A 211,505-nucleotide genomic window follows, 5' to 3' on the forward strand; every position below is an offset into this window, starting at 1 on the left:
GTGAACAGACATGGATTGATGCAGGGTCTGGACAGCCCTTATTAAGCCCAGTTTACAGTGGTTTGTACTTGCGAACTCTTTTTTCCAGTTACTTTCCCTTACTGTTCTCCCGGAGCACCATGGGACACTTCCAGGAGCTCAGCTGGGCACACACTGGGGGCACCTGGCCCTGTGCAGGATGTGTCTCTCCCAGGAATCCTCACTATGCTGGGATGTGCAGCCCAGTGGGGCTAGGACCACAGTGACAGGGAACCATACAACTGCAGGGGACCCTGTTGCACTGGAAGCCCCTTGGTTTTCTTCACATACACGTGGGCTGTTTTAATGTCACAGTGACTGAGATGTCACTGCTTTGTTAAAATCCCTCTCAGGCATGTTAAAAATGCAGTATCAGGGAGCCCAATGGTGTAAAGAAATGACAGTACACTTGTTTCCAGTTTTTAATGCTTTCTTGTAAAACTGAAAATACAAAACCAGCTGAGCAAATGTAGATCTTTATATACATGAGGTCTCTGATTAAAAAAATCCTTTTAGTTAAAAAAAGAAAAAAGGGAAGACTGAACCAACAAGTTAAATGAAAACTGATTAAAGGGAACAACATTCTCAAATTGAAGCATACTTTCCAGGAAGGAAAACATCTTCTTTACAAGTTTATTATATAACTTACATTTACACTTTACTGAGAGAACTTACAAAACAAGCTGCTTGAAATGCTCCTCATTCCCTTAAAGCATGAATTTCAAAGTGCCACAGCAAAGGAACAGGTTCCAATATTATCTTATACAGACTATTCATGTATAAAATGGTTTGGTAAATGTGAGGTGTTCATTTAAATGAGCACTTATAGGGATACAGACTAAATAAAAGTACTTGAACAACACCTTTGTTATTACATACGCAGTTATAGGTATAATAAAGGAAACCAGGCCAGCACTGCTCTTAGGTATCTGTGTAGATGGAAGGAATGTGATTCAAGCAGTGATCAAAGGCACTGTTCTGGAAGAATCCATTTTCATCCGTTCCATTGGAGACCATGTCTTCAGATACACACTGGGCTTCAGAGATCCCCTCATAGCCTGGAAGAGTGACAAGGACACGGACACGAGTTAGTGCCACGGTGCACGAGAGGAGGCAAGCACAGCTTGGGGCCCGGGATCCCACAGGACAGCACAGCACAGCGTTAATGGAAGGACAGGAGTGTTCAGCATCAAAGCCTTGCCAGTTTTCAGTGGGTGTTTGTGTCATCATGGCTGGCACTCCCATTCGTTTCTGGGCAAAGCTGTGCACTTTCAAGTGAAGTGCAAGAATCAGAGCACAGCTCTCTTGGGACTCAGTCGTTATCTGAATAGGACATCAAAACAATGAGTGGGCAGTGATCCTACTAAGTGTGCACTAGAAGTGATGCAGTCCTCTTGGTTTGGGCTTTTCCTTTTAATAGCACTTTGAAAAAATATTCCATGTGTCTCCCAGCTGCTCTTAAGATGCAGAAGAAATTTGGATCCTACATTTATTGGCTCTCCACATAGTGCAGGTCTGAGGAAGCATGGCTGGGGCAGGTCAGGCTCACAGGACATAAGGAAAGAGCTGTGAACCTCAGCCCACCAAAGCCCACCAGGCCAAGCTGGTTGCTGCTTGCCAGGCTACCAGAAAGCCACAGCAGTAGGGAAGAATTTCTCTGTCCTTCTTTCGTAACGCCAAACTTCCACAGCTATTGCAAACCTCGTGAGCTGCACATCCCTGTGGAAAGGAGCAGGTTTGCCATTGTACCAGATGCTATGGCATTTATTGCCTACCCCAAAGGATATGAAAATTTCCTATTATGACCCATTATAGCCTGCTTTTGCAACTGGCCAGTCAAGGCCCACATGCACATGTTCATTTTACTGTTTACTGCAGTCCAGCTCCTCCTTACATTATTCTGTATTCTGGTTTCCTTTACACCACCTGATTTGGGTTGGGTCTTTAGAAAAGCGTCCTTGTGAACTTCAGCACAATGTTCTGACCCTTGGACTGAGCCCCCAGGACCCAGAGCCCAGCCACCACCACTGGAATAAGCAGCAGCTGAGGGAGCACATGGAACAAAATGCAGTTTAGCAAATGCCTGTGCCTGACACAGGAAGCCCTTACACAGAGTGGGGTCTCCACTGGGGAGGGCTGATCCTCGTGCTTGAAGCGCCAGACCTGGCTCTGTTCTCTGCCCCACCGAGGGGTCTGTGGGGCCATTGGAAAATGACTTTTTCTGGGCCTTGGTGGAAAATGAGGTGATTCCTTCTCTTTAGCCTTGCCCTTGTCTTTTCCACTGCCCACACCCCTGCAGGCAGGTGGGGCTGAGCCAAACTCTGCCCAGGCTCCACAGGGACCCTGGGGCTAAGTGGCACCACACAGCAGCCAGGGATGGATCCTGTATCCTACAGCCATCCTGGCTGCAGGAAAACCTGTCCACTTCATTGTAGCTATTTTCATGTTAGATATGTTTTTATTATTTGAGATCAAATTCTCTACTTACTTACATTTCTGCATTTTCCTATGACTTATTAATTTACTGTTGGTTTACAGGTCAGATTCTGCTGTCTGCAGAAATCTAGCACACAGTGAATGTCCAGAGGTTCTGGAGGATGACCTCGGCATGTTTATCTGTGTCGGGCCAAGTGGAGTGACCAGTATTTTGATAAGTTTTGGGAGTGTTTATGTTATGCTAATTTCTATTTGACGAGCCTGTATACAGGGTGGATACAGAACCACAGATGGATAAAACCCAAGATAAGCATACACCCCAGAAATCATTATTAGATTCCAGATAGAGTAAACTATCCAAAGTCCTGAACAGAAAATAAAAATTTATTGACTGTTAATGTGATTCATGGAACAGCTGTTTGCCAGTCACATTGGGCATTCCTGCGAGATGAGATCTCATTTAATATTAATGGTGCTATAAAAGCCTGAAAAAAATTAATGCATAGCCTTGATGAATCTTGCAAACCTGAATGGTTCTATTTTACACACTAAAAGATGAGATATATATATTTCATGCATGTTTATGTTTCAGCCTTTTAAGTATTTGCATGCCTCAATAACCACTCTAAAAACAAAAATACTAAACAGAAACATTTCATGATAGTTTAGGCCCAGACAGAAAAATCAACTGTTGTTGAAGTTGGTGTCTTGCCACAGTATTATTCTTTACTGCTACAATTTCTTTTGGAAAGTTTATTTAGTCTGTTCTTTAAGTATTGCAGGCTGTCAATCTAAGCTTGAAATTTGATGTTAACATGAAAAACCCCTATGTTTTAGTAATATCAAACTTATGAGTAACACTAAAGAATTCAAAGTTGAAGTTGAAACTTCATCTTAAATGTTTCCCTTGTGTTGGTTACTGATGCATGCACTTCCCAGAATGGAACAGCAGACAAATGCGTGCACACTTGCTCTGAACAGAGTCTCCTTTAATACAAAACAAACAGGAAAGTCAACTCTAATTTTGTGGTCTGACTCAGGCCCCAATTCAAAAAGCACTTAAACATATGTTTTCAGTATCACTCTTAACTGAGGTGCCCTCCTGAGTGCAGACATGAAGAGAACTTTCTTGGAGATATGTAAGTAAAGATTGCAGCAAATGGTTGTGTTTGATTTCAGCAATTCTGTCAATTATTAATTTTAAAGATAGAAAAAAAAAGAACTAATATACTGAAGTACTACAGTAATGCAGCCATTATAACTTTGACCTGATTATAAAAGCCTGCCTGAGCACACCTGAAATCTGCAATGAACAGACCACGCAAAAAATGTAGGCAGTGCCTTGTCAGCTCTCCTGAAGGTGGGTGTTGCCTATGGCATCCAGCAGAATGGAAGAGACTTTGTCTATCAGTCAAATATAGCAGGATTAAAAAAAAATTATTTCCTTCTAGGTTTTTATAGATGAAAATTAATTTCAGGGCTATTTTTTATACAGACATGCTTTTGTCATAACATTGAAAATAAAATGTGGTTTTTGCCCCTCCTGCTACAAATATCATATGGATAATTCCTTATAGGTGGAATAAATTACCTGTTGAAGCTAAAGGTGCATTGAGTATGTGATAGCCATTCTGCCTCAGAGGATTGAAGCAATGGGATTCCCCTGTGAGCACATCACTGCTGACAGACTGGTCCATTGTTCTGTAGCAATCTCCGTAGTGGAAACAGTTTTGTATGGAGTGAAAGCTGCCTTGGTAACCTGAAAGCAGATATTGCACACAATTCAATCCTGCAATGGTACTGCCTCCACTTCTGTCACAGCATTTCATTACTGCTGGGGGGTTTAGTTCCTCACTTTTAACTTCGGAAAAATGATTGTCCTGTTTTATACAGTGCAGTTACAGAAGAGCTGCATCAGACTTGGTCCCACAATGTGCTGTGGACTGTGATCCCCATCAAGCAAAAATCTCAAGGATGGGCTTCATTTCAAGCAATAGATCAGCTGAACACGGTCAACAGCACCCTTGGATCCAAGGTAAGTAGTGAGCCCTCCACTGGATCAGGTCCAGGATGCTCAGCTCCTAAGGGAATGTCTCTGTAATGAATCACTGTTAATTTAAATACAATAATGCAATATTTAAATAAATACCACTGCTTTGTTTTCAGTTAAGTAAAGTCTTTTGCCATCCAGTGTGTGCTGTGCACCGCTGGAGACAGCACTGTTTATCCAAAACACCTTCACAGGTTCCTCAAACTTCTTTCCCAGACTGCTCTTGATTCAAATGAACCCCCTTTCACTGGACACAGGGGACCACAGTGTGCAGGTAATGACCTAGAAGTTCAGGACTCACTCCAGATAGCTGTCAGGTGAAGACTGAGCTCAACCAGAGGCTTTTCTGCTTCTGGAAAGTGCTGGGATAGATCTGTATGGTCTCTGCTCGCCTCAGTTATTCTGCTTTTGGGGCATGTTTGGCTTCGGTCTTCCACATACCCAACATTTCTTAGATCCTGGGGTTTTTTTCCCCAAGTATTGTATTATCAGTACCCAGCAGTTTGGGTTTTGCCATCAGCAGTTGTGAACGTGTTGTAGACAACAAAAGATGATATTTAATAGTAAAGGGCAAGTGAATTGCTGAGGAAGGAATTTTGCAATTTATAAGTTGTTCAACATCGTAAAAAATTTTAATTTGTTCCCAGAAGGATGATCTCAAAGTACGTCACAATATTTAAACCAACCATGGCCTGATTTAATGATTTTCTTTCCTCCTGCCTCAATGAGCTCTTCCTTATTCTGGGTGCAATGCACACTAACTGCACATTCCTATCAGCTACCCCTTTTCCTACCTTCTCTGAAATGATTCTCCTTCCCTTAAAATGCAACTGAAGTCAACCAAATTAGGTTTAGAGTCTAGCAGAATGTGCTTCAGGATTTTCCTCCAATTGCCAGAAAAAATATGGAGTTGTTGTCTTTCTTCCCTCAGTTTTACAGAGACTGAAACATTTCCTCAGGAACTCTGCAGAAGCTCAGGGCAGTTCAGTGAATCCCAGTCACAGCCACGTTTCCCCGTTTCCAGCTGACAGCTCGGCCCCACTCACAGCAGAGACCCGCCCTGCTGGGCTGCCTGTGCAGCTCTTCAGTCTGTTTGTTCAGAAATTAAATCCCTGTGCCTGTCCCCAGAGCACCTGGGGCTATATGGGGTGAATTGTAAGGTTGAGCACCCTTACAATTCCTGCAGTGTGCAAGATCTCTCCTGTTCAGTAAGATCCCCCACACTTCCCTATGTTTTCCCTCTACTACCAAAGTCTGACCAAGCAGACAATACCAGGCAAAGCTCGGGGTCTGGTCACTTCATATTTTCTACGTTAGCAATAAATAAGGCCAAGTGAGGCAATTCTTGAGTAGAAAGGCAATCAACTCATTGAGTGGTGAAAGATTTGCTCTGAAGCTTCCCAGTTTAATATGTGCTTTGGCAGAATCTGCAAGGATTAGGTGCTTAATTTCTTGAGAACTTATGATCCACTACAAAATACCTAAATTGTTGATGTCCACGATTAGTGAAGTCCTAATGGATGACTCTTAGATAAAGACACTACACACTCTGTACCAAGGCTGCTCCTATTTGCTGCTATGGCAAAGGCAGCCCAAAAATTTGGAAAGCTGAGCATTAAATGATGCATGTCCTTCCTTGGAATAAACAGCCAGCCACCTCTATTTACGGCCTGGATAGTCTGGCTCAAAGAACCAAGGAGCTCTTATGAGAGGTAGCACAGCCCTCTTTTAATGTGGTTTTAGGTACAGTGTGTTATTGATTGGCTTTGATACTTATCCTTTCTGTTTACAAACACAAACTCCTTGCTGTAGGCCTTCTAAAAATACATCCTTTTGAGATGAGCAGTGAAAAAAAGAGACACTTGGCTTCAAAGGAGGCACAGCTGGTTGCAGAGAGCACTTAGATGCATTGCTAGAGAAAAAAAAATGAACCTTTTCTAGAATGTCTGCTACAGACATCACTTCTAGGGAAGGCATGACATGTATTTTCTCTGTCCCTCCCTTGTGCTGTCCTTCCCTTGTGCTCCCAGGCTTGCATTTGTTATATCAATTAAAAATCTTCATGATCTACAGAGCTGGCACAGTGGCTTAAAAAAGCAGAGAGCAGCCAAGGATGACAGAACTGGATTGAAACTAGTCGGATCCAGGGTTTTCCCAAGACCTGTGGGGAAAGGTTGTTTTGAAGTGTTTTAAGTTACACTGTCTGGAAATACCTGAAGCAGAGAACTGCCTCAGAATCAGTCTGGAAAAGAATTGCCATGAGCAATGAAATCCTCTTTTGGATTGCAGTGTTTATCCCTCAGCACCACTGTGAGATAGTCTGAGAAGGCAGAGGAAAAGTGTTCCTGGAACCACCCAGTGGAGAGGGGGGTGTAGGAAAATCCCGGTGCTACTGCACTGCTGAGTTCACCAGGACCTGATTTCTGCCAAGTGCTTCACAGAGAAATACAGAGAAATGCACCTTCTCTGTTCTAACCTGCCTGCAAGGTGGGATAAATGCAGGTATGAAACTAAAGAAAATACACGGAATGAGGAAGGGAAAGGGTGCAGCAGAACACAAGTCAGGTAGAACAAAGCATCACACTAAAAATGGGATTTCTGACCCTTTGGGTTCATTGCATTTAGATGTGGTTCCTTTACATTTCTTTAAATGCTTCACTGAGAAAATATGGGGGATTAAAATATGATTAAAGTCCCATAACCGAGCGTTGGGTTAACAACCACATATGGTTGATTAAACTAAACAGGGAGCATTTTTTACAAGTTCTTAAAAAAGACTCCCTTCAGGGGTTAAAATACAAAGTAAGCAAGAAGGCTGGTCCAGTGCAGACATCCCTGCTCCTTCTGGAGTGCAAATCTGGAGTACCAACTTGGCAATAAGTGTTTCACCAATATTTTTTTTGCCACATGGATTTCAGGTTTTCCTTCAGTTTTGATTTAAATCAAGAATTTTCTGAGGTTATTTTCAAGTGAAGAATTTACTAAATGCCCTGTCAGTTTAAATGATCACTGTTAAATGTTTTATGTACAGTAGATGTAGAAATATAACAGTTCATAAAGGAATAAACTGAGTTCCAAACATAACATTTAGTTAAAATTTTGCTTTGAAATAATTTGTGGCAGAAAAGCTGCACTTAGCCACTTCACACAGTGCACTGGCTGCCTCTGCTTCTCTAAGGCACAGCCTAGAAAACTTCAAGCAGCTTTAAAATGAATGATGTAATGAGCAAATAATTGGAATATGGCTATTAAATGCCATCTTGTTATGTCATGTCATTTACAGGTATTTGCAAATAAATCTCAGCTTTTCAAATTCCATAAAATTTCTGACAAGAAATCATGTCAGGTATAAATAACTACAGGATTCCACTGCCTGCCAAATTCTTTCAGCATGTAATGATTTCCACGTGATCTTACTACAGCTAGGTTAAAACATATAAATAATGTCAGCTTGTTCTTTCATTATCAATATTTCTGCTACCAACCTGACAAAGCTGCCATCTCCTAAAAATTCCACATCCACACTGTTTATGTGCTTCTGTACAGATGCCTGGTTCTACACTAGGTTTATGTACCTTTTTTTGGCAAAAATTCAAAACCCCCAAATTATTAGATTCCGTTAGAAAATGTGCTATTAATGAGCTGAGAGGCAAAAAAAAGAAGAAAAAGTAGAGCAAGTACAGCTAAGTACAGGTTACAGATAATTGGTTTCAAAGGCTGCTAATCAAAACTGATTTTGGAATGACCATTTCCATAATTAATTTATAATAATACTTCAACATTTGGCCAAAGTGGAAAATTATTGCTTTTTCAAAACCACATGACATAACACTTAGAAGGCAACAATTCATTCAAAAGGAAATGTGGTTTTCTTAAGGAATAAAGTCAATTTATTTAAGTGGTTCAAAACTTGTTCTGTCTATGCATTTGTTTCTGCCGTAGTAATGAGCTGCTAAACTTTCCTCTTGTGGCTTGTAGTTATTTAGCTCATTATAGCAACATAATCATATATCATTATATGCTATCATAAATCTGCCACTTCTCCCTTACAGAGTTAATCTTTTTAAATTGAATAATCTGTTGAGCATCAGGTTGAGTTAGTTTTTCCTTCAGCACAAATCATTAAATATAATATGCTTTAACTTTTCAGACTAAGCCCTTCCAACCAAAGAGCAAAAACACTGCTCAGAGAACGAGGGGCAGAGGGAACTCTGGGATACCCAACCCCGTCCCAGCTGGGAGCTGCTCACGGGTTTGTGCTCAGGCTCTTGCAAGCAGACAGATGTCCTGCACACTTCTTTATTGGGAATATTTACCACATTTTAGCAGCTCACCATCTGGATTGCATAAGAGATTTCTGAAATATGCAAGCTCCTGTTACTGGAAGAATCTGTGATAATAATATCTCTTGCTAATTTGTGCCTCAAAAATTTCAGGAACATTAATTAGTTCCCACAGCAGAACTCCAGAATAGGTATGTAAGCTCACAATTAAAAAAGATGAGTAATTCAGAATAAAAAATGTTTTAAATTAAGCTGTGGGACAGCAGCTTACTGCTCCCTTTCCTGTCCTCAAATCCCACAGGCACTCTACAGTTGTACAGAGTGCATTTACATGTTACTATATAACGTAAAACAAGCCAAACTTCCAAATAATAAATGAAAAAATGTTTGCTTTCTTTGTCTAATTCCATGTCTTGTGCATCAGTATGAGAGGACGGAGCAGGACACTGCCAAGGTGTGCCTCAGCCCATGTACTTTGGGACTGGATGGCTCTTGCAGGGTCACTCCAGGCTGGACGACCAGTCAGGGGAGGTGCATGGTCAGCAGCCTTCTACTGAAGGACCTGAATAAATGCAATAAATCTGCTGTTAGGACAGCTTTCCCCATTATGATGACATATCACAGCATGGACCTGTGTTAAAGTTCCATCTGTATGTACATCAATCCAGTTTAAAGAACTGGAGTTCCCATTGAAATGCTGACAGTATTAGCCAAATATGAAAAAGCAAAATAAATTAGTTCTGTCCAGCTAGAAATTAGAAAAGGTGCAAAAAACAAAAAGAGGGAAGAGTTACCTTGAGATCCCTGCTGTACAGACTGGTTGGGGAATGGGGTGTATGGTGTATTTGGTATCCCAGAAAACTGCTGCCCGTTGGGTGACTGGCTGTGGGATGATGGAGAGCCGTGTTTCTGCAAGAGGGAAGGTGGAACTAAAGCTTTCAGGGGGCTGACAAGCGGAGAGATTATGTTGGGAGCAAGCCTAGAAAAAGAAAATACAGAAAAACTTCACATATCACATCATAATATGGCAAAATGAAATACTTGTATGAACTATTTCCATAATGGCCAAGCTACAGAGAAGTCTGTTTTGCAGGTACAAATTATATTGAAAAAAAGGACAACAATGCAGTGCTACCTTCAGATATTTGCTAGGAGGCAAGAGTTAGACATGGAATTCTGTTCCTTTACACTGACTTCCTGCACTTGCCATAATGATAGGATCAAGATGACACCACTCCTCAGTGAGCAACTTAAACACAGCTCCATTTGATTTAGAATTTTGTGAGCTGAGATACGTGTCTAGAAACAGAAGTGGTAAATGTAGCTAGAATGGGTAAATGCAAATAAATTGTGTGCGTGCCTTCATAGCTTAACGGGGCAAAGCTGTAAGAGGGTCAAGCTGCAGCCAAGACAAAGAAAAGCGTTCGTTTCACCCTGCAGATGAGCAGAGTGGATCTCCTACAGCTGTGACAAGGGGCCCTGTGCTCCACAGCCCAGTGGTGCTCTGTCCAACAGCACAGGCAGCATGGGCAGTTCTCAATACCCTCTCTGCTGCCTGCAGAGCTTTTGCTAAGCCTAAGAAGGACCTCTTTGAGCAGCACCAGAACCTTCAGATGCTGCAAAATCTACCTCACTGTCTGAGAGCCACCCTGTGGAAACTTCCCAGCTACAGAATCCAAGGAGAAAAAATAAAACAACCTCTGCAGGTTATAATAGATTCACTGAGCTGGAAAAAAATACGGAGCACAAACCATTGGAGGCAGACAAAAATTAACTAAATAAAAACTCCCATCTCTCACTGGTGTCTTCCTCTACCCCTACACAAGCTGTTCAAACACCATAAAGCATCATTTCACACGAAGGCTTCTTGGAGCAGTTGGACTGACCTTGGGAGCGAGGCTGTGCTCCAGTGAGGGCTAAGCACTACATGAGGGTGTGCAAGAGGTAAACAGAGGGGAACTGTGAATAAATGGTGACAACAGCTTAACCAAATTTAACATGAGAGGCGCAGGAATGCTGCCAAAAGCTGTCACAGTGACACTGTAAATATTAGAAGGGGTTTCAATCAACATATCCAAGTCCCTCCCATGCTCAGATAATTCCATCTCCCAAAACAAGGAAGCAAGACCTATAATACAAGCTACCAAGACTGAATCTCCCCAAACTAAACTGAGGAATTAAGCTAGCGTTGTTAAATGGGTGAAGGCAAGGATCTTTTCAAGTCAAATAGCAAGAACTGGAAAACAGTATTTTTTGTGAGAAAGATACTCCCTCCCATGATGCTGATAGGTAATATGTAAAATAAAGACTCGACTACTGTCAAAGGAGCCAACATGTAAGGAGAAAAATATCCTATTTGTTTGGGTTTGGAAAAGGTCTGGGGCTGCAGAGGTGCCAAAAAGGGACCGGAGGATGCCGGGGCCCCCTGTGCTCAGCCCGGCTCAGGGACCAAACGCTCCCTGAGCCCGAGCTGCCGAGGAGCAGATGCGGGGAAACACCGAGTTTATTTGGGCAGCACAGCCAAAGCCAGGGGCAGCTCCCCGGGGCCGCAGCTTTTCCGCAGAGGGCTCAGCGGGGCCGCGGCTGGACGCGGAGCTGCCGTGAGCCGCATTCCCTGTCCGCACAGAACGGCGCTCCCGCCACGGCCGCCACCTCGGGAGCCTCGCTCGGCTCTGTCGCGGCTGCGGCACAGCCCGGCCGCGGGCAGGGACCACAGCCCGGCCACCGGCCCCTCCTCCGGCACATCTCCTCCACGCGCCAGCAACGCTCTCAGAAGCCTGGAAATGCTTCTATCTGAAAGCAGATTAAAAAGATTGTAGTTGTTTTCGCTGGAAAGAGAATAGCTAAAAGAGCTCATGATAGTGACATTTATATGGGTAATGACCACACACACATCTAAAAGAGAAACAAAAGACGTACTAAAAACTCCAATGCCGGGATGAGCCAGAAACCACTCTGAATAGGGGAGCAAAATGCTGTGGGGAGCGAGTCCTCTGCAACTGCCTGTGTTGGGTTTCCTCTGCCTGCTCTTGGAATGTCTTGTCCCGGCTACTGCTGGGAAACGCAGCACCCCATAGAGACCTGCCGGGCTGCTCCGAGTGCTTTGTTAGGATGGGCCATCGCGTTTCTAAATTCTATGCAATCATGCTGCTTTGTCGAACAAAAATGGTACACTTAGGTATCCAGCTGTGGGAATACTGAAAATCCCAGCTTCCCTACCCAGTTTAACTACTCCCGGAGGCTACTTAAATCTTAACCATGGGAGAAGAATTTTAAGTTTTTATTGTTATTTTTAAAGCACTGCTTGTCCCCACTCACACTCTTGCATTCCTGTTTTTCCTGTGTGTGAACTCAACAGGGTTTGTGCCTCGAAACCTTTGAGATGAGTGTTCAAGGGTGGAGAGGTCCCCTGCAAGGCCAGAGGGGTGCAGGCCCTGCTCCAGCTGGGAATGCTGAGCAGCGCGTGGAGCTGCCAGCTCTCTGTTCCTGCTGGGCACGGCTGCCCGGTGCTGGAGCTCAGCAAACATTGCTGCCTGTGGGCAGCTGTATCCTAGGAGCAGGAACCTGAGCTGAAACCCTGACAGCTCTGGGTAACACTTGAGCATCGCTGCCTTCTCTGCATCAAAAGGGTTTCACAGAGTTGAGCAGTTCACCATAAAAATCTGCTATGTTCTGCTTGAGCTCTCCCAACAAGGAATTTAGTATATTTCCTGGAAGTTAAGGCACAGTTTTCAGCTAGGAAAGAACTTTGCTCAGCAGAAAAATCTGGCTATGTTAGCACAAGTGGCCAACATGGAAATCTGTGTCCTTAAAATATTCATCACAATCCCTACAGCTCAAACTGGTCCCTAAAATATTACCCTCTGTGTGTGTGCATGAGTGAATGTGCTCTGGCACACTCAAGGGGAGATTTTCATCAGCCAAACTGTCCAATCTCCAGTGCTGTGGTTTTAATTATCTCCTGAGTATCTGCCTACTAATTAGGTTGCTGTGATACTCAGGTTGTTAAAAGAGGAGGAATCATTCCTGATACAAATTAAACAGATAATGCATTAGGGCCTAAAAGGTGATGCCTTCTGTGTGGAAGATGAAACACTGAAAGACTTACAGCAGGAACTCAGCTGGATACACTAAAATTCCCAGGCAGCAGCTCAGGCATGTGTGTTTCAATAACTAATAGCCTGCACATTTCCTGTTAATACTGTACTACAACCACAGTTTGCTTTGGTTTGGAAAGTAATAATAAATATATACCATATATTTTACCTTAATTGTAACTTGCATAATTCAGTAAATTTGCAGGTCCTTTGGGGCCTTTTAATATATATCTCTGCCTATATATAGCTATATATAAAAATATATAAATACTCTCACAGGCATGAAAAAAAATCCGTATCCTTCCTTAATTCATTACATTTGAGGGCTCCTGGCTCTGTGGAGTATTTCTGTTGAGGGCCATACAAGGGTGTGATGGGGGAGCCTCCTCTCCACCCTGTCCAAGACACAGGAGCAACAGGACACGCACCACGGAGAGAAGGAGCTTGGCTGGAAACAAAAGGAACATTTTGCTCACACAGCATGCCCTGGCCTGTGCCATTCACAGCCACAGGAGCCACAGAATCAAACAAAATACCTATTTTTTTATGAAGGGACTGAATAATTTAATGGCCAAAACCAATATTTCCATGCTAAGTGAGGGGTAATCACATCTTGTGCTTCAGGATGTAAAGTGATCACCCATGGAGGCAGAGAGGAATTCTGCTCTCTTCACTCACCACAGCTCAGGGTGACTGACCACGTGCTGGGGGCCTTTTCCAGTTCCCCCTGAAGCACCACGGGAGGATGGTGCTGGAGATGGAATTCCTGTCTGAGGTGGGATTGCAGGGCCAACACTTCCTCTGAGGAGGCATCAGCAGGCAATCAAGGAGAAGGACTACTCAGAAAAATCCTATGTGATTCACACACACAACCAAAGGGAGACTTTGGGAATAACTGAGCCTAACTCAGTAACCACCTTGTCTGTGGCACTGTGCACATTTCTGCACCAACCCTGCCTGAAAATGCCCAGCTCCACAGCCCTTCCCACAGGAACTCCTGCAGTCAACTGGGATTCTACCCACAAAGAATCATGAAACCAAGTGCCAGTCACGGACAACAAACCAGTTCCTCAGCTCTACTGGAAAGCATTTGTCACATCGATGGGAATACTCAAAGCTTGGTCCTAACAGAAGGACTTTTAAAAAGGGAAAATTAAAAGTCAAAACATAGAAAAGACTGATCTTCCTCTCTCTTTCTAAGTGCATACCCTAGGAATCTCACACAGAAATACCACTGAAACTTTTCATAAACTTTCTTGTGACCATGCTTTAACAATGAATTTTGGATGGTGGAAGTTTATATTAAATTGTAAGTAAGGCCTGTGTGAGAGAGCTACCTGTGTATGCCATGAGCTAGCAGTGACCTACAGAAAACACACCTAAAGGCTCCAAGCACCATGACTTTGCTTTAGAATTATTGATCCTGTCTGCGCTCTCAGCCTCCCCAAGCAGGTAGGGGTGTTTGAGGATCTCTCTGTTCTCCCAATGCACACCAAATGTCCTGTTCCAGTATCAGTGCAACATAAAGAACCAAAAAAATAAATACAGATGGACATGGATTGTTCTGAGATTTCCACCACAATGTCTGGATAGGTATTTTCTATATATCCACAGTGCTTAGTCTGAGGAAGAAATACATTACCCCTCTGCTTTAGTCTTTGTTTAATACCAGTTCCAGGACAAATTAACAGAGTAAGAAATTATAAAGCTTATTTAAGATAAGAGGGCTTGACTAGACCTTGACTGCCAAACACTACATACAGTATACTTAGTAAATACTGAGAGGAACTGAAAATTGAAAAATAATAAAAATGAATTCAAAATAAGATTTTTGAATTATAAATAGGAGTGAAGTATAACTGCAAATGGAAATATGTAAGACAGGGATGTTTCCAATATGAAAACTGTCTGGGTTTGTTTTTTTTTAATGGTGTGATGGCTTGATTGGCAGATTCCTCAGCTAGACAAAGAACCTCAACCCATATCCCATTGAGTTCAGTGGAAACGGGACCAAATCCAGGCTGAAAAACATCTGTCCTTTATGTCAAATCATTTTTTGTATATTTTGGGTTATAAGACCGTTCTCTAAGAGTTCCATGCACAGCAGTACAGCCAGATCGAACAATCATAACTTTTGAGAATCATGATTTAACTCAGATTAACATGAAGAAAAATAGCAAATAAAGGAGCAGAGTAAGAAGCACAAACCAGAGCAGCTCCACATTTTATCTGAAGTGCAGCACTGTAGCCACTTACAGGAACTGAGAGTTTCCATGAGATGAGGTTCTCCCATAAAACCAGCGCACCAACCAGTTCATTCATAAAATCTCTGCCCCAAGCATCACAGTCACTGATATTGTGAGAAAGTCCAATTCAGTTCCAGGACCAGGAGATTATTTTTTTTTAATGGGGAAAAAAGTTAACACGGATTTTCATCTCTTCCCATAATATTAAAAATGATGTGTAAAGCTCTGCTAATCAGGTCCCTGGATAGAGCCCAATCTCTGGCCACATGTTTCTGTTCTGGGTCTTACCCTACGGGAATTTCTGTCAGCACATGCTCAGGAAACAGTTACACTGTTCACTCTTTTGGACTTTTTTGTAAGACAGACTCTATCTGAAGTTTGGTGAACCTTTGCACTAATCACTGCCAGGTGCCTCTGGCTACGTTTCTGGAATGCAAGGAATCTTTTCCTTCTCTCCCTCTTTCTTCCTTTCTCCTCTTCCCCCCCTCTCCCTGATAGATAATAAATCCTTCAACACAGATCACCTTGCTGGGCATCATTGCATTTCTTACCTTTTCCTATAAACAATGAGCACCCAAGTCCCAGGGCTGTGACACGGGGCTGTTACTCCAGGGTACCACAAGGTACTCCAAGGTCCAACACCTTGTCTCTGGTTTTTCCACGAGCATGGCCAGAGGCTCTGTCCCTGCTCTGCTGCAGCTGCAGCCTGTGACACACCTGTGTGGCATCCTGAAAGTACTGCTGAGGCAGCCTTCTGGCTTTTAGACAAATACAAAATACTAATTTTCACTCAAAATACTGCCTTGGATTATCTGGATCCAGTCCTGCACCTTCACTCACCCACACTGAGCCAAGTCCACAAGTGCAGGAGCTGCTCAGCTCTAAGGAGTTAGAAGGGCTTCATAAATATTATGAAGAACACTATCCACAGGAACTTTCATGTGACTGAAGAGTCACAGGTCATTTAATTGCTTTAGAATATTTTTAGTGATACCAATAACAGTGATACGAAAGCAATTTCATGTTCAGAATCACAAAGGAGCCCTAGGAGTCCTCTCCTGGTTCACTCAGGGGTTTTCTGTGTGGGGTTGCTCTTGGGCCCAGAGGGGCTTCCTGAAATACTGAAATACTCCCTGTCTGCTCTACCAAACACATGTGCACGTCTGAGCGGGCACAGAACATAACTCAGTGTTTGTCACACACTTCATCATCTGCACAAGCTCACAAAACACACAAACACACTTCTTTTGCGTCAAATGAGCATCTCTACATTTGTTCTGACCTGAGATGTGCAACTTCACAGCAGTTCCTCACAGGGATCATTATGGGAACTGTGCCATTCCAAAGGATGTTTGTATTTATAAGGGTTTGTTTAATAACCTCTGAAATGAAGCTGATGAATCGCTACAGTGGAAGTCACTACATGAGGGAGATTTGAAAAATTATTCTAGCTTACAATCTAGCAGGAAAAGGTATTTTGGAGTGAAAGAAAAGCCTTATTAATATGGTCAAAGAAATATAAAAGCATGTTTAAATAAAGGGCAGTGCCTTAGGTTCAAGTGATTGCCAGGAAGTCAATTACAAAGACATGTAATCAAACACAGACTGTCTACTCCAGATTATCTGGCATGTGCTGCATGCTTGACTGATCTACCTTATTTCAGTCATTTAAGGACATTATTCTCAGGCAAACAGGCAGCAAGATGCTTCCAGGTGGGATCTGTACAGGTACTGATGTCTGCTGTCTTACACTGTCCAATAGTGGGAGAGGTTAAAATTGCTTCATTACTTGTTACACCATGATAAACTCCTGTGTTTGTATCCTGTTTGCATCAAACTGCAGCAGTTTTGCTTAAAAACAAAACATAATTTGGGCAAAAAGTGGAAAAAAAGCTTTACAGATACTAAGTGTAAATTTAACTACAGATAAATCCAGTAATGGCTAAAATCATTAATGTAATGCAGAAGAGCTCTGGCTGAATTAGTCTTAAATGCTTTCTGAGTTACTCTGACCATCTCCTTTAACCTCCCACCTTCTCCTGTAACTCTCTGATTTCTCACTCAGTTTTCCTTACAGTGTCTCCTCTGGGCAGGCACCTCAGCCCTTACTTTGAGAGGCACTGGTGGACGAGACTCTCAGGATCCTGAGTGTCAGTCCAGGCCTCTCAGAAACTCAAATGAAACACTTGCCCACCTATTTCTGCTGATGGACAAACAGTATTTACCCCAGGATCCAGCACCAGGTTATCCTTAAGCATGCAACAGTTGAAGTAAGCCTATGCTAATGCAAATTTTGCTTTAAGGGGAGGGGGGAACCCGTATAAGCCTATCTGGACATGATTATGAATGAATTCTGATCACATTTTCTACAATGAGATAAATGACTTGGGATTTGAAAGCAGATGCTTTTAATTACTGATTTTCTTTGTTTGGTGGGGCCCAGTGCAGCACCTGTACATTGTTCTTTCTGGACAGATGTACTGATGCCCCTTTTGCGTGCTCAGATCCATAACACTGAGATAAATTATGAAGGGTTCTTGGCTTCCTCCACTGAAAATGTTTTCAGCTGTCAGAGATATCTGTTTCTTGTTACTGGTTTTAGTGCTTTTGAAGGGAAGACTAAACCACTGACTTGTGTATTCTGTTATAAATGAAGAGTATTCTCCAATGGAATCCACAGAGAATGAGGGATGGATCTCCTTGGTCTGTTAGAAAAGCTGTGCAGGTATTTAGTTTTCCAAAGTACTTCTAGAGAGTAAAATTTTCTTTCCTACAAAGATGCTAACAGCGTGTCAATTCCTAGTCCACTGATTTGTATGAGCTCAAACTTAATTTAAAAGATTAATAAACAAGGTTAATAAGAATCAGATGTAAGTGGCTAAGACACCTAATTGTCTCTTAAAGTAATGAGAATTAGGAGCACAAATGTATTTTCCTACCTGGCCTGGATCCTGGCAGCTCAAGGAGATAGCACAGGAAAGAATCTCCCCCATGTAGGTGGCAAGATTTTATCCTGCGTGTTCAGTTTCAAGCTTAAAAATATCAGGGATTTCAAATCTGGTGTTCCCTGGTAGAGCAGAAGGGAGGCTCTGTGTACCTCGTGTTACTTCACATAAAAAGAAGTGAAGGACTAAGTTTTTAACAGAGAACTCTTTACATGGAAGTATTCCTGTGGTATTTGAAATAACAGGTGCTAAGAAGCAAGCAAACAAAAACTCCGATGTTTAAGCGCCCTGATTAAAACGTCTCTTTTCACCTGATAGTTCTTAAATCCCGTTTCTTGTGATTTTCTGTGGGGGTCAGTGTCACTTCAGGGGGGTCTGGCCCCTGGTTGAGCTGGCTGCACTTGGCTGGGGAGAAGTCCAGGCAAAGGGAGTTGTGTGAGCCCTTCCCTCTAACCTTGCTTAGAGTTAATCCTTTATATTAAAGGCTCACCAGATTTGGCTCAGAGCCCTCATTAATCACCACCTCTGCACATCACAGATGTCTTAATCCCACTACTTCTTCATTTACTGGTGTGTTTACAGAGCAGAAACGACCTGAATTACCACAGGAATATTAAAAAAATGGTTTCACTTTCCTTTCCCTTGGAGACACATCACCCTCCCAATCAAGTCATTATTTGTCAGTGCCCCAGCTCCTGTTGGGAACAGAAGTGCTGTTTGTCACAGCAGCACAAGTGACAGAGAGCCTCAGTCACACACACAGGGATCGTGTTCAGGTCCTACAAAGTGACCTTGTTGGGCCATTGCACTAAATTGGTGCAAATCCCAAACTTGGTGCCACCACTCAAAGTCACTTAACTTCAATCAGATCAGTTTCATTAAAGCTGATAATTTATCACACTGAATATTCTAAATTGCAATTTACAGAGATGGTCTACAAATGAAACTAAGTACATTTTTAGATGACTTGGATAATAACAGCTAAAAAAAATAGCAGAAAGTAAGCCAAATGCAACATTCAACCCAAGATTTAATACTAAAAGCTGTTTTTCTGTCCTCACTCTGCTACAAATTAAAATAGACTATTTTTGCAATGGGCAAAATGAAACTCAGTTTGACATTATACATGGCAAATGCTACAAGAAATGCTAAAATAAACCCTTGCTACCTGAAATAAAAAATAAATATACATTTTAACCTGGATCATGCCAAGCCCACTTTCTGCATGCTGAAGTATTTCTCGGCCAACCACTTTTAGCTAAATTAATATCAATATAAGTAGATTTTTTTAGTGTAGCATACACTTCATTCCAGAATTTGAAAAAATGTGCTCCATACTGAATAAAGCCAGTATAAATACATTCGGTAATGAGGTCAGATTTTGTTAGAACATTTTCAAGTGAATTAGATAATTTTGTCAAACTATTTAAATGTCTCAGCAAACCATTTGGGAAAATTGACTGCTGCACTTGGTATTGACTTTGGCAAAGGACAGTGTAACATAGGGCTTTTTTTGTTAAAAAAAAAAAAGAAAAAGCCTTTAAATCAAATTCTGAATCTCATGTCAAACTTGAGTAGACTATTTGTACTCTGCCTCATGTAGTTTTTGGCATCTGGCACATTTGATGACTCAGTAATTAGATTTCTTGATAGTAATCACTTGGTTCCTGCCACAGACTGCACGATGTGATCCAGCCTTGTCACGGTCCCGATCCCCAGAGCAGGAATTCTCTGCGTTTGCTCAAACCCCAATGCTGAGGCAGCTGAGAAATGAGGGCAAAGCCTCGGTGTGAGCCAGAGAGCTGCAGCAGTGCCCGTGCAGGAGGCAGGGAGGGTTCCCTTCCCACTGCAAACCTCATCTGCCTTCCAGGAGGGGTGGCACTGCCACGAGCTGGCCAGGGGAACAGCCCTGGAATCCAGGGGCTCCCAGCATGTGAGCGTGAAGTGATTTTGTCCAGTTAAATGTATGGATGCTTTAAAGAAAACTGTGCTAAATGAAACTCAAGGACTATTAATTAGTTCACACAAAGTTTCTGCACTTGCAATTAAAATGTCATGTATGGGCTGCATTTCAGCAGTCATGAATAATGTAAGCATAAAGCATTAAATACAGCAGAAGGATCTTGGACTGGGAATGACAATAGTGAATGAAGATTATTTTGAGTTTAGAAAATGGTATTTGAGGTGCTGAAAAATTCCAAGTAACTATGTCATGAAACTGGATGCCCTGTTTTAAAATAACTGTTCAGAAATACATTCCAGTCTCCATTCCCTGACGTTTGGCTCATGGTTAGGAATCTGTTATCTCACTCCCACATTTTGTCACAAGATATTTGGGCAAAGACTTTACTTAGGTACATGAGCACTGAGATAAGAAATCAGCACTGTTGTCTCCTCTGAGAAAGAATCCGAACTGCACTAAAGCTGGAATTGGCAGAGACAATTCTGATGGAAACTCTGGTGTGTCTGCAGCAGGAGCTCAGTGAGAGAGAGGCTCAGCCCACTGACCATGGTGCTCCTGCTGGAAGGGAAGTGCTGTGCTCTGGAATGGAGACACCAGGGGCAGGAATGACAATTCATCTGGGGGCTCCCGACCCCTCAAACTGCAAACTTGTCTGCTGCCCTCACCCTGCTCAGGCCTTTGCTTTCATTTCTTATTAGCAGCACCAGGACACAAAGTGCCTTAGAAACAAATCCACCTTCCTGACAGCCTGCTAAATCCTTCCCATGGTATATCCTTACTTTATTTCATTCTTGGTTGGGATTTTTGCCTTAACTCCCCTAGGAACCAACTCCAAGAGGAAAGAGCTGAGCAGTGCACTGGGAGCAGTCAGAGAGAGGGATCCCACTCCAACAGGCTCAGGCAGTCCCTTCTGCAGGGAAGAACAGCTCATGGATGACCTTCACTTTGGAATGTCTGTCTCCATTCCTATTTGATCTACTGCCTTCTCTGCCACAGAAAACTTCCTATTTATCTGGAGTAATTTCCAGTGCCTCCTGCTGGCCACGACTCTGCCATGGAAATGAGTCTGCCAACAGGAAATACAAGGCTGGGAATGTGGCAGGGCAGGGAAGGAGAAGGGCTGGGCACAGGCATTTTATGGGACAAGGACAGGATATCCATCATACTGGCAGGGGGACACTGGTACTGCTACCGGCCGAGGTCAGAAGAGAGGGCTGAAGGAGCAGAGGGTACAGAAGCTCAGCTTGCTGCAGAATTCATTCCCCAGTTAGGAAAATAAGAAGGACTAGTTTGCTCCTAATTGAATTTCCTCAATCAGATTGTTCTCCAGCCACCCCAGGTGTAAATTTCCTTACCATACCTCTTCCATGCCACACACACTCTGCCTTCTGCCCTTTGCTTAAAATCCTTCTGGGCTTTCCTTGCCCCATATAAAAGAAGGGAAAGGTGAGTCACTGGACTAGGATGGGAAAACTCTACATGTAATTGCTACATTTGCTAAAGGACACCAACATGTTCCTAGGGAAAGGAAATCCTTTAATCTCTCTGTATCTTAAATTCCCATCAGTAACACCAAATCAGAGTCCTTTCCCCATCCAGAGTGCTGGGAAGTAAAACTGTAAGTATGAATTTGAATTTGCATGAGGCCAGGCACCAAAGAAATCTGAGTAAAAAGGTTAGAGCAGTTTTGTGGCTTGCAGAGATTCTTTACTGTTGAGATGGTATGAGAGCCTTGACACACGGTGCTTTAGAAATCTCACAGCCTGCAGCCATGCAATTGTATCTCTGCTGTAGCAGTGCAATCCATACAATCAGTGGGATTAAAGACTCTTCCCTGATTAGGATCTGGCCTGCTGCTGAGAGGTGCATTGCAGAAAACCTTATCAGAGAGCAAGGAAGTGAGAAAGCCCTGGCTCTGACACTGAGTGAGCCTTACTAAGGCAAACACAGCCTGATTCCTGAGTGAGTCATAGTTCAGGTTTTACCCTCTGCGAGGTTTCTCATGTTAGCTGAGAAAAATTCTCTGTGCTTATCCAAACCTATGAGAAGTCATCCAGCAAGAATTAAAAAACAAAATTAAAATCTAAATGTAACTGCATGCTATGAAGAAAAAAAATCCCATTGTGTTTTGTCAAAGACAAGGACAAGGCCCTGAACAACCTGATAATGATGTCCAAGTTTGCCCTGCTTTGCAGGGCACGGATGACATGACCTTCTGAGGTCTCATGAAAACTAAATTATTCCATGATTCTAAAACAAACAAAATTGCTTTGTTTGGGCCAGTGTTTTCTTTTGAACGGCATCCATGCAAAGTAAAATAAACAATTCATCATCCATTATCATGCCAGACACAGGCCCAGCGTGTTTCACATCACACACATACCCGTCCCTGGCACTCTCCAGCGGCGACTGGTGGTGATGTGGGCTGGGCAGGGCGGAGTCGAGGGGAAGGTGCCTTGGAGGAATGTCATGAGGAGGTGGCAGCACAGCTGGGGAGGGGCCGTTGTGGCTGGTGCTGGATCCACTGTACATGCCTGGGAACACACAGCAGATGGCAAAACAAAGTAAGCAAGGAAGCATCAAGAAGACCTGCAGGACCTGCAGAGTCTCCAACTCCTTCCCTATCCCCGCCCTGACCCGAGCCACAGCCCCAGAGCAGAGCCCCTGTGTGTCAGTGAATACCCCTGTGCCTGAGCAGCACTCACAGCTGTGCCCTGGTACTTTGGCATGTGGGTGTCTCCTCTCTGACCCAACCAGGTGTTCCTGGACTCTGCAGAGCTGTAGAACCCTCCTGACAGCCACGAGGGCTTGGTGGGACTCCCACCCTGCCTTTCCCATACCTGTGAGAGAGAACCTGCTCAGGGGATGGAGCTCACACAGCAAAACAGACCATGGTACCCTGGGGTTTTGCTGTTCATTTCCAGCTCTGTAATTTGACTTTCCATTACCAAGCTGCTGGGCATCCCAGACCATTTACAAATATCACATATTGATACAAAGGAAACCCCAATAAATTAAATGCAAAGAGGAACAAAGAGATTTTTTTTAATGAGATCATGAAAACAGGTTCAGTAGTACAGAATACTGAAGAGGTTAGATGCACCATTTTTGGGGACTCTCCTCTACCATGGCAGCAAGGCACCAACAGCCAAGTGCCTACCATGCCCTCAAGCACACCCTTTGCTGAGGAAGCTTTGTCCAGGGCTCTTGGATGAAGATGCTGGAATTAAGTTTTTTTGGAATTAAGTTTTTTTCTCCCTTCTGAAAAGTGACCATGCACCAAGACAGGCACTGCCTGCAGGGCCCTCACACTGACTTTTGGTGTGAAGGCTGCACTGAGAGCAGCTTGCTGTGGTGACAGACATCACAGGAGTGCAAGCATGGAGTGTGCAACAGCCACCTTATGGCAGGGGATAAGGGCTGGCTCCTTGTCATGCTGCCCTGGGAAAAGTCTAATCCTTGCCCTTCTCTTCCCAGTTTTTCTGCCTTTCTCATCTTCAAGTTTTGCCCACAACACATCTGCCACAGTTCTGTCCCACCCTCCCAGGGAATGTGCACATGGATGAGCACCAGACCTGCCACTCACACTGTGACCTGAAGGCTGTGAGCAGTGAGTGAGTCTGCCAGCTCCCAGAGTCCAGCTCTAGAGCACAGAGACCCCAAACTCCCTCTGGGGCCTGTCTTTGCCATCTCTCCTCCTGTACCATTCATCTTTCTTTCCCACTCAGTGTGTGCAGAGCTGCACATCCAGGACAGAGCCATGTGCCAGCTGTGCTCGGCCCTGTCCCATGTCACTGGCAGGGCTCTGCACTGCACCCCTCCCAAACCCTCCCAGTGACATGGAACAAGCAGAAGGCAACATGAAAATTCAGAGCTGTGGGGTATGTGTGACACCCTTGGGGTGGAGAAGCAACATCTGAATGTCAGCATCTGTTTCTGTGTGTGACTGAAGAGCAGAACCACCGAGGCAAGATTCCAGCCACCTTTGTCAGGGGCTTCAGATGAGTCAAAAACCCCTCATGAACAATGAGTCCTCAGCTGCTGACAGATCTAAAGCAACAAAACTGAACCACATCATCTCTGTCTCCAGCTAGACAGAACATTTGTCAACCAGCCAGTGAAAACAACTTGCTTTCTGCACTGCACACCAGACAGAAGGGGCTTTAAGAAATCAGATGTTCCCAGGTGATGCGAGGATTTATTTGTCAAAGCCTCTTCTGGTAACAGTAAGTCAGTAGCAAGGATGCTACATTGTGGAAATGCTTTTCCACTGGTGGCTTCAGTGCATTTCACAATACAACAGTTTCCACTTCCCTCAGATCCTCACTGTTCATACACACATTGTCAGGCTTGAAAGATGAGCCAAATTTGACCTCGTCTCTTCAGTGTCACTTGGCACTTCAGCTCTATTTCCCACACCACCAGTTCAGGTATATTGACAGCACAGCCTGGAGGAAACTGCAGAACCTAAACCAAGCTGTTCATGCTCTAAGGCTCCCACACTGCTGGCCCAGCAGTAACTTGTGCAAAAAGCTCAAAAGCCCTCAAAAGAGGGTCATCTTAGCAGTGTGGTGGCCAGCAAACACACTCCATGTTTTCTTTTTCAATCCAGCCCATGTTCAGGATGTCTCTCTCCTGGCCTGTTCCTGGAGGTGATGAGAAAGACAGAGTAGCTGCGTACCTACAATCAGAAAACCCTCTGGAAGGAGCAAGATGATGTTTAAAAAAACACCCCACAACTCAGGGTGGGCAGCAGCCGAGTCCCACATGATCCCTGCACTCAAACCCACCACCATCAGAAAACCAAAAGAAATCAGAATCCCTGTCACCTCCAGTTTCTGTCACCCCCAACCACTCTCCAGAGGAATTTACCAATGCATGGAACTGTTGGGGTGGACACCCAGTGCCCACTGCTGGGCTTGAACATGAGTTTCTAGCTGGAGATATCCTCTTCCAGATCCATCTTTTGACTTCCTGATCACACCTTCTCAGGGAAAAGGCTCCTGCCTGGACCTGTGCACGGAGGCTCGCAGGGTTTGTCATCAGTGAGTTCTGCTGTCCCCACATCTCTGTGCAGCACCACTCACACCCAGTTTGGCACGGGGTGTCCCTTGTCCCCACATCCCCCCAAGCCATCCACACCATGCCCTGTGCTGCCTCACCCCAGCTCCCTCCCCACAGACCAACAAGTCAAGAGGGGAAGAGCAGTTGCCAATCCAGTCTCAGTCTAATTTTCAGTACTTCCAAAATTTCTTTCCTTTTACAGTTTTTCTTCCCTTTTTTTTTCAGCACTGAGCACTAATATTCTGTGTACCTGAAGTCACCCAGAAGCCTTTGGAGCTGCTGTGAATGACTCCTGCAAGTGCAGCCCATGCCAGGCCAGTGCACCTTGGGCCTCCTCACACATTGACCATCTCAGCTTGTAAACAGAAGTCATCAATCAGTATTTTAAATGGCTTGGCCTTTAACCTTAACATCTGTGGCCAAAACAGTGCTCTGAGCATCTGTGACCAGCAGCCTTTTCCCCCTCAGCTTTATGCTGAGAGCAGGCAAACAATAATAAAACCCAGAGAAAATGCCTGAGTGGGACCAGAGTGATACAAGCTCTTGTCCACAGGCAGAGTTAAATTGTCCAGCCATGAAGCATCTTAGTTATGAGGAGGGAAAAAGGAGGAAGATCTCAGCAAACAATGGGTTCCTCTGACTGCAGAAACATTCCTCTGCTCACTGTCTTACCTACTTTGAAGTCAGACACAAGGGATGGGGCCTTTTATAATATTTTGGATTTTTCTGTGATGGGCTTTCATCCCTGACATATTTAAAATGTGCTTTAACTTGGAGAAAGACAAAACTGAAATTCTCCAGGAATCCAAGTGATCCCTAAAGCCCAGAGCTCCGCACACTAATAATGTGGTTTCTTTGAAAAAAATAACACAAAAACCTAACTCAAAATCCCAAACCATGAGTGTTTTCATATTTCAAGTGGAATATGAGGACATCATACACTATATTTATCCATGTATAGCCTACATACAGAATTACAGCTGATTTCTCAAAAAAATATTACCTCAGCTTATTTGAAAGAGCAAATGTGCAATCACAGCAGACTATAGGTGGCAGCAGGAATGTCCTCATGCTTTAATTCTGTAAGGATCAGCACTTTGGTTTATATGCCCTAAATAATGACAGAGGAACAGTTTTGCCTGTGGATTGTACTGCACATAAGATAAAGCAACTTCTGTTTCCGTGCAAAACAGTCTTTCAGATCTTGATTTATTTTTTCCTGGCACTTGTTCATACTGTGCATTGATGGGGTCTCATATGGAGCAACCTGATGGAAGTATCGGGGAAGATTTACAGTTTTTTTACAACATCCTGGTGATGGATCGATATAATCAGCACAGAAATCATATCAGACAAAGCCAGAGTTATGGACAGATAAAATCCTTCATTTCACAAGAGATCCTCCGAAATGACACTGAGAGGTTAGGGATGGTCTGTTTATCTGTGAGCTAATAACTCTTTTCCTGTTTTATTGTTGTCACTTGAAATCTGAGGCTGATTCTGAGGTTCTGAAGTGCAGCCTGTTCTGAGGAAAATGCCACTGCTCTTTCCTGCCCTGCCTGGGAGGGGGAGGCCAAGCCATGCTCCTGCTACACGGGGCTGCCAAGGGGACAGCGCAGGCCACTGCTGCCCTCACAGACCTTACTCAGAGCAGGTGGCACAGGCAGAGACTGGAAATCAACCCCAAATCCCTCCAGCTTTCTCCCACTTTTCAAGGAGCCAAATGTAAGCCCAGAGTGTAGACTCCCAGGGAAAGTACATCAGAATGATTGGGTATTTCCCTTTCTACTCCATTCTGTTCACCAGTTACATTCCACCATTTTAATGCAACTTGAACTAAAAAAGAGGATAGGAGATGTTAAGCAAAATTCATTTTTTGTTGTGAAGATTTGGAGTAATCAAAAAAAAGTAGGGGATTCTTGCAGAAGGCAGATTACAGTTGTACTGCTGGCTTTTGGGAGTGCCTCTCTATGCTGCCTGAACACAGAACCTCAAAATGCACATCCCTGATTCAGGATCCTTTGCCGGGGTTCAAAAACTGTGAATCTGGAACTGTGAATCCCACAGAAGGGAATGAAGTCTCTTTTTCTCTTCCTATAAAATGTATAGAAGAGTGTAAAGTCCCTGAAAAGGACCAACTCTTGTTCAAACCGCAATAACAAAAGAAAATACAGAAGGATTGATTAAATACTAGAAAATATTATTAGAAGAAGGTTTAAAATTTCAAATCCAAGTTTTCTCCCATTCATGTATTACCATATTTTTTGTTATGATCCACATAACACTCAGCCTCCTCAGCTTTCCTGCAGCTCCTGAAGAAAACTCTCCTGGTGGGAGTCTGTGCCAGAGCATCCACCTGGACTTAGCACAGCTCTGCACCTGCACTCTGCCCAGGCCAGGGCTCACTTTGGAAGGAGAACAAATAGATGGAACAGACTCTCAGCAGGGCTGCTGCCCCTTCACATGAAATGAACAGGTGCTATTTCTCTGACTAATTCTGAAAAACCAAAAAAAGCAAGGCCTTAGCGAACAACTCGCTTAATTATTTCATCTTATTTGTTGGTCTGAAGTTTTTATCACCTTCCACAGTGACAAATCTTTTCTGGTTTGAATCCTCTGTTGTATGACATCTTTAGCACCACACTTACTGGAAGTATTCTTACCTGTAATTAAATCATGAGGACCTACAGATCTGCCACACTTCCCATCCAGGATGTGCTGTGAAGATGTGTGGAGCTGTTGGATAGCTAAGCATTCACTGAGTACATCTTGTTCAATATCAGTACAGGACTTTAGCTACAAGAGGAAGATAAAAGAAAAATTGTGTTACATAGTAAAACCAAATTATTTATAATTAACTTCATATCTCTCCTTATATATAGAAGGAAGAAATGCCATTCTTAGGAACTCAGTGTAATTAAGGATGTGTCTAGTACATGGTACTTGTAATTAAAGATTACTTTGGTTTTCTGAAGTGCACAAGTTAAGTGTGGTAATCTTACATTAACAACCAGTTTACTTCAAAAAATAATGTACCCTGTGTTCCTTCAACCCTTCCTGAGTAACTGAACTGCACATTTTCAGGCTTTCTGTAGTTTCTTGGATTCTGTGGCAAAAGGTTTGCATCACCCCGTAACTGTGACACTTGGAAAGACATTTGATAGGGAAGGAAAAGCGTTTGTGCTGATCAGATTAGAAGTGGCAGAGCGAGGCGCTGTCGGTGATGGGGAAGAGGTACCACTCACGTGTCAGCTGTGCTCCATGGAAATTAAAGCTCTGGCAAAAGGGTCTGAAGCAAACTCTCAAAAACCACAACGTCGATCATATTAAAAACAGCAGGAGAGGAGAATTAAGAAAGAAAAGCATTTCTAATTCTCTTTCAAACACGCTGATGCTGCCAAGCTTTTGTCATAACAGAGCGATCGCATTACACAAACAGCCATCATATTCTACAGCCATTAATAAATAGTTATTGTCCTTATGGGTACAGCCTCACATACCCATCTCCCCTGGGCTTGGGTATTCTAAATAAAGGGTCCAGGCAAACCTTCTCAGAATTCTGCTCTACAGCCATTTGTGGGTTCGAGATAAACATCTGACATTTGGATCACAAGTGCATCTGCAGCCAATTAAACTACTACTAAATTAACAGCTAACTTTCTCCTGTTTTGTTTCTGTAAAGCCTTTCAGAACAACCAAATATCACCACTGCACTAATCCTCTAAGCTATGAACTAAGTGCTCAGGATTCCTTTGATACAAGTCTAAGCTCAGGCATTTTGTTTTGTATCAGAGATGGCACATTTTGGTAGCATGTCTCAACCAAGACATGTTGGCAGAACAGCTTGTTAATTTTTCTTTCTTGGCTAGGTCATTTTCACTCAGAACTCTTGGGAAGTTGATACCAACAGACAAGTGCCTTTGCTGAGTTATAACCAAAAATGAGCAAGTGAGTATAAACAGTCTTTTCCCTTTTTTCCTACATCTGAAATCCAAAGTAGGCTGTTCAATAACACTGGGATTTACTTAGTTGTGAAAGGTTTTTAATATAATAACCCCAGGTTGGCGCTTTTTAATATATTTAAGTGAAATAGTTAGGGGGGCAGTTCTTGTTTCTTTATCAGCCAGGTTTACTTTGAACCTTTTTAAGAGAGCCTGACCAAAACACAAAAATCTGCTGCTTTTTCAAGTGCCTTTCAATTTGAAAGAAAAAAGTCAAAGGATTAAGTATTCATGAAGTTATAATGGATAAATGAGACAGGAAATCTAAAGATGATTTCAAACCACTGGAGGAGTGCAGATTTAGACTGGTCTACCAAATAAGGTGTGGGAGGCAAGCTACTAACATTATTTTAAGATACATTTGATAAGTCTATACGAGGCTTTGTACATGCACACAGGAAAATTCCTCAAGGCAGGAGATTATGTGATATGAAACCCTGGATATTGATGTATTGGTGCATCCAAGCAGCCTGAGTTTGCAGCTGCTGTTAACAAATTTGTCCTGGATTGATTCTGTGCTCCAGGCCTCCTGCTGCTGATGCAGGAAACACTTTGTGCCCTCTCACACAAAGTTTGGATTTGGGTTTTTATCCCCACCTTGCTCTGTAGAAATGGAACAAGGCCTCAGGAAGTGACAAGGTGTAACAGTGGGGACTGTCCCTAGATGTAAAGGATGGTGACATATTAATGCATTCAGCCCAGTACACAGAGCTGAACAAATGACACCCAGGTTTTTTCTCTGAAGTATGCCAGAAACCATAAAGGAAGGAAAAATGGGGAAGTTCTCTTCTTTGGAATAAGGAGCACAGTTGCTTTCCACAATCTGCTGAGAATTTCACGTGAGAAACCTTCCTGTTGCAAAGATCTTGCAACTGCAGAAGACTGGTGGCAGAGTCACCCTCTTTTTGTGGCCAATTACTGCTATGGCCTTCTGACTCTTACTCTCATTACACAGCATTAATTACATAGAATTAATCAATTACTGCCATGGCACTCTGACTCTTACTCTCATTACAAGCTAAAGGTAAATCTAGGGAAGTGTTGGGAATTTTATGATCTGTGGGACACACATGCAGAGCACATCCTGTGGAACCTTCTAAAGCTGAGAGCTGCAGGGAAACCACAAGGCCTGGTAATACAAACTGGGATGGTAAACGAGGCAGTGGCCAGTCTAGATAAAGCTTTTGAGTGGAGCTGGTATGTGCACAGACGTGATTCCATGGACACCTGGATGGTGCTGGGCCTGTGTGTCTCCCAGGCACAAAGCTCACCATGCAGTAAGGGATCCATGAGTATGTGACACAGCGTGCAGAGCTCTGGCCACTGATGTGCTGGGAGCTGCTACTCAGACTGCACACATCTGGCAGAGAGAAGGGTTACAGGAGAGTTTGGGGACACACAGCTGTCCTGGGAAAGGGGACTCTACGTTCAAGCTGCTGAAAACTCTACAAGAGGAGCAGCAGGAGGGAAGGGGCCATGGCTGACCCAGGGACATCTCTTCTATTCCAAGTCCTCTCTTCCTACATTTCCACTGTACCCTGGCTTAGTTTCATTTGTGTTTCAGATGATCTGCCAACGTGTACTTTAGTAAATACCACCAGTTAGTGCTGACTGCAGAGACTCAGTGCATGGACATTTTATGTGAATGACAGCACAATTTGGGCTTGTGTATAAAAGATGAACAGGAAAATAAATGCTTGGACAGAAAGTGTGGAGCAAACTGAAATTAGAGGGTGGCAGCCTTTGAAAGTACACATATATGAAGTGGTCTGGTTAACAACAGTGATTAAAAACCAGGAAAATCAGCTCCATTTAAGTTTTCTTCCGTGATATTACAAAAAACTGATCTGAAAATATATGAATTAGAGGTAAATGAAAAACGACAGCATTGAGGAGCTCTGGGGATGTGTCGCTCCTTGCCTGCTCTTACCTTCTTACGCACCTGCTGCTCTTTGGCCGAGTGAGCCTTGACGTGCTTGCGCAGGGAGCTGGGGTCGGTGTAGCGCTTGGAGCAGCCGGGAATCTGGCAGGCGTAGGGCTTCTGGGAACGGAGCAAAGGGACACATGTCACAGCCCTGAGCCCGCCCCAGCCAGCACAGGAGGCTGCAGGACGGGCACACGCAGTGCTGAACCTGAGCTGTTCCCTCTCTCTGCTGGGCCCACGTTTGCTCTGTCTCCTCTGAGCTCACAGATCAGGCACGATGCAAACAAAGATGATTCTGTACTGCCACACTGGATATGGCTCATTGGGCTGAGCTAAATGCTAGTGAGGTAGAACTGAATGGGTTTTGAGAATATTTCTTTATTCCCTAGCCTTTACAGCAAACAGAATTATCATGGCATCACCCAGTATAATTATAAAGACAGACATTCTGATTTTGAGTTCTGATTTACATAAATTTTACAAGGATTGTTGGGCACTGGTGAGACCCCACCTTGAATCCTGGGTGCAGTTTGGAGCCTCTCACAACAAGAAAAGCACTGAAGCATGTCCAGAGAAGGGCAATGGAGTTGGGGAACAGTCTGGAGAACAAGGAGTGGCTGAGGGAGCTGGGAGGGCTCAGCCTGCAGAAAAGGAGGCTCAGAGGAGACCTTCCCAGTGACTGAGATCCTCACCAAATTCTTCTTGTGGCTATGCCTATTCCTAACAAATGGAACACTATCTCTGCTTACAGAACAAACTCCAAATGAAAGTGCAATTGCCGAAATGAGCAAAGGCACTTTTTACTATTGCTTTAAATGCCAGCAAAATAGTGCTGCATGGCACAGCTCACAAAGCTTTCAAGTTGAATGGAACATTTTGTCCTCTGTTTTCTTGCCTCATCTATCAACATTACCTCAACCTTCTCACTAGGACTAGCAAATCCTTCTGGTGTCTTCTCAAAGGTAGAAAATTGGTTTGCCATGACCTTGATGTCACATTCCTTAATCCCCTTGGTTTCTGAAGGAGGATGCACAGAAGGGAAAAAATCCCACCAGTTTTGGGAGAAGTGACTGTGAGATCCTGTAAACCCAGTTGCTCTGCTCCTGGACGAGTGCTGATGTGCCCTTTTTACCACAAGGACAGGCAGGTTCCCTGTTCTGCTCCTGCCTAGGAGAAGGATCTATCTACTTCCAGATGATTTAGTAGGGATTCCACCAAACTAGCATACACCAGTAAGTGAAATGATTTACAGATTCTCCTTTGGAGAAGATAAATGGTGGAGTGACCTACATTGAGAAGCTTTAAAACCAATTCCAAATGCACTCAGTAAGGAAAAAGCAGTCTATATAAACCCCTTTCTTTGTAAGTACCTCCAGAGGATAAGTATTGCTGCTCTGTCCAGCCAGCAGGAAATTTCTGAAGGAATAATAGAATCATTCACCAATTCATGACCTTACAGGCTAACACAGCACCTACCCAGAAAGTTACAGGGCAAAGGAGATTTATTGAGAGTGTCTGGAACACAGAGAACTGACACCTGAGGAAAAGCTATGGAAAACTTTAACAAATCCCTTGGCAGAAAAACTACCAGAGTATTTTTCAAATCACTGATGTCATTCAAATTAGTGATAAAATCATTCAACTCAGTCCTAGGGAAACTAGATGAGAATGTGATCACCCTTACAAAGGTTCATGGCTATTTGCTCTGACATTCCAGGCAGTTGTTTGGTGCAGCAGCACCATCCTGTAGCTCTGCTGTTGTTCATGTTCACATAAGCACACAATTCACTGAGCTTAAACCACAGAGCTTCAATTAAATCAGGTAAGTGGAACTCAGTTACTGTGTGCAGGACTACAGAAACAGTTTTAGAGAACCTGCAGTGGAACAGCATGGAGGATGGTTTTAGATATTTAAGAAAGTTATTAGAAAATGATTACTGTACCTTTTTCCTGATTTATGAGCATTTCAGATAATAAAGACAGAGATAAAGGGAGAAGAGAAGAAAATAGAAAGTTAAGACATTTGTCTTCAATATTACACAGATAACACATACAAAGAATTTGTGCTCATTTTAGTAACCATGTCAGTTCTCTCTTAAAACTAATAGATGACATTTCATTTGTGAGTCATGCTAATAAAAAATGTATCTACTAGATTCAGGCAATTAAATTCAAAAACTACATGCAATTTAGTATATCCACTTTAAAAAGAGATGCAAATTACAAATTCAAATATCTCAGGTTGGCTTTCAAATAAATAAAACATTGTTATTTTAAGTGTGCTTTGGTTTGGAAAATGTGACTGACTTGCTTCTCTTACTTGTTTGTTTTTGCAAGGCATAATGTACATTAGACATTCCTTAATGCTGCACTGTCTGAAATGTGTAACTGCTTAAAAAGTAAATATCAATTAAACTCAAAAGTTCTGCCCCATAAACACTTGGCCAAACTAAACCATATATTCACTTCTTTGAAAAAGACAAAGGAACAACTCTGCCTGTCATTCTTTACAAGCTTTATGCTGAGGACATGACTGGTCTGCAGAGCTGTCTCAGGGCTTTCTTTCCCCATCATCTGGTGATTTCATTTCAGTAGAGCCCAAGACACTTGACAGGCTCCCATCCTCTCTGTGAGACAAGTGAGAAGAGCTGCAGAATCAAGCCAAATCTACCAAGTGTGGAGAATAAAAGAGTGTGTTTCTCACAGTTAATCTGATGGAGGGTACTTAACCGATTCCACAGAGTTATGAGACAGATTTATTTTCACTTTTTACAAAATTACCGTCCAAAACTGAGGTGCATTTGCCTTCCACTGAGAGGTCTGAACAGCTTTTGCATTCACTCAGAGCACTCACTGAAGGGGACAGGAAGTGAGACAATGACACATTCGGTGCAGCAGCAGTGACTCAGCTACACCTTACTGAGCTGCTGCCTCCTCTTACTGGAACAGGAACAATGGCAGAGCTTGCTGAGTCACTCACTCCTGCCTAACTCACTCCTCAGCGTGAGTAACACAGAACAATTGCCTCTCTGTGATCGAGACTTTTTCATTTCTCAAAGCACATACAATTCAAAACCAAATACACTTGCTCATAGCTGAGTTTTCTAAGACTCTCCTCATGAAAAGGCCAAGTCCCCCTGCAGTTGCAGAACCGATTGTGTACCAGGAGCACTGGAAAACTCGGTGCAGCTCCCAGTATGAAATCATGCTTACGGTGTCCAGGTGTGTCCGCTGGTGCTTTGCCCGGTCACTGGAGTTGCTGAAAGCTTTCTGGCAGCCAGGATGCTGACACAGGTATGGCTTCTCCCCAGTATGACTCCGGAGGTGAATCTTGAGGTTCTCAAGCCTAGAAAATGCCTTGTTGCACCCTTCAAACTGAAAAACGTCATAAAAAAATCATTGTAAGGTTCTATTAAATAAACCATGTGGAGCCACAATGAGAACAGTGTAAGAACCAAGTTGGACATGCAATAAATCCATCAACATTCAAACATCTGTTGAAATTTATGGATGAAGCACAACATATTGTGCTGTTCATTTAATCTGTCACCGAAGACACGGTGTGCAGCTCAGTAATAATACAAGGATTATAAATATCTCACACATTCTGTCTGAGCTGAACACTTAAAGACAGGGTATCAGAGCAGAAAATTTAAAGAAAGAACAAGTGTTCTGAGGATGTTCTGAGATGCTAACTGGCACAGGAGCCACTGTGGGCAATAACAATTAGCTGCTACAGACAGAGAGTAAGAGAAGCTGGTGGGTTAGAACTGGGTTTCAGGTGTCTGAAATATTATACACTGGAGCAGATGAGCATGGACTATTACAGGAAGACCTGATCCATTTGAAGATCAATCCAAAGGAACTCTGCTGTTATTCTGCACCCTTTTCTTTACTAGCTGTACCATTCAGAGCTGTTCTCAGCATTTATACAACCAGTAACCTGAGCAACTCTGACTTCTTAAGCACCCGTTTCATTAGGGAGCTCAGCAATAAAACGCTGCATAGCCTTCATAACAGAAGTCACTGTTTCAAATTAAATCTGAATAAATATATAAGTAAAATTTCCAGCTACTAAGTCAAGGAAAGGGTGTTTTGCTAAGCCTCAGTGTTACAGACAACAGGCAGCGGAGGCACTGTCTGTAGGATGGGAACTCTCCCAGGTGAGCACAAACACCCGTGTGTGCACATTCGTGCACCTGCACACCCACAAATGCACTCAGATACTTGCACATGTTCAAACACTTGCATGCAAATACTCAAGTGAAGGAGTGCATATTCTTTGCCCACTTTGCACATATTGCTGTTTCATGGCACTGCACATCTTCTTATGCCTCTACACAGATAAAAAACTGGTTCTTGGATTTGTGATTCCAAGGAATGTATTTGAGAAACACAACCCAATCCACCTTCCTGTCAACACTGAGAGCAATTCTGAAATACAGTAGGTGTATCCTCATAGAATGGTTTTGGTTGGAAGGGACCTTTAAGGGTCACCTAGTTCCAAGCCCTGCCATGGGCAAGGGACACCTTCCACTATCCCAGGTTGCTCCAAGCCCTGTCCAACCTGGCCTTGAGCAATTCCAGGGATGGGGCAGCCACAGCTTCTCTGAGCAACCTGTTCCAGCCACTGTTTCTAGAAGCCACAGCTTTTTCTATGATTCTTGCTCATAAACAGTGAAATCCTGACTCTCACAAAATCAGAAAATGCTTTGTCACTTCCTTTTGCTGAGTCAAGATTTTGTTCAGCAGCTTTCCAGGAACCTGTGGCTCCTCAGATGTCATCACAGAAATCACCACCCTGCCAATCTTGCTTGTCACAGACACCTCTGGCACACATCAGGGCATGCAAACTGCAGACTGGCTGTGGCAGCCACCAGTGCAGGGGGAGAGATGGGAAGGGAGAGCAGCTGCAGATGGAGGAGCACTGAAGGTGCTACAACCTGGATGGAGGCACCTGATCTCCCAGGGCCTGCCAAAGGGGATGGAGAGAGGCCCAGCACATTCTGCTTGCCAGGGTGTTTGGTAAATACCTCAGCACAGCAACCACAGTGATTCCTGAGCCAGCACCTCACGTTGCAGGCTGTGTCCTGGCAGTGGATGCAGATCAGCTCTGCACACCACAGGCAGAGGGTTTCTGGCACTTCTGTCTGTCACTCACACATCAAAGGATCAATGTGGCTTTTACTGCCATACATGTTTTAGTGCCCTGACCTGTCTGAATGGCATACTGGGTATGTGTACAGACAACTATCTGATATGTATATATTTTCCATCTTTTCCCACCACAGCCAGATCCACAAAATCACCTGGAGACATACAGCTTTGAGTTCAGAAGCTTTGTTTGGCCACAACCCACCTCTGAACACTTGAGCTGGTGCAAGGAGGCAAGGGGGTTTGGAAGTGACCAAAGCCACCAAGACTTCAGATGAAACAAACTTTCTTCACAATCATCACTAAAAATCTGACTAAGATTCAGGATGGAGCAATCTGAATTTTGCAAAAATGCTGAAGTCTATGAAAAGTAGAGCAGAGTTCAGCAAACTCATACTTCTCATAGGACATTCCATACAGCTGAGTGAATGTTCTGAGGTCCCAAAGATCACTTTTTTCCTTTTTGTTCCCAATTTTTCTCCTTTCCAGCCTTCTTTGATTAGTGTACCCACAGGGTGGCATCCCTTTGAAGTATTGTCCCTTTCATTTCTCTTCCAGGTTCCCTTCAAGCACTGAGAGGCTGCTCTAAGTCTCCCTGGGGCCTTCTCCAGGCTGAAAAGCCCAACTCTCTCAGTCTTTCTTCTCAGAAGAGGTGTTCCATCCCTTGGAGCTTTTTTGTGCTCCTTCACCCCCCAGCCTGTGTTGATACCAGGGCTTGCCTTGAACCAGCTGCAGGACCGTGGACTTGGCCTTGTTGAAACCCCACGGGCCACTTCTGGAGCTTGTCCAGGTCCCTCTGGATGCCACCCCATCCTTCAGGAGTGTCAGCTGCTCCACTCAGCTCGGTGTCACCCGCGAATTTGCTGAGACTGCACTTGGTGCCACTACAGACCCCCAAGGGACACCACCTGTCACCCATGTCACCACTCTGGATGTCACCATCATTCCTCCTTCACTGAGCACTGCAGCCATCAAATCCATCTCTCTCCAACTGAGAGAGAAGGATCTTGACCCTCAGAATGTTCTTCTGATGGATTACCAGTCTTCAGTTCCATACCTAGAGCCCAGTGCAAAGTAGCAAGGTATGCAGAATAATCCAAACTCATTAAAGGTCCAGCTCCACTTTCATTGATGTCAGTAGCAAAAATTCCAACAGCAAATGTCCCAAAACATCTAAACACAAGCTTAATTTAAAACACATGAAAGCACACATGTTTAAGAGTCTGCTGGATCGACACCTCAGGGAGAGAAGGAGCAGGCCCTACCAGAAATGCTCAGAGCTGCAGTGAAAGCAGCAACACTCAAACAAATATGGGCTTATTTACACACCCTTCTGTGGTCAGCTGCCTTCTCTTGGTAAGAATGTCCAATGCCTTCAGCAGTAAGGTTCCTTCATCAACACGTATGCTTGGACATTCAGAGCTTTTCTTATTTATATTTCCTAATTCACAATATTTGCATTACCCAGGTTTATTAAACTGGGTAACAGACAGTGGATGGTCCCAATGCAGTGATAAACTCAGGATAAACATGTCAGGAGGAAAAATACACCAGCAAAGAGAATGATGTGACTGCAGTACTCAGATTTTCAAGTTGGCAAAGGCTGGGTTGGTGAAACAGGAATTCCATTCAAGAGGAAAGCAGTGGGGACAAGAACCTTGCCACAAGTGATGAGAAGAGAGGAAGCTGAAGATGAAAGGTCTCAAAGGAAGGGAGGAATGGAGTCGGTGCAAAGAGCTGAGCAGGGTGGGGCTGAGAATCCACCCAGAGCTGCAGGAAGAGCTGCTCTTTGAAGGACCCCTTTTTCAGCTCTCTCATTTCTGCATCTGCTGACTGCATCTCTCACAGTTTGTCCCTACTGAAGTCCCACACATGGAAACAGCTTCCCTGAAGTGGTGCAACAGCTTCAACTGGGCTGCTGCTGTTAAGACAACTTTGTAAGGTAGTTCTTGGGTTTAACTGCTACTCACCAACTCTTTTAACCCTTCCACCTACTCCTACTACTTGGAGTATATTTACATTTACACTATATGAAACTACTCTAGGAAGAATGTGGTGCTCATTCTCCTTCATAAATACCCTCCAGGAAGATCCAGCCATCCCACAAGTGTCTCAGCTTCGACTACAAAGAACAAATGTTCAGTTTCAAAAGGGCTTCAGGATGGCAAGAGCTATTTTATCAACTGAGAAGGCCACTTATGGGATCTCCCAGACATCTGGCCCCAATCTGTCACTGCTTAATCCTACAATCCTAAACATTTTGTGGACATTTGATGCCTGGGATAAGTGTAACAAATGCTGCATGATCCTCAAAGTCTGTAAATGTCAACAGAGCTCTTAAACAAGTTTCATCAATAAAAATAATAATTATATTGCAATTACTACTTTTGCCTTTGCTGTGAGATCGTTAATGCTGCACACACCCAAGCACAGACACAAAACAATGCCACATGATTACAGGAAGAACACAATGCAGTTATTGGGTTTTATAACTACTGCTGCTTTCAGAACAGGGCTTCTACCAGGAAAAAACACCTTGTAGAAATTTGTGTGACTAAACTAGTTTGTCACCATATGGAAATACATATGTTATCTTTATTTCACACTTAAATCTCACTGCAGTGTCGCTGTTGCAAGATAACGCATTCAAAAGCCATATTTATAAAAACACTAAATTATCTCACATTGATCTAAACACATCACAATTTTTCCAACAAAACAGTTTAATCTAATAACTATAATTGCTTAAAATGTTTTTTCTTTGCTTCCAGATTATACTTTGAATGCACCTGAGAATGTTGCCATGCAGAAATAACAGCATGTTCCCAAGAGGGTTTATATTATCAAATGTTTACCATTTTCGTAAGCGTATTTAATCACAGTCATGTCTAGCATATCTGTCAGAGGTACAGATCAGAAGAAATAAACTATAAACTAACCAGCTCAGACCATAGGGTGAAGCAATAACTGACATTTTCTTAGGAAATGAGTTATGACTGAAAAAGAGAAGGCTTCACAGTCGTAGTGCTAAATAGGTCCAGTGTGCCATTAGAGCAAGCTCATTAATATACACCTCTGCTCTCTGCTGCAAGATCAGTTAAACAAGCTGCCTTTTATTTATAGACCTAAAAGGGAAAGAGCAGGTCATATTGGCTGCTGACATCTCAGACAGCCTACAGATGGAAAACCCAAAACATTTCATTCCAAAGCATTTAATGCTATCAATAGGAAATCTGATGTCTGGTCAAAACATCCACAAGCCTTACGAACATTGTGAAATGTTCTTTCTTCCCAACTGATTACAAAATTGGGAAAATTTTACTGAAAAACACGTTGTGAGAAAAAGGATCCTGTGAGGCTGCGTATCCCTTCTGGAGGGGAGGAAACAGCCACAGCACTCTTTAAATAGCATCAATGTTTAACAGCACACTGAGGCCAATGTTGGGGCCGTGGCTGCGAGCACACAGGGCTCCCAACTGCTACGAGCTCAGGAACTTAAAACACTCGAGTTGTTCCACCCCACACCACAATCAAAGTATCTGCTTTGGTGCTTTGTTTTTCCCAGCTAACTACTGATTAGATTAATGTTTAATTGGCTGTTGTAGCTACAATGTAAAGCCCTGATCCTGCAAATAGTTGTGCATGAGCAACGTAGCTCAGGCAAGGAATTTAATAAAACTCAACAGAACTGAGTACATAACAAGTCACCCATAGAAAAGAGATTTTAACATCCTAAAGAATCCCAATTTATTTAGCCAGATTCAAACTTACAGATTTAAATTGTTGAAGCTGTTTTTTTTTCCCTTTGTGATTATAATACAGTGGAAGGTAACTGTAACATAAAAAGACCTGCCAATTTCCAGATTTGCTTTTATTTCTGAAGCCTGAACAATTTATCTTTACAAAGTGACACTACATGCTATTTCATTTGAGTCCTGGGCAAAAATGTTTGTACTTTAAATTATTTGTCTTTAAAAAAAGCATTTAGAGCTTTAGCCAGAGTGTTGTACAGTTGCTGGTGTGTAAGAGAAGAAAAGCTCAAAAGGTTCACAACAGGAAGAAGAAAGAAAAGTGAGCCACAGTATAAATGCAATACATCCTTTACATTGCTGGGGTTTAGGGTAGTTGTGGCCAACCATTTGACATCACACACTGTCCACTGATAGTTCATTTTCCTTTATGCTGTTAGACAGACTGGGAATTCCTAATTACCCTGAAACTGGGAAATACAGATACACTGAGAATCCCTGAAGGAGGAGTCTGAACATCTCTGACTTAAATAGGACTTTGGGCTGTCCCTTTTATTTCAATTTTATCAGTTTTCTAAGCCCCTGAGCCCGCATTCCTGAGCCCCCTTGGGAGGGGTGGGTCCATGAGGAATGCAGAGCTGGCCCACGAAGGACTCCTTTGAGTCAGGGGGTTTCCAGAGTGACCAGGTGTGGTTCTGCGAGGTTCTTGTGAGGTGATTCCCACACAAACAGACCCCTGTGACTGCAGACCCTGCCACCTGCCTGCCAGCATCCCCTGCACGGGGCAAATGTTCCTTCCAGCACTGGAATATTCACACATTTCTTTCTTCTAGTGCCAGTAAGTCACGTACTTCAGTGAGCAAGCAGAGCTTTCCATACATCTTCCAGCAAACCCAAAATACCTGGGAAACTCTCAGAGCATCATATCCTTTTCACAAGACCTGAATTCTAGTATTAAAACTCTTTTTAGTAATTCTTCTTTAATCAAGAAGAAGTATAAATATTTGTCAAAACAGGGGTAGTTGCATTTGTTTGCTACAACATATGAGAATGAACCAGGAAAGTTGGGAATATTTTACTATCAGCAGCTTGACAGCCACAGATTTTGCCATAAGGTTTTGCTAAATATGTCATTTGGAAAGCAAACAATTTTCTGAAACCTCATTACAGTTGGACTGAATGCAGTATTATGGCTTGCAGGCAAAAATAACATTACATGAGGCAACATTTTAAAGAACAAAATGCAAAATTCATAGGGTCATGTAATAAGCAAGGAAGACACCCCATGTCAGCCCCTTTATTTCCTCAGATGTAATTGGTAAACTATTCTTTATTTGGGATATTTTGAATAGCTTACAAGCTATTTGAAATTAAAGGACAGCACACAATCCAAGATTTGCTGTTCTAATATCTGAAGCCAGATCTGCTTGTTTTGGGGACAGAATTAAGATTGAACAAAATCAATTAAGAACCCTCTCCATCCATGCCAGCAAAGAACCACAAATAAATTAAAATGCTTCCCTCCAGTTCTTTTAGATTTTTTTAATAAAAAGTATCATTTCCTACATGAACTTCAAAAACTTGTTTCTCTGGATCAGTAATTCATTGTCTCAATTTCCAAGGAAACATTTCCACTCCAGTTTGCATCTGAAGTAGAATCTATTGGCACCCATCTCAATCTTTAAAGAACAGTCTGTGCTCTTGGTCTCAGGGGGACAATTTCAGTGCAAACAGTTCTGTCCTGACAAGCAAGGTGAAAAAAGTGCTCATAATCCCCTTACAGGTATGAGAGTCGGAAAGTTTAGAGTGAAGAATTAATTTGCTTAACATAAAGAATGCAGCCTCAGAGCAAAGGGAGAATCTATTACGATTGATGTGGACTAACCAGTTGGGGTAACAAAAAATAAAACAGAAAAAAGAAAATAATTAAAGAGACAACAGCAGAAAGAAGGGGAAAAAGTAATTATAAAAAGAAAAAAAAAATCCTACCCCAAAACTTATGGCTGATTAGCATAGCCTAGCATCTTAAAAGGCCAAAATACCACATGTGTGGCATGTTACAAAAGAAGATTAAAATAAAGGAAAAAATAATCCAGAGAACCATGAAGTCTCAAAACATCTGGAGTTTTATAGTAACAAGGAGGAAAAAATCAAAAACATAATTGAAAAAAGTCCACTGTGATACATTATTGTACAATGAAGCTTAATGGAATTGAAAGGAGAAGAGATGAAAAGGCAAAATAAGGGGGGGCAAAGAAATAAAAGAAACAAGAAAAGGCATTTATATTTTAAAGATGTCACTGAGGGTTTTTATCCCAGTTATTAAAAATTACACACTCTGCTTCTGTAAGCTGTTCCTGTGATGTGTTGAGCGCTCTCTTTCAGCGCTGGGGAACTCAGCAACCCTTCTGTGCCCAGCACAGGGCACTCCTCACCCCTGGGTCTGGGACAGACATTGCAAAGAGGACAGCAGAGAAGCTGCCTGTGCTGGTTTACATTCTGAATCCAATGGGAGATTGGAAGAGAGGCAGGACAAACATAAATTAAGAATGTTTGCTAAAAACAATGCGCACATTCAGGAATTAAGCAAACAGTTTTAAGCTGTTATACTGGCATCAGAGACTATTGAAATACCCTGAATGTATTCACTAACAAACAGATGGAAAAAACCAAAATGAAAAGCTTCCCTCTTTATTTCATATTTTCCTTTATTTTTAAATGAACCAGGGAAGGAACAAAAAGATCCTTACATAGTCCAGTCTGCCTTCGTAACATGCCAAGAGTGTGTCTAGGAACAGGACGAGTTTCCAGGGCACCACAGACAGAGCAGCCCGGGTTAGGTCTGTGCTGTGTCTGTCTCCAGTCACAGGAAGGTCTGAGCCCAGCGTGTGACAAACCTGTGTGTCACAAACACAGTGTCATCTGCCAACAGTGAGTGTCCATCCTAACTTCCCACTCGTTCCCCCTGGACTCCTATTTTTTTATCATTCTGGAAAACCCAGCTCTACCTTTGTCAAGACCAATAAATAAATATGTTTTACAGTCATAGCTTGTCACGTGTCATCACAGCTTACAAAGTGGCTCCTGCCCTTGGCAGATCAAACAGAGGAGGATCCTGTGGATGAAATCTGATCTACAGTGGGAAATTGCTGGCTACAGCTGACTAAACTACTCCAGCACAACCAAATTCTCTTAGGAAAGATGAAAAATAGCAGCAAGGTAACTCTTTGCCCATCTATGTAGGTTTTTTGTTGCAAACACAACTTTCTGTACATGGTTCAACACAGCTTGTTAATTTTCCTCACTAAATGTTTCACAAAGTTGGGAGTTTTATTGCTGGGGTTTTCTCCCATTTTAGTGAGGGTGGATTTTTTTTGATCTTAAAACCTACTGTCCTTCTCATACCCTACCTGTGCTCATTTCCACAAGCACATAATGGAGTTTTTATCTCAAGTTGTTATTTCAACTTGAAATTCAGCTCAGAAGAGTAGTTTCCCTGCAAAGTGACAAACTGCATGAACTTGCCAACACTGGGTTAATCTGCACAAAGCAATGAGGACAACACACAATTTTCTCCAAGGTTGTTCTCGGCAGTGGAGCAGAAAAGCCAGTGGGACTGTCAGAGCTCAGATGGGCTCCTGCTCTTCCTGTGCCATGCTGGGCCAATCTGATTATCCACAAGGGAAGAATGAGGTGCCACCTGTAATCCAAGGCAGGCAAGGGATCTGCTCAAATGACTGTGCCTGACACTCCCCACGTGTGTAAAGCTGAGCTCTGCAAAGAGCCCCACAGGACGGGCTGGTACCCACTGGGAGGCTGAGTGATGTGGTGGGAGCTTGTTCTCACTGCAGGTTGGTCACCTCATTCTGCTCTGCCTTGTGCCATGACTGTGGAGCTCTTGGGCAAAAATGCTTGTACTTTTTATTATTTGTTTTCAAAAAAAGCATTATTTGTGTCTAAAACATCAAAGCACTGGAATATTCATGCCTGAAGCATTTGTCTTTAAAACATTATTATTATTTTTAAAAAGCAACCCCAAGAGACACAGCTCTCTCATTCACCCGTGGACTTGCTCATCACACTCCAGCAGAATCCCACAGAGCTCGGGGTAACACATGGAGAAGGATAATCTGAGAGAACCTGCTCTTCGCCCCCTACAAATAAGGAACTCACCTCACTTTACCCTAGGTCACTGCCTAGTCTGGCAGTGTTTGCATTTTGTCTTGCTTGGCCATGTTCATTACATTAAGGAAAATCTGAGAGACTTGTTCCTAGGAAAATGGCTTCAAGATCTCAACTTGCTTTAAAGGAAGTCAGTTTTCTCTCCAAAGCAGATGTTAAATCCAGATTTTGCTAACGAACACCCTGTTGCTACTCTTCACTGAGGGTGATTTACCACACCCACTGAACTGGTGTGGGCACTGACACCCGGCACCAACCCCTGCTCCAGTTTCCAGTGCTGGAGCTGCCCCCTGAAGCCTGCTGAGAAGATGAGCTCTGCTGAAGAGCAGTGCCAGGTCCCTCCATTCTCTACAGCACTGTGGGATCCTCTGGATAAAAGACTGTATAGCAATGTTCTTTTCTGAATAGCACTTAATGTTTTCCCACAGTCTTATTGTTTACAGGGAGTTTAGCAAGTCACTTCACTAATTTAAAATAGATTGTGTCCCACATGGGTGGATAACAATAACACATATTGGTGAATCATATGGCTTTCAAATGATATGTATGAAAAAGAAGTGCTACACATATTGTCTGAAATTTTATTGTGTGAAACCACAGCACTTAGCTCCCTACCAGCTGTGTCAACAATTCAGTATAATAAACTAATACAATTGTAGAATAACAGCAAGGTTTGTTCTGAAAATTAAATGCTAAGATCGAAAAAGAAATGCAAAAAGAAGATGTAAATGAATACAGATGAACACTATTTCAGGTGGGAGAAACCTGCCTCACAAATGATGGGACCTCATGAAATTTATATCCCATGGCATAGGTTGCAGTGTAAAAGCCTAAGAGGAAAAGGGATTATATGAGTGAAATGATTTTTAAAAGGGACAAAGAGTGGGTTGTGATATCTGATGAAGCTAGTATATTACATTTTGTGTGACCACGGCTGAAGCATCCCATCTTGCTACAAACTACACACCCTGGGTCAGCTTTAAAATGAAAGAATAAAAATCTTCCCTGGACTTTGTTCCAAGGCTCAGAGCAGCTTCCCATGCACGAGAGCAGCTCACAGGAGCTGCCTCACACACATGACGCAGCTCCCGAGGCCACTGCCAAAGGACATTCCTGACATATTTGACCAATGGCAGCCCATGTACAGGAATGGCTGAGTGAGCCAGGCTCAAATAACAAAGGTTCATATTGAGCTGTCTCACATAATTTTTAATATGCTGCTAAATAAATAAAAAATAACTGAATAAAAGACATTTTTTAAGATAATATTTTGAGGGAAAACTGGGAAAGGAGCTCGACGGAAATAGGTTTTAAATTGGAACGTTGAACTGTAGCCCAGAAATGACAAGAAAATTAAATCTCTTTTTCTCCTGAACCCCAATAAAAAAAGTCTTAAACACTCTCGGTAGACCACAGTTTTGAAAGAAATGAAATTATGTTACTGTCATGGATGATTATTAGAAGGTATCTGCAAGGTTTTCCTGAGAGTTATCCCTCTATCCCAGAACCTAGCAGGAAACCACAATCACTTCTGTACCTTACGTGAAGGACTTTGAAATGAAAGTGCCTCAAAATCAAATATAAGCAGCTTTCAACATGTGCATTTAATCTTCCTAGGTTAAGAAACACCCTGTGGCCACCACACTAAAGAACTGAAAACGTAAATTGAAGAAATTATATCCATATGATTAAGTAAGATTCTTAAAGAGAAACATGTTGTTAAGTACTTCATTCAGAATAAAATGAAATGCAGTAAAATAGAAGCTATTTGGAATAAATCACTGACGCACATGCTTTCTATGCAAAATGGCAGTGTTCAGCTCAGAGTGGACATCTGGAGCAAATTAGCATTATGTTGAGAATAATATAAAATTAAAACATTTAGTTTCAGCTTCTAAAATTAAATATAAAATCAGAGACCACTGTTGTGTTGGACAGCTCGCCTTGTGACTCTGATAGCAAGAGTTTATTTTGTTTTTCAAGTTGTTTATTCCTCCTGTCACTGTCCTGGGAGCTCTGATGCTTCCAGGTACCACCTCTGCAAAAAGCACCAGGCACAAGAGCTGCGTCTCACAACGTACTGCCAAGTCCTGTGCTGGGGGTTCAGAATGAGGAGTCTGAGGCCAAGCATGGGCCAGAGCAACTTGGGTAAATCAAGAAGAAATGACCCAAAACTACAGGCAGAACTTGGACCACACCCCAACCAAACCTCCCAGGAACAGAAAGGTTCATTTTTACCTTTGCATGCTGACTCTGCACCTCCTGGCCCTGGAGAGGTCCACGTGCTGAAGGTGCTGGGTGACTTCAGCCCCTGTGTAGCCCCTCTTAAAATTTGCTGAGCTCCTCCTGGTGCTGGTGCCGCTCAGTTCACGTGAGGTTTGGCAGAACCAACCCACAGGAGATCTCCCAGCTCCTACTGAGGTGAGGGAGAGAAGCCTCAGCCCCTGGTGGGACCTGCCCTAATTATTTCAAGGACAGTGGCTACTGCAAAGCTCCTTCTAAACCCAAACGAAGCTTCTGTTCCAACTGCTGTCAATTCTGTGTGCAAACTCCAGGTGCTTAGGACAAGTGAGCATTTGTACTTCTGCTCTCACCTCCTGGAGAGATTAACTGGGATAAAGGAAGTGTATGGGGCTGTAATTCCCTATAAGCACTCTCTTCCCCCCCTGGGTCCTCTGTATCACTTGAGGGGAAAGGCACTTGAGCTGCCTGCAGCCTTGGACTTGCTGTACATGGACCTGGCCTGTCCACTTGGGTTCTGAAACAGGAAAAAGGAACGTTTCTGCTTCCTTGGGGTGCCAGCCTTGGCACTTGACAAGACCACAAAATTCAAGAAGACCTAACTTTTCTCCTGGACATCTTCCAAGATGTCGAATTTCAGCACTCTGCTCCAAACAGCTCTCCAGAATTTATTGCCTTATAAAACTGCCCATCTCCAACTAGACAAAACAGCCATTAGCAGCAGTATTTCTGAAAAGCAGAAGCCATCAGCAGCCCAGGACACTTTTGAACAACTCACACCTGGTCCAGGAGCTGTTCTTGCAAGTGGTGTCATGCCAAGTCAGTGGGTGACCCTGAGCAAATCACTTCAACACCTCTGCAGAGTTTAGTTCTTTGTGTGTTCTGTACTCAAACGCCTCCTCAGCGGGGACTGCATCACCACTTGTGAAGTATTAGTATCCTGACCTTATCAGTCATTGGGGTAAAGCCAGGAGAAGAGCTCTGGAGAGTCAGGACTTCCAGCAGAAGATCTATAACATTACACCAGAGAGAATGCTGGACACATCAGCATCTTTGGGCAGTTTTTACTGCACTTTTGTGCTCTCTAATTTTCTCCTAGATACTTGAAAGTAACATTGAACAAGCAACCAGCAAAGAGTTTATGTAGCATAAAAATGAGCTCTTTATAGTATGGCTTATCTCCTTTCTAACACCGTTGGGAGCACGCCAACCTTGCCACCTGTTCCTGGACTTCCTTTAAGGTAGCCCTGTCTTTCAACATGAAACCTAAATTGGATGTGCACAGCCTTGCTCCTGCACTCTGCCATGTAAACACCTGCACATATGTTTTAAATAGCCTCACACCTCTATATGTAAAATTTCAGACACCTGTGAATTGGCCTTAAACAGCCCCACTGGGTTTTGTGGATGGAGAACAACTTCCAGGTGTGGATGAATAAGGTTATTTCAAGGGCACAGGCAATGTACAGCCTCCGGTCTCAGTACGTACAACACTGTATTTCCAAACTCAAAGCAACACTCTCAAATGTGTCCTCTCTGTGACTCATTAATCAACTACTAAATTTGGAAAGCAATGCATTTGGGTCTCTCTGGCTTGTACTGGGCTCTAATTCACTGGGGCTTTAATACTGTAAAGCACCTCGAGGTCTCTGCACTGGGTGAGCACTCCCCAGGTAAGGACAGTTCCACCCTTGCTCTTCATGCAGCTGCCCAGGAAAGGCTCATTTTCATCAGTTTTAGGCTACATTGCTTTGTGATTCTTTTGCAGGGCACTTTCCATTATTCTCTTTTGAAATATTAAAAAGATTCTGTTATTTTATTCCAATTCTAGCAGCACCTTCACAGAAGAGCCTCACAGCTCATTTCTAATTTCAAAATTTTGGTCCATTTTGGCACATCATTTACTCATAAAGAATTCTGATAAACTTGTTCAAATTATAGGCTATGTGAATAAAGGCTGGAATTCTAAATTAATCTACAGTATGTCTTTTTAAAACCCTACCTGTCCTCTTTCTTCTTCAGTCACCTCATAATTGAGAAAAAAAACTTTAAAAGTTTTAATTTTCTGTGTAAGAGACGAGTTCTGCAGCAAACTTTCTTTGGTTTCATGGCGATCTTTGTGACCACAATGTGTTCTTTGAAAAGGAGAATGAACTTTTTCATTTAATGAATGATTAGACCTCTCCCAAAAGCTGCCAACCTTTTTTTTAAAAAACCATGTCTTTTTCTCCTTCCCCAGAAGAATATCCAAAACAGCCTCAACTCTCCCTAGCAAGCAAACAACATATTTTAATGACAGTGAGGAAAGGTTTGCTGGGAGAAACAGTACCTTTTATTAGCCCAGCTAATACAGCTGAAAAAGACAGAGAGGCTCTCAGCATGAAAGCCTTTCTTTGAAGATGATCTTTAAGATCCCTTCCAACCCAAATCATTCTGTGATTCCATGTAAAACTCTCTCCAGACTGACTGCAAGGAATTGTAGCCAGAGAAAGAAAAGACAGATGCATGCAGTTTCCAGGCTGCTCTACAAAGAGATGTCTGATGGGCACGGGGGCCTTGGGGGCATTTCCACACTGGCCTGAGCAAAGAGCGGCAGAGCTCCCCTGTGCCTTTCCAAACAGCTCATTCATCCAGAATCAGGACACCACAGCTGGGATTGTGAGCTTCCAGCTGTGCAGCAGGCAGTGCCAAGCTTCCCAAAGGGGCACCACCTAGTGCAGAGGCACACCATGGACCAGGGAAATGGCTGCTGGAGCATCCTCAGGGGTGGAGTGGGAATGCCTTGCTTTGGACAGAGCAGGCCATGTGAAACAGCCTCTGCCCAGGACTGCTCCGCTCTGCTTTTCACTTTTTACCCTTGGCATGGTTTTTCAGATCCCTCCTACACCAACTCCTCTCCCACTGGCTGCAATCCTGGAAATGCCAGGGCCCATAGGAATGGAGAGATGCAGCCTTTCTTTCTGTCCAATCCTGGATCAATATTTTGTGTGGACAAAAACCTCACCTTCTTTCTTGTGAGCTTTATGTGTTCTTTTCTCACTGCCAAACATGAACCTATGAAGCAACAACTCTTAAAATTTCATACTGGAGGCTGGTGCCTTTTTAATTAGTCCTTACTTAAAGAGAAACTAAAAAGCAGACAGGCAAGTTGTAGTTGGAAAACGTATGCAAGGAAAATAAAAGGGGCAGGAGTGACCAACCTACTAGCCTTTCCTGTTCTCATGACTTTTATATACACATGATCTCAACAATTACATGATATGACATCAACAGGGCCATTCTCTCTGCACTGAATGTCTTCAAAACATTCCTGGCCAGAGAAATTTATCTCTGAAACCACCCACTAGCATCGATCTTTTACATATCCTGAAACAGGGACTGCACAGTTGTGCTTCTGTCATATGATGAGAAGCATAACTGGTTACAGAGCCCTTGTATGTGCGACCACACACACCACTACTGATGCAGCATTAAATCAATCTCTTGCAGTTGCCTCTTTCAGTAGAAATGTGCAGAGATCTGCTCTGAAAGCTGAGTTTTGAGCTACAGGCTGGCAGTCTGCTACAGCAGCACAGAGAGCTGGGGTTCGAGCCAGCACCAACATTATCCCCTGCTGAGACACAGTGCTACAGGTGTTCAAAATCACTGCTTCAGCTCTGGTACCCAGGTTTGTCTGCCTCTAAAACATAGCCAGAGTGATGGACTCCTTAAATTGAGAATGGCTCATCACCATCAGAACGCCTTTTCCTAATCCTCACCAGGATGGCTGGAGCCAGTACCTGTACACAGCCAACTAATCCACCTCATCAATCTCTTCACATTTCCCCACCAAGCCAGGAAAGCAAAAGAGCTCAATTTCATGGAGGAAATAAGGACAAAGGGAAAAAATGGCGGCATCCCTCTGGGAAGACAAGACCAAAGCTTGGCTGGGTTGGAGGGCTGGGAAAAGCAGGGCATGGGGGGATTCCAGCTGAGAAAATGGAGCAGTTCTCAACCAAGTCAACTGCACTCATTATCTTGCTTTCACTGGGGGGGGTCACCAAGAAAACCAGATTGCCATAGAAAAGCAAGACAAAGGAAGCAGAACAAATGCTGATCAACCCATGGGGTTGCTTTTTACCAAAAGCACATAATTACTGTGTCCATTTGCAACCCACGAGGCAGGCTGTGCCCACTGAAAAAATTTTAAAATTAGAACCCAGGACGGTGACAAAAAAAATTACAAAAAGGGTACAGAATACTCCTTCTGCCTCTGAATCCTGTGTACAATGAGTAACTTGCCAATGATTTTGATGTGTAAACCTAGTTCTGCTCAAGACCAACCAAGTTCATGCACCTAAATACCCCATGTCAGGCAGCGCAAAACATACCCCAATTTTTCTTTACTTTGTTTGGTTCTCCATTGATATTTTCCACCATAACTAACACATGATTTTCCCTCAAAACTTACCATGACAAAATCACAGCTCTTAAACAGAAGAGTACAGCCCGCAGGCTGAGTCAAAGCATGCCCTGGCACAAGGACGACGTGCAGGACACACTGAGCCACAAAGGATTACCACAGACACATTTGTGAGCTCACCATTAAAAGCCACACGCAGCAATCTCTGGCAAACAACACCAGTGACAACGTAAATGATCCTCCATCACACAGAGGGAAGATTTGGCCAATGAAGGAGACCCTATCTTCTCCCCCAGGCTGGCCTTCCCTGCATGGCTGAACCAACAGAGCGAGCGCGCTGTCAGGTCTAAGTAGGAAGAAATGATTTTTCTTTTACCAAAAGCACGTAATTATTGTGTTCATTTGCAGGTTGTTCTGAAAAGTCAGGTCTGTTTTTTAGCAAAACAAGTTTTGTGAATCCTTTCTTGTTCAAACAGTCAAGTTACTCAGTTCTCCCATCTCCCACAGACAAGGATGAATTGGGTGCTAACTCACAGGACTGGCCTCTTCTCTGTCTGGAATCCCACTGACAAACAGCCCAGCACATAAAAAATGCAAAGTCCACTGGTCCACACACAATGTCAACAAATCCAGGCTCTTACCAGTTCACCTGGGATATCCTGCCTTTCTCCCCTTAAGCTGTGGGCTTGGACTGTTAGTAAAAAGTTGACACAGCTGTCCAAGATACAAACCCATTGGCACTTCATCTGATATCTTAAAGTGACAACAAACAAACAAATCCAAAAAGTTTTAATGCCAAACACAATAGTCCAGCTCCAAATACATGCTAACATTGATGGGAGGATCAGGGATCTGGAGGCAGGGATCACAGTAAATTAAAAAAAAAATTTTAGAAGTTTTTTTTTCTTTTAATGACAGCTGGGAAGTTGTGAAAAACTGGAGAATTGTAAACTCTAGGCACAGCACAATACTGTCCAAATTTCATGCCCTTTCAGTGCTGGGGAGGTGATCTAGGATGTAAATGGCAATATAATAATGGTGAAGATAAACAAGATAAAAATATGTAATCCTGCAGAGGAAAGAAAAGTCATTATGACTCACTTTTTACTGTTGGCCACTGTTCAGTAACTGCCAACGGAGCCACGAAGGAGCCCACGGATCTGTGATGTGTCAGGAACAGTTCTTAGCTGAAACACAGAGTTACTGCTATTCTTTGATCTGCTCTTGTGTATGGGATGTTATACTGTGGCTGTGTGCACAGGAATCCCAACTGGAAAAGTGCGTGCTCTTGTAACACAAGGGCCATACACTCCGTGCTGTAGTGCTCTGGTTGGTTTAGAATAGTAACTGGTCTTTTATTTTACTCTAATCCTCCAAACTGACACTATCAGCATGCAATATCCATGATACATATTTCATCTGGTAGCAATCTTCCTCCCCCAAAAATCCCTAAACTCCAACTAATCTGAAAGTCATTCTACTAAGGTGATAGAATGTGAAAGCAATCCCTTTAGAATTTAGACCAAATTTGGACAATGTTTTCAATTATAAAAAATATTTAAAAATTTTTTAAAATAAGTCCTTATTAAGGTTCCTCATTAACTGCTTTACAACTCCAAGTTCATTGAGAAATAAACTGAAACTGCATGAAGAGAGTACAAGCTACTTGTCCATCAAATTCTCTTCAAGATTAACCTAAAAATACGTCACACTTCTTTAGTAGCATTAAGTGTGTTTAAGAAAATCTAAGGTTTTCTTTTTTGAAAAAAAAAAAAAATCTTGTTCATGTTCTCCAAATTATCTCTGTGGACCTAAAATCTCAAAACAAAAAAAAATTGTTTTGTTTTGCTTTTAATGAAAATGTAGATTCTGGCAACCATAGCTGTGCCAAAGGACCTGGAAGCTGGCATAGGAATTTGCCTCACGGTATGGCTACCTCTTAAGTTTACTTATCTCACTTCCCTGTGACCTAGCAATTGCTATTTCAACACATTCATGGATTTATGTGTAAAAGAGAGAGAGAGATGTACATATTTCTGAATCCAGCCCAGTATGTAACAATCATTTTCAATTAGCATGTCCTCAGATGAATACAATAAGCCAGTGTTTTTCATTTCCAATTTGTTTTGTTCTGTGCAAAAAGAATTAAAGAGATAAAGGACATACAAAGACTGGTCCCAGATGCAGCTGTAAAGCAAGATTTGTCAATTAGTATGTTAGAAATATCAGGCTGGCCACCATGCCATTCAGATTCCCATCTTTTAGTCGTATCAAGTTTTCTGCTTTTAATTAAATATTGAATATCAGGCCAGTTACTTGAGATAGCATCAAAATAGTAGCTGCACCCCAACACTGTCTGGTGACTGCCCCACTCAGTGTGATACAGGAATTTACATTAACCACCACAATTAGAGGGAAGATGCACTGAATAAAGATCTCTTTCCATTCCACCTCTAGAGGGAGGAGCTTCAGAGCACTAAGTACACAAATTTTTATGTTTTCAAATAATGCTGTTCTACCTTCAGCAAAGCCATCCCATCACTGCCCTCCCTGCCCAGTGTGACACTGCAGGTCACGCTCACACTGAATGGTGCTGAACGTGGAATTTTGTCCCAGAGCAAATAGGGCTTGGATGAGCTGCACTGCACTAAACTCAACTGTATTTGTCACATATCCAGAGATGACAAAAATCCATTGTAGATGTGTTCAGCAGGTGTCACCTCACCTCAACTCAGGGCACAGTGTCACAAAGCAGGCACTTTAGTACCAATACTGACTTCTTGCCCCTATTTTTACCCTTTTTTACTCATTCCTCCATTGTTTTGCATGCTTTCAGCTCAGTCATGGCAAGTGTTTGCAGAGTCATGCTGTGAACCAGACCAGTGACTTTCCCAGAGTAAAAACCAGAGAACGTCAATTTTAATCACGTCTGTTCAACTCAAACTGTGGATCCCATAAGACAAATAATGGAAAAAAGGGACAGCAACATTCAAACCCTGGTGCATGAATAAACAGCCAGGGAAAACTTTTCAGGCCCTGCTGAAAGCCCATGCACTGTGAAACTCTGTTTGGAGTAGCAATGACCTAATCCAGCAAGGTTGCAGGGTGCTAATCGAAAGCACAGGGAATCACTTCCCAATCTCCTAAATAAACATCAATTATAGAGTAAAACTGCAGCCTGCTTAACACTCTGATCCTTGCTCAGCTCTCTGTGATCTCTACCCTAAACCACTAAACCACCAGAAACACCTGCAGTGTTCCACAGACAGTGTTCCTGACCTGTGCCTTGGTGAATCTCAGACCTGTTGAAATTAGACTCGGCACAAATATAAGTGATTGTTACTTTTACAATTTCCATTCATTTTCATTTTCACAGGGTTTCACACGTACACAGACATTAGGCTTCCCATCCTCTAGCAAGCACAGATGAGAAACATCTGCTAAATAAAAAGTACTGATAATATTTATCATTTATACAGTGACACAGAGAGAGAGCATGTCATCATCATGATACAAATCTTGGCAGATAAAAAGCATTTTGTGTGGCCCTAGTATTTGCTGATAAACTCTTTCAGTGCATTCTTCTCAGCATCACCTGAAGAGCAGAGGCAAAAGGAAAAAATTCATGTCCTGAAAACCAAAAGTAGTGCTCAGCAAAGCCATCCTGTCTCTGCCCTCTCTGTGCAGTGGCCTGAAGAATTCTTGAAGCAGAATGTGCTTCTCTGTCGGAGCAAACACAAGTGAGCTGAGCTACAATGAACTCAAGTATACAAAAGCCGAGGTTTGCCCATGAAAATGAGCCCTAGGAGCACAGAACACACTGTCCACCTGCTGAGCAGCCCAGGAAGAGGCAGAAGAGGCTGGGACAGCCCTGCTCCCACAGCTGGGTGCTGAGGAAGGCGAGCCCCGCGCGCAGCTGCAGCCGCCGCCTGATTCCCAGCACTGCGCTGGCCGGGAGAGGATGCGAGGCTGGCAAAGGTGACACTGCCCATGTCCCTTCTGTGGGATGGACCTTCTCAGCTGCCAGCTGTGCACAGGGAAGGCAGGCAGACAATGCCCAGTGGCTTCTGCCAGCTCATGCAGGACAGCTGAGGCTGTGCTGGAGTCTGTGAGCCATGGACTTTCACAGCCCAGCTTACTTCTCCCATGGTTTTCAGAAGCTTGTGCTTACCTGAACTGGAGATTCCAGGAGAGAACAGCAAGCTGCCTCTCTAGGCAACTGTAGCTCCAGGTGAAATGAGGTTCATGCTGGCATGTTTTTAGTTTTGTTCTGTTTGTTAATAAAATAAGGGGAGGGAGGTGCTGAACAGCTGAGACTCATGTGTACATCTGCAGTGAAATCCTCCTGTGGCTACAGACATCAAGACTACTAAGAAACTTCACATTCCTCTCTTAAGAAAGAGTGAACTAGGTCTGGATAACTGACACCAGAATTCCCCATATCTTAAATCTCAAAGGTGTAAGTTTAGCCACTGGGCAATCTCAACTCTGTAAGCAGAATTCTGTGCCATTTAATTTCTTTGATTTTAAAACAATAATTTCTCATCACTCTCATTCACTCTACACTCCCTCAACCCCTGGGCAATGACAGCCACAGCCACACAATGCCCATTCTGTCTCACTTGTCTGCTTTTCTCTGCCTCTCCAGTGCTGCCTGACCCTCCCTCCTGGAGCAGCTTCCTCCCAAAGAGACCAGAGGAGCTGGGAGGTGGCACAGAAATGGTGCAGAGCACGGGGTGCTCTGTGAGAACAGTTCTGACTTTTCATTTCACCTCCCACAGTGCTGAGTTGCACCAACTTCCACGTTCTCCCCAGTGCCAAGGTTCAGTCCACACAACCCCTCTGCAGCAGCAGCCCCTGAGTGGAACAAACACTCAGATATTCCCCAGTGCATCTACAGAGACCACTCCATCTGTCATTTATTACCTTTCAAGGAGAGCCCCTCTAAAGCCAGCCGTGCAGATTAGGAGGCGAATCCCTACGCACACCCAATCTGCAGAGTGAATCTGATCACAAACTGTGAGGACACTTGCAGGGGAGGCCAGAAGACTGTCAGAGTTCTGCCAAGAGGAACAGATATGGCAGCAGAGTAATTTGTCCACTTGATTTGCTCAGGTACTGTGACCACACACAGGCTGAAAATTCCTCTGCTTGGTCCTTTTGGTCTGCACCTATGTAGTCAAACCTTTTCTATTAAAAAAGTGTTTGGAGTTGTATCCCCAAGAGTGCAACAGAAGTTGTGAATTAGGTAAGACAAATCTCAAAGAGTGAGAGCAGTCAGGGTGGGAAGTACAGGTTTATGCTTCATGAGGCTACAAATATCCAGCAAAAGCACCTTTTGGATAGTAAAATTCACTTTTCTCAGTAAAAGGAGGAAGACTTCGATCTGACACTTTTGTGACATTCCACACAATTCAAATCTGAAACAGGATTTATCTAGCAAGCCTGAGCCCCTGAGTCCACACTAAGACAGTGATGAACATCAATCAGCTGTCCAACAGGTCCAGAAAAACACCTAGAAGGTCCCACCTGCTGAATTCATAAAATGCCAATTTCCCCTCCCCTCACATTACCACAGCATTGATGCAAGATATTACACAAGCATTCTGAATATGCTTTCAGACATGTATTTTGTCAAGAAAAGTACCATTTCACATTGGCTTAGGCACTGAAAATCAATTTAACCAGCCCAAAACACTTTTGCTTGTTCAGACATTTCTCCTGTAAGTGAAACATCAACCTGCTCAAGGCCAAGTTCTCAAACATAAGCAAGGATCATCTGCAAACCTGGACATATATTCAGCATATTTTTACTTAACAGAATTAAGTAAAGCTGGTTTAAAAATGTGAACTGGTTTGCCAAAAATAAACACAGGTATTTTTGTGGTACTTTCACTGTTAAACTAGAATTCAAAAGCTCAGTGCATGTAACTCCAACCTCCAGAATTACACATGTAGGATGCAGCCTGTACTCAAACACTCAGGGAAGGGCCAGGATGTTGGCAAGGGCTGGAGAAACAATCAGAATTAAGTCTCCCAGTGTTCACCCAAACACCTCGATCATGATCTACAAAGCTTGAATTCTTCACTGCAGCATCAGTGCTGAACAGAATAAAATGTATATCCATAATTGGGATTTTAAATCAGAAGCTTTGATACAGCAATGGCTTAAACTGCAACTGTAAAATCACTTTAATTCCTACCTGTATTCTCCATAAGAGAAAGGCAGTACCTGAAAATCTGATCCACAGGATCTCTGGTGTCTTTTGCAAGAGCAGATGCATTAAACAGAACAGCCTGGCCCTAATCACAATCAGCCCTGCTGTACAGGTCTGCATTATTAACTGCTTCTTTTTATCCTGCCTGTATTTCTGTTTCAGCTGTGTTTTAGAAGGCTGGAAAGCTGCACTGGGATTATTCAGGCTGAAAGATGCTATACACTGTAGGTATAATTCCTCAATATGCACAGTAGCCACTATTTAAACATGAATTTCTTAACAAGTTTTAATTCTTTTTAATACTCAAAGGCACCAATAGATGTTTAAAGCTGTTTGGGGGCTAGAGAGTCCTAAAAAAGGGAAAAAGAGTTTCTGAAACAATTAGATTTCTATTTCACTCGTCACTCTATTGCAATCTGAAAACAGGCCTGTCAATAAACCAAATGCAGTTTAAATAAGGAAAGCAGTATGCTCTCAGCCTGGAACCCTCTGTGCCAAATTATGGCTTGCAGTAAATTTTTATGAGCAAGTTATAAACCCCTGAAAAATGGAGCTTGCAGCAGAAACACTGGAAGAGCTATCACTGCAGCAGCCCTAGCATGCTGCTTTGCCCTTGTCTGGTGAAGTCTGGCTTCATCCCCTCCTCCTCTTCCTCAGCATCACTTTGGCTTCCCAGGGGGACTTGTGGAATCACTGAAATGGCTGCACCTCCCACCTCCACCTCTGGAACTGGAACTCTGTGTTATCCATCGTGTGCTGCCCCCTGCTCTGGTTTCTGTGCTCACCCTCAGGGAACACCTCTCTCCCTCTCAGATCTGTGCTTTACCCCCTGGTGCTGAACCCAACTGTTGGCCTCTGCTGTCCACCTTGGCAGCAGAAATGTCCCTCCCTGTCACCCCTCAGTCCCTGGCCACAGGGTGACTGTGGACTACCATTTGCAGTGAAGGAAAGTGGAGATTTCTGCCTTCAGAGGAGGCAGAAAATTCTGGAAAGAAGAAAATTGTAACAGAGAATAACCAAGTAACAGATGAGTGCTCAATGAGATTAAATTGGCTGTTTCACGAACTTGGCAATATAAAAGCTATAATGGGAATACACTACATTTGCCCAGGATTTTCACCTGAGCTGAATAGAGAACCTTGTCATCACAGAAAATTGGGAAAGAGTTCCTAGCCACAGAACAAAAGTAACTCAATTTCTTCACAGGATAATCCCTACTTACATGGCCTGTCTGAAAACACCTCTGCACTGATCAGAATCAAAGATCCGTGGTGATCTTTGTCCTCACAGCACAGCCAGGTGAGGAGAAAATGTGCAGGTTAAAAGGCAGCTCGAACTGCTGATATGATTGACAGTACAGTTGGGTTTGTCAGCTGATGTACTGACACTGAGATGGATGAAAACCATCTCAGACAAAGTGATGTACTATTAACCAAGAAACCTTCAAAGCCTGGAAAATGTATTAAATGGGGGAAAAGAAACACTGGTGACATAAATAATCCTCCCCAGTGATATCTTACATTTATTGTGAGAACTAATATTTTTAGTGCCTGGAATGGTTTGGTTTTGATTTTTTTTGATTTTTCTTTTCCACCTCTGATTTAAAATTACATTTTCCCAAATGTGAAAATGCTTATACTTTTTAGATTTTTCTACATGTTTGTAAAAGTATTTCCACAAACTTAAATATTCTGTGCTGTAAAATTACATTTTCCCAAATGTGAAAATGCTTATACTTTCTAGATTTTTCTACATGTTTGTAAAAGGATTTGTCCTTCCTATTTTCCTCTTCCATATTTTTCTTCTTATCATCTGTTGCTTCTCCTTTTCCTTCTTTCATTACTGATAAAGGAGGGAGGAGAGAAAACAATGAAAAAGATGCATATTGCATTGGGCAATAAGGACATTCTTTATTCAGGAAATGCTGAGGTTTTTCATGAAGCATACCTGGACCCTTTTGCCAACTCCATTCTGTGACCTTTTTTTTCACTGAACAGAGACTTTCTACAACATTGCCTCGTTCTCATCAGGTTCAAACAGCAGGTTGGGAGCATCTTCCACAACCATTTTTTACTTTTCCTATTATCTCACCACAATGAGCTGGTTTTAGTCCTTCATATTACTCTGGATATTTAACTTAAGTGAAAACCAAACAGAATTAATGGATTAATACCAACTGTCGTGACTGTACTTGGAAACCTGTTTGACAAAAGTGCAGTCACTGTCGTGAAAAACTCCCTCCTTCCAAACTTCTGTGCTCTCTCCCCCAGCACACACAGTGGAACAGCCTGTGAGAGCACTCCTGATTTTCTCATTGTCTCAGTACATCCTCCATGATTTAATTAGAGATTTTGGCTCTGCTTTGATTTCAGTTTATACTAATGATATTTGATTGACAGTAACTTAAGAAAAATCACAAACTTATGTTAAATTACTAGATTATTTATGTATTTTCTGCTGTACTGGTAACAATGACTTCAGTGAAACATATGGAACAAATAATGAGATATTTAGAAATCAGGAGTTTATAAGAAACTGGAAACAATTTGATATAAACCATTTAAAAACTATATTGTGCTTCATTAAAAAAGATATATATTTACCTAGTCTGTCTGGTATTACAGGAAACAAATAAGAGAGAGGTACTTGCAACTGTAATTGAAGTGACAACATATTTCATGGTAGCTGGAGATTTCAACTATCTCTAAAGACTGGATTCACTTTAGAACTACACAGTCTACTCACATCACTGTCCAACTTCAAAACACACCTAACATTAAGAAGAGTCGGCAATGTACTCCCCACGCCAGGAAAGTACTTTACAGTATTGAGGCACAGTTGATTTTGATTATCCTGTTGTTAACTGTCACCCTTCAGGCACAGCTGCACAGCCCCAGGCCATCATTCCTTTGGGAGTGAGGGAATCCACTTGCCTGGGTCAGCCAGATGCAGGCTGGGGCTGGCAGTGCTGCCCAGGCACTTCTGGCACAGGGGAGGATGTGACCTGTCCCTGCATCTCACCCCCTTTGGTGACCTTCACAACTGCTCTACCAGCACTGAGCTCCTGTGCTAAAACTGTCCACAAAACAAATCATTTCAACCTCCTCAACAACGTCCTGTCCCCAGGGTCCCAAAGCCAGAGATCACATGCTAACAGCAAACATGGGACAAAGCCAATGGCAATTAAAGAGAGCCCTGAGGTGCAGTGGCAGAGGAGTGATTAACACACTGCCAGGCACTAATTAAGGTGAAGTAATAATATGTTGGCAAGTCACATAATTAATAAATAGCTTGGTATAAATACAAAGTATTAAAAAGCAGTTTATGTGCACTGTCATTTTTAACCACCAGATTTATGAACAATTATAAGTAACGATGTCCCACAACACTATGAAGTAACAATAGAGCTGTGGTCCAGGCAAAGCAAAGGCAGCCATTTGTTAGTCCTGGCTGCTAGAGGGGTCCATAGCTCCTACAAATCAGATTTGCCTTAAGTACCATCTCCAGTTCCCATTGCAATCCAACTGCAAAGCACACCTAATAGGTATCAAGGATGTGTTTTCCACACCGGAGCAGTCTCAGTGCCACTTACAACCCCACTAGCAAAGCTGGTCTAGAACTGGTCACTGTGATTCTCTGGACCCTTTGCCAGCCAGTGCATAAATCTCCTCCACTGTTATTCTTAAATCTGACTTTCATTTGTAGCAGTTTTTCTTCCAGGAAGGCTGGGAGAAACAGTATTGACAGAAAAGCTTCTTATTATGTATTCTTGTGAGAAGACAAACCTTGCTGCTGGGTAGCTGGGAGGGAGTATTTGGTATCACTCCGCAAATCATTTGATACTATGAAAAAATTCAATTGCAATTAAACAGCCTTGAAGAGGGATTGCAACGTGTAGCTCAAGACCCCAAACTGCATTAGAGCTTCAAGCCCCCAGCAGGATTCCCAGCACCACCTGCAGCCAGCACTGTGTGCTGGGAGCAGCCCTGGGAAGGCACCACAGGCTCTGCGTCCTGAACAGAAATCAGCTCAGTGTTTATGACATGGGCCTAGCTCCTGGCTCCGTGAACACAAGGTACATTCCACTCTAATTATTCCTAATTGCCATGACCTAATGTGTAAATATTTGCAAGCACGAATGTAAAAGTGCTTCCATACTGTTGGTAGGGCCCCGTTCCCAGCTGTGAGGAGCCTCTGCCGTTCTCCAGGCACAGCTCCTCAGCTGACCTAGGGCCTTTGAAGTGAGGGCCTGTCTTGTGTTGTTGAGGTTTTCAACAGATAATTGAATGGGAACTAATGCAGTTCTGATGCCCCAATTTGCACACACCATCTCCCCATAAATATTTCTTTTATCCATTTGTTATTGTTTTCCACAGCTGCTGGATGCCTATCATTGTGCAGCGTGGACCCCACCTACCCTAAATCTTCCTTTGCCCTGTCCTGACTGCTCCCCTGGCACTTAATAGTCTGTCTCTTCTCCATCCTGCTTGCACTGTTCTGATTCCAAGGTATTGGAGAACTTCATTTGGCACAACAAGACCAGCTGGCTGTAGAGCAGACAAGACCCAAGTGTGTTCTTCTCAAATTAGTCCCTTTTCTTGGTAGAGCCAAACCTGCAGAGAGAGTCAGAGACAAATTCCAGGGTGGTCAGGGAGGGAGCTGAGCAGTGGGTGGCACTGGGAACAACCAAGACTTTGCCTGCCAATTCCAGAAATTACACAGGATGGTTCTGGAGGCAGCCATCCCAGAGCCAAAAAGCAGACAATCTTAAGGTTACCCTGAAATGCTGCGATCAAGTTTTCCATGTCCATCAGCCCTACACCTCAGGTGGGCATGCCAGGGCAGTCTGGCAGCAGGAATCCCTGTCTGCACAGGTTGGATTTACTGACTGCACTGAGTGCCATCAGCCATCAGACACTCCTGAAGCTGGAATGATTCTCAGCCTCTTCCACTTGGACCAGTAAATTGGAGCAACTGAGACACTGTATGCACACAGTGCTGTAACTCACTACCAACTCCCCTGAGGCATCTTGGGCCATAATTTATACAGCTCTGAGTGCTTTTATATTATATAGAACTGAGAGCTCGAATGAAAACCAAACAAAATGAAACAAAGCAAATGCAGACAATGAATAGCCTGAGAAATTAAAATAGCCTCAAAACTTGAAGAACCCAAACTGTTCCCCTGAATGACTCACACTGAAGAAGATGCCTCATTTACTAAGTTAGAAGAATTGTAAAAATAAGGACAGATTTAAAGAAAGAGCAAGCTCTCGGGAGTTTCATAGGTTACAGTTTTTCTTTTAATTCTATTCTCCTGATCCATACCACACTGCAAAGCCATGTAGCTGCCCCAAGGCAGGGCCTTTCAGCTGGTGCTCACAGGGCAGCCTGTTCTTCCTTTCCTTGAGGATAGGGAAGGTATCACATAGGACTTGGCACTGGCCCCACCTAACAATCTGCTTTTTTCCTTTTTCATCCCCCAGGAATAAAAACCTCTCCCCCAAAACCAGAGCTCACAAGGTTTTGGTAAAGTTAAAATAATTTTTAATGAACTGTACTAGCAAACATGAATTAGTCTAATAAGGCAAGATTATACACATACAGTCATTCATACTTGTCACAGAGAGTACAATGCACACACTCTCCTCTTAGTCTCCATCCATGCCATCTTCCCCAGCATTTTTCTGCAAGCTGAATGGAAGTTTCCTTCTGGGACTAGCAGTCCTATGCAAACTCTGGGTAATAAATAATAATAAATAAATTGCAAAAGCCCTAGAGCAGCCTGTTTAGTCATCTCATTAAGTGTTACCAACACTTTCACAGCGTTGGACAGGCCTTAGTCATTCCCCCATTCCTGTAAAAGACATGGTTTTCTCATCAATAACCCTCTGCAAGGGGACTGGAAAGGAACTGCTATGAACAGAGAGAGGAGCTCCTCCCTGCCCTCTCCCACTGCAGGACAGCACCTAAAGGCTGTTCTGCATTTCTGCCTTTTCTCCTGTTGATTTTAACTGCAGGACATCATTTAACCGTTTCTCATTATCAGTCTGCTCCCACATCAGCAAAAGTAGCTGGAGCTCTGTCTTTGGTTACAGAAAAGCATGAGGAGATGCTGTGTATGAGCTGGTGAGGCACTACAATTTGCTTAGAAAAGGAGCAAAAGCATTTTTCCTTTTATGAAAAACAAAGGGGGTATCATAATGACAAGGTAAAAAAATAAAGCAAGCAGTAACCCTCAAGAGTTTAAGTTTCCAGGTGCTTTGAAGATCAGTTTCTAAACTGCTTTTTGAATTTTAGAGATTGAGCCACATGATTGTGCTGTGTCTGACCAGAAGTGTTAATCAGAAAGACCAGTAACAGCCTATCACAATGGCAGTAAGTACATAAATATTATATGACATACTTTTTCAATAATCTTATATGTGCCTTTTAACAAGCCTCCATAACACAGAGAACATATGAGCCCTGCTAGTATATACCAAACAGCAAGGTAGTTAAGAATATATTGCATTTATAAACTATGCACAACTTTATGAGTCTCTAGCTATAATTTCATCATAGCACAGTAATTGGAAAGTCTGCATAATTCTGGAAGGATATGTGTTTTAGTTAAAAGAACACTATTATTGCTAATTGGATACCAAGCTTACATTGTAAATCAGAGCAAAGTACGGGCTCCTAATTACAAACTTTTTTGAAACAAGCACTGTATGTCTTTACATTATTTTTGGCTAACAAGTGACTTAAATAATCTTAGTGTTACAAAGTCCATAAATCTTTTCTTTAGCTGTGGCTGATGAAACATTACAGGATAAGAATGTGTGTTCCCAAGGTAAATATCTGGCTTGGCAGCCTCATCTCCTACAGTGGATCAAGGTAAAGGAGTATGTAAGTGACTAGCACTGGCACAGCCCCAAGCAGAAAAGGTAAGAAGTAAAAAGCTGGTATTAACTTATGTAGCATGTTGCAGCTTAACACATTTTAAACAGGCTAGGATCACTCTCTGGCATCTGGAGCTAAAAACTTACAGCCGTGTTCTTATGTGGAATGAACTTGTGTATTAGAGTTTTACAACACCAGCAACAAGCTTTTATGAACTTGTTAAGGTCCTGAATCCAGAGCTGTTATGCCAGGCTCTTTTTAAAATTATTTTTTCCAAACAGCTTTTCTTCTACTCGCCTTGATCCGCTCGTGGCGCACCTGTGGAGGCAGAGACAGCCCTTGCTGCTGAGTGACAGATACCTCAGGAATAAATATGGGACATGATGCTTTGGGTGTTCTGCTGGGCTGACAGAAAGTTCCCAAAGCCTCCTCCTGTGAGAATCCATGAGAGAAGAAAACACTGAAGAGAAGTTATGAGGTACAGGGGACAGGCCCTACACCCCAAGCCTGCAGCCAAAGTGCAGGGAAGATGGATCATTATTCAGGTAGTTATCTGAACACAGTGGTTTGTTTAGCATGGCCTTAAAGATGTGCTGTCCATGTCAGTTATAGACAGAGTGAAAAGCCTCATGCATTAAAAGGCATGAGAAGGAGGCAAAAAAAATGGACCTCTTGGAAGATGGAAAGTGGCCTAGGAAAATCAACAATTCCAAGTCTGATGTCCAAGTCTGATGTCTACCTTTCATTCTCTCCCCACTGAAAGGAAAATTCATGCCTATTTTCAAAGTCTATTGTGAAGATATTAATGTACTACAAATCTCTGGAAATAATTTTGATTTTTCCTTTTGGTTCTCCACCTGTTTATTAAAGAAAAATGTAATGTAGACTTAGGCATGGTGATGCTGTTCAAATGTCAGCCTGCACAAAATCAAGACAGAGGCCATGTGTTCCAGATTTAAAAGCTGTATTCACTTTGTGATACACCATTCAGCAAGGACTTGCTGTCAGATGAGCCTTCTAATCTGTTCAGCATGTTTCCACCTCTTCTTCAGGGAACAGTTGTGGCACATCTCACCAGGCTACTAAGTAATGGTGGTGTCTTTACAGCCAGCTGGAAAAGAAGAGGTCTTTAACAGTCCTAGATAACCTATGGATCTCATCTAGGCTGAGAAAGTCCCCAGGGCCTTGGAGTTCAGCAGCTCTGCAGGGTGTATGTATTTAACCTTTCATCCTGGCCAGGTTATTAAAGTGAGTTCAGTGAACTTGATTCCAGAAGAAAAAACAGAAGCAGCATGCTTGCACTGTTACAGATGAATAAGTATGGCTAAGTCCTGTTTTATGACCACCGTAATTCCTTTTCCATAAATTCCCTAACCTCAGATCACAACTGTGAATGCCTCTGACAAACAAGACTTGTCTGCATGGAAGCAGAACATTGCAGGCTCCACTTGGCTTGTGCCTATTTGCTAATGCAGGACCTGAAAATTATTTCTGTCACAAATTTAACCACAATCTTTTCCATCCAGGGTTAACTCAGGCTCAGTCTTGCAGTGTAGATGACTCAAAATGTGTGATTAGAAGCACAGTGGTACAGGCACACTGGCCATGGAAGCTGGCTTGGAGCCTTCTCACGACCACCAAACCATAGCACAGCTTTACCCAAAAACCTACGCTTAAACGATGGCCAGACATGAAAGACAGACAAAAATCACACTGCACTGCCAGAAAGAGAGACTTCAGATGAGTTCCTCTGTGTAGATTTGACCACCTTGTTCAGGCTCAAGCCTTTAATATCTAGAATCAGCCTTTTAGGATACTCCTGATAACTGAAGAGATCATGACAATATTTCTCCTGGAACAACTGGATTAAATACTACAGTGTGGGAAAAGTTCCTTTGTGAAGCTTTTCCTCAGTTTCAGCTTGGCAGGTGGTTCTCATTGACCAGAAGAACTGGGAATTATTCTGGAACAGGAAACAAGTCCTTTGAGACGTGACGAAAATGTCAACTGGAAAGTTTTAACAGGAAAGGTACAGCAAGCCTTAGACTGAATCATTAGAGTGTGATTGTAAAAGAAGAGGAAAGAGGGACAAAGTCAGATGTGGACATCTAGAACAGACAGCAGGACATGACTCATTGTCTTCTGGACAACTTTACTCTTAATCAGAGTCTACAAAGAGAATTCACCAACCCAAGTAAGAACATATTCCTATGAAGCTGAGCACAACATGTGCTCCTCACAACCTACAGAAACCCTGGAGGGAGTGGGCACACAGGAACAAGGGGCAAGCACACACAGTTCAAACCTCACTGGAAGGAAATCTGCATCCACCTCACATCCATGTGCCACCTCATGGGCACATGGAAATGCTCTCTGAGAAGTTCTCAATTCAGCAGCAGCGGGCAGATTTACTGTACCTGGCAAATACCCTTCCCCACACAGCAAAATTTGTTGTACTAAAAAACCTAATCAGACAGCCACAGACTGCACTTTCCAGGCTCTATCTGCAATGAGTATTTTGGAACTTGCAGGTAGCTTCATTTTATGTTTTAATTTTTGTTCTGCTATTCTGAAAATTTTCATGTTTTTGTTTAAGATTGCTTGAAGTGAGTCATTAATTTCAAGTGAAACTAGACCAAATTCTTCACCTAAATCCTAATTTAAACACCTATAGAAGTAGTCTGTTTTTATAGGTGCTCAGCACTTAGAACCTCTGAAAAAAATGAGATGTTCTTCATCACACACCATTTCTGTCTTTAATCAAACTGTGTATTTCTGCCAACTTGGAATACTTTGTTTTCAAGTAAAAATCTGTCCTCTCTATCCTTTTGCTGACACTTGGTTCAGTCACTGGTTGTTTCTTAACAGTTTTGTGGAGGCACAAATATTAAAATGTCCCTGTTGAAATAAACATGTTCCTTTTCTTACAGACCACCTGAGCAGAGCAGCGAGGCCGACCTCCCATCAGATAATGGGAAGAATTGCTTCTAGACTGGGTCAGGTGGAATGGGGGAGCAGCCCTGCCTGTGACAGAGCAGAGAAGCTGCAGGAACACAGCTGAGCCTCTGCTTTGTGCAGAACATCCCGAGGGCACTGACCACTAACTCTGCTTTCCAAACAAAGTGAAACGTTTTGCCAAGAGGGGTTGAAAGCCAACTATTAGATCTGCCATGTGCATGTTGTATGTGCATGTTGCAGGCTATGCCCAAGTAACACATGACATTCCCATTAGCTTTTGTTAACTTCTGCATCAGAGCAAGCCAAAATCTTAAGAATATTAACCTTTGTTCCTTCTAAGTGTTCCTTAATTTTTATTAGAACAATTTTGAGGGTAGTTTTGCAAGCTTTTTTTTCTCCTTTGGATGGATACAAAAATTTCTCTGATGAAAGCTTCAGGCTTTTTTAATTAAAAACAAAACAAAACAAAAAAGCCAACAAACCCCAACCCTGTAACATTATTTTCCTTAAAGAAACTGCCAAAACTCTAGGAATCAAATTACAGAACAGAAGATGTCACAATTCCAGCTTTGCTCTACCTATCCAGGGAACCTGAAAGCCTCTCTGAGGTGATGAGTTGATGGGAAACAGCACAATTCTGCACTGAGAAGGGAATTTCTACTTGTATTTAATGAACTTGGAGAAAGTGAAGCTTATGAGCATATGTAATGGATTTCTGTGTTTTTTAAAAATGGAAAATAATTATTTTTGCCTACTGCTGAATAAACTCCTATGCAGAAACCTACAGCCACCTCAGACAGAAAAATGCTGGGGGTTTCCATCCGTGGTCTGTAGAGTGTTGAGGTTAACTCTGCAAGACTGCCAAAAAACACCATTACAAAAAGCTGATTACTAGTGGACGTACATTTGCTATCCAAGAGTCTGCAATCCTACTCAACCATTTTTTTAGAAATCCATAAACAAACTACCTCAGAGTAACAGGGCCTGATTTTGGCCTTCTTCACTCATGATACTGTTTCTACTTTCTTAGTTGACAGATACCCTTCATTTATACGCCTTGTTGTTTAAATGGCCATTGACTTCAGGAAAAGAAGTCTCTGTTACATTCAATAACTGCTAACCCCATTTATCCAACCAATAAATAATCCCTCACCCTCTCCTCCCTCCTCCTCAACTCCCAGGTTATTACACTGCAACATCTTGGCTCTATGCCTATTTAATCTTGGCAATAATGATCAAAACCAGAGTGAATGCACAGATCTCAGTACCCTGATTAGGATCACCAGCCAACTAAACACAACACACAGACTTCATTACAAAAAGAAGGTTCTGCCAGAGGTTGCCATATTCGATTGGAACTCTTACATTTTTTAGGATTTAATGTTATCATCAGAAGTTTAGATCCCACTGGACTTTAGATGGCAAAATTTATTAGGTTTTTTTCCCATTGTTAGAGGCAAATGAGAAAGTGGGGGTTTTCCTTTATGCATTAACTTATGTCAAGAATGATGACTCTAAAAAGCCATTAGTGAGCAGGAAATGCAGAGTGATTAGAGTACAATACTTTACAACTGACAGGATTCTGTTCCTGCTCCAACAAATGAGAAATATAAGGCTTCACAGTCACATCTATCAAGAAAGAGGACAGTCCAAATACAATGTCTGGGATGTCCCTTTGGTGCTTTTTGCAGTAGCATTTAAGAGTGCACTCAGAGAGGACATGACTCAATGGCTTTCTGTGACAGTGGCCAAACATCTACTGATCAAAACTGTACAGCCTAAAGGTTTCATTAGCCAGTCTCAAGCTGCAAATAACCAGGACCCAGGTGTACAGTCCAACTTACCTTGGCAAGGAGAAGATGGCAAACTGATTTATGCAATGCAACTACTACCACCACCACCAAGTCTTGCCCTCTGATGTGCAACAACAGTTAACCATTTAAACAGTAATCCTCACTGCTTGGTCCCAGAACAGGGGATAGACAAAAGATTCACTATAGTTATGTTGCTTCCATCTTAAGGTAATCTATCCCTCAGTATATGTGGGAAAGCCAGGAATTAATTGGGTTCCAGTGCACACTGACTGGGTGATTACTCTGCAGATGGGGTTTTTGTTGACTGGCAGTGACTTTTCTTCCACTGATGTGCTGTTACATAAAAATATAAAGCCTGAGGGGTTATATGCAGTTGTTAAAAGGGGAAAATGCAAAGATATATTTTTAAATAATGCTTTGCCACAGTCTTGCCTTAAGTAGATTTAAAACAGCTTAGAACCCTACTCTCTTTTGCAGGGTCAGTGTCAGCAGGACTCAGGGTGCTGACAGAAATACCAAACTGCCAGCCTCAGCTGTAGATGGCCTGAGAGACCTCAGTTTGTGCTGACATGTCTCTGATTCATGTATATTGTACAGAAAGAATCATTTATCTTATCAATAGGTTACCTTAATGAAAGCAACCTGGCTTTCCTGAAACACCTAGGTGTGCAAGAGAGATGGACTTCTCTACACACAAAGAAAATTCCAGGCAAAATGACCAAGGATTTCTGGTTGCAAAGATATTAAGTTCCAACTCGTTTTTAGTTGGCAGCTAAGTAGGGGGGAGACTGAAGAAAAGGCATCAGTAGATGACTATCTCTTCCTAGATATCAGAGATTCCTCTCAGCCTTAAGGCAACCAAAGGCAAACGGGCTGTATTAGCTCTGCTGTCCATAGATCTGTTTTTAGGTTAACTAATATATCTCCTCTACACAATACTAAAGAATCCCTTGGTGTAAAAACATCTGTGGGATGGGATGATACTGCATGAAATGTTTCTGTCTGCTGCCTCTGCCCATAGAAGAAATTAACTCCCTTTGTTCAGGGGATACTGCAGGGAAGGGGGCTGGGCAGGAACTGGGGGAGGAGGGATTTGCCTGTGCATATGGGTTAAAAGACATTTAATGAATCACAGAAAATAATAGCTTTACACAGCAAAAGCATTCCCTCTCCCTGCTTCTCTCCCTCTGCTTTTCCACATAAATTATGTGAACATATCATCAAAACATGATGATTTTTATTCTCATAAATGGGGCCATATGTCAGTTAAAACAGAAAATGTGTGCTGAACTGTGATGTGGGTTACATGATACACTTTAATTGGATGTCACTTTAATGTAAACAGCTTTACATAAAACTCAGCCTAAAAGAAAACTTTTTTATATTGTCAAATATTAGTTGCTAAACCAATGTGATGCTGCATGTGTCTTTTGCATTGTTTAGTCAATCAAAGGATGCCAGGCACAAAGGCTGCATTCTGATCCCACTTGTACCAAATCAGCCACAGAGACCTTGCTATGATACTCAGAATAGGGAGTCAGGGCCAAAAGACTTCTTAGACACAAACATTTTTGCCTAAATTTTCCATATAAGAGAATATTTTTATTGCAAATGTCATTTGTTCATCTTAATATTTAACAAGTGCAGTTCACTTGTGATCAAGCCTGTAGGCCAACTTCCCTTTTTGCAGTGGGAGCAATCTTAGTCTGAAAAAAAACTCTAAAAACCCAAACCAAGCACTATATACACACTTACAGAGGCAAAACAGCCAACTTTCCCTCATCCAACACACAACTGCAGCTACCCACATGGAAACTGCCTCCATAAACAACATACTACCATAATAACGAACAGCTGAAAATGACAGGATTAAACTAAATTTTAAAATGCAGCTTTGGTAATGCCGATAAAATATCAACCACTTACATTGGGAAACATTAACAAATCAGTATTTGCTAGCAGAGCCCACAGGGTTACCACAGTCATTTTCTGTGTATAAACACAGGAAAAAGCAGTCATGTCTCACCTGCTGCTCTGTGGTAGATGCTGGCAGAGGCTCCTCACTCCTTGATGCCACTGCTCTGCTATCACAGCAAAGCTCAAATGGGACCTTCTGAAAGACACCATCAAGTTCAGCTTCAAGGCACAACTGATTCTTACCACCTTGCAGCAACAAACACACTTGAGCATCAGAGATGCAGCTGGATAGCACTTGTGACCTCCTAGAAGTACTAATACATGTCAAACAGAACTGCTGGCATCAACACACTGTCACCATAAACCACTGCTGGGTTTATCAAATACCTTTGGTTTCTTGTAGCAATCCATCAGGCTTGCAGGCACACACTGCTGTGTAGACACTCTAATCTTCCATGTTATCCCTAACACTTAAGGCAGAATCCCACAGCATGGTTAGAAGCATTCCCTACAAGCCACCCCAACAGAATCCATGGGCTGCTTTGTAGGAAAAACACCAGCTACTGTTGCTTTGCCTGCAGGTTTTCCAGAGAGCCACTGCACCTCAGAGCACTGCAGGAGCCCACATGGTACCACACCAGACCTGGATTCTCCTAAACCAAAAGAAGATGCACAGTTCTTTCTGAAAACCATCTAACACATTTTTGGAATTATTTCTAGACCACCAACAAAGCTGCTGGAGAAAAAGGGGAGCAGCATTGTATTACAAGGCTTCTGCTCACAGTTATATAGTTACTGGTTATTGGACGTCATTATGGCTCTTGTAATGATGGCAGCATAAATCAGCAGGCAAAGGCTGAATAGAATGTTCTATCCTTGTCTCCCTGATGAAAATTCCTGTCCAAAGAAGGGATAAAATAATATATTTGTTTTAAAGAATCACTTTTTCCCCCAAGTTTATTTTGGTTTAATTTAGTAGAATGCATAAAAGAGGGATAAAAAAAATTCATAAAGCCAAGAAAACCACAAAATCCCCTTAAAAAATGAGATTTATGTTCAAGTTTGAAATGGCATAAACAGACACTACAAAAATCATCTTTGTTCCAATCAGTCATAAAAATTGTCTTTAAAATTATAAGGCTGTAAAAATTGAACATGACTGGTTCTGCAGCTCAGTTGGCTTGTGCTAACTTAGTGTTTGGGATTCAAATGTAAGTGGCACTGTGGGTTCTTCACATGCTGCCTGTCCCTTAGGCTTGCTCAGACAGATCACAATGAATGTAAGAGGGAAGCAAATCCATGTGGCTGCTCCCCCAAAGTGTGCGGCACTCCAGCTGATCCCACATGCAATGCCAGGGGATTCAAGGGATCACACAGCCACCTCCAAAGCAATGTGCCTCTTGCACTGCCTGGTGCTCAAGGGAAACTTCTCATCACAAGGAAAGCTTAGGGGAGGGATACTGCTCTAAAGCATCATTTTGCACATGAATGTCTGCTGAGATGGAAATAATCTTTAACCACATACTGGGGAATGCAAGAATGTTTGAGAATCTTATTTTTCTGGCTACACTGAACTGGGCATCCATTAGCCCATAAACTACCAAAAAAAAGAAAAAAAAAAAGGCAAAATTTTCATCATAAAGCTGCTGTAGCTTCAACAGCACAAGTAGAAAAACCCAAGCCAGAATGGCTTTTATCCCCTGTGTCAGGAAGACTTTTGACCTGAGCAGGGCATTAACAGCCCTGCACCCCCAGAGAACACCAACTGCTCCCTGCAGGTGTGTCCAGGTGTGTCCATGCAGCACTGCCCAGCTGCCCGGGCAGCTGCTCCATCTTCCATCTCCCATCCATAATTCAGATGGGTCATTTTAACAAAATCTCATTTACACCAGCAGAATATAAATCCCATGCATGCGGGTGGGCACTGCCCCAAGCAGTCTCACCAGGGATGGCTGCTGGACACAATATTTATCCCAGACAGCCAGAGCCTGCAGCAGTCATCCCTACATGGGTCTGTCCCAGCAGTGGTGCCAAGGCTCGTAATGGGAGAGGCATTTTGTCTTTGTCCCTCTGGCACAGCCCTGGCAGGCCAGAGCCCTGCTATTCTTTTATGTACCTTTTCATCTAGGCAGCAGGATCCAGCATTCCAGTGTCAGGCAATCCCTCTCACAATGAGGGTTATGTTCCAGCTGTGCAGGACTTCACAAGAACGATTAATTCAGACACTGCAAAAATCATCCCTTTTCAATTATTTTGGAAGTATGGGAGAAAACAACACCTACTGGAGCCATGGAGACTCATCCCTGCCTCCAACACCACCTGCAGTGTACAGAGGAGAATGAGTACATGAAGATGTGGCTGCAGGTGAATGACTGAACTCTGACTCGGTTGTATGTTTTGTGTGTTGTATTTGGCATGTGAAGCATGGCCCTAACTCAGGGAATATACATCCCCTTTCTTTCTCAAGCACCAGGCTGAGGAAGGAGGTAGAGGCAGTTTGCACACACATATATACACACATGCATACATCTATCTATCTATCTATCTATCTATCTATCTATCTATCTATGTGTATGCTTACATATAGACACACATGCATGCCCATACATGTTTATGCTTTAAAATATGCCCAGAATAAAATACAGTTGTCTGAAAAATTACTAAATTTTCTCTCCCTTATAGCAGCTGCAAATCCAGCACCAGGCATTCCATCTTCCATATAGAATTCAGTAAACATATCAATCCAAATCCAAGAGCCATAGCCAAGGTATCAATAACAGTGACATATTATGAAACTTTCATTCCCTTTCCCCCTCCCCTTCTACCCCAGTAATAACTGTCAGGCGATCCTGGCAATTTCACAAGCATAGCAATGATTCAGCTGGCAGATTTCAGTGGATTATTGTGGCCAATTTGGAAAAACACTCTAATAAGCATTACTTTCCAGAAACCAATATAAATCTGGAAGAGGGGATTATTAAACCCAGGGAAACTATAACAAAAGACATTAATTGCATTTTTGGAAGGAGCTTTTGAATTAAATTATTACCTGCTAGTTTATAAGGAAAATATATAGATAAACTCCATTACTGTGACAAGAATTTATTTATACTGGCCACATATACTATAGGAAATTTACATACCAACACTCTGCTCATTTATGGCATTATATAAGCATATGTATATTTTCAGACAATTAGGATTATGTTGTTTACTCTCACATCCACACATATGCACACAAGTGATGGTAAGTAAAGCAAAAGATCAAAGGTAGGAAGGATCACAATGAATTCCAAGCCATGTGTTTCTGTATTATTATACATTTTAAGGTTTCTAGACAGTCTTACAACAGAATACAGCAGTTTCTCAAAACTACAGGACTTGGATAGATTTCTCTAACTTGCTTCTAATTTGCTGCTTACATCTGTTTTTTTAAAAATCACCATCCTGCTCCAAAGTCTGCTGAAGTACATGAGGCGCTTTCTCTTTACACCAGTAAATGCTGGATCAAGCCCCTAATACAGAAAGATTAATCACTGCCTCTAACGTCTGTGTCTTTGGGAATTGTGTGAGAAGAACGATGGAACAACCACAAGCCATTTTGGAAGTTCCAACACTAAATGACTAAAGGATTCATCCCACTGTTAAATAACAGTTTTGAAAACAAAATAATGTATTCTTACAATAATATGATGTAACCTCTGATTTTCTTATTTTCCCTTTGCGAGACCGTTAGCTTGTATACGTGTTATTCACATTTCGTCTGTGTTCTCCTTGTATTTGTCTTTCCAAACATGTAATGAGTAATTCTGGAAGTAAAGGAGAAACTCTCTCCTTTGTCACTGAACTTAATTCCTCAAAGGCAGCAAAAAGGTAGCGTGATGAGCAAATACTTGAATAACAAGGGATCTATATAGCCACAAAAGACTGAAAATGGTCGCAAAGACTGCATTTGTTTTGATAACTCAACAAAACAAGAGCTAGGATGTGACACTCCATTATTATTAATTAATAGACCCAGAACAAACACAGGAAGCCAAGCTCCAAAACAAATACTGCGTAGGACACTGCTGCTCAAACCCAAAATACCAGCCAAGGAGGCAATAAGATCAAAAATATCCAAACAAAACACACGCAGGGCCTGTGGCTGAGCCACAGGACTCCCACACAGCTACCTTCCACCTTCCTGAGGGGAAACAGAGCCCGTGTCCTGACCCAAACATGATCACCTCCTCTCCTTGCCAAACACCAGCTCTGTCTACCCCATCTCTGGCAATTCATAGTCTTTAGGCTTCAATAAATGTAAGTGCTCTTCACAGCTCCTTCTCTGTTCTACACCAGCTCCCTTCAGAGAGTGACCATTACAAAATCTGGGTGAAAAAAGAGCATTAGAACTCTCTGATGACCTCAGTAGTTGCCAAGGTCTCCCCACAGGGTCACTGGGGTCTGACAGCCCCCATGGATGCTCCCTTTCCATGCCTCCATGTACCTCCTTGCCAGCTCAAGGTGATATCACCCAGAGGATACTGATGGGATACAACTAAAATATGGGCCCAGCACCACTATCAGCTGTCACTTTTACTAATTCCTGAATTAACCAATACACTGTGCCAATATATAATGAACCATCCTTTTCCCACTAATTCTTATTCTAATTTTTCATTTCCTGGCTGCCCCAAGACCAGAAATTAGAGCAATTTCCATGTGGTAAACTTGGAATTCTGCATCCACCATGAAACAGACAGGGCTGGATTTACAAAGGAAGAAAGGATAAAGGAGTTGCTCCCTTTCTTTTCCTTTTAGCACTGCACATTGATACATTCAGGTAAGAATGCCCTCTCCTCTTGTCACTTCTCAACTCCTAAATGACCACCATGCATGTGGTGTCTGCTGAATTTGAGGAACACTTGGTTTTCAGTGGGATATGACTGGATGTAACAAAAGGCTCCAATGTCCTACACTGTTTTGCCTTAAACATTGCTCTAATGTGCAATTACCATAGAATTCACTGAGAAAACAAAGTTCCTGGGTGATTCATGCTGCATATTTTCCCTAAACCTGAGCTAAAACTTTCAAAGCCTCCCAAACTGAATCACCAGCCTGAATCACCCTGTTTCCAAATGTGTGGGGAGCAGCTCAGAGGTGCTGCACACGGGAGCTGTGGAAAGCTCAGCCCAGGAGGGGGAAGTCACCCCCTTGCAGCAGAACCACTCAGGATCTTGGGAAGGGGGATTGATTATTGAGCTCGTATCATTCCAGCCCTGGCTGTGCTCCTGCTGGTTTGTGGTCAAGGGGAATTCTGCCCCTGCTTTCAGCACAGCTGATATTTGCCTTTAGGAATTGGCAGAGGCCTGAAGTTTGCAGCTGGGAAGGCTCCACACAGGTGCATGAAGGATGGAGATCCTGCTCTTCTTGGAGACCAAAGGTGGGGACACTGTGGGGATGCAGAGGTGTCTCTCCCTCACCAGGTGCTCCAGAGTGGACAGGACAAACTGAGAGAACAGCTACAATTCCACCTGGGAGTGCAATGACCACTCTGACTGCACACCCAACAGCAAAGCTGACTTCTCATCAGCAAATATTTCTACATTTTTAGCAGAAGAATCAGCCCCTTTGCTCTCAGCCCTTCCCATCAACCTCTCTTTCCCTCACATAAGCACAATGATTTGATGGCCAAAATGATGCATCTATAATTTCTACAATAACATTATGAAACACTTCTCAAAATTTATCAAAACCAGACTCAGGTCATGAATAAAGCCACTGCACACTGATAAATGTTGTAAAGGACTAGGAATGGGCATTTAAAAGCTCAGTGTTCTTCATCCTTCATAATCTAAGTGAAAATTGGCTACAATAAGTCCTAGAAATTTGACAGTCTAAATATTGCTGTTTACTCGTAACTTCTTTTAAGCTACATTTGCCAGAATTCCATATTTACCATTTTCTTAAGTATACACCAGTGTCCTTGACTGCATGGAGGGACAGAGTTGAAACAATATCAGTGCAGTACTGCAACTAAAACCACTCAATTTAATATACAGGTTTGACAGTCTAAGGCGTTTTGTCTAAGGTGGCTATTTTGCCCATGTTTTTTGGGGGTTTTTTTTGTTGCTTGAAATGGGTTCCTGGGCAAAGCACCACAGATTTAGAATGACACACTGCCGTGTTTTTAAGGAAAATACGGTTTTGTTTAGGCTACAATTAAATGCTTTCACAATTTGTCTCTGGCAAACCATGACCAAAAACTCCAGAGTCAATTTATTTAGTGTGAACTGAAGTAACATCTATCTTAGTAAAGAAAACTTTACAACAAAAGAGCCTTTATCATAGTAAGGCCTAAGAGCTTTCCTTCTAAAAATGCAGGGCTGCCATGCAATTCTTAACTCACACCAATTCAGGAGGCTACGAGCCATGTATTGTTTGGAAGCCATGGGGGTAAATCAAATTATCATGAATGACACTAATGATCCCACACTTCCCTGAACATAATGCACCTTATACAGTCTTGCCTTTAGGGATTATTTTTTATATATACAATTAGTACAAATGGCTTACTCTCCCTCTTTTGTTGACTTTACAAAGAAATGCACTCAGGTACAGAGTCTGCCTTTCCTGGGTTAATTATGGGAACCAAACCAGCCGTGCCTACCCTGTGAGAAGTCCCCAGGTAATACCTGGGAAAGCCCTGAGTGCAATAAATGGAGGAGCAGATCACAGAATGCATAAAATGACTACCCTCTACTGGATGGAGCCAGAGCAGCTGAGCTGTGTCAGTGGATCCTCAAAGCCATGATTTAATACAACTCCTTTCCCAGGGCCTGGGCTGGGTTTGGGTTTGCACAGCAGTGGATCTAAATGCAGTTGTCAAAAGGAATTCTTGGGTGAGCGGGGTATGCTGTCCTTGGGCAAAGCCAGCATTTCTGCTAAGCACACGTCAATTATAAGCACAACCTACAAAAAAAGTGAAGGTTTTATAATGAGAGAAGAGAACCATCACAGACTTTCAGAAATCCAAATGGTTTCTCTGCCTTGCACTTTTATTTCCCAGCAAAATCAGGCCAGATCCCAGCTGGTAAAAACTGGCAAATTTCCATTAGCCTGTGGGTCATTAACTCTGAAAAAAGGGCAGTTTCAAAACCAGTTTTGTGTATAGTGTTAGTTTCTGTCAGCGTTGCTATAAACAATCAAAATTGAAAGTATCTGGTATGACTACGATACCCATTTATTTCTCTTGCCATTCAGAGATGTGTTCCAACCCTGATTTTCATAAAACAATTGACACATATCAGAAGCTATATCTGACAAGCTGAAATATTCAAACTTCTAAGTTTGCACCCTCCTGTCTACCTATAAAAATTTATGTGATGGTACCTACCATTATGTGAATTCTCCACGGCAGTGTTTTAAGCTGCTAAAGGGAACAACTCATTCAAAATGGCTGGTGCAAACAAAGAGCAAAAAAATGACAAAGGGAGGCCCAGATACAGATTTAGCAGAGATGTCTGCAAAGGATCTGGCTTCTTTCCCTCTCCCCAGGTTTTATTCACCATCATCTGCCTGTGCTCCTGTACCTGTGCAGCTCCCACATGGCCAGGGCTCCCTTCCACAGCCGAACACAGCGCTGTCCCCAGGGCTCTGGGACACCCAGCACTGCACACCAAACAAGCTGGATCCAACACCTGAGTTTCACTGCCTGAATTTTGTGTGAGTAGGAGCAGGAAGCTGCAGGTGAAACTGCTGCTGTGCTTAACAGTCTCTCTCTGCCCTGTTTCACAGCAGAAATAAAGCATCCATGTGTCATGGCACAGCGTTTCTGGCACAAAGCTCTATGAGGTGTGTTAGCTTTCATCGGAAACAATAGCGAAACTTTCCTTCATGGTGAGGAGAAACTTTTTGTTCTATAAAGGTCAAACCTGGTAAAGGCAAAGCAAAACAAAAGGTATCTTTCTTGGCAAATGGACTCTCTAGCCAGTCATCCCCCATTTCACACCTGCCACTGTGAAATGCAAGCATCTCTTTGTGAAAAGCTCTGCGAGTCTGGCCTGGCAGGACAGTGGGGTCCCCAGCTGTGGGGATGCTGAGCACCCGATGCTCTGCATGGGGACCATCCTCAGCTACCTCACAGCAACATCAGCTGGAGAAAAATACACGAACAAAACATTCAGAATGCAGACATCTGAAGGCTTAAAACTGTATCCCTGTGCCTGCTAATGCACTTCCTTCTCTTACACCCTAGTAATGCAATAATCTGTATTCAGAGAGTGGCAGAAATGTGATGTAATTTTGCTTTCAAAATTATTCCCTACAATTTATTTTCCAATTTCGTAAGACAGCGTATGTTACTCATACAGTTGGGCATCTTCTATTTCCACTACGAAATTATTCCGCTCTAAAAGAGACCTCCTCTTTGGGAAACCTTTAGCGAAAAGTTAAATTCTCCTTTGCCTGATTTTGCCCAATCATCCCTACTTGTTTTCTATTCTTTTCTAAACAATCCCTCCCTTTTCTTTTCTCCCTACCCCAGTCTCAGTTTAATTCCTTTCATCTTTCCTTAAAAGACTGTCTCTCTGTCCCCTTAATCATTTTTTAATTTCCCATCCTTTAGGCAAGTGCCAAAGATGTTAAAATGAAAAATGGATGCTTGCCATAAAGGAACAGCACTCCTGTAACTCCAAAACAGTTGAAATCATGAGAACTTGCAGGCCATTACCCCATTATGCGAATGGTATTTTTACAGCACTAGAAATGAAGTAATGCAGCTACAAGTATTCATGTTTTAAACGTGCTGTCATTCTAGTGGCCTGGCTACAAGCTGCCTGAGAGGTACTGAGGAAGGCTGGGGGTATCACAGTCCCCTGAGAAGAAGACCCAAGCTTCACAAAGGTTCCTTCCATTCTGATCCATTTAACTTTGCTCAGCATTAAAAAGCCTTTCCTTTACAAAGTCCTAAATTTGCTGCTTTTCAATATCCATCTGTGAGGATGCAGAATCCCTCACCCAGCCTTTCCCATCGTGTTCACTACTACCTCCAACACCCCTCCCTCCAAATTCAGTAAAGTCTCTTCACACCTGAAAGTATTCCTTTCAAAATCAGAACAGAAATTGTCAGTGGTCAACTGTGATAACTTTGTCACTTCAGCTCAGAAGCAGGGTGTATGCAGGAGGAGGTTTGCCAATCTGAAATGTAAAACATGTTATTTATCATCACCTACCTGGCTAAAAGAATTACCCTCACTAAGCTGGTGTTCTCTGTGCATCTGATGCATGTCTGGTTCCTGAGTGTTGTCAGCTTTTCACTCCTTGGCCTTGAAGACAAAGCATGACCTAAAAATGTTCAGCTGGACCAAAGTACTCTAAACAGGGAACTCTGAGATCACCACGACCATGCAATTAAAAATGTAATTACATTTGAGGATATGCAGGAAAATAAAACCCTACAAGTAATTGTGACACTTAAAAATATTTTCACACAATCTGCTTTTTTTCATGATCTCCCATGTCTTTTCTGAGGGGACAGTTTATTACATGGAGGCAAGTGGGCAACACGTCAAGCAATAGACGTGGTTTTTGTTGAGAGCACCCCACACCGAGTCAGGTCTACTGCTGTTTTGTGAGTGCAAGCAAGTACCACAAGGTATCTATCTCTTGCCAGATCCCTTCTCCCTGCAGTACTTGAATGTGTTTTCAGGCATCATGACTTGCACCATTCCAGCAACATCCCCCTGGGCCTTGTTTTATGTAGAGACATTTGCTCGAGGTCCGCAGGGAACCGGGTTGAGACTGTGTCTCTTTGTAAGGAAAGCAGGGTAATTTCTACAGCTGGCCGGTTCCTGAGCACAGGCAGACAAACGTAGTCATACCCAATCTGAAATCAAGGGGAAAAAGGGCAGGATTTGTTTCACATGACTGAAAGGTCCTGACTTACAAGCCACAATGTTGACAATACACCTTTCCTGAAGGCACGGACAGAGAGGTGCTCTGTGCCTCTGGGTGTACTGAAGGATTCTTGTAGAGTGCTGCCTGGGCTCAGTGACCCGGATGGCCCCACCAGCTCTGCCTCGTGCTTTCCTTTTTGTAATACTCCATCTTCCTCACTCTCTCGCTGAAGCAGGGTGCAATCACATCAACATGGATACAGCAGATTAGTTTTACAAGGTTCCCACCAGTCTGACATTCATCAGCTTTCTAATCTCGTGGTAACACAATCCCCTTTACAAGTAGGCGCTCGCGCTCTCAGGCCGAGGGCTGCAGGTTAAACTGATACCCAGGTCCTGCATTCCACCAGCTGCTGATTGACTGACCCTGTTCCTGACATTCCCAGGGCCTGGCAGCCCTCCATGCAAGGGTTAAAGGGAAGTTGTAAGCAACGGTTCTAAAACACTTGGAAGAATCTCCGTGAATCAAAACCATTTCATAAAAGGCTCTCTGCCAGACAATAAAATATTTTTTGATGGACTCTTATTTTATCATTACCCATGTAAGAAAAATGTATTGCAAGAATCCCAACACAATTCAGGGAAGTAATCATTTGCAGATTTAGTAGGCATTCTCAATTGGCAAAAATGAAAGATTTATTGTAGGCATGATGAAACAAAGAGCAGTTGTGCAAACTTTACTGAGCTGGATTATGAGAACATGCTTTTTCCATTTCCCACTTTTAAATGCCTTGGATGCAGTTTCAAAAGACAGATCAAGATCAATTATTTAACACTGCAGCTCCACTGTACCTGAGCAGAGGATCTCTTCACACATATGTTATCTGTACACAACAATAAAAGAAGGAGATGGAGGGAAGACACTGATATAGACAGCTACAGCAGACTTTGAAATAAAACTCCTATTGTTCCTTGACTCCACAATCAGCCAGGGATGTAAATAGAAAAGTCAGACACTGACAAATGTCTGTGATTAAATACACAGCTATCTGAAATGCAGCCATTTCTGACTTGCTCAAATACAGAAAATACAGGTGTCCTTAAGACAGAACACAGGGCACTGAATTCTCTACAATGGTGACATTTTCTTTGAAAGCCATAGCACAGCTGATTAAAATCACCGTCTTGCACACCTCTACTCATGAGAAAAATGTTCTGAAGTAGAAGGGACTTTCTGGTCAGCAAAGGTGCAGAGTCTTACACCAATTTTACAAAATATGTGAAAGAGAAGATACTTTGGGAAGGAGGAGATTTTTCCTTGCCTTTTCTGCCAGGCATTTAATGTGCTCTTTACAATGACAACAGTTTAAAGAGGGAGAGAAAGCAGCAGAGTAATTTGTCTTAATTCAGCTGTATCCAGAACTTGGGCACAAGGGTTTTCATCACACAGGAAACACTGTTGGCAGGCAAAAGCTTGAAAGAGCTTTGAGATTCTCAGCAGAAGGAATGATTAGAGATGCAAAATAGTATTATGGGCACATTAAGTTATTGGCCTCAGTACCTCACTATGATTATTCACCCTCACTGTACTCCAAAGAAATTTATTTCATTGTACTTGTAAGGAAAAGGAGATCCAAGGCAACAATATCCCAAAGTGTTCACGACACTTCAGTAACTCAGTTCCTGCTCCTCTTGAGAAGAAGAGGACCTCAACTTCAGAGGTGCAGAGCGGGGCACCTCCAAAACAAACCTACCCAAAACCAGGCCTGCTTTTGGAAATACTCAGAGTGAGCTGTCAGATGCCAGCAGGTCACATTTTGATATATTCAGCTTAACCAGCACATTGTTTTTTTACCAGACCCACTGGACTAGTTGCTAAATGAGCCAGTGTAGGTTTCAGAATGTGACCCTGCACTGTGCAATGATGGCTTTTCATTTCTCATCTGATATTAAAGTCCAACTGCTGCTGGTTTGCCCCAAAGTAACAAACAAATGCATCACATTGAGAACTGAGATAAAACTGCATAAACGACTGTATAAAGTTTTTAATGTGCACTAAATTCCTCTTTCTCCCCTGAGACTATTATACAGCCTCTCTGTTGCCTACAAATGCAGATTAAGATTTTTATTAAATGACATAGGTTTCACTAATATGGAGTATTAAAACGTATTGGCCTAATAAGAAATATTATTAACTATATCGCTGGCACGGGTTTTAAATAATATTTAATTTTATGGCTTTTTAATTTGACCAAGCCTTCTGCCAGGTGATACAAACTATTTTTCCTTCGTGAGGTTAATCACTGTTCAGAGAGGCTAAATCACTGAGAATTCTGAACAATTCCTGCCACTTTTAATAATCCCCACAGAACACATACAAAGGAATAAAATAAAGCCAAGCACTTAACCTCAAGAACACAAGCACAAATACTTTGCTTAAAATTTTAGAACTTAACAAGTTCTGCATCAAGCAGCAAAGTTGTCCACCAAATGACAGGATTAATAATATTTGGATGCAAGTTGTTTTTCATAAATTAAATTTTAGGGGGTACAAAGAAGATTCCTCTCTATTGCTCATAGCTATTATTCAAATCACTAAATGCACCCTGCTTTCCCAGATCTTCTGGAGACAACTCACCCTCCCAAAATGATGCTGGATCCTGCACAACTATGGTTTTAGGACACAAATGCTGGACACATCTTTGAGGTATTCTTGAGATACATCTTGAGATGTATTAAGGTATTCCTACAGGAAACAGGTATTTCACAATTACATTTCCGGCTTTGTAAACCTTATTACTAGAGTAGAGAATCTGACTAGCTGAGGGTGTATCACTTATCTTTACTACTGAGCAGATTTAAGCAGTGAAACCCATGGATGATTCACTCCAAGGCAGGGGAGACTGTGAGAAAGAAACCTTGTCACACTTGTGCTGCACGGGAAATGATGAGCTACAGAAATCTTGAAGAGTTACTGCAAATGCAGTGCTTAAAGACTGGAAAGCCTTTAACCCTTTCTGCTCTTCAGATGCGATTATTTGATAAAATCCATTGATCTGCATGGCAAAGAAAGTGATCTTGTGGTGCAGCTGGAATGAATTGGGAGTTAGGAGGCTGTTTGCAAGGTATCTTCAAAAGGTGATGCCTCATGAGAGGTTTATAGGTCTGTGCTGAGACTGGGGTTTGAATAAATCTGCATGCAGAACCAGGCCACAGCAGAGCTGGAAGTAATTGTGAGTGCCTTAATGTAAGAAAGAATCACTAGTTGCTGAGTCCTGCGGGACAAGAGGATAAAGACAAAAACATGGTATCGAGATGTCATTTTCTTATGCAAACTGGGCAAAGGGAAGGGAAAGGAGACTAGAAGAAATCTTCCAAAAAAGACCTGGGAGACATGCCTAGAAGTTTGCTGGGCAGCCAGACGTGGCAGGTCACAACTAATAAATTTCACTTTTCGAAACTGGGCGTACTTCAGCCCATATTATTTGACAAAGAACATGAATGACTTCGCTTGGCGTGGAGGAGCCCTGGTACAACTGCCCATCCTGTGTGCCACAGGAGTGCCAGCAGCACAGTCCCTCGGGAGAACCACTTTTAATACTAAACTGTTCCCTACTTGAAGATATTCTCTTTGAATCAGAGCACTGTCAGGTATTTGTCAAAGGCTCAGTGTTTAGTATTCTGACAAATATTTGTGGCTTTGCAGGCAAATGGATCATTTTCCTTGTATTCAAATCAGGTCACAGTTGGAATTGTGGTGAAAAATATGTTTCAGTAGCCAAATCAGAACACTGAAGAATGAAGAGAGGATAAATCAGTCCAGGATGAGCTGAAATATAATTGTTTGGGGGACTCTACTAACTAAATAAAAACACTGAATAAATCAAATGGGAAAAGCTTTTAAACAACAACAAAAAGAAGTGTCTTTGTTTAAACCTTATTAATTCTGAAACAGAAAGTAAAACATGATGGGTTGAAATACTGAAATATTTTGAAAATAGCACATTGTCTATAAAATGTCAATAGTAACAAAATCCTCTAGTCCTGTTCCCCCATCACTTCTTTTCCAAAACGAAGGTGACCCAGATTCACTAATGACTTTTTCTCATTTTCTACTGTGATCCTACTGCTGGTTTGAAAAAACTGGAGGAATCCCTAATAAAGTTCCTATCATGGAGGATGGAAATGAATATCCATGCTTTTGTCACAAGGTTATCTCTTCCCTAAACCACTGTCTGCCTATCATCTCACCTTCAGCAGATACCAAGTATTGTTAATGGAAATTATCCAACACTGTGAGAACCATAATAGTGCCAATTAATTACTATATCCTATGGCAGGGAGTTTCACAGGGGGAGTGCCCACTATGTTGTGGGGATAGTACTGTTAACACCCCACTTTGTTTCTTATTTAACACACTGAACAGCAATACACACAGTCACCAGATCTGCACAATGTATCAGGAAATCTTCAGGATTAGTATGTTTTAAACAGGTCCCAAATTACTTCATAATTTATCAGGTCAAATGAAATTAAACATTCTTGCAGGATAAAAAAGTATGTGTCTGAAAGCCTCCTCCACAGAAGTTTCATGCTATACCTCTAATTACATATTCCATTTCTCAGATCTCTTCAGTGTCCTGTAAAACATTTTTAAGGCAGACAAGTGAACTTGAAAGCCATTCTGGATTCTGGCAGCAACACTTGGAATTTACTTCATTTTAATTTATTTAGATTTACGCAAAAAGAACCCTGGCAGTATGTCAGCCAGACCTAACCCATATCAGACTGCTGGAAAGCAGAAGAAAAGGCAGCCAGTCCAGCTGTCTTGGAGCACAATTCCACCAGGTCCAGCATCCTGTATCATTTTTCTATCAGCCTGATAAAGCAGATGCACATCATAGAAGCCCAACAATGCCAGGACCAAACTGGGAGGCTGATAATCTTTCAGGAAAACCCTGGCAGCTCCCCGCTCTGCAGCCCAGCTCAAGGCAAGGTCTCGCCCCCAAGGGCAGTGCGGGGCCATGGCACTGTACTCATCTGCAGCTCTGTCCTGCTGCACTGGAACACGGGACAATCCCATTCACAATGGAATCTGGGCCCAGTAATTTCTGCTGCTTTTGCTCTGCAAGATCTGTTGGTGTGGAGCTTTCCTGTGGGCAGACACGAGTTCAAATTCACCAGCTGGTTGGGCATGAGCTGAGAGAGAGCCAAGCCTAAAGCCAGTTTTTGGCCTGCCCTCCAGTGCTGGGGCATACTTAAACCCATTTGTACTGCCCTGGAATCTGCAGTGGGCTTTGTAAATAAACAAACATTGTGTTTCCACAAAACCACTAAATTGCTGTCTACTCCTCTAATCAGAGTGTTTTGAATGCTGACGTTCCTTGACAGTATCGGGAAATGCCATCAGAGACCTAATAAAAAGAGAGATCTCTGGTGAGGCAGCTTTGATAGAATGGATGTTTCCTACTACTGACTTCAAAGGAAAGAAAGTGAGCCCAATATTATTGTTGTTCTTTTAAAGCACTCCTTTGGCATCAGTGCATGACACCCTCCACTCCAAAAGCTGAAAACACTTTCCAGACTTCCACAACATTCCCTCGAGTCAGGCATGGAAACTCATTGTTTAGGTGAAGCAACTCACAAGCGGATAAGCTGCTGCATGCAGACCACTTTCCCCACAGATGCAGGGCTGTCCCTGAGACTCCTCTGTAGCTGTAGCCCTGTAGAGATCTCATTTCCCACCCTGCATTGCTGGAGACACACTCCCCATGGACTGCAGACGGCATCAGACTCGCCATCTACTGAGAACAGAGATGCCACACTGGTTTCCTCAGAAACAGAAGCAATAATACTAATCTGCTCCACAGGCATTCCCCTGTATTCCCAATAACCAGGTCGCTGCCCATGAAGTGTTACAGATGCAGCCAAGCCTTCTGATGAAAGCTCTCACACACTCACATCATGTCAAACCACCTGCGTCAGAGACGTGCAGCGAAAAATTTACAGGAAGTTCAGCCAGAGCACAATCTTCAGTGCAATCTGTACAAAAATCTGTTTCACCAGTAAATTGCAAATTGTTAGTTTGTGTGAAATGGTGACTGGAACACAAGATCTGCCCTGGAATGCTGGAATTGCCTAAAGACACCCTAAGGCAAGTTACTTATCTTCTCTGTCTCAATTTCCCCATGTTTAATGCAGTATCTGTGGTGTCTCAGCCTTAGGGATTCAAAAGAACTGACTACAAACAGCACAGGTGCTGAATTTCACTGTGTGCAATAGAGCACCCAAATCATTCCATTCAGATTCCTCCCAAACTGAGTATCTGGAATATATACATGAAAAAAAGATTCTGCTTCAAAGTCTTAGCTCTCTAGGCAAACACAGATAAACAGGTCTAGAACACACAGAGGAGGCATTTGTTCCTTTGAAATACAAAAACCTAAAGGCATTAACCATAAACATTATCCCTGTCCAGCTCCTTTCATGAATGTCACATACATTATGATAGGCAATTTCTATAAACACTAATTACATCTGTAGAAATTACATACAGATAAATCATTTACCTTGATCCTGTCTGGGGAGGCCCCTGAGCACACATGAATGCAGTGATGGGAACATTGTTTCTACTCCTTACAAAGCCACAAGAGTACAAGAGGGTAAACTAATAAGCCAAGTACAGATTTGTCCAAATCAAACAATTCTAGACAACTAAATGAGCAGCTCTGTATTTACATTTGCAAGCAGAGGCTTAAACCAAGGATGCAATATCTGGAGATAGCATGCTTCTACTCACCAAACTATTCAAAGAACTGAAAGGCAGCAAAAGATGCAGTTATGAGAAACTTTTTCTCTTCCTTTTTTTAAAAAAAAAACAAAAACATTTAAGCTTGCTAATTTTTGCTGTCTCAGACAATCAAAATTCCAATTGTCTGGGACATCAAATCTAAAAAAGCATGAAATTAATCTTCAGAAGTTAAAGTCTTAAAGGCATTGCATCATTATTTTTGTTGGATATATTTTTGATTATAATGCAGATGAACCCCAAATTTAATAAAACTAAAATAACATGAGTTAAGTATGAAACATAACAGGATATTGCAAAGAGATTAGGTAGTTTCCTTTAGACTACTTGCAGAGCCCAAGGAAAAACCAAACTGAAAGATACAATGACGAGAAGGCACCACTTAATTAGAATATTTAACAAAATATGAACACAGAATACTCATAGTACCAGCTTTGGCAATGGAACACAGTGAGCAGAATATGGACCCAAAACATCAGCAGTGCTCCACACCAGATCCTGTTTTGCCTGTCGCCTGTCTGTAGTAAAGAAAGAAGCAGGCTCACTAAATTCAAACCAGCTGCAACGATGAGAGTGTTACAGTTGGACTGAAGGAAGCTTACCTCATGAAAGTATTGTGGAAACTGCTGTTGGAAAGATAATAAAAGGATTAACTGCAGTTTTAGTGAACCATTTACTTTTCAATCAAAATGTCTCATGTATTTCCTGTTCTCAAGTAGCTTGAATTCCAAAATTCCTTTGTCTATTACAGTACATAGTAGCAAAGCCTGTCATAAGAAATTAATAATTTTACATGGAAAAGTACTTTTATGTATGAGGGCAGGGTGCTGTTCACTGTTAGCTTCTCCTGAACAGTTCACTACCTACTCAGGCAGTAATCTTACAGGCAAGAGAGAAATCGAGGGCTTAAAAAGAAAGTACAATGGGTAATTGTGAACAGCTAAAGAAAATCTCCACTACAAATACAAGAGATGCAAAGTTACTTTAACAGAGCTACAGCAAAAACCAAACAAAATCTCAAACCTCTACAGACAGAATAAATTGCCTTCTTAATTTGCAGGAATAACAGCACAATTATTACCACATCAAAAGAAAAGCCATCATTTAAAATGACGTGACATCACTGCACAACACAACACTGCACAGCAACCCCTGTTTCACGTGGAATGGAATTCACTGGGCAAATAATCCCCACTTAATATCTTCAAGGAGCTGTGCTGCAGCTTTGGGTCCTGCCCCTGCTAGATTAAGCTCTTTTCAAGGTATAAAAACTAAATTTGCAAAAAAGAGATGGTTTCTGTGTATTCTCTTGGATCCACTTCCCTCCCTGCAGAATTCCAGACTGCAACATTTAACACACGATACCTCTGCTGACAGTGGATGGCTCTGACTGTGGGAAGAGAAGAGTTAACTCCAAGTTGAGCAATGTGGAGCTCCCAGTCCTGATTGGGCTGTTCCATGTATGGGAACAACTACAATATCTGCTCCAGTAAAAGAGATCTTTATATGCTTACATGCCAAGGCTATATAAATATGACATAAAGGCTGTCTGCAATATCAGATGCAGAGGTTTTTCCAACCTATTCACCAAACCTTGATGTGTTATCAAAAGCTGGCACTTTACTGCAGATGAAATTAATTCAAAGTAGGACATTTTTAGCATTTGCTAAGCTATCACAGCATTTCTCTGGTTTACCAAGTTTTCTGTAGGAATGGGAATGAAACATTAGAAATCTACCATACAATACCTGTTAAATATGCATTTTTCAGGAAAAGAGACAAGTTCCCTTATCCACAGAGTCTACTGATCTTTCAGCACCACAGGAAACTAATCAGGCCTTCATGTTTTAAGTATGTTTTCAATCTACTTACCTACACTTTGGTTTGGAAAGAAGCAAACTTGTATTATTCTTTGATAATTTATAACTAAAAGTGATCTATTCAGGGGAAGTTAAATTCATTTGTACATTTAGAAAATGTCATTGAGCTACTTCTGGAATAGAACCACTCAGTTCTTGCTTTCAAAGCAAAAAGAAACACATAAGCCTTAGAGTGTTTCCATTTTGAACAATTTGATGGTATTCTCTAAGCATGTGCACTGCTTTCAGTATTATCTTAGGGAATACCCACTAAACTGTGCAGACATTAAGATAATGTTTTTCACTTATCCAATGGAAGTAAAAGATAATCAGGACAATCACTTACAGAGAAAATTTTTCTCTGCAACACATTTTGAATACTCTTGTTTTCTTCCTTCTCCCTTCCATAACCATCGCAGGCCTGCAAGCTTTTCCTACAAATATTCTTTCCTATTCCTCCATAGAAAGCTACAGCTTACCATGGAAAAGTTTTCCATTGCATCATGCTCTGATCAGAACAATAAAATAGACATATAGCTGAAAATTCTGCCTATCACGAGCCCAACCTGCTGCCACAACCATTCCCTTTGTCTGCACATTTTTGTGCGTGTGCATGCGTGCACACGCGTGTGGCTGTTACAAATGAGACTTTCCAAATTTCGTGGCCCAGTTTGGAAGCTTATGTCAAACTTGTTTTGCTTCATCTGTTTCAGTCAGGGTCTTATATCATTGTTGTTTCAAACATGTGGAAAGCTTAATGGAAGTCATTAACTTTTATTTTAGTTTGGCCATATTGTCATCATGGTGGGCAGATGCAGAGATGGTGTTATTCCCAAGATCCTCTTTTTGGAACACTGCTGTTGTTTACATCTTCTTGATCAGAAGAGAACAATGGTTTTTACTTATTTTTAAAGCTCTGTTTCGCAAATTAAAAAAGCCCCTAACAACCTTTGAAAATATAATTGAATATATTCTTTTTAGTCTTTTAACTGTTTAAAATCCTTTAACAAGTTTCTTTCTTTTGTCTAAACTACATTTGAAGCTTTTGCACTCACAACTCTATGGGTTATTGTTCAGCTGAAGGAATGAAAAGAATTTCATTAGATGTGTTTTATGTTTCTTGATTAAAAATGTCACCCGAGGCTCAGTGACTTTGTTTTACGTTAAATGATGGCTGCGTGCTTTGATCATCACTTTATTAGTGGTTTAATGAATATTAAAAAAACAAAGCACTGTATTAAAAGTTAAGCTCTCATATAAGGAAACCGAATCCCTTCTCCAAGAACTACAGTATTTCTTACTCAACCATTTCCTTCTAGATTAAGGTTTTCTCCAATTCCCCTTTAGCCCGCTACAGACTAAGTTACAGGAAAGCACAACAATTATATTGGAATAAGATCGAAGAGAGAGCAAGAAAGAGAGAAGGGCAGTTATGTTTCTATTCAAACAAATATAACCCAGACTTACCATGCACTTGTTTGGTTTTTCTCCAGAGTGAACCCTCATATGAATCAGCAGTTTGTAACGAGCATTGAAGGGTTTATAGCGGCGGACACAGCCTGCCCAGAAGCAAGTGAAGTCCTCTCCTTTCCTCTGGTCAATGTGAGTCTTTTCTATGTGTCTGACCAGTTCATCTTGTTGGTCGTAAGTGGCACTGCAGTCAATCCACTGACAGACCTGCTTGCCACTGCTGAGGTCCTGCTCATCGCCGTCGCTGGGCTGCAGGGACTTGGGAGACATGGAGGTGTTGAGGTGAGGCAACGTCCCTGGGGTCTGGCTGAGCTGCTGGTGGAGGTGGTAAGGGGGAGGCAGCCCCTGGTGATGGCGAAAAAGATCAGCAGTGGAGGAATAATCGTCAGCCGGTTCTTGTTTCAAGAAACTCACCTTCTGGGTGCCGTGCGAGGAGTTCTGGTGAGGAAGGCTCGTGCCATTCATCATAAGGCTGAGGCTGCCATTCTCCTCGACTTGCTGCATTTGCATCTGCTCACAGTCACCTCTGTCACATTCAGTGGAAAGAGGTACAAGACATGCTGGAGGGGAGGGAATACTGCAAGGGTTTCCAGGCTGAGAGCAAGACTGGGGCTGAGAGGATTTTTGAGCGCTGTGATGACTGATCTCCACAGGATGAGAGGAAATGCCAGCTGAGTTAGCTCGCAGTCCATTCACACAGGTGACCAGTGACGTCTGCGACGTGCGGATGATCGCTGTAATATCGATTCCTTCGGCTGAAGACGGCACAACAGAGATGCATCTCTTCTTCAGGTTGCTTGTTTGTAGCCTGGCCGAGTGCTGAGGGGTGCCAAGTGACAAAGGACCCAGGGAGGAGCTGTGTTCATTATTAAACAAGTAGGATGAAAGTGAATTTGTAAAGCTATTATTCATTAGGTCTAGTTCAGGATGCAGACTACTGGAGGCTCTCAGCTCCATCCCCTCTGTAATCCTCCTATATGTGGAAGCCTCAGACAGAACCTTATAATCACTGGGGCATTCTTGTTTAATGTGCTGAGCCGGGTGACTTCCATTCAGGCATGGAGCAGCAGAATCTACTGAGTCTTGAAACCTGGGTGACCTGCAATACAGTTTTCATTAAGCATCACTAACCACCACAGGGTTTATGATTTTTGTACAAGACACAACACCTGTTAAGCCCTGTGGAATGGAAGCACTTGCTCTCTGCTGATGTTGCCTGTCTAATGCAGCAATTACACCCAAAAAATCTGCAATGCTTCCTCTCCAACCTGCGTAAAGACAGCATCATTTTACACAGGATTAATCTGACACACTGGGTTACACGCGGAACAGAGAATCTTCACTGCTACAGGCAGCTCATCAATCACGATCGAGGCTTTCAGTGCATAATAGATTGGGCAAAACAATAGCTCAGAATGAAGTTTGAGAACTTTGGACATTTTTGAATTATTCAAATATTGTCATTTTCCTCACAGCACACTGGGAAAATGCCTCAGCATTCTTGTCGACACAAAAAAGGCTAGCTGAGCTTTGCTTACATGTCAGAGACACGCTTTCCTTCGCTAAATTAAAAAAGGAGTCAGATCACTGAGCAAAAAAGGAATACAGCAAAAGAACTGCTTGCTTTCAACCAGCACTCCAGAGTCAATGAGAGATCAGCTGAGTATTTACTTCCACAAAATAAAAAGTTCACAGCCAGTAAATTTAAAACGGCAGCCTATATACTCCCATCTCCATTTTTCATAATAAAGAGTGCATGGGACTGTAAATCACAGCTCTGTTTTGCAGAAGTGATTTTTCATCATTTTTCATGTGTGTTGAATCCTTTCATTGAGGAAGCAGAACCTTGAGGAACTCCACAAAAGACTTTTCAGAAAAGCACTGCATTAAGAAACATTTCCTCCTAAGATTTTCTTCCAAGCAGTTAGCAACTGGTTTATGACTTAAAATAAAACATTTTATCTCAGCTATAAACATTTACTGTGGATGATCCAACTGTGTGCTTTTTCTTAGGAGCAGAGGGTGTTCCTTACATATCCCTAAAGCATGGGAAGGTTTAACCTATGGCTTCATTGTGCTAGACCAAGGAGAGGAAACAGTACATCTGTGTGCAGGAAAGGTGTACCTGAGCTAATAAACCCTCCAGAGAAGTGCCCCATGGTTCTTAAGCTGACATGTTCCACTTAAATGAATTTTATGCTTTTATGATGCTAGCACCACAAAAGCTGAAGAAAACCCAGCCATTTGGCAGCTTGTGACACCACAGCTAAGGCAGGTCTGACACATTTTAAAGCATGAAACACATGCACTTAAAAGTATTTTGGACATTTATACACTAAACAATGAACCTGATGAATAAACTGCATTTATTTTACACTTTAGATTATTTTATCACTATTATTTCCATTAATCCATCACTAATATTAAGATGGGAAGCTGGGATAACTTCTAAAACTTTCATGGTAATAGCTCTCAAAAGAACAAAACGGGATGGAAAAAAATAACAACAATCAAAAGCTTAAAAATACTTCCTTCCCATGAAATTAAGGTTGTCAAAAACTGGCACCTGTCTGAGGCACACAACTGGGAACGCTGCATTCACTACTGACAGGTTTCTAAGTTCCAACAGGGCTTAATGTAAAAAAACCCTTTAAGATCATGAGATATGTTAAATTCCCCACCATTCACTGATACAGAACATTCAGAGCATTCATTTTCCACCAGAAAGTTTAAAACAGTGCATTAAAAAATTTCAGAGGTTTCCATAAACCATTGTTTGTAATTTCTCCCTTTAGGTTTGCACAGTTGGTCTCCGGATAAACGTAAAGCACCTGTTTCTGCAGATGGCAAATTTATATTCTAAAAAACCAAACCAAACAGCATTCATACATTATTTTTTAACATTTACAGAACCATATGTCTGTAAAATATGTGGCATAAGTATATTTTTATTGCACATGTTTGGGAAACCCTGCTCTGTTTGCTCACTGAAAGAGTGGTGCTTTAAACTCATTCTGAGAAAGGCTTTACAGCATGTTATGCCAGGCACAGCATTTCCTATTACTTGGTTTCTGCTGTACCAAAACTCTTCTAAATAATTCAGTCTGTATCACAGTTTAGTGGTCCCAAAGCCTCAGGCTAAAGTAAACTCAACATATTTCCTACATTATATAAAGCTAACCCAAGCCTTACATTTCAGCCTGTGATAATTGGTGTTGTATTATTAAGCCTTATGTAAAGCTCCCATCTTGCCAGAAATCCATGAGAGAAGTTTGGTTTTTGATTAAGCTGGAATCAGTGCAGAGTACCTGCAGGGTCCTGAGAAATACTAGGTTTCAAAATCCTCAGGAACAGTGACCTTTCCAGCAGAGGATCTTACTCAGAATCAAGACTGTATTGATGTGATGTTGCAGTGCAGATTCTGAGACACACAAAAGAGAGTTCTGAACCACAAGGCAAGCTGGAATGCCTTACTTCAAAAGCAAATGAGATGAGGGCACTAAAGACATGCTTCCCATTGCCACAGATGTGTCTTATTCATTCTCTGCCTACAAAAGAAGCACAGGCTGCTTGTGCAGGTCAGAACCAAGTCCTCTCCAGGATCTGCAGTTTTCTCTGTAGTACTGCATATTTACATACATGATTCATCCTGTGTTAGTTAACTCTGCTGGGAGAAATCCGACATTTCTTCAATTTCCTGATGTTTGAGTGTTGGGGTACCTGATGTCAAGTGCATTAATACAAAGTTCCTGTATTCCTGGCAGAACTTTGCCACCACTATTCTAGGGAAAGCCCTGCTCATTTCTCTCTGTCCTGGGGGGGTTGAAGGGAGAAGGGGCACAGAAACAAAACCAATGCAGGAGTGACACAAGGTGTCTGGCAGCCAGTTTGCAGGGGGGCTTCCCTTATATCCACTGACTCTTTGCCCCTGGCATTTTGCTCTTACAGCCACGGAGCCGATTCCAGGCCTGGTACCCACAGGCTGCGCTGGCTGTAGGGATTTCACAATCTCTGGACAGTAGCCAAATATAAATATAAATGCATATGAAATTAACAGGTAAGATGAGAGGGACAAAGGAGAGCAGGGCAGTGCAAGAAGCCCTGGACACACAGACCAGCATCAGCAGCTCTGAGGGGGCTTTCAGATAAGCAATCCTGGAAAGGTCAGCAGAAGAATATAGCCCACAAACCTCCCTTCAAAGGGAGCATCCACGCACCAGGGATGGACAGTGTAAGAGAACAGAACTGCCTCTTAAGCTCATGAAAGCTGAGTGTAAGGCCTTTGAAGAGTAACAGCAGCCTCTCAGAGGATACTGAGGCAGTGTTTCCTAAGAGACTCCCTTACGTGGTAATTGGAGCCAGAGCACGAGGCCAGTAGCACCATGCCAGAAGCGCTGCAGTTCCCAACTGCCCTCAGAGGAAAAGATGACTGTATCTGAAATCTCCGGATTATTTACAAAACATACATGCCTTCAACTGCCACTGGAAATGTGCACCCGGTGATAACTGACAGTTTCAAGAAGCTGGAGGGGATTGTTCTGCTGCACATCCAGGGACCCTGTGCAACACTATCCGAGTGCTCTGATGTCTTCCCTGGGTTTTACACGCCGAGCACTGAGCGCAGTGTGGGCGGGTTTGCCGTAGCTGATAATGGATTATTTGACAAAAGGCCAACATTAGCTGTGTGCTGCCTCCAGTTGTGGTGAGGAAGGTATTGGGACTTTTCCAGTCCCACACACATTGCATTCACAGATAGAATGTAGCAGCAATTATGCTGCACAGCTTAAAAGTTATTAACTGAGTGGGGAAAAGGGGCCAGGAAGAAGGATCATGGTTATTGGACTAAAGCAGTCATCCCTTGAATACAGTTTCCAAGGGAAAACAATTTCAGGGGGAAGCTGAAGAGGATAACAAGTTTCAGTGCATTGAAGAGAAAAAAGGACAATCAAAACCCCAAATCCTAAAATCAGATTTTTGATTGCTAGGGGAGGTGCTCCCTGGTTTGTTTGGCTTTTCCTTGGATGTTCCATAACCTAGAAATGCAAAGTGGTTCAAAGTTCTACCCAGAGATATCGTTTGAATTTATGTCTCCCTTTATTTCTGTGCTGGTCATTGGAGCTGGGCAGAACAAGCAAAGAGAGTTTGTCCTGATGTCCATGTGCTCCAATATTTGACAATTGCAGCCCTACTTCTCTCATCCATTTTCCCATGAAGGCTGAGATCTGGGGAGGCACAGAGCACCCTTGGCTCCCACTGCCACTCCTCTCCTGGGCATCACTCCCAGTTCAGGCACTTCTGAGTCACCCATATTCTCCTGCTTTCAGTTTCAGGGAAAGACCTTGTTTTCTGTTACTTGCTTGTCAAGAATCTTTAACATCACAAACAGCATGAAAATAAATGGTCTGAAATGCTGTCCACCTTCTCTCAAATGCCAAGGTTTTGGCCCTGTGCCATGTGTCTCGTGAAATGCACTGTGATATAAGGAGACACTGTGTCTGTGAGGATCACAGAGCAGAGCTGGGCATTGGCTTCATCTTGCAAATCCCACGCACACAAATGCACTATTAGCCAGGTGGACATACAAGCAGAGCATGACCAGTGGGACACAAAGCAACCCATAATGTCCTTCAGGATATTCTCCAAACATTTCCAAACTGAGAGGCAGCAGAGTCTCAAGGCTTTAGACCATGCCACAAAGCAGAGGGAGGGAATCAGGCCTATCACCTGCTACTTTCTCATGTTATGCAGTCAACAATCCTTTATGTTGTTCTGGGAATCCTCTTCCAAATGGAGACTGGAAGGGGTTCATATTTCTGAGGATGGGTACTGTGATGCCAGGTATGAAGGTATCTGTCATTTCCTCATTATAAAATTTACAAAAAGGTTCAAAAAGATCTAAGCAGAGTGTTCTCTTCTTCCTTTTGTTTGCTCCTGCCCTAATTATCTTTGTTTCATAATTGTCCTCACTGACAGGATGAAAAAAAAATGTTGATAACTGCCAGACTCACACTGAGCCATAAAGAAACCAGGAGGGAGCAGATTTACTGCTGCAAAGGCATCTACGAATCCTTGTGGCAATAGTGGATTATTTTGTTGTGGCATGAGTATTATTTATCCTTTTCAAACAAACAAGCAAACAAACATGTAAAAAAGTCTTTCCACTTGCTTGCCACATTACCGTGCCTCTTTCTCCTGAAAACACAGATGTTCTTAACCCACCAGTAAACTGAAAAGGGGAAACAAGGCATGAATATGTATAATAAAATCAGGAACAGTCGGATTTTCAAGATCAAGCTGTAGGCCATATTTCCCCTTGCTGTGATTATGGAAATTTCAGAGCCTGATAGGTCCATCCACAGAGTGCCAAATATTCCAAGTACCTAAGATAAAGGCTGCAACTTTATTGAGGCTTTTCTTTTCTACAACTCTTCAAAAAGGTCAAGATTATTCCTATTACATCCACTGCCAAAAAGCAGTATAATTAAAATAGATGGATAGATTTTAATTTGTAACAGGTTTCTATTCACAATGGATGTCTGTTTAGGGTACTTGTTTAAAATCTGGTAATGTTAAATTTGTAACAACAACAAAAAATAATGGAGTTTTGTGTTTTCATATAATTAATTTATAGCAAATGTTTAAATAGAGATTCTGTTCATAGCATATCCAACTACACTGTATATATCAAAACCAGAGACCAAATTTTCACATTATGGCCTTAAAAGCAAAAACCAAGGATGTGGCTGTATGGGAACTCTGCAAAAACTTCATTAAGGAAAATGCTGTAGAAATAGAAGTGGCACTGGTTTCCTGTAGGCTTGAGGTTGGCGTGCCAAATCACCGTGTGGGGGACGCTGGGTTGGGTGTAAGTATCATCCCTGCCTCCCAGGCAGTAATTTGGTGACACCATGGCTTTGGGGTGGAGCCAAGGGCACGAGCTGGTAAAAGCCGGAGCGATACCTGAGATCCGAGTGCGCCAGGTTGAGCTGGCCCACGTGCAGCAGCCTGTCCCGGGACAGCGCGTGGTCTCGCACCAGGGAGTTCCCCGTGTGCAGGAACAGACCCTGCCTGCACACAGGCACCGAGCTACTCGTCATCTCCATGTCCATCATGTTCTTCTTCTCAGAGATCAAACTGCAGTGACTGTAGCCACCGTTCACTGTCAAAAAAATAAGCAAAAAAAAAAAAAAAAGATAAGGGTTTGACTAAGAAGTCTCTCCACTGACAACTTTGTAAACTCATTTTGGATTTGCTTGCAAAATTCTCATATTTACAAGAGGAAGTGGAAATGAAAGGTTTCACAAGGAAGCAAAAATTCATTGCCAAGGAATTTGGATCTGGGGTTGTTTATTTCTCATTGTAGAGAAATGAAGCATCTTCTGGCCTGCACAGTCAGTTGTATTCGGTGGGTTTGGACTGAGGTGTTTAAGACCACTTTGGATGCCTTTCAGCTTATAGTGGGTCTTTCTGAATATCAGCTCTGCCCTACTTGTAACCATGCCATAAATTACCATTATATATTCTGGAGTCTACAGCTCCAGCAGGCTTTATTCCATTCCTCTTCTGGCTTTATCGCATCATAATTTAAATCACTCCAGAGTCAATACCAACCTTAGCAGGACTTCTGACTGTTAACTGGAGTAGATTAATCACATTTAAAGAGCATCTAAATACACCGTTGAACGCTGTGAATAAGTTTTTAAAGGCCACACCACCAAGAGAAGATGGTAAATCAATCATACTACAATACCCAATTCACAGTTCCTCTCTTTCCAACAGCAGAATTACCTGGAATACAGTCAAGATGTATCTTCCCTCCAAAACACTGTAGATCCTTTTTAAGTGTTTAAGATTTATACTGGACTTGTAATAAAACACTTTCCTTCATTCCCCAAATGACACAAGTCTGAAATTCATTAGGGCTTTCTAAATATGTACTCTACCAATTTTATCATATTATCAAAACACAGAAACTTGAAGCTTCCACCAAAGCTCAGTAATACCAATTGTAGCACATACTGATACCTGTTTGTGTGAAGACAGAGATTTCCTAGAATAACATGAACACTATCCCTGTGCTGTCAAAAATAATTATCTTCTCTTGTAGCTGTCAAATCAGAGAACACATTCGCTCCCTGCAAAGCAACAGAACACTTATGCTAAATCCATGAAATTCTGTGTTTCAGCCAATCCATTTGCCTTCACAAAGTACCTTGCAGATTAATTAGTAAGAGCTAAAAATTTCTTGCACAACAGTGCCCTGAGTGCAGTTGCACTTGCACCAAAGCCTCTGAAATGTGCTCGCCACATGTGAGCTGGAACAACGATGGACAAGGAACAACACCAGCAGCTCATGGGTTTTTTCCCCTAAAGCAAGTAAAAAAAGAACTGTGAGAGTATCTCCAAACACAGACAACCCAAGTGTTCGAGTGTCCAAGCACATGTGAAAGCGAATTCATTACCTCTGAAAAAAAGGAAAAAAATCCACTTTACACCACTTTAACTGAGAACAGAATCTGGCCCTTTGACAACTGGCTGTTCTATACAATATTAATATCACTGGCTGGCACACATAAGATTTAAGCACTTTCCATGTCTGGAACCAGATCTCGTCTTTCACTGGTATCGAGGGGCCTTTAACCTACATTCTGTAACTTACCAGTAACAGATGAAAAGAGCACACACTCCCTTGCCTTCAACCAGAGGGTTCACCCTGCTTGCACTATACCATAACCATTCCATAAATCCATATAAAAAACTAATCCTAATTTACAGAGAGTAAATCTAATAAAAGCAGAATGGTTTCCAGAAGGATCTCATGGAAGTGGAATCCATCAAGGTAACTTTTGTCTTTTTGTGTCCTGCAGTTTTGATTTATATCTTCACATTTAAGTGTTCACAAGGGAATGGAAGGAGTTGATACAGTAGTGTGCAAAGGCTGCAATCAGGCAATTCCTTCCATATGAGTAATCAAGTTAGTTCAGGTTTGGATATCTTGCTTCTTTCATTTTGGGGTAACTAACTTTAGGGGAGTTTTTCTTGATTTATGCCAGATTAAGTCACGTGACAATTGGTCCCATGGACTGTGGTGAGGCTGCACACCTCGGAAAGGACAGCTCACACTGGTCAGGACCTGTAGGTCAGCCCTACGTTTCTTGCTAGGGGTAAATTCTCCTAGAACAAAACAGAACATTTCCTTACACAAAGCTAAACCTGTCTGTCCAACAATGAGATCAACATTTAAGACACCCCTACTAAAGGGCAATAGCTCTCTTTCTTCCCTAGGGAACACCTTGTTTACCATTCAGGAAGGCTTCACCCTCATTGACAAAATTAGCTATTAAGGCTAAGAAGATAAGAGCAAGAAAATTTACCGAAAGGATAATTATTCAACAATAAATGCATGTTGCAGTGCTTTGGAGTTTACCTAATTAAGACCAATGAACAAATAACTGAAAGATGTCTAATTGAAATGACTCACATTCGAAATAGAGACAGATTTGAAATATTTGCCTAACATACTAGATATCCCCAGAGAGTTGTGGGTTTTGCGGCAAAGACCAAACTAGGTCATTTGCCTTTTTTTTCTTACTGTTCATTCTCTTTAATTACTTCTTGTTAAAAAAAAAAATAAAATTTGCCATTCTTGGTTTTGTTTGGATGTGATGTCCAAAATTTACCACGACAACACTGAGAAATGGAACGCTGTTACTGGCAGCTAGATGAGTCACGTGAGACGAGTGAAAGACCAAACAGTACCAGATTTTCTCAAACAAGTGAAAATCATCCACCATGGAAGAAGCCACCACATCTCTCCACCGAGAGGAAATTATTAACTCAAAAGCTGCCAACACAGCAAAGCCATGGGAGAGAAGGTGTCATACCCACCCTCAGCATCTCGTTACATATAATGAGTCGTGAATAATCCACAGCCCTGAGTGTTTGGGGTGACTGCCACACCTCCTACACAGTCAGTAATTCAAACCCATGCAGAGAGATGCACAGCACTGTGCTGCTGACTGAAAGCTCTAATGAACAAACTGAGTGCTTCAAAACACTGAATCTTCAAAGCGATTCATGAAATAGGCCATTTTTGACGTTTTCAACAATAACAACAAAATCAACACTTTGCCAAAGTTTTTATGCTTGTCATGCCATTCTCTATGGTGAATGGGAGGAATTGTCTTAATCCTGTGACCCCAAGCGTTAGGGGCAGAAAAGTAGCAAAGGAAAAGAAAGCAAAGGATGGGAAATAGATATTAGAGTTGTTCTTACACCCCGTACAAGGCAGGCCCAACTGTGTGACTGTGGAGACAGATTTTCTGTGCCTTGTGGAAAAAACATGGCTTCTCCTTTGTTTCAGTGAACCACTATTAGCAGAGATACAAGTTTGGGGTCTAAAGTTTTCTATTATGGACAAAAGAGAAGGAAAAACATTTAGAAGTAGCTGGAGTGATTAGCCACAGATGCCATTACAGCCTTAGCAGACTTTACCCAAGTATTTTCAGGTTTTTCAGTATTTATCCAGGTATTTTCAGTTAGATCCTAGAACAAGACATCCTAAACAATGACTTCCAGATCCAAAAAGAAAGAATGCTCAGATTTTTTTCTTGGCCAGTTTCTTGACAGTCATTTGCACCATCTCATATACAACAAACCTCTAGACATTTGGGTTTTTCACTCCTTCATAGAGGAAAGTTCTGCACTCTGAGTCTCTTTTGTTGCTGTTGGCCTCCCCTGAGGATGGAAATGGTTAACAGTAGCAGCACTAAATTTTCACTGCTCCATTCAAGAGTTCCTGTGTCAAAGAGGAACAAAGCAGCTCACGCCACACCCCAGGTTCACCCTGGATCTCTGTATCAGTTACAACCTGTTCACATTTTAAGGTCTGTTTCATACAGCTGATAGAGACATGGCTTCATTTATTTCTAATGCTTGTACACTACCTTAATAAAAACACAGTGAGAGCCAAAATATTCTTTATCACTGAGCAGACCATAATAAATAGTGAGAGTCAAGTGAAGACAAAAATTGTCCTACTCTGGAGTTTCAAAACAGGGGTGGAAGATCCTCTGCCTATTTCCAAATAGGTACAGATGACAAGAATCTATAAAAGATCAGGATTAAAACCAATAGCACAGAACAAGATTAGAATAAAAAAAGGTCTCTTTCCTCCCAAGTTTTTATGAACCATGCAATAAAATCCTACAACAAAAATACTCATTTCTTTGCTTTCACATTGATGTATGAGTGAAGACAGAAGGGCTAAGGAAACCCTTGTAAACTAAAACAACCCAGATAGAGAAATAATTTGTAGAGTATCAATCTTGAAAACTCATGGAAGATAAATACAAGCCATGTGTGCCTTTCTAGTAAATTCTGGACCCTAAGTGTTGGCCACAGCCATATTTGTTATTTCATGTTCAATTTATTTTTAAAACTAGTTATTTGGATTGCATTATATTTCTGTTCTGGGGAATTTATTTTTGCAGACTACACACAGTATTTTAGGAGAGTGAATGTAGTATGGCCAGCACTACCGAATAAAGCAACATGGTTAATTTTATATCAGTACAGCTTAACACAATTTGAAAACAGTTCAGTAGTTTATAGATCTGTAACCTTTTCACTTTCAAGCACGTGGATAGATTTGGCTCCCATATTTGACTTTATCATGATATTTTAAGGGCAGCAAAGAACACATAATAATCTACTGCATCTTTCATTGCTAAACCAGCTGCAATGTTACAAAGTTTAGATTTCCATCTGAGACCTGCACAACACTTTTTCAACTTAGCAAGTACAGCCAAGATTCAGGAAAACACACGCCATGAGCTTTAGTTCCAGTGACTGCACAGCCTCAGCTGATGTTCTGAGTTAGACTCTAGGTGTGTAAGGACAGAACCGTTTTAGCCAATAGTGAACAGATTCTCAGAAAAACAGAGAAATACACTGTCTACAATCAAAAGGAGTCTTTCCCTACGAGCAGGTTTGAAACTCAACATTCTTGGCTTCTATTTGGATCTCAGACCTTTAAATTATACACCCAAACAGAGGTAAGAGCAGACTGAAAATGACCATTGGCCTCTTTTGTAACAATCAGGACAAAACCTTTCATAACTGGATGAAACACAGGTCTTGTCATTACATTCACTGTTACAGAGTCTCTTCAGCTTGGAATCACCCTTTTCTTGTTGCCAGGCAATTTGAAAAATATTGTTCTCAACACATCTGGTTTTTTTGTGGTCAGTTATCTTTCCTCACTACTTCGATTTTAGTAACGGGGGAAAAGACATTAAAAAATAAATGTTTTAGGAAAAAATTAAACTCAACAAACATTATTTTAAGTAAAAGGAAATCCCCAAACCCTCCTAATGGGCACTTGGAGAATATAAGCTCAATATAATGAAATGTGAGGTGTTACTTTTTTTTTTTTTTTTTTTTTAAGAGGACCAAGTTTGGAATAGGTTTAATTCTCAGTATTTCGGATAGGTAGGATATCCACACCCCCCAAATAAATGCCACTGTGCTTTTGCTGTAAGCTTTAAGACAACTACATGTTGTTAGGGTTATGCACACTCTCACCTGCCTTGGCCCCCTTAGTTTGTCTTTTTTGCTGCCCCAAAAGGATACACCAGGGTTTTCACAGCATCCTCTCATTAGTCAGAGCCTGTAGGCTGAAAGAAATCCAGCAACTCTTCCAAGACAGAAGTTCACACATTTTGAGATGAGGTATTTGAGCTGTTCCCCTTGTAAAGATGCTTTCATAATTGGTTATGTGATTCCATTGGGAATCAGGATATTTCCATACATGCAGAATGAGAACATCTATTCCTTTTCTTCTGTCCTCTAAGTCATTTAATTCCCTAAAAGCCAGAGCATGCCTACTATGAACTGCATGTGGGTTATTGCTTTCCCATTTACTTACTAAGCCCTGAACTTTTAAACTCCCAGATCTCCACTCCCCTATATTTTACTTAGCCCATTTAGTCTCTCTTTTCCATGGAAGTTCCAGCCAGCAGACCATGTAAAGCCTCCACAGGGGTATGGGCTCTCCCAAACATTTGAAACACAAGGATGTGCAGGGAATGAAAGCTGGGGTTTTGCCATATGGCACCTTGCATATGTCTTATATAAACATACTCCAAGAAGGAATTTCATGTCTGCCTGGCTCAGCAGTACACTAAATACATTAGAAAGGAAAAAAACCAACACAACAAAAAAATTTCCATCAAGATGCTAGGCTCAAATTTTTAGGAGCCTGATGTGTCACTAAGTCAGTAAGAGCCACAAAGACAGAATCACTGCAGATCACCTGGGGTTACACAGAAAAATAAACTATGAGAGATGGAGAAAACTGGTAACTAGAAAGTATTTTGTTCTTTTCAATGCAAGCTGAGTGGAGGACAAGATCTGGTGGGATGTGGATGCACATTTAGTCTTATGGGTGTAATTCTGATACATACATTTGGAAACCAGTCTACTCACAGGCAAAAGAGACAGAAAATCAGTCATAATAGGAATCAAAATGCACTGGAGTCTACGAAGAACTTGCCATGTCACTATGTAATAGGAATGCTCCAACATGTACAGGGAAAACAATGGAGGGAGTTGGTAAACCTGTACATCACTGTCAGCTATGGGTTGTGTCCATTTGCTGGTCCTCCCAGAAGTGTGAATTAGGCTCCTTTCCTGTGAGACACTTCAAGAGTCTCTCCTTTCCACTGCTATCTTTGCTTCATGCTCACTTGTTGCAAGAGCTTCCACACATTGTTTTCTGGTTCTTTATGCATCAGGGATGAAAAGCTACAGCCAAAATGCATTTGGTTGCTGAAGATTACACATTCTCCTAAAACACTTGCATTGGCTCCTCCATGCTCTTACCAAAAAGGAGACATCCTCACACACACAGCTTCCATCCAGACTCACTACAGACCTGTCACACTTAAAAAGGAACCCACATCGCCTAGCAACATCTTTGTACTCTTACACAGAATAATTTTTTACAATGAAAACTCAAATTGCTACCACATAAGAGGCAAGCATTTCACCTACACCATCTCCTTGATCATTTAACACTTGATACCTAATACAGTAATGGCCTCTTTGCAGCTTACAATTAACACTGCCAGAAAGAAAATTCAAGACAAACAAACAGTTTCCACAACATATGCTGAAAAGAGCAACAGCCTACCCCTGCTACTTTTCATTTGCTGTTTTCATTGTTTGACATTTCTTTCTGCCAGGATTTTGGCATTATTTCATGACTTGATTTGAAATATATTTAACATCAAATGATTTGCAATGTCGTTTTCTATTTTACCAGAACTATGCTTGGGACTAATTCTACTCAAATTGAATTTACCCTCCTGCACTCAGTGCCAGTGAATGGGCCTCTTGCAGACTCTCCTGTGACTGCAGTTTTAGGGCTGCAACATATGCAGTGCTGTCAAACATACAACTTAATGTATCACCAGTAAGCACAGTCTGCTGAAGGACAGTGTCAAACATATAAGTTCTTGGTGCAATAAATATCTATATGCCACCTAACACAGAAAACCCCCCTCTACTCTGTGACTTAAATATAACTAGTTCAGGTGTGTATATCCAAAATGGGGCAGCTTCAGACAACAGCTGGGAGAACTGAACATCCTGATTGTATCTATCTCTTCCAAATGTCAGATTCTGGGGGGTAACCGAGGCACCCCCAGCAGCACCTGCTCTGCTGTGGGGTTTTTTAGCAGACTGTGGAACAGGGTAAGAACAAGGCTATTGTGGAAGCTGCTGTGAAGAGGTGAAGGCATAGGGAAGAAGAAAATCAGAGACAGGAGTATGAAGAAAAATTAAAGAGTACACAGAATGCTATAAAAATGGAAAATATTCTCATAGAAGGGTGCTGTCTTACATGAACACTGAGTAAACAACAATGAGAAGTTTAGCTCCTGCTAGAAGGCGTCTGTGAATCTTCCAGTGATGACAGTGGGCAGTTGGTATGGATTAGGAGGTATGTGGAGTACTCTCTGTTTTTATTTAGCAAGGCTGCCTTCCATAAACTGGGTCTGCACTTTCCACACAAGCCCTGTGAACAAGGTATCTCAGGGATTACATGAAGCTGGATATGCCAGCGAAGAAACAGATACAGAACAATCACTGTAGCCATGAAAAACCCTTTGCTCTGACAAACACATTATGCAATCATGAAAAACAGGGCTGAAAGAGTCTTCAGAACATGATTTACTCTGTCCTGTGTCCCTACAGCATAATCCAGCCTTACAAACTTAAGGGGGTGTTTGACCAATCTACTTCACAGGCTCCAGCAATTCCAGCATTTCCAGCAAACTATTCAGTCATTTCACTTGACTTAGGAATTCTTTTCTTTATGTCTAACTTAAAAGCCCCTTAGCACAACTTAGTCTGTTACATATTGTCCTGTCCAAACTGGACACGGAGAGGAGTCTGTTCTCTTGCCCTCCATAGCAACCTTTTATGTTTTTGCAGGCTGTCTCCACTCAGTCTTCTCTCGCCAGTGTTACACAGCTCTCATTATTCAAGTTTTTTTCTCATAAATCACGTTTTCCAGAGCTCTGATCTCTTCCCTCTCTCTTCTGAACTGTCTCCAACAGTCTTTTTTCTGTACTTTATACACCTTTTTTCTCCACACTTTTCACTATCAGATCCTGTTCTTTGCAGCTGGTAGCAGATAGAGACTTCTTTCCCTGAGAGCCAGCAGCACAATGGTAGGCACATCCAGCAGTTAAATCTTATCTGGATTAATTTATCTTTTTTCTTGTGTAAGACAAAGAATAATGAGATTAATGAACCTTTGGCATGATCCAGTCTTGCTGGTTTTTTTTCCTAGTGCATCAAACTGCCCCCTGAAAAATGCCATGAAAGCCCAGAATGGAACTTAGCAAATGCACACATGCAGAGGTAAAGGTTGCCTCCACCAAGGTCTCCTCATACCAAAACACAACTTAGCAGCATAAAACACTGAACAAAAACTCTCAGGAACGTGCACATATTTGCACAACGTCCAGACTCTGGTGTTAGAGAAGTCTCAAAACTCTAATTAGGGCTGACTCTTCAGATCTACAGCACTTTTTCTGCTGACCATCCCTGCCATCAAGAATACGTGAAAGGAATGAAGTCATTCTAGCATGCTGATCCAACCCATCCCATGGAACTGAGAGTAATTCATTAATCATATTGTCTCTGAGCCCAGTTCTGTTCCTGTCTGGTTGTCAGTCACAAGTCTCTGCCACAGGCAGTGAAATGAACAGCACTACAAAACTACTAAAAGCAAGATCAGAGTTAGGAAGTCTTCCAGAACTGAGTAGCCAAAGATGCACACTGAATTCTGACATCTGCATTTTAATAACAGTGCTCAATTAAAGATACAAGGAGTGCAGCCAGGAACTCAGTAAATACTGTTGACTAACCAAAGTGAGCGGTGAGCCATGGACAGAACAAACTTCTGCTTGGACTAAATCTGAGGGTCACAGAGGAAGTTCAAACACTCCATTCCTTTCCTCTTTACCATCACCTTAGCACACTGCTAACCTTGATCATCTGCATTTTTATGTGACTTTGGTGCTGAGAAAAAAAGACCAATTAAGAGCAATGGAGATGCAAATGTTCACTGCACACAAAGTGTGGCCAAAAGGTGTGAGAGGTTCCCTAAACTTCAGGACCGAATGTTCTTAAGAACTATTTCTAAGTGGGAAACAGACCTCGAGGGTGAAGTGACTGAGTTTGTGAATATCAAGCATAGCACAGGAATAGAGTGAAACTTCCAAAGACCACACAGTTTACAGGCTGAGCCCAGAAAGAATGCCAGTGTGCCTGGTGCATTGTATTTCCTCTGGGATATCTCCATCTAGTTCAACCACACACTGTTGGATCTTGAGTGCATCTTTTAACAAGACATCAAATCTCATAGTGGAATCTTTAAATGATGGAGAATTGCTTCAGTAGCAGTTTGTTCCATGGCTCTCAGCATGAATTTTAAATAACTTCAGCTTGTTTGACTTCAGTTCAGACACTGGGTCTCACATTATGACTGTGTGCTAGCTGGAAACACATGACATACCTGGTACTCTCTCCCTCTGTAGATAACTTCAGCCTTGGTTCCTACCTTCACTGATTGACTGTCTGCTTCTTCATTTTCTCACACTACAGTATATTCTCCACATCATGAATCGTTTGTGTGAATCTTCTCTTAAACACAGCCAGTTTTTCCAAGGAACCTTGTTAAATTGTCAACACTAGAACAGCACAGCACTAGAATCAATAACATAAGACAGCAGCATTGTTTTCCTACTTCTGCTTAATATGTGCCTAAACACAACTTTACGAATTCTAATGGTCTTTTAACGGGTCCTTTAGAAGATCTTTAAGAGGTCCTTTAAGACTCTCAGCGTTTTCAGGAAGGGAGAAGGATGGTTATTCTGGTTTTCTGTGTGCGTGACTTTAATACAAGTGTCTGCTAAGAAACAGAATAAAGTCACCAAATTACACTACTGTGCCTCCGAAGTTAATGACCCAGAATGAGTTCTGCTGTCGATGGGCCTAACTCAATAGGCACCACTGAAAACAATGGAGTCCCCTAGTGTGTGACCAAAAAAGAAATAACAACTTTTTAAGGAATGTAGCAACTGCAGAAGCTCAGTAACCACTTATGAAACTGGGGGGGCGGGGGGGAAAACAGCTATTTGAATTTTTTGTTTACAGGCATAAAGAGCTCCAGCAATAGATTCAGTGAGTGTGAGGTTTCTGTTATTTTAATTAAGCCTTTCTTAAGTTTGCCTTGTTTGGTTTAGCACTAGTTTTACAGAATAGATCTAAACCCTATGGCTAGGTTGCAAAAAAAAAGCAGAGAGGGAGTAACTAAAGCCATTTAAAAAATAAAGGAGTTGGAAGCTGAATGTGTGTGTCATCTGAGCCCCATGCTAAGCCATGGCCTTTTACAGCTAAAATGATTGCTGACTGAACAGACTACAGCTCACAAAAATCCCTACTTACCTGGCAGAAATCCATGTGATCCTGAGCACGCTGACTAAGAAATTAGCTGAGATTAAGGGGGAGGAATGCAACCCCTGGAAGTTCCCAAAAAGAGAAAACCAAGAATTTTTTTCCTTCTCACATTGTCAGCAAGTCCGCAAGAGGGAAAACATGAGAAGAGCACAGCTCCAAAATCACTCCTTGTGATACGACAGAAGCAAGTCTCATGCATTATTTGCACTGCAAATCATCAGCACTAGCTTTCCAGTAAGCAAAGCAAGGAAAGAAGACATGAGCACCAGCCAAGCTGGGGCTCCTCACAGCATGCTGCAGGGATGTCTAAGCTGGTGGGACTTGCTCCCAAGTCCTGGTGCTGCAGGGATCCAAGCCTGTCTCCAGTGGCTGTATCAGCCTGGGCCAGGCTGGCACAACTGCTCTCAGAGCAGCTCACAGGCCAGCCCAGGTCAGGCACTGCACTGTCAGCCACGGGCACTTTCACTGGGGAGATGCTTAGAAAGCAAAAAACTCTAGTGAACCAGCTCTCGTGCTGCAGAAACCAGTCTCACACAAGCAAGAGTGGCTTCCCAAAGCTCAAGCCTACATGCCCTGTACGTCCGTGCATTTCCCTCTTCCCAGTCAGTGTGGAAAAGCAAAGTATCCTGTTTCTGTGAAACTGAACCCCAGCCATGTGTATACAGCTAATGACTGGTTACACCACCCATAATGAAGAGTCACGTTTTGCTAACTGCATAGAAAATAAACAAGCTAAAAAGAAAACAATTACTGGCTTTGGTGGGGATCTCTCTTGACCTTCCTTCTGGACTCAGACCCTTGATTACTGCTATGCACTACAGTCACATGCAGCACCTGCTTCAGGTTTGCTTTCCCTTTAAAGCCATTGCTATTTCTCCACTCCCTGCTGCAGAACATCCATCCAGCAGAGGCCAGAGCACTGGAATTGCTGTGATCTGCTCAGGATCATCCATGGTCTCTCTACTCTCACCTGACTGAAGTGCAGTCACGTCGAAGGACCTATGCTCAGCTTTTGCTTTTGAGGCATGGGTAGTGTTTGTCCAAAGCACACAGACATGCCATGGCAGAGGTGAGAGGGAACCTCGTGCCCTCCTTCCCCTCAGCACCAGAGAGGGGACCATTCTTTGTACATTCAGTGAGAACCTTCTACACCATATCCTCTTATTTATTCATTAATACTGTCAAAGCACAAAGGATTATAAAGCCATTGCAGTTTACTTTGCACAGGAATGACCAAAAACGTGGCTCCTGCCTCAGGAAGTTCACAGCCTAAGAGACTGACAGATGCAGGCAGCAGAGCACGGGGGAATGGTGAGGCAGTGCCACTCAGCACAGCAGCACAACTGTAGCTGAAGGTGTGTCCATCTTTTGTCTGCATCACGGGCCAAACACAGCACATCCAACCTCTCCAAGCACAGGAGACCATGGCTCAGGCCTGGCAGTGAGGACCAGCAGTTAATGGTTGGCAGGACAGAAAGTAGGAAAGGGATCTTGAGATGAGGCAGGGAGAGATCACACACACACAGCCCATGGTCTGCCTCTGCAACAAGGAACCTCTCACACTGCCCCTCAGTGCTGTCAGTAAAAAAGGAAGGTAAGTTCTGCCTAAACATCCTACTGTGCAGTGATCTGCCTCTCTGTAGTCTAAGGCAAGCCCAGTGCCACAGCAATGTCTCCAGAGGTGACATGGTGGCCCACACACCCCTGCCTGGATGGACATTGGGCCCATCCCCTTCTTCCAGGGAAGTAGTAACTAATCAACTATTTCAGTCACAGTTGGACTGGGACATTTTTCAGGGAGGAGTGAAGATAAATTGGGCGAGGGGAGGAAAAAAAAATGGAGAAAAAAAAGAAAAAGAGGGACTTACACTGACAAGTGGGTAGTGGGGATAATGACCCCAGTCAGAGGCCTTGTGTTCTTATAAAAAAGTCTCGACAAACCCCAGCATCTGGTAGTTCAGCTGTGGGTTTCCACTGTTTATTTTTCTATTCCAGCACTCTCATCCCTGTGCATTGCCTGTGCCTGGCTCTGTTATAAGCATTCCAAGCTACAGAACATAATTGAAAGAATAAAAACCCCAGGCTCAGCATCAGGCACATGTAGAAACAAATTAAACTGCTTAAATCCTTCCTTGCATTGATGAGAACACAGGCAATAATCCCCCAACACCACACCAGGTCTGAGGCAAGTGCAGACCAGAGTGTCAGCCTCAGCAGGCTCCTCTGAACTGGTGGTTGCACACATCAACACCAGGTTATTCTGCTCTAAGCAGTGGAATCATGACAAACCCTGTCACAGAGAGAAGTTACTCCACTGAACTGTCCAAACAATGGATCCTCTTCATTTCTCTCTTAATTTCAAGGAGCTCAGCTCTTTCTCTGTGTCTCTTCACCCTCTTCACCTTCACACTCGATATGGTTTGTAATCTCAATTACAAATCCAAACATAACAATCATGTTGCTTCCATTGACAACTCTCTGCATACCAGCACTTAAAAAATTCTGTCTCTGGCATTGCTTAATAGACGGTAAATCATCACAAGCAGCTCCCACCAGCTGCACCTTCAGTTTGCCTTTCTTTCACTCTTACTTTGAACAGTCCCTGCCAGGAGGTCTTCATAACACAGGCTCCACGTCTGACTTGGAACTCACGACCCTCACTCCACTTCCAGGCCTTTCTGCAGACTATTCCTAAGGCCTTTCTCATCTACCTGCACCATTAGAAGATCCACCCAGCTTCCCTTACCCTGTTTTTCTAATACATCCTCTCATATGAGCTTTACTTATGCAATATTCCCTTACTGATAATCATCCAGACTAGTGCAGGAAAGAACAAATACACCGTGACAGTAAGCTGAAAACATGCAAGATGGGGAAAGACTGAAGAAGGGAGCTGTGTTAAAATGAGCCTATGCAGCCGTGATTAAAAGCTCCAGGCACTACAGGGAGCTGTGTGTACTTGGCCAAGATTTCTCTCCTGCCTCTCTCAGAGCTGCACCACTGCTGAAGGTCTCACCTGATGCCGAGCTCCATGGTGCTGGAGCATCCCTCCACCTGCAATGCACTCCCTTCCCACTATTCCAGCTCAGGTCAGAGTCAGGAAAGGAGCAGAGCTCAGTGCCTGAAGGAGAGGCTGCAGAGAAGCCCAAAGCTAGGCTCTGCTCTGCTGGGGCAAAGGGAGAGCAAGAAGCTCTGTCAGCCCCAGAGATGCTGAGTCGCCCTGCACTGCCTGTGCCAGGCCGGAGGCGGCTGTTAATGTCCCATGTGAAGGAATTCAACCTCTGAGAGTAATTTTTAACAAAATCTTTTGAGAAATGGCCCATCTTTCAGTCTAGGCAAATCATGTTCTGCATCTAATCACCAAGGCCACTGGAGCTGCTAAATGTAATTGGTGATAATCACAGGAGAATGTTACTCTGTGACAATTCATTTTCTGTAATTATTACTCTATTCTTCTAAGTTACCTAAATGCTGTGCTTACAGCTACAAGAAGAACATTCCCATTGCCAGCTCTCAAATTGTTTTCACTTTGAGAGATGCATAATATTGAAAGCAGATGTACCAACTTGAACCTTTTTTTTCTGCAACATACTGTAAATGTTTTTAAAATGTGACTCTGGTACAATGCATGTCAAACAGTTGAATTCAAGGTAAAATGTGCTGCCAAAACCAGAAGACAAATGAAGTTTAAAATCAGTTTTGACAGATAAAATGGAGACACTTTGAAGCCATAAATCAGATGGCCAGTCTCTAGGAAGTCAATAATGAATGTATCTTTTCTCTGTATTTATTATCTGAAGATATACAAAAGAACAGGCTGACAGCAAAAAGCAAATTTGTACCTCATTGTCTAAAATACTTTACCCAAGTGGCAGTGGAAGTATGAGCAAGTTCATCTCCCAATATTTGCCTGTTCTCAAGACAGATGAAAGGCTAATATTTGTACATTTCAGTATTCAGAATCATTGTCCAAAATAAACATTTCAGCCTGATCCACTTTCAAGAAAGCGTGAACCCACATTAAGAAACCAGCAGATATCTGGATTATATTTTTTAACATTCATTATGAGCAAATAATTTACTGCTTCAAATAGGGGGTTTTTTTTTGTGAACTTATGTTGCAGGAAAGAGAGGACACAAGGAAACAAATTTTGCTTGTAAAACCTTTTTCTACCTTTTGTGCAATCTGGTTGGTTATATTGGGTCAATCTCTTCACATGTAAAATGATGCATGCAAATAAAATCAAACCAAAACAAGACAAAGCAAAATGTTTTCCAAATTCTGCAATAGAGTGCTTACAGTGTTTATACAAATAGTAAAGTCTGGCTAAAACAAGCATCTGACAGCTCTGTGCTGCTTTCAGACACATGACTTCTATTTGCCATTTATCCCATGGAGGCTGAACTGGGTGCCCAGGCAGAGCCCCAGTGAAATCCCCGGGGCAATGCATGAATACAGAGTTTTACTTGCACTCATGCCATTGCTAGATTAGATCTTGTGTGCTGTGCACTCCACTCCATGCTCACTCAACACGCTCCTTCTAAAGCCACACAGATCTTGATATAAACTGTCCTGGAGGAATTAGTTACTAAAGAATACATAATAAACAAAGGCCCAAGAAACTGGTGTACTGAAAAATAACTTTCACCTCCTGGCTTTTTTTTTTTTTAATTATAAATTACACTCTCAATCTGCTGCCACACATTCTGTTTGGACACCAATAAACTCCCTAAAGAGAGTGAGGTCTCCCAAAATGGATTCCCCAACATCGGTCACTTTTAAGATGCAGCTGGTGCTAGGCCATCTTGTCTATATTGGATACCAGGAAAAATTCCTTCACCAAAAGGGTTGTCAAGCATTTAACAGGATGCACAGGAAAGCACTGGAGTCACCAGACTTGGAGGAATTTAAAAACTGTGTAGATGTGATGCTTAGGGACATCAGTTAATGGTGGACTCAGCACGGCTGGGTTACAAGTTGGATCTAAGTCTTTTCCAATCTAAACAATCCTGTGATTCTTTGAGCATGCTCTTGCAAAAATGGTTGGACCAGATGATCCATGATGTTCCTTTCACCCTGGTATTCCATGACTCAAAATGCAGCACCTGATAGTAAACTCTGCAAGATTTAATGAGGAAGTCTCCAAAGGCTGCAGGAGAAACAGCTGCCACAGCAGCCTCCTAAATTGTCAAATCAGGAGGGAAAAGACTGGATCTGCACATAAATCCGTCAATATGAACGTACCAATGCAAACATTAGCATGTGGGAATACCTCATGGATTCAGGACACTCTGTAGAGATTAATACCATTACAACAATCTAGACATACAGGAAAGTAAGACTTTCTTCAAATAAGCTCGATACTGATTCATGAAAATGGTTCTGCCATTTGTCTCAAATCACTATTCCAAGTTTTACACCATCTGCAAAAAAATAAAATCAGGACTAATCATTAAATCTTACCAGACTATCTTTGAAATCAAGATTTTGAATTAAAACAGGCAACATTTTCTTTCAGCTGGTTAAGATCCCAGCGCTCCTTTTCAGTGAGCTCATGCATTAGTTACTCAACACTGCTTTTTATAAACACCCAGTCACACCAGGCAGTGAGGAGCCTTTCACCAGCAGCTGGGTCTACCAAACAGCCATCCTATGCAAAAGGACTTTGCATGCTCAGAAAGGCCATCCATAGGCAGTATCTGTTACAATATCTATTATCTCTCCTTGCTTTGGCCCTGACATAAGGTGGTGCTGGTTCTCCTCCCAGCACAGGGCAATGGACATCAGGGATTACCTCAAATCAGTATGCGCCATCAGTGGCTCGGGTAATTACTGCCAAATTCTCCTAATCTACAGAGATTAGCATTTAAATGACAGTTGCTTGAGTTTTAATCCTATCACACACATCTCTAGGTCAGCTCCTTTGGAATTCAACAAAATGCCATGAGGCTTGTGAAAGTTACTACATAAATCATCTCCAAGAGGGGGAAGACGTGCAGCACTGGGACAAGCAGAACTTGTTTTCTTAGTAAAACAGCCTTTTCCATAGTTTGTGGTACCACATTCTCCCTTTCATTCAGATATTATGCTTAAATGCAGCTAAGATTTTGTCAATGCCAGGTTTTCCTTTGCGAGTTCTTATCCTACAATTTATGCTATTTTATGGATCGCTGAGCTGCTGTTCACAAAACCAGCCCTGAACAATATGCTTTGTAAAATGAAGAGAACACCCAAAGCAACCCATTTATCACAAGATCCTGCACCTTGCCCACAAAACACTGCAAGTACACGGGAGCGTGTGGAAGGTAGCAGGGCCCCATTTCATTAGTATCAAAATTAATCACTCTGCAACATGGAAACCTGTTTGTTTAAGCTATTTTATAGATACAGCAGTCAAAGGCAAAACTGGGAACAAGAAGTGTTCCCTCTCTAAACACTGTTGCTTAGAAACCCTGTATTTTTAAAACCCTACCACTCTAAATTCAGCATTGCCTGTCAGGATGGGATTTCAGCACAAAACATTAAGGTATTTTGAGGCCAGTTTCCTAATTTGCACTGTGCCATATACAGAGTTCTTCTTCATAGCAATATAGTGACACTATCAATTGGGATCAGGAGACAGGAAACTGAGTACTTGTTCATTATTCATATTCATCTCCGCCATAAAGTCAATTTTCTTTTGCTAGTGATGTGCAACAAAACAAGACAGACAAGTCTTAACCTCACACAATGTACAGAATAGGGGACTAAAAAGGATACAAATGAAAATGCATTTGAAAAATAATAAAAGCATAAAACTTAAAATATTAAATAAATAATAAAATTAACTAAAAATTAACAGCAGTTATTTGGTTTTGCTAGAATAACTTGCTTGAAATACATCCTCTGTTCTTAGGAAAAACAAATGGCACAAATGTAACTACACTCTGCTAAGTCGTACCTGACAGCTCACAGGATGCTGCTGAAGGACAGACACATCTGTTTGTAGTGTCTTTGTTGTGTTTTATTATCTCCATCCTGCTGCACTGCTTCCTTGTCTCTTAGATTGTTAAAGTTTAGAAGTTTTCTTATTTAGAAGACCCTTCAATTCAAGCAGTCTGGGTTGCACTAAGAAAAAAGTGATTTTTACAAAATTAAACATTGTTTCTCCAAGACAATTGTATTTTTACAGAGATATGCAAACATCTGGGGATGAGATTTACATTGATAATGAATTTTTGTAAAAGAGAAACATGGGACAAAGTTCCCTCTGAAAAACAAGAATGTGAGAGAATCAAGAAGTTAATTCTCAGCTCTCAATGACTTAATCTTCATGTTTTTTATTAGAAACTAATTAGGAACAGTAATTTAAAATACTTAGCAAATCAAATCCTGACCTTGCAGTCAAAACCTTATCTAAAGTCTGTGAGTTTTTTATCTAAGAAACAACAAAATCAGTAAGAATTACAGGGACTGGGTTTTCAGTGTTTGAGTTTTACCTTGACTACACCTATTTTAATTATCCCTGTTTTCCCTCAGGCACTACCACCCACCACAGACCTTTGGTCACATCCCAGCAACATTTCTCCCCCTGTAACTCTCTGTGCAGCAGGCCAGGTTGTGCCATAGAATGTGTACAATACACCATTCCTAGCCCTAAAGGATGCTCCATTCTCACAAGGATAAACTCAGCTCCACCTATAAATGTCCCTTCTCCACCTAATCCAAAGGGATGGCAAGGCTTGCTGTCTTGCCAGAAAAACATTACGTCTCCAAGCTGACACTGACTATGACCCTGACCCTCTAAGGCATGTTACATCTTGTTCTCCAGCCATCAAGTTTTAATGTCTCTTGTGTAATTCAGAGAACAGTGATGCTCACAGGAGATACCGAAGGCCACGGTTTTATTGCAATGTGACGTACCCTGAAATCAATGGAGGGGCCTCAGCTTAAACAAAACAATACTCTTTAACGTACAGTTTATAGGGTTTAGCACAGGGGATCTTACTTTACAGGAGTGTATAGTGCGCCATGGGCATTTCTGAGCATTTCACTGCTCAAAGTTTCCAAATGATTCCCCACTGAAATGCTGGTGTTTACACGAACAGAACAATGCAAAAAAAAAAAAAAAATCTGCGAGACAAACTCTGTCTTCCTTCTGCTGCAGCCACAGTCATCACCTCTTTGGTGTTTTAGTTCTCTCTCTCTACTCATGAAGTGCTTGAGACCTCTCTGTTGATTCTTTAATAAGGATATTGGAAGATAAATTTTCAATCAGTCAAGGCAGTCCTTAAATATTATCAGGCTATTTTGCTAAGAAAGGTCAGTTGAGTAATCTGAATCTAATCTTTTTGTTAAGACTGCAGATTGGCTCAGTGACCAGAATAAGGGTTTGTGTAAATGACTGCCTTTTATTGAAAGCAAGTAGCAACAATGGACTCATATATAAATGCAACGAAATGCAAAATAAAAAGAACTTATCGTGCCAGAAATTACTTCTTTTTCCTTAGGTTTTCATCCTGCCAACTTTTTAGTAGCTTGGATAAGTCTGAAGATTTATTTTTTTATTAACCCAGTTGAAGTTTAGCAGAGACTAAGTTTTTTTAACACAGTCAAATATTCTCAGAAAGATACTTTATGTGGAGAAAAACGATTGCTAATTCCCCAAATATTTTTAAAATCTTCAAACGCACTCAGTTCTTTGCCAAAGTCAATGGAGCCAGAATTTCCTCAGACGCATCAGTACTGTCGCTGTCCTAACTCAGGCTTTGAATTTGACAGGACTTGCAAGCACATCAACATTGAACAGTCAGGTTGGGTGGGAAATTAAAGCCTCAGGCACCAACAAGTGGCTCTGGCACCCAGCAAGCTCCATGTTCCACTGCTGTCGGTGCCTTCTGGATGCTCCTGGATGGAATTAGTGTTATTAGATGGGAGGATACCAATTCTTGACCTAAATAGCAAACAGAGGCCCTGCTTATACAAAGTATGTGCACATGAAAGCACAATTAAGTACTATTTTCAAAAGTTAGCTTTTAAACAACAACTACTAATTGCAATTCTGGAAGACAGCACTCCTTTATAAGAAGTAAAAAATAAAACTACTGTAGGATTGCTTTAATTCATGACATTACAGGAGCAAGAAACAACCTCTGTCTCAGTGAAATACGCCTAACAGAACAAGAAAAGCAAAATGCATCCACAGGCTGTGCAAACTGCAAGTTCTGTAAACATGACTGTCCAGCACAAACTCCAGCACAGATAGATTCCAGCAAGAGGAAATAAACTGTACAAATTCCTCTAAGTTTTACTGCATCACCTCAATGCAGGGAACACTTGTATATGCCAATTAACAAAAATGACAGATAGAACTGATATGTTTTCAGGGGTTAATGGAGCTCATCTTCCATATAAGTCCATATATTTTACTATCCTTTCAACAACGGCCCTTTACTGTCTGAATCTTTCAGGTCTCCCTATCAAGTTCAACACTTTTATCACAGCTGATGTATTTTACAGTTGTTTTCTTAGGACACCTTAATTAAGATAAGGTTAGGACACTTTCAACTTTTCCTTCAACAGTACATGATTATCTTCAAAGACAGTGAAGACAGTGGTGCCTATGTCTACTTGAAGGCCTGGAACACAGATGGACCTTGGATTAGACCAAAGACTGAAACACTGGAGCTGATAATTCACATTTTAGATGGCCCTCAGGCAAATCATTCAGTTCAGCCTGCACTTTATGACTTTCTAGTAAAATGGGAGTAACAGCATTTCTGTATCTCACAGGGATACTAACAAAATAAATATATTAAAGACCAAGAGATACCTGAGTTCTTCAGGACCATACAATCACCCTACATAGAGAAGTTATTGTCAAAACATTGCTGTCTGGCCACCCCCATTTTAATGCTTTATGTATTTGCTGGCAAGACCTAATATGAAGCCTTCACTAAAAGTATCTTAAAATATAGCCATAGAGCACACAGGGGATTGCATGATCTTTGTCAGGAAGAAGTCTGAATAATTCAAACAGGCTCCAGAATTGCAGAGACATATATATTTTGAGATACTCACTGGAGCTAAGCCTGAACTCTAAACCTCCTAAGTCTTTGCTGTCACTGCCAGACAGGAGGAACCTTCATGGTTAATTTTAGAGCACAGGAAAGGATCTTCAGAAGCATCCCAAGGAATCATCAATGCAAGTGTACCTCACAGATATGCCTCCCATAACAAATTGACTGGTGCAAAGGGAAAGGGAGAAAGAAAGCTTTTTTGAGCAGGCTGCTGTACCTTTTACAATCTGTCTTCATTTCTGGCAAATTAGCTCAGACTGCACTGAAAGGCCCATTCCCCAACAGAAAGGACAGGTAGGCAGAGCCTTGCCAGAGCACATTTCAGTGAGGCTTTCTGGGGCAAGTAAGTTGAATTCAGCACTCAGAGGATAGAAAGATTGAAAAATGCTTTCTGAGAATTAAGGTTTTGCTGAAAACGAAGTAACAGCTCAAGTCAAGGAGCAGCCAGAAATCAGGCACAGTGCAGTTAGCCCAAGGCTCAATCAAATCTGAGATCTGGCTCTATGAAAAAGTCCAGCTTAAGACAAATATTTTAACACATTTTCTTGTAGTATCAGATTTCAGTCACTTCCCATTCACCTTAAATTGTGGCCTAGTCACATTTTCACCGTTGCATTGACAGAGAAAAACAACAGAAAGGGACAAAAGCAAGAAAACTAAGAGGAGCCCTGGAGTCCCTGTCACCACTTTCTCCCTCCCTTTCCCCAGCCTGTTTGCTGTTGGGTCATCCCAGCCCTCCCATCCCATCCCATCCCTCACACCCTTATTTCCAAGGCCTCAAGGCCTGTCATCACCACAGAGGCAAACTGGCCCATCCCTCCCTCCAGCCTGCCTTGGGAATCTGGGATGTTTGCAGTTTCCACATCCATCCCAATGACTGCTGCCAGCAGACTCTCACAGGAAGCAGGAATGGCTGCAGGATACACCCTGCTCCAAGACTAAGGATATGCCCAGGCCAGGGTCTCTCATCACAAAGCTGCCAACAATCCTTTACTGCTCTGGATTCCAGCTCAGGAGAAAACCAAACACCTCACTCAAACACAGCCTTTGGCCAGGACTGGGTGTAGAGATCTTCAACATGGCTGACAGTAGAGTAGGTGGGAAGAGAGACTTCTCCAGACTCCAGTCTCCACTGGAGATTTGGCAGTGCTCATGGAACAGAAACAGCTGAAAGAAAATTCGTGCTTAAAAAGGAAGACACCTTTCTTCCCATTTCAGTTCCCTTCCTTCTGCTTCATCCAGTTTAGAGGACTTACATGATTTTGGGATCAACAGCGAGTTTCAGATCCTGAGTTCTTCTGGAGAAACACCATAAAGAAATCAGCCAATCAAATCAACAAAACCCAAACCGAAGGAGAACTTGCTCATTTTTTATTTCTTCTTTTTGAGCACTCAGGAAAGGAAAAGAAAGATTATTTTTCTGAGGGGTATGCTGTAATTTGAGCATGGAAATTAAATTGCCAATTTTTTATGCTACCAGAAATTCTCTCAGGAAGGGTATTTTCTTCCATAGAACAGCAAGAGCAGTTTTGAACTAGGAAACTAACAGGGATATTTTCTGAAGTCAGAAATAGATGAAGAAGATTAAACTGGTTTTGATTTCCTTCTGAACTAGAAAAAAAATTACCATATTTAAAGTGACAGGAAACTCAGAAGATCCAGAATTCCACCACACTGCAAGGTGGCAAGTTTCTATTTATCAACCACTTCATACTGTCTCATACAGGCACTTTCCTGAAGTAAGTGCAACCTAATTTAAGGTAGCTCTCCTTTCAGAAAAGAGATCTGAAGTACATTTCACTGACAAGGAGGTGCTGCAGGGAAAGAGTGTGCATGTGGTTACTCACAAGTGAGCAACTGACACGAGGTGATTTGTTACTCTCTAGTAATTTATCCTGATGCCAAAGCCCTGAGGCCCAGTGCCTCCATGAACACATCTGCTCCTATCCACGGGCTCTTTAAAAGAGCCGAAACATCAACACAATGGTAATTTGTCTCCTAGCAGAACCAGAGACGTTTATGCACCTCAGGAGCAATGACTGTACACATGGAATGGATATTCTTGGAAAACCTGTAAAGTTCAGAGAAAATCTTGTGAAGGAAATACTGTCTGTCCAGCCATTCTCGTGCTGTGCTGTGTGAGACTGCCTGACTTACCCAGGATGGTTCTGTGGATCCAGTTGATCAGAACACAGATCCCCAGAACTTCTGCTGGTGCCTCCATCTACTGACACACAGAACAGCCCAGTCAAATCCTGCTGCTGGGAGACCACGGGACAATTTCTCAGCTCATGCCAGTCACCAAAATTCCCTGCACTCCAGCATTGATGCCAGTTCCTTTTGCAAAACCACTCCATTTTAGGGCCAATGAATAACTCAGCTTTCCTCTCCTATCTGCTTGTTGGTGGCTCCTGACTGCTCAATTCTATGATTTCACTGGAATCTCCATTAGATCCAGACTGACCTGAAGGGTCATACACTACCAATCAGCCAAAACCAAAGCCCTGAATCAAACAGAACAACCATTTTTAAAAGCAAGGACAGGTTTGCTTACCCAAGTTCAGACAGAAATATAAGCTCTTCACATTCCAGGACAGCCTCTCAGTATTTTCCATTTTCATTTACATACCTTATAAAAATAGCCAACATTTCATGATATATACTCACAGAAGTTAGTCCCTGAGGACAGATGCAATTTTTGTTTACATGGAAAACCTGTCACAGGCATTAAGGGATATACGAGCGTTACTGTTAGCTGTTTGAATTGTGTCCAAAGAAAAAAATTAACTCTGTAATTAAAAAAACAAATCCTGCCTGAGGCTAGGCAAGGAACCCAAGAAACAGTGGAGTAGATGCTCTGTACTGGGGAAAGAAGCACACTGTTCAGCGTGGCATCTGGCAGAGCCCTGATAAGCACAGAATGGAACTGCCTAGAGAAAAGAGCAAAGGGAAAAAAAATCCAAACCCTCAGGGAAAGCAGTAACACACATGAAGAACAAAATGTGCCCTTGAACTCAGCACAGTTTAAGTGCTCCAGGAGTTCCTTCTAACATCCAGCCTCCCATGAGTAAATCCCACAGAGACAAACTCCCTCCAGAGCCCAACTCAGTTTTCACATTTCTCCAGAGAGTTCCATCACCGGTGTAACAGGATGGAGCTTTCCTTCCTGCACAGTACCAACAGCTCACAGCACTCACTAATGACAACAAAGTAAAGTCACTACCACTTTTTGGCAAATCCTGGTCAATCCTGCAGCTCCACTGGAGCAGGTGCTGTAGAACATCCTACAAAATCTAAGAGATACAATACCAGCAAATGCCCTCCCTCTGCACTTCTGGAATCATTTTAACATAAATAAAAACAAGTTAAAGAGTTCTTGATATTAGAAAAATATTTTAAACACATGATTGTTTATGGATGAACTTGAAACTTGTGATGCAGAAAAATGCAAACCATCTTCCCTCCCCATTAAGTAATCTATTTAGTATCTAAAAAAGAGTCTTGGTATCTCACTCACCATACTCTTGACTCCATTACAGGTCACAAAATACATTTCCTTCCAAGACAGGACTGGACCAACCAAAATACTTTTATAAGCAAAATGTGACAGTATAAGATCTCTAAACATGAAAACCGATTCCAGCAGAGTCTGTTAATGTACAGAAATATCAGCATTCTGCCCTGCTTTATATGGAACTCCTTGACAGACCGTCTGTAACTCAAAAAACAGAATAAAATAATTTATGTTCCTTGTGTATCTATTGGCAATAATACTTACACAATTTTAATGAATTTGCTGGTAAATCAATAGCTCTGTTTCTGTTCTGCATTACAAGTGTTACTGCATGTCAAATAAATCATTGTAATGAAGTTTGATGAGCAAAGGGTTTGATGGTGGTGTTCCATAATTATAAACATCAGCAGCAAGACTTTTTCAAATCATGAAAGGAAAAGTGCTTTGATGATTGCAAGTAAATTCCCTGATTAAAATTACTTTAGACATTTCGGGCAATGGAAGTCTTCAAATCTGGCCTTGACCTTTGCTCTTCAAAATACATCTCTTCATTAGTAAATTGCATTACGTTTAATCATCAAATAATAAAGACACTGAACATCACAAAAGCCACAGTACACAGTTGATTTATTTATGCAAATTTTAGAGATGCAGTTGCTTCAGCAACTAAAGGTATCCAACTTCTAAGGAAAGAAAAAGCTGTATCAACCTGATGGAAGTATTTGCTGCCTTCATATGGAAAGAATCAAAGGGCTGAAGAAATAAAGTATCAGCTGAAACAGACACCACATTATCGAGACTATAAAACATTACTTATTTTCAAGTTTCTCTTTGACACAAGAGTTGAATTTAAAACTATAGCTAACACTGGGTCAGGTGCAGGACTCAATAAAAGTAAAAATCACCTTCACCATTTCTACATTTTTTCATCAGATTCCTCCTATCTGCATATCAAACAACTCCCTGAATGTCTTACACGCAGGAAGAAACCAAATGACCCAACTAAATGGGTCTTGCTGTGAACTGTAAACAATTTAGGTGTTCCCATCAAAGAATAATAGCAAACAAACCTGGACAGTAACATCAGAACAGATGTGCAAATTGCCTGCTTGGAAATAAACAGGGTTTAGAACATTATCCAACAAAAAAAATAGGCTTTTACAGGAGAAATCTTTTTTTTTTTGGTCACTCCTTAACATCCTGAAATACTTCTATGTATTCTCAGCTATTATGTTTATTGTTCTTGGTTACAACAATACATTCCAACTACACACCAAAGACATTTTCCCAAACTCACAATAACATGAAACATTCCCACTGCTCCTCCCTCCTTGTGTTTGTCCACGCCTCCAACCCTGAGGACATTTTGGAAAAGGCATACCAAAAGAGCTGAGATTTCCAAACTTCCCAAGACTGAGCATGAGATTTCCAGGATGTGACAAATGGCACGTGCTGGGAAGCAGCTGCCCTCTCCTGCATTACCTCAACTGGCACCTACACAGGCTCAAAGAATTGGGAGCAACAGAAACTTAATAAAGAGACCTGCATTTCGGAGTATCTTCTCCTCCACCTTCCTGATCCACAAAGGCAGTACTCAGTGCTCCTCTGGTTTTGTTCCTTTCTTACAGATTCCTCTGAGATTTGGGCAAGCACAAGAGCAAATCTCTCCTGAAAGCAGCATCACAAACAGTGTGATGACAGAGGAATGCTCCATGAAGCAAAGCTAGAAAGGGAATGCAGGATTCCTGCTGAACTGTGAGAAGAGATCCAGGGATCTTTCTTCACTAACCATAAGCCTGAGGGAAAAAACAACCTATGAGAGAATGCAGTTGCATATAAATGACAATATCTATCCTCTGTCATACCTGAGCACACCCACTCTGATCTTCAGCTGTATTTCAAAGATGCAGAAAAGAATTTAATGCTTATTCTAAGAGTTGCTCATCAAGCTCTGTGTCCAGAAGTTTCTTTCCAGAACAGCTGCAAGGACAGCCCACCACGCGCCCTAAGGGTGGTGCTACAGCTGGAAAAGGGGACGCGTTCTTCATCCTTGAGTCCACTTCAGGTGCTGTTCTACACATCAGACATAACCCAACCAGAACAAAACCTGAAGAACTTTTCCAGCATAAAATTCAGAATATACCAGCAGAGTAGCTGAAGACATTTCCCTCACAGATGAAATGTCAGTGACAAACAACCTCACTTAAGAGGGCAGAATAGACACCCAACTGCAGCAACCCTATCAAGACAATAAAGAACATGATGTACAATGGATTTGGGCATGAATTCATTATCACTGACTGCAAATACAATTCAAGCAAAGAAAACAGCCCTTGGAAAGAGGACCAGCTAGATGGAGAAAGGCAGATATTCAGGCAGCAGCTGAGATGCTGTCCCTGAATGCTCATCCCTGAGAAATTCAAATAAATAAGGGAGAGGCTTTGCTGGAGACAAGACTGGCCCTGCAACTGGCTATAAAGGCATGGCAGGCAGCTAATTCTAAAGGGTGGGCAGCAGATTGGAAGGGATCAACAGAAAGGAATCTGCTGCTTTGTCTGCCAGAAAACATTGGCAATACATCTTCATAAAAGTGGTCTCTTTTTTTTTTCCTGCAACCAGTAATACCAGTACAATGAGAGACAAACTAAAGCAGCTGCCCCTCCTGCCATGTTCAAGACATTCTGCAGAGCCTGCAGGCCAAATCTAGAGGTGAGCACAACCAAGGTTACAGGAAACCTACTGTGGTGTGACTCAGGTCACCTCCAAGAGTCCTGGGCCTGTGTGCTATGCCCAGGGGGAGTCCCTCCAGCCTGGTGTGTGTTTCTCTGTGCCTGTGGCTAATCCATAAATCTTATCTCTTCATGCCCTGCGTGAATTTGGCTCTCTGCATACAGACCCAAGTGAAGGATGTTTTGGGGAGCCCAAAGTCTGGGTTCTGACAAGACAGCTGAATGTTAAACACGTACTGAATCCCAGAGGGGGAACAGTGTGACTCTGGGAGCAATTAACTGCCATGTACAAGAGCGTAACTCCCAGAAGGGAAGGGAAGGGACTGCTTCACTTACAGCAAATAGGACTGGCGTGTGTGCACATTAGTACATTATAGAACCTACCATAAATCATCCTAAAAGCAGCTACATTAGTGGGAGGTACTTGTGACATGTCACCTCTGGGTTAGTCCCAACTTCTGCCAAGTAACAGGGAAATTCTGAAGTTTTTCTGAGGTGGTTCCCAAGGACATTTTGGTACCTAACCCAGGGGTACCCAGCTGCTGCCTCATGCAATCCCAGGGAGTAGGAGCGTGGTCAGTGCCTATGTGTACCCAACCCAAAGCTTTCCGTTCACCTTCCTGAAGTTGTGCAATTCTGACTGAAACTCCTCACAGCCTCTTGTGCACTGCTTCCAACATCCAGAATAGTTTTAAGTAGCACCCAAAAGTTAGCCAAGTGAGCTAACATTTTCCTTTGAACCTAGGAGCCTTTAGAAAGGTCAGTAAATTTTTATACAGTATAGAAGCGTGGTGTGCTTGCTACTTAACAATCCAGTTCTGTGCTGGATCTGTCACCACTACAGTAAAAAGTTTAAGTGTATCGTGTGCTTATAATAAATACTTTGCACAAAATTATTCATTCCACAGATGGACAAAAGGGACTTTAATGCTTACTTTGTTTGCAGAATGGTATATAAACCTTACTAGTTACAGGCAAGAATATGGAAGCCGTTTTGTTCTATTAAATAAAGGAAACAAGGTTCACATTTTAAAATTAATTCAATGAAAACTATTAAGTAGCTGGCTGCGAATGCTTTGGGAATTTATATATACACACAGACATATACTTTTTACCTGATACTAATTTCCCTCCCCCCCTTGCCTCTTAAACAAACACACTGTTAACCACATCATTCCCAAGGAATTCTGCAAAGAAATAGCTCCAAGTGAAGATGGCACAGCAACATTCATTATCCAAATATTGCAGCCCTGCCACATCTTCCAGCAGGCACAAAGGCAGGGTGAGCCTGAGGGGTTTTCTGCCAGCAGATGCAATTTGATCTCTCCCATAGTCATGTTGGTTTAATACTAATAGCTGAGGAGGAACAGCCACAGCCCTCTTGTCTCTTGGCAGTATCAGCATCACTTTGGGGATTAGTGCAGGCTTCTGGCAAAGGAGGGATTTCTGAGAGCTTCTCCGTACTGGGCTTTGCCTTGACTTCAGCTCCCTTTGCCGGTTTCAGGGCAGCTGAGCTTTTGTCCTGAGCTGAGAACAGCCTGACAGCCCACACCTTCTGCAGCCTGTTGTGAGCTTACAACACAAACCCAACCAAGAATTGTAACTGCTCCTTCCCCCCAAGGTTCTCAACTTTCCAAGAGCAAAGGTGCTGGCTTGAAGGTGTAATTTCCCTCTGTGATTACAGACTCTCTTTTATCCTCAACCACCTCTTTAGTTTTCCTACTTAACAACAAGCAAGATGTGTGATAACGTTAGTCCTAAATATGCCCACAGCAACTGGGTGAGGCCACAAATGACGGGTTGAGCATCCAACTCACAAGAAAGCTGAGGGTTTGAGGAGAAGAGAGCTTCAGTTTAAATAAAGCCAATTGTTTATCAACAACCACAAACCAAAGTGACAGGAAAAAATATTAGAAAAAAGAATGCATATAATTAGGAAACGTCAATAGTTTCTAAAACACTCATAGAACTTTATGTATCTATGTTTCTCTGAGCTTCCAACAACAGATTTCTAATCTGTCACAGCACAAGTCACACATCATAAAAAGTAATAATAACATGGCTGGAGTCAAGAGATCCCTGCACCAGTCTCAGCTACCCTACTGCTGAGTTTTTCACTCTCTCAGATGGTGCTTTCCATGGCTCCTATAGCTCTCAGAGCTTCATACTAACTCCAGATACAAATTCTGACTTAAATTAAGACACTTGTATCAGGATGATAATTATGCATGTCCTTGAGAACTGTAAGGATAATGTATCAAATCTTTTAGCTGGCATGTTTTATTCTACAGCTTCATCCCTAATTTACTTTGATGACCTGTTTACTCTCTGGATTGTGTATAGTCCACAATGGTTTAAATTACTCACCTGCTTGCACTTAAGCATTTGGCTTCTATAAAATTATAGGTAAGTGAAATGCAAATGTACTTTCCAATGATCGATGCCATCCATGTCAAAATCTCAGCTGGGTAAACACATTTCAAGCACACAAATTTATGCCACCTTTAACAGAACCATTTGGTGAAGATCTGTGAAAACCTCTAATAGAGATGTTAGTTTTTACTCCTGGATTTATCTAACACAGTTTTTAGCACAGCAATCTTCCATGATGTATTTTGAAGCTCAGACTACTACATGAATATCTTTAGTGATAACACAGCAACCCTTCTGTGCAGTCACATTAAAAGAGGCAGGATATGGTTTTAATCCAATTAGCTTGAGCAAATGCAACATTTGGGTAACTGCAAAATTGTATTCAGCTCATCTGATTTCATCAGTAGCTCAGGAGATCTCACAGTAACATCAACACCTGCAATTCTCAGGTGTACAGTAGGAGATCAAGGCAAGACACCAGGTTAATTTGCTCCATCTTGCTGGGGCGCCTTGACTTCAGAAACTTCTGAGTCACACATATGCACAATCACAGAATGTTTCAGTGTAGATTGTCTGTGTTCTTACTGAGATACAGTTCAGGATCCAAATAAAATTGAATTAGCACATCCAGGGAAGCTTCCCAGCAACAACAGATTTACTTACCAAAATTACAATATACCGCAAGCATTTGAAAGCCAGACTAGATCAGTAAGACCATTAGGAATTTTTCACTACCCATAGGATAAGCATCCTGTTCTTATCAAAACCATACAGGATTTTAAGTGATGCTCTTTTTTCTGAAGTAACCATGTGGCAAACCAGAGAGATGCCCTTCAGCGCACAAGATACATCAGCACTTTAACTTCATGATACAAAATGGCAGGGAGAAGCAAATAAAGGAGAAAGAACAAGAGAACTATTGTTAGGATCACTTAGCTATTCAGAGAAAGAGAAAGAAAATTCAAGCATGTTTTCTTATGAAATAACAGTAACAATTGGCTTTGTCAGCTAATTCCCTACAGGTTTTATTGGTCTCCAATAGAGCCTTAGATGAAGAGCATCATGCAGATGAACTCAGTGAGTTGGCATGTGTTTGGGAAATCCAGCAGAAGGAAGGGAGATAGTTGTTTGAGAGAGGAAAATTACAGTGTGTGAAGGCACAACAGAGGGAACAAGAGGATAACAGAATGAAGTGATAAAGTGACAAAGGATCAGGGACAAAGCAAATTATCAACTTTCCTGAAGACAAAGCAAGAAATATTACACCCAAAGTAAAGGAACATTGGAGCAAACAAGAGGATTTATTCAGGACATGATGTGATCTTATCACTGAAAGAAAATGCTGAAGATTTATCCCATCCATCATTTACCCACTAAAAAAAAATCATTAAGAAATAAGGAGTTTCAGCTCTTCTTGACTAAAACAGAACTCAGATTTGCCTCAGAATAATCAGAGACAAAACCTGCACAGAGTGAACCGCGTAAGTGAACAGGAGACAGGCTTGTCAAATGTGAAACACTTTCAGTCAACAAAATTAATTTGTGCAAGACTGACACAAGGAAATAGAAGTATTGCTTTAATGTTTATGCTTTGGAAATACTAAAGGACAAAACCCATGGAAATCTTCAATGCCGTTTTTAGAGCTGCTTTTCAGGGAGGAGCTGCCCTTTAAGTCTGAGTGACTAATGGCAACGAATGTAATCTGTTTTTTATTTGCAGTGCCAGGCTCATTTGGCTTGTGTAAAATGCAACCCTTTGTTTGGTAAACAAGCAAATTAAACTGGTGATCCAGAGAATCTTGGAAACTTTACTTAAATAAAGGAGCTTCTCTCTCTCAGAGTCACGGCTTAAAGCTGGAAGGTGTGTTTCCAGATTATCATGGCCTTTGCTGTCAAGATCAAATAGGTCAAATCTTTGCTAATATAGTCATGCCATATTAAAAATAGAAGTAGTGAATAAACATCTATTTATTAATAAAGAAACAGCCTCAGCTCCTAATGAAGCCAGAATAGTGCTGCCTGATGTATTATAACTTAATAAAAATAGTTACATCACTGGAAATAGCCTCAAAAATTACAAGTATCTATACCAATGTTATTATAGGAAGACCAATACAAAAAAAAATAAGGCAACAGGGAAAGAGGAAAGAAAAGTATGCCCAGCAAGAACTGGGTAATCCCTCCAAAATATTGCTATAATTTGGAATCTTTGGAAAGATAACCTAAGACATATGTGACCCTTGGGGGAATATTCCATGCAAGAGGTTCCTCCCAGGCAGTGAACAGGTCCATGACAGCCAGGGTGACACACTGGCACCCCAAAAGGCAGAACCACACAGCATCACCCTGCTCCAGCTGAACTGTGCCCGTTTACTCACTGCCAGCCTGCTGCAGCAGGAGTGCAGATATTCCCCAGGATTCGTGTGAAGCAGCAATCTCCCCGTGTATCCGGGGCAAACGCTGCTCCTTGCTGGTAAAGCTGCCTGTCCTGAAAGCATCCAGAGACAGAAATGCAAGTGCAGCTGCTCGTGGCAGTAAGAGTAAAGTGCTTTGCTCTGCCCAGCTCTCAGCATCCCTGGGCAGGGCAGAAGCTGCAGTGACAAAGCCTGAGAGTTTTGAGTGTGTCCAAGGCTATTGCAAGGAGCAAGTCATTGCCTCCCAGGCACTGACTATTTCCAGACCATGGAAAATGCAATATTGAAAACAACTCGTTGATTCTGCAGTTCTTCCAAAAAATAAATTATGCAAAAATGACACCCTCTGGCTGCCTGGACCAAACTGTTCTTTAACATCTTGGACAGGACTGCTGTCAGGTACTGACAGAATTTGGAAAATGCTTGCTACAGAAACCAAGGGCTAAACAACACAGGGACTCCAAGGACATTGCTGGCCAAAACACTTGTTTCTCCCCATCCTGCAGAACACTAAGGGAGCAGAAGCAGGGTTCCCTCTGCTGCATTATCAACAGCTCACTGTGCTGAACTCCAGGCAGTTGCACATATTTAAATGCACAATTCAAGTTTAAAGGAGCTGGGGAAGATCTAATCTTGGCCCAGTGACACACAGGGTGAAGTAACCCATTCCTAAAGACCAAAGTTAGTTTGAGAAACCAGCAGTCAGAAAACACATCTTTCCATCTACAAACGGAATAAGCTGTTAGGAAACAAGAGATGTGATAAATCTAGAAACCCTTGCCATCATTTTCACAGGCCTACATTTCAGAGTAAGGCTGGAACTGCCCTTGATTTATGCCCAAACAACACAAAGTCTGACAAATTGAAATATGCAAAATGAGATAAATTGAAGCAGGTTCCTTCTGAGTTGAGACATCTCTTCCATCTCTAGTGAGTAACACAGTTGAGTACACATGTAAATCCATTTTATCTGCTATTTCTCATTGTGAGGTTAAGCTCAAGACGGCAATGAACTCCCTTCTGAGCTGTTTTGATTTTGTTGGTTTAAACTTGATCCTCAATGCTTGGATTTTTTTTTTATTTGATTATACACACTCTTTCAGGAAGGAATGCAGAAGGCTCTCTCCAGCTTTCAGTTAGGATGATGAGATTACCTTGAATTTTGTAACACTGCAGCTGATACGTTAAACTGAAGATAGAATAGCCCCTTTGCCCCAAGGTATGTTTGATTTCTAAGAATCTACATATGCCAATATCACTGTTTGGATATTAACTCAATGCAAAATCAGCAGCCAAAACACAAATTAGAGCTGGTGGTAAACCAACTCCCAATCTGTTTGGGACCGTGCAATGAGATCCCCCAGGAATTTGCTGTAATATTTTGGCTACTCTAAGCCTGCTGCCTGTGTACGTGGTCACAAGCAGAGAGTCAAACCAACACCCTAATAATAAGCAAAATATGAAATACCATGATAGCTTGAGATAAAACTCTACCACACACTCATGCACTCGTTGTTCTCTTTCCTTCACAGATAAATCATCAGCTGTTAGGGGCAGGGGAGAATTTATACCTTTTTTATCTCCTGGATCTTCCCTAACCCAGCACTTTGCCAACACCATGTTAACGGTTTTTGAATATGCCCCTGAAGAACAAAGATACTCCTTTTGCCAGATCCCAGTATTTACAAGCAAGCCCAAATCTGTGAGAAAATTCAATTGAACGCAGATGGCAGGAAATTCCTCTAAAATGACAGTGGCCAAATTCAAACCACAAGACATGAAAATAACCCGACGTACTAGACATGAAGAACATATCTTATAGATTTTTCCTCATGCAATTCACAATCTGTGATTGATTACTGGGAAGACAGACTGCAGATTTATTGGACTTCTGTAGAACAAGTATTCCATTTGCAACAATTAAATCTTATGTGGTTGAAAAATAGGTTGGAGGAACCAGTGGATGGCTCTGACACTGAGGAATGCATTTCTAGGTTGTCCGTAAGACTGTAGCTTGTTTAATTTTGCACTACATCCCACTGTGCACCGATTTGTTAAGTGTAATTAAAAGGATTGACTCAAAGTTTTTGTCACTGTATCAAAAAACTAGACTTGAGAAATATTATTTGTACTATCATAACTAAATTTTTTCAACGACAGAAGCTGTCCATCTTTTTTGCGATTTAACAGTTAACTTAATCCTTTTCTGTCCTTAAAAAAAAACCAAAAACGGTGCTACACACATGGCAACCTGCAGATGGAGGCTGGACAAACTAGTCATGCTTCAAACTCATATGAGGAGGAAGATAGGAAGATGATGTAGTTTCCATGCCAAGGAGACCAACTACACATGGGGGGCTGGACTAAATCTGGAAATCACTGAAACACCAGGAATGTGTTCCTCTCTCTGTGTCTGCTGTAAAACTCTGTGGCAACCTGAGGACAGAAAGGCTGGGTCTGATATCAGACAAATCCCATCAACCTGCATCACAAGAAACAGAATAGCCATCTTCTTTCCTTTTGCTTTGCCTCAGGTTCAGGTGACCAGGGAATTCTGAAGGGCAGCATCCACCCATTACATTTCTGCTACCACTTTTTTTTGTGTAGTTCTAGCAAATGTTCAGGATTATTATGGTTTGTGTCAATACACAAATGAATTACTTGCCCTCCAGTTGCAGGCACTCTGGTAAGCTAACTAGAGACAGAAATGTTATCAAGTAGCTTAGCAATACCAGGAAACATGGCAAGACCTTGCTGAGGAGAGAAGGGATAAGGCTTGAGGCTACAAATGGGCATCCCATTAGGTACACCACTCACTGCCCCCAGTCCTGCTTTCTTCTGACCACCCAGAGGAATTCAGCTCTTTCCCCTCCATTTCCTACCACAGATCCCACTAGGATGAGACAGACAGCAGAGCCTTCCTGCTGGCCCTCGTGGCAGGCAGAGGCTGCATCCTCAACACAGACTGTGTTGTGCACACAGCAGCAGACAGAAACCTGGCAGCCCCTTCACCCTCTGCACCGACCCCCAAAGCCCTCCCCGGCCTCTTCCCCTGCACATCCATCAGTGTTCACGGGAATTCTGCACGGAGAAGATCCTTGCTGAGGCCTGCAAAGGATACTTGTCTAACAGCACACAAAACAAATACGACCTATTCTCAAATTAAACACCATCTCCTCTCCCAGTCACTGGGAGCTGAGGCAGCATTTGGGCCCTGATGAGGACTTGGCAGCCTCTCCTCCGGGCAGGAGGAGATAGACAGCGTGGATAATCTGTTCTGCAATAACCTGGTGAACTGCTCAAGCACGAGCTGCCCAAGGATGTTGTTAGGCACCACCAGCTATGCTGATTTTACGAGCAACAGTAAGTTCTGTGCTGGGGCTAGGAATACCTCTTCTTTAACTTGTCTCCAGGTACTTTTTAATATAGCTATGAGAGACTGGAAAACAATCTGCCTTGCAGACAAGCTTTCTCTCTCTCTGCCTTTATTCTCAACCTTCTCCCCACATTTCCTTTTCTGAAATAATTCTTTAAACTCAAAAGTCCAAGGAGATATCTACGGAAAGAATAGCAAAGACATGAAAACAATTATGACTCAATCATGAAAATATAAACAAGTCTGATTCTGATCTTTCAGTAAATTTATAGGGGTAGAAATACATCAAATTTATTGCAATTGTTACCAAATGACAGTGGAAAATGCAATATCCAAATTCTAATTTTTATATCCGCCCTTGGAAGGATAATCTGTCAGATAACTAAATTCCAATGCTTTAAAAGTGCATCAAAAGGGATGTCTGTATAAAAAGGTGTTAGTGAATCCCTCACACTTGATATCTGAACACTACCGAACCAGAGCACTAATTTGGGAGTAAAAGTAATGCTATTTTGACTCACTCATCTTCACTGAAGCCAATGAAAACCCTCCCACTGAGCAAAATCATACCCTTTTAAGGATGACAAAGAAAATCTGGTGAAGGTTGGCAGGAATGTGATATGATTAACATCTGCCTTTAGCATCCATGAGAGAAAACTGGCTCTGTGCCTGACCCTGTGCTTTAGGTGATACAATTTTTCAAGACTTTAGTTTTTTTAAAGACTGCTGGACCTACTGAATCCCATTGCCTGACCCTAAATTTCTCTCAGTTACTCTGACCCTGTAAACTCACATTCTAGCTGAAAACAACTGCCAAAAAAGCATCCAGTCTTAATTTCAGGAGGTAAAGAGCCTTCATATATTCCAGGGATGCTTTACATCTCCAATTAAGGATTTATTACTTTTTTTCATTTTATTTGTTTGGACTCAGTTTCCAGCCCCCAGTTTTTGCTATGCTTTTTCCTGCTACATTAAAAATCCTTTAATGTACAGAGCTTTATTGCCATAAAGTCACTCAACCTTTCTGGTAAGACAGAAGGTAAAGCACTCAGGTCCAGGAATGTTTCTTCCTCTTTAGTGTACTTTCTCCAACTTGCAATGTTCTGTTGGGAGCAGCATAAAACTCTCTAACACCTCAGTGTATGTACTGCCACTGCTGCCCAGAACTCAGAACCACCTCAAGAGTTGAAGCTTTCCAGGACAAAATGTCTCTCCTACTGTCCCAGCAGTATACAATACCTAGCTGTGCTAAAATAATTTTTTCTGAATGGGTTCCAACTTGTCAAATGATTGAAAATGTACCTGTTACACTACTCTGCTCTTGTCATGATTCAGCACAGAATCCACCTCCACATCCTGCAGGAAGTGCTATCAGCAATGGTTTAGGAGCTCCAGCCTCAAGTGTTACAAGGTTTAACCACTGCACACACAAACCTTCTGGATCCACCTCCTTTGGACTTGCTACTGTCAATTACTCTGAGACAGCACTTTTATCTGTTTAGCACATTTTTGAGCAATATCACATGATGTGTGTTGGGGGTTTTATGGTTTTTGATTGTTTGAGCGTTCTTTTAGGAAAACCTCAATCCATTAACCTCATAACCTCAAGGAAATCTGACATCAGATTTCTTGAACAAGATGCACTTTCCTTACAACCATGCTAAACTAACTGCATGCCTGTTCTTCAATACTTCATCAAATCATGATATTGCCAAATATTAAGTTCCATTAACTGTCTCAACACCATCCCATGTGCTCATTTTTATATGTTTTGGTCCAAAATCCATATCATGCTACTTTTCACAGTGATGCCATCAGTAAAAGTTTGAGGCATAAGGAAAAGAGCCACTCTAGTGATGTGACACATTAACAGCAGTGTCCAACAACAGTCACAGAAGCCATGGCTCCTTAGTGCCAGAAACAAAACAGACACCCACTGATTTTGTACACAGTGATCAAACAGAAAGAAAGCAGAAATGGGGCGTGGTGGAGGAAAGGAAAAGAAGTGGAGTGTGAGCCTTGCTCACAGTCAGTTTCAGTAGCTGCTCTATATCCAAGGAACACACTGCAGAGCAGCTGGGGCTGTCAGAACCTCTCAGGAAAGCTACCCTATGGTTTTAGTAGTATGATTAATTTTAAAAGAAGATCTCTGAGATCCTCATTACCCTTTAATTTATTCCTCTGAAGCACCGTTTCACAGTGAGCCTTGTGACTCCTTCTCCCATACTCAACTCTGAGCACAGGGTAGCAATCTCAACTCCTGCCAGCACTGCAACTGGAGACAGCATTAGACATCTCCCAGCTGTGTGCATCAAGAGGATGAACTCACTGCAGACCTCTGGGGTCAGCCTGGGCTTCATTCAAACTTGTGCAGGAGTCAGCAAAGCCAACTGAGTCATAGGCAATCTGCTTCCCACAGAGCCATCAGCTTTTGAGGATGAAGCAGTTGCTACTGCTGCAACACTGATTTGTGTCACACTTCTAATCCCATGTGACTCACCCCCATGTCCCCCTCTTATCCCTGTAGTTTCTTTGTCCCAGTCTGTCTCCAGGCCATGCTGAGGGCAGCACAAGACAGCTATGTGGCAATGGTTGTCCAGTCACTCACCTCCCAGTGCTGAAGAAGAGAAAGGACCAGAACAGCTCCTGCCCTCAGAGCAGACACCAGGAGAAGGAGGGGATCGCTCCAGCTAGTCAGAGATACAGTAAGTATGGAGAGGAAAGGCCTATAAGGTGAAAAACTGCCATTAGGTCTTGAAAAGCAAAGTTTCATTAATCTGAGGAGAGAAAGAATGGGAGATGCATCCTAGGAAGGTAGTTGGAGGGAGGAAGGCAAGTAGACAGCAATGATCCTACAGAACACACTGTTATTTGTTGTTTAAAAAGGGAAGCACAAATCTAAGGGAAATTAAGGACAGAAAGCAGGAAAACACAGTCTGATCAGGGAGATCTATTCTGTTACACACAAGTTTCTCCAGAAAATACAATCCTTGGTCATATAAAGAAATCACTAGTAAACCTGCAGTACAGAGAAATTCCACTGTGGCAGAACGAGCATTTAGTCAAACAACTCTGGCAGAATTTAGGATACAGAATATCATACAACACTTCTGTACATAAGGATCAAAAGGAATGGACAAAGGATCTGGGGACTCAGCCTCTGTTTCCCCACTTGCAAATAGGTAACTTCACGCCACAAGGGTAATGTCAAGATGAAAATGTACCAGGAGAGCCTGTAATACAAGATGCTGTGAAGAGTAGAGAATACGATTGCTAAAATGGGAGGAAATCTAGTGGAGCTAAGACAAAAAGTACCACCCAAGAGCAGAAAGAAAATGAAAAGGCTAAGGACCTAAAAATCATGACAAGCCCTTCAAGAGCTCTGCTGTGTTTGCAGAATTGGCTTGTTAAGCTCTTCAAGGACAACACACTTACTGTAAATGATGTCTAACTTGTGTGTGAATCACCCCTCTCTCCATTACCTGCTCCTTGTAGGAAAAAAAAAAGAAAACAAAACAAAAGAAGAAAAAGGTGCATACTTCTGTCGTGCTCTTCATACAAACTATCCACTCAGAGCTGTGCTGGCCGGACATTCACAACACAAACACTTTCCACTAATGTTGCTCATGGTGACAACCCCTTCAGCATCTTGCTGGAAGCCCTGTGGGGCAGCTGTTCTACCAGGAAAGGTGGTCAGTGGTTTTGATTTGCCAGGTTTTTTCATTCTCCTGCCTTGACCTGCCCCCTGCCCAGGTACTGTCAGCACACCCATGGATCTCGGTAACCCTGGTAAACACTCAGCTACTACTAGAAAAAGAAGGATACAAATAACTCATCTGATTGACTGCATAGGCAATACTCAAAACACCTTCCACACTCAGGTGAACAGAAATGCAACAATGCTTGTGCCCACAGCGGATGGGATCTCCAGGATCTCAAGCCTGGAGCCAAAAGATACATCCATTGCATGAATTACAAATTGTTCTTTAGGGAAAACAAAACAAACCCCACCTTTAACAAGTACTGATGATGCATATCTAGCAGAGGTAAAAAAAATTCAGAGCCAATTACAGATCCCTAGAGGGGAGCAGATAAAAGTGAACAGGAAATAACCAGAGGAATTCCAAAATCCTGTAACCAGGAGGAAGATTTCTACAATGTGCTGTTTGAAGGTCAGCATGAACCAGCACAAGCAGCACAGTTGCATTTAAACCTTAACACATTAGTGATGACCTCAATCACATGCTGGAGCTCTGAACGGCTCAGGTGAGCTGGATCCATCAGCACAGGCAGATGGCAGAGCCTGGCAGTGCTGTGGAGGTGGGTGATGTTACCAGCAGGGTTTGCTGTGACCGAGCACTGAGTCACTGTCCCTGGGGTGACAGGGCAGGGTTAAGTCCAGCCTACAGCCCTGTCTTTGGTGACAATGCCCCTCTCTGTGCCACACAGCAACTGTTTGATGGGACATCTGCTCAGCAGCCCCTGGAAGGGTCTCAAGGTCATGGAAATTCTGCCTGGTCACACTGCGGTGCTGGTTCAGTGGCAATTTAAAAGCAACATTCTCTCTCGAAGTACTCCTGACGCCATTCTCCTCTGCACGAGTAAACAACAAAGAAGTCATTTCAGTTTCTGTAAACATGTTTTTCTTCATGAGCTGGCTGCTTGGTGTGCATTACATGCCGTGCTGGCACGGGCTGAGATGTCTTACAAAAACGCTTTCCACTAATACTGGAATCTTTCTACTCTGAAGGAATGCTGGGTTGCACAAGAGAGGCATCAAGAATCAGTTCTGCCTTTTCCCCCACAATTTCAGATACCGAAGAATTGGTTTTATTTTAATTGCACATTCCAGTTTTACAAAGCCCTTGGGTGAGTCAAAATTTTAAAAGAACTTTTTCCCCTCTATTTTTTCAAAGAAGGAGAAGAAAATGATAATATTTAAATAAAGCTAAATGAGTACTTATTAGGCTGAAATAGAGAACACTGATTGTTCCAGAATAGAACAGCCGAATTCTGTTCTCACTCTAACTGAATGAATAGAACAAATACAGTGCATGCTATGAGAGCAAATGAAGAGAGATTTTTACCCTACCATTTTATATAAGGAATGGATCAGTAGGTAACTGGTGTGGGAACTTGAAAATAAACAAAGCAGGAAAATACCTTGTTTAGCAAATGGGATGCTTTTCCACATCCATAAATTGGAGTTATGACTGACTCCACTCAAGTGTGCTTTCTTTCCCCTCTGGTCTTCTCTAGGCTCGATTCTTACAACTCCTCCAATGGAGCTGGCAGACAATGATGTCCCTGACATGACTTTGATAACAACCTGTTAAAATAACTGTGTCATTTTTGCTCTCTAATAACGAATACTCCAAAGCTTCCATTGGGGATCTCCTGTCACATTCTTATAAGAAACCCTATTCTTCCTAGAGAAGTGAGGAAAAGCATGCAGCACTTACTTCAGACTTGTTGTGAGCTGAAAACTTCAATATATTAACCAGCACTGCAGTTAGACTGTGGATCTCCAAATGCTGCTGGTTCCCAAGATAAATGTAATATCAAACTCATCCCTCCTCTGAGCTGTCATTCACCTGCTTGGCACAGGTTCTCACTAAGTCAGCAAGGCTCTCCCAGACACTCTGCAGTAACCAAGTGATCAAGAGGACATTTCACAAATACAGGGATGTACTGTGGGCAGTGGATCACAGAAGGAACTGGAATATAAGGTCCATTAAAAGTCAGCAGGATTGTACTATTCCATTTAAGAAATATAATTTTTGGAGCAGTTTTGATTAATGTGTAGTTTACTGTCAGCCTCTATAGAGATTATCCGTGTCCATAAAAACTCTTTATCCAGCCCTTTGTGCCAAAAAGTACCAGCCTGGCTTCAGCTCTTTTGAAAACTAATCAAAATCTGTGCTTCGATTCACTACAGCCTACCCTACCTGAATTTAACTTTACACTTAAATTCAGTCCTGCACTCATTCTGTCTAATTTGGGAGCACAAGAGCCTTTTACAAGACTCAGGAGAGACACCCACAACTTCAGATCTTAGGTGTCTGAATTAACCTTTGGGAAGTATCTTTGTCTTTTCACTAACTGCAGAACATGCCCACAGATCTGGCCTCTCAGAAGAAATGGTTTTAATTTTAAAGTCTAAATTTAGCTGGGATGCCACTAGTAAGATGTCTTAGTCCAGAGGGACTTTATGGTACATTTGATTATTCAACTGGAATATTTTTATCTCCACAATCACTGGCTCGTTTTGTTTGTTTTAAATTAATAAACACAGGCTACAGTTTTCAAACGCACGTTTTGCAGCGGGCATCTAAAGGGGGGAACTTTTGCTTTCTGCGAAGCTGGCTTTTGCGGCTAAGCGGATGAATGAAGCGGAGGAGCGGGAGCCGGGCGCGTTTCGGTGCGGCGCTGCTGCCGGCAGCGACATTCCCGGGGCGAGGCTGTGCCGGCCCGAGAGCAGCGCCGTGCCGCGGTGGCCGTGCCGATGGAAAAAGGAATAAAAGGTTTGTTTTCTACCCACGTTCTGCCACAGGGAACGAACGGCTCTTGCTCTGCTGCTCACGCTGTCCTCGTTACCCACTGCCGGGATCAAATCCTTAGGTCGCTGTGTACATGATCTGATAAGTGCAGGCAGCAGCTTTACAGCCCAAAGCGTTTCACGCTGCTCTGAGATGTCACAGGTACTGTAACTCAACTCAGTTCCCCGGTATCACCTTTCCAGCATCCATTATCTTATCTATTATCTTTGCTCTTTAGTCTTAAATGAAGTTAATTCCAGTCAGACTGCAGAATTTACTACAAAAGCATCTTATTTCTTGCGAGCACATTCTTTGGGCCACCAGAGTGCTTTATGCCAGATGTGCAGCTCTGTACACAGTAATGGGCTTCATGAATTATAAACCTTTATGAAGGAGTAAAACAGTCTCTCAACTGCCCCTTAAAACAGTGAATGAAAACGCAGTAGAAGAAACATCTGCCCACTGGGCTCATGTCCATGCTGTGCTAGAACATCTCATCACCAAGATCAGCTTGGCACTGCATACAAGAAACAGCTGTAAAATGCTGAAGGAGAAATCCTTGTTTAGAGTGCAATTAGAATGTGCTTTTCTTGCTTAAACAGATTGTGATGTGAAAATAAATATACACAGGAAAGCTCAGATTTACTGCTCTGTTAACTAGACAGGTCTCCTATGGCTTGGATCATCCAGTGACAGCCCTGCCCTCCCCCTACACTCCTCTCTGTTCTCAGCATCAGTCTATAGATGGGGATCACCGTATTTCAAAACATCATTTTCTGTCTTTTTGTCCTTTGGCATGATGCAGCTCCCTCCCTGCAGTTCCATTTCTTTGCCTCCCAACCTGAACATCACTTGTATCTCCTCCCTCAGGAAGGCCACTGAATTCCCTTGGTGCAGATTAAGTTATCCAGGAGACAGTCTTATGCGTAGAGCACGAATAACCCACAACAAAGGCCCCTGGGCAGTTGTGCACCTCTGCAGAGAATTACTGCCTCCTCTTTCATTTATTCAGCAAAAGACCACCTGTGATTATCCCCAGTGTGCCTGCACATCAGACAGTACAAGAACATTAACTCACAATAAGTCTGAAACGCCCAGAGTGGGACAAGCTGACTTAAGGCCCTGTAATAGTTCCCTGAAGATGCCTGCACACCTAAACAGCCAACAGCACTTCAGGAAACCTCAGAGATGTCCCCCCTTTTTACCTGGGCAGAATGTCCTAGAAAAGAAAAAGGAACATGTGGGGATAAAAGCCTCAGCTGGAGACGCTTTTAATTTTTGCCAAACTCAAAACTGTTCAAATTCAAAGAGATACAGATAATGACAGTATTTTTACAGTTCAGCTTTTGCTGATATTCACGAATTTTCACTGCCACCTGCCCTCCATACTGCCAAAGAAATAAAACTCCTCTTCCAGATGTTTTTGTGTGATTTTAAAAGTCTCAGTATATTCTTTCTTTCAGCACTTGATACAATATTCAGTAATTCATGGCCTAGCTGCAGCGACCTTATTTCTCAATTATTTAAAATATTTTCTTTCTCTTCCCATGAAGTTTCAACCTGAAGCAATCTGGTTCCTCACTCAGACTAAAAACAAAATACAAGGATCAGGTTGGATAAGGTATGAATGGAATAAATATACAAAAGCATGCCTGAGTGAGTACTCACTCAGATGGGTACTTGTTCATCCAAGGCCACAAGCTGCACCCATGATTTTCCAACATGTGTGGCTGGTGAACAGGCTCTACTTTCAGCCAGGAAAAATCTGGGATTTGCCCCCCAGACCATTCCTTTGTCAAGTACCTAAAATTACTCCTTTTGGTTATGGACTATGGACTGTTTCAGTCCATGGAACCACAGATGGCACATGCCCATGCTACAAACTCAGTGCAAGAGCACTCGAGGGCTGCAAACAAATGGAAATAGCAAAAAACCCTCTGTTCTATGTATCCATGGCTGCCCTTTCTCAGGATTGCAGTTAAACTCCAGCCAAAAGGGACTCTGTACAAACAAGGGGACAGCAGACATAAGCAACGGCAGAGAAGGTACCTCAGAGTAAGAGATCCCACAGAGATCTGGAACTTTATTTCAAACACAGACATAACAGTTGACCAAGCTATATGATGAATGGTATAAAGGTAACCAGGGAATAATTAATTCTCACCTTCTTGCATCACAAGATGATCAACAAGACTTCAGCAGAAAGGAACCACCCCATAACCACAGCACTGCAGCACCTCCTGAGACATCCAGGATCACTGCAGGCTGAGATGGGACTCTCCAACCACTCTGACAAGGCCTTTATTTCTGCTATCCCAACTTATCACTCCTAAAGGAAAAGGGCTTTTTAAAATTTATTTTCTGAGTTGTTTAGAAGCTAAGAAGGATAGAGCACACTGGGCTCCTGTCACCCAGGGAACAGACAATATCCTCCCAGGGGCTGATCAATAATCACAGCTGTATTAACTGGCATCAGCCAGCAGTTACCTTAAGCAATAAAACAGTCTCAAAGCTGGAAGAGTCCATTAGAGAGCAATTACTCAGAATAACAGGGAAGGTAATAATTTTCCATATCATACCTTCAAACTTTCAGACACATGGCACTGAAATACAGTACAGCTCAACTGTAAATCAACTGTGCATCACAGGACTATTAAATGCTTTCAAACTGTTCAAAAAGTGTTTTCCCACCGCTTGGTACAAATTGAATCAAGATGTATTCACAGCTGTATGGATATCAGAAGGAATAATAATTTATTTTTTCTCCATTTCAGAATCAATTTCTATTGGCGTATCTAATTTAATAGATTTTTTTGGTCCACTTTCACAGAATATGGCTGAAATGAAGTAAAGAAAAATGGTTGTTGACACCTCAAGCAGGCATCTTTAGCCATGAATGGAAGCTTATTGTGCAATAAAAATAAAAGATCCAAAAAGATCTTTAAAATAACATGTAAAGCTTTTTGGAAAGCTCAAAGTGATGAATTTGCTGCTTGTTTACTAAGAAAATCCAGCTTAGATTTAAGATGAAAGTGGTAGAGAAACCAGATGTTAGGACAAATATCTGAACCTAACACAGTGCAAAAACAATTTAGTACTCATGTTTTTAATGATTCCCCCCCACTTCTCATTCCATTTTGACCTTCCTGGAGCATGATGGCCTTTTAAAATTATCTCATCCTACCCTTAAAGGTCATGCTATAAAACTCAAGTTTGAGTTTTATACCAGCAAATTGATTTCAATCCTGTGACAACTTTCCTTCAGGACAAGAAATTACAAATTTCCTTCCCTAACGTGTCATTATATGTTGTGCAATCCAAGCAGTAAAATACTACTAAGCAGCACATGGATTATGGACCATTCCACTCACCTTCCTGTAAGGTGCAAAGGAGAGGAGGCACCAAATGGAAACATCATGTGGCAGTTTCTGTATAATCACAATGTGTCAGCTTTTAGTGGGGAGTTTCACTAAAATACACCTAAGCTTTGAAAAATCATCAGAGAATATTGTGAATGCATATGTTCAAAAAACTAGAAAAAACTGTGGTAGCCAGACAGGTGAAGGTCTATAAAACATGAGCACTAATTCAAGAAGTCCCCAGGCTGCACACTATTAGTGGCAGGACATTTGACTACATGCTTGACTCCTTCTGCTCTTCCTTCAGCATTTGCTGTCACTTCCATTAATATACAGAACACTGAACTTCAGTATGGGTGTTTATACATCAGGGAGCATCAACCAAATTCATCTGTCTCATGGAAAAGAGATTAGAAGGATCCCTAAGATGTTATCTTTGCAACTGTGTAAAGATTTCACAAACGCTCTGCCCTTCAGTACATCAAGCTCTCTCACTGATCGACAAGGGCTGATCTAGCTGCGTGACAGTCCCAACCATGTCATCTCATGGTGCTAAGAGCCAGGCTTTCTACTGTCTTTCCTTACCAAGCAAATCCAAGTCTATCATCTCCTACTTAGCTCAGCCTTGACTCCTAACAAGTAAAGCTGCAGTCAAACTTTGTGCCTTGGCACACAGAAATCAGGAAAAATTCTTCTCACCAATTTACTTTAAAATTATTATTATTATTACTAAAAGTAATTGTGAGTGGCAGTCATGTTTACTGCCAGAGACATCCCTGAATTCACCTTTCAGATCAGGGGGAGATACCGTAGCACGGTGGCACTAAATGGCTGTGCTGGCTCTAAATCAGACCCCACCTCGTTTTGCTCTGCAACCTACACAGAACAGGCACAGTCCATGGACCATTTCATGAAAACCAAGGACACACCAACTCCTAAACCACATTTCTATGATCCCAAGCCTTCATCTTGAAGTAAAGCATTACTAATCACTTGGTGTGTGAAACAGAAGGATTTGAGCTGCATCAACCTCCAGTGAATCTGGGATCCAATATAAATCCTCCAGAAGCCTAAAAGCATCTGAATCATTTTAGGTAAGGCTTATCTTTGCCTTCACTACAGCAAAAAAAACCAAAGTTCTGAACCCAGATCTCAGAGTTTTTCTTAAAAATGTACGTCTGAGACATACATCTCAAGAGGAAAAAAAGAGAACTTCTATACAAACATCTTTACAGTCTCCTTTTACACAAAGGCCTAAACCACTGTGTTATTTAGATATACCACAAATACAGATTTGAAGCCTCTACCATGGAATCATGGAATGCAAAAATAAACAGCTGAGTTGAAATTTTCTGCTGGAAAATAATCCTATTAAGTACAGGTGAGAAAACAATACTACTTTTTGCAATCAATAGGGTCGATTTTCAACTTCAACAATTGATTCTGTCCATATAATCAACCACTACAAGACCATATGGGTGTTATGGAAGCCATGACAGAGTTATGTCAGCAGGGAACAAGTCCTCTGATCAAAGGATGTGCTCTTTTCCTTCAGTTCTCAGACAATCTGCATTTTTCCACAGTCATCAAGGTAACAGTTTCAGCCAATACATAGTAAGATTAAAAATATTCTACTTTTTGCATTAACTACATAAAACAAATTAATCTCTCATTAATCTTTTAGCTATTTGTAATTTTATCATTTTACTTTTTTAACTACACCTTTGAAAAGTTACCTCAATTTTTTTACAACTTTTTTCTCTGATTCTGCATTTTCAAAAGGTACTTAAAATGGAGATCAGATTGTGCCTTTTGATACTAAATTTTCTAGTTGTCACATTGCTTTGATTACTTCTAACATCTGGGATCAGCATGTGCCATTTCAAGGCAAGAAAAAGTTTGTACAATAGAACAGTCAGTTCTGAGCAAGAATTCTGCAGTTTGCACTGTTGATACTATGCACCTCAAGAGAGTCAAAGTGCACTGAAAGCACTCCAAAAGCACATTTCTTTCTAGCTTTTCTCTAATTCCAAGCTCTGAAGACGTAAGCAGTCAGCCAACAAAGCCTTCTAGCATCAGCTCCTAAATTCTACAAAAGGCATGTTGGGTGCATCAGCATTTTTCTTACAGCTGGACTCAGGATCAGCCTGAGTGAACAGTGCTGCAGAGATCCTCGTGTTTCTTTTGATGCATGTGATTTGCCACGGGGGCAGACACTTGTTTCTATGTGAAATTGTGAAGGAGGGCAATGGGAAGAGACAGCTTTAGTAGAAAAGCTGATAAACCATTTTCTCTATGAATTACAGTCACCAAGACCAGGCCCTTGGATATGCATTTCGCTGTTTTCTTTAGTTCAAATGAGTAACTTTTCAATGCTGTTTCTCCTCCCATGGAGCCAAGGGCTCTTGAAAAACGCTTGTGAGTGGATGGGCCCTTTCTGCAACCATGTCTAGATGCCTCTCTTTTTCCCAACTGGAAGAACAATCCAAGCCTTTCCACTTAAGCCTGGCTGAAGTTTACTGTCCATGTCTCCCATTTCTTCTACACTATTGTCCTCCTTCTCTCAAAAATGGCTTTCTGTGTTCTCTGTGTTCCCAAGGATACCCACTGTGTGCTGTAGGTCTGGCCATCTTCCTCTGCTCTGCCCATTTTTTCCCCTTCTGTCACCAAGCTCCAAGAATTACCTCTGCATGAGGAGTGACCAGCCAGGCAATGGTGAGACCATCATCTTTTTAGTGACTTTCGGCAGCCTGAAACCCCACCCCCATGAAATTAAAGGGTTTCATGCTTCCCTTATAGATGTTTTAGTTTTCTGTTGGAAGGTATTGTTCTTCTTCTACAAATGCTGCAGTAGTTCTATAAAACTTTCATTTTTCCAGACATTAGGATTACCTAATGGATAAACAAACCACTATTGTGCTGTGTCACTGTGCTAGTAGTGATTGAACAAGCACAAAATCACACGGTGTAACTTCCAGATGCCAAAATGAAAATCACTTAAGCTTTCTGAATGCTGGGCAAAAAAAAAAAAGAAAACCCACCAAACTTTCAGCAAGATTCAGCTTTTGGTGGTTAAAGTTCTGTCCAATGTTGTCTGCAGCAGAATCCAACTACAGGTCATCAAGAAAAATATAATTTCTTTATTTGACTGGGTGCTCAGATCCCTAATTTGAGGATTTTTAATAGTTGTCTCGTTTGCAAGGTGGTCACAGCACACAGGGCTTCTACTGTTGTAGCTTGCACCAAAGATCTGCACTTTTGACTAACTGCACAGATGAAGCTGTTATGCCATCTATGTTTTCCAGCTGGGAGAAAAAACAATCTTAAAATCTATCTGAGATCATTGCAAAGCAGCTGATACCGTTCAGAAGACCACAAACATGTGGGTGAAATGCTAAATTTTCAATGCTCTTTAAAGAAAAAAGAAAACAGGAAGATGCTTATGAAAACACTAAGTGGGAGATATTATCTTGCCTGACAAAGGCTTGCACTGCAAGACCACTAAACTAAAGAAACTGAAAATATACCCTTTAGCAAAGAATAAAGTTGAAATCAATCTTAACCGTCTTGTTTGCAAACGGAATCTGATCCTCATATTTCAAAGTAGCTGAAAATGACTCAAGACAAATTCACAAATCCAGTTACTCAACATGAGATAATGGAAATTATGGCTCTATAACTCATAAGGGATGCTTCTCAGAAAATTTCTGGAAAGTGCTGTACAATTATGGATGATGAAACAATGGATTTCTCCAAAAGACAGCTAGTGGTTTTATGTCTGCAGTATGTGGATGACAACATGAACATTCATACAGAGTTTGCCAGATCCTGCTATATTTGTGATGAAATCTCATCAATAATTAAAATGTTGTGTGTGGATCTAAGGGACATGCAGTGGTATGGATAATGCTGCAAGGGTGCTGTTAAAATGGCAATCTTTGCAAGAGCCTGACTACAGAAGGAAGAACTGTAAATCATTAATACTCACTGCACAGGAACTTTCCCTTATCTAAACAGGCATTTCTGAAAACATTTATCTTTTTGGGAAATTCCCAAAAGAGGTGAAGCATATTAATGAGGATTTGTTGTAGACATCACCTTGCTTCTGTGTCCTCTATCTAGCAAAAGGAATCACATTCTCAGAACTTGGCACGCATGAAACTTGGGAAGATGTAAAAAGTACAGTGAAAGATCCTGCATTAATAGCACAGCAGCTCAAATGGGAAAGCCTAATACCCCCTTTGGCACTGAATTAACAGAGTCCTGGCTATGGTAAACAAGCAAGTTTTTCACAGCCCTGCACGGCCTGGATATATTATTAGAGAAGGCCACTTTCTTACACAAAGACATGAAATGCCTTCAGCCATCCAATTGGGATAAAAGTTACAACGTGTTTGTATCCAATGGCTTTTCACCAAAGATTGCTGGAGTGCCCGAACGCAGTTACAGAAAATTAGCAGGGAGTTGTCTAAGTGTATCTGTGCTGAAGTAATGTTTTTATAGCACCCAGTTTTCAATCAATTTGAATGCAGAGGCTTAGAAAATGATTCAAGATCTTTAAACTCACATAACAACTCCAAACAAAACAGAAATGCAAAAACAAAAAAGCCTTCAAGTGGCTGATTCTGATTTCAGCTGTAATTGCCTGATTACTCAGAGTCTTCTGCTGCAAGCCAACTGTAAGCTCACAGGAAGGTCCCTGCAGCCCGTTCAGCAGTACCTAAGCTGGCTCTGCCAAGGCTGGAGTCCAGAACAGCACAACTGCTAATTTTGGTGTTACCAGCTGTCAGTGCTGCAAGCAAGCACAGTTCTAACACTATCGTATTAAAAACTGAGCTTCAGTCCAGGCTGAGACACTTAATTCTCCAGGGTTTTGTGGTTTTGAAAATGAGAATAAAACTGATGACTTGGAGTTCACAGGTATTTTGGAAGAACTCATATCAAGAAATTGGGGCAAATAGGGGTGACTAGAATTTTGGATTATAATAATAACAATAATCCCTTTTTCGAAGAGATTAAAGGCCCCAGAACCTCAATTTATTTGTGCCTCTGGTGGTTCTAGACCTAAAGCCTTTGAAGTTCATACATACCAGGAAAGAGACATTGCTTCAATTCTTATAAAACCTGCAGTTACTAACAGCCTAAATTTTGCACTGAGATGCTCAACTTGGTCTACAGGCCATGTATTACTGGTTTTAGAGCCACAATGACTACTCAGAGCTAAGATGAGAACATCTTTCAAGGCATTTTTTGTTTAGAAATACTTTGTTTAGAAATTCCCTGCTCAGCCTGACTTTGCACTGAGATGCTCAACTTGGTCTACAGGCCATGTATTACTGGTTTTAGAGCCACAATGCCTACTCAGAGCTAAGATGAGAATATCTTTCAAGGCATTTTTTATTTAGAAATACTGGTCTGGAGTCCCTCATTCCCTGCTCAGAGGAAACCAGAGGAAACCCTGAGAAAGGGCCAGTCTTTTAGAAATAAGAGTGTCCATTACATACCCAGTATTTCTGTCCCTGTAGGACATCCCCCTAGACTGATGCCTTGACTCTCTTTGCCAAACTGGAAATGCTTAAAATACACAATGCTTGATCCCTCTGTGTCCCCAAGGAACTACTTCAACGTGAACAACTCAAGGAACTGATTTGGGTTCCCTCCCCCCTCTCAGAACAGAAAACAACAAATAAGAAAAATCCTCATCAAGTAGCTTGTCAGAAACCTTTGGCTTTATCATCAGAACATGTATTTGTATGATTTGCAAGTATTCCTTCCTCATAAGTCTGACTTCATAGTTCAGCACAGTTTGATCCAGAGATAGTTGGCATCTTTACAGTGAGTAGATAAGTAATGTTTTCATGCAATGTGACAGTAGTTACTGTGTGTATAGCAGAGTAAAGTAATTGACTCTCCTGATTTATTACAAATGCTATCAACACAAAATTCACAGTAAGACTTTCATTATACTATGTTTTCTGTATAAACATCTCCATGGGTTTTGTCAATCCATTTTACATCCAAAAAAACGTAACAGCAGGGATGCATAAAATATAAATATGTCTGAGTCTGTATTTTGACTATTTCTAAGAAATATGCTTTAAGCAATTAAAATGATAAATAGAATAGGAAAGGAAGCTACTTCATTGTTTAAAACCAACATTTCATGCTCAAATGATTTCACAGGATCTTTCTCTTCTTCAAATTGTCCTTCCATTTACCTGGATTTCCCCCTGCCCCCAACCCTGGAGGAAATGAACTACAGACAGTTTGGGGGAAGATCAGATTTATGTGTCTTAAACACTATAAAGACTTATTATATATTGCAGACAAAAGTTAGACAGTTCCTGCCAAAAACCCAGTCTATACATCCCTAGCTGCAGACTGAGTTGGTGCCATAACCTGCAGTTTGGAATGTGTTTAAATCAGGCATTATCCAAGGTACAGATCAGGTGCTTCCAACCACCCAAAGAAGTGTGTACAGAGTGTAACCGTGTGGATACTGCTGGCTTTACACAGCTACAGTGCAAAGGAGAAATTTCACATCATCTGGTTTATGACACCTGACCCATCCGTGAGATCAACCCTCCAGGGCTTTCTGGAGGTGAACCACTGCTCTCCTAAAAGGCATCTTCAATTCAGAAAGTTTCAATTTGTGTCTCTCTCCTACAAGGTCAGATCTAAAGCTGGGCCTTCCAAGGACAAAACTGAGGGCCTTCCAAGGACAAAACACGTCACTGTATTCACGCACCTGTCCGTGTGTCAGATGAGGATGAAGACTGAATACCTGGGAGGGAGCAGTCTACTTGGGTATTTACATGAGCAAACTGGCTACAGTCATCTGTCATATTTGGCTGTCAAGGTGGGAAAATTCAGTCCTCAATAAGACAATGCTTTTGCCTTAATTGTGAAAAACTTTAAGCAGCATTCGGGTTAGATTTTCAAATATCACTTCTCTGGATGGCAAGACATGAGACATTCATTAACTGCAGCATCAAACGAGCAGATGAAAGTTCCATCACTAAGTATTTTTTCCAATTCTACGGTTCTTTCAACAGCTATAAGCAAACAGTAGCACTCTTGTCCATCAGGAAGAGTCTGTGGACCAGACAGATCCTATTGGCTGGAAATCAAGATAACTCCCATGGAGATTTAAAAAAAAAAGTAAATTGACTCTATTCTAAAACCTTAAAGACATTTGTTGGCAAAGAAAGTATACATGCTGCACTTGCATCTGAAAAAAAGATCTTGCAAATGTTTACTCTGCAAAACAGCCATTTCTTCTATTCCCACTTCTACATCTGTATGTCAGCAATAATTTGAAGAATTTATTTGCAAGTTATTATTTTTAAATACAGGTAGGAATTTGCATGCATGACTGTGGATGCTGATACAGTAGTCTTCTAGAAAAGTAGGGCTTCCATAATCACCAGAGACTTTACCTTTAGAGTCCTAGGATACCTTGGAGTCACACTCCTGTTTAATTTGGCTTATATATTTACTTGCTTACACATCTGAATGAAATACAAAGATGAGAGCTAGGAATTCCTGTAATTATCAAGAAGTATAAAAAAAAATACTGCTTTCCAAACCTTTCCTTCTTTGTGCTGTTTCATGCCTTCTGTGAGCCAAAACTCCATTTAACTCTACCACGAGTGGTAGGAAAGAGAACAAACACTCAGAGATTCTAACCAGGACATTTTTTTATACTTCAGAGACAAGGACTGAGCTGATAATCTAATAGTAAAAATCCATCAGGAGGACAGAAAGGTTCTCTTTATGGTAGGTCAGTAAAGCTCACTCCAGCACAGTATCATTTGTTTACACAGGCATATCTGGTATAAGATTGTCAGGTTATTCTTAAAATAATTTCATATAATCTTCATGAATGGTCACTGTTTGCTACTCAGATCTCCAGAAACAGAAGGCACAAGAAGAGATCTTATTACCCATTATTGCAAACAAAACAAAGCAAAACTCTCTTCTGTAGTGGAAGGAACCATCCACAGGCAGTCTAATCTCCTTAGCCCCAAAGGTGTCTGCTGGTGTGATCTTCAATAGCTGTGATGCAAGGGCATGGCACTTGGGCAGAATCCAGCAGCCAAATCTCTCAGTAAAAACCAGCTTGCAGAGTGCACACAGTCAGCCACGTGTGCCCAACCTACTCACACAAAACAGCTCTCCTGTCACTGCCTTGTTTAGGCCTAGGTCCAATGACAAAACATGCTGCTAATGAAAACAAAACATGACACTCAATCCTGCCTTCCCACAGGCTGAGAGTGAAACACTGCTTTGCAAAGTAATTACTGCCACCATTTTAGTCATGACAAAATCAGAGTTTGATTCCAAAAACTAATCCCTTGGTTTGAATGAAATTAATCACTCTTGTGTCACTCACGTTCAGAGAGGAGGTTTGTCTTTATTAGGCTGCAATGTTAAATCAGACACTCATTGGAAAAGCTTCCTTATCTATTCCAACAGCCAAAATTAGCATAGCCACAGAACTGATGCTCTCATACTGGATAATGTTATAGGGCTCATCCTCAGAAACAACTATTACAGAATTACGAACATTTTCTACTTTTAAATGAACATAATGTGGCAGGAAGGACATTCATCCTCTTTCTGTCAGGCCAACACAGCTGTCCTCAAACCAAAACCCTTCAGCAAGCAGAGCAGGCAGGGCTCCTTGCCAGGCTCCAGGCTTTGCTGAGGAACCCAGGCCCTGGGTGGGAGTAAGTCAGATGGAGTAATTTCTGCAAATGCACTTCAGTACTGACCCTCCCAGAGCCTTTATTATTCAAGCTCCCAACTTCCACTGAACACAATTGCTAATATTAAGTCAGACTTCAAGGGAAACACCAACTCCAGAGTTCTCCAGAGACAGCAATGAATCCGCACAGTGTAGGGAAGTATCACGGTAGCTATGACTTCCTGCCTTTTACAGGTGATGGAAGCCAAGAGGCTTAGGAAATCTATCCAGGGCAGGCTGCTGCAGGACTGTGTCCAGAGTACTGCTCTCCCTCAAGTTCACAGTTCTCTCTAACTACCTCTCCTTGTGTTATGCCTCAGAATGTACAGAAGAAAGGACAACTTTGTTCTTAAGCAAGTATGTCTTCATCCCAACTTGTGCAGAAGTGGAACAGTACTGCTGGGGACCGGGATGGGAGCAGCTGCTCCATATATTCACATAATCAAGATATGAAAACATGCGGTTGTAACGGTTGCCATTTCTGCCTGCTAATTTTTCCCCTGTTACTGCATTCATAACTCAGCCTGCCTGACATGCGTGTGTACATGACAGTTTTGTATTTGCCAGAACACTTACAAATCTTTCTATAGTCAAAGTATCTCCGGGCCCCTACTGAGATGCAGTGCCCTTTGTTTAGATAGCACACACAAGCTTAAAGACAGTTCCTCCCAAAGGAATTTCAAAAAGAAGTGGGTGAGGGAGGGAAAGAGGAGAACTGAGGCACTGGGAGTTCAAGTAACGTGTTCGCAGTTGAACAGCAAGCCTGGAGAGAGTTGGGAATTAAAGCCAGACCTCCCAGGGCCCAGCCCAGTGCATTAACCACTAGACCCTCTTTCGTGAAAGCCTACTCCCACTTTCAATTGCATAGGAAATTGGAGCATTGAACTAATACTTGGCACCAAGCATCCATACTGATGGATCACTTAATTTCCCAATACCTCAAATCATCACTACGCACATCGTGGTCTCTTGCTCCACAGTATATACAATATATAGTCTATTTTCACAAAGCCACAAGTAATTGTTGCTTCATCTGTTAAAGAGTATTTTGGCTGAATAGAGGTTTTTTGTTTTGTTTTTGTTTGGAAATCCTGCCAAGAAACCCTCTTTGGTGGATAGTAACACATTTAGGGACTTGTTACATTACAAGTTAAAAGGAAAACTTGATTAAAAATTATATCAAACAGAATGGAGTTGGCTGAAGAATCGGAGCATCAAAGAATGGGAATCTTTCCCAGTAAGGCCAAAGTTACTGCCCAGGGTCCATAGCAAACAATGGAAGTATTCATCAGAAGTAGTGCACCTTCCCCATTGAATGTTTGTGAGAACATAGAAAAGCAGAGCTGGCCCTGGTATCAACAGGCCAACTCTGTCTTAGAAAACATTACAGTCCAGAGTCAGTCACAGTGGCCACAATGCATTTCAAATTTCAGCTGTCCTTCACGAAATCAGGCAGATCATGTTTCCTGAACAACTCAGAGTCAGCTCACAGGCTTCCAAGGCTGCTCTTGCAGAAGGCAGCGCCTGAGGGTTTCACATATGTCCATGAATACACACACAGACATCCCTAATGCACATTTCCGAGGCTTTCAGGAGACCTGCACACACATGAAGTGCTGCCAACATGAGCCAAAGCCCACAAACCCCAGCTCTAGGAAGGAATACACCCTACAGCCCTGGGCCACTGCTGGAGCAGCAGACAGCAGCTTATCACAACTGCCCTGGGGATCTACAGTTCCCTGAAACCTTTCAAGAAGGTCATCTATCTTGTTGCTGTCTTTGTAACAACAAGGGAATAATTTGGATTTCCCACACAAGAATCTCTTGGATTGGAAGATGCCCTTGGTTTAAAACAGAATCCAAGCCAGCTGTAGGTAACATCAGCAGCTCCCAGCACTGAGCTGCAACAGCTCCATCACCTCAGTAATGCAGCCAGCTCCTTTCACACTGTGGTTTAACCACAGATGGTAAAAATACTACTCAATGGGGATAAATTTAACAAGGAAAGGGAAGAAAGACAACCACCATTTTCTGAATTTAAGGGAAGGCACAGCACTTCTGCAGGCACTGCTGCAAGTGTGTCTGTTACCTGTGGGCAGGAAAGCCATTCACTTCCCAGTCATCAAAAGAGCTAAACCCATGTCAGACAGAGCTGATCAGATGGTGAAATACTGTGGTCCCTTCCTAGCTGGAGACCTCTGTGAAAGGACCCAGTTCCCTGCATCACACCAAGAAGTTGCTCTTGGGGAAGTGAAGCAAAGGATCAAGGATTGAAACATTCTAGGGAAAAAAAATCTGCTTCATAGGGAAAGAAAATGTTCTGAGTCTATGCAAAAATGCAATGGATTATTGTACAGATCTGTACAGATTATTGTACAGATCTGTGAACCCTTCCACATGGACCCATGCAAGGCTGAACTGCTGTGCTGCCATTACCAACTGCTCTGTGCATTACAGACGTGTCTCAGATTTGCTCATCTGTCCATGTGGTCAGATCACCACAGCTCAACAGCTGAGCCATTCTGGCTGCTCACGGAAGAAGCATTTTTAGCCTGAAGCAGGTGTGAGATCATTCCTCCAAATATTTTTGCCATGGTGAGCCAAACTCAGTTATATTGTCTTTCCTTTCCCACAGGCCAAGAACACAGTAGGGGACAGTCATCACAGTGTAGCTGGCACATGAGAATTTTGATTTTGAAAAATGAACAATAGTTAGAAAAGCAGAAGACATTGTCCACTGTCTCTGCAAAAAAAGAAAATAAACCCCAAACCTGTCTAAAACTCAAACTTGTACATTAAACAGGGGTGTCAAATAGTGTCACAATTTTAACCTGTGGTTTAAAAAAAAGAAAAGTCAAAAACCAAGAACACTTTTAGTGACCAAGCCCAGGACATTCTACAGAAATCCCAAGGCAACATGAAGAAGAGAAAACAACAAACTGTGAGCACAAGCTGCTGCCAGTGGCTCAACTCAATGAAAACTGTGGCTGTATATGTGAACATTTCTTCAGTGAAAGATCAGGACACTTCTTCACAGCTCTAATGGAAGACAACACAGCTCTTAGATATCTGTAACAGCTGAACAGCCACTGGTCTAGTTCCAGCTCTCCATTTTTTCTTTTTTCTTTTTTTTTTTTTCCACACTAAGCTGATTTTATAGCAATTGAGTAATTTTCCTAGCCTTCACTGCATCCTGCAAACATTGGTGCTACAGCATGGACATTATGACTTTAATAAAACTAGAAGCAGCTAATGGTTAACAATAAAAAATAATATTTTTTCTTCAAGCAATTAAATTGTAATATAGGGCTCTCTAATTCCTTCCTGTCTGGTCCCACGGGCCTAAGAATAAGGCAACACAAGAAATAAATAATGTGTTGCTGTTACACTACTTCAACCAAGTCTTAAAGTCTCTACAGGAGAAATATTGTCTCCCTCATTAATTCTGAAATCCCTTTTATGGTTTCATATATCAAGTTACCTTTCTGTTAACCTTTTATTTATCCGCTGGTTTACTGCTTTATATTTCCAATTCAGCATTATTTTAATGAGTAATTTGGCTTTGATAAGTCTATGACACATCACAGACAAATCCATGTTACATTTAGCCCAGCAAACACTCCAAAATAAGCAGGCACCCAACATTCAAAGAGCTTGCAACATTTTGCAATCACACCTTAGTTTAGTTCATTAGTTTGTTTTTATATATTCCCTTCCAAATGCAAGTAACTTCCCAGCTCACTTTAACAAAGAAGTACTAGCAGCAGACAAGAAAGGGATTATGTTAGAAGGGAGGGTTCAATAAGCATTTAGACATAAGTACTATAGTATCATACTCTGATTTCTAAATCAGACCCTGAATAACCTACATGGAATGAAAGAAACAACCTCAAACCTGCAACTTCAGCATCATCTGGAACTCCAATTAATCTGCTACTGAGGAAGCTGTAAAGGATCTAGGCAAGATCAGTCCTTCAGTGCTTGGTGCTGTATCAACAGATAGAGCCCTCTTCTAAATGTTTTAATGCACATACTGGATGGGAGCTACATTCAGGTATCAGAAGGCTCTATGGGCAAAACAGCTTTTCAAGTCTACAAAATAATTCATAAGCATCTGCAAGACTGAATAACGCACCGAGAACAAAGAATAATGTACAGAGAATAATGAAAGAATAATGTACAGAGAACAAAAGGGAAACCTCAAAACATGCAACCATCCCAAGAGGCTTTGCACAGGCAAGAGAAGAATCTGTACCTTGTGGTGAAATCAAAAAGGGACTTAAGAAAGTAAGATGGGAAAAGCTTCAAAGTATCTGCTGGGCTAAAAGGAGATGAGAAACCTTCCAGTTCAACAGAGTGTTCTTTCCTGGTTTTTAAGAGCTGTGACAATTAGCTCAGAAACTGTAACCCCACATTGAACTCAAAGCCAATGCAGGCTGAGGGTTCTGCTTTCACCACACCATCCTCCAGAGCTTTTCTACCAGCCACTACAGCCTGTTCCTGCTGAGCTGCGTTTGTCCTGGGCAAGAGGCACTTGATCTCATTTACTGTCCCCACCAGGGACACACACCACAATGAGAAATGGCCCTCTCATGCCACCTGGGCTGCAGATCTCCTGCATAATGTAACCCTGATGTTACAGAACCTGCATCATGAAGATGCACAGAAACTGTGCAATGTATCACTGCTCTTCCAAAAATAGGGCACATCAGTTATAAGGAAGTATTAATTCTCCAATACTGTAAAAATATCATTATCCCAGGTCAAAATGGGATGGGAATAAAAGAGGTTTGGCTTGGTTTCTTTTTTTAACCTGACACATTACCTTTGCTGGAGCATGTGAAAACCACACACTTGTGAAAGCATAAAAGCACTGAGGAGAAAAGAGTCCACATTCTCATTTCAGAGAAACTACAGTGGGATACAGATCCTAAGGCACCAACTTAATGAAAAAATTAAGTTTTTCAGTGTTGGCAGATGTTTAAAGTACATGCCTGAAGTGAGTGTATGTTAACCAGCTTAGCTTTGCTGCAGACCTCCTCTGTTTGGTAAGACTCTCTGGTATTTCACAATGACACACGTGCCCCAACACCCACACACACCACTACCATCTTCAGTAATAATGATGTGTGCCCTGGAAATACTAGTTATTGTAGCTCTAAGCCCTGCACTTTATGAGCTTTGAGCAATTCTCAGCGTTCAAAAACCTCATTCCAAAGAAGAATAAAGTTTAAAAAGAAGAAGAAAAAAAAAAAAAGGACGGGTAGCAGTTGGTATGAACACAACTGGGAACCAGTTTCTTTCTTTCTTTCTTTCTCCCTGCACATAGTTTTATTTGAATGTACAGGCTGCTGCATTCAAGAGCTTCACCAGTTCCACAGTAAGTGAAATTCTAATTCTGACCCCTCTTCCAGAACGCAAAACTCTAACGACCTCTGAGTTGCAATATTAACTTATATGCAGTGCTCTAGGACCACATATTCTCCCCCCAGTCAAGAAGCACTGTGGAAAAGCAGGTACCACCAGCCTGATTCTGCAAGCAGCAAGCCCAAGGTATCGAGGGGGTTTCTGGCTCATTGGAGATTCTGATGATGAGCCAAGGCACAGCTCCAAACTCAGATCTGACCCAGGGCCACATCACCAGATGATACAGATGTCACTCAGCTGGGTTATGCACCACACACCCACAACAAACCTTACTGGACTAGGAGGCAAAAAAACCTATCACCTTTGTTGGCAAAATGTAAACGCTGAATAAAGGATTCCATCTTTAAACACTGCCTGTGAGACATTCCCAGGGATGTTCCTGATCTGCAGCTGAGAGAGGCAGTGATGCTGTCAACTGCCTGCAGGTCTTACACTCAGTCAAGCTACAATATATAAATTATTTAACCCTTATCCAACCTCAAATCCTAATCAAATGTATCTCAAGCTCTTCACAGGCAGGTCTGTAAGTCCAAGCTAAAAACACAGCCATATAAGTAGACCTCTAAGTCAACAACACTACTCAAGTGCACAAGGACAATGTACTGGAGTATGGGACTGATCTTTCAAGAACTGAAATCGCTGATTGTCATAGTATTTTCTAAAATGCACAGAAGCACTGGAAATTATTAAATGTAAGGACATCTCATATCACTGAATTATGTCTCCATTTACACAGCATCAGGTTCACCAACTTATTTTCATTTAAAAAAAGAACAATATTCATTTTTTGTCTTCCTTCCCTCTGCTTCTAAGTTACAAGTGTTTGCTTAGGAATGAAGAGAAGACATTAAAAATATAATGAAGCTGGTTTTTATGAGAGAATTATTTGCTACTGCTTTTCAAAGTCGGTATGGTTGCAGTCACATGTAGGACATGTCTGTATCTTTGATTCACAAAAAAAGGTTATTCATACTATATATAATATATATTAAGCTCATATTAATATGTAAGTATATAAGCATAAGTACTACAGTACACATTGAACTGTTTAGATAAAACATTTGTCAGAAAGGACAATGTCTTAAACCACACACAGCTAAACAGAATTGTTTCTGTTTCATGGAGTGTTTATTCCATTCCATGAAAGTATTATTTCTCTTGTTCTCAGCTGGGGCTGAGAGTGGTATCACTGTCACCACGAAAACTCTATCTACAAAATGCTCTGTAAGAGCCTGACTTATAATATCAGGGTTTAATCAGCCCTAACTCCACTAGCTTAATGAGGAACAATTGTGTAAGTGGGAAAATGATTTATCTTGGGACTGTGAAGCAGATAATTTTGGTTAAATTTTTCCAGATGGCTTCAAACCCTGAAAACTAGCCAAACCCTTTACCTACCTACTTAAAGAGCTTGGATGCCTTCCCTGGCTGATTCATAAAAAGAACATGTTGCATATAATCTATATGGCATGACACCCCCATTCTTGGCCACCAGCACAGGGATATAATTAATCAGTATTAGCTGATACGTGTTTTTCTTTCCATTTATATTAGAAATGTAGATTAAACACAAACTTCTTTGGATATGACATTCTCCCAGTGAGCTCTGATGGCGGAAAATGGGAATCTGCTGCCTCCCAGCAGCACCAGAGCTGTCTTTACAAAGCAATACTACAGCCAATAGGTCATCCTTTCTTCTGAAGCACTGGGCAGGGAGATCTTGATGCACGATTTGGCCATTACAGGCATCTCCTAAAGGCCTTCTGCCTGGCCTGTTTAGCTGCCTTCAGCAATGCCTCAGCACCACCAGTCTGCATCCTCCACAGCAAGGAGATGCAGAAACACAAACTAGCAGTAAGCAAAAACACAGGCACAGAAAAAGCAACAAGTAAAAAAGAAACAACCACTGGCAAAGCATGGGAGGACAGAGCAAAGGAAGGAGACAAGCTGGGTGAACTCAGCAAGAACCCGTTTAGTATGAAGCATGTTGAGAGGGAAGTTTTAATTTCAGGGCTTACTCCCTGGCAGCATGGTATCAACACTTTGATTCCAAGGACAATTCCTTTATGATACATAAAATCATTAATAGTGCAACTAATTTTCCTAGTGAAGCAATTACCTGTTGGAGCTGAAGGAATTCAGTTTTTCTTCAATTTACACAAACTTAGAAAAACCAAAGAGGTGGATTTCTGGATCCAGTCCTATCACTAGCATGACAACATGAAACTCTGGATTTTGCTGAAAGAAGTGAAGCTTAGCAAACAAGACATAGTTTGAACATCGAGGGGAGGGCTGTGAAAGACAGCTGAGCATGAGGACAGAAGGGACACAGAAACTCTGTTCTTCATGGTGTGTAAGAACAGACTTGGCAAAGAACTACCAAAAATTGTGTGGTAAGCACTGATCCTCGTGGGAAAAGAATCATAGAAACATACAAGGTCTTGGGCTGGAAGGGACCTTGAAGTTCACCCAGTTCCACCCCCTTCCATGGGCAGGGGCACCTTCCACTATCCCAGGTTACTCCAAGTGCTGCCCAACCTGGCCTTGGGCACTTCCAGGGATGGTGCAGCCACAGCTGCTCTGGGAACCTGTGCCAGGGCCTCACCACCCCCACAGGGAAGAATTTCTTCCTGATCTCCATCATCTCTGGAGTGATGGTCATCATCCCAGCCATTTTCACTGGTGACCAGAAGTGCTATTTTTCCAGGAGAACCTGAACCCAGCTTAGAGGGCAGAGCTGTGATGCCCTTACAAAGCTTAGGGGTACAATTACCAGCATAAGACAAAACACAATAAATACCCTTCTACCTGCACTTCACATTCAGTATCCGTTTTGCCACTTGAAGATTCCATCTTTCTAAATGTGATTAATTTTTCCACTTTTTATAGGACTGAGAGCTAAGCTGCTTTTTTTTTTTTTTTCAAAAATCACACTTTCCCCCCTTCTCTTTATTTGTACAAACACTCTGCATCTTTGATCTATATCAATGCTCAACAAAATCATTCCCCTTCTTTTCAGCCTCAATACACTTCTTTTTTTGAGTCTCTGATCTATTATTCAATCCATCTTTGAGGCTTTTTAAATTCTGCTAAATCTTTTAGAAGGCAAAATACTAATGCAACAACATAATATTACTTCCAGGGCTATTTTCTATTCTCTTCTTTTTATTCTCTAACATCTGTTGTTTTGCCTTGCACCATATGCATGGGGAAGGAGGGCTGAAATCTCTATAGAGAAACAACTGCATTATGAAGATTTTCACTTCCTAATGGGAGAGAATGCTTATTCTAAAATCTCACGTAGGTAGGAGTGTTTTAGTGAGCAAGCTGGGGAAAACAAAAATAAAAATTAAAAAATTTTTACAAAAAGAAGAAACATAATTACCACTGGATTTGTGGAAAGCAGAACTGCACTTTAGCTAACAGCTTTTCAAACACAGCTCGCTCTGATGAGATGCAAGGTCATGCCTTAACTCAAATTAAGTCACACAACACTTCATGAAAGCATTTCCATTCACAGAAAACTGTATTTCTTATGCAGTTTTCTCATTTTGCAAGTATTTTTAGATTCTACCGTGACAAGTCCAAACAAAAGCAAACCATAAACGTGCCTATAATTTGCATTCCTTCCCTGTGGAAGATATTGAAGCAATTTACTCATTTAAATACTTGAATCCTATCACTTTAACACATTTTACCATACCTCATCTAGCAAAGATAATACTTTCAGATGAGAAGTGAAGAGCTATTAATCTGGCACAAGTCTTTCAGTTACAAGAAGGAGGTTACAAGCAGGAGGTAAATACTGCACCACAGCATGAAATTACTTAGCTGTAATAAAAACTTATAGAACTTAATTTTTTCTTGTATTTGCAGTGAACATTAATTCTGCAAATCTAAGCTGATAGGACCTTTAAGAACTCTAAGCTATCTTCTCTTGCAGCAGTTTTTCTGTTCCAGACAAAATGCAGCTTTAAGGATCCAGGTTAGCACAAATTCAGCCACAGAAGGTTAAAACTCAGTACGGAAAATGCTGCACCAAGCCAGAGTATGTCCCCAGATCCATCTGTGTAGCTGAAATCAGGAAACATTCCACGTTTGCACCTGTGTAACTGAAAGTAGAACGCAGGTATCTGCTTTCCCTTTAGTCTTATAAACCAAGGAAACTAATTCAATCTGTTCCCACTTGCTACATTTACGAAAATCCTCCAATTGCTCTCCACAGGAAATACTTAGAGGATACCCTTAAGCTGACATGCAGAATACTACTTGGGGTGACTCCCTACTAACCTGTTACTCAGAACTCTGTGCAAAGCCCCAGGTATCAAGGTGGGGACAAGCAGCCCTATCTGACTGTTGCTGATTCACCCCATTTGCACCCATCTAAGCAGAATTTAGAGCATGTTTACAGAGCAGCTTCTAGCAGTGGCACAGGCTGCTTGCACGGATCTGCTGACTGGGAATCCTGAAGAATACAGAACGCACACAGGGCCAACATTACAAGCAGAAGGCCAGAAAGGGTCACAAATTCGTATGCAGAACTGAATAAATTCAGTTGAAAGACCAAAAATACAAGGTGGCCAGTGGCTTACAAAGGGAGAAAAACAAAAAAACTCAAACTTTCCGAAGAGCCAGAGCTTATTAATCTTTTTCTGTTCAGCTTCTAAAGTTTTATAACCACGTATCTCACCTATAAATACTCAGTCTACGACCAATATGTCTTGTTCCGTGTAAACTCCCCAATCAATGCTGCCTCCTTTTCTATTAATCCACCCTTTAAAATACGTTCTTTTATCAGGTTTTAATGTCTAACATGATTTAATCAAGAACACATGCCTCATAAATATCATCTGTCATGTTCCATTAGTTTCATGTGGAAAAGTACAAGTCAATAAACAAAGGTTGTGCCATAAATCTGCCTTGAACACATTATACCTCAAATAAGAAAATAAAAACATGTGTGTCCTTTGACCTGGATATTCTTAAAATGGAACTTCAGGTATTGTCTTATGCCTTTAAAAATGTCTAAAGCATTCACAATTAATTGCGTACCTAAGCAATTTCAATTTACATAATGTTGATCTGGAGACGGTGATTAAATAAGCACTATGCCTTTAAGGCACCTGTTAAATAACATCACTGCCTCTGGGTTAAAACTGATATCCCGCACTGCACAATGAAAACCAGGCCCCTCCACCATGCAACTGTGCAATAAAACCCCCTCGTAACTCAGAGCAGCCATTGGCTTCAGTTATTAATAGAGAGAGGGGAAGAAAGGAAAAGAAAAGGGGGAGAGAGAAAAGAAAAAAAGCAGCACCTTCTCCTGTGCGCTGCATGGAAATGTGGCTGCTCTAAGGACCAGCAAGGCCAAAGGATTCCTGGGAGCTCTCCCCGGCCCCTCCACTCCAGTGTCAGTGGGCACCAGTTTGTCACCAGTTCTCCAATTGTCCAAGCACACAAATAACATGAAGTACAAAGTTTTGGTACTTACAGTCATGATTAAATGTGATGCTTGGGTCATCTGGGAATTTTTACTTAGGGAAATTCCCAGCCTTTCCAGGGTTGCATGCAGCAGTCAGTGCTTTCAATCTCTCCTGCTCTTTCAATCTCTCCACAGCAGCTCGTGGCTTTTGGTGTTTTCCACTACTGATCTCTGTTATAGGCTTTGTGGGTGGCATGGGACAGATGCTCCCTGCACTGAACACCAACTGCCTGCAATAGCCACAAACTGGATTTGACCCTCTACTGGGGTCAAATGCTCCATCCCATCTTGCTCCTAGGAGCCAGGGTGCCTTGGACACCCTCCCTGCCTGGCCTTCTGCGCTACAGCAGCACGAACAAGGGCCAGAGACTCCACTGGGGTCCCTTATCCGCGCCCCAGCACCTTTCTCTGCAGCTCCCACTGAGTCCTAGGAGACCCACTCAAATGTAGCTTTGCCAGAAGCAATCATCTTTTCCTGAGGTCCCACCGACTTCTGTAGGATCTGGAATATGCTGGACAGTTCTGATTCCTGTCTAAAACCAGGGAAATTGGATTGACAACAGCTCTAGAGGCCATGGGACAGGAAGTCAAATGTTTTCCTCTCATGCACTGCGAAATCTGAGAAACAAGTTCACAACTCAAGAGTTCAATCTGCTTGCTTTACAAAGAAAATAAAGAAAATAAAGACTATCTAGGTCTTTTTCCTTAATGACTACTTTGATCACCCACACACTTACATCCTGCAAGTCCCATTTACCTCTTTGTGCAGATGGGCCTATGCTCATCTCCAAAACAGTTGTGAATGCAAGGAACATACTGACAATGGGCATTTCAAAACTTCCTGGCTCTCCCATCTCTCAGCTGGCCACACTATCAGAACTGTGGGCCCATATTGAAAGTGCCAATTGCACAGCATCACAAGAGTGAGACAGCACCCAGAGGAGGGATCACCATCACAGCAGCCTGGTGCAGAGCAGCCCTTAAGAAGTCAGGGTTTAGAGAACCAAATGGCTGGGCAGTGACTCAGCCCTCGGCAGGGTTTCACAGGGCACTCTGGAGTACACAAAGTATTTTAAGTGAGAGGACGCTTCGTGTTCTCAGTGCCAGACACAGAACCAGTGTAGGGTAGGCAGTTCCCAAGTGCTTACTCTCAGGCTACATCTAACCTGGCTGAACACCAAGGCCCTTTGCTGGCAAAGGAACAAGTCTCTTCCAAAAACCTACTCTAATTACGGCTGCTCTCAGGGCCCTTATAAACATCAAGTCCCACTTCCCAGCTCTTGTGTTTCCTTTTTCTTCAGTAACAGGATTTTTAAAAGGAAGGCAGTTTTCTGGGTCAGAAGACTCTAGGAGTCTACACATTAGAACAGTTTGATAGGAAAGTCATAATACTTGCAATTCCCTGAGATCTTTTATCTTGCACATCTCAGGCAGACTCCAATGGTATCACCTGGCAAGGAGCCAAAAGAGCTCTGCCACTAAACCAGCAAGATAAGATCAGTGCTGAGTGGAGGAAACGCCAACAAAAATCTCCCACTTTTCCCTGGATTTTCACTCAAACAAATGAGTATGTCACTCTAGTTCCCCACTCAACAAAGTCACAGTGCCTGAAGGTTGGCCCCATCCTCCCTCAGCAACAATTAATAAAAGTGCAGTGTATTTTCTCTGACTCACTCTCTCACCCCACTGCTTGTCTAGTAGGCCTCAACTCCTTGGTGGAACAATAGATTAGCACATGGCACAGCTTTCTAGGCAGCTGGCTGCATCACGTGATGGAACTCACAACAGGAAGAATTCAAAATTAAAACTACAGCACCACTCGCAGAAGATGCCTTAAAAGGAGACCCACAGAAAGCAAGAACTGTGTAACATTCAATGCCAGAAGACCAAGCATCAGATCCAGAGAACTGTTTAGGCACTGAATTTCCACAGATGTCAATGGGAGTTAGGTGCTTGAATACCTCTCAGCATAATGCTTTAGTAGTGCAAACTGTAAGGCTTGATTTTCCAATAGTACTACAATTCCTACAAATTCTTCTTCACCTCCTTTGAGGGGCAAGTCCTTCAAAGGAGTGCCTAGGAGAGTCATCACACATTTGTCTTTCCTGAAAGTAACCACACAGTTCTCAAAGGAAACAGGCTGGACCTGATAAATGCATGAAAATAAAAAACAAAACACCACCTTTTATGACATTGTTGAGGTGCTTGGCTTCCTAGGAGCCGTTTAATTCCATGAATCTCTGAAGCAGGATCCTGTCTCTACTTACAGCTTATAGAGTGGCAAGGAAACATCTGACAGGTATTGCATTGTAGAATACCTGAGAGACATTAGCTGCTCCTTAAAACTAATACATTGTTTTCAATTAACACATGCACCATTGAATTTCACTGGTTCTGAAAACATAAAACAAAAATCCCAAGCAAATCCAAAAAAGATACCACATTAACCAAATTGAAAACCTATAAAGAAACTGAACTTAGCATTAAAAGGAGATCACTTGCCTCATTCAGAAATATAAATCAAAGATACCACCCAAAGGAAAGGGGAAGAAAAAAAAGGCCCTTGTGATGACAGTTCAGATTGAAATTAATTTGCCCACTTGCAGAAATTCAGAAAGTGTTTGCTCTTGATTTTTCATCTCCACCACATGGCAGCTGCTTTCTCCCAAGGCACACACTCACACTGTTGTGGGCTGTAGGAGCAAGACAGCCAACACTGGGAATAGATACATCCCGTGGTGGCACAGCAAGGAACAGGCACAGCGGCCATTCCATGCGGTGTGCAGAGCCCTAGGTACACAAGACAGACAGACTTGTGTCTGGCCCAGGGACTGACAGAGGGGAAGGTGTCACAAATATAAATCTTGCGCCAGGGAGCCAAAGAACTCAGCTGAATTTTAGTCACATGGGTATCTCTCAGTTTCCCTTGGCTGCCTCGATCAACTGTAGCCCCAAGTTGTAAAACCTGCCCACAGCTGCTCTGCTCACCCCCAACCTGATGTTTCACACTGTGACTTTATGCAGGCTTGTTTGGATCTAACAAGGTCCTTATTTTTCTACAATGCAGGAAATAAGGAAACCAGCCATCAATTATTAGAAGCGCAGCAGATCTGAGCCGTGTGGCTGTAAAACAGATTTTTCTTTAATGAAACTGAGCTGGCATTTGCCAGAAATAACAAGTGCCCAAGACCAAAATGTAAATCAAAACTAAAGGAGAGTTTTCAAAACTTTGAATCATTGGTAGCAACAGACAAGCTCAGAAGGAGGTTGGTATGATTTTGGAATGTCTTAAAAATGTGTGACTAATATGACTTCTAAAGACATTATTTGTGAGTTAGTATTTCAGTCTCCCCACAGAAAGAAAACATCATGACCAGAAAGGGCCAAAATGTTTGCTGTAATAACTGTGTTAGTATGTCACTATTGCTGGGCTAGGAAGGAGGCTGAACCTCTATTTTCATTTCAGAAAACAAAGAAAGGGAAGACATTAATGTTGAAAATCGTCAGTGCCTGGCTAGAGACTATCACAACCGTTACCCTTTCCCCACGTGTCCAGGTTTTAAACCCAGCACTTGGTTTCAGCTGGTCTCAGCCCAGGCCCTGGGAGACAGCAGGTTCCATCACACATCTCTGAACAGACTTGTCTAGTCCAGGAGGAGTGGTGCTGTTTGCTGAAGGGAGAGACATAACTAGAGAAAAGAAAGGGTGGGTTTGAAGGAAACATTAGTTGCTAGTGATTCCCTTGCCATAACTACTGTCCAAACTGTGTGACTGTGGTTGTGGCAATGCTCCTCCTTCTCTGTCTGTCCCCTACTCTTCGTCACAAAACCCAGAATGAGGGTATAAATCTGGCCTCGTCTGGATGCCAGGCCCACAGACTGCAAAGCAGAAGGCACATGAAGGAAGTGCAGCACCAGGTCTGGAAGAAGGAGATGGCCTGGAACCCAGTCTTTCACAGATTGCAAGTGGAAGCCCTTGGCATGGTCCAGCTTGTCCATCTAGTGACTGCGCCACTGAATGCAATTGTGCTTTATACTAATAATTTCTTCCATAGCAATATTCAGTCTCTCCCAACACCAGAAGGTTTATTCCTTTACTAAACTGTGCCAGCTTTGATTATCCTTGCAGTCAAAAGCCCATCTTCCTTCTTGTTTTATCCTTTTCGGTTTCCAGCCATGAGATACCATTCTGCACTCAAAAGAACACTTAAGTATCACTTATTTTGTCCTACACTGCATCTGTGGAACAGACCAGACTCCCTGTAATCTTCCATTAGTCCATGGGTACTACACATGGGTCAGCATCTTCCAGTTCTTCTCCAAGTCCTTTGATTTTTCAAAGCCATTTAAGAAAGTCTGAGCATTAACCTATCTTCCTGCAACCAGAGTGATAATTTACAGAAGAATTACATCTCTTCCCTAGGCTTTTTAATAATGCATCATATCACCTCATACCCTATTAGAAGTGTTATTTTCTCATACCAGTTAGATGTGACATGCCAATCCTTTTCAGTGTCACTGCTTTCCAGAGCATACAGCCTCCCACCTATAAAAACAGTTTATATCCTCCATGCCAAGGTACTGCCTCATATGTATGACACAAGAAAATACCTGTTGTCCAGTTCCTGATGACTGCTCAGGAAATCCATGTCAAATGCCAGTCACTTCCTGATTTTTATTAAATAAAAATAATTCCTTTACTGGTAGTGACATTCTATATTCTGTTAGGATTTCAGCAGAAACTATTCAATGCCACTGGGAACAAAACCCCAACTTTCAGAGCTGTATACAAAACACTGTCACTGTATAAAATACTTATATCTGGTGTGCATCTCAATTTCTATAGAAGTTTCTATTCCTTTCAAAAGGCAAAAATATTGTTTTCTATAGCACTATTTTTCTGCCATCAACATTGAATGTGACAATTGAAAATGCATCCCAGAAGTTAAGTCTTACCTACCAACACATGTACCTCTGCCAGCCTCACTCTCAGGCTTTTTATAAAACAAGAACTAATTTGATGAACTTTTAAAAACAACAGCTTCCTTCTGTTCTGCTCTGTTAATGCAATTTCTGCCACCATCCACCTCAGATATAAACACTCTAAACTCCACCTGAACCATAAGGATGCAGATACAACCAACAACTGAAGGTCAATAGTGCTGCAGGGCTTCAGTTAATTTTTGTATTTGGAAAACAGGATGCACTGCAAATGAATAATAATTCAATGTGAGCCTAATTCAGTATCAATAAGGCTATTTCCTTCTTCAGAACAATGGCTGGCATTTTCTATCCCCAACAGGCAATCATTTGTTAGCAATGGCATGTCCCCAGAATGCCACAGAACATTTCACAACTGCTTTGCACATAAAATCAATCATTTTCCATGCCCAGTTGTCCCACCACTGGCTCTCCCAACTGGTGTTCTTCGAGCCCTTCACTCAGCCTGGTTTTTATTGTGTGCCTTCTCAGTGTTTTCTTGACAAACAAATGAGTGGCCAGAAACACCAATGTTAGACAAGGAGGGATTTGAACTTTGTTCAGCAAGTCAAAGAGGATAGAAGCCTGGACTGTTACAGCTTGAGAGACCTCTTCTAATTCTCTAGTGCCTAAGTGGTTGAGTGTGGGAATTAAAAATGTCACAGGAAAGACAGCTGCGCCCAAAGAATTACATTCCACAGTAGGATTTCCATCCAGCCTGTCTTTAAAAACTCCAGTGATAAACAACTTATGCCATCCTTGGGCACCATATGTCAATATAGTCCTAGAAGGTATCTTTCTGACTGTCAAGCCCACATAATAATCCCTGTGGAAGAATAAACCAATCTAGAAGACACAGAAGGTGCTGAAGATCAAGTCCATTTGCAAGAAGAGATTTCCTTCTGGAGCAGCAGAGCAGGACCAGTGCCTCTGACAGATGTGTGGGCACCATACACACGAACTGTAACTCTGACCTACAAATCACTCCGTGTAGAAGCTCCTTCCCATAGATAACATATTCTGAATCAGGGTTGCTTATCAAACTAGCAAATGTTGCAATCAGCAGCCTTCACACTGGAACCTGTATTCAATCTGCCAGATTGTTTTCTCTAGTGGTAGTTAGTGTCATAATTCATTTTTATCTAAGTGCTAGCTGGCTATGAGGCTATTTTTCACCAAGTTTTCTCTCAAGTCTTATTATCTGGGATCCAAAATGACCTCCCTGTCTCTTCAGAGTGACTGCTTGCTGCAGAAACATCTACCCCATGCATAAAACTTCTTTATCACCGCTGATATTTACTGTTCTTAATTTTCAAGTCTTCCAGCAACCTCTCCAGCAGCTAATAAAAAATATTTTGTTGGCAATAACACTAGCCCTTCGCAAGGAAAGTTTCCCAAGCAGGTTAGTCTCATTTTGAGAAACTCAACCTGGGTACCACTGAGGCTGCATGTCTCTGCAACACACCAGTGTTTTCATTCTAACTTGTCAAATAAGCTGCACTTGTGGCTAATGCTGTAGTACATTTCAGCTCAAAACACTGCTGATGATTAATCATCCCAATGGTTTGCTCTCACCTTCTAGGTTTTGGTCCCTTTACATTAGCTTTCTATGACTAATCTTGCAGAACATAGCCACTTGTAAAAGTATCTATGGAACTGGCAAACATAAAAGCAACGGGTATAAAGGTGCATTTTGACAAAGCAGTTTGAGTACTTATGCCAGCAATCTTTGCCTAATAGCTTCTGACAGGACGCAGTATAAGAGAAAGGAGATCTCATATGAATAATGATTCCAATAAAAGCCAGCAAAATCACCCTGACAGATTTCAAGTATTTACACATTCAGCAGACCAAAAGCTATTTACACCAGTTGCCACGCTTCCACTCATTTAGCCCACAATTCAAGTTACAACCCTTTATATATATATTTAAAAATAAACTAACATCACGGTGGCTCAGTGAGGAGGCCAAGAGAGTAGAAAGAAAAGGTCACTAAGGCTCAATGGCAGGGAAAGAGCAAGTCAGCTCTAGGAGTAAATATCCCCTTAAATTTCCTGCATGTCCATCCAAATCAGGAAGATGCTGAAATGCATGGGGATCTTTGCTCTGCAAGGAGAATCATCATTGTCTGTAGCTTATCCCCACAAAACTGTGACAAGTCAGCAAACCCTGAATAACTCAAGAACTCAAAGAAAAGGAATAAAAGCCGATTTGTGGTAAGTTGGCAGGAGGAAAAACAAGAAACAAACTGTTCAGATTAAAATCGTGAGATGTCTTTTTCTTTTGCCAAGTGAACCGAGTCCATACTTGGAGGACAATTTCTTATGCATAAGCCCTCCAGAGCTCAAGTCTGCCTCCTTTTTATCCACTCTTGGATTTAAAATGGCATCACTTCAGATTTGCACCAGAGTTAGGGACAGTGGGATCAGGCAAGTTCAGTTTCAGTTGAACATAAACCAGCTCTGATAACTTCAAGGAAACTGAACATTACAACAATCAGATATCCAGAAAGAAGGAATTTAGTGTTGCTTTTTCTTGTTCAAGTCCTGGAGACAGTCTCAGCTGCATGCAAAATCTGTTCTGCCACAGTGATGAGGATCTTGGGAGCCTTGTAGCAGCCACCTGCACCTTAAAAGCCCAGGGACACACGGTCCATCAGGTGATTTCTGCCTCAAGAACAACACACCCTAAGAGATTTTGCCATCTGCTGGGAGGCAAGAAACTGGGGAGCGGGGGACAGAAACTTTCCTCCCAGCAAATACTTGATTCTGGGCTGTGTCCAACAGAGCTCCCTTAATGTAGGCTCCTTTCCCTCACCTCAGCACATCAAGCACTAAATAAATGGGAGATTTTGTTCCTCTGCAACAACTCTGCAACTGACAGCACAATCCAGATGCCAAGCAGCAACAGGCCCAACTAAAATGTTGTGTTAAAAACCTTATTCTCCCCAAGATAACAAAGATGGCTTTTGCACTTTTCACCACTCATGCTCAGAGACTCAGCAACAAGGGCCAAGACCAAGACCTTCATGTAGCCAGGAGAGAAACCCAGTCCATGCACACACTGTGCAGAGGGGCTGCAGCCACACTCCAGCAAGTGCCACCCGGGGCTGACACAGCCACACGCTGCAATGCCGTGTCCTGCCCCCCCACCAGATCAGACCTCAAACAGAGCACAGCCACATCATCCCAACTCTGCACCTGAACTAACAAACTCTGTCTCTCAGCACAGAAAATTAAGCTGACCCTGAGAGTTTGCCCAAACAACTGCCCTGTTTCTGGTTCCAAAACTGGCTTGTCCTTCTCTGCACCATAATATTCTGCTATGCTCTCACTGTAGAAATATCATGACGAGTACACAGCATTGCCCCAAAATGATAAAAACAGTACAGTCTAGAACAGAGTTCAAGCACCCTTGTTCTGTTCATTCAAAATACTTATATACTTGGCCATGTTGGCTGCTGGCACAATCCTTCACCATTTTTGCCTGTTTCACATGCAATGGCTGATCACACCAGGTTTGCACCCCTGTATGGTCTTGAACACATGAAAAATTGAAGGTGAACGTGCTGTGCTAACTGATCATAGCACCTGAGCTACTGGGCTACAAGTGCTTGCACCCTTTCTTCTCCAGGAGAGAATTTAACACTTGGATCTTCTGTGTCTCAAAGGAGGATGGAAGAGTTTTCAACAATATTCAATATTGGCCTCCTCCTGAAGTCAACGCCCTGCAATTTCAGCATGAGCAGCAAGGCAAAGCAAGAGTTATGAAACCTTCTGTTAAATCCTTTCTGGGATTTTCCCAGAAAATACTGGGTAATAAACCAGAAATGTCATATTTTATCTGTTCTCACTTTAACTCTCTCTTCTCTGTCCAGCACAGAGGGGGGCTGGGAGGTAGGCAGGACTTACATAAGGAACACTAAGTGCTGACACATAGTGAAGTGAGTCCTTCTGAAGTTCCTGTCCTATTTAGTCTTCTCAGTCACTACAGAGATGTTCCATCCAAGAGCACAGCTCGCAGTCACCGTGACTGAGCACTCCCTCTCTGTGAAGGATTCAGGTTAAATCAAAGCCAGCTGCTTTAGAGAGGGGCAGGCAGCTAACAAGAAGTTAAACAAAATAATAATAAAAAATGCAATCTAGAAACGACATACATAGGAAATCAGCTCTTGTGGTTCAAATAAATAACTCTAAGGTATTTAAGCCTCATGCACAGAAAACAATTTTGTAACTTTTTAAGTCATCCTCTTGCATTGTTGTTCTGCCCTAATAACTCTGAAATGTGCTACTCATCTCTCCCAGTTAAATATCCTGTTTCACAAACCCACTCCTAGATATCTGAAACTGCACAGCATTTCTATCTAGCTTTAGGCATCTAGCATTCCAAAGAATTAATATTTAAACTTATTATAAAGGAATGGGGATTGCGTTAAGCATGTAGTATTTAGCAAAACATTCATACCAATAAACTGCTGTGTTGCTTGTCTGAAGCACATTTATCATCCTTTAAACTCAAAAGAAAGATTATGGTCCAAAACTGACACATGTATCTATTTTCCTTTTAATACAACCAAGACTTAGATAGGATTAGAGAGTGGAAGCTATCAAATTCCAATTTTAACAATGCACTTAAAATTATATTCTCTTTCTTTGCCTAGGGGATTGTTGACTTCAGTATTAAAGTGACTTAACCATAGCAAATTGTGAAAAAGCATTGAATCACAGCACTTATTTTAAATAATCCTAGACCCTCTACCCCTTCTAGGGAAGAGCCTCATGTTAACATTTTTATACATATTACTGCTCTTATATCTCTTGATTATATATAAATGAGTAAAGACACTTTAACCTGTTGCAAGACATCACTAATTGGTATTTTTCCTGTTATATTAGCCTTTGATTTACACCTCACATACATTCTCCCAAGCCAGCACATGTAATTTATTTACAGCACTGGAAGGCAGGCAAAATACATCATCTACTGTTATACAACCTTCTACAAGGTATTAAAATACCAGGCCCCTGGAGACACACTTCATATAGTTCAGCAAGTTCCAAAATAAACCAAACCACCAACCCCCTAAGCACTTAAAACAACAATGGACATCTGTATTAAAAAGTTAGTTTTTTACTGTATTTGATGATGTCGCCTTAGTGTCATTTTTCCCTCTGGCTAATATGCAAACAACATGTAAGAATGAATTTGCTTTCTCCTCATTGTAAAACAACTAACAACTCTATAGCTCTCACAAAGCCCTCTTATCACACATGTAAATGCCAGAATTAAGTGTAGTTTATGATGTTTTGCATTCATTTAACCCTTAGGACAAATTTGGTGCCATAAATTCAATCGCAGTGCTCCTTACCGATCCATTCGGCAAGATAATCACGTTCAAACATAATGATGGAGAAGTCAAACATAATTATTAGAGTTAAAGCAAAACAGTTGCTTTAAATAAAAAGATCTTAAGCATTTTGAGTTGACTGAGAGCAACCTTGTAATGCTCAAAAACCTTAAAATAACCTAAAATACAGAATTTGGATCCATTTCCTATTGCAGCTCTGGAAATGTCTCACCTGTTTTACAAGCAGTCCTCTGTCTACAAATAATCATTAACAATCATTTCATACAGTCGAGCTAATGACTGCAATAAAAAAATTTTAAAAAAAGAAGTCCTTGTTCCAGGTAACCAGTGAAGCACAGATTCTCAGAACAGAAAGTTCAGGTTCCAACCAAGATTTCACATACAGGGTGCCAGAAATGTAATAGGAGGGGAAGGAAAAAGGGGAACTCTTTGCCTCTATTCTTCAAAGCCTGTGCAGAAAGGCAGTGCCTCGCTAGTGTGCACCGATGGTTATCTGAATGGAGGGACCGGCCCTTGCTTTTCTTTGCACGCCCCATTTACAGGCAATAAAACGGCCGGAGTGGTTTTAACTGGTCCTTCTATGTCACTGCAACGCTCCCTGCTCCCGGCAGAAGATAACAGCTGTGCCATATTCCCAAACACATACTTTTGCTATTGTTTGCACATTTGTGGGGCAAGATTATGCTGTACCACAGCCAGTGAGCGCTGCCCTTGCTTTGGAACCCTGTATTCCGAGTTACAGCAATGTGCTGGGAAACAGCGTTGGGTGGCTGAGGAAAAAAAGAGCAAACAAACCCCAGTCTATTAAAAGCCGTTTCAGGCACTGTGAAATGATTACTAGATTGCACGCCTGGTTCAAGCTTGTTGACATACAATGATAGAAATCTGGAGTGCAAAATGGAGTGGTTTACGTCTATTTTCCCTCTCCAATTACCCTGCCATCAACATCTTCAACAGTTCTAAAATCACTAAACAGCAGAATTTCTAGAATAATTGTAATTACGGTACTGAGCATGGAAATTATATTCACAGTACTACAGATTTCTCTCATAATCCATACGCTATTCCACTTCCTAGCTCACAGATGGATTTAATAGAAACTTGTTATTTGTCCTACAAGCTTTTCCCTGTACACAGGAAAAAGAACTTCTGTAATATTAGGATTGAAATACTGACCCAGCTAAAGTTAGTGGCAAGACTCCTACTGATATTAATAATTTAAGGTAAAATTTTGTCCATCTTATTCAACAAAAAACCAAACCACTTTACAGCAATGAAGCAGTACAGCGTCCTAGAATACATTAACTTTAAATTTAGCAGTTTCACTAAAAAGAATCTTGTAGCCCTCCCAGAATGTAATCTCAAACATACTGAAGATCCTCAGCATACACTTAACAGTGTATGTGTGTACAGGGTTGAACTCTTAATATACAAATAATGTATTCAGCTATATCTAAATCATAATTTAGAATGGTCTATGTTCAAAAATGAGACTGCTCACAGGAACAGTAATGTACATACTCAACCACTTGCAAGATGTAGACTTTAATTTTTTTCTTACTATAAAAAAAAAGGATCTTTTTCTCCTCACTCCACTTAGCCCAGTAAATAATAACCTCCATTATTGTAACATTTTAAAGGCAGAACAAGTGATTTATTACTTTTAACTTAAATTTCCTTCAAACAAAATTCAAATCAAATAAACAATTTTTCTTCCAATTACTGGACTTATTTCCTTGTTGAGAGTAATCTGACATTATCTGTTATTCCATACAATTTTGCACAATATTAAAAAAGATACAACATTTATTCTCTTCAGCTTTTCCAGTAGCTGTTGTTTTTGTCATGAAGCAGAAAAGAGGTTTTTTGCTTTTACAAGTACTGAATGCCTTTATATGACTTGTTCATCATTAGATTTCCTGGTTTGTATTTGCTAAATATTCTCCACTAATGATTCTTAAATTACAATGGATTTAATGATTAGATACAATTAAACTTATTTTAAATTAAATCCATGAAAGTCCCATCTTCAAGTCAGTGACTGATTTTGCAACACAAATCATTAGAAGAACTTCCTTCAGCAGCAAGTAACTGAAAGTTATTTGCCTATTCAAGACAAGTAAGGATTATAGGCAGTTTAAGAGAGGAGAGGACAGTCACAATTTATTCCAAATGAATTTATGAACACATTCTCCAATTTGCAGTTTCTTCTCCTTTCTCCCCTTACAAAACAAAAATTAGGCAAAAAAGAGACCACGAAATAAAAATATAGCTCTGTAACTGCACATTCTGTTCAGACCAACCTTTCAATTCCTTTTTGTAGCAGAGCTCAAATGCAGCAAGGGAACTACAGTGAAAATAAGAAATAATTACTACTGCAGCTCTACCTAAAACTGAGAGTTTAGAGATAATCATACCACTGAACCTGTCCCTGTCTCCTTATCAGCCCATAACACATTTATCAGATCTAGGCAGTCACACTTGCTCCAGTGGGATAATTCAGGTGAACACAGATAAGGTGTAAGAAAGAAAATGGCAATCAGGCCCAAGACCAGTCAATTCACCTATAAATCATAAAACCAAAGTATACACTTCTGCTTAAGATCCCAACAGTATAAGCTGTTACTTTCATAAGGACAGTCCTGACAACCAAGGAAACAGTCACAGGAGGATTAAATGGCAAGATTTACCCCTCCTTCTCAACAGTAGGAGGAAATTAATACATTTCAATACATTGGTTGTGTGTTTGCTGAAAGCAGCTACAGTTAACAACAAACAAAAAAAAAAATCCAAGCCATTTTCTCCTTGTCTGAATAAAACATACTCTCAACAAGGAAACATCCAACTACTGCAACTCGACCAGCTTATTGTTTTGCCCACTGTAAGTTAATATCTGAAGTGGTTGCTGCAAAGGTCCGGGCCATTTGGATGATTTCCCAGTGGCACAGCTAACAGGATAAATCTCGTCATTTCTACTGAGTCATGAATTAGGTACACTGAACAAAACTGGAAAAGAATGAAAAGGAGAAGTGTTTCCTGGTAACAACCATAATCAATGTCATTTAGAAACGGAGATATTTGGCATCTTTATAGATTACTCTTTTGTCACCACTAAAGCCTTCCCAAAAGCTTCTTCCCTGTAGACAATAACTATTTTGCCACATTACTTTCAAAACTGTAATACCGTAGCATGAAATTCAACAATGTGGAACCAAACCCACAGAATCTCAGGAAAACACTGTAAAATGGACTTCATACCTTATGGTACAGTTATTCTATGTCAAATGCCTCTAAAAAAGCAGTGTCTGTATGCAAATACTCTGCCTTGTTACACACAGGGAAATCAATGACCAAGAAAAGCGTGGTGCCTGTCACAGCCAGCCACACCAGAAGGGGTTGGGTGGGTGAAAACTGGGCATTTATTTTAAACAGCTCCCAAACAGAACAAAATATGAAGCACAATTCCAAAATAGCGGTATTTTCAGCAAACAACCAACAGCTCCATCCTGAAAAGCTTACACCCAAATGATCCAATTCCCAGAAATAATCCTCACCACAACCCCTCAAGTTTTTGTTTGGCTCTTCAGAAAGTCCAAAAGACTTGCTCAGGCACGGAAGCATTCTGCAGGATCATAACTTAAACACTGTGAAACAGCAGAGTAACACCACAGAGACATTGCAACAGCAGGATACTTCTTCCCCATTGTGATTACTTCAAAGCTGCCCTTTTTATTAGTAGAGCAGTGTATCATTTTGATTCATTCTCTTTGGAAAAAAAAAAATTAAAAAGTAAGATTTGTTTAGGAAAAAAAGACCTTACAGGCAACTATAAAAATCAGTTTTGCTCTTGTTAGAGAGCATCTTTTACACTCCCTACTTGCAGCTTTCAACTGTGGATAAACCAAAACCAGGAGGCACATTCTGTAATCTAAGCCAGACTGCAGAGGGAATTACTGGGTACATGGCACTCTGGGGCTGGAGAACAGGAGACACACGGCACGATGGTCTGAAATCAAGCTGTCATCAGTTTCCTTCCCAAAACCTTTCACTGGGTAAATCTGAGTATTTCCCTCACTTCCACGTCTCAGCTTTATCTCGTTATATCACATCCACATGCAGCTATCCCAGTCCTTTATCATCCTCAGAGAACCGGGGTTGGTGGGAGATGGTTTGCACTGCTCCTTGAAAGAGCAGCAGCTCTCCTGTCTGCAGCACAGCCCGCTTTAGAGACACTGATTTGTGAGATGGAGCACGGTGAGCACTCCAGAATGCCCCAGTGGACATTAAAGCACTTGCTGACACTGTCCAGGTCAGAAGGAGCAGCACATCCCACACATTTTAAATCAGACTCAGAATGTTACTTTAAATTTTATTTTCCCTAACTCCTCCTGAAAATGTCTTCTTGGGGGGAAAAAAAAAGCAAAACCAAACCAAACAAAAATTCCCAACAAACAAACAGGAAGCCACCCAAAAAACTCAGTGTTGCCATCTTTGGAAAAATCCAACATAATCCATCAAATCCTCCTGCTCCGTTAAACGAGCCCTCTCCTGCCCATGGACACCTACTTACTCCCATGACTCAAGTCACCCATACACTGAAGCAACCTCAAGGTAACACCCTGGATGGAAAACATACTAAACAAAAACAGCAATAAAATGTAAAACACTTTTTTTTTCCCCAGTGGTGAAAATGGGAAATTGATCAGTCAGGAAAGATGAATTAGGAACCTTCTCCCATGCTCACCTACATCTACTCTAAAAGTCCCGAGTGAATGCAAAGTTAAATTCTCCCTCTTTCCCTCCTGCCCTCCGCAACAAGAGGGATATGCATGAAAAGAGGGCTAAAAAAATTTTAGAAGTATTTCAACAGTCTGACTGGACAGGGCAATGCATGGGCAGGATTTTAAGCTAGTATGAGCCCTGTCAAGTGGCACCAACCTCACCCGTGGGACCACAAGGGACTAGAACAGCCCCTGAGTCCCTTCACAGGCAGCAGTTGCAGCAGCACAAGAGCTTGTAGCTCTCCCTTTATACTACGTGAATCCTCCTTCCCTCCCCTCCAAACAGGAGTCTGTGTAACAGACCTTCATTTCATTCCTGCCAAACATTAACAACCTCTTTTTTTTTTTTTTTTTTAATCAGGAGAGAAGAATTGCAGCATTAACAAACAGAAAAATAAAAAAGGTAATTTATAACCTGCTGCTCCGCTCTGTCTGTATTCAGTGCTGATGAACAAACACATCCTAGAGGCTGTCGGACAGACCTAGCACAGATCGAGGTGTTCATTAACATAACTCCGCGGCAATGAAAGGTGCCATCACCCTAGGTAACAAGCTCACAAAAGAAAATGTCACTAGTCCAAGGGCATGCAGCCTGCTTTTAATTTTCAGAAGAAAGGACAGAACTGGAAAAAATCCCAGTGAGAACAGTCTTACAGCGACAAGATAACTGCACTTACATATCTAAAATAGAGAATGGGAATAGACTGATAAGAGAAAAACCCTTTTAACATTACAGAAAACATTGTCTTAATAACCTTAGGTGTACATATGTCTCTGCAAGCGACTTTGTAGCATAAAGAAATGTTCCAATTCCCTCTGAGCCCATTCAGTGACACCTTAGAGGGATTATTTTAAAACTGAATTTCGATTAACAAATTTCAGCTGAGATAACCAGGTCTAGCTGAAAAGTGTAATGAAACAGATTTTTAGTAGGCAACTCCTAACCCTACTTCAGTGCCACGTCTTTAACGATGCACAGCTGAAAATCAGGCATTTGTTAACCAGCAGAATTTGACCTTTCGGGCACCAGGAGTTCCCAAGTCTAAGGATTCACCGCCTGAATCCAGCATTTGTAACACCTCCATGAAATACAAACTATAAAATCCAAGCAACCGTGGTGAAACTGCTGAATAAGAACCAGACATTTATTGTCAGCCAGGCACGCTCACAAACAAACACCCCACACGAACTCTGTGGCCAGTCTTCAGCACCAAGCCCAAAACAAACACCTTTGAGACGCGACCGCATGAGCAGCTTAGGACAACTAAAGAGGATGCTGGTCTCAAGATTTTTTAAATAATATTGAGAGACACTCAGCTTCACACTGGAAAAACATAGTCTGGTTTACCCTGTGCCTCCAAGGTGCTCAGGAAAAAAAAAGTTTTCAAGCTTGACGTTAAATAAACAAGTTAGGAAACACACTAAAGACCAGAAAGGGAGTAGGGAGGTGGGGGGAAAGCTTGTTACGTTTTTATTTGTGTGGTGAATAGGTTTTTGGTGATGGTAGTGTTTAGTTCATGCATTTTCAAACTCACCCTTCACGCTTTGATGTTTCTGCTGCTGGAAATAATCTTTGGAGCCTCTAGCACATCGCAGCTCCTGCGCCCTGGGCAGAATCGGGATCCTCTCAAATATGCTGGGTCGTTTGGGGATGAAATCTAGCAGAGGTGCTGACATTTCAGGGGGGCTCTGCTGAGGCTCCGTGTGGTCACTGCCGTTACTGACAGATACTTTGAAGGACATCTGAGGATTCAAGTGAGGTTTACCAGCGCCGGGACGAGTCACCCGCGGCAGATCCTTCTGAGACGCTCCCTGGCATTTGTCGCTCACCTCGACGCGGGCGCTGCCTTTCTGACCCGCGGCGAGCTCACAGTGCATGTCCGCTTGCGGCTGCTGCCAGGGCCCCCGCCGCTCTCCTGCACCGAGCGGCACACGGGCTGTCAGCGCGGGCGGCCGCCGCGGACCCGCCGCCTCAGCCCCCGCCTCAGCCCTCAGCCCTCCGTGCCGCCGCCTCCCGCCTCAGCCCCGCGCCGCCAACGGCCGATAACCGCCGCGCGTGAGGCGGCGCAGCCCGCAGACCTCAAGCCCGCAGCCCTCAGCCCCCTGCCCTCACGCCGCGGCCCCCGCCCGCTGTCTCACACACACCGGCCGGACGGGGGAAGACCCGGGGCGCTCGGACCCCGGCGGCGGCTCGTCCGTGACGGACGGGGCGGCCGATGCCGCGCGTCGGCTTCGCTCCCTCTCTAGGCAACACTGCCGGGCTGCTCGGAGCCGCTCCCGGGAAGGCGAGCGCGGCCGGGAGGGGCGGGGAGGGGGCCCGGCACACGGGCGGGTTGTTTGGCGGCCGGTGCCTTTCAGCTGAGGCATCCGAACAGCGGCCGCCCCGGCAACCACGGACGCGGTGGCAAAGCGGGCTCGCCACCGCCGGGCTCGCCGCGGCCCCCGAGTCACCGGTCCCCGAGGGAGGGAGGGAAGGAGGGAGGGGGGAGAGCCCGGCCGGGCGCGGTGACAGCCGCGCCCCCGCGCTCCTACCTGGGAGGGGCCGCCCGGGGGACGCGCTGCCCGCCGGCTCCCGCCGCCGCGCCGGGCGCACGGGCTCAGCCCCACTCCCCCGCCGCAGGGCCGGCTGCCAGAGCGCAGGCGGCCCGGGCCATTACCCTGGCGCGGCGGCGGGGCCAGTCGGGGCGGGCAGGGGGAGGGCTGTGCCGCCGGGGCCGCCCCTCGGGGTTTGGCAGAGGGGTACGCCCGCGGGCCGGGTCCGGCTGCGCATCCAGGAACGCGGCAGGAGGGCTGCGGGTAGCCCGTGCTTGCGGGGATCAGTGGGCCAAGGTCAGTCTGAGAATAGGTGTGCCCTGGGTCTGCACCTTCCTGGTGCCCGACCAGTGGGGAGTCCCTGCAGATGCCCACTTGCCTCCCGAGAGGTTCTTGATTTTCCCTCCCGCGGCCCCGCTGCCATGAGCCTGGACCCGTTCCTTTTGCCCGAGGTCGTCGAGGATCCTTGTGCCTGTCCCCAGGCAGTCTGCTCAGGCGTGCGGCTGCCCCGGCACTGCACATCCACAAGCCAACCCACCACTGAACAGCTGGCAGTGCCCTATAAACAACTTGTGTGCGAAAGCCACAGCCACTGCAGCATGTCACAGCAGAGCAGCAGGAGAGAGCAAAGCCTTGCCAGGGACAGGGGCTGGGAAGCAAGAGATGTGTTGGAGGTGGGTAGAACCTGGCCAAGACATCTCTCTGGTGATGCGGTTCCAGCTGCATTCAGCGCTTCAGTCTATGGACGTGGATCGTTTCCTGCCTGCCCTACAGGTGCAGGAGCTGTCCCGTGCCCACAGAGACAATTAAGCTAGCTCAGAGCAAGCACCACAGCACAGTGACATTTGCACTGGCTCCTCCTGGGCCAGCCTGGGTCTGGAAGCAATCTGGTTGGGTTTATTAGCTTGGGCCTGGTTCCAAGCAAATGCAGGCTTGGATGCACAGCTTTGCACCAGAGAGTTGTATTAGCCCACACTTTTCTGGCTCAGAGATGTCTCCACCCTCCTGCCCTACATGCTGCTGTCAGCACAGGTGCAGCACAGCAGGTCTGTAACACACCAGGACAGCTTGAAGATAGGAGAGACTCGGAGTCAGCCCTGATTTACATGGGTGTAAATCATACAGACATCTGGCTGGAAATCCTGCTTGTTCACAGCAAACCTAAAGGAGAGGCTTGGGAGATTTAGCACAAGGAGGAGGGACAGCTACTGAACTGGCATCTTGCTACACCCCTCCTGAGGAGAGTCCCGCAACGAGACGAGAGATCTTCATCTTCTTGTAGCACAGATGCTGCACAGAGTGCCTGACTCACAGTTTTATCCAACCCTTAATAACAAGTGCCACGCTGCAGTGTACAGAGTACAGGAATGGTCAGGACAGCAGGGCATGACTTTTTCTTGGCAAATGCTATGAATGTTGTGGATTTAGTGGGAGGGAAGCAACTCTCAATAAAAGATACAAGATCTTGAGATAGAACAAGTAGTTCTGGGAGAAGCAGTACTAATGACTGTCATTTGCAATGCCTCTCCTCATTCCTGCCTAGTGTGGATGACCTGAGGTCTACCAAGCAAGGAACTTGCCAGCCTTTCCCCTCAGTAATGGCAGTAATAGGGTCTTTTTCTTCTGTAAGACCATGTCTTAAATAGTCAGAAGTTAATAGCTGTCTGTCAAATGTGGTTGAAAATTGGTAAACATCCTCTGAATACCTTAGTGGGAACAAGAAGCTACAAGAAGAGAGAAAATCCCCACGTTACCTCTATGGGAAACAAAACTGAATATCAACTAGCTGGCACAAACATTGAATTGGATGGTAATATCCTAGGGATTTATGAAAACAAAGTAAAAATTTTCAGTATACATTATCACACCACCTCTTAGTGCTCTGCTAACCTATGTCCCCATCCCCCAGTCCCATCCATCCATGAGGCCCTCAGGACCAAGCTGTTCTTTTTCTTTGATTTGGAAATGCTAAAGGCACCTGGCAGTATTACCACAAGCAGTAATTATTTAAGACAGAAATACGCCATGGCGACCGCCTAAACCTCAGTTGACATGAAGAGGCAGTAAAATTTACAGAGGGAAATATTATTCCAGAACACAGTGTAACCAGAGAAATCCCACTGCTTCCAGTGCAGGAAATAAATAGCATTTAGGTGGATCCTGAATGTGGGCTCATCTTGTGCAAATTATTACAGCTATATTGATACATGCTGCCCAAATATCTAGAGGGAGTTTCCTAGAAAACAGGGAGTTTTGGATATATTATGTACCTTCCTGGAGGGATTTTCTTTTGTGGTTAGGGATTTTCCCACAGCAAGCAGGGAGGAGCTCGTTAACCCTCATCACTGCATTCTGTACCTGAAGTCGTGTGTGTCCTGCTCTGAACCGCTGCTGCTTTCTTTTTATCACCAATACCCAGAACTTTCTGCAAAATACCGGCAGGTGCCGCCACTGGCTCAGCAATCGCCCAGGGCTGGGCTGTTCCATGGGCAGGAGCGGGCACGGAGCCTCCTCCATGTGCTGGGCACCCTCTACAAGCCAGGAAAGGTTTGGGCTGAAGCACATCACAGCTCCAAGCTCCAACAGCGGAGGGTAAAGGCCCTTCACACCGAGATGAATTTCTCCGTGGCAGATCGTGTCACAGAAATACAGACCTCATAGCTCAAGCTGCAGGTCTCCCCATATTCCTCCCACAGGAAATGAGGCCCCATGGGCTCAAAGCTGTGCTCACAGCGCTGTTTCCTCAGGTTCGAGTAAGGCATTTGGCAGCTGCCCTGACCTTAGTGGGACTGTGCAGCTGGGGATGCCCAGCCCTGGCCCTGAGCAAGACAAAGAGGTGGTGGATGGACACTCTCTTCCAGACCTGGATGTGTCTGATAGAGACTTGGCCCCTAGAGCTGTTGGAAAACAACAACTTGGTCCCTCTGGCGAGTGCACAGACGTGGACGAACAAGTGCTGGGAGAAACAAATGCTCCTTGAATAACTGTACTAATGCAAGAGTTAAGTAGTCCCTTTTCTCACCCTACTGAACCAGAAGACACTTCATGTTTTGGTTCTGGAACAAAGGTCAAGCAAGTGCAATTGTGGCTGCTGAGACTGTTTCATGCCCTGGGTCACCACGACTTTGCTGCATACACGAGCTGTACAGCACACTCTGATTCACCCAATGTTGTCACTGCATCCATGAGCTCGATGGGTGTCTCCCTTCTTGTGTCCTTGGGAAAACCAGTCATTGGCCTCTCTCCCCCATGACAGAAATAGTCTGCCCTTAGGAAAGTGGGGGGCAGATTTCTCTTGTTCAACATTCCTGGTTGCCAAGGGCCATGGTCATTGGTCATGGCATGGCCCACAGTTAGGCCACTTTTCTCTCTTAATGATGTCACCATCAGCAAAGCAAACCTTTCAGTTGAGGCAGACAAGCCATCTTCAGTCCCTGAAGCTAGTCCCTGCTTCATTCTGAGTCACATATGAAAGGTGGGGTTGCAATTTGGTATAAAAAACATCCAGAGAAATGAAACTGCTTGCCTGAATATCCTCTCACCAGGTCAAGTGGGCAGGACACAGGTGCTGAGTAATTAGAGACTTGCCCATCTGCCCATTCACTCCTAGTCTAAGGCTAGCTTGGGCCAGAGTGAAATTGTACCACTAAGGAGAAGAAGTTTTAAAAAGTTTGATACATTTTCCCTGCTGACACCAGCCATGATCAGATCATTGCCACAACAGTGTTTTTAGGACTTACAGGTGCTTTTGCAGATGCTCAACAACCTCCTTACTCTGAACTGTCCCTGTGCTCACAGCTGCATAGGCAGACACAGTTTCCTGCCTCTGGATACACAGGAGGACACAGAGATCATCTGTAAGAGGAGGGGGGAAAGGACACTGCATGAAGGAGACTCCAGTTCACCAAATGCAGCCTTCAAAGCTCTTTACCTTTGTCAGGAAGCGACGGCTGTAACCGGCCGCCTCACAAACCGGATCTTCGAGAAACTCGGAGCAGCTGAAACCTCCTGTTCCCCCAGCAGTTCTGTGGGAGGAGAGGAATGAGGCAGAACGGATACAGTTAAGGTGAGCTGCACAGAGCAAACAAAGCAGAGGTGAAGTATTAATCTCTAGTTCACATATTGAAGTCATCTATTCCAGCAGGCAACAAAATGAGATTTTAAAAGGACACAATTGAAATTGTGAGAACTTTGTGTCACTGCTGCAGTGCAGACAGAGGTGGGAGGTGTTACCATAAGCATTCTCTTAATACTGGGCAAAACAAGCTCTCTGGTGGGAGAATAACAAACTTTATTATAAATAACCTGGTTGCAAAGGAACTGTCAATTTACACACAGCAGTTTATTTACAAAGGCATGCCAAGTCCAGACTTGTTTTTGTTTTAATTTACTGCACCACAGATAGCAAAGGAGAAACAACCAAACAAAAACTGAGCCAAAGGAATTGTCTCTGTGAGTATGCCCATTTCTTAGAGATTGCCCATATCCCTTTAAGGCAGCACAAAGCCCTTCTTTATAGTGGTTTGAAAATGACCTCCTAAATTAAGGCAGCAGGGTCAAACTGACCACACATTATCTAGTGATGGACTCAACTATTGCCTCATAACTTAGAGATTTGTTTATAGTTCTTGTAGTTAGAAAAAAGAAATTCCTCAGATCATGCTGACTTATCTTTTAAAAATAAACCTCTTTACAATAGCATATTTTGGGAAAACCACATGGTGATCTTAAATCCACCTTTGTCTTGCAGAAACTGCAAGAAACAACCATCATCTCCAAAAGCCACTGTAACACTACAGATCCCTCCTGCCTCTCCAGTTAATTGGCAGATCATTCCTGTGAACTTTGAGGAAAAGAAGGGTCCAACCAGGCTCCATTCAGGATGTGGTTGTTTACACCTGCAGTTAGTTTCCTCAAACATTCATCTGTACTATTTCTCTGCATCAATCCATAAACAGATCTATCTCTCACATCATGTATACACAACACAGGTAGTAAAATAAACTTCAGTCATAAACAAACAAACAAACAAAACCCCCTCAGAACAGCACAACTTAAGAATGTTCAGCTTGTAAAATCCAGTCCTTGGCACTGAGATGTCCCAGGACTAGAATTGCTGGTACAAACTTGACTCATGCCTACTCTAAATGAGTTACAGAACTGGAGTTATAACATGACCCCCAGTTATTTCGCCTAGGGTTCCATATATTCAATGCACTGAAGACAGTGATTGCTGAATGAACAGCTAGTCACTCTTCTTTCTGTTTTCTCTTCACTGGCACAGTGTCTGGGCCACACAGTGAATGTATTTACTGAACGCCAGCCAAGCCCTGTGCAGAATACAGAATTATTCATTTACTCCAGGGCATTTCTTTGGTGTCCATCACTGCAGCAGCCTACTAATTCGGACACCAACATTTCCTTATCATCACTGGAGGTGAGGGAAGGTGGGGTTAGGCTAAACCCCATTTCACAACAGGGGCCCAGAAACCAAAATCTTCAGTTTGAGTGCTAAACTTCTGACAAAGATCAACTGCTTCCCTCACCCTTCACTCCAGGTTATTTAGCATTTCCCATCATTGTCTATGGTAAAACTCATTTCCAGTTCCATCAGTTAAATTCAACCCTTGGTGTCCCAAACACAACATGCAGAATCTGGGAGACTTGAAAAGTGGCCACCTGTGAAGAGCTGAAGTGCTGCACAGGATCTCTATGCAAAGCACAAAAAAGACAAACCCATATTTCCCTGGCAGTTTTCAGCTTGCATTAATTACAAGAGTGGACTTTCTAAAACATAAACATTGTGGTTGCTGATAAACCTTTCCCAGAACTAACTGCAAGTGTGTGCAAAGACAAAAGCCCCTCAGTACCCAACTTTGAGATGCAGCCCTGCTCAACCCTGACAAGGTCCACAGCCTGGACCTGCTCTGAGCAGTGACCTCTGGCAGTGAGCAGACAGAAAATCCTGTGCCTTATGGAGCTACTGCCCCATCTCCCTGCTCCTCAGAGCTTGCCCTGGAGGTGGGTACAGAGTCTGTCTCTTGAGCTGAAACTTCAAACACTAGTGGAATTTGCTTAGCAAGAGCAGAGAAGGATGCTTACACATAACCCTCAACAATCTTTGACTCAGGCAATTACATATTTCCATTCCTAATTCCTGCAAAATTCCTCCAGGGCTCTTGTCATATCTTTTCAGACAAGATGCAGTTATATACAACAGCCCACCCCAGCCCTGTGTTTTAGGAGTCAGATTTAAAAGTAGAGTTATTCAAGAAGTGAAAGGCAAAGCCTGTCATTTTTGGTGTGTTTTGGGCAGGGGTAGAGAGGAACTCAGAGTACACTCAGCACTGGTTCCTTTGATGATTGCATGAGTACATACATGTGGCTTAGGCCAGAGTTTTCTCTGCAATTCTTACTGTAGGAACTGACTCTTTAGGGAGACAGAAACTGAAGAGGAAATTCCTGTGCCATCACCATTTATTCGATGAATCAGCTTGCATATTCAACAGGGAACTATTCCCACTTGAATTTGTGTTTTGTTCTCATGGCAGGCTCCAGAGACCCGAGGTTCATCCGTCTCCTGACTGACTAGCTCTACTGTAGTCCCAAGATTTTTTTAAGGACAGAAAGGTGAGATCTCTTCTAAGTTATTTTTTTGTTGTCTGAAATCTGAGCATGGTGCAGGTTTTGCTCCCTCAGACACGAGGAAGCTGCACTGTTTGTTTATTCTGCGCCATTTGTGGCCAATCTGCCAGATGCAAATCTCTACCGTGAGTCTGCAGCAAAGGAAAGCAACATTCTACATCCCCTTACAACACAAGAGCTTGGCAAACCACATTCCAGGCATGTCCACAGCACCCAAATGCATTTAATCCACACAGCAAATATATTAACACAGTACTGGTGATGGAAAATATCAAAGACCACAGAGGGAGGAGGGTATGGGGATAGTGGGGAGAACTCTCAACTTGCAGTGTAGTGCCTGTGATGATTCCACACAGACTTTCACTGTTTTATTGCATCTTTGGGGAGAGGTGGTGATGGGAATGGGGGGAACGTGGCTGCCATCGGTGTGTGAAGCCCTGCAGCTACAACACACCTGCTTGAACAGGGAAAGCACTGCGAGCTGCCACCATTCATCCCACAGGAAAGGGGAGAGCACTGTATGTGGCGAAGCACCTCCACAGCCAAAGGTGCTCCTGAGGCCACCTCCTATGGATTCCATACCTCCACCCACCCCGCCGTGCACCAGGCCGTCCCCAGGCAGAGCCACGTGCAGGGGCTGGGGGAGGCCTGGCAAGCACAGAGCCCGCAGACTGCACCACTTGCCTGTGACTGAACAGGTACCAGAACATTCATCAGCAGGACCCTGGCACTTCCCTGGCTGCCCTGGGAGCCGCAGGAGCTGGGTGGGAGGTGGGAAGATGGCTGCTGCAGGCCTCAGGACACCGAGCACAGCACACACAATGGAGCCTCTGTTCAAAGCACGCAGCAACAGAATCGAAACCACTTCATTTCAAGGGGCATTCAGGCCTGGAGCCGCGATTGGCACCAGGACAATTCTCCAAAGTGGCAGAGCTCCTGTTGAGGGAGCGAGTCCTGCCTCCCGTGGATACAGCAGTGCGCAAGAGCTTCAAGGACCAGGGCCTCCGCGTTTGTCCACCACAATCTGAATTTTCAAAGCTGTATCTCAGAAAATGAAGCAAGATAGGTTTTTTCAGATTTATAACTGAATGCTCAGGAGCTTAAGCCTCTATTTCATTACTCCGCTGTAACAGGAACACGGATCTGAACCATCCACCACGTACCTCTCCAGAGTTGCAGTGGATATTATTTCAGGTGCTCTTGACTGCAGTTCACTTGTGGGAGAGGCAGGTTGTTCACAAGGTTACCAGAACACTGTTTCACCTGTGCATGCAGCAGGCAATCCAGCAACAAGATGCAGCTCAGCTTTGAGATGATTAAACAGATGAAAAATATCAGGAGGGATCCAGTTCAGCTGCAGCTACACAGAAACCAACTGTAAAAAGGCTTTATTTTTTTCTCAGTACCCAGAATGCAGAACTGAACTCAGCAGACTCTTCCCCTACCTCACAGAGGCTTCACAGACCGATTCTTATGTTAAGACAAAAGTATACAAAAGGACTTGAAACACCACCACAGTTTGCCAGGGGAATAGAATTATTCCCAAAGCCAAAACCACAGTAAGATGTTATCAGTTACTCAACTTCAAAGGGCAACCAACATACACTATGTTCTTGTACACTGATTCACAGGCATGAGATACTGTTAAAGATGCACTTTTAAGTTAAGGATTTAAAAAAAAAAAAAAAAGTCTTCAGCTCTTTAAATATTAGAGCTGGTAAAGAAACCACAAAGCAATCAGCTTTTGAAAGCTCTTCTGTCATAGGGAGAATGCTATGAATCACACACACATTAACAGATATGTGCAAATCTCTGCGGCAACACAAGGACAGACCTGAACCACTTAGCCATCAAAAAGTCATCTACATTTTAAGCCCGTTGTTCAGAAGTGTAACACTTAATTAGAACTTGCAGTTTATGGCTGTGGGAGTGTTGCAGAAAATACCACAGTAATAAAAAAAAAAATACTGCACCTGTTCAAAAGCATGAAAAACTTACTTGAAATTTTCATCTGCAGTATTTGGGTTACCAGTTACACCTGAGGTACCAGCTAAAGCACCAAGTGCACATTACAATGCCAAAAAAATATGCAAATTAAATTATTAAATAAGTCAGATAGGCAAGAGGCTTCTACCTGTCAAGCATGGGGAAGTTTTAGCTTAACCTTTAAACATTGTGAAAGGCTGTCCATCACCTAACTGTGTTTGCTATGGGCCATCTCAATGCAAAAAGAAAATATAATTCTCATTTCCACTACCAAATCTAACATCTGCAGTGTCTGCATTACAAAAAAAATTACCTCTCTACTGAAGAAAGCAATATGCAGTTCTCACTGGAGATTCAGGGGTTTCTTTTACCCAAACCCTACAGACACCCTATTACTACACAGCCACATCACACAAACATAAGTAACACCGTGGCCATCCTCAAATCTTGGGTTCTCTGTTTAAAAAAAAAACAACAAAAACAACAAAAACAACACAACAAAAACCATAGGATTAACAGCACTGAAGGAAAATGATACTTTTGTTTCCCCTTATCAAACTAAATTCATTTGCAAGACCATTTAGCTTACTGTTCTCATCTTCATATTTCACACATTTTCCAATATAGGTATCATAGTAACTGAAGTCTGTCTAAAAACTGAGTAGTTAATTTTCAAATCATTTAGATAGGTTTTTAGATAAAAAGCTTTTAAAAAATAGTGTTTTTCACCAGAATCCACCAATATTGTATACCATTTTGAAAAATTTGGATGTGCTGCAAACATCCTTCCTACGGATCAGAACTTGGTTTGCTAAGTCACCTTAAAGATAAAAATCTGAGCTGCTCACTTTCCAGGCAATATTTGTGTGCTAATAATGCCTTTCTGCACACCCATTTTACTCTGAAGGCATATTTCCAGCTTACAGAGGAGCAGCATGTTTTATTCCTGAGCACATCTGTTTCCTACACTTAAACTACACTCTTGATCTAGAAGTGTTATCAACTAAATTTATGAAGCACTTAAGCACTAAGTATCTACGTGAATCTCTCCTCAGCCCCCTAACAGAAGAGAGTAGGGAAAGAACACAATGTGAAAAATAATGAAAGATCTGCGTGTCAAAATAACTCTGGCAATCTTAAATGTCATAGTCTTACTTACCTAGAATGAAGAACAGGCACTTTCTCATTTGTAAGTGACATTAAAAGAAGGCAAGATGAATTTTACAAGTTTTATTATACAAAAAATGACCCAAACCCATAAGAACTCTTCTACAGTTCTAGAAGTTTTGTTCTGCAACTTATACTTCCATATGCTTTTCCAAACAGCCAAGGTAAAAAGCCTCATTAGTCCCACTTTCTTCTTAGCAAGAGTTTTGAAAAAAACAACCATAGCTGCATCACAATTTATTCTTTGTAGTCCAGGAATTGCTGAAGTCTTTTCTTATGTTCTGTAGACACTTGTACAGCACTAGAAACAAAGGCAGAACATTTTACATTAGAAGTAATACAGCACAAAAATAAAGTCTCATGCAAAAATTGAGTGTACATTGAAATAAATTACACTGAAGCTAAATTTTATGGAAAAACCATCTATGTTCCAAGATAAAGAAGCATATTAATCCTTGAAACTGTCAATTCTGATTCTCAACAGCTTCTAAAAAATATCTATACCAAGTAACTTTGCCCATTTCCTTACCTCTAAACAGCAACTGATTAACTTGCAAGGATGATTTAGGTAAGAAAGAATCTCCTAAAATGATCCCTCCTGTATACTGAGCACTTCTAGTCTAAGGGACATTTCATCCCCAGAGGGAGAGATGGGCAGATACTACAGGAAGTTTCAATCCCATATATTCTAAGGCCAAGTATAGAAGTTTGCCTGCTGAGAGAGTGGCTGAGGAAGAGCTGTTGGACAACCAGGCAGCAATGGAATTTCATTATTTGGACCCTTCATAGGATTTTCTCCCTGCAGAACAATTGTCTCTAGTTGATTTATTTTCTTTTCAGCAGCTCAGATTTATTAAACAAGTGGTATTCATGAACTGCTTCTAAAGAGTTCATGAAAAGTCACTAAGAAAAATTACCCAGAAATCTATGAATAATAAATTTTGAAGGGGGACCATATATCTACACAGGAACTTTTTAAGGTTCCACAAATAAAAAAAAACCTAAAATACCACATTATAATAATGACCAGAAGGGATTTTCCCCCTAAATTTTGATTTTCACAGATCCTACAATAACGTTAATTAAACTAAATTTAACAAGCAAGCAATCATGAGGAAGTTCTTACTTCAAGTGTTCTCCAAAGACTGTAGTTATCCTGTACAGGGCTGTTTTCAGAGATGCTCTAAGTGCAAATCGTAGTGTTTTGTAGGATGTGTCCACCAGGCTCCCTGAAATCCGGGGAGGTTTGCTAGAAACATGTGGCAGTTTGAAATGTCTGTCTACGACCTGATTGAGAAAAACAGATTCCTGTCACCTGATCAATTACTTCATAATGTAACTAGCAACATGTTTGTGTCAAATAAAGCAAAAACGAAGTGCAGGTTCAGAAATTCCACCAAGATACACAAACATGTTTTGGAGACTGAGCATTTCCCAGCCATCAACAGGAACACAGAACCAAGTTCGGTGAAATAAGATTCTCTGTTACTGAGTCTTAAACTAAGAACATCACATGCTGCAGGAGAAACACAATTCTGTCCTGTATTATGACTTGTTTCTTTCACAAACAAGGGCATTGGCTTTTTTTCCCCCTGGTGCATGTTCCTGGAATAGATGACTTACACTGAAGAACTTTAATAACCTCTAAATTCTTTCCAAGAACCTCCATTAGGGCAGTGTAAAATGGTTATGTTAATAGGACATGGATAGCCTTGGAAATAAATCTGATTTTTTTTAAAACACACATTACACAAACATCAGTAATTTGAGAGTAGTGTCTTACTATTAGCAGAGACACAGATTTTATCTCTTGAGATTTGCAATGTTTCCAAGTGCTCCATGTTGCACCAGGAACTGTGTGCAACCAAATAAAGATTAAGTTCTAACTCTGCAAAAGATATTGCATTAGAATTGCTGCATCCCTGAAATAAACTCTTCAACTGAGCACACAGTAGCATTTCTATAAAATTAAACATTGCATATTTTCTCCTTCCACATTTTAAAAAACCAACAGGGTTTTTTTAATCAGCTGTTTCATAGTGTACATAGTGGCAACCAGTTGTTTTGGTGAGATTAACTGCAGAAGAGCTGTTTTAGTGGCAGCAACTTCCATGTTATGACTAGTCAGCAAGGTTATAATGTAAAATCAACAATAATCCTTCTCCTCTCTTAAAAGTTGCCTTGCAGCAAGGAAAAGTTAATAGTTTTACCTCCTGAAGAGTCAGTAGCGTGTTCAGGATAGCTGGCAGTGTAGTTTGGACAACTCCAAACTGATCTTCAGTGAAGGAGGCTGCTACCAAGTGAGACAGACCTTTAAAAAAAAATTATTGTAATTAATGTTTCAAAAGGTGAGAATTCAGTATCAAAGATCATGGTGTTGCTTGAAGATTCCACTAGTGTGCTGGACTTGCTGCTGCCAGCTGAAAGTCACCTCAGCTCTGGCTCAAGGACCAAACCACCCATGGTTTGACAGTTGCGTAATAGCTCAAGGTTGGTAAAGCAAGAGAGATTATATAAAAATTATGAGTGATTCCCATCTCCAGACTCTATACATCCCAAGCCATCACCTTCAATCTGACACAGCATGGCACATCTGCCCATAAAACACATCACCAAGGAAACTGATCAACTTTGCACAGTCAAATGCAATAGAAGAGTCTATCAAAATAAGTATTTACTCACAACTTCGAAAGAAACAAAAACCCAAAATGTAATTTCATGCTGTCATTGTTCTTCTAATTCTCTGCAAACCATCTTTTTGTTTATTTGCTAAGTTATTATCTGAGTGCCTCCCTCAGCTCTCTGATAAACAAAGAACCAGAGCCTTTAGTCAGAAAAGCTGTTGCAAAAAGGCATCATAAATCTGTCACTAGAAAAAATGTAAAAGTGATACATGGGTTCACATGAGAGAGAAGCACCAGAAATGAAGTTTAGGAATCTGTACAGAACATAAAGTAAGAGATCTCACATGGGATCTCAAAACTAACAAGTGAATTACACTTTAGCCATGTTGGTGTCAGAAATGCAATTGTGTTTTTGTCAAAAGCATTTCAAAGATTTTTATTGTTACATTTATAAAGCACAGAGCCCAAAGAGTTTACCATGAACCAAGAGAGTGGATCACCTGGAAACCACTTACCTTCCAAAGCCCAGATGTGCATTTGGGCATCACAGAAGACAGCCTGGATGGAGGCTTCTGGGTGCTGAGAAAGAAACCAAAGTGTTGTGATGAGTGCACTTTATAAATAATATTGTCAAACTTGCAGCTTTCAGAACAGACCTGTAAGGCCAACAGATCTTGGGAAATAGCCAGAAAATTCTTTTTGGACAGGGACTGCCCATAATGCTACAGCTGTAATTGAGAAGAGAAAAAAAAAAGGGGAAAAAAGGATATACACTAGCTAGTTTTCAGGGATAAGAATGCTTTAAGTAAAATGCAGTTTCTAATCAGATGAGTTTAAAAAAGCATTGTTATTCTTATTTTCTGCAGGTATGAAACAATCCTGCTGTGAAACCCACAGCAAGCAAGAAGCTGTACTTGTGGAAAGCTTTAGATGAAACTACAGGTTTTAAAGCCATTACCTGTGTTTCAAACACATGACCACCCTTACCTTGCTGAAGAAATACATTATCAACGCCCGTTTGGACAAGAAGTTTTTTATCTGAAAAGAAACAAAAGATTAAACACGTCATCTGCATTTATTTAAGGCATGCACCGTTGGCCCTTCTCAACCTTTCCACCTTCACACAGCATAAAGGCATTGGGAGTGGAGGGAAGGATTTGTGGTATATAAGCTAAGTAGATAAGGAAGTATTCATTCCATAAAGGGGAAAATTCTTCCAGAGAAGTATCACCTAAGCTGCACCCCCTATGCACTGCAATTTTACTCCACCTGTTCTTGCTTGTTCTGAAGCCATGTGTAAATAAATCTTGGCTGCACTGCCTCGCTGCCAGTTCTTGGAGCAGAGAGCACAGGGGAGGATTCATGGTGGGAACCATTCATTTGCTGATCTGCAAGAAAAAAAATACAGAATCTCCAGAAAAACTATTGCTGTCACTTTCATCCTCACAATGCAGCTCTCCATTGACAAGGCTACTACACTCATGGCTGTGAGGCTCAAGTGCTGTGGAAGAATCTCTACCTGAAACCGATGTCCACAGCTTTGGTCCCCTTCTCATGACATGGGGACTTTGGACTGTTCCATGCCAAGGAGACTTCACATCCACAACTCCCATCTTGTAACTTAAAGCAGGAGAGCTGAAAGGTGAACCAACATCAGAGCCAGGAGACGTCTTCACAGGCATCAGGGATGGCTTAACCAGGGGAGACATGGAGGCTCTGAGAACAATGCTGGACCTCTGTGACTGGAATGACATGTCTTCTATCCCAACAGCTCCTAGTGACAAAGAACACACTGCATGAAGACAGCAGGCTGGCACAATGACACAGGAGATGGATTTGTTATTTGACTGCTATTTCAACAACTTCTGTATCAGAGCTATTATGAAAGGACATGGTTAGCACTCTGGTCTTGCAAAGAAGTACACATCAACATAAGCGTTGAGCGTTTTCAAAGTTCATCAGCTTAAAACCAGCAAGTGATGAGGAGAAAAAAAACCCAAAACTTTAAATAAATCTTGTGGATTTGTTTATTTTACTCCTGCTAGCCAACATTACAACACCCTGATATTAAAGTACATAAAGTGGGCTCTTAGCATTAAGTACTAGAAAAAAGGCTGTCCTTTCACAGAAGAATGAAAAGTCATTCTGATTGGCATGTAAGAAAAGGCACGTTTGTCTCCAAATCCAAGGATTAGCAGCAAAAGAAGAAATTCACCTGTGACACGCCAACAGTGCCTGCTGTTGCCAGGGCACTGCCTGCTAAGGGATTCCATTACCTGGCAGCCTCGTGCTAACACAGCTGTGCTGCCAGGAATGATGCCAGTCTAGCGTGTAAAACATTCAAAATGCCAGGAGGCTGCTCACAACTCAGGAGTCAGACTGGGCTTTCCTTACTCTATAGTGATATTAGTGAATCACACAAACATAAACAGAACCTAATTTTACCATCTTAAACTAATCATAAGAGCAGTTATGCAAATTACAGAGCATCTCTTGGCAAGACTTAAATTCTCCCTGGGCTGTGTTGAACCACTTACTGAAACTGTGACAATCACTTTTTTATTCATGCAAGTATGGAAAAAAAACTGTATTGAACATAATATCATGCAAGTAAACAAAATGAGTAGACATGATAATTGCAAGTTTTCTAGCTATTTTGGGATTACTTCAACACAAATACCTAAAATTAATTGGGGGAGGATCTTTTTTTGTCTGTATTTATTTGCAGAAGTCCCCCATTTTCCTCAAAAAATTTAACTGAGACTAAGGTATCTATTGCTGCCTTCATGCTTTACAAACCTTTATGAGCATACCTGGAGTCTGTGGAGGTACTTTCAGCTCTCCCACTGGAGGCTTTGCTCTCCCATTTGCTGCTGCTGCTTCCTGCTGTGCAATCAGCCTCTGAGTCAGGTCACTGAGGAGACTCAAACACTCCCGGGATATTGCAGTCCAGTTGTGTGGGTGCCCACCTGGCAGTGCACACAAAGAGCAGGCTTTAACCCAGCTGCTCCTCCCTGGATCTCTCTGACAGTGCCCATGTGCTCTCAGCAGGAGCTGCACTGTCACAGTGCCACTCAGCTTCTAAAACGCCACAGGGCATTTCCACTGTGACAGCTTGTTTGTACTGAGAGAAGATGAAAACATGGACAGATTCAATGGATAACTCTAAAAAGACTTCAGTGAAACCTGCTAAGCAAGCAGGCAACACAGGCAGTTCAGCCCATCAGATCTGCAATCACTGAACAGCTAAAATGAACAAATACCAGTGGCGATGTCAACACAGTTTTGAAGCAGTACAAACACTAGAATTCCTGATAAGGTGCTACAAAAAGTTCCTGAGGGCTTCTGAGCAGTTTTAATGGACCCCCTCTGCCATATCTGAGTACAGCAACAGGACTGTGCACTAACTGAAGTTACAGCCAGTGTTTGCTCTCACAGCTGCAGTGGTGACTCAGTATTTGTACCTGATTTCCCCTCACTCACACCTCAAATTCAGCTTCCATACACATCTGTTAGGTTATCCATTCTGGAGTGTCTGACTGGTTGTGTGAAGTGGGCCCTGCTTTCAAAATCCTAAACCTGTGTTTCCTCCTGGCTGTCATTTAAATCCAACAGACACCACAACTTTGAGTTGAGTTTAGCAGGTGAAACAATATGAATACAGATAATTAAGCAGCCTTTTGGAAAAGGCACCTGGCTTATGCAGCATACCTTACAACATTACATCATTTCTAAGAGCGTTTTACTAATGATTTAAATAAAATTAATCAACACAAAGTAATTTTTATAATTACCTGGCTGACTAAGGCTAAAGACTTCCTGTCGTCGAACAGGAGAATACTGGGAAAGTAACATCAAGTCTTGTAAGGCTAAAAACTACAAAGAAAGGAAGATATTTTAGTGCATGCAAAATCCACTGTATTTGCTTAAAAAAATGTAGTTTCCCATACAAAATCAATCCCTACCAAAGAATGAGTTCACACTGGCTAAAACCAGTCACGTAACACAAAGAGAATGGAGGCAAATCCCCAAACCCACCCTGGATGGGGCTGCAGAGCTATTAAGAGCTTTAGTGACATGTCAATTCTCAGGAGTTCAAGATGATCTAACACTTGTTTGATTCTAATAGCTCAGGCAGAAAGACATTAAGACACTAAAAAGTCTAAGAAAAGAACTGTTTTTGCAAACCAGAGCTCAACTACAGTTTGAGGGTCAGTGCCTTATGGGACCAAGCTACCACTGCTTTTTCTTGTGATTATGCAATTAATGTGCCAAACCAAAAACAACCAGATTTCTCACAATATTCAAAACCCTATTATAAACTGGACATTTTAATGACATCTGAGATCATATATTAGATTTCCTGCTTCTTTAATTGTTTGTGCTCAACTCTTCCCCACCTATCCTCAGATAATGCAGCAAAGCTTAAAAAAGTATTGCAGCCTATTATATCTCCAGCCTTATCAGAAATCTGTAAAATCAGTAAAGGCAGAATTTGCATGTGCAAGAGAATATTCTTATCTTTATTTACATAACACCACTTAAATGAGGTCTCCAATCTTCAAGTGTTATAATCAGTAAGTCCTATTTATGTTTACCATAGACCAAAATTCCTCTTCTTTACTAACAGGTTTTAAGTAGCTTTTTACTATTGCCTTTTATAAAAAAAAAAACCAAAAAAACAAAAAAACCAACCCAACTTCCAACCTAAATATGGATATATTTTTAATTTCAAGAGAGAACACATATGTTAAGAGCTCAAATATATGTTACAGGGACAGGATGTTGACAGTACAAAGGTTTGAGCAAACACCTGCTTATATTACAAGACTCAAAGTTGAGTTACAAAAACGTGAATGCCACTAAGCTCTGTTTTTACATCAGTACACATCATCACTTCTGTTTCACACAGATCTTACCTCTAACAAAATGAATGTTCAGCTAACAGTAACAGCGTGGTGAGCACCAGCAGATGTCACTACTAAACAAATTTTCATCATTAAATGCAACAGCCTGTGAGTGCTCTGAGGCAGCTTTTCAAGGAACTAACACCTCAGTGAGCAGAACTGGTACCTGGAAGATGTGACTGGATGCTCTGAAAAACACCTTTTCAGCACACACCTGTCAGGGAAGAGGCAGGAGTTCAATTACCTTTATAAGGAGGGGAGGATTGCTGTTTAAGATTTTAGGCAGGCACTGGTCTGTCTCCTGAGCAAATGTTGGTTGAATGGGAAAATGATGACTCTAAATACAAATACCAAAATTTATGTTACACAGAGGAAAGCACAAGAAAATCTTATGAAAAAACAGTAAACTGGCCTGGAATTTCTAACACAGAAACAAAAAGAGATTACTCCTTTAATTTAAAATTGAAAAGTCATAAAAAATCCAGATATCTTTATCCTCAAATAAATGTGCTCATGTGGGCTAATCTCACAATTTCTTTCCTGACTTTTCAGTTAACACTATGCAAATATTTAAAAGCAAGTTTGGAAGTTTTTTAGCTCATTAAGACAAACAAAACTGTATGGATAAACAAATTTTTTTTCATCAGCCAAAAGGGCAAAGTCCATTTTATACTTTCACAGATGGATGATTTCTTTTGTCTTCCACAGTTTTATAAGCAATACAATAATTAGAGATGTTGACAAGGTGTTCCTGATGCTTGTTATTATCCTTTGAGACAGGCTGCTCACACCTCAGAGCTGCTGTCATGCTTGACTCATTGTTGATCTTTTCTCAATGTAGTCACAACGACACCTTTCTAATTAAAGCTAATTAAACACTGTATTTGCCATTTCATTCCATGAGTACTTTGCACCAATACATTGACCCAGATTTAAACCTCACTTTTTTTCTCTTTTATCAAGAGTGTCACAGTGTTTTAATTTTAAAAAATAAAAATCAAGTTAGATGACCAATTTTTTTCCTCTCTAAGGAAATATCTGGAAACAGAAGCAAGAGTAAGAGGAGGAGGTGGCAGGAACAAAACATGAATTTTCTAAGGAGCACAGGTCTTTATATGAGAAGAAAGGGAAAGTCAATTAATGGCAGGCCTCTCTTGACTATTCAGTTATCAGATCTGTAGTGCATGCTGTGAAAATTCAAGAACTCACAATGACTTATTTCCTACTAGAACTGCTTTTGAAATGAAAGAATTATCTGTGCCACACTGATGATGTAACTGGAGCACTGTCACAAGTACTGACCTCTGTGGCATAGATTTTGAAGAGCAGCCAAGCAGTGTACCAGGTCATCAGAAGGAACACACCACTCAGCCAGGTATGGTAAAACAAGGAGAGGTCCAATAAGCCACTCAGAGTGTCAAGAGGATGTAATTTACTGCAGATAAAATAACCAAGAGGGTATAAGTATTTTAGTATTCTTACTAAGAAAACTTAATGAAATTCAGGAAAATAAATATGAATTAATAATGACTACAGTTTTAGCCAATTAACACATTAAGACTCCAGCCTTCCTATTTTAAAACAAACAACAGTCATAAAAAAATAAGGATGTTCCCCCCCCCCCCCCCCCCCCAAAAAAAAAAAAAAACTACAGAAAATAAGATAAAACTCATAGATGCAATCTGGAGTGTTTACCTCTAATACTTTAGAGTCTTACAGAAAAAAAAAAAAAAGGTGATTTCCTAATTACTATCCTAATGACAAGATGGTTCCTACAAGGGGATGCTGGTTCCTTTAGGACTCAGTTCAGAAAAGGCCAGAGCTCCCCACATTTGTTGTGGGGAGGCAAAGAACTGAGTCCTGCTGCCAAGCTGCACTTCCTCAGCAAAGGAACCTCTCTACAATATTCCAAGTTTCCAGCACAATGTCCTACCTACCTGTCTGTGTGAAGACCCATCGTGGTACATATCCATACCTTTGGGATATAACCTAGGGTTCAAAGAGAAACTCTGAAACAAATACAACTACAAACCACACACACAGTAGGCCAAAAAAAAGAAGACAAAACCAGAATTTATGCAGAGAAAAGAGACTGGTCTTCTAACTCACATGGACAAGGAAACCATCTGCCTTTGTTGTTGCTTTGTTTCAAGAAACACAAAAAAAGAGAATGAAAAAAGGCTTCAGGCTAACAGCTATACACTGAGAGATGTAGACCTCCTCTTTTATTGCTGCTTCTCAGCAGTGAGTTAATTGTGTTTCCTCACTAACAAAAGAGGGTTAATAGTAATTTAATATTAATTTTCACTACAGCCCAGGCAGCAGCAAAGTGCTTTTAAAGGCTTAATGGAATCTGATACAGAACCACCTACTTCTAATTTATCCCCTGATGTAAATAAAGGGATAATAGTTCTTGCATATTTTGACATCATTTAGGAGGATAATTACAACCCTAACAAAGAATTCCTGACTCTTACAAAGTCCAGTGCAATCATTTTCATCAGCACAGATTTTTTTTTTACCACAGCTCAAACTCCATTTTCACATGGGAGGGAGCCATCCTGCCTCCATCCAAATAATATACAGGGCACTTGAGAGCAAAGCCAAAGTGCTGATCTTTGCCCAAAAAATGGGATGGTACAGCAACATTACACACAGTGAAGTCCTGCCCACTGCTGGAGTGCCAGGCTCAGCTCTGGGACACCACATCTCCACTACCAGGAGCAGTCCAAAGCCTGATGGATCAAAGTTTTCAAACACAGGAATTACAAATTAAAAACTAAGAGAATTTCAGGAACCCTTACCAAAAAAGTAATACGTGACACAGAAGTTTCTAACAAAATATAGTGATTCCACACAACTGTGTTTTATCAGGAGAGGCAGAGATCTTCTGAAACGTAAATACTTGTATTGCTAAAAGCAAACAAAATAAATAGTTTAGTATTTCACATTCAGAACTAATCAATGAAACAGTTAATAAAAATAATACAACCAAAAAGGACAAGGTACTTGAAAGCCTGAAGTCTAGATCAATTAAAAACTTAATTTAAGATAATTCCAGGTGTTACATTTATTAATTATGCTCACAGTCTTCCCTGACATTTCATAATCATTTCTATTTCTTATCCTGTATCCTGCTTGTAGCAGTGAAAATGAAGAATGGGGCAGACTGACTCAATACACAAAGGAACAAACCAAAATAAGCCTGTTTAATGCAAAATAAAGGGGAAAAAAAGGGCATATTTAATCTACTAGATTTCATTTACATTCTAAATGTTCAATCAAGATATAGAGAAAATTTAGACAAGCCTGAGTTCCAGAATCAGTAATCCTCCACACAGCAAAACCAACATAACACTGATGCTTTCCTCCAAATAAATAAACTATATGTTTCCAAATAATTGATGCAACCCAGCTGACAAATGAAACCATGAAAATGAAATTTATGGAAATGCAACCAAAGTGATTTATTTTACTAGCTTGCATTAGGAAAAAAAAAATTAAAAAGGAAAAAAACCAAAACCAAAAACAAACAGAAAACCCAAAGAAACAACAACAAAAAAAGGAGAATTAACAATATTTAAATAGATTTTTTAAAAAATATTCTAACTACAGCATTGCCAAATGCTGCTTGGTTTGCTGATGAACTAATGGTCAGCATAATGCAGCACACATGTTTTCCACTATAATACAACCAACCTTGGTTAAAGACATCTCTTGCCAAATTGGTTGGACTGTGTCAGTCTGGGAATCAGGAAAAGTTAATGGCTGCTGTGAGGCTGCAGCAACGCAAGTATTTTTAAGGTGATGTTTCACACTGCTACAGATCTCTGCAGGACTCCTCCAGAGGAATTAATGGAATTTCAGTTTCCATAGTGCTACACACAGAAAAAGGCTTTGGATGTTGAGCTCTAAGCCAGATTTAATATGCTATTTAGACTTGAACTGAAGGGGTTTTTTTTAACTGCCAAGATTTTCAGCTTTTAGGTGACCCTTGTTGTCAGTTCCTGAATTTGATACACAGTTTGTGCACGTTGTCTTTTTCCTGTAGTTCACTTGCCACCTCAGCCAGCTTTTAACAGGCACCAGAGAGCTGTAGGCTAAATGTTAAAGAGTCACAACATCCCAATTTCTGTGTTCATTTAAAAGGAGCTGAGCAGGAAGGAGTAGGATCAACACTGCTGGCATTTAAAGCTGGGTGTACACTTCATTTGTCAGCGACAGCAGCTGCACACAGGCAGCTCCTGCTGCCACACTCATAAATTATCCAGGCTCTTCTGAGCACTGTTTCACTTATACATGTCTTTCTACAAGGATGCTTAAACCTCTTACCTGTATGATTGGAAATGGCAAATAATTCATGTTGTTAATAAGAAAGAAAAGGCTGTAGCTGTATCCCAAGAAAGCTCCAGAAAGTAGAAAGAAGAGGTGATACTCATTTAGGCACATCTGAGGAACAGCATCTTCTAGGCTAAAACAGGAAACTTAGAATCAATTCTGAGTTCAAAACAAAAAGCTCTTCAAGCCTTAGGAAACTCAAATGAGAAGTTTGATTTTACTTTCCTGATCAGTACATCTGATGGTAGCTCAGCAAGCTTTTTGCTAAAGAAGGAATCCCACCACCTGTTTTTGTAATTTATGCATGAAACATATGCCATTAACCACAAAACCAGGACTTAGTTCAAGTGACAACCAACTTGTTATCAAGAATGAAGAATCCTGGAAATGTAGTTTTTCTGGTCCAGTTCTCTGTGCATTGTAACATTTACAAAGGAGGGGTATTTTTGTCCTTTAATAAAGAAAATCAACATATAATTGCTGGGTTTTGAGAATACCCAAATTCTTGGGATTTTTTTGAAAGCAACTATCAGTAAATGCATTTTACAATAAAAGTTCTTTGTTTATCTTTGACACACACACAGTTACCTTTCTGAGGGCGTGCAGGACACAGCAAGAAACTGGAACCTCCCTTTTGTCATGACTGTAGCACACCAAGCAACCAGCATTCCCATGATAGCATGAACAAAGGAGTGGAGCACTTGCTGAGGGTGAACAATTTTTCCTATCAGTGCTAATCGAGAGCATGGTATCGATGGCACAACTGTAAATAAAAGCAGAAAAGTCATTTTCACTTCTAACTAATAACATCTTTCATTAAATAAAAAAGATAAAAAAAAACCCCACCATTGTCACTAAAGAACTTTTCACAGTCAGGATCAGTCACTAAATTATAAATTATCATCCCATTTAATTTAGGTATCAAAGACAGTTCAACAATTTACACAACCCACCTGCATAAAATTCAACGTTGAAGATGCTTATTACTATTATCACCACAGACATCAGGAAGATACAAAAGATGACATAAGAAGTATACAAATCATTGAAAGAATCTAAAAAAAATAAAAACATTATTGTTCAGAAAATTGCAATAACACAGCAGCAATACAGAAAGTAACAGAAAAGAGCACTTAAGCAATGGAAAATAATCCACTGAATGCTTAAAGGGGAGTAATAGTCAATGGACTTTCTAATCCCACATGAGGTCTGCCCAGATAAACAACATTTCTGCACAAAAGCAAATTTAAATTTCATAGAAACTATTTGACACCCTTATAACTGGTTTTCTTATAAGTCAACACTCAGAAGTTTGTTTAAAAAAAAAAAAACAAACAACAAAATATTAAACTGTGGCTCAAATATCACATGTCCATTCATTTAAGAAAAGCTGCAGCCATCCAGCCACGCCAAAAAGGGAAGAAATTTCTTACAGAGTGGTTCTTTTGAGCTTTTCTATTTTCAAGGGAGGATGCAAGTCAATTCTCTGCCTGGAGCAGCTCAATAATCACAGGCATTGAGCTTCCAGCTAAACATCTCTCAATTTTCATTGCAGGCACTCAGGGGAAGTTATTCTCACACCATGCACAGTGGCTTCTTCAGGAATTTCTCTTAGGATTCAGTGCACTACAGAGAAAACTGAAGCTGTTTATGGAAACAGCAGCTGCACAGGGTGGAAAGGGAAGTGTGTCCAAGGACTCAGAACAGACAACTAAAGCATTTAACCTGTTTTTGTTAATTCTCTGAGGAATAGACTCACATGAACTTGCAACACTTATTCCTAAGCTGGGGTGGACTGTGGCTGCTGTGGTTGTAACAGAAACATTTCAAAGGCCAAAGTCTATTCAAATACAAGTGTAACACAGTGCCACCGTCAGTTCCCGTTATCTGGGGCTGAACCCAAAACAATAGAATGCAGGAAAAAGAAAAACAACAACCAAAAAAACCCCAGAAACACAAACACGTGAGAGCAAAATCAGGAGAAGGCTGCCGGGCACCTACTCGAGATCCAGCGCACGGGGTGGAACGGGTCGAGGCCGCTGAGGACGATGAAGGCCGCAGTGCAGAAGGGCAGCAGCAGCACGGACCAGGTCACGGCGGCGGCCACTCGCCAGCCCAGCACCTGCGGGGACACAGCGTGAGGGCCCGGGACCCGCCGGCCCAGTCCTGCACGGTGACAGCGGGAGGGGAGCGGGAGCCGGGACCCGCCAGCCCCGCGCCTGAGGGCTGCGCAGGGTGAGGGGAGCGGGGCTCAGCGCCCCGAACCTGAGGGGAGACACAGTGAGGAGGCGGGATGCGCCGCCACCCGCCAGCCCAGCGCCCGAGGGGAGCGCAGCCTGAGGGGAGCCCAGCGGGAGCAGCACCCGCTGCCCGCCCGCTGCCGCCGCCTCCATGGCCGCGGCCCGGCCGCCCGTTCAAAGCCGCCGCCCAACGGCCCCACGTGCGGGCCCCGCGCCACTTCCGCCGCGCGCCCAGGAGGCAGCCAATGGGAGGGCGCGCACGCCCGCTCTCCCCCCGCTCCCCGGGAGTGCGCGAGTGACGTCACTTGCCGTGGAAACTACAAGTCCCGGCGTTCCCCGCGCGGCTATGGCGGCCTGAGGGGGCCTGGGGCTTTTTCCGTGTCTAAGGGGACAGAATGCAGCCCGGGGCGGCGAGAAAAGAAATTGTCACATTCGTCCACGTTACGTCCGTTTATTTACACTTTGAAAGCCTCGCTGGCGGCACGGGCCCACCTCAAGGGGGTCCAGTCCTGTCACAACACCATGCCTTGGACCAAACCCCCCTCACAGCTCCAGAGTGCTGAGACGCTTTGTGCACAAAAAATACACCTCACATCGCCTTCAGATGGCTTTATTCAGAGGCAAAACAGCGTGGCGAGTACAGAATTAAAGAAAAACAAAACAAATCCCCCCCAAAAAGCGAAAACAAAACATAAAATAATCCCAACCAAACAAAAACAACCCCTTTCTGTTCTAGACTGGGATCAATGGTTCACTCTCCTCCTGGAACATGGAGATGTCCATATGTCCATGGGACACTGCTGTCCATCCTGCTGCAAAACACATCCCTTGTCCTTGACGTTTCCAAGGTCTTCAGTGAAAAAATAATCTAAAGTAGAACTACTGTATAGATGGAGAAACTGGTGCTGTCATCTGAAAGAAAGAAGTAACTCCAGTGAATATTTCAGCTCCTCACCAGAGGACACAAAGGGCACTTAAATAGACATATTTAAGTCTCAATACTGTCAGTTCTCAATTACTGTCATGTTGATTCTTATTAGGAGGCATCTGGAATTAAAAAACTGATTTTGCAGGAGGAAAAGCCACTAAAATTGACTTGCATGATTGGATTGTGCAATTTTTATGTGCCTTTCGCCAGACACATTTGGCTATTTTTTATATTATTTATTTTAAATCTAGTACACTTTCTATTCAGTAAACACCCTGATTTTCACAAACACACTTGTGGCTGGTGTACTTGGGAGTGGCCTGGCCTTTACATGTCTATTAGCCTGTTCCTGGACCTCCTCCACAGAATTATCCAACAGAATTCAAATGTCATCTGCTGCTGGCAGCAGTCCTGGATGCCAGGAAGCAAATGCTGAAGCTGTCCCAGGGAAGGAATGCAGTCCAGAGGGATGGATGGCTCAGGCTCTGAGTCAGCCCTGCCAGGGCCTACACAGATGTCCCCACACAGGGCTGCTGCTCTGAAACACGTCTCAAACATCAAGGGGGAAAAACCCAATCTGCTTTTTATACTGAAAAGAAAGAAAAACTGGAGTGTAACAGTTTATTGCTTAAGTTTCACTTGTGAAGAATAAATTCAAATAAATTCTTCTGGGTTTTTGTAAGGGAATGGCCTCTGGGACTGAGTATATTATTTATTTAAATGTGAGTTTCTTTGCCAAGAGCAAACCTCAAAGCATATAACATATCTGTTCCTCAGAGTCTTTTCAGTTTTTACATTTGTGCTTAAAACTTACAGCTGAAACAAAGTTAATAAATGCTATTTTTATATAGACCCCATTTAGCAAAATTAGTCTGTTAAACCCCCTTCCATTCAACCATAGTGATGGGGAAAAGTTTCAGGATGTCTGTGATGACTGCAGAAAAAGGAAGTTTAATTTGGGTTCTCACCTTATTTAGTGACTCTTTGTTACTACTGTTGTTCCATTGTGAGCAGGGATAATAGGTGGAGGAAAATCCAGTTCAGGGGCATCAAAAAAGTATGCCTACATTATCAGAGAAAAAAAAATATTTAGAGAGAAACAAACAGTGCTGTCTCATCCCAGCTCTTTCTTTCCACACCCACCAAACACAGGTACAAACACAGCACCGAAATGGCAAATCTGAATATTTCTCTATTTTTATCAGATTAGAAATGGTCAGTTAAAATGGTGCTCTGAACTGTACTCTAAAATTTAACTGTTAGCAGCCAAGGCCTTTGGAAAAGACATGTACTGGAAAGGGCTGGAGTGCAGATCCAGGGAGAGCTGTGTTTTGCTGTCACCTCCCCGCACTCTGAGCTGTGGGGAATCAGATCCATCTACTCTGGAAGCTGTGGAAACTGAGGCCTGGCTGACCCTTCTACCCACTGCAATATGGAAAGAAATAATTGAAGTGCTCATTGTGTATTTCAGTGGCCTCAGGGTCTTCTGTTTTCTAACACTTATTGCGTATGAAAACACAAACCTGCTAAAACTCCTAGGCACACACTTTATATTGAACATTTTAAAGGACTAAGCACAGTACTCATTGGAATAAAGTGCAACTAGATACTATAAAGATTAAGGCTTTGCTGGTACTATGGTGAATTCCAGGTAAATTGGACTCGATGATGCTGATGGAGATATTCTGTGACCCCACAACTGATTATTGATTTTATTACCAGCACTGTCAGGGTCACACCGGCATCAATTTTTGCTACGTTTAAAATAACTGCGATTTTTACGTTGAAGGTTTTCCTCTGACCAGCCAATCCTTCCTTCCCTGTCCCATAACATCCCACCTATCCTAGGCAATAAGAGATGAGGGAAAAGGAATGGCAGTGTCCCACCAAACATCCAACAGCCAGCAGGGCGTGCAGCAGCAGGATGGTGGCCACGGTGGCCACCGCGATGCGGCGGCTGTCGTCACGGACCGCGGGCCAGAAGGTCATCACCAGCACGGAGCCCGAGAGGCACAGCGAGAACACCACCAGCACCCAGCGCACCACCTTCTGTGGGATGATCCACAAGATCTGGGAAAGGCAGGAAAAGGCTTGGCTTGCAAAAGGCTGCGTGTTCTGTGGCACGGCATCGCTTCCATTTGCGCGCAAATGAAGTCGCGCCTAAATCTGACGCGTCTCTTGTTGGGGGAAAGAGTAAGAGCGGTGATGAGCTTTACTCTCAGGCACAAGGGTGAATCCCAAGTTAGGCCACTCCCTCCAAGGCCTGTCCCCAGCCAAGGAAATTGTCCTTGGAGCCATCAACGCTGCAGTCCTGCACAGCTATCTGTTCCCTGAGGCAGCCTTGGGCTGCCTGCCAGGCTCACCAGCAGCACCTTGCTTGGTTTTGCTGCCTCTGGGGAAATGATGCGTCCTGGGCTTTTCCAGCACCCAAAAGACACCTTTATACTAGACAAGCCTCAAGAAAAAGAGCAAAAGATTCTCCCAGTCTCCAAAATTTCAACAAATATCAACAATATTATAAGAAACAGCAAATCTTCTCAGGCACGACATGTGAGAGGGGCACTCTTTAGCCATACGTACCGCTGTGGGAATGTAGATGAAGAGGGAGTAGCCATACACACACACTATCTCCAGGAATGAGTAGGACACTATGTTCATGACTTTACTATTCCTCCACATCAGGAATCCCCAGAGAGCAAGGGGAACAAGCCAAGCGTATGCATAAATCGTTGTAGCTGCTATGGACACTGGAAACACAACAAAGGGTTTCATGTTCTACTTTGAATCCTGCCAGAATCAAAGGTGTAGAAGCATTCAGCATGAAAATTAGAAAGCTACCTGTGAAGATACTTCCAAAAGATGAAGGTTGAATTATTAATAAACTGAGAACTTTGCATTTATATCTAGTTTACACCCAGTACTCTGCCAGCACTTCAAGAAGGTGGTGTCAGTGATAATCCGATCTGGTAATTTTCTGCCTGAGGCCTGCAGGTTCCTGGGAGGCCACAGATCCAGGAAGGCCCCCACCAAAGCACCACAGAGGCCAGTGCTGGGCTTTCACTCTCTGCACAAGGAGATATCCACTAAGACTAGAAAATAACTAATTACTCCTGCTTGCTCTTCTAAAACCCTGAAATTAGTTTATGCTTTGAAGAAACAGGGTTCTGCCAGTCACAGCCCATTTTAAGGGCTTATTTCACATGTCTAAAAATTTAAAAACAGCAATCAATCAAAAGACTTGTGCTAAATCAAAGCCATGACCTGGTTTTATATTACTTCATTTGCACATTAAAAAAAAAAAGACCAAAAAAACCAACCAAAAAACTCCCACAAATGACTACTTACAAACCTTTTCTAAACTCAGGCACATAGTGGTACGTTGGTTTGCCCAGATGGATGAAGAAATTTGAGAGATTGCCACTAACAGCAATGGTGAACACGAGTGTAGCACATATCCAAAATGGACCTTAAAAGGAAACAAAATCAATAGCATCTCCTCTGCTGTCTTGCTTCCTAGGCCAGCAAGTCAAATGTAATACAGACTCAAAATATTTAGCACAGCATGTAACTCCTCCCACCTCACACCTACCATAAAGGTCGGGATTGCTGCGGATGTACAGCCTTACAAAGTTCTTCCCAGGCACTGGGAACACTGACCCTTTGATTCTGTCCAGGACCTGTGAAACATGAGGATCTGTCTGACTGGCAGTGCAAGAAGGAAAAAAACCTCAGTGGATAAGGCATAATTCAGACAACAGCTCTCCTCTGGAGCAGAGTATTAACCTGGTATGTATCCACATCGAAGAAGGTCTGGTAGTAGTCAAAAGTCCAGAAAGGGGCACTTTTCTTCTGTCCTGCAAGCAGCTGGATAGTGGGAAAGGCGACATGGAAAGTGTTACAAGCACACAATTTATGCATTACTAGCTCATTTACACAGTAGTCACATGATTTTGGTACCCAAACTGAAAACAACCGTAACAGGTAGGATTATGTAATGGTTTCCCTCCTCCCCTCCAACAGCTGTTGACAGCCAGTCTCTTATCTCCCTGCAGGCAGCACCACGGCCTGAGGCTGTAAAGAGCAGCCTGCTACTACCTGCTGCCACATCATCTGGAACACACACCCTCACCACCATGACAAGTTTCTTCTGCTGTCAGAACCACAGAATGGCCTGTGATTGAAGGGACCTTAAAGATCATCTCACTCCACCCCCCTGCCATAGGCAGGAACACTTTCCACTATCCCATGTGCTCCAAGCCTGGCCTTGAACACTTCCAGGCGCAGCCACAGCTTCTCTGGACACCCTGTGCCAGCACCTCACCACCCTCACAAGAGAGAATTTCTTTCTATAACCAATCTAAACCTCTTCTCTTTTAGTCTGGATCCATTCCCCCTTGTTCTGTTCTCTACATGCTCTTGTAAGATGTCCTTCTCCCTCTTTCTCACATGCCTCCACCATAAGAGTGAGAGCATTACCTCTGTTTTATCAGAGTCATCAGTGCCCAGTAACTCATCATCTTCTTCCCTCCCTGGCTCCGGCAGGTGGCTGTGCTGATTCTTGGGGATTTCGACTGGCTCATCGATGCTTATGGTGGTGGCATCAGGATTTGCTGCAAGCAAATTAGCTGCATCATCAAATTCTGCAAATAAGTACATTAAAAGTCAGGCAATGATCAAGACACTAAAATTTTTGTTCTCGTGGCTCAAATAAACACATAAAAACCCTGAGACAGAATAACCACTAGCTTAGGCATGTTGGGTGTGATCTGTTTCCTAAAGTCCAAACTGACACGGATCAAGCTGAACACTCAGTCAGCCGATAAAGTGTGAGTCTGCTTTTCCTGCCGATCAGCCTGCAGGATGTGACACTGGCACCGCTGGAGCCTGCCTTCCTGCCCTGCCAACAGCCCCGACCCCAGGGCCGGCAGGTCCCTGCCAGGAGAAATGGGTACTTTTAATGTTCTTTAAAAAATTGACATAAACTTTTTAATGAAGAACCAAGGAAGTCTGAAACCGGGGCCTGTTGCAACTTACACAGCGCTCTGCCCCTTTCCAGCTGTCACTTGCTACCGCAAATGATTTCTGTCCACGATTTCCGTCAACACCGGTTACATTTTTTTATCTCGCCAGCAGCACAATTCCATCTCAGAAAATTCAGGATACCTGACCCCAGAAACAAAACTCCCAGGACGTTTTTACTCCGCGAACGCTCAGAAACGCTCCCAGAGCCTGAGCGCCTGACGGCTCCCGCAGCCGGGGCCCGGCCCCGCGCCCGCACCTCCGGCACCGCCTTTACCCTGGAATTTGAGGTCGTCCGCCGTCGCCATTCATCCGCCTGGACGAGGATCAGCTCCCCGGGGCTCGACCCTCCTGCAAGAGGACAGGGGCAGCGCTGGGGCGGGTGCGGTGCCCGCCGTGTGCCAGCGCTGCTGTGCCCCGCGGCCGCGCCCCCCGAGCCCCCGCGGCCCGCCCGGGCCCCGGGCCGGGCACCCCGCACCTCGGCACCGCCACGGGCCCGCAGCCGCCGCTCCGCTCCCTTAAAGGCGCCGCCACCGCCGCGCGGCTGCAGCCAATCAGCGGCGCCGCCGGACCCCTCTGCCCCCTCCCCTCGGAGAGCAACAGCCCCGTCTGTGACGCGCCTGGCACCGACCAATCAGAGCCCGCGCGGCGCTTCCGCGTGCGCGTCCGCCCGCCCCCTTAAAGGGCCGGCGGCAGCCCAGGCGTGGCGGTCGCTGCCGTCTGTGAGGGGCTGTGGGTGATCATGCGCTTGTACATCTGCTATGGACGTACAGTGCCTGTTTTGGTAACTGAAAGTTTTACCAGAGAAACACAGAGGGTTGGGCGCTGGAAGGACATTAAAGCTCATCTCATTTCAGCTCCTTGCCGTGGCAGGGACACCTCCCACAGAACGGGTTGGTCCCAGCCCCGTCCAGCCTGGCCTTGGACACTTCCAGGGATCCGGGGGCAGCCGCAGCTTCTCTGAACACCCTGTGCCAGGGCCTCACCTCCCTCACAGGAGAGAATTTCTTCTTCATACCTACTCTAAACCTGCCCTCTGTTGGTTTGCAGCTGTTCCCCCTTGTCCCGTCACTGCCGGCCCTTGTCCACAGCCTCTCTCCATCTGTCCTGTCTCCCTTCAGGTGCTGGAAGGCCACAGCTAGGTCACCACAAAGCCTTCTCCAGGCTGAACAATCCCAGCTCTCCCAGCCCGTTCTCACAGCATCCCTCTGATCTCTGTCACTCCAGCAGATCCATGTCCTTCCTATGCTGGGGACCAGCTGGGTATTACATATACTGGAGTATATATATAGATTTATTTTTTTTTTTATTTTAATCCTTCAGCCCCAAAATGCCAAACCCTGGAGTGCACGAGAGCCCCAGTGCAGAAAGAACA

The 211,505-nt window shown here is 42.3% G+C and overlaps 4 protein-coding genes across 7 annotated transcripts; all 4 read right to left on the bottom strand.

Annotated features, from left to right (window-relative positions):
• Positions 1 to 939: 939 nt before the first annotated feature.
• GLIS1 (GLIS family zinc finger 1) lies at positions 940 to 179,622 on the bottom strand. Its single transcript, XM_041483368.1, has 10 exons — positions 179,280 to 179,622; positions 97,523 to 97,721; positions 90,560 to 91,661; positions 34,241 to 34,402; positions 31,034 to 31,144; positions 27,766 to 27,898; positions 22,422 to 22,572; positions 9,582 to 9,766; positions 4,046 to 4,213; positions 940 to 1,076 (listed from the first exon to the last, which is right to left on the bottom strand). The coding sequence occupies exons 1-10, from the start codon at positions 179,620 to 179,622 to the stop codon at positions 940 to 942; spliced, it is 2,691 nt and encodes an 896-aa protein (XP_041339302.1).
• A 231-nt stretch (positions 179,623 to 179,853) lies between these two features.
• On the bottom strand, positions 179,854 to 180,798 carry LOC121362022 (translation initiation factor IF-2-like). The gene has a single exon (XM_041483189.1). The coding sequence runs from the start codon at positions 180,796 to 180,798 to the stop codon at positions 179,854 to 179,856; it is 945 nt and encodes a 314-aa protein (XP_041339123.1).
• Positions 180,799 to 190,123: 9,325 nt separating this feature from the next.
• NDC1 (NDC1 transmembrane nucleoporin) lies at positions 190,124 to 204,343 on the bottom strand. Its single transcript, XM_041483160.1, has 18 exons — positions 204,299 to 204,343; positions 203,945 to 204,072; positions 202,897 to 202,998; positions 202,532 to 202,706; positions 201,938 to 202,076; positions 200,410 to 200,518; positions 199,543 to 199,594; positions 198,908 to 199,040; positions 197,850 to 197,942; positions 196,493 to 196,574; positions 195,512 to 195,667; positions 194,218 to 194,472; positions 193,968 to 194,086; positions 193,686 to 193,736; positions 193,214 to 193,277; positions 192,285 to 192,385; positions 191,201 to 191,361; positions 190,124 to 190,375 (listed from the first exon to the last, which is right to left on the bottom strand). Exons 1-18 carry the CDS (start codon positions 204,334 to 204,336, stop codon positions 190,312 to 190,314), a joined length of 2,022 nt encoding a protein of 673 aa, XP_041339094.1. The 5' UTR covers positions 204,337 to 204,343; the 3' UTR covers positions 190,124 to 190,311.
• Positions 204,344 to 204,777: 434 nt separating this feature from the next.
• Positions 204,778 to 210,729, bottom strand: YIPF1 (Yip1 domain family member 1). Of its 4 annotated transcripts, none has more exons than XM_041483408.1 (10): positions 210,609 to 210,729; positions 210,408 to 210,481; positions 209,588 to 209,751; positions 208,895 to 208,975; positions 208,701 to 208,788; positions 208,461 to 208,577; positions 207,692 to 207,858; positions 206,999 to 207,181; positions 206,080 to 206,174; positions 204,778 to 205,095 (listed from the first exon to the last, which is right to left on the bottom strand). In XM_041483408.1, exons 2-9 carry the CDS (start codon positions 210,436 to 210,438, stop codon positions 206,085 to 206,087), a joined length of 921 nt encoding a protein of 306 aa, XP_041339342.1. In that variant the 5' UTR covers positions 210,439 to 210,481; positions 210,609 to 210,729; the 3' UTR covers positions 204,778 to 205,095; positions 206,080 to 206,084. The 4 variants fall into 4 exon arrangements, with proteins under 4 accessions (XP_041339342.1, XP_041339344.1, XP_041339343.1 ...); XM_041483410.1 differs by having other exon boundaries at positions 209,588 to 209,721; positions 210,609 to 210,670; XM_041483409.1 differs by lacking the exon at positions 210,609 to 210,729 and having other exon boundaries at positions 209,588 to 209,721; positions 210,408 to 210,602.
• Positions 210,730 to 211,505: the final 776 nt, after the last annotated feature.

This window comes from Pyrgilauda ruficollis, unplaced genomic scaffold (genome assembly GCF_017590135.1).
Source record: "Pyrgilauda ruficollis isolate IOZ18807 unplaced genomic scaffold, ASM1759013v1 scaffold6, whole genome shotgun sequence".
Taxonomy (NCBI): domain Eukaryota; kingdom Metazoa; phylum Chordata; class Aves; order Passeriformes; family Passeridae; genus Pyrgilauda; species Pyrgilauda ruficollis.

Excerpts from the sequence above, each read along its gene's own strand:
- GLIS1 (XM_041483368.1), bottom strand. The coding sequence starts at position 179,622 with ATGCACTGTGAGCTCGCCGCGGGTCAGAAAGGCAGCGCCCGCGTCGAG. Across the intron at positions 34,403-90,559 it reads AAAAACCAAACAAGTGCATG|TTTGAAGGGTGCAACAAGGC; the intron begins GTAAGTCTGGGT and ends GACGTTTTTCAG. Across the intron at positions 27,899-31,033 it reads AGCAGCAGGTGCGTAAGAAG|CTAAAGTCCTGTACTGATAT; the intron begins GTAAGAGCAGGC and ends TTCCTCTTGTAG.
- LOC121362022 (XM_041483189.1), bottom strand. The coding sequence starts at position 180,798 with ATGTGCAGTGCCGGGGCAGCCGCACGCCTGAGCAGACTGCCTGGGGAC.
- NDC1 (XM_041483160.1), bottom strand. The coding sequence starts at position 204,336 with ATGGAGGCGGCGGCAGCGGGCGGGCAGCGGGTGCTGCT. Across the intron at positions 204,073-204,298 it reads GGCGGGCAGCGGGTGCTGCT|CCCGCAGGTGCTGGGCTGGC; the intron begins CCCGCTGGGCTC and ends TCACGCTGTGTC. Across the intron at positions 191,362-192,284 it reads CGCTACTGACTCTTCAGGAG|GTCGTAGACAGACATTTCAA; the intron begins GTAAAACTATTA and ends TTTCTCAATCAG.
- YIPF1 (XM_041483408.1), bottom strand. The coding sequence starts at position 210,438 with ATGGCGACGGCGGACGACCTCAAATTCCAGG. Across the intron at positions 208,976-209,587 it reads ATGACTCTGATAAAACAGAG|CTGCTTGCAGGACAGAAGAA; the intron begins GTAATGCTCTCA and ends CCCACTATCCAG. Across the intron at positions 208,789-208,894 it reads TCGATGTGGATACATACCAG|GTCCTGGACAGAATCAAAGG; the intron begins GTTAATACTCTG and ends CATGTTTCACAG.